This window comes from Dendropsophus ebraccatus, chromosome 2, assembly GCF_027789765.1.
Source record: "Dendropsophus ebraccatus isolate aDenEbr1 chromosome 2, aDenEbr1.pat, whole genome shotgun sequence".
NCBI lineage: Eukaryota > Metazoa > Chordata > Amphibia > Anura > Hylidae > Dendropsophus > Dendropsophus ebraccatus.
The window spans coordinates 138,586,016-138,829,808 of NC_091455.1; the positions used below are offsets into that span (position 1 = coordinate 138,586,016).

A 243,793-nucleotide genomic window follows, 5' to 3' on the forward strand; every position below is an offset into this window, starting at 1 on the left:
ATTCTTCGTCCCTCCCCTTATTTCTACCCAAAGAGATTATAGAGACATTATCATCACTTATATCCTCCCACAGAATGGGCTTAAGGCATGATTTAACATATAGACAGACCCCTCCCCCTTTCTAAATTTCACGGTCATTTCTGAATAGACTATAACCCTGGATATTAAGAGCCCAGTCATAACTCTCATCCAGCCATGTCTCGCTTATCCCCACTATATCATATTTCTCTTCAACCATTATGAGTTCTAATTCCTCAGCTTTATTAGTGAGGCTTCGAGCATTAGTATATGTGTATATGTTATATATATATATATATATATATATATTATTATTATTTTTATTATATATATTAGCATGTGTATTATGTACCTAGGTATTGTACGGCTGGATGTAACTAAAGGGTTATTGTTTTAGGATCTGTGCACCAATGGGAGTTCTTTCTCTTTTTCTCCTATCCCTATCCTTCTCTTTCTCTTGCACTCTTCTCACCCACTCACAGCACACCTTATAACTGCTGTAGAAGGAACTGACATGGGGAGAGGAAGTGTAGCCACACCTTAGTGAGCCTAACTCTGGCTTTTGTTAAGGAAGGAGGCAAGCCAGATCAGTCCCTGCAATAGCCGAGAAGGGCCCTGGCTCCTGCCAGGTCCCTTGTGGACAGTTTTACTCTGGTCTCTGTAGTGAACGAATGCACATGAGACACCTTAGCACTTCCACACACTATGCAGTGCTGAAAGCACTCCTAGAGAGGATTAGTCAGGGATCACCCCAACCCACACGGAGAACCAGTCTAAAAGAGCAGGATAGTATCCAGCAGAAGAAAGGAACTGATCCATATAGAGCAAAGTTGCTAAGAGCCTACATACTCTATCTCACAGCGTGGGGGTAGTCGGAAAATTCTGACCTCTCTGCTCATCCCAGGAAACAAAGTCTGGGGCATGTGTCACCCTCTAGGATGGGTCGCCCGACACTGGTGGGCCTTAGGTGGTGCAAAGACCAAAGAGTCAAAACATGGGCATAAGTATTCTCTCTACTCTCAAGTATTCTACTTATTCTCCTTCTAAAGTTCTGGCAGAGCACACTTCTACCCTGGGTTATACTACTCCCAGGGTAGAAGTATACCCGACTCCCAGAGCTGTGCGGGCTGTGGCTGCTGGAGAGGATGATGTGGCTGCTGGAGAGGATCACCCTCTTCAGCAGCCACAGCCCGCACAGCTCTGGGAGTCGGGTCGTGACATCACCATTTTATCCAGGAAGTGAAGCCTTGATGCAGTTGTAAGTGCACTTTATGTGCATTTCCCAAAATAACTGTATATTGGTGATTGGTATAACTTTTGGGGGGCAATACAATACTTTAATAAAAAATGTTGCTGGACTTTAAGGCGTTGTCTGGGTAAAATATAAAAAAAAAATGCAAGACAGCATTAGAATATATTCCCCCAACAGAGTGTTGTTTATTAACCTTCTTAGAGATTAATTATAGATACAAGTGTATACAGTTATCAATGGTAGACATATGTTTAGTATAGGTTCTATTGTAGACAGCAGTGTATATATATAGACCTAAGGGCCTTTTAGAAATGGCTGATAATCGGTTTGTGTAAAAGTGACAGCGATAAGCCGAGGAGAAAAAAAAAGCAAAAATTGGCAGCACCCCTATGCCTCTGTTCACACTGTTGGTTGCACACTACATGTGGCTTAAGTACAGACAAAAAAACAGAGGGTGCAACAGCAACCTACAGGTGCAAGTACTTACTGTACATACCGCAAAGTGATCAGCTGAGGAGCCGATACCCGATCCTCGACTGATCACATCTTTTGGATTGTGATAAAATTCATCTTCCTGTGTAAATAGGAGATGTGAAGCCGATAGCAAAGGGAAAGATGCATATATCAGTGCTGACAGTTTCCAGCTCACAATCATTGAATACTTACCCTCTGAGCTGCTTGTGATCCAGCATCCTGCTCTCACGTCCGTCTTTCTGGTCAGGCCGTCCTCTACATCAGAATGACTGACAGCCGGAGGAGGCGGGGCCAGAGAGCAGGGCGGGAGATATGGAGATCTGGATGCCGGTTCACAAGCAGCTCAGAAGGTAAGTATACACTGCTTCTCATCTGGAAACTGACAGCAGGAATATATATGCATATCTGTGCTATTAGTTCCTATGGTTGCACATGGGTAATTGTGCTGTTAACGGCACTGCAAAAAAGTACTGGTCTCGCACTTGTTTCCATCCTTGCATAGCTCCATGTTGGGCTGTGTAAAACGACCCTTACTGTAGATACACATAAATAGAATAGAGATTTTTTTTAGACACTCGTATAGTCATTTATCATAGACAGTATAGTGTAGAATAGTGACAATGTAGACTACTGTCTACTTGGTTAAATGGGTTAGGACTAAACATGAGCAAACTTGACAACAGTTAAGGTGGCATAAACTCGAATATCGGCATTTGAATCTCGCTGCCTGGAGAAGGTGGATGCAGCACCTCTGCAAGTTCGCTCATCTCTAGTTGGGTGGCAAAATGTTTTGAGTCACCAGTCTCTTTCTTACCTCACTCAGAATTAACATTTAGATACTGCAGCTAGACTTTTCTTTACCCAGGACAAATAATGTTTTCTAGTGTACCCAGTGTTAGATCTAAATGCACTGGCAAAGAGTTTGGAGCTCGGGATTACTGAAGCCATGCAATTACTTCTCCATACTTATAGAATTTTGTATTATTCTAAAGATAAGTAAAAGCCCAGTAAACATTGTGAATAATGATTTTATGTGTGATGATCATTTGATTTTTAAGTATTTCGGAATGCAAAAGGCCTAGGTTATTTAGTTTTACCTTACAACAAATTACATATTTTATTTTGCATATACAGTGTGAATTTGTATTTTACTTCATTTAAAAGCTCTATGGTTTTCGATATTCCTAGGTTGTAGATTACATAACACTAAGAAGTGTATGTCCTAAAAGGCTGACAGTTGGTTGGCTTTTATACTTCATACTTCCTAACATGCGTTTACTGCCGAAGAGACACATTTCTGCTCCCACCTTCAGATGTTAGATAATATATTGTGCCAGTTGCCTTGTATTCTTTACTCTTGTCACTGGATTGTTGCCCAACATGGCAGAATGGAAAACTGGACTGCAGAGTACAATAAATTTGTGCTAAAAATCCAACAACTGTTTGAAACTCAGCTGACCTTTCAGCACATTTCACATGGTGCTTTATTCGCACGTACATGTTTTCCTGGAAATAGTATATTAAGCAGCCGTTATTAATGGTATTACATTAATTATCTTTATTTTTGCCAAATTCCTAAGAGGAGAACAAGATGATTGCCACAAATTGCCAGCTAAACAATATTTCTGTAAATTTGTACACCATGTGTCACATAACCATAGCCATGGTGGGTGATGGAATCACTTTCACCTTGACATACAGCATTATATAAAAAGAGAATCATGAAGGGGCACAAGGTGTGAATTTTTGTGTGAGGACCCCTGTGCGCTAAAGCTGGGTCCTTTTTTTAAGTTTGCACCTTGTGCACCATATGGGCAGAGATGTTTCAAGAATACAAGGATTTTATTGGTGCTACATTTGCAATGATATTCACATCATGTCACAATTTATGTTGTCATTGATTTAGTGTGCATTTTGGAACAACATTACCATATGATTTACATGGATCACTAACACAGAAACAAAAGATATTGGCTAAAACATACATGTAAATAGTTACAGTGCATCATATTTTTAAAGTGATCTTTAGAGATGAGCTCAACTCAAGCATGCTCGAGTCTGATTGTTCGGAATTTGATTACTGGTGGCTGAAGAAGTTGGATGCAGTCCTAGGGAGATCTGGAATACATGGACACAGCTAAAGACATGTTTTTGAGGACACCCTATGGCTATATCCAACTTCTGCAGCCACCAATATTCTAATGCCACACAGTTAGGTTTGGAAGAACCCGAGCGCGTTCGAGGGTTGCTCATCTCTAGTGATCATATAATGTGACATGAATTAAAAGGGTACTCCAGAGGAAAAAAGAGTTGTCAAATCAACAGGTGTCAGAAAGCTATATAGCTTTGTAAATTCTTCTATAAAAAAAAAAATCTCAAGTCTTCAAGTACTTAGCTTAGTGCTCTCTGTCTGTGACAGTAACTGTCCATAGTAGTAGCAAATTCCCATAGAAAATTTCCCCTGCTCTGGACAGTTTCTGTCATGTACAGAGGTGACAGCAGAGAGCACTTTATCAGACGGGAAAGAAAATTCCACTTCCTGTAAGGCATGCAGCAGCTGATAAGTACTGGAAGGGTTTAGATTTTTTTTTTAACAGAAGTAATTTACAAACCTATATAACTTTATGACACCTGTTCAGTTAAAAACAACTTTTTTCCCCTCTGGAGCACCCCTTTAAGGTTCACTTCTAGGGATAAAGACTTCTGAAAACTGTCAGGTTTCAGACCATATCTACAACTGTATCTATTATTGCTTGCTAAGAAGACCCAATGTACTGTACTTCAGAGTGAATGTACAATTATAATTAATGCTCTGAGGTTTACCTGCACATTTTTCTGAGCACCATGTGCAACAATATTTAATTTATACATATTAATTGCAACATACTTGAATTATTCTTGTCATACTTAGAGTTGTGATGAGCTGTGTACATAACAAATGATCTGTATCCCTTTACTAGTGCATAGGAGCTTTCCTCCTATCTTCCTTTGTTACATGAAGGCATGGGCGCATATGAATCTGATCCTAATTGCGAGCAGCCTGGCTCCAGATGTCACTTACTGCTTCTTGTGGGATTGATGGCAGTCATTTCTCTCCCTTTACTTAAATGATTATAAAATGATTATGTAGGCTCAAGACTTCTGGTTGGCCAGTGCTGGTGGAATGATTTCATAATTTCTCAGAGTAAGGAAGCAAATGCATCCTCTTAGTGAGCTGATCATCTTAAGCAACTGTTTATGATTACAAGCATTAAAGGCAATGTACACCACTTCTGTGTATGGACAAGATGAAATGGTGGCATGGAATCCGCTTCAGTAAAACCAGGAATAAAGGAGGCATTGAACTGATAAATATTGGCACCTTTGCAGCACGGGGGCACCTTTGTAGCAGAGGGCCCCTGTGCAAGAGATGTGGCAGCTAATGTAGCTAGCTGAGAGGGTGGTGCTCATCACAAGGCTTCTTTGGTGGATCTAATCAAGTATTTTTTTTTTTTATCTCTAAAGGAATTGATGGCATGTTGCTAGGATATGTCATCCCTTCCTAACTAATAAACTAATAGGGAGCACAGCCATGCTTTCAATAAGCCATCTCTCTCTTTGCCAAGTCATCACATGACATCAACAAAATATTACATGGGTTGTGTCATAAAGCAAAGCTTTGAAAATCAGCTGTCTACTGCATCCATATATGTACACATGTGCTGTTTTACTTACATCTATGTACTAGTTTTCTCCCCATGCATCTAATCACTTCCTGGTTTGCTCTCTGAACTATGACCCCGCTGTTGCCATGTAACAGTGCAGACAATTCCCTTTGCTTGCATGATAAGTAGAGACCAAGTTCCAGTACTTCCTGGAGACTGCAGTTGACCTGAGCATGCCTGACAAACCTTAGTGGGTCATAGCCAAGGGCAGAACTGCTTGTACATTTGAAATATGTTGAATTTCACACAATGCATCAGTTTAGACCTATCTTAGTTTTCTTAATGATTCAATCCCTGTAAGACACACCATAGCCAGTCCCTTATTGTCAGAATTAGTGTTTCACATCTTTACAATCAGGGAGACAAAAACCACTTCATGACTAGGGGTGTTTTGGGCTGTCATGACCAGAACATTCCATGGCTATATTCATACACAGTAATTTTGAGTAAAAAGTACTGTTGAATAAAGTACTGTATTTTCCTGCATATAAGACTACTTTTAAACCCAGGGAAATCTTCTCAAAAGTGAGGGGTCGTCTTATAGGGCGGGTGCTGAAAACCTTCGGGCCGGACTGGAAAATCTGCGGTTGCCGCATACGGTGGGAGGAGCTAAGAAAAACGGCCAAATCACCGCTGTACGCGGCAACAGTATAAAGGGCAGAGCAAGCTGCAGGCATCCGGGGTATGGAAAAAAGATACGATAGAGTGGTGTTGTGCCAAGAAAAACCTCTTTCACCGTCCGGCCTGCCCTCCTACCCTACTGGTATTACTGTACCTCCTTCTCTTCTCCTTGTCTAATGTTTTTATTAATTTTTATTTGGTGTGTGTTGGAAGTGGGGGCAGTCTTATACAGCGAGTATATGCTACACTCCATATTTTAACTGGAAAAGTTGGGGGTCGTCTTATATGCCCAATCATTTTATACCCCGGGAAATACGGTCGTAATTTGCGCTATTGAAGTCTATGGTGAACTGACCATCAGTGAGTAGAAAAAGCAGCAGTAATTAAGGACAGGTGTAAAAATAATTTACATGCTCAGTGACTTGCCTCAGTCAATGGATGGTTGAGCAGGGCAATTCCTGCATAGTCCTGTTGACATTGAAACCAGGAGGAGGTTTTCCTTGGACAACTCCTTTAAAGAGGACCTGTCACCCCCTGTGCCAGGGTGACAGGCTCCCGACCCCCCACTAGAGCCCCCTATACTTACCTGATTCCAGCACCCGAAGCCCGGTGCGCATTCCTGAGATGAGTCCGACGCTTATAGAGAATGAATGAAGCGTCGGACTCACCATTCATTCTCTATGGGCATCGGACTCATCTCAGGAGTGCGCGCGCCGGGCTTCAGACGCTGAAATCTCCGTCACCAGATCAAGAAGCGGGACCCGGCGTGATCAGGTAAGTATAGGGGGCTCTAGCGGGGGATGAGAGATTCCCTTTAAAGTGACTCATTACCCACAATCTGCCCCTTCCACACAAATTGTTTGTACAGTTGGATAGCTGCTTTTAATCCAAGATCTGTCCTGGCATCCGTCTGTCAGGTGACGCAGTTATTGTCCTTAAAAACAACTTTTCAACATGCAACCATGTGTCAAATTGGCGTGGCCTAGAGTGTGTGTGCCCTAGGATTGCACCGCTTCTCCGACCTTCCTCACCGCCCTCTTCACCATTAGGAATGCCCCTAGAAGGATTTGTCCTAATCATCACTTGTCTAAACACTGTGCATGTGCTGGATTGTTAAGGCACATGTGTATAGATCAGACAGGTGGCACTGCAAGCCTAGGGCACAGATACTCTAGGCCACGCCAATTTGACACAGTGCTACAGTTTGAAAGTTGTTTTTTAGGACAATAACTGCATCACCTGCCGAACGGACCCCAGGACGGATCATGGTTTAAAAGCCGCTATCGGATGGTACAAGTAGTTTGGGAGAGGGTGCAGATTGTGTTTACAGAGTCGCTTTAAGGAATTAACAGTATACTGTTTCATGTGGCTCTGAAGACACCCATACATTCTCAATAACTGTCAACCAAACTTCATCTGAGAGTCGGAAACCCCCACGACCCTAACTTTAGTATGAAATGTATGGGCACATTAACAGTAGGTAGACCTTTTTTCAATAGATAGGTACATTCTATTCTAATTCCATAGTCAGTAGTATGAAGTTTTTTTTTTTGCAGTTATAAGAGTTCTGCTCTTCTGGGAAGACTTTCTACATGGAAATAGGTTACCTAGGCTGACCCATGAAAAACAGCCCTAAGACATTATCCCTCCTCCACCAAACCTTACTGCTGGTACAATGCACTCAGGCAGCTAAAGTTATCCTTGCGTTCACCAAACCCATGCTCATACATGCCTATTTTTACAGCTCCAGAGTCCAGAGATAGGCTGTTTTACACCACTACATCGCATAAATGGCATTGAGCTTGGTGATAAAAGGTTTGCATACAGCTCCATGGCATAAAACAGTAGTCACACAGCTTTTATGCAGATTTTAATGGCAGATGAGATATGGAGCCTTGCAGTTATGACATTTATGCACTATGTGCTCAGCACTCAATGACCCCTCTCTGTAACTTTACATGGGTGAGTTGTGTTTCCTAAATGCTTCCTCTCAATGATACGATATATAGTTGATGGTAGATCTAGGAGAGAAAAAATTTTACAAACTGACTTGTCCTATTATAGTATTAGGCCTGTGAAAACATCGTCCGTTTAGGCAGTTTCGGCTGCATAAACATCTATAGTCATCTATATCTAAAATCTATATTGTACAGTCGCGGACGCACAAAATAAACCTGTCAATTTTTTGTGTGGCCCCAGAGAACCACATCCAGGGCCGTTTCTAGTGCTGGTTTGGCCGGGCGGTGGAACGTCAGCGTGACCTCATCCTGCTGGTTACGATAGTGTGCCACGCGCCCCGCACCCCCGGCGAGGCCGCTGACACACGCCACACTACACAGCGCTCTGAGCGCCATTCCACTGCTGGGGATGCCCCCCGCCCGCCTCCTGGATGCAGCCCCCCCCCCGCCCCCGCACATTACCTGCTCAGGCCGCTCCACATCCCGTCCGTCCCGACACTGCCCGCATTGCCCGCCCCTGCACTCAGCTGAGTCCACATCACATCCAGACTGCTGCCTTCTATTCCCTGGCCTGGACGTGATCTCCGCCTCCAACATTGCGCCTGCTGGAGTATCCCTCCCTGCGGTGAGAGGAGAGAAGATCCGGAGACAGAGGATTAGGTGAGTATATGTATATATTTTTTTTGTGCTGGGCAATGCAGGGGACGGGGGCAGTATTACAAGGGGGACAGCACAGGGGGACAGTGTAACAATGAGGACAGCACAGGTGGACAGTGTAACAATTGGGACAGCACAGTGGGACAGTGTAACAATGGGCACAGAGCACACAGGGACAGTGTAACAATGGGGACAGCACAGGGGGACAGTATAACAATGGGGACAGAGCCCACAGGGACAGTGTAACAATGGGGACAGAGCCCACAGGGACAGTGTAACAATGGGGACAGCACAGGGGGACAGTGTAACAATGGGGAAAGTACAGGGGGACAGTGTAACAATGGGGACAGAGCACACAGGGACAGTGTAACAATGGGGACAGCACAGGGGGACAGTATTACAATGGGGACAGCACAGGGGTAAAGTGTAAAAATTGGGACAGCACAGGGGGACAGTGTAACAATGGGGACAGAGCACACAGGAACAGTATAACAGTGGGGACAGCACAGGGGGACAGTGTAACAATGGGGACAGAGCCCACAGGGACAGTGTAACAATGAGATAAAAAATCTAACTGGGACAGCACTGAAAAAGGTTGAAAAAATCAAGAATGTTTAGATGGAGTGCACGTCTCACTGCACAGGACCCTTCCGTTCGGCTTAAATCCAATCGTAAACGTAGGAGACAGCGTGACGCTTGAGAAAGGCTGAAGTACCAGCGAAACGTCACGTCTGATGTGAATAAAAAAATCACGTTTTTTCACAAAAAGTGCTGTCTTTTACATTTACTATTAGTGTAACAATGTGGACAGCACAGGGGGACAGTGTTACAATGGGGACAGCACAGGGGGACAGTGTAACAATGGGGACAGAGCAGACAGAGACAGTATTACAATGAGGACAGCACAGGAGAACAGTATTACAATGAGGACAGAGCACAGGGGACAGTATTACAATGAGGACAGCACAGGAGAACAGTACTACAATGGGGACAGAGCACAGGGGGCAGTATTACAATGAGGACAGCAAAGGAGAACAGTATTACAATGGGGACAGAGCACAGGGGACAATATTACAATGAAGACAGCACAGGGGACAGTATTACAATGAGGACAGCACTGGGGGACAGTGTTACAATGGTGACAGCACTGGGGGACAGTATTACAATGGTGACAGCTCTGGGGGAAAGTGTTACAATGGTGACAGCACAGGGGACAGTATTACAATGGGGACAGAGCACAGGGGGATAGTATTATAATGGGGACAAGGCACAGGGGGCATTATTACTATGGGGACAGTATTACAATGGGGACAGAGCACAGGGGGCATTATTACTATGGGGGCAGAGCACAGGGGGACATTATTACTGTATGGAGGGCACAGCACTAGGCATTATTACTATATGGGAGCACAGCAGGGGATCCTATATACAGGGGACAACCCACGTGCCTACTGGCTTTACTGCACATGACACAAAAATGTGGAAGGAAGTTGTTGTAAAAGTGTGGAGCCTAAGATGTTTATCTGGCAGGTTCAGAAGAGATGAATTGTAGCTGCGAAAAATCCTCATGGAGGCCGGGGCTGGAAAGAGAGGAAAAGGAAAAGTGACGCCTCAGATCAAAGAAGACACACATAATACACACACTGCTTTTTTCTAGCAACAACCTGATCCAACATCATTCAGACATCATGGGGGGGGGGGGGGGCACTTTTGTCAAGATTCGCCCTGTAGTAAGAATTACTTAGAAACTTCCCTGACCACAGCAGTAGTGTATACAGGTTGTATACACTACGGCCGTGGTTCCATAGACTGCTATGGCCATTGTTTAACAGCCAAATACGAACATGTGAACATGACATGAGTTCTTTAGAATGATCCACCATACAGTAGGTGCCTGATCATATACACCTGTGGCAGTGGGAGGTGGGGCCCAGCACTTTTGTCAATATAGTGTACAGAGATGAGAGAGATATGCCAATTTACCTTAGGGAGCCATCTCTGAGAGTGCAATACATTGCTTTTATCCTCACACTTCTAATCGGCTAAGTATAAGGTTGTGGTATTCTAGAGAAATCCTGCCCTTTTTGGTGCTTCCCTATGTTATAAAAAGCTACGACATTTTATTAGCTCTGTGGATTATCCCTTTTTCCTAAAAGTGAAATTGCCCATTATATTTCTTGAGCTAAACCAAATGATGTAATTAAAATGAACCCCACCTAGGTTATAATTAGGCAGGAAAGTGGTATAATTTACATTCCATTATCTATGAATTCATAGTTTCATTCTGTGGGAAAGAGAAACCTCACACTGAACAAGCAAATACAAACCCACAAATATGTCCTTTCTGCTGGACTGTTGCCAAAAGCGGTATATCAAAACATCATTCAAAAGAAATAAGTCTATTGTGGAGCTCATTCACACAAACATATTAGCATATAAAGTATTCATTACAAAATAAAAGCAAACACTTCAACCATATGAACCGATGGCTTCACAACAAAGAAAGTGATTGTTCTCGGTGCTTCTCTGTTTAGCATTCCTTTAAAAAAAAAAACTTTTATAATTTAATAACCTTGCGTCGGGAAAGTTTAAGAGTATCTCTTAATCTTGCTGTAATAACACCAACACTATGTGAGTGACAGCTGTACATGATCATAATAAAAGAAGCTGACTCTTTGGAGCCACTGGTTTCCATTGCAGTTCAAGTTTATGTCCAAATTAATAAAAAAAAAAAAGATTTAGATTTGTAGAGCTTGGGAACAATAAAAACGTTTGTCACCTGTACCTGCTTATTAAGCAAATAAAACAGAGTCTCATTTTACGCCAATGAAGTTCTTAACCTCTTCATTTCTACCATAAAGCTTCATGAACATGCAGTATTACTGTATACATTTGTTTTGTTCATAAAATACTATGCATCCATACTGTACCTATATGATTCTATATGGAGGCATACCATGGGTCCATATAGGTCCATAGTATTTTTTTTTTTTTACACAAATTGATTGATTACCTAATCCATGACAATAACTATGGTATGCTCTGTTGCATACAGTACTAGACAGGGATTATATCTTGGAGGCCTTTTCTAAAAGAGTATATACAAAGCTACCATATGTAAGGACAGTGAGTAATATGACCCTGCAAAAATGTTTTTGTAAGTTATACATATTAAGAAAGTTAACCACTTAAATAAAACATAAACATTGCAGTTCCTTTCTGTACAACCTGTTTTCCTTTTTGCTTAGGTGTTGGGTAATAAGGTTTTACAAGTTTTTATGTATTGAAAGAATATCAGACAGATGTTCTTACCGTAGGAGATCTATAAGTAAATAATAACTGACACCACTATCAGTAGGGCTCGTTGCATCCAATTTGTAATAATATACAGAAATACATGGAAAAGAAGGACTACAGTACCCTGAAGGATTATCACTAGTGTCCGGCTAACTTGCTGAACTGTTCAGATCTGGCACCAACAAACCCGAACCCGAGTGCTCGGCATTTTACTCCAGCAGCTGGAGGAGTTTGACACCACTCTAGGAAGTCTTTGATACAGGATGTCGTGGATACAGCCATAGACTTAGGGTCCTATTCCACGGGCCGAGGAGGGCCGAGGAGGGCCCAATCAACGATGTAAACGAGTGGCGATCTGCTAGATAGCCGCTCGTTTACTGGGCCTATTCCACGGCCCGATGATCGTTGAGCGAGGGCTGCAAGGACATCGTTACCCCCCTTTTCCCATTTTAGAAATAAAAATAAAAAAGTTAATTAAAAAGTAAACATATTTGGTATCACCGCGTGCATGGTCGCCCGAAATATTAAATTATTGCATTCCTGATCTTGCACGGTAAATGGCGTAAGCTCAAAAACTCGCCAAAGTGAAAAATTGCGCTTTTTTTTTTTACATCAAATCCAGGAAAAATTTAATAAAAAGTGATCAAAAAGTCGCATATATGCAATCAAGGTTCCAAAAGAAAAAACAGATCGTGGTCACACACAGCCCCATAGACCAAACAATAAAAGCATTATAAGGATGGGAATACAACAATTTTAAACACATTTAGTTTTTTTTAACCCCTTAGCGACCCATGACGTATCTGATACGTCATGGTGCCGCAGGGGGTGTTCAGAACGGCACCGATCCCGGCTGCAATCTGCAGCCGGGCAGTGCCTCTATTAGCCGGCGCAGGTCCCGTTGCCGCGCCGGCTAATTAAGCCCTTCAATGCAGCTGTCAAACCTGACAGCTGCATTGAAGTGCTTTCCTCCGTGCATCCCTGGTGTCTAGTGGCACGGATCTCCCCGGAGATCCGTTCTTCTGCCCGTGCCGGGCCTCAGCGTCCCGGAATGACGCTGATCCCGGCTCGGCAATAGATTGCTGTGGCCTGACCGATCTAATGGATCTTTGCTGTGTATATACACAGCATTGATCTCTATGAGAGATCAGTGCTATGTATATACAAGCCCCCCAGGGGGGCTTCTAGTGTAGTGTATGTAAAAAAAAAAGTAAAAAAGTGTTTTTATTAATAAAAAATCCCCTCCCCTAATAAAAGTCCAAATCACCCCCCTTTTCCCATTTTATAAATATAAATTAATAAATAAATAAATTAATAAACATATTTAGTATCACCGCACACGTAATCGCCCGAACTATTAATTAATCACATTTCTGATCTCGCACGGTAAACGGCGTAAGCGCAAAAAAATCCCAAAGTGCAAAATTGCACATTTTTGGTCGCATCAAATCCAGAAAAAATTTAATTAAAAGCGATCAAAAAGTCGTATATGCGCAATCAAGGTACCGGTAGAAAGAACGCATCATGGCGCAAAAACTGACACCTCACACAGCCCCATAGACCAAAGGATAAAAGCGCTATAAGCCTGGGAATGGAACGATTTTAAGTGACATATATTTGTTAACAATGGTTTGAATTTTTTACAGGCCATCAGATACAATATAAGTTATACATGTTATATATCGTTGTAATCGTAACGACTTGAGGAACATGCATGACAAGTCAGTTTTACCATAGGGCGAACGGCGTAAATGCAAAACTCCCCGAAATCAAAACAAATTCGTTTTTTTTTTCAAACAGCGCAAATGATTTTTTTCCGGTTTCACAACATATTTTATGGAAAAATTATGCCTGTAATTGCAAAGTACAATTGGTTTCGCAAAAAATAAGCACTCATATAAGTCTCTAGGTGAAAAAATGCAAGCGCTATGGACTTTTAAGCATAAAATGGAAAAAGCAAAAGCGCAAAAACGAAAATTGGCTTTGACCTTAAGGGGTTAAAAGGATTAAATTTTTTAAAAGCCATCAAATAATATAAAAGTTATACAAGTTACATATTGTTCTAATTGCACTGACTTGAGGAACATAGATAACATGTCAATTTTACCATAGGGCGAACGGCGTAAACAAGAAACCCCTCGAAATAAAAGGAATTGCACCTTTTTTTTCAATTTCGCTGCACATAATTCTTTCTGGTTGTGCAGCATATTTTATAGAAAAATGATGTCTGTATTTACAAAGTATAATTGGTGTCTCAAAAAATAAGGGCTCATGTGGGTCCGTAGGGGAAAACATGCAAGCATGTATATGAGGCTGTATTTGGTCCTCATGTCAGGTCCTCATAGCAACCAAAACCAGGAGTAGATTGAAAACACAGAAAGGATCTGTTCACACAATGTTGAAATTGAGTGGTTGGCCGCCATATAACGGTAAATAACTTCCATTATTTCAATACAACAGCCGTTGTTTTAAAATAACAGCACATATTTGCCATTAAATGACGGCCATCCACTCAATTACAACATTATGTGAACAGAGCCTTTCTGTGTTTTCAATCCACTCCTTGTTTTGGTTGCTATACAGCCTCAAACATACAGCCTCAAATATACGTAGTGTGAACATAGCCTAAACATGAGGAGGAAAAAATGAATATTGGCTCCGTCCTTAAAGGGTTAAGTGAACCCCCACCAATGTACTCACGTTGGCTTTATCAAGAGCTATATACTATAAATTAAAATTTAAACAAAAGGATATTGAGGTTTGTGTGTATGTAGGATGTATTTAAGTATATAAAAAGTGTTGCGAAAAATCAGTTCTAAATTGAAAGTAGAACTTGAAGAAATGGTAGGTTACCATGAAAAAGACTGGTATTTCATGAATGCATTTACAAGTGTGTGTGAACTCCCTCTTTAAAGAAGAAATGAATTCATACTGCAACACTTATTCTTTCCGTGGACTCAGGTGTTAGTCTGTGCCATCTCAATGACTGTACCACTGTCTAACCTTACACATTTTTGACAGAATAGTAAAACATAGTCATTATGTGTAACACAACAGACAGATAAGAAACAATCATAACCAACGTATGAATAATAGAAGTGAAGAGAACATGTGGGTAAGTTTTAAACAAGGAAAAAAATCAGTGTAAGGCTATGCTCAGACAACGTGAACACCCGGCCGTTCCGTGACCCCGGGCGGGTCACGGAACGGCCGGTCTTAGCCCTGACACTTAAGTACCGGCCGGATGATCTTTCCAGCCGCGGAACTCTGATGCGGGCGCATCAGCGTGCGCCCGCATCAGAGCTTCCCATAGCCCACAGTGAAGCAAGTGGCCAGAGACGCTTGCTTCACTGTCTGAACTGACAGGTCTTTCTGCATGTCATTTTTTTCCGGTGCCGCATGGGATCCCGGCCGTAGCGCATACGATGTGTGTACGCTCCAGCCGGAATGCCATTGAAAATAAGGCTATGTTCCACCCCGCAAAACTACGGCCGTAGTTCTGCGGCGAGAACTACGGCCGTAGTTTTATGTAGTGTGAACAGCCTAAATGTGCTGAATAAAAGAGCCCTTTGGTGAAATACTCCAAACTTGAAAAAAGGTCAATGTTTATTGAGACTTCAGTGCCTTAACACTTATGTAAAAATTCAAGGGCAGTAGTAAACCAGGGATTGCTGTTATCTCCTCAGTTTGCATTATTATATATAATTTATAAAGGATCAAATTGTAAATTGTTTTTACCCGTTCATCTGGGAAAATGTTATAATCCACCATTTTCCATAAATTCTGTACTTTAAGATGTTTGAAATTAAGATGATAAGTAAAAACGGTAACTCATACAGCATTAGGTTACATGGAATCCTTGTTTGGTAGCCTTCTGAAATTCTGCCCACTAAATTGCCAGCCCCTTCGTGCCATCCTTGCAGTGATCCCATTAATGATATAACAGTGAATGGAGTGGTTTGTGACTATACCACATCACTATAGATGAGCAAACTTTTTAAAAGTTTGGTTCGACAGATTTGCAAAATTTTGGCTTACAATTCCACACTACAAAACCACACTAAATCAGCTAAACTATGGCAACTACAGTAGTGGGACTATTGGGGCTTTTTGGCAGCGAAAACAGCATACAAAATTGGTGTTATTTCACAGCTAAATTTTTTTAAGGCTTTCTATGCATGCAGAGGCTTTTTTTTTTTTTTTTGCTGCATAATCTCCCCTCCCCCCCCAACGCATCAAGGCCAGCACCAAAAAAGCTTGCAAAACACCTTTAGAAAGCTGCATCTCCGCTCCTATGTTTACACCCCTGTAGAGATGTGTCTCTGCAACTGTGTCTCAGGCCCTGCATGAAAGTGGAACCACAGTGGAGAAAAGTATGGCGACAGGTTGGCAGTATGATGCACCTGTGCTTAGGGGGTGACCTGAGGGGGATGACAGGCTCAGCCATCCACGGGTCCCTATAGGGTGGCCTGTGCAGAAGGAAGCTAGAATGATGAGCCACTTCCTACCTCCACCATCATCCTACTGGGAGGCTGTATTGGGCATTGAAGCTCAGGTAAGTGACTTGTGTCTAGAAGTCCCAGAGAGGCTATCAGACTGTTAGTGTGCAGCATTCCCAGAAGAGCTGTCAGGCTGTTTGGGCGCAGCATTCCCAGAAGAGCTGTCAAACTGTGAGTGTTCAGTATTCCTAGAAGGGCCATCAAGTTGTGCATATGCAGCAGTCCCACTGAGGCCGTCACCCTCTCCTGCACTGATATGTTAAACCTTACCCCTGACCTATCGTACATTATTTGGACGGAGAAAGAAGCAGGAGTGGCATATCAGGAGACGTGTGGAGCAGGTCAAGTATGTCCTGAAGGGGGGAAGGCAGAAGTTTAACAAACATAAAGGGTATGGTTTTGTTAAAGGCCTAGTATATGGCCATATGCTGTTTGTTGCCAAGAGCTCTATAAAAAGGGACTACCTCCTAGACTGTATGCATAACCTGGAACTTGGTGAGGAGATATGCGAGTGCCTCTGGGATGGTCGGCTGCTGTCATAACTCAACCAGCTGTGTTGCAATCACCTTCCTCTATATCTACAGGTGTCTAACTGTGAAAGGATGCCCACATGTCTTATGGGCCACAGTTTGACATCATCACTTAGCCCTGCATGAGTGTCTTTCAAAGTAGGGCCAGTAAGAGAGCCTCATGTGGATTGCACCCTTTGGGCAGTTATAGTTTGTTTTATGTATGCTCATATGTGTCAAGCTGGCCACATGTAATGTTTAAGAGAAGTGCATGGCCATCACACCATGTGGCAGAAAAACTGCCTATTGTAATGGGGGGGGGGTAGTTACCAACAGGCTATCTAATATAGGCCTATGTTATCCAGCTTTCATCAATTTCATCAGACACTTCAAAGCTTTATGACCTTTAGCCCTGAAATCTACCACACAAAACAGAGTTCAAAATATTACAAATTGTGGTTACTAAATTTTGAAGAGGGGTCATTGAACCAGGGAATTAGCCAGATTGCCAGATTTGGAGTCAGGAACAAATTTGCCTTCCATTCATATGGTAGTATTTTTCAGCCTTACAAACTATGTTAGAAATACGTAATAAATATGCCACTAAGCTAGCGTATTCAATTCCACAACAAAAACAAGAAAAATAAAAGGTTCCTCAAAACAGCATTTAAAGATTTCATCAATTTTTATTTAGTATAATTGTGCCTTACTTTATTGGGCACTGGTCAAAGCAACTAAAATGCCCTATAATAAAAGAGTGTAGTTCTGTGGACCAGCCTGTGTATAGTGTACTACCAGTAATTGTATTAGAAAAATGTTGTTTTGTACAAATCTGCGGCATGTGAGCATATGCTGAGAGGGGACATTTTAATATGATAGGGGAGCATTCTATGACCTGTTTTAGGTTGTATCACGAGTGTAACTTAAAACTTTCTAACAGCAAATAAACTAGAAGAATGTGCAGTAGAAGTATTGTTTTCACCTTTGTAGTGTAACAATGCAGGCCCCTCACACTGTAGAATAGCAAGCGAGGTTGGTGTGAAATAATGTGTGGAATTCTTCCGTGTGGGATGATGGTCCCTCATCTTTTTGTTCACCTGTATGGTATGTACACATACACACATTGAAATGTGCATACATATTAACCCCTGAAGGGCCCAGTGGGTTTCGGCCTTATGGAAACAGCTTTTTTTCATTTTTGCATTTTTGTTTTTTCCTCCTCGCCATCTAAGAACCATATCATGTACAGAGCTATATGAGGGCTTTTTTTACAAGCAATTACAACATTCTAACATAAAGTTTACGGTGAATAGAGATGAGCAAGTGTGCTCTTTGGAGAACAGTATCTGCTCGAGTATCTGGGTACTTGTATGTACTTGCATGGTACTCAACTAAAATAGAAATTATCCTCCCCGCTTGTTTGAACCCTTTATTTGCCAAAAGATATGCGGAGAGGGCACGGCCTGCTATATCACAGCCATGTTGGCTGTAGGCATAGCAGTGATTGGCCGTTTGCATCAGGTGACTTGGATACCAATATTACTGATACTGGTATACACCTAGTATGACACAGACTGGTATACACCTAGTGTGACACAGGGATAAGACATGGATAAGGCAAAAAAAAGCATCTTACATACAGTATAGTTTACCAGTATTACGGTCTAACCAGTCTGGTAGTGCTACAGTCTAGTGGTGTAGTGGTGTACAGTGAGTATACTGTGCTATGAGTTATGTGTGATTGGAGTACACAGTAGGAGTATACGCAGTAATCCACATCTACCAAACGAGGCTCACCATCTCCAGTTATAAGAAGGGTCACCACCAGACTCTTGCACAATTTTTTTTTACAGCATGTGCATGAGACCCTCCTTTATGTGTAGTGAAAGGTGTATAAAAGTGCCTCATTACTCCATATTTTTGGCAGTCATTACATTTGGTGCTCTGACTTGATTATGTTGATTAAGTTACCTACTGTGTGTGTGTGTGGGGGGGGGTTAGACTGATGGACCCGAAAGCCCTAAGTCCTTTGTATTTACATGACAATCTAGCTTTGAAGGTACCCATGCATACAAAACCAGTATGTATGACATTGCCATGCTAGAGTTGCATTATTTACAGGATGGGCACTGAAATCTCTACTTGTACAATTCCAGCGATGCATAAAGGAAGCTGCCTTGTTTATAGAGTACTATTTGAATAAACGGTATCTGTATGGAATGCTGTTACAGGAATTTGACTAGACATGGAATTTAGCAGAGAAAAGCTAGACTATTGAGAATTATAAGCCAGTATGTTAGTCATAGTGCACAGTAATTATTCATTCTTATAGAGTCATTGATATGTGTTACATCTAGTACACATTTTGAATGATGAAGAAGGCGTCATTCATACTTATCAAGTCATTCATGTGGTAAGGTAATGTAAAGGCAGATATTGCCCTAAGTAATAGGGCCAGCGATCAGCCGAGGAATGAGCAAACTAAAACTGTTCAACACCTGAACTGTCAAAGTTAAATTCACAGGTAGATCCTAATTGAATGAATTTCATCATGGCAACTCTTAACATGATTCAATAGTTTGTATGGTCTTCATATGTGTGCACTCCTGACAGTGTTTGGGCATGCTCCTTATGAGACATGGATGGTGTTTTTGAGTTTTCTTTCCATACCTGGATTAGGACATCAATGAGATCCTGGCCAGTATGAGGAACTAAGTGAAATTGGAGAGACTGAAACAGAATGTCCAAGAGGTTCTCAATTGGCTTTAGGTCTAGGGATTGTGGGGGGAAGTCAATAGCCATTCAAGGGCTATGATTATACTTAGTAAAAAAAAGAGAAATGGTGTCAATGGAATACATTGATGTAAATGGAATGACGGCCACCCAATACACATAGTTTATTTAATAATGGACGTGGTTTGCATGGAGGTTAAATGATTTGCAGACATTATTCTGCAAGCAATGGATGTTATTTTTAGTTGTTCACACATTCTTTTTTCACTGTCTTTTCACCGTCTTTGCTATGAAATTCAATGGACCTTCAAAAAAGAACCACACCCAAATGGAGAGAGGAGGGTGGATCAGCTAACCTTGCACCTGTGTAGGCCAGCTCCCGGTAGATGGAAGGGGTGGGGGGTGTACTTATCCAAGCGTTGGCCAGACGCAATGTCTACAAAAGAAGCAGGAAATTCAGTGAATGCACTGCCACTACCGAGTGTGCTAAGTAGCAAAAACATAACTTATATTCTGTAAGCGCAATAAAAATATAAAACCAACACATTTCACACCGTAGCCCTTGCTCATGGTTACGTACTACAATGTGGGGTCTAAGATAAAAAGCAAGTGACAACCAATCATTAATTTACATGTCACCATATGCAAATAGCATCACTGATTGCGGTCAAGTGTGTTTTGCATGCTCTTAAATACTGGTTACAGTGTAAACATTAGAAACAACAGTGAGAAGATGAATAAGAAATAGTTATAATTAATACAGAAATGCACTAATATAAATAATGATACAGTAAATCATTTTTGTAATTCAATTTATTGGGCATTCTATTATCCAGATGGAAGATGAAGTCCTGATCCTTATGTAGAAGGCAATTCCACCACTCTTTTCCTCTTTGGGGTTTGTTTATTTTCTTGATCCCATAATAAATAAGGGATAATACATTTCCCCATGTTGTTCCACAAAGTGCTATGCATACATCAATGAATTTTGGCCAAGACCTTTATCAATGTCATTTAAATGTTCACAGATGCATTTTTTAGGGGCCTGATGGTGCAACCCACGTATTTCAGATAACATTGGGTGCATTCGATGATATACTGTATATCACATTTGCACACTTAGCACCTAGGTGTTCACAGCACATTTATAATTCTCCATCACTTTGTCTCTTTTCCATTGTACAGAAGTTTTGAGCATGCTTGGTGATAGCATGTCCCTGAGTGAGACCTTTCTGTGCCACACAACGATAACCCTGCTCCAATATTTCCGCCAGTATATTAGCCTGTCTTAAAATGGGTAAATTCTTGTTTCAAATATTAATTACTTTATTGTATTCCAGTGAGAACCGGGTAGAGAAGGTGACAGGAGAGTTTTTAGTGGCCATAGATTTTTAGTTTTAGTTCTTAGTAATTGCTGTGTAGATTTGGTTGCAATAAGTCTCTTGGCCCTATTGATGGTTCCAGGTTTATAACCCCCCTGTGTTAACTGTGTCATCACTGGTAATTGAAGCCATCATTGGTAATTGAAGTGCTTAGCTTCCAAGCAACACCATTTCGTTCTGGTCAATTCACCCACTGGTATACTGTAGATTTCAGGTTATGATTAGGATGGTCTGGAGGCATGGAGGATTGTGTTTCCAGCTGAGGCTTTGCGGTACAGAGATACAGAGAACATCATGCAAACATAGCCAAGAACTGCATACACACTCTGGCCACATAAGGGTTGTTATTGACCTTCACCAGGAGAAATACAGGGGCATACTGCACCAGTGTAATGACCTTACAATGGTTCTGACAAATACCCATCAGGCTATGTTCACACTATGTAAGAGACCGGCCTTTCCATGACCTGGCCAGGTCACGGAACGACCGGTCTCAGAAAAGATCGTCCCGGCCGGTACTGCAGTACTGGCCGGATGATCTTTGCAGCCGCAGAGTTCTGATGCGGGCGCATCCGTGCGTGCGCGCATCAAAACTCCCACTACTATGTGTATACGCTCCGGCCGGGATTCCATTCATTTACAAATCCGGCCGTGATTTATACAAAGGAATTGTTGTGTCAACATGGCCTCAGTAGAGATGAGCAAAGCATGCTTCATTAAAGGGGTTATCCAGTGTTAGAAAAACATGGCCACTTTCTTCCAGAGTCAGCACCACTCTCGTCTCGAGTTTGGGTGGGGTTTTGCATCTCTTTGCAACTTGAAGGGAACAGAGTTTAACTGCAAACCACACCTTAAGAGAGGGGGGGAAAGTGGGCATGTTTTTGTAGCACTGGATAACCCCTTTGTCTCCAGATTGGGTGGGGTTTCAAACCCAGTTCCATTGAAATAAATGGAGCTTAATTGCAAACCACACCTGAACTGGAGACAAGAGTGAGGGAAAAGTGGCCATGTTTTTGTAGCGCTGGATAACCCCTTTAACTGGAGACAAGAGTTGTGTTGTCTATGGAAGAAAGTGGACATGTTTTTCTAACTCTGGATAACCCCTTTAAGCTTTGTATGAAGCAGAACGCTCTTTAATCCTAATGTCTGACAGCTCAGTATAGAAAGTATGGAAAGCCTGAGGATTGTCTGGAAAACATGGATATAGCCCGAGGATCACCTGGAAAACATGGTGATTCACGGGCTTTCTCCACCTTCTGCACGAAGCAGCCAGATATAGGCATTCAAAATCTGAGCGTTGTGCTTCACTGATTTGTAAAGGTACCATTGGCTATAACATCAAGGTGTGTGTCACCTCTAGCAATATGCCTCCACGAACTATCACTGACCTATGCTGAATAATGTTGTAGGCAGCATATTAATCATTACGCTATCTCTAGATCCTTTCATCTGTCACATGTGCTCAGTGTGAACCTGCTGTTCACATTCTCATCTGTGAATTGAATGGGTCACCAATGACAACCTGCCAATTCTATTGTTGCCTGGCAATTGCCTATCAAGCTGCACAGTGCTGGATTTTAAGCATAGGTGCCAACAGAGGTGCCAACAGAATCCATCATGTCACCCTAATGGAGTTTCTTCCTAATCGTTGGGCTCCTAATCAGGAGGGCTCTGGTACAGCTTCTCTTGTTCCTTCTTACACAGAGGAATTTATTGTTCTAAAATAGGAATTAGGCAACTTACTAAACATTTTACATTAAAAATATCCTTTCTGGTTATATGCTACAAAAAGAAAAGCTTTGGCAGTCCTGCTGCTATACTCCCTTCAGTCTGTTCCCTAGTGGCCTACCCAAAATGGTTGCAAAGGTAGACATTGCTTTTAACTTAGATCTAGATCAAATCTAATATGTATAGAGACAGGAAACTACCCCCTCCACATTTCTTGTCCTACAGCCACTCGTCTCCCTTCCACTATTCTATTGACATTTATGATGTTTGTGGCAGTAAAAACATTGTGTCATCAAAACCATCATTCCTTATATTTATGGATGTACTACAATTCATTGTAAGAAGCACTCTTCTGACTTTTTACTCCTCCATTTGGGGAGGACATGCAAACCATTAGTAAATTCCACGGATGTGTAATCATTATGAAAAAGTGCATTATATCAATTTAAATAAATTAATTTTAAAAAGTTTTGCTATCGAAGTACAATTACCAATCACAAGGTATAGCTAAGCATGTGCTCCTGCCCAGTACTACACCATACATGCATACTGCGGCTAAAGTTATCCACATTATAACTGTTTAGTAACAAGCTGTCCTTGTCATCAGGCATGTAATTACTGCGGTCCTATGATACAAAGCAGCGACAATGCATTTGCCATCTTCTGTCATCCAGAACACTGCAGAGAATCCCTCAGGGAACAGCTTTTCTTAAGCTACACATACAAAGACCAGTTAAATACAAATACAAATTGCTGCAACAAATACAACCTACAAAAGACAAACAAGCTAAACATGTCTATGATCAAATGGCTGAACTTCAATCAATCACTGATCTGAGGCAAGTCTCGGAGGATTTTTACATGTTTCCCATTCTGAAAAAGCTTTGTCGGTAAACAGCTCTGATATTCTTCATGTTCCAAAACAGTTTGTTCTATGACACAAAACCTATGAAACCAGAGATATTGTTGTGGTTTGATCCTGTAAACTCCCTTTGTTTCCATTAAAAATGAATGTTTTCTTGGTACATGACATTTACACAAATAGGCAAGAGTTACCTGCAGTCAATCGTAAAACCACTCATAATACAGTTCTTTTAAGCCTTTTTTTTTTACCCTCAGGGATCAGTCCTTGGTTCTTTCTGTAAAGCCCCAATGGGATTTTATCGGTAGACTTGGGTTTTAGGTCTGTCTCAAAGTTTAATGACACCCAGTTATAGATATCTGTTTGTTTGTTTTTTTTATTTGTATAGTGCACACAGATTCCGCAGTGCTTCCAATTATATCAGCCCTCTATTACTAGAATATACTATTCTGTCTGCTGTCTCTAACATCATGTATTTGTAAAATAAATATAAACTGTGCTTCTTAGGCTCCGTTCACACGGAGCAAAACTGGCGGAATTCTGCAGTGGAATTCTCCGCCCCGGAATCCCACCAGCCCCCCTGTCATAATGACAGTCTATGGGAGGCTTGCGCGCCTCCTCTCTCTGCGTTGAAGAATGGACATGTTCATTCTTCAGATCGGAGAAAGGAGGTGCCCAAGCCTCTCATAGACTGTCATTATGACAGGGAGGCTGGTGGGATTCCGCGGCGGAGAATTCCGCTGCAGAATTCCGCCAGTTTTGCTCCGTGTGAACGGAGCCTTAAACAGTAGAAGGCTAGACAGCCTTAGGCCAGGTTCACACACAGTATGACACCGGCGGTGTCAGTGAAGTTCATCCCAGCTGGTACTTCAGTATCGCCTGGATGAACTTAATTTCTTTAGAATTGGGATGCGGGCACATTCCGGTGTGCCCTTATTCCAATTACCCATAGCCGACAATGTTAAAGGGGTTATCCAGCACTACAAAAACATGGCCACTTTCCCCCTACTGTTGTCTCCAGTTTGGGTGGGGTTTTGAAACTCAGTTCCATTGAAGTGAAGCTTAATTGCAAACCTCACCTGAACTGGAGACAACAGTAGGGGGAAAAATGGCCATGTTTTTGTAGCGCTGGATAACCCCTTTAAGTGCACCCGGAGCTGGACATTACTATGTCTGCTCTGTCAGTCTTGTGCAGCCGCTATTCAATGTTCCCCTTTAAGGGTACTATTACACAGAAAGATTATTGTGGGAAAATGTATTATATTGTTCAAATTTAAGCGATTATCTGGGGGGCAGATAGTTGGTGTATAAGAAATATGATTTTTTATTGCTAATATGAATATGGGTCCTATTATTTAAAAAAAGATCTGTGATCAAAACCGTTCAGGCATGTACATCAGCCAAAACAGCATCACATCAGCATCTAGTGTGATACCTGTGCTTCACTTCTCCCCACCCAATATAAGAATGAGAAGGAGAATGCAAATGTAGTGACACTTAACATTCTATTTCGAGCAGGTTTATATGCTTTTTTAAAAAATATATTTTTTTCTACTCTTGTCTGATTACCCAAAATATCTGATACCATATACATTATACATAGATTCTTCTTGTACATTCTTTAGAAATCAGCAGTGAAGTGTGACATGTTTCAGCTGCATCTGTTTGGCTGAAGGCATGCCGACACCTTGCTGTGCTCTGCTATTCTCTTGAATCTCAGCACATTGCCTCTGTTGGAAGAAGGAATTAATACATTTGGAGGAAGTATTGAAACAAATAGTTTAGGTTAATTAGCCCTAATTAGATGAATGGATTACCCTTGAGATATCTGCCAGTTGCGTAGCCTCCGATCTTGACTCTTCTAAGCCTCTTAGATAAGCAGCACTCATGTAACTTCTTCATTATCATTGTAAGCCTGGAAAAGGGAAATCATTAGCACTAACTCAGTTACATTACATTATGCTTCACGATTTTAAGCAAGGAAATGAGCAATTACATCAATCAGCATAAAGATACAAATTTTATTAGCCATTTTACTTTATAAGAATCAAACATACAGACTTGTATCACATGCTGTATTCTTTGGGCCTCATGTGCATTGTTGTATTTTGGACCCGTGTTGTATAAAACTGTAATTTTGTGTCCAGAGAGTGATTGGCTGGATTGGCTGTGAATCTGATGAGAGTGACAGCCCACTCAGCCAATTACTGGCCACAGCACTGCCTTAGTTAGTGATTGGCTGAGCAGGCTGTCACACTTGTTTCAGGTGCTGTCCATTTAAGGTTTATTTTAGACAAACACAAACTTTGCTTTAAAGTTTGGTGAACCAGTGGGGCCAGTGGGGCCAGTACTGAGGTGGGTGGGGCCAGTGCTGCTAACACATGTAATGTACTGAACTGGTTTACTATAGATATGGTCCAAGATAAATTAAACAAACTCAATGTAACCAAAGCTCCAGGGCCTGATGGATTGCACCCCAGAGTTCTTAGGGAACTCAGTTCTGTAATTTCACTACCCTTGTATGAAATATTCTGTGATTCTTTGCTTACTGGTATTGTGCCGAGGGACTGGCGTAAGGCAAATGTAATGCCGATCTTCAAAAAGGGCTCTCGAACTTCCCCAGGTAACTATAGACCCGTAAGCTTAACGTCCATTGTGGGGAAACTATTTGAGGGGCTTATAAGGGACTACATCCAGGAATATGTAGTGGCTAATAGTATTATACCGTGTACCTGGATTTTTCAAAAGCGTTTGACACAGTTCCTCATGGACGTCTGATGGGTAAGTTAAAGTCTATCGGTTTGGAAAATTTAATGTGTAACTGGATTGAAAACTGGCTTAATAATCGTACCCAGAGAGTGGTGGTCAATGATTCCTACTCCGAATGGTCCCCGGTAATAAGTGGTGTACCCCAAGGGTCAGTACTGGGCCCTCTTCTGTTTAACTTGTTTATTAATGATATTGAGAATGGAATTAACAGCAATGTTTCTATCTTTGCAGATGACACCAAGCTTTGTAGTACAGTACAGTCTATGGAGGATGTGCAGATGTTACAGGATGACTTAGACACACTGAGTGTTTGGGCGTCCACTTGGCAAATGAGGTTCAATATGGATAAATGTAAAGTTATGCACCTGGGTACTAATAACCCACAAGCATCATATGTCCTGGGGGGAGTTACTCTGGGAGAGTCACTGATAGAGAAGGATCTGGGTGTACTTGTAGATAATAGACTACAGAACAGTACACAATGTAGGTCAGCTGCTTCTAAGGCCAGTAGGATATTGTCATGCATTAAAACAGGCATGGACTCTCGGGACAGGGATATAATATTACCGCTTTATAAAGCTTTGGTGCGGCCTCATCTGGAGTATGCCGTCCAGTTTTGGAACCCGATTCATAAAAAGGATGTTCTAGAGCTGGAGAGGGTACAAAGATGGGCAACTAAACTAATAAGGGGAATGGAGCATCTTAGTTATGAGGAGAGATTAAAAGAATTACATTTGTTTAGTCTGGAGAAGAGACGTTTAAGGGGAGATATGATTAACTTATTTAAATATATAAATGGCCCCTACAAGAGATATTGGGAAAAGATGTTCCAGGTAAAACCCCCTCAAAGGACAAGAGGGCACTGCCTCCGCCTGGAGAAAAAAAGGTTCAATCTCCGGAGGCGACAAGCCTTCTTTACCATGAGAACTGTGAATCTGTGGAACAGTCTACCACAGGATCTGGTCACAGCAAAAACAGTAGAGGGCTTCAAAATAGGGCTAGACAAGTTCTTAGAGCAAAATAATATAAATGCATATGTATAGAACCTATCACCCCTCCCCCTTCCCTGTATCCATCCCCTCCTTGGTTGAACTTGATGGACATGTGTCTTTTTTCAACCGTATTAACTATGTAACTATGTAACCTGCCAAACGGGACTTCTAAAATGTTGATTGTTGAGAGTCAACTATTTTACCTGCAGAAAATGGGAAAGGCTTCTGTGCCCACACTCGTATTCTGCACTACAGGCATCGGGAGCAGTTAGCTTGTTACTTTCTACACGTTTGTCCCTGAACACATCATTCCCAATTTACTGCAAGTCAAATAGTGGACTCTCAAGAGTGAGCAATTTGTGAATCTTTTTCCTGATATGGACCATCTAAAATCAACATTAAACTCCTGCAAGTGCTCCAAAATACCCAAGTACTGTTGAATAGTTTTCCTTTATGCTGGAGTGGGCTAGTTTGCATTGAGTTCTTGATGGATTACTAGATATAGTCACATACTGTTGATATGCATTTCATTTAAGTATCTACCAAGATATTTTTTTAATCCAGAACAGTATGTTTGTGTAATGTGATACGTGATACGTTTAGATTAGAGATGAGCGAACCTCAAGCATGCTCGAGTCGATCCGAACCCAAACTTTCGGCATTTGATTAGCGGTGGCTGCTGAACTTGGATAAAGCCCTAAGGCTATGTGGAAATCATGAATATAGTCATTGGCTGTATCCATGTTTTCCAGACAACCTTAGAGCTTTATCCAAGTTCAGCAGCCACGACTAATCAAATGCCGAACGTTCGGGTTCGGATCGACTCGAACCTGAACTCGGTTCGCTCATCTCTAGTTTAGATACATCTCTATACCTTTTGCTCCAACTTGACTGTTACGACTGTTGTTTAATTTTTGCTGTGTGTACTCAAATTATGTGCTTTTATTACATAAAATATATTATACATTCTCTTTTTTTAAGGGTAGATACCTATGCCACATTGCAATAAGCTGTGAAATTATATCCAACATTGTCAGCTTTGCAGCACTAGGAACATCTTCTAGGAACATTTGCTTACAGACCATCTGTGAACACACACAATGATTTTATTCTCATCATTGTCACCAATACATTTTTAAAGAGCTCATAAGCTGGCCACAATTCAGGAAACCAGAAGCAGTAGCCTTAATTCTCTCATATATTATCTAGATGTTTTTTTTTTTGTAAATTCACAACTCAATTCTCTGCAACAAGTAGAATTCTTTCACCCAACAAAGTTTTTTTCCCCATCATCAATATTTTAGACTGTACAGCCCAAATCTGTAGCCCAAACTAAAATAACCATTTTGGGAACTATAGCTTTTACTCTAGTCCAAAAAATAGCTACAGATGTTGCTAAAAGGGCTGCAAAAACAACAGTTGAAATTGCCCCCCCCAAAAAGACTCAAAAATCGTTGAAAAATTCTGCCTTTTTCGAGCATTAATAGTGAGGTTCGTTTAAAAATGTTTGAAAATGACGTAACAATTAGGACTCATTCACATGTCCACAAGTGCTGTCCACAGTTGTACTTGCAGACAGCACTTTGTTTCTCCGTAGTGGTCCACAATTCAAGGACCACTAGATTCTAGACAGTGACCTGTGGCATGATTGTCGGTCCGTACTAGGACCTGCCTTTTTTTGTGGCGCAGATCGCTGCCTATTCATGAATTTGCTAAAATTGCGGATGTGTGCATAGTCACATAGAAAACTTTGGGCCCTAAATCTGTACGTTATTGCGGATCCGCAATTATGGAAAAATTTTGCAGATGTATTAATGAGGCCTTAGACAGTATATACCCAAGAAAATTGATATTAGGTGATCATTAGGGATGAGCGAACTTTTGAAAAGTTCGGTTTGGTTCGATCCGGCGAACTTTTGAAAAGTTCGGTTTGGTTTGATCCGGCGAACTTTCGTGAAGTTCGGATTGGTCCGAACTGAAAACAACCTTGCTCTAACAGCTGAATAATTGCAGCTACAACAGTGGGAGTGTGATAGGGTATAGTTTCGTTTGGTTGCAGTTGATATTACAATGAAAAAAGTGGGGGGAAAAAAGTGCAAAAATAATGAGAAAAAAATAATAATAATTATAGAAATAATAATAAAATATAGTAAATAAAAGTGCCAAAATAGTGACAAAAAATATTGAAAAAAAAAGTTTACACGGAGGATGCGGCAGCACTTGATTGCACCCAGGCCAGTATTGTTGAGAAGAGACAAGTTGAGCAGCAGGAGGAAGCAGCGGTTGATTGATGCCAGGCCAGTATTATCGAGGAGAGGCTACTTTAGGAGGAGGCAGCAGTTGATTGATTCAAGGCCAGTATTATCCAGGAGAGGCTAATTGAGGAGTATGCGGCAGCAGTTGATTGATTCAAGGCCAGTATTATCGAGGAGAAGCTACTTGAGGAGGAGGAGGAGGAGGAAGCAGCAGTTGATTAATACCAGGCCAGTATTATCGAGGAGAGGCTAATTGAGGAGGATGAGGCAGCAGTTGATTGTTTCAAGGCCAGTATTATCGAGGAGAGGCTACTTGAGGAGGAGGCAGCAGTTGATTGATTCAAGGCCAGTATTATCGAGGAGAGGCTAATTGAGGAGGATGAGGCAGCAGTTGATTGATTCCAGGCCAGTATTATCGAGGAGAGGCTACTTGAGGAGGAGGCAGCAGTTGATTGATTCAAGGCCAGTATTATCGAGGAGAGGCTAATTGAGGAGGATGAGGCAGCAGTTGATTGATTCAATGCCAGTATTATCGAGGAGAAGCTACTTGAGGAGGAGGAGGAAGCAGCAGTTGATTGATACCAGGCCAGTATTATCGAGCAGAGGCTACTTAAGGAGGAAGAGGAAGCAGCAGTTGATTGATTACAGGCCAGTATTAACGAGGAGAGGCTAATTGAGGAGGATGAGGCAGCAGTTGATCGATTCCAGGCCAGTATTATCGAGGAGAGGCTACTTGAGGATGAGGCAGCAGTTGATTGATTCAAGGCCAGTATTATCGAGGAGAGGCTAACTGAGGAGGAGGAGGAGGCAGCAGTTGATTGATTCAATGTCAGTATTATTAAAAATAGACCAGTTGAGGAGCAGAAGAAGGCAGCAGTTGATGGCTCTCAGGCCAGTATTGTTAAAAACAGACAAGTTGAGATGGCAGCTTCCGCAGCTCTTGATTCCACCCAGTATGTTTCCAAATAGACAATTGACGGTGGGGGCACTAAAGCACCATGGAGGTGACAGTGGCAAGAATGGGCCAACTTCCTGATGGTCTCCTGGGAGGATGTTGACCCAATGGGCAGTAAGGGACATGTACTGCCCTTGCCCATAATTAGAGGGCCAGACATCAGCACTCAGGTGCACTGTCTTGGACACCGAGAGTCCCAATGAGTCGCCAACCTTCCTCTTCACATAACTGTGCAGTGATGGGACAGCTTTGCTAGAGAAGTAGTGGGGGCTGGGGACTCTCCATCTGGGGTGCGCACACGCCACGAAATCCCTGAAAGGCTGGGAATCCACAAGATTAAATGGCAGGGACTGAAGCACCAGCAGCTTAACCAGGTGTCCGGTTAGTTTCTGTGCCATGGGATGGCTGCTGCAGTACACCTGACGTTTGGCCATGGACTCGGTCAGGGATTGCTGCCTCATTAGGGGTGTACATGGCAGTGAGACTGTGCTGCTGCTGGCAACTGAGGCTGACGAGCCCTGAGTTCCAGTGAGAGGATGCTGCATGATGGGATCTGCATTGTATGGTGCATCCTGACAGGAGGTGGTATTTGGGTCACGGTTTTTCCAGGCCTGTTGGTGTTGCCTTTCCATGTGCTTCCTCATGGATGTTGTCCCAAGATTATCACCCCTGCCACGACTGACCCTCTCATTGCACAGCAGGCACAGAGCGATGTGCTTATCTGTCCCCAGGCGAAAGAACTGCTAGACGACAGAGGACCGTGGTTTGCTGCCAGCCACGGGGGGTCTTGCTGGTTGTTCACTGCCACCGCTGCCTAGGGGTCCCCTCTCAGGACCAAGGCTTAAAGGTATTGATGAAGTCTGCCTGGTAGGTTGTCTTCTACCACTCCCTCTTGTGCTTTTCTTCCTTGCACCAGTGGGATGTTGCTGCTTCGGTAGCACCTCACTTTCCTCCCCTGATGACGCCGAAGATAATGCTGCTTGAGGGCGCCACGTCCGATCAGCGACATCATCATCACCACCACTGCTACTTTCCTTCAGGGGCTGGGACAGGATCTTAGGTGTGGCACTGGATGCCCCTCCCTGCCGACCTCGTTTGGGAGCTTTGGGCAGTGGAACTGGAGGATTGGGTAAGCCAATCTAGAACCGCTGGCTGTGTGGTTCTTACATGACCCGTGGGCGTCTGGGGTAGCTGCACCCTGCTGCCACGCCTGTTGCCCCGGCTGCCACCGGGTTTGGTGCTGCCACTCCTCCTACCCTCACCGCCTGCCGCTGCAGTCCTTGCCTGGGAAGTGCTGGAAGTAGGACGCTTGGACATAGTTGTTTGGTTGGTGTAAATTGTGAAAAAGAAATAATCTATTGGCCAGAAGGCACAAAGTTTCAGTGACTATTGCTTTGTGGGTTGGAGGCACACAGCAAAGCAGAAATGTACAGGTTATCACAAAAAAACAATTATTTTTTATTTTTTAACTTTTTTTGGTTGCGGGTGGCTAAACGGGTTTGACGGCAACCAGCAGAGCACAAATGGACAGCTTTTGTGGGGCTCTGACTTAGCGTCACCTAGAACAGCTTATCACAAACAAACAAACTTTTTTTATTCTTTTTGAAGTTTTTTTAAACTTTTTTGGTTGCGGGCAGCTAGACGGGGTTGACGGCAACCAGCAGAGCACAAACGGACAGCTTTTGTGGGGCGCTGACTTAGCGTCAACTAAAACAGCTTATCACAAACACAACAAATTTTATTTATTTTTTTTAAGTTTTTTTTTAAGTTTTTTGGTTGCGGGTGGCAAACGGGTGTGACGCCAACCAGCAGAGCACAAACGGACAGCTTTTGTGGGGCGCTGACTTAGCGTCACCTAGAACAGCTTATCACAAACAAACAAACTTTTTTATTCTTTTTGAAGTTTTTTTAAACTTTTTTGCTTGCGGGCAGCTAAACGGGGTTGACGGCAACCAGCAGAGCACAAACGGACAGCTTTTGTGGGGCGCTGACTTAGCGTCACCTAGAACAGCTGATCACAAACAAACAAAAAAACTTTTTTTATTTTTTTTGAAGTTTTTTTAAAACTTTTTTGGTTGCGGGCAGCTAGACGGGGTTAACGGCAACCAGCAGAGCACAAACGAACAGCTTTTGTGTGGCGCTGACTTAGCGTCACCTAGAACAGCTTATCACAAACAAACAAACAAACTTTTTTTTTTTTTAAGTTTTTTTTTTTTTTGGTTGCGGGTGGCTAAACGGGTGTGACGGCAACCTGCAGAGCACAAATGGACAGCTTTTGTGGGGCTCTGACTTAGTGTCACCTAGAACAGCTGATCACAAACAAACAAACTTTTTTTTTTTTTTACGTTTTTTCAAACTTTTTTGCTTGCGGCTATATGCGGTTAACGGCACCCAGCAGAGCAGCAACGTCTAGCGTCTCCTCTTTGTCACGGAACAGTAGCTGGTTCAATGCTACGTGTCCTGAGTGACTCTTCTCACTTTTCTCTCCCTATTTCTTTTTTTTATCTCCCTATCTCTCCCTAGATTTCACAATTTTTGAGTTAGATGCCTATCTATCCCTCTCTCTACCTAACTCTTGATTTCTCAGCCTCTTTCACTATGTATGGGCTTATCAAGCTTTCCCTGGATCTTGCAATTTTTTTTTTTTATCTTCCTCTCCTGCTTCTCTCACAAACAATATATACTCTTTCTTTATCTCTCCCTGTACTTATCTAGTTGTTTGGATATGTAATCTATGTGTTTTCCCTCTCTGCCTAACGTACACCTCCTCTCTCTCTGCAGTCTAGACACACAATGAGAAAGAGCATGGACGCTCAGGCACTTCCTGTTCCTGTAGTGACGTCACAGACCTTGATATTCACATAATAACAAGACAAAAGGGATTATAGGAGTAATAATTCCTTATATCCTCTTCCATTCTGTGAAAACAATACAGTTTTGCGACGCCATTGCGATTTTAACGAACTTCGTAACAAACTTTTTGAAAGTTCGGTTCAGAACCGAACTTTTTGCAAAGTTCGTAATGAATCTGGTTCGTAACTGTTCAGTTCGCTCATCCCTAGTGATCATCAAAAGGTAGAGTACATTATAAAAGACACATTAGGGGCAAATATACTGGGACCAACAATGACTGGCATGGCAATATATGTAGGTTTTTAAAGGAATTATTAAGAGACCCTGCTGTTTCTAAAAAGGAGATAAGGAATAACCTAACGTAATTGAATATATGTTTAATAATTAAGGTTATCATGGTTACCTACCATTTTACGGCTTTAAAAACTTGGTTTTTCAAAAACTGGATGTTTTCTTTTTTACCCATTAAAATAGTGCACATGAGGGAACATGTTTTTATTTCTATTAATTTAAAACTTGCTACAATTAAAATATAGGAATAATCTAATATGAGGTTAGTCATTTGGAAAATATGATATATTATGGCAGTAATTGTTAGTGTTTGACTTATATGTCACTAGAGATGGCAGCTTTGCCGATGAAAACCTTGGTTTCTGGCTGCATTAGCAGGTTGTGGCTAATCTAATAGTTTGTGAAGACAGGTCTCTGTAGAATGACCTGTTATTTGGATGGTTCATTAGTGATATAAACATGTGGTTGACTTAGTGGTTGATGCTTCCTGGGAAGCAACAATAAAATGATGGCTTTTAAGAGATTTTATATCTGAAAACAAAGCATTAGGGAGTTTTTCCTATCTAAAGCATAATGTGCTATAAACCAGAAATGGAAAACAAAGGATACAAATGCAATTCTCATGTTGACCAAATCATCAACATCTAGAAATCCTTATTCAAATAAATAATTATATTTTAGATGGGCGATACCCGATATAAGCGTGCAGGGACTGATCTCTACCATGATCCTACACTTATATTGTTAGCAGCACATCCCCTGTTTACATAAGGAGAAGTGTGGCTAAGGGTGCCTTTACACAGACAGATTTATCTGACAAATTTTTAAAGCCAAAGCCAGGAATGCATTTGAAAAGAGGAAAAATCTCAGTCTTTCCTTTATGACCTGTTCTCTGTGTATAGTCTTTAAAAATCTGTCAGATAAATCTCACTATGTAAAGGCACCCTAGGTAATATGGGTTTCTGGTGCCGCACAATCCCAGTTTGGTTGTTGGTTGGGTTTTTACATGGGTCAATAATTGTCATATTTGGCTACTAGCCGCCCTGTGTAAAAGGCCCTTAATGTATCAAGTGACGGGCTAGTAACAAAAGTAACTAAATGACTTCTATTATAGCACCTACAGTAAACAGTATGTAATGGAAAGCATAGCTACTAATTACATCATTTGCTTTCAAGACCTTTATCTCTTAAAAGTATCTCTTAAAAGGTGGTTGTTATGTGTGGTATATGTCTGTTTAATGCAGAAGCTGACTACCAGCTAATAAAGCAACGGGTTTTATAACCTTCCATGCTGATGACCTACAAATCTTCTACAGGGTTATATGGAAAAAAATCCTCCACAATTAAGGCAGTCCCAATAGGCCAGTTTTTGATGATGCGACGCATCTGCTCTTCGGAAGAGAGGTTTGAAAGCCAATGTTTAGATCTAAAAAGGAGATTTCAAGAAAGGGGTTATAAGAAAAGGAAAATTTAATATGGATAAAATAGAGAGAAACAAACAGTGAGACAACAGCTATTACAAACTAGTGTGGGAAGAAAAAAACAAACAGACAATCAGGTTCGGTATATCTCTAACTATAATGAGAAATGGGAGGTCATGCGCAAAATCATGGTAAAACACTGGGCAGTTTTAAAAACTGATCCCATCCTAGCTAGGAAGGTATCTGAGGCCCCCCTGATGACAGCTCGTAGGGGGAAGAATTTGAAAGACCTCTTGGTAAGAAGTCATTATAGCCCTAAAATTACAAACCTGTTCACGGGGGGTGGAATTCTACGTACGGGATGTTACCCATGTGGAGAATGTAGAGCGTGTCCAAACATCACAAGAACAGACAGCTTTAGATCAGCTGATGGGCAAAAGCAATACAAAATTAGGGATTACATCTCATCCTCCACTCGTTTTGTTGTTTATTATGCCACCTGTGGATGTGATATGATTTATGTGGGGCTTACCTCCAGAGAATTGAGGATTCGTGTCAGGGAACACGTTTGAGGTATTATGGCGGCAAAAGAATGCTCTGATATTAGTCAGCTTACAACAATTCCCCGACATTTCAAACTGTGCCACAACAGTGATCCCAGGTCTTTTCAAGTGAGAGGGATTGAGAAGGTGGTAGGTGGCATCAGAGGAGGAAATGTAAAGAAGATTTTGGCTCAGAAAGAATGCCGATGGATACATGTGCTAGGTAGCCTGACCCCCCATGGGTTAAATGAACAACGAAGCTTTGCTTCATTCCTTTAGTTTCTTGATGTGCATTCAATTTTAATTGCATTGTTTTTAACTCTTGTCTTGTTATATATTTTTATTTTAGCATTTTGGTGATGGTCTGAATAAAACATGATGTGGATTCCTACGCACTATGGGGAAAAGAGGGGTTACAATAAGATAACATGCTAGAAGTCATGGATGGAAATCATAGAAAAAAAGAAAAAAGAGGATGTGTGATTTGCACTATAATGGTCAATCAAGTACAGTGTCTTTTACAGATGTATTCACTATGCACTTTATTAACTTTTACGGTTACGTTATTTATATAATGTCACTAATTGTAATTTTTATATAGTCATATATTGTCTGGTACACTTTATATATTGCCTAGTACACCTTAATAATAAGTATGTTTCTATAATATTGTTGTTTTTGTTGGTGTTGTATGTATATATATATATATATATATATATATATATATATATATATATTTATGCACTTTTATGCATTTATGCACTTTTATGCACTTTTTACTGATGGTTTGTAACACTATGTATGGAATTGTTTACAATAATGTAGATTTATGCACATTATTATAACTATTGCTCACTTGTCATCAGACACATTAGATATGACCACGAGATGGATGTAAACACACAGCCTCTTAATAGGGAATAATGATTACCGTCCGTGTACGCGTGTCCCGGGAGAATCTGGCACAGGCGCTCTTCCGACTTGGCCTCTTGAGTCGCTGTGTGCATGCCCGCCTGCGTTCCACCGACGGGCATGCGTTCCAGTGACGTAGGCCGGGAGGAAGCTGCGTGATTCCTGGCCCCTCCTATGACCCGCATCGCTCCCCGGAAGGAATCCTCACCTAGGACATAAATAGTGCGTTAGACAGGAGTTAGATACGCCCCTTGACAAAGCGACCTGTACGCGAAACGTGCGTTGGAGTTACTGATGCCAGACACCGTGATGGGTAAGCGTCTTATTAGATTACTCTAGGTATTTGCAGGGATTGGGCTGACATTTGGTATAGCTACCCGAGGCTGTGTGGATACACTGCATGGTCATTTGTGTACTGACTTAGACGCTTACATGACATAGTGGTATAAAATGGGATTTTGTAAAATCGAGGTGTTCTGGTTATCATCTATTACTGGATTCCCTTTGGCACTAAAAAGATTTTTTATGTTATTTTAAATCATGTTAATAAAAATTGTTACATTTGAAATTTAGCTTTGTGTGGTGTAATTGTTATCTTATAAAAGCTAATTGATTCCTTATATTGTTTGGACCTGTTATGTTGTGGTTAATTAACTCTGTGGAGCAGAGACCAAAGTTGATGGTGTGTGTCAATTGGAACTATTGTATATAAAGGGGTTATATGGAAACAGAAAAAAAAATCAGTTATTTTCCTTAGCCTATGTTTGCTAATGCAGCATCAACTGCAAGGGCAGATCTGCAAAACCGTATACAGAGTAAGGCCATGTTCACATGGCGTAAGACACCAGCCGTTACGTGACCTAGCCGAGTCACGGAACAGCGGGTGTCAGAGAAGATCATCCTGGCCGGTACTGCAGTACTGGCCTGATGATCTGCACTGCAGTTGAATTTGGATGCGGGCGTATCCTTGTGCGCCCGCATCCGAATTCGCTGGAGCCGCAGGCTCCATTCTGTGCACTGACAGGTTTCCTGCAGACGCTATTCATTGCCACTAGGGGTCCCGGCCGGTATTTTTATATAAAATGTCATTAAAAAAATCAGCAATCCTCAAGGTTTTGAATGTAAAGTATGACAAAGTTTTTGTAAAACAGTGGGTGAAATTTTTGGATATTTTAGTATACAGTGGTACCTTGGTTTAAGAGTAACTTGGTTTAAGAGCGTTTTGGTTTAAGAGCTCCCTTTACTGGGTGGGAGCGCGAGTGGGGGAGCATGGTCTGCACAGCGGGGTCTACAGCACTGTACTCTGACCCAGGAAGTCTCCCTCACCTTCCAAATCATAGCAGATCCAGCCTGGGGCTTGTATCAGGGGAAAGGACTGTGGAGGTAATCTCTCCATAGCTGTAACCCCTCTCTCCCCGGACAGAGAGTGCTGCATGTATGTGCCCACATCTGCCCTGCTTATTCCTTCATACTCCCTGCAGGCTCTGTCCGCCCTTGTGTTTCCCATCCTTTCCATTGTTGTATAGTAACTTATAATATCACATATTCTGCTGTTTCTGAATGTTTGTTTCATCTGTTTTACATGTTATTCAGAATATTAAATCATTATTTTTGGGGTGTGGAATCAATCGTCTGCATTTCTATGATTTCTTATGGGAAAATTTGCTTTGGTTTAAGAGTGTATTTGGATTACAAGCACGGTCCCAGAACGAATTATGCTCGTAATCCAAGGCACCACTGTATTTTGGCACATCTTGTGGACATACAGGTTCTGATGACATTTTTAAAGCTGGAGAAGTGGATTCTGTTGAACATTACCAGCGCACATTAAGGCTATGTTCACACAACATACCTTTTGTATTAATTATGGCCGTTGCTGCCGATTTGCAACAGCCATGATTAATACAAACGTTACGATGCACTGCAATCAGAGGGAATCCTGGCTGCAGTGTATACACATAGGGGGACATGTATTAAAAGGTGCAAATGCCTTTTTTAGGCGCAGATCGGCCCAATCGGCGGAAAAATATTCGCAAAAGGTGTTTTTCCAAATATTTTATTCGCATTGGGCCGATCTGCGCCACCTTCGCCAGTGGGGAGGATAGGGGGGCTTACGGGGGGTGCGACAGCACGCAGAGGGGGCGCAGCTTCTGCGTGTGCCGCATTTATAATTTTTCTGGAGGGAAAATGATACTGAAACCTACGCCAGCTCTGAGCTGGCGTAGGTTTCAGATTATTTGCACGGACGGGCTCCGTGCATGCAGGATTTATGTAGAGGCAATGCGCCTCTACATAAATCCCCTGAGCTCCGGTCTGGCGGGGACATTTGTAAGCCAGGCGGAAAAAACGCCGGACTTCATAAATGTTCCCCATAGTATACACTCCGGCTGGGATCACTAGGAGCCGGACGAAAAACTGACATGTCCACACTCTCCATTGTTGGCTATGGTGAATTGGGATGCGGGCGCCCGCATTCCAATTCAGCACAAATGAAGATCATCCAGCCAGTGTCTTACGATGTGTGAACCCGGCCTAAATCTAAAGAAAAAAGGTGGAAAAAATATCCAAGATTTGTCCACACCGAGACAAATAGTAACAGAAGGATGTCAAATAGTACATGAGGTAAAATAAACATCAAGTTGGCAAAGAAATAGTAAAAAGGAAAACTCACTTAATAAATCTGGGCCACAGTTGTCACCTTCCTCCACTATTTCCTAAGGTAGCTTACACAGTTGTCAGGTTGATTTGTTACATGGGTAGTAGACAGCTATAATGAACCTGTAGGGATCTATTTAATTAAGATTCCAAACTATTACATCCTTATTGTTTAAATTAAAATTGTAGTAGGGCGCTGCAGATGGTTCAACTTAAATAACTGGAGGGCAGCAGAGCAGCAAAATTAATTAGTTACTGTGATTAGCATATGTGACTTCTCCATTCCTGTTTTGCAGGTCTTCCTTAATCCCAAAATATACTGGATAAATATTACAGTGTGGATTCAATTTAATAAAGTGAAGACCCTGATGTCTATGGAGTATAGTAAATGACAGACCTTAACTCCAATTAGGACCGATTGTCAGATCAGTTTTGTAATTATTTTGCTCTATTCACACTACTTAATCTGCCTATCTATCTATAAAATGTATTTAGTTTTCATAACCTTGACTACATTGGAGCACATAAGTACAAAATTGTAATATTTCTGAAAATATTTTGACATTTTAAATAGACATATATTTGGTACAGCAGGTAGAATGACACTGGACTCCTAACCCCCAAATGACCTAGGACTTTAATGAATATAATTAGGCTATGCAGAATATTTTCCCCCAAAACTATATATCAGCTCCTCAGCTACAACATGATAATGATGATGATAGATCGAACAAAATTTACAAGGCAACAGGGTTTCTTAAAAGCGTTTGTTATACCTACCCTCTAATGTTTTTCTCATGGCTTGTTCTTCGGGAAAAACACCCTCCATGTCTGTCACACTTTGGCCTAGGGGTATGCTGTTGTTTTCTGGCAGCAAAATATTTCTACCATTATATCCTTTGTATGCTGTTTTTCTTTAACCCTCATCCTCAATTCCACTCCAAAATTTTTCCAAAATAGTTTCTTTATATTAAGACACTAACAGACTAATTGTGGGTTACAGGAGATTGAGATAAGAGCAGATGAAAAGGTGTCCCCACAGTGTCTTCTCCAGAGGGTCAATAAAGAAAAAAGGGACAACCGTTCTTGACAAGGAAGTATAAGTAAAGGCCCTATTACCCTTATAGGTAAAGGCCCGATTTAGAAGAGCAAGGGAGTGCCGACCTGGCAGGTCAGCACACGTTTCCTCCTCGTTCCCCACTCACTGCTGGCGCTGGTAGCTGCGGGGAGCTCCCCGGGTGATCATTAGATTGTCCGGGGAGCCCATACGAGATAGTGGCGGTCTGCTGCCGCTTCACCTATTAGTCAGAGCAGCGGCAACAGATCATTGCTAGGCTGTTTGTGTTTCGAAAATCAACGATTAATCGACATTGTGCATTTCCGCTGATCGTTGTCTTCTATTACACAAAGTGCTTTTTCCTGTCTTAAACATATAGTCATTTTATTAACACCTATAGCACCTGGAAGGATAGAATCATTAAATTTCATATTAGGTGGTGCCCACACACTACCTTTGTGTTCACCCATGCACACATTAGTCCCCACAGGATTCCTCCCTCCAAGCCCCCAACACACAGTAACTACAGCAGGTCCTCAAACCCCCCCAAAACACCATAGAAATAGCTACAATAGCTTCCCATAGTAGTCACAGTGGTCACACGCTCTTATATTCTCAGTAGGTTCCCAGAACAACCCCCACACTCCCATATTAGCCACAAGAAGTCCCCAGTCCTTCCACCTCACAGCCAGGTCTCCTGCCCCCACACAGCAGAACTACCCTGGCCTATTCCCTCACTCTTGTTATCTGCTCCTATGACTGAACGGAAGGAGTTTATTATCAGGAGGAGGAGACAGAACAGGAAGGTAGCAGTGGGCATCCCATATAGCAGGTAGTATTGTTTTGTAACCTCCACTCACTGAGTCAGTTTGTCAGTCTCAGGACTTGTGCCTATGTGCTGTTACAGCTGCCATGAACACAGGTTTTGAGTCACCTGACGGGCTGACACATTGAGGCTTCTGTATGTGTGACCGAGAATCAGCCCAGCCCAGCGCATTGTCAGTCAGGGCCTGTGAAATCCCATTAATCTCGATCACATAGAAAAAATGTGCCATTGCCTCTTTTTTTCTCTGCTTTATTCTTAAAGATCTGGGACAGGTGAGGTGAGGGATTAATCTGGCTAATACTTTTGGTGTGCTTTGAGTGTCACTGTTATGGAGTCACTAATATGCCTTAGAAAGACTCTTAAAGGGATCCTTTCCCCAAGACAATGCTGTCTAATCTATAGACATCATGTTATAGAGCAGGAAGAGCTGAGCAGATTAATATATATTTTTGTGGGAAAAGATTTAGTATAACTTGTAAGATATTGATTGAAATCTCTGCTCATTCTCTGTTAAGGAGTCCAGTGCACAGTGTCACTCAATAAACTGGACTCTTTAGCATCACAGATTTCAATCAATAAATTACATGTTATACTGAACCGGTTTCCATAAGGATATATATCAATCTGCTCAGCTCCATCTGCTCTATAACATAATGCCGATAGCTTAGGTGGCATTTTCATGGTGACAGGTTCCCTTTAAAAAAAAAAAAAAAAAAAAAAAACAATAGCTAAGACATTTTTGGACATGGTTGGGATTGTGCAGAGGGTTGTTTTCAGTCAAAACCTTTTGAAAGTTATTTTAGCATTTTTATTGAAGCTTTAATATGAAGATATGCAAGTACTTTATATTATATACAACCATTTACATTTCCAGCTTTCATATATATTGTGATATGAAAACCAGACAGGTAGCAACCTTTTCTCTATCTCACCATGATACCATCCTTTATTACATAAAGAAGGAAATGGCCTATAATATTACCAATAATGTTTTTTTAAATGGGCTTTAAGCAGTCAGTGTTTTCAGTAGGAAATTGCAATGATATTATATTGCACTGACAATTAGCTCTGTCTCTACAAATGCAGCATTTACATAGTAAAGGTATTAGGTCTTGAACACTGGAACTAACCCAATAAATGTATTTTCATTTCTTTGATGTTGGTGCTGTTTTTGTAAAGCTTTTTGGGGCCTGTCATATTGGAGATATACTGTTCCTTCCCGTAAAGTCAATATACAGAGCATAGCTGGTGTGTCTACTTTATGGCAGCTGAAATGAATGGGAGTCAATTGACAGAAAATTGTCAATAACTATTAGAGTGTCCAGGAACTAATGGAGTACAGTCATCCAGAGACCAGGGAGTGACAAGGATTATGCATAAATACCCACAGTGTGACAAAATGTTCATTTACTGAAAGTAAAAGTGTAGAATAAATGTCCAGGAGATGCAGTTAAAGTTATAAGGAAACTCAGGAGAATGAAAAGAGGTAAAACTATTGCTATCATACAAACATAGTAATTGTACATCTCTTAGTTCCAAAACGGGCAGAAATTCATAGATGAATGAAAAAACTTAGCGCCCTATTATACAAAGCAATTTTAAGTTTTCTTTGATAAATGATAGATGATTGCAAATAGGCGCTTTTGCAAATGAGCTGAAACCATTCACCATAATACACAGAACATTAGTATACTCTAGTATACCAATGAATGAATGATGTGTTCATACATGAAAGATTAGCGAACAATTAACAATGATTTTATGGTTAGCTCAAAAGATGCGATCAATGATCTATAAATGGATTTTTGTTGGTCGTTTGATTGTTGCCTGCATAAACCCGAAAATATTATTGCTTAAACTCGAACGATTCAAAAAATGTTTGCACCTTAATCTTTTTGTGTAAAAGGGCTTTTACACACCTGCAACTTTCTCTTAGGAAGTGTAAGAATTAGTATCACAGAGTACACAGAAAAATTACTCAGAAGTGAAAGCTGATCCCAATTTAGGCAGAGAATAATAAGCGATTAAGAAAGGACAAAGGGTATCTGCACACTAAGGAATGCACGCATAGATTTCAAGCGGATTCCACCTCGCATCGTTCACTTGAAATCCATCCACTTCTCAAATACATTCCTGGCTTTGGCTTCAAAAATCTGTTTTATAAATCACTCTGTGTAAACACACCATTTGGATCTTTAATTGGACCAGTAGTAGGGTAAGAAGGACACAGTAACATATGAAAGCATTTATTTGGACTGTTGAACGTCTAATTTCTCTCAGTGTGAACATGTGCCTCTAACTTATAGCATCATGTACACTCCAACCAGTAATGGGGCTGATACAGGTGATTTTAATAGGGATGTCAGTGACCAAAGAAAGAGCAAAAGAGGTGTAAAACAAAAGAGGGTCTCCTGGAGAAGATAAGAGAAACTGTACTATCTCGGGAGGTGGGAGACTAAAAAATAAAAACAAAAAGTTGTTTCCTTCCCCATGCTCTCAGGTTCGGCCTCCCTGCAAGGTGCTGCCTAGTGGTAAATACAGCCCTGAGTGCAGGTGGTGGGTCAAGAGAAATAGAGTAACCTGAAGACTTTATCCTTTGTTATGAGGTCAGGAGCTGGGAGTCATGAAGAGGAAATATGGAAGGGAATGGGATTAACGCTACATGCGGACTGAGCTATAATTTCATGATGGATGTTGTCTGTTTTAGCTTCAGCAATCTTTTGTAGAAGCCATGAAGACCATTTTCTTGTACATAGAACATCAGAACAATATGAATTTATAATATCCTTTTAACAATAATTGGGTATACCAGAACACCTACTGTGGATGGGGATAAGTGTCCAAACTCAGAATACTCCATTAAGCTAAATACTGTAGTGACATCAGTCAGCTTGTTTATACACTGAACATTATGATATTATGCAGATTCCTTGGTCACATTGTATTTCCAGAGTCTGTTAATTTCTGTTTCTTTTCCATGAGCTACAGTAAATGAAATTGTTCCATGTCTGTACAACATCTTGTCCTATGTGGTTGTGATGAATATGCACTGTATGTACTATAGCTTGGTGATAGATTCTATATTTTGTATATATGTTAACAGGTAGAAGCTATGTTTTTTTCTTGTATATTAACTATTACTTGTCAATACACACATTATAGAATTAACTGTAAAGTTAGGCTGTACTAGGGGTGCAGGGCACCCTAAAGGGAGATCTGCATGGCTGGGCCTAGTTGTGGGGGCCACATGTGGTTGGTGGGAAGGGATTAATATCTGTGGGGGGTAGGGTCAAGGAGGGTTAGTACTAAGGGCAGTGGGTCAGTGATTGGAGGGGCAGGGGTTATGGTAGGTGGGGGGTGTTTTAATTACATAAGGGGTGTACAGGGGGCTTGCCACGAGAATCCCCCTCCCACCTGCTCTGTCTTTTGCGTGTTGGTGTGGAGGTTCTTGTTCTTGGGTGGGGGTTCTGTGTTCATTTATCGCAGAAGCTATGGCAGTAGAGGGTCCTTGACACGGATGGAATTAGTGGTTTAGAGGGAACCAAATAATTCTGGACTCACTTTAATTGTCACTGACCTTATAACTTTCAAAATCTAAATCACAGTAGATGTGATATAAAGCAAGTTTCTAATTTACATTCATTATTTTTTTGTTATCATGCTGTAAAACTAAGCTGAACTTACCAGAAATCCAGGTGGAGTCTCCAGAAGGCAGATTTTCTGACTTGTGCTGGTTGAAAAAAACAGACTAAACACAGGAATTGCGGCCAGTATAGAGAGTCACTAAATGTGTCCATCAATCACATGACTGTTCTCTGTGAGCGCTCAGATGTCCTGGGATACACAGGACTTCCTGTTTTTTGACTGTTTCCTGTTTTTTGAGGAAAAAAAAAAGAGTCAGAAAACAGGAATGGCCGTGTTTTCCATAACTAAAAAGAAAAAAAAAAGAATGTTAATTGCAAACTTGTTTTATTTTACCTTCACATCTCCTGTTGGGAGTTGGTATTGCCGCATGCATAATTGCAAATTATTAAATTATCACATTTCTGATCTCGCACGGTAAACTGAATAAGCACAAAAAAACTGCCAAAGTGCAAAAGGTGAATTTCGAATACAAAAAAATTGTAATAAAAAGTGATCAAAAAGTGGCATGTACTCAAGCAAGGTACCGATAGAAAGGACAGATCATTCTGCAAAAGATGACACCTCACACAGCCCCATAGACCAAAGGATAAAAGCAGTATAAGGATGGGAATAGAGAAATTTTAAACACATTTATTTTTTTTTCTTTAAAGGTTTAAATTTTTTAAAAGCAGGCAGATAAAATAAAAGTTAGATAAATTACATATTGTTGTAATTGTACTGACTTAAGAAACATATATAACATGTCAGTTTTACTATAGAATGAATGGTGTAAACACGATCCCCCCCCCCCCAAAAAAAAAAAAAAAAAAAGAAAGAAAAGAAAATGAATTCCTTTTTTTTTTTTTTTTTTTTCAATTTCACTGCTATGTGATTTTTGATGTTATTAACAAACGGCTGCTGTGGCCATTTTATCCAAACTTGGTGTTGTTTCTCTTTTGGGTAAAGGAAGGAGGGGGGCCATGGCAGTGGTTAGGTACCAAATCAGCAACACCCTAGTCATGCTGACTATGTTACCCATAAAAACCGAAGGTAAGCGAATCACAAGTCCATACAGTATAATTTTTTAATAACTATATAGATATAATGATAAAAATCAAACAACCTGTCAATCTTTATATATCCTGCATAATCTTTGAAACAACACTGCACATTGGCATGTTTTATACACCTGTGACATACAGCAATGTGTGCTACCGCTGTAAATAATCAAATAGGAAACAGGTGAGTGTGACTGTACCATTTTTAATGAAACTTTAAGCCCTTTCCCTGTATGAGATTTTTGTCAATTTGTAATGCCTCATATTCAAAGTCATAACTCTAAATATTTTTGCCATATAATAATCCATATGAGGGCTTATTTTTTGCAGGACAAAAATACTTTTCTTATATAATGTTCTTCATTTCATCATAAAACTTACTGCAAAACAGGAAAAAATTAAATTCTGGTCTGAAATTATACAAAAAAAAAACTGCAGTTCTGTTCTACTTTGCAATAAACCTGATATGTTATCTTTATTCTGTAGGTCAGTATGATTGCAGCGTTAGGCTATGTTCACAGGTAGTATTTCCTACAGTCTTTTGGTCAATCTTTTTTGAAACAAAACCAGGAGTGGGTTGAAAACACAGAAACTGTGCAAATCTTTCCATCATAATTTTCCCCTGTCAGTTCCACTCCTGATTTTGGTTGAAAAAATACTGACCAAGAGACTAATGGAAATATTGTGTTTGAACAAAGCCTGAAATTAGTCAGGTAAAAGGCACACGTGTTACCCTTTAAAAAGAGCCCTATATTGTGTGGATATCTTGTGCGCTTGCCGAGATATCCCCAGTTGTTTGGCTCTGAAAAATAAATAAAATGTTCTCCTGGCTGTATGAAAGTGGGCGTGGTCTCCCCTCTCCTCCCCCTCCCGCCTTATCTCCTCCCCTCCTGCCCCTCCCTCCTCTACCTCATGAACATACACACTACAGCTAACTGAACTTAGTTCATGATTTGAATTTACCAGTATATAATAATCTAATATAATACCACTATATAATGCTGCGTTTACACAAAGCAATAATTCATCCAATCGATCGTTTAACGGTTTTTATAACGATCAGTATTTAGACGAATAAATTGTTAGAAAAATCGTTACAGAATTCGTAAGAAAAATCGTTATTGCAATCGTTTTTAAGATCGCTTAAGCCCACGTTTCACATAGGGTGAATCTTTGACTGTTTACACAAAGCGATCTGCGAATTTTCAGCGAACGACGATTTGAGAACATGTTGCAAGATCAAAATGAACTAATTCTCGCTCGTCGCTTAATCGTTTGCTGTGTTTACACAGAACGATTATCGCTCAAATGCGATCGTTATTGGGAAAATTCGAACGATAATCGTTCTGTGTAAATGCAGCAAAAGAAAGTAATGTTATCAACGCACCTTCACCACATAGTAAATAATACCACCATACCGTTAGTTAAATGATTAATACCAGTATCTAAAAAATATATAATAGTGCCAAACTGTGACCACCACCATTACCACTGTATACTACTAGTAACAACAGTAACAACACTACAGTGTTACATACAGTGTACACCATACAGTATACACCACGAGATCAGTGATAACCGTTAACACTATATACAGTATACAGCATGAGACCAGTGATAACTGATAACGGTAGCTTTACACGTACCGAATTCGCAGAGGGTTTCACACTGCGAGTTTGCAGCAAAATCCGCTGTGAATCCTGGTAGTGTGAAGTTCAATAGGGTTACATATCCGCAGCAAAATGAAAATTCCGCTGCGAGTATGTAACCTGGCCCCTATAACCCCCGCCGCCCGGAGCATACATTACCTGCTCGGTGCCGCGGCTGCATGTGAGGCTCCTGGCTCCCGTCAGTCCCACTCAGCCAATCACTGCACGGCAGCAGTGATTGGCTGATGGGGACTTATGTGAGCCTCACATGCAGCCACTGCGAATTCAGTACGTGTGAAGCTACCCTAACACTATATACAGTATACAGCATGAGATCAGTGATAACCAGCAGGAAATATATGCATAGCTGGGGGAGGAAAGGGGGATTCTGCACTGTAGAGAAGGTATATACAGGGTTAAAGGACAACTCCAGAGGGACCTGCAAAAAATAAAAAAAAAGCATAGACACACACACACACTCCATACTCACCATCCCTCTGGTGACGATGGTCACTCAAATCACCCGCCGTCCGTGTCTCCCTCACCTCCGGCCGCCGTCCTGCGATCTCCCTTACTTCCGGGTTCATGGGAGAGAAAAGGCAGCCTTTTTATTGGCTGGAGCCCCAATCAGGGCTGAGCAAGCTGGAAGCCATGTGATGTGCTCCAGCCAATGAAAAGGCTGCTGGTGCGCAAGTGGAAGAAGACCTGCCAGCCCATTGGCTCTGATGTCATCATCACAAGATGGCGCCGAGGAGAAGAGGACGGGGGTAGACAGTAATTGGGTATGTATAATTTATTTAACTTTCGGGAGGGGGGGGGGGTGTTGGTGGTCAGAAAGTGGGGGAAGGGGGCCAGACCGCTTATTTACACACATTACAAAGTTATCAATTGGGGTCTCTGGGTCACAGCAGGACGACTGGGCAGCATTAGATCACAGTCAACACACATCGTCTCCCCTTCTCAGTGTGCTGCTGTGATCACATGCAGTTGCCCTGTGCCTTCCCTCCAGGCTGCACTTGCTGGTGTCTGCACTGCAGCCCTGTGCATATACAGGGCTCTCTACCCTCTGTGTATACACATGACAGCAGGGACGGCTTTCCTCCTGCCCTCAGACACGCCCCCTGCACGGAACTGCACAACCCCACAGCCTGACACCTATACTGTGTCCACGGAGCTCGTCCTCTCTTTGCCTGAGGCCATGAGGAGACGGCAGCAGTGATCAGCGGGGGATGGGGCAGATGAGGAGGCAGCCATCAGCAGTGCCCAGGCTGCAGGGAGGGGATGGAGTAGGACGCTGTCAGAGGCTGTGAGGGGAGGGCGGGTGACTGGAGTTCTCTTCCTTCCATGTGCTCCAGTGTGTGAAGCATTTTCAGGCACCAGAGCAGATGGCAGGACGCAGCAGAGAGGTCTGAACCGAAGCCAGCAGATCGCCGCACTACCAGGAGCAGTGAGGCAGACAGCAGCCATAAGCAGTGCCAGAGATGAGAGGGGGGTGGGGCTAGGGCGGGACATAGCTGAGAATCCGTACCTAACTGCTGCTTAGGCAGTGTACGGATTTCCAGGAGGGCTGGACAGAATTGGCCAAATACCACAGAGGCACACACAGTTCTTAGGGGACATTCAGATACAGTTTAGCTTATTAATATAAATTGCTTAAATTGTAATCCTGACCTAAGCTAACTAAAACTAAATTGAAAATTTTTTTTATAGTTGTGTTTCAAGTTAAATGAACCTCTGACTTCAATAACCCCATATTTTTTTCAGCTACAAATACATAGGACTTATTTTTTGTATTTGTTAGAGTAGGGGATTGAACAACACAAGACTGGTCCAGCCCTGACGCTGGCACCCACCCCACTGTCACTTGTCTCATTGTCTCCATTGCCCTAGGCAGCAGTGGACAACTGGGCGGCAGTCCCTTACTCAATTAAATAAACACGGAACAAAACGTGTCCAGAGTCAATGCCAGCAGTCAAAATGCCAGGGTAATAAATGCAGGAACAATAGGTAGGTCAAGAGGGAACTCAAGGTCTGAGTGCAGACAAGTGCAAGATATATTTGGGACCAAGAGTCTCAGCCCAGATCATGTCAAGCAGCCGACTGGCGGTACCAGCGGCAGCTACATCAGAAGAAAGTGCAACCGTGCCCCTAGCAACCAGCCGGGCCGGGCCGGTCGCCACGGACGCTGTTGGCAGGGGGCTGATTTCACGCTCCGGCAGCGGCACAGGCGGGCGTGCAGATGGTTTTCTAACAGCATTATGCTCTGCAGTTTTTATTGGTAACTGGAGACTTGGGTGGATAGAACATTTTATTTGCTCTTTTTTTTTCTTGATTTTATCTAATAGATTGGAGATTTTTTAGGGCATGCGTTTTTTGAGGGACTAACAGGGACTGACCAAGGGGTAGATCGGGGTAGAGGTCGCCATTTTTAGGGTGAGTGCTCCATAGACCCTAAGCAAATAGGGGTAGTACTAACACTACATACTAGGGATTGATAGGATTTTTTAATTTGCCCTGTACCCTGTGTGTGTTTTGTTCTTAGAATTTGATTTTTTTCCCCTACTAACACCTGGAGTGAGAATCACATACAAGACATTAAAAGTGTAGGAGTTTTTGACTTTGTATTATTACCCTGATATGCGTCACACTCGGTGTGTGTATGTTTTAGGAGGATTATGAACTGGTTGAGGGCTCCTATAGTCCATATTGATGTTGTTGTGTGAACTGTTTTTTTAATATATTTATTAAAGGTGAAGTTTTATAGTTTGTTATATACCCTTTCTGTGATTTATCTAATAGATGATATCACCAAAAATCAGCAATGTTGGCATTTGGTGTTATTCTTTTTGATTACGCCGATCACCATGCAAGATCAATAGGGGTTTATTTTATAATTCTGCACACGGTGATCAAACTTTTTTTTTTTTGTTTTTTAATGTTTTTTTATTTGAAGAATGGGAAATGAAGGCGGAGGAATGTAACTTTTATAGGGAAGCTTTTTGTACTTTAAAAAGCGTTTTAATTGCATACTGATCAATGCTATGCTGCATAGTATTGAGTAGTCTGATCGGTGCCCTGCTGAATAAGTCTGCCAGAGGAAGACTTAATCGGTAAAGATACTACAGCTGCCACAGAAGGTAAGCCCACAGCAGAGTCGATATTCATCACTGAAGTCCGCTCCCGGTAATTACAGCCAGTTGCCAGCTGTATCGCACAGCTGACACTCACTTCATATAGTGTGCGTTATGCAAAGATTGCCAGGCCGCTGTAAAAAAGTGTATCGGTGGTCCTTAAGAGGTTAAGCCAAATTCAATAGGACTAGGACATAAAGCGCATCTGTATTACAGGACTGTTTGTCTAAATACTTTCATAACTTTTTCCATATGTGCAGTGTTGCAATCCACAGAATGTATAAAACTTTAAAATCTTAAAAACAATGAAATTTGTCAGATCGATTGCATAACTACTTTTTATTTTACCAATGAATATTATGAAAGAGCCCTTTCTTCCGATATGTATTTAATGTGTGATTGAAGTTTTTGACTCAATTTTTTTTACATTATTACAAGGGCAGCCATGTTTTCTTAGCTGCTACTTTGAGCTGTGAAAAGTGCAAATATCTGCATGTAAGAACCATCTTAGAAACATAATAACTTTTACAGAAAAGCGCTATGGGCATGCCCTGTGACCTGTGCAGAGGTCACTGTGCAGGATTGTGCAGTATATTAGACAGTAAATAACAGACAGGTTGGTTTATTAATAGATTTTAATGCAATTATTAAAAAATAAACTGTAGGGACTTTTAGTTATTTGCTTTGGTTGCAGTGGCAGCGGTGACAGCAATCAGAGGGGGGAGGGGGGCATCAACATAGTAGGAGATTGGGAACTGTATTGCTTATAGCTCTGCAGTTCCCAACACAAAGGGTGGTGGCAGCAGAGGGGGGTGTTGTCCCAGGTCCTAGAAGTACATATAGAAATAAAAAAAAAAAAAAAAAACATAATATAACTTTATTAAAGCTATCTATACCCTTAAAGGGATATTCTCAGTGTGAAAAATGGTGCAGTGGACATCATCTAACTGGACTTCAATTGTATAGAAAGAAATAAAGTTTGCCAACAATACGGACAAAGCACAACCTGCATGTAATATGGAGATCCTGTCAGGTGCAAAAGGGAGAAGCATTTACTGCAAAATACCCCTTGTCCCATACTGCATTTCTTTGAGGGGGACATTTGTTGGGCTTTTTGGCGGACATTTATCAATCTTGCGCCCCTGGAATATGCCCCTTCTCCCTGGTGTATGCCTTCTGTAGCTCCCACTCTCAGGAGCAGGTGTAGACTTCTGTGACCACTGTATAGCAGGTGCAGGTCAGGACAGATTCACTGGCAAGCGCCTCTTTGTGGGGAAATTGGAAGTAGGGCCCAAATATAAGACGGCGTACATTAGGCTATTATACCACAGCCTAATGTATAGCAGTTGTTACAGCAGCTGTGACCACACATAAATATACCTGATACATGTAAATAGTATACACTGATATAAGGCAGTGACAGTCACTCGATGAGTTTTTAATATGTCCATTTGTACATTAACATTTCAAAGGCCCTGAGTCCAGGAAGAGGCCAATTCAACCAGTTGGTCAACATCCTCCATTCTCCCACTGTAAAGTATATGAATGATCTTAGAGTGAAGTCCATAGAGAGGGTGGTGGCAGATCCTAGGGGATATACACAGTATTGGACTGGGATACCTTGGGCCCAAGAGGGAATTTAATTCTAGCGGCCCAACCTACATATATCAGATATAACCAGTGTCAAACCTTTCACATTACTGTAGCGACTTTTCACAGAGCTATGTATGTGACCAGTGATGCTAGCTCACTACTAGTAACTTGTCAGTTACTCTATACAAACAGCATAGTGTGCTACTTAATTTTCTAGAAAGTAGAAGTGTCATAAAACTAAAAAATCTCAGGCAGGCAGGGGGGTGCATGAACATAATAACGAAAGTATACATACCCATGAGACATGATTAAGCGCGCATGCGCGAAACGCGTCGTCTTACCGATAGCACCCTTTCACATGGGTCACACTTTTAACCTAAATATGGAATAAAGATATATGTTTTAACAGTTATTTTTTCTACTGGACAAGTGCTGGATCTACCCGCTTTTCAGCTGACAGACTTCCAATACTTACCCATCCCTGTGCCCCTGTAGCACTTCCTTAAAGGTATCTGACAGACGCCGGCCAGTGACTGGGATGGGACACCGCTGCAGTCTTTGACTGGCTAAGCAAGCAATCCATTAGCCACTCTGTGACATTGCAGCTGGAGGAGCCAAGGCTGAGGTACACCGAACCCGGGTGAAAATGACTTCTGGCAGTTGTGAGAGAGACCTGAGAGCAGCACTACGGGGCACAGAGACTGGTAAGTATACTTTCTTTATTATCTCCACGTACATCCCTGCCTGTCATTTGTTAGTTTCACAAAACTTCTCCTTAAGGGAATCTGTCGGCTGTAATTCATGTTCCAAACTGCTGACACTGTTAGATGCTGTTATGTCAAGAAGACACATTGCACCTTAAGGCTATGTTCACACTACGTATATTTCAGCCAGTATATTTATATTTCAGTCAGTATATTTCAGTCAGTATTGCAACCAGAACCAAGAGTGGATTAAAAACACAGAAAGGATCTGTTCACACAATGTTGAAATTGAGTGGATGGCCGCCATATAACAGTAAATAACGGCCATTATTTAAATATAACAGCCGTTGTTTTAAAATAACAGCAAATATTTGCCATTAAATGGCGGCCATCCACTCAATTTCAACATTGTATGAACAGAGCCTTTCTGTGTTTTCAATCCACTCCTGGTTTTGGTTGCAATATGAGGACCACAATACTGACTGAAATATACGTAGTGTGAACCCAGCCTAAAGGGGTACTCCAGGCAAAATGTTTTTTTAAATATGTTGTTACACAAAGAATGTTATACAAATTCCTCATATGCACTAATTATGAGACATATTCTGCTATTTTACTCAATTTAATAGCTCAGGCAGGCTCACTTCCTCAAAAAAAATGTGACGTCACGTCTCAAGTGTATGCACCAGCAGAGGGCGCATGTAAAAGTGTAGCATTAGAATAAACGTCTATTCTCCCTCCCTCCCTGTGCTGGTAATGTCCCACCTCCCTCTGTCCCAGCCCCCTGCCCGATCCTATTACACTTTCTGCAGAGGGGTGAGCGTTACTTATCTGATGCCCCCCCCCCCTCAACTAGTCGCCTGTCTCCCCCCTGCCTGATCCCGTGCAGGAGGAAGTGAGCCTGCCTGAACTATTAAATTGAGGGAAATAGCACTATATGTGCATTTCCCATAATTTGTGTATATGAGGGGTTTGTATAACTTTCTTTATGTGATAACATATTTAAAAATACATTTTGCCCGGAGTACCCCTTCAAATTCAATCAAAATTTGTCTGTGCTACAATAGTATAGAAAATCTTTTTATTCTCTGGTAGAAAGGGTCAAAGAGGCTTCTCCTTGCTTAAAGGGGAACTCCAGATAAGAAAAACTTCTTTTCTATTAAAAGTACATTAAAAGTTAAATATATGTGTCTATACAATGTATGGATAGGTTCACACTATGTAACTGTGCGGCTGTATTTTTTATGCAGCTGTAAATGTGCGGATGAAACTACGGCCGTGGGAAAAAATAGACATGCGGCTCAAAACATACGGTCATTTACTTGGAAATCTGGTTCAACTAAAAATAACAAATAAAATCTTAAGAAAGTGATGCAAACACCTCTGGATGCATCTGGGAAAGCAGGGAACACAGTTTACATGAATTGCTATTACCGGGGTTTGCGATCCTCTGCACTAATGCCGATGTCTCTCATGGTTAATCTATTAAAATAATAAAACACATTTTCGTTGTAATAAAGTGCCTTTCGTTGTTCAATAATTAAATTTAAACGAATCCATCATTTTGCAATTAAATATACTGTTAAAATAAATAGATATATAAATAAATGTATATTTATATATATATTTATTTTTTGACAGTATATTTAATTGCAAAATGATGGATTCGTTAGAATTAAATTATTGAACAACGAAACTGAATTTATTTAATCGAAAATGTGTTTTATTAATTAAATATTAATTAGTACAGGAAGCTCCATAAGCCGTTAATTCATATTGCCGGCAAAAGAGCATTCTGTACTAATCATCACTTTACTTTAATGAAAACATCAAATGTTTCTTCTAATTATGTTATCACAATAGCATTATCAGAAGAAACATTTAGAATTATATGTGCGCTCAGCTGATTGGCTGATCGGCTGAGCGCACATATAATTAGCGGGTCCGCAGCACAGTGACTTCATTGTGCTGCGGACCAGCAAAGAGGACACATCGGGTGAGTATAGAGCTCTCCCCACCCCCTCCCCAGCACTGCACCCCTCCTAGCAAGGAAGGGGGGGTCAGTTAACCCCTTCCTTGCTGGGATGGGTGCAGTCTGACATCAGTCTGGCCCCCAAGGGGTTAAGGGGGATGCAACACATCCTCCCTTAACCCCTTGGGGGCCAGACTGTAAGCAGCGATCTGTAAAGATACTGCATACTGTAAGGTGCACAACACCGCTCACAATGATGGGTGTTGTGCTCCTGTTTGTGTGTTTTTTGTGTGTTTCTCCCTTTTTGTTTTTCAGATATCGGTATCCTGGGGATTACGTCGGATTCCGTGGACTACGTTGATGACCAGCGGTTTTTTAATTTTTTTTTTTTTAATAAAATGGTCAATGAGGGGTGTGGGGGTGTTTTTATTTGAATAAAAAAAAATTTTAACTTGTGTCTTGTCTTTATTTCTTTACTTTATAGACTCAGTAGTGGAAGCCGTCTAATAGACGGAATCCATTACTAAGTTGGGGCCTAGTGTTAGCCGGTATAAAATGGCTAACACTAACCCCCTATTATTACCCCAGTACCCAATGCCACCAGGGGTACTGGGAAGAGCCGGGTGCCAGTGGTCCCAGAGCGTCAAAATTGGCGCTCCTGGACCGGGCGGCAGCAGGCTGGTAAGATTTAGGCTGGGGAGGGCCTAAACCAATGGCTCTTCCCACCCTTCCCAGGCTGCTGTCGTTTGGTTTTTAACCCGGCTGGTTATAAAAATAGGGGGGACCCTATGCGTTTTTTTTTTTATTATTTATTTATTTATTTATTTAAAAAAAAAAACGCATAGGGTCCCCCCTATTTTTATAACCAGCCGGGTTAAAAACCAAACGACAGCAGCCTGGTAACACCAGGGTGGGAAGAGCCATTGGTTTAGGCCCTCCCCAGCCTAAATCTTACCAGCCTGCTGCCGCCCGGTCCAGGAGCGCCAATTTTGACGCTCCGGGACCACTGGCACCCGGCTCTTCCCAGTACCCCTGGTGGCATTGGGTACTGGGGTAATAATAGGGGGTTAGTGTTAGCCATTTTATACCGGCTAACACTAGGCCCCAACTTAGTAATGGATTCCGCCTATTAGACGGCTTCCACTACTAAGTCTATAAAGTAATGAAATAAAGACAAGACACAAGTTAAAAAAATTTTTTATTCAAATAAAAACACCCCCACACCCCTCATTGACCATTTTATTAAAAAAATAAAATAAAAAAACGCTGGTCATCGACGTAGTCCACGGAATCCGACGTAATCCCCAGGATACCGATATCTGAAAAACAAAAAGGGAGAAACACACAAAAAACACACAAACAGGAGCACAACACCCATCATTGTGAGCGGTGTTGTGCTCCTTACAGTATGCGGCATCTTTACAGATCGCTGCTTACAGTCTGGCCCCCAAGGGGTTAAGGGAGGATGTATTGCATCCCCCTTAACCCCTTGGGGGCCAGACTGATGTCAGACTGCACCCATCCCAGCAAGGAAGGGGTTAACTGACCCCCCTTCCTTGCTGGGAGGGGAGCAGTGCTGGGGAGGGGGTGGGGAGAGCTCTATACTCACCCCGATGTGTCCTCTTCGCTGGTCCGCAGCACAATGAAGTCACTGTACTGCGGACCGGCTCATTATATGTGCGCTGAGCCGATCAGCCAATCAGCTGAGCGCAAATATAATTCTTAATGTTTCTTCTAATAATGCTATTGTGATAACATAATTAGAAGAAACATTTGATGTTTTCATTAAAGTAAAGTGATGATTAGTACAGAATGCTCTTTTGCCGGCAATATGAATTAACGGCTTATGGAGCTTCCTGTACTAATTAATATTTAATTAATAAAACACATTTTCGATGAAATAAATTCAGTTTCGTTGTTCAATAATTTAATTCTAACGAATCCATCATTGTGCAATTAAATATACTGTCAAAAAATAAATATATATATATAAATATACATTTATTTATATATCTATTTATTTTAACAGTATATTTAATTGCAAAATGATGGATTCGTTAGAATTAAATTATTGACCAACGAAAGGGACTTTATTACAAAGAAAATGTGTTTTATTAATTTAATATATTAACTATTAGAGGCATCGGCATTCGGCATCATTGCCGGCTATTTTTGAAGTACTCCGTACGGACCGCCTGTCAATCCACGGCCGCATGTCCAGCCGCAAACAATGGTCTTGTTCATTTTTTACGGGTCCGTTTACGATCGGGCCGTAGATTCATACATAGTGTGCACTGTGCAGCCGTATATCCTTTACTTTCCAGCGTATGCAATTACAATTACAGCCGCAAATACAGCCGCACAGTTACATAGTCTGAACCTGGCCTATCACTGTATCTGTACGGTTCTGCCATACTGGTAGCTGATAGACATCCAGGAAGTGAAGAAAAATGGCCCCTGTGCAAATCCACATTGTCTCCTGCTCCTTCTGCTATTCCCCCTTAGGAGACAAATCTTCCATGCCTCTGTCTCACATTGTGTGTGTTTGCTGAGATCAGGCTGATGATGCAGACAGGGGCAGGGCGTGATGTCCCAGGAGACTTGGCTGGATAACCCAATACTCTGAGTGATTCACCATCTCTTACTGGCCATAAGCAGGTGTTGCACATGAATTGTGCAGACATGTGCAGTGAAATTAGGGCTGTGTTCACACATGTTGGAGTGTCATTGCAGTACTGCAGCGTATTCACAAAAATTATGCAGTAACACAAATAAATGATGCTAAATGGCTGAGTGGATCAGAGCCTTATTATGGGGCTCAACTTCAAAGATAACAGATGCTTGATTTTAACATGTGCGTAGAAATGAAAAGAATAAAAAATCAAAAAGTTCTTTACTTTATTCCAATATCAGCGTTACAGGTAGAGAATACAGTGTGCTGTGTGGTGTAATAGGTAGAGAATACAGTGTGCTGTATGGTGTTACAGGTAGAGAATACAGTGTGCTGTTACGGATAGAGAATGCAATGTGTTGTGTGCTGTTACGAATAGAGAATACAGCGTGCTGTGTGGTGTTACAGGTAGTGACAGTGTGCTGTGTGGTGTTACAGGTAAAGAATACAGCGTGCTGTTGCAGGTACAGAATACAGCATGCCGTGTGGTGTTACAGGTAGAGAATACAGTGTGCTGTGTGGTGTTACAGGTAGAGAATACAGCGTGCTGTGTGGTGTTACAGGTAGAGAATACAGCATGCTGTGTGGTGTTACAGGTAGAGAATACAGCGCTGTGTGGTGTTACAGGTAAAGAATACAGCATGCTGTGTGGTGTTACAGGTAGAGAATACAGCATGCTGTGTGGTGTTACAGGTAGAGAATACAGCGTGCTGTGTGGTGTTACAGGTAGAGAATACAGCATGCTGTGTGGTGTTACAGGTAGAGAATACAGTGTGCTGTGTGGGACCACAATGAAATCATAAATTACTGCAAATAATTCAGTAACACAATGAAACTGCAATGTGTGAACACAGCCTAGATGTTCTGCAACAGCTTTGGGCGGGGGAATAGGCAGGGTGGAGGACTGTGATAAACAGCTGAGAGAAAGCATTGCATTCTGGAACCTGTAGTACTGTGTACAACTGATAAACCAGGAAGTGCAGAAGCACAAAACAGAACAAAAGCCCCCAAAACAAACGGATTTTTAGTTGTTTCAAAACTGGAATAGATAGGTAAGTAATGCTTTATGCTTCTGCAGAAGTTTCATTTTTTTAACCTCTACCTGGAGTTCCTCTTTAACCCCTTCCTGCATGAGGTCGTAACTGTACGTCCTCATGCGGGTGGGGAGTTCAGAGGGGGGCCACACGGCAACCCCACTCTGAACCGCCGCGATCCCAGGTGCCGCTTGTAGCCCGGGACCGCGGCAATTAGCGGGCACGGTCTGATCACCATGCCCGCTAATTAGCCTTTTAAATGCAGCTGTCAAAGCTGACAGCTGCATTTAAAATGCTCAATTTCCTCTTCCCTGGTGTCTAGTGGGGGGGATCGCCCGGCACGACATTTTATTATTTTCGGCTGCAGCAGCTGAAAGCAATAGAGTGCCTATCTCATGGATCTATGCAGTATTACTAAACTGCATAGATCTCTATGAGAGATCAGAGCAGGCATACTAGAAGTTCCCCAGGGGGGCTTCTACTATGTGTGTAAAAAAGTAAATAAATGCTTTTTTATGAATAAAAAATCCCCTCCCCTAATAAAAGTTTGAATCACCCCCCTTTCCCCATTTTTTTAAATAAAAATAAATAAATAATAGAGATGAGCGAACCGGGTTCGGGTTCGAGTCGATCCGAACCCGAACGTTCGGTATTTGATTAGCTGGGGCTGCTGAACTTGGATAAAGCTCTAAGGTTGTCTGGAAAACATGGATACAGCCAATGACTTTATCCATGTTTTCCACATAGCCTAGAACCACCAAATTACATCAAGGATAGGGGGCAGGAAAGTAGTCAAGCTCAAGGTTCTCTGGCACATCTAAGATGGCACTGATCAGGGCGCGTTGCACTACTTTATGAAGCCTTCTTTATGACATAAGCGCTTGTCATCACAGTGCACGGTTGCCATGGTTACTGCAGGCAAACACATCTGAAGCATTAACCCATTAATGACGGGCAATGTGCTTTACTGCAGAGGTCACTTAAGGGCCTATTACACGGGTCGTCAGAGGAGCAAACGAGCGCTCTCAGAGCTCGTTTGCTCCTCGTTCCCCGCTCGCTGCCGCCGCTATTCAACGCGGCTGCAGCGAGCGGGTGAGTGCGGGAGGGGGTCGGCGGGGAGCTGCGGGGGGGCTGCCCGGGTGATCGCTAGATCGTCCGGGCAGCCCATAGGATATAGAAGCGTCTGCTGCCGACGCTCCTATTCAACGGAGCGACGGCAGCAGATCGCTGCTATATCAGTCGCTTGTTTTTCAACATGTTGAAAAACAAGCGACTGCAACGATCAGCCGACATGAATGATGTCAGCTGATCGTTGCACTCTATTCCACGGGACGATTATCGTCCGTAGCGGCCGATATCGGCCGAATACGGACGATAATCGTTCCGTGGAATAGGGCCTTAAACACACTTGTGACCAAGCAAAACGCCTATGGTTAGGCCACACTAAGAACACAAAATAATATGGTTTAATGTGGCCCATAGCAACCAATCACAGCTCAGCTTTCATTTCTCCAATTACTCTTGTAAAATAAAAGCTGAACTGTGATTGGTTGCCATGCACAACTTAGACAGTCTAACTTGCCCATAGCAACCAATCAAAGCTCACGTTTAATTTTATAAGAGCTTGGTAAGATATGAAAGGTGAGCTGTGATTGGTTGCTATGGGCAAATCCGACCATGCTTTGTCTTTGGCAGGTTGATAAAGCTTCTCCATTGCTCCAAGTTTATAATGATGATGATGATGATGAATGAAAACACATGACATGAAGATTCCCCATAATTAGAGATGAGCGAACCGGGTTCGGGTTCGGGTTCGAGTCGATCCCAACCCGAATGTTCGGCATTTGATTAGCGGGGGCTGCTGAACTTGCATAAAGCTCTAAGGTTGTCTGGAAAACATGGATACAGTTAATGACTATATCCATGTTTTCCACATAGCCTTAAGGCTTTATCCAACTTCAGCAGCCACCGCTAATCAAATGCTGAAAGTTCGGGTTCGGATCGACTCGAGCATGCTCGAGGTTCGCTCATATCTAATAAATAAATAAACAAACATATTTGGTATCGCCGTGTGCGTAATCGTCTGAACTATTAAGTTATCACATTCCCGATCTTGCGCGGTAAATGGCGCAAGCGCAATATTGTGCATTTTTGGTCCCATCAAATCCAGAAAAATTGTAATAAAAAGCGATAAAAAAGTCGCATATGTGCAAAGTACCAATAGAAAGTACAGATCATGGCACAAAATATGACACCTCACACAGCCCCATAGACCAAGGGATAAAAGTGCTATAAGCCTGGTAATAGAGCGATTTTAAAGGAACAATAATTTATTAAAAAGCATTTTAATTTTTTAAAAGCCATCAAATAAAATAAAAGTTATACATGTTACATATTGTTGTAATCGTAAGACCTTGAGGAACATATATAACAAGTCAGTTATACAAATACAGTGTTACCTCGGTTCTCAACTGCTTGGTTCTCAAACTGCTTGGAACTCGAACTTATTTTTTCAAGGAAAGTTTGCTTTGGTTCTCAAACTCTGCTCGGTTCTCAAACACTTTTCGGGCCCCCAGTCTTGAAGTACTCGGTATCTGAACGTTTTTGCCAGCGTAGATGTTGGGTTGTACCTGGTGAGTTTAGCACTGGTGAAGCTTCACATACAGTACAGCACCACCATGCACCAACATCTCCTATCTGTTACAGTGCTGGGATGGGGGGAACTCTATACTGTAAAGCAGTCATGTCAAACTCTGGCCCGTGGGCATTATTTTTGGCACGCCAGGCAATTCAGAGTTTGAATTACATCTGGCCCGCCATGGCTACTATAAACAAGACTATGGGGGAGGGTTGGCTACTATATGAAACTATGGGGAGGGCTGGCTACTATATGAGACTATGGGGAGGGCTGGCTACTATATAAGACTACTGGGGAGGCCTGGTTACTATATGAGACTATGGGGGAGAGCTGGCTACTATATGAGACTATTGGGAGGGCTGGCTACTATATGAGACTACTGGGGAGGGCTTTCTACTATTTAAGAGACTATGGGGGAGGGATGGCTACTATATAAGAGACTATTGGGGAGGGCTGGCTACTATATGAGACTACTGAGAAGGGCTTTCTACTATATAAGAAACTATGGGGGAGGGTTGGCTACTATATGAAACTATGGGGAGGGCTGGCTACTATATGAGACTATGGGGAGAGCTGGCTACTATATAAGACTACTGGGGAGGGCTGGCTACTATATGAGACTATGGGGGAGAGCTGGCTACTTTATGAGACTATGAGGAGGGCTGGCTACTATATAAGACTACTGGGGAGGCCTGGTTACTATATGAGACTATGGGGGAGAGCTGGCTACTATATGAGACTATGGGGAGGGCTGGCTACTATATGAGACTACTGGGGAGGGCTTTCTACTATTTAAGAGACTATGGGGGAGGGATGGCTACTATATAAGAGACTATTGGGGAGGGCTGGCTACTATATGAGACTACTGAGAAGGGCTCTCTACTATATAAGAGACTATGGGGGATGGCTGGCTACTATATAAGAGACTACAGGGGAGGGCTGGCTACTATATGAGACTACAGGGGAGGGCTGGCTACTATATAAGATACTATGAGGGGTGGCTACTATATAAGAGACTATGGGGGAGAGCTGCCTACTATATACGAGACTATGGGGCAGGGCTGCCGACTATATGGGACTATGGGGGTGGGTTGGCTACTATGTAAGAGACTATGTAGGAGAGCTGGCTACTATATGAGACTACAGGGGAGGGCTGGCTACTATATAAGAGACTATGGGTAAGGGCTGGCTACTATATGAGACTATGGGGGAGGGCTGGCTACTATATGAGACTACAGGGGAGGGCTGGCTACTATATGAGACTACAGGGAAGGGCTGGCTACTATATGAGACTATTAGGGAGGATTGGCTACTGTAGGAGACTATTTTGGAGGGACACTTGGAGGGCTGGCTACTATTTGGGCACTACTGGGAGGGCTGGCTACTATGTTGGGCAATTTTGGTTGGGTTGGCTACTACATGGGGACATGCTGGGGGGGTTGGCTATTACATGGGTTGGGGTTTAATCATATCATAGCAATTTAATATGTCATTTATCATAGTGCACAGTGCTGGGAGACACACACCACTGATGCCACGACCGCTGCATTCGTGCTTCAATAATTATCAAGGTTGGCCCGCGACTTTGTCCAATTTTTTTTATTTTGACCCACTGTGTATTTGAGTTTGACACCCCTGCAGTAAAGGATGAGTGAGGAGTTATTGACTGCTGTACTATAATTGCTGGTTTTGTTGAACATTTCTTGTATATAAAGTACTGTACAGAATAGTACCATTCTGCACTGTCCTGTAGGGATAAAACTGGGCAGTTATCAATTTAATAAATGAGTATTGTAGGTAATTATTGGTGGGTGCTGGAACCAATTACATTATTTCCAATGGGAAGACACTACTCAGTTGTTAAACTGCTCGGTTTTCAAACTGCCTTCCGGAACCAATTAAGTTCGAGAAGCGAGGTACCACTGTACTCCCCAAATTTAAAAAAAAATTTCAGTTGGCGCAAAAAATAAGGGCTCATGTGGGTCTGTAGGTGAAAAAATGTAAACTCTATTGCATTTTAAGCATGATGAGGAAAAAACAAAAGCACAAAAAAATAATTAGTCCGGTCCTGAAGGGTTTAATTGACACTTGGTACGGTTAAGTATGGGAGGGGGAGTTATAAATAAGTGAACATTATAGGGGGGGGGGGGGAGCAATGGTTGCTAGGGAAGCTGCCTCACAACATCCACAGTAATAACTGGTAGACCCCCTACTCCAACTATACAGTACATGTATATACAGGACCCCTACTCCATCTATACAGTACATGTATATACAGGACCCCCTACTCCATCTATACAGTACATGTATATACAGGGCCCCCTACTCCATCTATACAGTACATGTATATAGGGCCCCCTACTCCATCTATACAGTACATGTATATACAGGACCCCCTACTCCATCTATACAGTACATGTATATACAGGGCCCCCTACTCCATCTATACAGTACAGGTATACAGGACCCCCTACTCCATCTATACAGTACATGTATATACAGGGCCCCCTACTCCATCTATACAGTACAGGTATACAGGACCCCCTACTCCATCTATACAGTACATGTATACAGGACCCCCTACTCCATCTATACAGTACATATATATACAGGACCCCCTACTCCATCTATACAGTACATGTATATACAGGACCTCCTACTCCATCTATACAGGACATGTATATACAGGACCCCCTACTCCATCTATACAGTACATGTATATACAGGGCCCCCTACTCCATCTATACAGTACAGGTATACAGGACCCCCTACTCCATCTATACAGTACATGTATACAGGACCCCCTACTCCATCTATACAGTACATATATATACAGGACCCCCTACTCCATCTATACAGTACATGTATATACAGGACCTCCTACTCCATCTATACAGGACATGTATATACAGGACCCCCTACTCCAACTATACAGTACATGTATATACAGGACCCCCTACTCCATCCATACAGTACATGTATATACAGGACCCCCTACTCCATCTATACAGTACATGTATATACAGGACCCCCTACTCCATCTATACAGTACATGTATATACAGGACCCCCTACTCCATCTATACAGTACATATATATACAGGACCCCCTACTCCATCTATACAGTACATGCATATACAGGACCCCCTACTCCATCTAAACAGTACATGTATATACAGGACCCCCTACTCCATCCATACAGTACATGTATATACAGGACCCCCTACTCCATCTATACAGTACAGGTATACAGGACCCCTACTCCATCTATACAGTAAATGGATATACAGGGCCCCCTACTCCATCTATACAGTACATGTATATACAGGACCCCCTACTCCATCTATACAGTACATGTATACAGGACCCCCTACTCCATCTATACAGTACATGTATATACAGGACCCCCTACTCCATCTATACAGTACATGTATATACAGGACCCCCTACTCCAACTATACAGGACATGTATATACAGGACCCCCTACTCAATCTATACAGTACATGTATATACAGGGCACAAAAGGTGTACCAAACTGTGACTGGGTAACACTGCTACACCAGACCTGACCAATACCGCCATACTGTGCTGGATAACACTGTCATACCAGACCTGACCAATACCACCATACTGTGACTGGATAACACTGTCATATAAGACCTGACCAATACCGCCATACTGTGACTGGATAACACTGCCAGACCTGACCAATACCGCCATACTGTGACTGGATAACACCTCCATACCAGACCTGACCAATACCGCCATACTGTGACTGGATAACACCTCCATACCAGACCTGACCAATACCGCCATACTGTGACTGGATAACACCTCCATACCAGACCTGACCAATACCGCCATACTGTGACTGGGTAACACCGCCACACCAGACCTGACCAATACCGCCATACTTTGACTGGATAACACTGCCACACCAGACCTAACCAATACCGCTATACTGTGCTGGATAACACTGTCATACCAGACCTGACCAATACCGCCATACTGTGACTGGATAACACTGCCATACCAGACCTGACCAATACCGCCATACTGTGACTGGATAACTCTGCCATACCAGACCTGACCAATACCGGCAAACTGTGACTGGGTAACACCGCCACACCAGTTCTGACCAATACCACCATACTGTGACTGGATAACACCATCATATCAGACCTGACCAATACTGCCATACTGTGACTGGATAACACCGCTATACCAGACCTGACCAATACCACCATACCGTGACTGGATAACACCGCCACACCAGACCTGACCAATACCGCCATACTGTGACTGGATAACACCCCCATACCAGACATGACCAATACCGACACACTGTGACTGAATAACACTGCCATAGGGGTAAATAAAACCCTGCAGGTATACAGGACACTACAGGTATACAGGACCCCAAAACTATACACTACAAGTGCATGGGACCTCCACAAAACTATATACTACAGGTATACCGGACCCCAAAACTATATACTACAGGTATACAGGACCTCCACCAACTATATACTTCAGGTATACAGGACCTCCACCAACTATATACTACAGGTATACAGGACCCCAAACTATACACTACAGGTATACAGGACCCCAAAACTATACACTAAAGGTATACAGGAACTCCACCAACTATATACTACAGGTATATAGGACCCCAAACTATACACTACAGGTATACAGGACCTCAAAACCATACACTACAGGTATACGGGACCTACACCAACTCTATAATACAGGTATACAGCACCTTCACCAACTCTATACTACAAGTATACAGGACCCCAAATATACTACAGGTATACAGGAACTCCACCAGCTATATACTACAGGTATATAGGACCCCAAACTATACACTACAGGTATACAGGACCTCCACCAACTCTATACTATAGTTATACAGGACCCTCAAACTATTTACTATAGGTATACAGGACCCCCGAACTATATACTACAGGTATACAAGACCTCCACCAATTATACACTACAGGTATCCAGGACCCTCAAACTATAAACTACAGGTATACAAGACCTCCACCAACTATACATTACAGGTATACAGCACCAACTATATACTACAGGTATACATGACCCCCAAACTATACAGTACAGGTATACAGGACCTTCACCAACTGTACACTGCAGGTATACAGGACCTCCCTCAACTATACACTATAGGTATACAGCCCCCCCAACTATGCACTACAGATATGCGAGACCCCTAAAAACTATACATTGTGGGTATACAGAACCCCTCCAACTATGCACTACAGGTATACACTAATTCCACTGATTAAGGCTATGTGCACACTGAGGAAAAGGCGAGGAATTCAGCTTGAAATTCAGCTTGAAATTCAGCTTGAAATTCCTCCTGTAAAATATGTACAGAGCAAAGTCCCATTGTGTTCAATGGGTTTTCTGCTCTGTTGTTCACACTGCAGAATTTCCGAGCAGAATTTTCTGCTGTAGATCTGCTAGAGGAATCCTATAGAAGTCAATGGGGGGCTTAAATTCTGCTTGAATTCTGCCTGAAAACTTTCTGCTTCAATTCCTCGAGAATTGCTCAGTGTGCACATAGCCTAGCTCAGATGAAACAATACCTTTAGCTTTGCCTCCTGGGTACCTTAGAACAAATCTAATTAACATACTGACACTTTATACCTGGGCAGCGCCGGGTACATTTTCTAGTATTACATATAAATATGCACAATATATACACACAGATATTAAGAAATGCACATTACCTATATGCATACATACTGTAGTACACACACAGACACACACACACACACACACACACACACATGCACGATACGTACATCAAATCCTTAGGAATTTATTTTATCCAGCGATTTTATCATTTCCCTGCAACATATATATGATGTATATTTATCGTGGTGTCCATGTTGCTATGATATGCTATGATTGGTGTGACCCTGTCAGTTGAAAAAAACTTTTGACAAACCTTGCAGATGTCGGTATAAACCCTGTGTTGCATGTTTTTTCTTCAAGATTTGAGTGTCCCTTTAATCCAGGGATACACACATGCAGGAGTTCTACTATCTACGGCTCCATCCTACTTGCGCTCATTGTGCAGGTGATGGAGCCGTGTAGCAGGCAAATGTCCAGCTTTATGACTCTGCCCTAATGGACCCCCAACTCCCAATCATAATAAGTTAAACCAAAGAACGCAAAATAAAGACACAACACATTGTAATCAGGTGTCAAAGGGGCCCAATTTTATTTAGAATTACATGACACTGAAAATGGCAGACCCCCGACTCACAAAGAGTCACCCTCCAGCACTCAGGCGAGGAAAAACCCCCTGTGGGGGAAACCTTGAGGGAGCCATGGCTGGAGAGTTTCCCCTCCCCTGGGCTTAGAGGGTAATACCATACTATAAATATAATAACTGGATGTGAGAGAGATCTGGCTGCAATATCTGTCACCTTATTGATGGCTAGGCGGCTGTATCTCTTCTCCTTCACAGATCCAGGTACACTTCTAAAGAAGGTGGAGACTCGATGAAGAGGTAGTCTAAAGCAGATCACCCCTTTTCCCCTGCTAGAACCTCCAAATAACATCAAAGGTAGAGGACAGTAAAGTAGTCAAGCTCAAGGTCCTGGCGCATCCAAGATGGCACTGATCAGGGCGTGGTGCATTACTTTATGGAACCTTCTTTATGACATAAGCGCTTGTCATTACAGTGCACGGTTGCCATGGTTACTGCAGGCAAACACATCTGCAGCATTAACCCAATAATGACTGGCGATGTGCTTTACTGCAGAGGTCACTAAACACACTCATGACCAAGCAAACAGCTTATGGTTAGGCCACACTAAGAACACGAAATAATATGGTTTGATGTGGCCCATAGCAACCAATCACAGCTCAGCTATCATTTCTCAAATTACTCTTGTAAAATAAAAGCTGAACTGTGATTGGTTGCCATGCGCAACTTAGACAGTTTTACTTGCCCATAGCAACCAATCAAAGCTCAGCATTAATTTTATAAGAGCTTGGTAAGATATGAAAGGTGAGCTGTTATTGGTTGCTATCGGCAAATCTGACCGTGCTTTGTCTCTGGCAGGTTGATAAAGCTGCTCCATTGCTCCAAGTTTATAATGATGATGATGATGATGATGATGACTGAAAACACATGACATGAACATTCCCCATAATTAGAGATGAGCGAACCGGGTTCGGGTTCGAGTCGATCTGAACCCGATTGTTCGGCATTTGATTAGCTGGGGCCGCTGAACTTGGATAAAGCTCTAAGGTTGTCTGTAAAACATGGATACAGCCAATGACTATATCCATGTTTTCCACATAACCTTAGGGCTTTATCCAACTTCAGCAGCCACCGCTAATCAAATGCCGAAAGTTCAGGTTCGGATGGACTCGAGCATGCTCGAGGTTCGCTCATCTCTACCCATAATGCTTTGCAGTCAGCCCTTCCTCCCAACTTTTTGGAGGGACACTTGTGGTTCACAGACATTTCTATACACTACAATTCCCAGCAATTCCTGTCACTCGGTTTAGAATCCACTGGTATACGGGTATATACGGCGGATTTGTAACATGAAGCAGACTGCTGACATTCTGATTTCATTGTATGTGGAAAGGGCGGCCAAAGAGTATGATAAATAAAGCTTCTGAAATGAATAGAAAAGGAGGGGATGCATATCTGGAGATTTATAATGCAATTTGTTTGGTGAACTCCCAAGCCTCTCAATAAGTTCACCAATCAAAATGCATGTTAAAAATGCAACAGATTTACACATTGGGGGAGATTTATCAAACATGGTGTAAAGTGAAACTGGCTCAGTTGCCCCTAGGAAAATGGACGGTGGAATCTGATTGGTTGCTAGGGGCAACTGAGCCGGTTTCACTTTACACCATGTTTGATAAATCTCCACCATTGTGTGAACATAGCTTTCTTCGAGAAACAGCTCCACTCTTGTAGCTTTGTTAGCTCTTCTTTAACTCCTAGACGACCTAGGACGTACGGGTATGCCCTGGTCGCCTGTCACCAGACGACCTAGGGCGTACCCGTACGTCCTGAGTTGTTGATGTGCTATGAAACGTGCTCCCACTTTAAAAACCAAGTGTTTTTTTATTTGTTTTTTTAAATAAAAATACTCATTGATTTTAGTGGGCAATACATACATATATATATATATATATATATATATATATATATATATATATAAGAATCAGCACCACAATCCGCATGGCAGAATAAAGAAGTGTCAGAGTACATCCAAATCATGTTAGACCTACCTACCATAATGGTCAACAAACTCGTCACTCTTCATAAGCTGATTTTGCCATTGGACACAATGATCACGCCATTTCTGCTATAGATATATATATATATATATATATATATACTTAATGCTATATAGTTTTACATGGGAATACAGATATACCTACTCCATTCCTTCAGGGTATGTGCACACTGAGGAAATTTGACGGAAAATCCGTTGCGGAATTTGCCGCTCGTGGACTGTGGTGGGCGCGCGCGTCTCTGCCCGTGTCATACACTCCGATCCATTTGACGGATTTTCCATCAAATTTCCTCAATGTGCACATACCCATACAGAGTAAGGAATAGCTGAAGAACACATTCAGCTCTGCTTCATCCATAGGTCTGCTCCTGGGTGCCCCTGGTTTGTTCTGGATTTCTTGTCTGTGTACAGAACAGATAGTGCTGCAGTTCCTGGAATACAGAGAATTGCAATGAGCTGTCAAGTGAACGAAACCCAACTGATGTGACACTGATTTCCTCAGGCGGCCATTAGGTGGCAGTGCAGACACCCGTAGCCTGAATCACATAGCACGTTGGTTAGAAGACAAGTGCTCCAGCCGGGAGGGAGGATTTGGGAAGGGTAGTGGAATGGGACACACCTCTGTGTGACGTCACAATCCAGGCATGCCACATTCTCCTCGTATTGTGATCAGACAGGGAGACACGGACCCGGCTGAAACTGTCAAAAGTTTTGTAACTCTAGGACTATGGTGCGTGGCTAGAAGGAGCTGAGTGACTGCAGCCCCATCTCTGCTCTGGATTCTACCGATCTCCGGGAACCTGTGCTATGTGATGCATTGTGAGCTCTGCCGCATTGGAAGTTTAGTTCCTTAGGTGTTTGGGAGAGGTGGAAGAAGGAAGGATCTTGGGTTTTCCTCTGACTTCCCTGTGACTACCTGAGATCAGGATGAAGACACTTAGCCTGGACTACTTGGGCCACCTAGGAGTTCCCCTGCTCCTCTTCACCTTCATTTTGTTCAGCACTTGTGATTCCCAAGACGACAGAATTGGTAAGAATATGTCTCTGTGTAGTTTCTGTCTCTCATCATGTATTGGCCTCTGGCTTGTGGTCGCCCACAGGTGAGTGTGTCTGTCCCTTTAATTACCTGCACTTAAGAATTCACGTGACCGCCTGTGTCCTGTCAAGTCAGGGAAGGGGCAATAGGTGACTTGTTCTTCCTTACAGCTTAGATCTGTGCTAAGAACTACATGACTCAGTCTTAAGGAAGGAAAGGCTTCAATTTTACCTGAAGGATCAGTTCTCTGTAATGGCGGTGAGGCTTTCAGTATGAAATGCCCCCATTGCGGAGTTGGGCACATGTGTTAGTGTTTGGCACTCTGTAAAATGGTGCCAGTGGAGCTGGAAACTTTTCTGCCATTTAAATGGACTTGGTGAGATAGTTGTATACAATGTCATCTATTAAGGTGATACACTACCTAGTTCCTTAGTCACATGATTGCCAGGCTAGACGAGTCGTCGTCACTTTAATTCTATATAATTATATAGTAGCGCAAATAATAGACGCCTTATTAAAGAAGAGCGTAGATATTTTCACATCCATGAAATTACCCCCCCCCCCTCCCCCCAAACTTTACAAGTGGGAACTGGAAGAGAGTGAGAGCTTTATGTTAAACAACATATCCCCCAAACATTTGGAGGAGTCATGTGATCCAGCCAAGCTAGTCAGGTGAATGTGCAGTTTTATCAGGGTATTTGGGGGCTCTTATAGAACAGAAACATCTCTACTAGGAGAATTCCTTTAAATGGCTTTCCAGTCTGTACACCTAACATGATTTATACAAATACCACAATAATTGTAACCGTAGACACGACAACCGATAACCATTATTGTTGTTAGTTGAAAATGACTGATAGCTCAAGTTATATTATTGTGATTGTAATATTATTCTACACATTCTTGGTTATTGTGAAACCTTTGACTCTCCAGCAGTTCCAGAACTCTCCTCCCTGGCTGTCAGGGGATGATGGAAGTTGTAGTTTTGTAAGGACTAGAGAGCCACAGTTTGAGGACCACTGGTATACACAATATATGTATACGGACAATCACTCCCATCCAGTCAGTGTAGTCATCTGGTAGTGAATGTCCCTTTAACGTTCAGTGTTCCAGTGTTGAAGTCTGTTAAGAAACTGATCTGATCTGGTGCATATTGTTGTGTATGACCAAGTAATCATGGAAGAGAAAGTGAAGAGGTGAGGGTACAGTGAGGTGCAGCCTGTGCTTCTTATATGTGCCCCGAGTGCAGTGGACAAGGATTAGTCAATGTCCATATAAGTGAACAGGTCACCATATTACAGTCCAGGCACATGGTGGGGTTTATTAGTGATGCCCGGACAGCTGTTTCCCTTATTGTCTGCCTACTTATTGACATGTGCACCTACTGTACTTAGCAGACCATACACTTAAAGGAAGTGTTCCTGTCATTTTCATTGATATCTAGATTTAGGAGGTGATCACAGCCAGTATTGTATTCTGGTGTGACACCGTTGCAATACAGCCACAAGCTTGGGTCCCCATCAAAGCCGCAACACCCGAATGCAACAAAGCTAGTACGGAACTAAGCTTAGATTTTCTAGTAATCTATTTTATTATTATTTATCTATTTTATTATTATGTATTTATTATATTATTAATTTCTGTAACTTATTATTTTTATGGAAAATGCCATGTATATCACAGATGACAATCTGGGTGTAACGTAGGGCAGCTATGTACATTTTCAATCTATATTACATTTGAAAAAAATCAGAAAATGTACTTGCTAAATGTCACAGAAGGACAGATGTGTCTAAATAAAAAAGCTTTCTCTGAAGCGTCAGTTCAAGTTAAAATGTCTCAAGCTCCTTTGTGTCTTTGGTACATTGCACGATTGGTAAAGGCAGTGGTCATATATGAGCACCATATGTAATAGACAAATGTTGCAACCATTTTAATGGGCTATAGTGAAGCAGTCAGCCTCCTTCTACTAGGACATGAAGACACTTTCTGTCTGAATTTGCATACAAGATTTCCTACATTTTATGTATTTTCTGGGGTGTGAACAGTATAACTGACTTAAAAACTATGATGACAACAACTAGGAAAAGGAAAATGTGTCTTTGATGGTGGATAGGGAGTGGTAAGCCATAGGTAGACTGTACGGTACATATTTGACATGACAAAAGAGTGAAGTACTGTACGTACATTCCTTAAAGGAGCACTTAGCCTGAAGCACATGGCTTATACACCTACGACCTCTGAAAAGAGCTGATAATGGTTACAAGCATGTATGTAAATCTTCTCAAAATGCTAGATATGCAAGATAAGGTAGTGATCATGGGGTGGAGGTTTTTCAGCCTGAAGTTGATAATATCAGTGCACAATAGGCAGCATTTTGGCAAAATCTGTTAAAGAGGGGAATAAAACCTTCTTCAGATATATAAGTGACAGGAAGAAGAGGAATAGCTGCAGCATTACTAAAATAAGTAATGGGGAGAATACATTTATTGATGGAGATAGAGCGGTCGCTGACTATTTGAATAGTTACTTCTGCTCAGTGTTTTCAGAAGGCGGCCTTCACAGTCACAGGATGGTTGGACACTGCATTGCCTCCAGCTATATGGGTTCAGCTCCAGTATTTTCAAAGGCTGAAGTTGCAGAGGAACTTGCCCGTTTAAAGCTGAATGAGGCGATGGGTCCAGATGGCGCCCATCCCAGGGTTCTTAAAGATCTGTATAACCAATCCCTGCTAACAGGAGATGTCCCCGATGATTGCAGAATGGCCAATGTTATACCAATCCACAAGAAGGGGAGTAGAGAGGAGCCCAGTAACTACAGGCCAGTGAGCTTAACATCTGTAGTAGTGAAAATGATGGAAACTCTTCAAAAAAAGAAGATAATGGATCTTATTAGAATCAACAGTTTCATGGATCCAAACCAGCATGGCTTTACTGAGGGCCGATCATGTCAGACTAATCTCATTGATTTCTTTGTCACAAAAGTGCTGGATGAAGGTGGTGCTGTGGACTAGATGGACCCAGTGGTCTTTTTCTGCCGACAATCTTCTATGTTTCTATGTTTCATTTATTGAAAAGTAAAGGTTTATAACTTATGTTCTAAGTAATTTTGTAGATTTTGAAGACCTATGAAAAAGCAGACAATACAAGCATGGATGCAGTTTGGATGTGAATTTTTACTTCCTCCATGTGAGCAGCCTACCTCTGAACAGTTCTCACCATTACATAAGTCTTTCACTTTCTTCCCCCTCTCTTTCCTTCTTATTGTGCGACACTGATAAATCTTGAACTTTGCCAGTAGAAGCTTGGCCAGATGCCAGCGGCTAAACTAACCAACCTGCAGCACTGTAGCCATGTGTGCCTTTGCAAGGAGAGTTCAGACTACACAATACCATTCCGTGACTGTTCTCTAAGTGAGCCACTGGCAGAAACACACCTCTGTCTGCTAAAATCATGTTCCTGACCGGCAAGTCCCTACCTGCTTTACCAGTGCAGCATTGTCAGGGAGTCAACTCCAGCTGCTTTTGTTCTGGCTCTAAATCAATGCAGTTCTGAAGACACTTCCAGAAGGAGTCAGGCTAAACACTTTAATATTTGCTGGGATGTTGCCTTAGGTATCTTTATGGCTCTGTGCCAGGCAAGTACTGTGTCATGATACAGTATGTGTTCACTTGCAATATTTAGAGTGATTCTGAATCTCTTTTAACAGAGTAGCACACACCAGCAATGTGTTTCTGCTGAATTACAGAGTTCTGATTTGTATGACATTTGGCATCTATCTCTTTCCAATATGTCTCCTTCAGGGTATGTTCTCACATGGTTGTGGTGTGGCAAGAAGCTGTGCTCCTTTTTTTCTCTCTCCGGAAAACAGTCTTAGAACTGTCTCTATGGAAAAACAGTTTTTCTCTATTGAAAGTATGAAAACATAACAAGGGATGGGGCATGTCTAAACAATAAAGTACCTTCCTAGGGATCCCATATACTGCTGGAGAAGCTTTCAGAACAAGGCAACACCACCAGCCCTAAAGTCACAGTGCACCTTGAAGTGTCCATCAGAGGTATATATCAGAAGCCCATACCCCACACCCACACCCCTCCCAAGGTATACCTCCAACATACAGCTATAATGGTGGCATCTGTCATACATGGGGTCCTGTGTAAAAAAAAACAAAAACAAAGAACAATGCCATTTCATCCAGCAAACCCCAATGGATACTATCATAATGACTTTTGACCTCCTTTAGGCAATGAGGTCTATGGATCTTTTTAATGTATGCGCCATAACCTTTCCCAGCACATAGGTTAAACATGCCCTGCTAACATACAGTATGTAAAAAGTTGGAAAAGTAAATCTTGGAGACTGAGAATTGTGGGTAATTTAAAAAGCAGAAACAATACCTAGATTTTGCTAACTGATATAGAAAGTTCGTTAATGAAGAAAAAACGAATGATCTTGTATACGTGTAGGTATGTAAGTTTAGACACGGTGGAATCAGTTGGCCAGGTGCACAGTAATCAAAGTGATTCATGTTTTGTTGAATCTGTGGAGAAAAGCATTTGGAATTTCTTGCTCATCTTTATTATGGTGTGATAGCGATGCTAGAGATGCTTATATTGAGGGCCTTAGTATGTTACCTTACTGTGTTACCTTAGCCTTAGTATGTTATAGAAGACAGTTTTTTCATATTCCCCACTGTGGACACTGCTGAAAAAAAGGTAGCAAAATCAGCAGAGGTTATTTGAATAGAATTTGGCGCCTAGTTTTGACAGGTGATGCTGTTAAGAGCATTATTATCCACAAAGTGTGGAATGGTTGTTACTGTAACCTTTACTTACATTTATTTTATATCAGAACCTTCCAATATGTTTTTTTAAAAGTTGCCTTACCGAGTATTAGTTTATTCTTAAATACAGAGTGATATGTACAAATGTACACATTTCAAATGTCCACATTCAAGCCATCTGTCATTGGGTTTATTAGAAAACCTTTCCACTGTTAGTTATTCATTAAATGTAAATGTAAATGCTAAATGTTTAACGGGAATTGGTAGGGATGGCCGTAATATGGTTCCATGGTGTATGAAGTTAGACTACAGCAAACACAAAGTTTATGTGGCAATACTGTGCCTCATATGTCTTTTATTTCATAGAATGGCATACAGATCTTTCACATGCCATTTTACAGAGAAGTAATGCTTTTATGGCTAAAAGGGGCACAAAAATTGCTTACGGCTCGATCGTACAAGAATGAGATAATATACAAAAAAGATAAACCCTGTTTGTACTGTGTGAATGATTATACAATTGACATGTCAACATTGTAATTTAGGTGTGACCTCAAAAGCATATGTTAGCCCAATATTAAAATGTACTCCTATTGACTTACTGCAGTTTCTCCATGGCATGGTATATATGGTCCTGCTGCCAAATATTGCAGTCCTTAGCTTACCACAGATGTTAGTTGTTGCTGGAAGTTTGAGGAGTGCTTAGGCCAGTGTACTCACTAGCACAGAATGCCAGTATTCAGTATTGAGAAGAATACTAGAGTTAAAATACCATACATTTTTCAAAGGATATCTCCCTCCTACATCAGGGAACCCTACATGCATTTTAGCACTCACTTATCAGAAAGGGGAAAAGTTTTGTTATAATAGTAAGTTGATTTTAATGCAGTTAATGCAGGCTTATAGGGTAATATCCTACAATTTTGATGTGTCAGATGTATAATAATTTACACAGAAACAAAGTCTTTTTTTTAGGTACGGCAGGCAACTGGCTACTGTAATATGTGCTAATATACATATTTAGTGATCCTGTTACATGCTGAAAATACATACCGTTGAGTCAAGATGTATTATTATGGTGTTCCTTTTTTAGTAAGCCAGTCTTCTTTCACCATAAAAATGGATGTGGCCACCGTAGTCCATTCAACTGGCTGATCATCACTTATCCAATATTGATAACCTACCCTAATGATTACAGTAGTCCTCAATATGAAAGTCCATGAAACTCTTTTAATTTGAGTTTTTACCATAAAATATAAATGAATTCTGTTTGTGGAGTAGTTGATAGCTATTATGTACAGTATATTACAACAATCTGCAACAATTTCCTAAACTTCTTTGCAGCAGGTGTCTTTTTTTATCATTGCATACTACAGGCCACATGTAATCCTGTGTACTGTATGGTTCGCCATAGGCTGTGCCTCCTACATCATGTCATCAGGTTGAACATGTCTTTTGTCACACACAGCGCTTGACACGCCACAGACCAGCGCCAGGGGCGCAGTTCCCATCAGCACACCAAGCGACGTTGAGAAAGACCCTGGACAGGGTCGAAACGTCCACTGTCGCCATAACCCAAGTATCTGTTTATCTAAAAGAAATTATTGTCTATTTCCTGGCCTTGCCTTTTTCACGCTGTAAATAAACGTTTGAACACTTTGCATATGAAAACGAGTGCTACGGAGTCTTTATATTGGATTATACTTGGATGAAAATCCATCCGTAATCAGCACCACCCAGTCCTGTTGTGCACCCCTATCTCTTCTACTTGAACATGTCTTTTGGTCAGGATTGTTCTTTCATTTGTTATAGAGATTACCTGTCATATGAGACTGCAGGTATTTCCTCTGAACCTAACAGAACCATTACTAAGATGAAAAGGGATTGAAGTATTGCTTGTTTTTGGTCTTTTTGGTGATAACAAGTATGCAGCTTTATTTTTGCTAATTTTGAAGCGAGAAGACATGTTTGGACTGGTGATTTGTAAAGAGAACTGAAAACTATGCTTCCTCATTCAGTTAGTGGAATGACACAGGAACTCAGCAGTAAAGCTGCTCACCACACCTCTAAATGGGCTCACTAATCTGTAATGTTAGCTAGGTTCATTGGTACACAACATTACGCGAAAGAACCATTGCATACGTGACCATGTAAACAAACCTATGCTGTTATTCATACAGTGTATATATAGGATGTTTCGTGTAACAATTCAGTTACTTTGTTGTATAGAGAACATGGGTATGGGTGATTTAGTGCATAGACAAAAAAATTATATGAGTAATATTGCAATGTAACTAGCAAATCTGAGTAAGTGTTATAAGGAAGCGACATCATTCCATTCTTGGCTAGTATAAAACAAGCAGTAAATGAGGGTACGAGGGATGGTACGTCATCAGATGGAGCATGCCACAATTCTTTCTGTTGGATTCCATATGATCAGAGGCATACGGTACAAATAGAAGGATTGGCCTAGGCATTTTAAACCTGTGCTTAATCATAAATTGCAAGCACTATATGAGGCAAGTGAGGATTGTGTCACCAAGGAATATGGGGAAAGACTGTTCCAAAAAGAATATTGGTCACCTACATGTTGGAGGATGCAAGACAACCTATTTTCTTCTATGCCTGTAGTGTTGCTAAAATGACTTAAACATTCCCTTATGTGCACTGGGAGGTTATATTAATATATCTTGTGACCACAAATTAATAATGGAATAGTAGATAAGCCATGGCACACTTCAAATATGCAGGTGAAGATATTTTCAGGCCAGACTTTTTCTCATCACAAAACACTGAGACCCTATGGCCTGAGGAAGGTCCAGATAGGACTGAAACACTGCTACATAAGGATTTATGGTCTCATTATCTGTACTTATATACAATTCTGGTTGGAGTAAAGACTACATTGTTCTACTTGAACTGTAAATAAATATCTTCACCTGCATATTCAAAGTAACTACTAATCCATGATTAATGGCTGAAGAAACAGTCACTACAGAGCACCTACCGAAGTGGTTAGAGGCGTGCGGTTCTGAACACAATCTCCCACAAATTAATAAGTCCCACTAGCCGATAGGGTCCTATTACAAGGGCCAACAACAACCCAATCATTTTAGTAAACGGGCACCGATCTGGTAGATCGGCGTTCATTTACTGGACCTACTAGACAGCCCGATAATCAGGCAGCAAGGGCTGCATGAACATCATTAGCAATGTCCATGCAGTCCTTGCCTAAACACCTGATACCTTACCTCTTCCTGCTCCTGGTCTTCTCTCCTGTGCTCCACAGCAGCATCTGAGCGGCCTGTCAGCTGACAGGCTGCTCAGCCAATCACAGGACGGGACCACCACGACATGACGCTCAGAGACTGCAGCCACAGGGATTGGGAAGCTGCGCGGCCCAGGAGAGAAGACCGGTAGTGGGGAAAAGGATTTTATCTTTTGTACTTCCTGAGAGAAGACAGTTGAATTAAAGGAAAATTAAGGAAAATTATTAACAGGGGCGGTCTTGGCATTTCTGGGGCCCCAAGCAAAGTTATGTCTGGGGCCCCCCCTCGACACGCGTTCCAAAACAATAGACCGCTGTGTGTTGCCCCCAGTAGTATATACCCCTTGTGCGCTACCGCCAGTAATATATACTCCTTCTGTGCTGCCCCCAATAGTATATACCCCTTGTGTCCTGCCCCCAGTAGTATATACCCCTTGTTTGCTTCCCCCAGTAGTATATAGACCCCTGTGTGCTGCCCCAGTTGTATATAGACCCCCTGTGTGCTGCCCCCAGTTGTATATACCCCCTGTGTGCTCCCCCACTAGTATATAGCCCCCCTGTGTGCTCCCTCAGTGGTATTTAGCCCCCCTGTGTGCTCCCCCACTTGGATATAGACCTCCTGTGTGCTCCCCCACTTGGATATAGACCTCCTGTGTGCTCCCCCACTTGGATATAGACCCCTGTGTGCTCCTCCAGTAGTATATAAACCCCCTGTGTGGTTCCCCCAGTAGTATATAGACCCCCTGTGTGCCCCACCAGTATTATATAGACCCCTTGTGTGCTGCGCCAGTAGTATACAGACCCCTGTGTGCTCCCCCAGTTATATATAGACCACCTGTGTGCCTCACAAGTAGTATATAGACCCCCTGTGTGCCCCACCAGTAGTATATTGCCCCCTGTGTGCTCCCCCAGTAGTATATAGCCCCCCTGTGTGCTCCCCCACTTGGATATAGACCTCCTGTGTGCTCTCCAAGTTGTATATAGACCCCATTCTGCTGCCCCAAGTAGTATATAGACCCCCTGTGTGCTGCCCCCAGTAGTATATAGACCCCTCTGTGAAGTCCCAGTAGTCTATAGCCCCCCTGTGTGCTCCCCCTGTTATATAGCCCCCCTGTGTGCTCCCCCCATTTATATAGACCCCCGATGTGCGCTCCCCCAGTTAAACAGACCCCTGTGTGCTCCCCCTCCCATATAGTATATAACACAATAAAACAAACACTTATAATCACCTGGGTCCGGGCGTCTCCTCTTCACTCTTGTGGCCGCAGGAAGGGTTTTCCCTGCGATCACAAGAGGCCGCACTCCCCTTGTCCTGGCGCCGATGCTCCAGTGATGCCACTTGTGACCACAGGGAAAACTGTTCCTGTGGCCACAAGAGTGACTGACAGGAAGGGAGCCAATGTCTCCCGCCCTGTCAGTGCTACTGCATGTAACTATGAGCGCTCATTACAAGTGCTCATAGTTACAGTTCAGATGGCAGCAGCGAGCGGGGCAGCGGCCCTGTCCAGCGGTCTTGAGCACAAGAGCGGGGCGTGGGGGCCCCCCTGGATGTTGGGGGCCCCAAGCGATCGCTTGGGGTGCTTGGTTCCAAAGACCGCCACTGATTGTTAATAGTAGATACATTTTCTGCACATATTCACACAGTATTGCCATGTAGTACAGTATGCTTTAGGTGTTTTGTTTTCCAGCTTAGCTTGTTAGAAATCACTTTAAACCTTCTTAACATCTCATGTAAATGTCACTGTCGAGTCTAATTGTTGATCACTGGTTCAACAAAGAGTTAAGAAGGCTGCATGTGCCCTGCAGCAAAGCTCATTCCTTCCTGCAACATACCATGTCAAGAGAACTGATGACCCTTCTCCAAAGTTACTATATAAAGGTACAAAGAAAACATCCTCACACTGGTGGCATTTTCTAAAGAAATTCATTTTCTAATGTTTTTTTACAACATATTTCATCAAAATGACTAATATTCTCAGTGGGAAACAAGTGCAGATCCCCCCCCACACCAAAATCGGCACATTTCACTGTGTTGTCTTATTGGATTTTGTGCTTCTTCATTGCATCTATCCAATGTGATCACTCCTTAAGGCTATATTCCACGGAACGGCCGATACGGCCAATAATCGTGCCGTGGAATAGGAGGCAACGATTAGCCGACATCGTTCATGTCGGCTGATCGATGAAGTTGTTTGTCTTTCAAAATGTTGAAAGACAAACAACTTATATAGCAGCGATCTGCTGCCGTCGCTCCGTGGAAGAGGAGCGGCGGCAGCAGACCGCCACTCAGTAGCGTAATTTGGTGGGGGCAGAGGAGGCAGCCGCTCCCGGGCCCATACAGGCAGGGGGCCCACTGAAGATTTGGCCAGTTAATGTTGTCCGCAAAAGCTATTTCAGTACTGCAACCACACAGCAGCTAAGTATGGCTTTTTTCCTTATTTTTTTCTTAGTTAGGAGGAGACCTATGTGGGTGGGTGGGGCTAACTCCTGGGAAGGATGTTATCTATGGGGGTTGGGATATGGGATATGCTGGCTAACTGAAAAGGGGGTACCTAGTTTGGAGGTACAGTACAGTCTACTCACAGTGGTGGTGGTGGTGCCTAATCACCAAGAGGATAACCAGATTGCTGTTGAGGAAGGGGGTGGCTGCATGAGGAATACATACCAGGGGGATAACCTACATGAGATCGTGCTGGAGGGGAAGCCTACGTGGAGGATGCTACCTTTTTTTTTGGGGGGGGGGGGTTGCCTGCATAGAGAGGTCTAAATACTAGATAGATGCACAGAGGGGAGTCTAACTTGAGGGCATATGAGGGCATAGAGGGCCAAAGCTACTACTACTACTACATGGAAAAAGAGGGAAATAATAACTATATTGGGACACAGAAGGCCTAACTACCATATAGATGCACAGAAAAGCTGAATTTCAACATGAAGGTACAGAAGGGCCTGACTACTATATGGGGGTCTATTTTCTATATAAAGGAACAAGAGGGGGGGGGGGTAATCGACTATGTTAGAGTATAGATGGTGGCCTTTTTACTATATGAGAGCATAGAGGGACCCTGCAAACTATATGAGAGTTAAAATTGGGTCTAAATACTACATTGAGGCAGAAATTGGCTGCTCTCATTTATCCTGTACACCATGATTATCAGGCTGCTCTTATATACCCTGTACACCATGATTATGAGGCTGCTCTCATATACCCTGTACACCATGATTATCGGGGCTCTTTTCTCCTACATTTTTAATGTATTGTCATGTATTGTTTCTATGAATTAGTAAAGTAATTATTCCATTTAGTTATGTTGTAGTAGTCTGGCTTTTTTTATCTATAGATTATTTTGTATAGTTGCCTTGAACTACATGGGACTATTTATTGTTATTACCCAGCATTTGTACTATACATTTACTCTATTGGTACTGTTGGTATACCCTTTGGGTGTTACCTATTTGGTCACTGACCATCAGCTATGATTTACTCCTCAGGTGGCCCAATAGATATTAGATAGATATGAGATAAAGAAATAGAAGAATGGATGGATGGCTAATTTGGAAACAGAAACAGCGCCATAGCTTCTCTATGATGTTTGTGGTATTACAATTTGGTTCTATTCTCTTTTAGTAGAACTGAGTTGCACTACCACATCCAAGCTTTAGAGGAGAGTGGCAATGTTTCTGGAAAAAGGTGGATAGGCCCTTTAATTTTTACATGGTTATATATTTGAAGTGTAGAAAGTCTTTTCTACTGTTCTCAGTCCCTGGTCACTATGAGTAATGTAGTAGAAAATACTCTTTATTATTTGGAAAGCATTGTCTTCTTCTGAGGTTCCCTATGGGTAACATAATCGGTTGGGGGCCCACTGAGACTCACTCGCCCCCTCTAGGCTGAACCCCTAGCTACGCCCCTGCCGCCGCTATATCCTTTGGGCTGCCCGCACGATCAGTGATCACCCGGGTAGCCCCCCCCCCCGCAGCTCTCCCCGGACTCACCTGCTCGCTGCTGCCGTGTAGAATAGCGGTGGCAGCGAGCGGGAAACGAGGAGCAAACGAGCGCTGACAGCGCTCATTTGCTCCTCAGAGTCGGGCTGTGTAATACATCCTTTACAGTCACCTAGGTTTTATAGCTGATCAGATAATCTGTAGCAGGAAATCAGTGTGTGTAAAAAGTGAGGGCACATGCTCCTGATTGTGGCCACTGGATGCATGCCAACAAGCCCTTTTGCCCTTGCTAGGATATTTAGATAGAAGGCTAGAGCAGTAAACTAGATCCTTCCTCTAGATGAAGTAAGGCATTCCTACACCTTCAAATGATGACATATGTTTTTCACACATCTAATGTAGACATTTTTAAGTGGAGAAATCAATGCCATGACATAGTCAAAAACTGTCCCAAAACTACACATTTATCTAAAACAACATCCAGGGGGTAGGTAGGGTTCACACACACAGTATTTAGGTCAGTATTTTAAACTTATTTTGTTCAGTATTTTTATGTTATCTCAGCCCACGCCTGCTTTAAGATAAAAATGCAGACCAAAATAAGGGCCAAATACTGACCAACATACTAAGTGTGAACCCAGCCATAGCCAATTAATTTCTGGCCTTTGCAGTAACAGTGCGAGAGTAAACACTACAACTCTATACTCAATGTATATGTAATATATTTCCTTGATCCACTTGTGTTCACCCTTTCAGTAATCTCATGTTTTATGTCTGCAATTATGTCTGCAATCTTCCATTTATTTAGGGTGAGGGGACTTAGAGAGGCCCATATAGGAGAACAGCATTGCATTGCATAGCGATTAGCCTACAGAGCAGTGCAAGGCTTACCAGCAATGCTGGCAATTCCAGGACTCTAGATCCAACGCTGTACTCGGCTATCTCTCTGGCTCACATAGAGAATGCTGAGTCCCCAATGCTGAGTCCCCAAATACTTGAGTCCCCATTGTCAAGATTGGTGGGTATGTCCCAATAGTACTGTGGATATTAGATAATTAAGCAGTTTGGGAAAGCCACCTGAGCTTGCAGAGAATCATGCCCTAAATGCTCCTGTTATTGGATAACCCAGAGTTTTCTTAAAGCTCAAGAAATAAGTATTTCTTCTTGCCAGTAATATTGTACTGTACACCATTTGGAGTCCATTCTCTTGCATGTGATAGTTGACCAATTATCAGGTTTTTGCAGACACAATATCGATTAAGAATCTATCTGTGAATATTCTGTGAACATTCTGAGAATACTTTTTCTAAAAGAGAGTTCCTGGATGACAGAGCTTTCATCTAACTACCACCTGAAGTTGTCAAACATGGCTGACTTAATGAAAGCCTGTCATCAGTGGGTTAAAATGATCACTTATTATTAAATTTCACCAGGAACACCAGGGCCCGTAGGAGGACACCTGGGACAGAACGGAATGCATAGGCTCTTTTTTGTTTTCTATGTGTATTAAAATGTGCTGCAACCATTTCTATGACCTCATCATGAACTTTGCAAAAAGTTTGCTTCTGTATCGAACTGACCTTTTTGCAAAGTTTGTTACAAACCTCGGTTCATGACGTTTGCTTTGCTCATGTGACACATGGTTCAGGAGGAGAATATCTTTGTAATGTGGTGTCACACAGAAGCTCCTAACGGCAGCACATAATAGCTCAGTACACGCAGCTCTGTCATGGGCATGATGCCTAAGTCACATAATCTGTACCAAATGTAACACTTCAGTGCAGGTCCTGAATAAAGCAGATGTTTCTTACTATTGTGGATCAGACTTTATTTCCTAATGTCTTAAAGCTCCCAGAAATATTTCTCGACCCTCCGTCAATTGTGGCTGCCAAGAAGATTGAAAAGGAGAGCGATTAAGTATTAATTAGCGCTGCCCCTGAGTCTGTTGTATCCAGGCCGCTCTCATTATGGAACCAATGAAATATTCATGAACCCGACCACTGCGATACTGTATATTGCCAGCATAAAGCAAGTGCAAGAAAGAGCAACTTCTCCTCTGTTACAGTGAGTGCTCTAGCTTGGCCATACCAAGTGAAAGAATAACTTTGTTATCTCTGACTTCACTTTGTTGTTCAGGTTGTTTGGAGGTAGAAATGTTCTTTACTGCGCTTCTCTGACTTTGTTTTTAAAGGAAAGTGCTCATTTCAGTGCACGTAAACACAATGGCAGCCGTCAGCCTACACACAGATGCAGCTACAATTTCCATGTAGCACAAATGAACAGAGCATTCAGGGTTGCTGCACTATTTGTTGAATACAGTGAAGATTAATATGTTATTTTAATATAACCAATGGACTGTTCTACGTGACCACCCAGAGATGAAATTATTAATCTTGTCCTGTCCTGTAAGCCTATAAAGTAACCCAGTAGACATTCTGCCATCAGGTGCTTTTATACAGAGGCATCCACCACATTATAAATCCAACAGCAAGGCTTTTTATTTATTCTTCTATTAAAAAGCACCAACTTGTCTCTGAGGTTGAAAAAAAAAATTCTCGATGGTGCAAACATTTCCATATACTGAAGCTAAGCAACAAGAAAGAAAATAATCAGAGCAGTAATGTAGTGAGAATAAGCTGATATACAAGACGTTAAATAAAATGAGCCATAATGCTTATTTTTAGGTAATTTAATGTCAAATTGCATTGGAGGGGTTTTATGTTTCTATGTATTGTGGTGTAGCAAACTGCTATGTAAGACATGGACTTGACTACTCATGTAAACGTTAGTCAGATATAGAGGAAGAAGGGTTTAGGAAAGAGTTGGAGGCAAGTTGGTTCAGTGGTTAAAAATTGCCAATAGCTGTTGTAGCAACTGTTTATGACTACAATGAAAACCCTCAATTCTGCTCTGCAAGTAAAATACAATGCAGGCAATATATAGTGATTGCTTACTATCTCTTCTTATCAGCCTCCTACATATGCACACTGACCTCAGCCGATCATACATATTTCGAATAGGGAGAAGGAATAATGCTGATGCCAGACACATCTGCAGAGGTTTATCTCCCCAAAAACAAAAGGATTAGGCAGTTGGCATGCCTGATCCTTCTTTCTGACATCAGGCTACAGCTGGGAGTCCTTCAGACTCATTACATATTTGTTTAGTTGCAACAAAATCAACAGGTGTGGCTATTACATATCTAATTTGAACGGCCAGCGTCACTGTTCAAGTATCTCATCTATTAGCCAAAGCGCAGAATGACTTTAAAAAATGTCGTTATCTCAGGAGGACTTTATATGTTCATGATATAAAATAGCTTGTTGATTACGGTGTAATCCTTCATTTCTCCTGCGGTGATGGTTAACGGCACAGTTGTTGCCAGGTTCCACCATAGAGTACGAATTATTGCAGTTAAATGTCTTTTCAACAAAAAAGGCATTGTCCATAGGAGAAAACCACTTTAAACTAGATAAAGATAAAGCATGTGGACTAATTTTAAGCTTTTTTTCAGTATTCTGTTAGTGTTTGTTCATCTATACTCTAGTACCTATCTACAATATGAATGTAAATATGGGTGACAATAAGAAGCTAAAGATGTATGTCTATTGACTTATCAGTTTCAGTCCAAAAATGCACAACACATAGTGGCATTAAATGCGCTGATAAAATGTGCCTCTGATAGGATTTGCCCTCCCCATAATCCTACATAAGAAGACAAGTCCTTTTTTCTTTGCTTTCACAGAAGAAGAAGAATATAACTTGTAGAACACAAGTTTCGGCAGCCCCTGTATTTAACAATCACAGTTAATAATTTTCAGCCTGCCAGACTTTCGTCTTCTCCCATTGTTTTCCCTTAGAACAAAAGCATGTTGCCATGGTTACTCCACATCACAGGATTAGATGCAGGTTCGGCCTTCTGAAAAAGAGCAAGGATGTCTTAATGTTCTTAATTAGGCCTCGTATAATGCTTCCAGTTACCATTCTATTGTCTTTGTTAACTATTCGCTTGCCATGTGACAACATGTCTCACATATTTATAGATTTGAGTGGGGCTCCTATAATAATAAACTATAACACCAAGTAGACTTTGTAGAATAGTAGACTGGTGATGTCAAGGTCCTAGATAAGATATTTATATTCCGCCATTCAGCGCTTTAAATTTTTGATGTTGTGCTGCAGACATTTGGAAAATAACAAAGCCTATGCTTACCTTCTCCACTCTTCTCCAGCGTTCCTTTGCGGGATCTCTGGTGTGCCCCCGCTGGTCTCAGCAGCTGCCACTTCTGAGATGAACTTGTCTCGGGGGGGGGACAGCCACCTCAGCCAATCACTGACTGAGACAGGACAGCGCTGAGGACAGTAATTGGCTGAGCGGGTTGTCACTCCTGAGACGAGTTTGCCTCAGAAGCGGTGGCGGCTACGACTAGTGGGAGAAATCGGAGACACTGCAGAAGATTGCCTGTTAGAATAAGCATAGGCAAGCATAGGCTTTTTGTTATTTTCCATATGCAGCTGGATAGCACCTTTAAGACTCAACAATTTATGTTTTATTTCTCCTCACTTCAATATCCTCAGTGCAAGGCAATGGGAATCAGCGCTGATCCATACCTGTAACAATGCCATATTTTATTTTGGTAGATTTTTGACTCCCATTGTGAGCATGAGCTGCCAACCTTTCTCCATTTGTCTAAAGATGTGATAACACGTTGCCATAGCTTCCGTTTTTTTTGCAATGAATTATGATAAAATGTTGGTAGAAATTAGGCATTTTTTTGTAATGATTTGTGCAGTCATCGTTTTTTCCACATTATCCATCTTTTAAGGCAAAAACATGGCAGAGCTGATTTATTTCCTCTTTCTAAAGCAGAAGCTATCTCCACAGGACATGAGTCTTTGCAATATGCTTTTGGATCTACCATGTGTTATAAATTGTAATAGGTGTGTCTGTTTTATCTCTTCATTGCTACCTCAATAAGAGCTTGATATTTATGTAAAAAAAAAACATCACATGATACAAGTCTACCTTTTAAAGGGGTAGTTCATCAAAATATGATTTCTTTCCAATCAACTGGTGCCAGAAAGTGCCAGAGATCTGTAGTTTACGTCAGTTAAAAATCTTTCAGATAAGTCTTTCAGTACTTATCAGTTGCTGTATGTCCTTCAGGAAGTGGTTTATTCTTTCCAGTCCGGAGAGCAGGAGAGGTTCTATATAGGGATTTGTAGCTGTTCTGGACAGTTCCTGTCATGGACAGAGGTTGCAGTAGAGAGCACTGTGTTAGACTGGGAAGAATAGATCACTTCCTGTGGGACATACAGCGGATGATAAGTACTGAAATTCTGGAGATTGTTTAATAGATTTAAATTACAAATCTCTGCACTTTTTGGCACCAGTTGATTTAAAAGATTTTTTTTTTGTGAACTACCCCTATAAGTAGCTGCATGAACATGTACTATATCATATATACAGTGCATACACTTTCTTTTTACTGTATCTGAAACTGATTCTATCATCATGTTTTTAGAAAGGGAGCTTTGGTGTCTCTCACTGAGCAGACTGCCATAAGAAGTATTCATTATCCGATGTGCTCGTCCTTCTACAATGCTGGTGGACATGTTTGCTCAGTCAGTCTTCTTCCTCACAGATCCTCACTAGAAGTAAGATGCATAGACTGCTGTACATTAAACAAAGAGTTACTAAGTGAAGGGTATCTCTTTGTTTAATGTACAGCAGGCTATGCAGCTTTCTTCTACCATGCTTGTCAAGAGAGAACAGAGCCTATGCAGTACCACAGCAATATAAAGCAAACCTGAGCACTGACTTATGATCAAACTCCCTTTTTTTCACTGCTTCAGACTTCATGGTACAATTGTTATCTATCTGCAGGGGAATTTACTGGGGATTATATTTATTGCTGCCAGTGAGGGAACGAGACTGACTAGAGAACTTACTGGGATGACTGTTAGGGAGGCGAGGAGACTGACTAGAGAATTTACTGGGATAACTGTTAGGGAGGCGAGGAGACTGACTAGAGAACTTACTGGGATAACTGTTAGGGAGAAGAGGAGACTGACTAGAGAACTTACTGGGATAACAGTTAGTGAGGGGAGGAGACTGGCTAGAGAACTTACTGGGATAACTGTTAGGGAGGGGAGGAGACTGGCTAAAGACCTTTACTGGGATAACTGTTAGGGAGGGGAGGAGACTGGCTAGAGAACTTACTGGGGTAACTGTTAGGGAGAGGAGGAGACTGGCTAGAGAACTTACTGGGATAACTGTTAGTGAGGGGAGGAGACTGACTAGAGAACTTACTGGGATAACTGTAAGGGAGGGGAGGAGACTGGCTAGAGACCTTACTGGGATAACTGTTAGGGAGGGGAAGAGACTGGCTAGAGACCTTACTGGGATAACTGTTAGGGAGGGGAGGAGACTGGCTAGAGACCTTACTGGGATAACTGTTAGGGAGGGGAGGGGACTGGCTAGAGACCTTACTGGGATAACTGTTAGTGAGGGCAGGAGACTGACTGGAGATCTTACTGGGATAACTGTTGGTGAGGGCAGGAGACTGACTAGAGACAGGGAAGTATATTTACAGCTACCAGAAGGGGAAGGAGACAGACTGCCAGTAAAAGATGAGAGGTTCTGTTTTTTGATGGTACTAGTGCAGTGTAGTTTAATATAGCCATTAATAGTCCTTTAAGCTATCCATGATAAAAACAGGATGACATATATCACATAAATGAACAACCAAAATATAAATAAAATGTATGGAACATTAGGTTTTCTGGGACTCTATATTGATGGCTTAGCGTTGAGATAGGCCAATATTAGATTATTTGGGGTCTGACTCCCAACACCACTGCTTTTCAAGTGAATGGGCCTCCTGATCTCTTAAACAAGCACCTTTAATCAGCTGATCACTGGAGTTCCATGTTGTTGGAACCTCACCAATCTGATTAATGGCCTATAGACTAGGTGATCAATAGTCTCAGAAAACACTTTCACCTTATTGTGCTGTATTACTGTTTTCTTGGCCCCTCCACTATGCACAGGCAGCACCTAATTCCCCCTCATTATCATGCTGTGTAATACGGCCTTTACTAATCCTTTCTCGTTCTTTTCCTCTGTTCTTATCCTATTTCGATTTAAGTTAAAAAATTAGTTTCTCTCTAGTTCTCCATTAATACATTTTACACACTCTGAAAAGTGCCACAACTGTCAGGCTACAAACAGCTATGAACAGCAGACTGCTAAACAAATACACCTGGAGTCACATTGCAAACATTACACTAAATCGTCATCCGGTGTTGTTAGAAGGGTTTACAGTGACTGTATTACATTTCCTACACTGTGTCTGTCACTTTACTTACACGCACATCTGGAGCTCAATATAGCCAGTGAGAGACTTCCCTCACACTAGCTTCACTATCTGCTGTAAATATCGTACATTGATCATGTCCAGGTATGCATTGTCCGCAAAACCTAACCAAGATATGTCAAGGCAAAGCTGGAATATGCACAAAGATACAATAGATACATGAGTTCTCCAGGATGGTTGATTGTAGAGGGGTCACTACTGGGACCCTCACAATTCAGCACAATTAGGGGGAAGGATAGGTAATCGATATCGAGACATATTTCAGATAGCTATAGTATGGCCATAGGACCCTATTATAGTATCATGGTGTCTGTTATTTTACCATAGAAAATAGCACTGCATATAGTGCTATTTGGTCTGGGATTTTTTACTTAATATCGCCAATGTGTTACATTTGGTTTTTTTAGAGATTGATCACATCTCGTTAGTGCCCTCCTTGGCATAGATATGTCATAAAAAACGTGAAAACAGGGTGGCACCTAAACATCAGTTTTCCTACAAGACTTATTTTGATGTATTAAGCCAGTTCATGATCTGAATACCAGAAATGCAATCCACATGTTCTTTCTTAAGGGTATGTTCACATGGTTAGTAAAAACAACATGTATATACCACCTGCAATAACAGCCCTCAAAACAGCCTGCAAATCCGAGTGGTCTCTATACATGGTTTGCATGCTGTTTTTAAGGCATTTGTTCAGGCTCCCATTGCTTTAATGTGAGGCTGCCTAGTGGATCTCCCCCTAAGTCACTTCCTTGTTTCAGTGCTGTTTTGAACATTCCGCATTGAAGTGAATAGTAGCTGAAAAGTACACTTTTTGGGGGGCTAGATCAAGGAGCATTTTTTTTATCTTACACATCTTGTCATTTGCAAGACAAAAAGCTTGGGAAGAGTGGCCATTAGTGTTGTGACATTGTGCACTGTCCCATCTCACCTTGCACACCTACTGTATAGATCTTTTATTGTTGTACATTTTTATTGCTTAAACTACATATAGAATTTTGAGTCGTGCTTTTCAACCCTCTAGCCCAATAAAATATGATTAAACCACCTTACTTATAAAGCACACAGGGCATTCTTAGTAGAATTTATATTGGTTTATTGCAACTTTAGTTTGCCCTTTTAAGTGGGAGCAGTGTTTTAATTAGTTTAATTATAAAGTAACATAGCCATTGCCGCTCTGGTGTTGACTTGGTAAACAGGAGTCTTTTCATGTATGTTTGCTCAGTATCTACAGGTGATGTTTGCTGAGCTTGTAAAACAGAATGTCTTCTTCACAAATTAATGTCATTTGTTGAATGCAAATAGCGAATGCAAAGGGTTAACCTTTTAACTCTCTAGTCTCATTTATTGCTTGTTCACAAATTGTAATAAGCAGATACAGTCATTTGGTTTGTAAAATTGCATTGGTTAATATTTCAGGCTTATTTATCTCTATGGCCAAACCACTTTGCCCTAAACAACACTGATCACATCTTGCTGTTGTAACCCAATGATCAGCTATAATCCAGAACTTGTTTAGATTCATTATAAAGCATAGTGAAGTGGAGTTTTATTTAAATACTATTTTCTGATACCTGAATACCCCTTTAACACTGTAGACTACTTAGTAAGCACACGCTCAGCAGTCTGTGATATTCATGAGCAGCCAATCTGGTTTGCCCACCCACCAGTGATTAGCAGCATTTTGTCAATACTGGTAATATAATGCTGACAGTCATCAGTGGGTGGGCACATGCTTAGTACTCCTCAGTGTTAAACAGGGACTTATTAAGATATGTGGCACCTACAAAGAAAAGTAGTACAGCATTTTACCCAGGATCCCTGTCACCAGGCTTATTCTGCCCTCAGATAAGCTAGCAAAAATCTGGTGACAGTGTTTCAGAGTCTGTCGCCAACTATAGACGGAAAGTTCCATTGTATGCCTGTCAGTAGTCAGCTGGGTTTTAACATATATCTTTGTTACCAGTTTGACAGCTTACATTTTTACTGTGATGTAACAGGACCCTGGCTGTTTTCACTTTTCTCCTTGAGGCTCTCTGCTCTTGTAAGTGGAATGAAGATGTAGAGCAGAGGTCAGGGAAGTGCTTCTTTATCTTAAAAAAATACTTGACTCTAGAGCGCCTGATAGCGAAAAAGTTAAATGGATTTGTATGAAAGCTAATAAATTGGTAAAGGTCATACTAATGTCTTCATTCACCAAAGCTTTCTACAAGAAGTCAGAATTAAAGAGGTGAATCACCCAACCTCATAGCAGTTCTTTCTTGTTTGGTTGGTGTTGATTTTATGCTTCAAAAAGATGTTTTCTCAGCTCCGCACCAAAAATGGAAAAGCTTGTAGGCCAGTGATTATAATTTATCTTGAAGAGGTTGCAAACAGCGCACATGGTTTAAACACAGAGGGGATTTATTCCGTATGCAGTTTACAAACAGGTTGAAGCAGGGTGGTGACGTGTGCCTCTGAATCAGCTGTTCCGTTATTTCATTGTCTTCTTATAAACAGTCAGTGGAATGCTGAAATTCCGCAATTATTAAGATGTATGTTACTGGAAATTGGTGTTCTATAAAGATATTCTTATACTAATCTCTATAAAATAGGCTCTGCCTCATTGGTGTGTGGTATAAGAAAATTCTGTGGTGTCAATTTATTTTTACATTCCTAAGAGATGGCCACTGAAATATTTGTAGAAGTGTCACTCATGTACGGCCCCATATTAGGTGAGAACTGTTATTCTGCTTCTCTGCTTCTTCTTCTTTAACTATTTTATAGTTTGGAGCAAAGAAAAGTAACGGGGTGGGGGGGGGGAAGGGCATAATCAAAATCTAAAAGGTGTTTTACTAATGAGTTAAATGAGGAAGGGATCAGCCTCTGAGGTTAGTTGGGGGAAAAGTCAGAGGATAGGTGAGAAAATATTATTTAAAAGTGTAGTAGATGTTTGGAACAAACTTCCAGCACATGTGGTTGGAAAAAATACAGTAGGTGAAGATAAAAATATATCTATTGTGATATAAATATAAAATGAATTAATATGAAGGTAAACCAAATGGTCAAGTGGTGCTTTTCTTCTTTAATTTTTAAAAACAAAGATTTGGGGTTTGGCAATGTTTTACTGTTTGCATATCCATATCCATGGCATATCCATTGGAGTATTCTAATGTCAGGTAAAAAAGGGAATACTGCAGAGGCATAAAGCATTGCTTCTCTGTCTGCCTCAGGTCACAAAAATTTTTTTTTTGTTTTGTGTGTTTGAGGGTCACTTCCCATGCTGGTTGAGCAGTTGTTTAATACTACAATTCCCAGAATGCATTCCCTCATCACAGCCATCACAGTAACTTTCATCTGTGAGCAACCTGGTATTTCAATATTTTACTTCTATGCACCCACGATTCTGGCTCCTGAACGGTAGCTAGTCAACCAGTTAGCTAGCCGGCCCTGGAATAGTGTCAGTAGATAGAGCGATGGGATTGTTTATTATTAGAGATGAGCGAACCTCGAGCATGCTCGAGTTGATCCGAACCCGAACGTTCCGAATTTGATTAGCGGTGGCTGCTGAAGTTGGATAAAGCCCTAAGGCTATGTGGAAAACATGGATATAGTCATTGGCTGTATCCATGTTTTCCAGACAACCTTAGAACTTTATCCAACTTCAGCAGCCACCGCAAATCAAATGCCAAAAGTTCGGGTTCGGATGGAGTCTAACCCGAACCCGGTTCGCTCATCTCTCTTTATTATCTCTAGTTGGTATTTCATGCATGCTAGGCTATGCTAGATAGGTGCAACCGATTTATGCCATTTTAACCAATAGTCTTAAGTTAAATGCTTTGAATAATAAAACTGGCAGTGACCCCAGTAAAGCTAAAAGGCAGCACACTGCAAATAAACTACAGCTGTAGTATTTTTACATTTTATTTGCTTTTTTAGAAAGTGTTGTTATCAGACATTTATAAATGGCTGTCCGTTCAAGTATGAGATGCAAGAGAACGTTCAATGCATTTGGGATGTTTTGCAAACAATCAGTCCAGTGAGTGATTTCCAGGTGATAGTCTTTCTGTGTTTCCAAGCGCAACTCAGCACTTCTTAATAACGTTCATTCATTTAATCCCTTCATTTGCTATTGATATAATAGTGCAGTATTTAGTGACCCATGACCTGTGACCTAACCAATCCTTTGTACTGTATAGTCATTTCAAATAAAGAGACACATGTGATGAAACATTGCATTTACGCTAGAAATGTTTCTTTTGGTAAACATTACACTGTAACCTGTCTTTTTTAGTAATAAGTTTTTCTTTTAGTAATATATTACTTCTGTATTTTGCAGTAAGGACATTTTACTCTTTACGCATAATGTAATTTATGTCTCTATGTGACTGTTAAAGCCCCATTACATGGAGTGATTATCTGCTAAATCAAGCAAATAGCTCTCCGTGTAATAGAACCAGCAAACAGCAAATTAGCAGGCAAAGTAAATAATTTCTTCTTATTTACGCTTTATTTCTTGTTATTATTGGCCTAGCAGGTAGAGGAAGAAGAGCAAAAAGTAGTTTCCTATGAGTGATTGACTTTTTTTCACCTTTCTTGGTTTGTCTCTTGTCTGAAATTACCAAACCATACAAATTGGCCTATAATATAATATGGTTCTCTGTTCCCACTAAACCACTTGTCCCATCCATATCATATATGTGTACACAGTAGGCCTACAGTAATGTTACATCCATAACAAGATAATGTTACTTGTCCAAACTCCACTGAGGTACATTATATGGCTATGTTTACACATGTTATTTCTGTCAGTCTTTTGGTCAGTATTTTTTCAACCAAAATCAGGTGTGGAACTGACAGGGCAAAATTATAATGGAAAGATTTTCACAGATTCTGTGTTTTAAACCCACTCATGGTTTTGGTTTAAAAAAGAATGATAGAAATACTATATGTGAACATAGCCTGTTATTGTATGAAAAACCTCACCCAGGCTTGTACTTTTCAGACACCGCAGCAATGTGATATTACATCTAGACCTGACTTAAACAATAAACATGTATGATAGGATTCATTTGGGCACCATTAGTCAAAATCAACTTTTCAGAACTTAAAGGGACAGTCACTAAACTTAAGTTATCAGTAGATTATAATCTAGTAGCGTATATAACGCTGATTTTATATCTGCAATTTTTCTTTGCAATTCTTTGCAATTCTTTTGCTATAAGCCACAAATGAAGGAGTCTAAGTAGTCCTCTATTATATTCTTGAGCTAAGTAGTCCTCTCTATGCATCAACATGCCCAGTTTGTAGACTTACTACGGTGACATAGAAAGTAGTAGAAAGACAGATGACCTTAGATTAGGGTTTTGAGGAGGGTGCGTTGGAGGTGACAGAGTCCCTTATTTAAGAAAAGCAATTCGTTTTCCGGGGAGTGACCGGCGACATGACGTAGGAGCCGCACGCAGGAGCTCTCTCCTGCTCCTCCTGCAGAGCATGGAAGCCAGAGAACGGCCTTAGCCCTTACCGTGAGCCTGGTTTGGGGAACGATGCCGTGGGGTGGAAGTGGCCGCACAGCCAGTATGACGGTCAGCCAGGGAGCTGGTCAGGTGACATGCGGCTCGGCCTATTAGAAGCAGCCCTGGCGGCCCCGTGGTCCGCAGCTGTTTGGAGTCTGAGCGGACGCGGCGTGCTGTGGCCAGGAGGCAGCGAGGAGATGCCAGAGCTTGTGCAACCTCCTCCCATAGTAAAAGGGGGGCTGCTCTGAGCCGAACCAGCACATGGCCCAAGTAATCGGAGGGTTTCTGAACGGCTGACTGACTGTTACTTGGAGGTACAGGTTTCTTGATGCTCTGTCTGCTTGACCTGCACTGTCTAATTCTACTATGAACTGTGTAAATGGTAACTTCTTTAGCCTGATGAACTGCTTTCTCCCGCCGCTAATGTCTTCCCTAAGGTCCAGCTGGCTGTATGAGGTCTTATTCCAGATACTGGGAACTACCACCTTGACGAACTTGTGTGGATAAGCTTCTGCCTTTGCCATCAGCTGACGTTTGTTCTCCTACTACTGACACTGGAGCTGGACGGTCGCCTTCAAAGAACTTGTAACGTATTGTGATCCAATGGAAGGGTACTGTATGGCCTAAGATGCTGACTCTTGCAATGCTCTAAACCTAAAAGCCGATAGCTTCAGATATACGTCAGCCGTCGCAAGTCTTCTGGTTAGGACATTACCTGTTTGGTGAAACTCTTGTCCAGAGAAATTCTCCATTTGGCCTAGGCTAGCTATTTCTTAAGCAAATTTGGTGTTCACGCTGATTGCACCAGTTTGCTGGCTAAAAAGAAAAACAATTCTAGCAAAAGATTCAATGACCTAGGTCAGTGCTTCTCAAACTTTTTCTACTGGAGCCTCACTCAACAAACAAAATGATGCCTGGGCCTCACCAGAGGATGCTGAGGCCTCACCATTTGTGGTAGAAGTCCATTCAAATATAAAAACTATTGCTCAGTCTCCCCTCCTTTTGTCTCCTCATCTCTTTATAACATTAAATAAGTACAAAATGAGTCGATAATATTCCTAAACCTGAGATTGTTGGTGTCAGGGAATGGACTGTGCAGCCTATGGTCACTTTTGTGAGAACTGTCCCCCAAGCTGTTCCTTACCAACAACTAGGGGCACCTCAATGGTGAGGCCCGCCTTACAGTTTGAGAAGCACTTACCTAGGTAACATTATTGATTGCAGTATGCCTGCATTTATATCTCATTGATTTTTTTAAAGGAAGCAGCAATCTAGACAGGAAGCAGCAGAAATAGGCAATGTCCTAAAATAACAGTGTAAATGTAATATAAGTTATATTTTACATTTATTTGCTTCTTAAGACAGCCACAAAATTCTTTAAAATATTCTTTTATAGTAGTAAACATTAGTTGCTTTTAACTTATGTTTAACCCTTAGACGACCCTGGACGTACCCGTACGTCCAGGGCCGCCTCCCCGCGTTCAGAGCGGGGCCGCGTGGCAGCGGGGCCGCGCTCTGAACCGCCTCGATCCCGGGTGCCGCATGTAGCCCGGGATCGCAGCTATTAGCGGGCACGGTCCGATCGCCGTGCCCGCTAATCAGGTGATCGGAGGCAGCTGTCAAAGATGACAGCTGCCTCCGATTACCGGCTGCAGCACTTCCCTGGTGTCTAGTGGGTGAGATCGCTCCTCCGGCACGTTGTCCCGGAGGAGCGATCTCTGTACCTGATGCCGGCCGGGGACCTCTCCAAGATGGGGCCGTCCCCGGCTCGGCACTCGTTTGTTTTCGGCTGCAGCAGCCGAAAGCAAATGAGTGCCGATCTCATTGATCTTTGCTGTATAACTATACAGCAAAGATCTCAATGAGAGATCTGAGTGCACATACTAGAAGTTCCCCAGGGGGGCTTCTAGTATATGTGTAAAAGTAAAAATAAAAGTAATGTTATAAGTAAAAAGCCCCCTCCCCTAATAAAAGTCAGAATCACCCCCCTTTTCACAGGTTATAAATAAAAATAAAAAAATAAAAAAATAAATAAACATGTTTGCTATCGCTGCATCCATAATCGCCCGAACTATTAATTTATCACATTCCTGATCTCGCACGGTAAATGGCGTAAGCGCCAAAAAATCCCAAAGTGCAAAATTGCGCATTTTTGGTCGCATCAAATCCATAAAAATTGTAATAAAAAGCGATCAAAAAGTCACATATGCGCAATCAAGGTACCGATAGAAAGAACACATCATGGCACAAAAAATGACACCTCATACAGCCCCATAGACAAAGGGATAAAAGCGTTATAAGCCTGGGAATGGAGCGATTTTAAGTGACATATATTTGTTAACAATGGTTTGAATTTTTTACAGGCCATCAGATAAAAGAATCGTAACGACTTGAGGAACATGCAAAACAAGTCAGTTTTACTTCAGGGCGAACGGCGTAAAAACATAGTTCCCCCAAATAAAAGAAATGCGTTTTTTTTTTTCAATTTCACCACACTTTGAATTTTTTTCTGGTTTTGCAGTGTACTTTATGCAAAAATTCAGCCTGTCATTGCAAAGTACAATTAGTGACGCAAAAAATAAGGGCTCATGTGGGTTTCTAGGTGGAAAAATGCAAGTGCTATGGCCTTTTAAACACAAGGAGGAAAAAACGAAAATGCAAAAATTGAAATTGGCCGGGTCCTCTAAGGGTTAACTCAAATAATCCTGGTATAGCATCTGGCAAGTGCCTGCAGCTATGTCTATGATAAATATGTTTCTTTGATAAATATTTACTCCTAGTGCCAAGTGTTGAGCTATGATCCTTGGCAAACTGTGAGAAATTCACTTTAAAGTTGTTAGTCTCATTTGTAAGTACATTGCCACTCTTAGTATCCTATCTTTTTATTTAAAATAAGTTACTTAGAAGATGTGCAGTTATTCCAACACAGATAAAAGGGCCTTTAAAACATATATAACTCAGGATACTAATCCTTAAATGTAGCACACAGAAGCATATAAAGTATGTGAGATTAGTTTTATGTGCTTTCAAAGGCAATAAGGACTCCTAATTTTGGAATCAAAGCCCATGTTGTTACATTGATCTGGTCTGTATTTGATGAAACATTTCAAAGATCTTGAAAGTGTGGAACAGTGGAATATGCAGCATTAGGCTATGTTCACACTGCGTATGAGTCCGGCCGTAGTTCGTACGCCGCCGTACATGTGCGGCTGAAACTACGGGCGTGGGAAAAATAGACATGCGGCCGGATGCGTACGAACTGCAAACATACGCCCGTAGTACAGTTATGCTTCCCTAGCTTGTTTCGAAGCGATCTGAGGCAGGTCATTTACTTGGAAATGTTCGCCCAGCCCCGTAAACCACACAGAACCTTTTGGATCGAAAAATCAAGTTCAATTTGGCTGAAATAAGTACTTCGTACGGGACCGCATGGAAATCCACGGCCGTGAGTTGGAACATTTCCGTCCTCAAACAATGGTCTTGTTCATTTTTCACAGCGCCGTATACGATCCGGCCGTAAGCTCATACGTAGTGTGCACTGTGCGGGCGTATATCGTATACTTTCAAGCGAACGCATCAACCTCAAAACTACGTGCGTATATTTGCGGTTCGCACTACGGACGGAATCATACGCAGTGTTAACATAGCCTAAAGGATACTAAGCCTCCACTCATGTCGTCACTAGAGCTGCAGCCTCTGCACAGTGAGCAGGCATAACTGTCAGTGAATGCTTACTCTGCTTTACTGCTCGGAGAAAGTGGCACAGGCTGCTTCCCCTGCTTTAATATGCTTTCTAATGCTAACATGCTTTAGAATAGGCATCGAGGAGGCTCAGCATCGCTAATACTGCTTGCAGTGCTAGTAATATGTAACTGTGCCAGCAGTAGGGCTTGTGCACATATATTTACCAGAATACCCCTTTAAATTGTGGACATGTATCCAAAAACACCAAGGTCCATAGTTCTATGTTGATCTTGTAGGTAGAAAAATCTCTAGCCAGACCATGAAAACTGGTAAATTACATATTAGTACTTCAATACTGTCTAGGAGACTACTGTATTGTAATGGTAATTGAACAACACTCATTGCTAGTCACTTCTCTGGGCCTGTAACTCTATAGACATATTTAGAGGTACGTCAAGAACACATATTAATGCCCCGCCCATCTGGATTTACTAAGAGGCATACTCGGGAGCCAGTGTAGATCTGTGTCATAACTTATGCCTGTGAGAGGGCGTAAATCATACTAAATCTAGCATAGAGAGAGGCCTTGCAGCACCCCACCACCACCACCTTTCAGGTGAGCAGGGGTTTACGGCTGGTGTATGCCAGGGAGAAGGCAAGAATATCTTGATAAATCTCTCCCATAGGGTGTGCCATCAGGAGAATGGTGGGGCTTATCAATAACTCTTGTAGCATCCATAAAATAGCAATGCATACAGTGCACCCTATAAAATTCTATTGTAAAGCAACTACATTCATATTATATTTTGTCTGCATGCTGAGTATACATTAGAATACCAATGTATTCTGACATAAATCATGGCGTAGCCCTAGGTTTTAGAGGAACAAACATAGTCCATAGACTACCTTTGGTCTGTTTTATGCCAGTATTTTTTTTCTTTGTGGCACAAAAAGCATGGTGATTACATGCAGGCCGTTCTATATAGTTTGTAATCCTTTTTAACCTTTTAAGCACATATGTGTTGTAGGGCGTACTAAATGGATTCACCCAGACATTATACAAGCAGTGGTTTCAATGATATACTAAAACCTCTGCAAAAAAAGGTAATACTCTATAGTGAAGGTTATTGCATGCTGATCTTGCAGTCGCTTTCATTTTAATGATTTAAAAGTGCTTTATTTAAACAGTACTCCATTTGTATATTTGCTTTTCAGTATTCAGATAACTTCAACCCTGACCAATGTGTTTTTATGCAAATGGCATGAGCTGGTGGAGCTGTAGAAAGTATCTCTGGAATTATATGTTTTGCAAAGTGCATAATCTTTAGCACATGCTACTGTTTTCTCCCTGCAGCCTCCCTCCAGTATTAAAGGCACACCCAGGTCATTAAACATGAAGGCTTTCGTGCAAGAGCAAGTGACATTTTTCCAATCCATAATTACACCTCCCATTTAGGTCTTGTTTACTAAGGAATTGTGAGGCACCGAGAATCAGATATCTGGCTCCACATTACCGAGAAAGCTTTTACTGTATATTCATCACATTGTTGTTACTTTCTGACATTGTGTAGTTATTGTGTTTATGCATTAACACAATTGAAAATGATTTATCTTATAAAAACTTGCAGAATTTTTGTTCAAATTATAATTGTCAAAACATTTTTAAAATGTCTGTTATGGGTGTATAACTGTAAAAGAAAGAGAACAAAATGAAGAGGTATGAAATAGATGAAGAGCGGTGATGTGCTCACCTTGTGGCCACTTGGGCTTGATGCATATCGCCCAATTTGGGTATAAATCACAGAGGGATCCTCACTCGTAGGCTTGAATGTCAGGACTGCAAGCTGGTAATACCTTATTAACGGCATACTCCCAAGCTGGGGACCCTCAACTCGTAAAAGGGAAAATAAAAAAGGAAAAGAAAAAGTTATATACAAGGACCAGCGCTGTCACTGAAGGAATTCACTTCTTCGAATTGATGTGGAGATATAAAATGCTTACTTTATTCGTGGCACAAAGTTAACATGTTTCGGTAGAGCATCCTCCCTTCCTCAGAACAAAATGTGCACTTTGGATGTGATTGCAGTGTACAGCATACAGTATACAGCCTTTGACAGAAGGCCCTGCTTCTGAACTAATTCATCTAAAACTAATTATAAAAAAAACAACGGATTTGGAACAACAAATTTTGGAACAAAATTCAACTTCTGGTTTCACAAAATAGTACTCATGTATAAGGACATATTTTACTTAACCACTTCTGGACTGGATAACTTTCATGACCAGACATATTTTCTTTTTTTATTATTTTTTTTAATACATGTAAATTCAAAAACTATAAAGTTTCTTTCCATTCAGTTATTCAACTATCTTTTGCATCTTATTCTTGTGATATACAGCATTACGTTTACATTAGTAAATTATTCTTGTAATAAATTGCACAAAGTGCTTCTACAATACTTTTATTTGAAACTTTCTAAGACAGCTGTTTCTATATAGGGTAGATTTGCATATTGTACTTACCATAAGATTATAAAAGACCTTTTAAAGGTATTTTAACATTATAATATTTTTTTTTTTACTGTCAATTTCCCTATGTGGTAGGGGAGAATACAGTCCCCTGTTAAGACCCAGCAGTTCCTGCAGCAACCTAACACTGTATGATTACATGATCACTAGGACGGGGAGCAGGAAGGCTTATGGCAATCATTATGCACAGTGTGTACACTGATCAGGAAAACAGAGACAGTAATAAACCATCTCTGCCTTCTCTCTAGAGAGTCCATCTCTCTCTCTGACAATGGGCTCTCCTTTTCTGCGTTACTTGTTCACTAGCTCATTGTTTAAAGGGTTTCTAGAACCTAATGGGATATTTTTTTTTTTTAGAAATCCAGCCATAGAGCAGATGCCTAGACCAATCTCTTTTCCTCATCCTTCTGCCATGTTAAAGCTGTGGGAATCTCTGCACTGGGTTATATTCATGCTTCATCTCTACCTGATTCCTCTTTAGTCATACCCAGCAAGCCCAAGTGAAGGAGGCCCTACTTCCATCCACCTGATGACTCTTTCTGTGACATCACATTCACTGGGGGGGAAACATACAGTGACAGGTGACATCACAGGGAACAAAGAAATCAGAGGCAGAGCAGTCATGTGGCGCAGCCTGAGAACATAGGAGGTTCTGGAAAGAAAAAAAAGTGAAATATAGAACATTCAACGCTCACAAAAACCAATCCAATGCTATTTTATTTAAAATTCCTAAAAAAAAAAACCTTTAAAGTTACACTCTATGGAAATTGTATACTTTTTGCTGTGACTAGTGCTGGATTTCCTATAACTGGCTATATTGAAAAATTGCCAGAACATAATGATACGACATAATGTTGCACCATCAAATTACAAAATATTACATTCAATTTATATCACGTAATGTTTGATAAACAATTGTTGAATTACTTTTGCTATAATGAATTATAGCAAATGTTTATTAGTGCATATAATTAAGGAACATTTCTTTTTTGACTGCAGTGAAATACTCCAGAAAGACAATAGCATGATGGACAATGCAGCTTGCAGTGGAGTAACCTGATTACATCCAAGCACACAGGAAGGATTATGCGTGTTCTTGGAAAAAGCAGCTGCCATATAAATCTGCAGGTCAATATACAGGATCTGCTGTAATAATTGAAGTGTATTTAAGAAGAAAAGTCACGTTGCGCTGTGATATGCTTCATTTCACATTTATAGGACCCCTAAGAAAGGATACATTACAGGAAGTCAAATTTCCACATGTAATGTACAAAACAGAATTCTGATCACCTATATGAATCCTGCCAATTTATTAAACCTGTTTTTCTGTAATAAAATTCTTTAGGTGAATGAAGCCAGTGAACCAAGGTGACACACATTAGCGCAGTGCGTTTCTTTTATTTATGGTGGAGTTTGGACATGTTCTTCCTGTCCATCTCCGCACGACACTAGCTCTTAATCCGGATCCTGCTTATTATATACCATGAGTCATATAGAGTGACATAAACCTGGGTAAATTCACATTCATAAACATAACAAAATGGAACAGTCAACTTGTGATTATAACAAAGGAAACTAGTCCAAAGCACATGCTTTTTTTCTGTTTATTTGCGTTCTTTATCTCACCCTGTAGACTGAGAAAGGAAAACCTATTAGTGTATGTGGTATTTCAGGTGTTTATCGTTACTGCACTTAAAGGCTACATTCACACAATGTCAAAAAAACATTAAAAAGACGTTAGTTATTACCGCGATGTAACTGATTTCAATGCAGTGCATTGAAGTCAATGGAACGGCGGACGTCCAATGCACAGTATATAAAATGATGGATGTTGTCTGCACGGACGTCAAAATAATGATTATGATGATTCATTTTGGACGTTGTTTGGCAGTTCTTTGGCACCACCACCGATCAGCTGTTTGAGCTCTTGGGCTGCAGGCTCTTAATTGTTTTACTATTTTCCTTGCATCATTGTATTATTTGTAGAGACACTGCGGGGGGGATGCGGAGAGACAGGCTTCTCTTATATTGATCGCCTAATCTAGTAGGCTTTAGTAGGCTAGACTAGTAACTTTGTAAAACTGAGTAAAGCCTTTAAACAGTACTGGGGCCTATTTATAGTATGAATTTTAAAGGGGTAATCCCATCACCTAAACTTTTGTTGGGTTATATGAAATGCAAAAGAAAGCAATTTTTCCAAATGAATTACATTAGCAAAATTGCTTTTATTTTAAGTTTGGCCCTGTATTGTGGCCCTGTATTGTGTCCCTGTAGTGTTGATAGCTCTTTGCCTAGGTTGTTGACCACGATCTAAACTATGAGAGCTGAGAGCAGTGGCTGGGCTGAGATGCCAGTTGTATGGTCGTGACCCTGGGGGAGCAATAAGTATGGTTCTACACCCCTCCACAGTCTCCTATTGAGGTCACACGTTTCCAGGAGTGTCCCTGAAGACGTGTAACCTCGCTGGAAGAAGCAACAAAGCTGATTCAGCTTGGCACTGGTGGTGCAACCCCTTTAAGCTATATGTTTTGTCGGACTGTCAGCCATACAGAATTGTTTCAAAGGTAAAGTCTGGCATTAATGTGGTTCTACAACTAGAATTAAGGCAGCCAGAAGTTCCTATACCAGAGCTGTTGACCAGATCCACAGTACAAGGAAAATAATTACTTCTGATGTTATATGTACTATAGTAATAGGATTAACATATTGGCATAGTACATGAAATGGGATGGTCTTCTGATGACCTCAATCAACATTTTGCCCCTTTAAAGATCCCTCCATCTAGATGTGCTAGAAAGTGAAAGCTACACAGGTGACTCAAAATCATGACCTTAGAAGACAGAAAAATGTATGCTTATTAATTCTTCTCAGAATGCGTGAGAATGTGGGAATTCTAGTTTTCACATGCAAAGTGTAATATGAATTCACAATACTGGCTGATAGATGAAGAATTGTCTTGAATGTTTCATATGAGCAGTGAAAAAATCTATAAAAATATGTATGTAAAGAACACCTCCCATTGCTGTCTGTGCATGCTTGTTCATGTCTGTTCACGCTGCCTACTATTACCTCTTTCTTCTCATGAAACACAATCCCTATATAAATCAACCTTTTGCCTCAGGTATTATTCAATTTACTGCTCTTGTCTGCCAACAAAAACACGTACAAGAGGCAAATATGTACTGAAATGTTCAAGTGTTCCAAAACAGTGGGAAAATCTGCAAAGACATCCTTCTAGAATCCTAAAAAAAATAGTTTTAGCTTAAAGTAGACTCCAATTATTGGTCAGTCCTAGGGAGCTCTACATTTCCCAGATGTCAGAGTCAGGCTCATATTGTCTATGGAACCTAACTCTTTTTTTCTTACACAGATCTGAGAGGGGATGTGCTGCAGTGCGGTCCTCTCCCCGCTTGTTCTCCTGATTGGTACAGGATTGATCACCCAGACCCGGACCAATCAAAACATTTGACATGTCTCTATGACATGTCAAAAGTTTTTACAAACGACAGGTACTCTTTAAGGCCTATACTGACTTTGGCAATGTAACAGCTGAGCCGCACTGGCATGACTTACCTGGCGGGTATCATAGGATATGAAATGGTTTACTATTGCTGCTTTGCTTTCATGCTGCCGTGGCCAGCTCAGGCTTAAGCTGTAGCTTAGAACCATGGAACAGTTTTATACATCACTATTTGCCTGTTTTGGGATCTTCTTGGATCCCGGTAAGTTGGCATTTGCTCCATTGTTTTGCTCTGCTATACATTTGCATAGAAATGAAATGATTAACACGATTGTTACTAGTGAAAGATAATGAGCAGTCTTACTATGAGTTAATGATGTTCATCTGGCATAAAATGATAGAAATACAGGAATCACATGTTCCATGGGGCGTTTTCTTGCTGATCTTGTACTGCAGGGTACTTATGTAAAAGGCAATTTGTTTTCAACCAGCACAATTGCACCCAGATGGCCTTGCTGTGTACTGGAGTGGCATGAGGTGGTGTTTTGTTTTTATGGAGTAATATAGTTCTAATGTATTACAGTTGGGTCCCTTTTTTTTCTTTCAGGATCCTCATGTCTTAGCCAGATTGGTGAGCACATACAAAGAGCTTCTCTGACTTGGGGTATCTGCCCTGTTCTGTATTACTCACACAGTGCCCTGATTTCAATCATATTTGTGTAATGCCTCATTTATTGTGGTGCCGCTGCTGGCAAATTGAACACCTGGTTGCCCCACAGTTTTCAGCTGATTTCTAAAGGACCCAAGGGGCAGACACTTTGTGATCTACTTATTGTTATGGAGCTTTCTAACAAATAGTGATTGTACAAATCCAAGAATCAGCACTGCAGGGCCTAAACAATATTGTTAAAGGAGAAGTCCGGCAAAAACTTTTATTAAAGTATTGTATTGCCCCCCTAAAAGTTACCAATATCCACTTATTACGGGAAATGCTTATAAAGTGCTTTTTGCCCTGCACTTACTACTGCATTAAGGCTTCCTGGATAAAATGGTGATGTCACGACCCGACTCCCAGAGCTGTGCGGGCTGTGGCTGCTGGAGAGGATGATGGCAGGGGGGACACTGAGGGACACAGGGCACTGGAGGGACACTAAGCATCCCTCTGCCATCATCCTCTCCAGCAGCCACAGCCCGCACAGCTCTGGGAGTCAGGTCGTGACATCACCATGTTATCCAGGAAGTGAAGCCTTGATGCAGCAGTAAGTGCAGGGAAAAAAGCACTTTATGTGCATATCCCATAATAAGTGTATATAAGTAATTTGTTTAACTTTTGGGGGGCAAAACAATACTTTAATAAAAAATTTTGCCCGACTTCTCCTTTAAAAGACTTCTCCAAAGCAAATGCATGAGCAGAATAAGAAGGGAAAGATCTGTAGTGAGCTACCAATACTGCAGTTCATAATCTGTTTATCTCACTTGTAAATTAGAGCCCTTCATGATTATGTTGTATACACCCTTGGGTTATGCAACAGGCAAATAGTAGGGCAGATGATATGCTGGACTCCATCAATCACATAAGTAGGTTACAGAACAAATGGAAATAGTTAATGAAATATCTTCATTCTCTGTTCCGTCTTTTTTTTTAGACGATATATACCTTCTACCTTTTTAATCCAAACATCTTTTTGTTGCAAGCTGCAGGGAAAGTTTAAAGCAGAGGCTAAAGAAAACTTATCGGCTATGCACATACATAAAATGCTTACAAAAAACTACTCTAGCATGCTTTTTCTTATAATAACACTAACTAATCCATGTTTACTTGAAAATCTACGGTGAAATAAGGGCAAAAGAAATGTCAACTAAAATGTCAAACAGTTAGACTGACTCTTCAGAGTATATATACACCTTCACTCTTCTAAATATGGAAAGCTGCAGTAAGGCTGCCCCGGTGTATGGGGAGGACAGGAGATGCTTGGGAGAGATAATTGACCGTCCATCCGTTATTGAAGGTGTATGGCCAGCTTAACGCTGCTGGCCATTCCACAAGTATTGGTCAAAGAAAATATGACATTGTCAGTAGGATTTCCCCCTGCAACTTAAACATGGCAGACTAAACAAGTCCTTGCATAGGCTTACATAGCTTAAAACTAATACTTGCATTTTCAGCTAGCCACGGCTAAATATATGAAACCTGACATCTCTTTTTGCCACCCAGTCACAGATGATCAGTTTCTTACGTTCTTTCAAACAATAGTCTGTTTAAATATATTATTCACATTAGATAATTTAGATACCAAAAAGTAGGCCACAGTTTGATTAAATGAGGTAACACCCCTGTCCGATCTTGCTCCCATCATGTCAGGTCATACCCAGTGCGTACCAAAAATAAGGACATTACTATTGTCTCCAGTTCAGGTGTCGTTTGCAAGTAAACTCCATTAACTTCAATGGAACTGAGTTGCAAAACCTACACCCAAACTGAAGACAAGAGTGGTGCTTTCTCTGGAAAAAGTGGCCATGGTTTTTAAACACCTTATAACCTCCTTGCAGAATATTTTATAATGCACTACTTGCACTGTTTCTAATACTTGTGTGTGATGGTGGGTAGACTTTGGAGGATGTAAAATAGATTGATAGATAGCGAGAAAGAAAGGACGTGCATCTTCCAGTGCATTGATACATGTCAAAGTTTTGATCAGTTGGGTCCAGCCCCCACTATTCGCTGGATGAACTGGGAGAATCGCTTAGCTGAGCTCTTCTCTCCCCAATTCACTGTTCTCCTTGTATCACTACAGAAGACAGACTTTATGAAGAGAATCTATAGAGTGTGTCTCTTGCAGCAAGCTAGAAAGAGTAGTGAGCCATGAAGAGATTCAGATTGGTTCTAATCAGATTCTGAACATCCATAGGCTATGTTCACACAACGTCAAAAATATTGAAAAGGCAGCCGATTTTCATATTTAAAAAAACGTCCTGTATTGCCACAATTTTACTGACTGCAATGGTAATGCATTGAAGTCAATGGGAAGATGGACATCCAATGCACACAATGTATTGAATAAAGGACGTTTTTACTGCGGACGGCAAAATAATGAACATGATCATTATTTTCGAACTTCTAAGCAAACAGCAGACGTTTTTTATTAGTTGTTCACACACAGTTTTTCTTTTGTCACCATTCTTTCTCCGTTTTTACTATAAAATTCAATGGACTTTTTAATCAAGCCGCACCCAAAGGCCAATTAGTCACCCCAAACTAGAATGTCGTCCAAACACCAGTCATTGCACTAAGGGGAGGCTAGACAGCTAAATGACGTTCGTTATTTTAGACTCAAAATGACAGACGTCATTTTAAAAGGAGCAGAAAAACGTTGTGTGAACATAACCATACTCATGATACAAAGTTTTTACTGAACGACCCCTTTAATTTTTTTTTTTTACAAGAACACTTTAAAGGTCCCTCAGAAGATGTCCTAACACAAAACTATACTGCCATATAGTGTAATGTACTTTTTCTTATAATATACTTTTTGGAAAACCCTTTTAATTGGGGTTTGTAGTTGTAAAGACCTTTTCTGGTATTTTTAGGAAAAAGAATGAAACCCACCTTTCCCATAAATTCCCAACTGCTGCAGGTTTCTGAATGTCATATAAACAATGTATATCATAGGTTCAGGCACAGCTGAGACACTGAAGTTTTAGGGGCTTTAAAAGTATGTAATTTTTTTTTGTATTTTACATTGGTTCCAGTTTACGTCCATTTTTTTTAAAGCCCAGAAACCCCTCTAATATGTAACGTATGCAGATTTATTCCTCACAATAGTTATTTTAATACAATATGTAGGCCCTATTAGGCATATAAATAGTCAACATATACTGTACATTGCTTTTAACCTTTCCTTTTTACTGATAAATAATACAATACATCAACAAAAGCAATGGTCTTTCCCAAAATGACCTCAGCCTCCCCCTAATATTTAATAAACAAGGTAGCTTCACGTCAGCTAAACAAATGTTGAAGACAGTTTGTTTTCACAGGATACTGGAACTAAGGGGGACATTTACTTTGGAGTTTAATGTGTGCAACTATTCTAATGAGGATTGGTGTATATATGTTCCAATATCGACTTTTTAAAATGTGGTAAAGGATAAATTGGGTGCTAATCCTGGATTATGTCAACTTTTGTGTGTTTACTCAAAACAGGCAGAATAAAGAAAAAAAAGCATAAAAAAAATTGGCCAGTCGAATACTCGTTCATGAACTTGGGTGAAATGGGTGAAAAATCCAATTATTCGCCGAAAAAAAGGCGCAAAGCCCTTGAAAAATTTCCCCCTAAGTTCCTTATTTAGCAAGGGCTTATTCACCAAAATATAGGTGCAAAGTGTTGATTGCGCCCATTTTTTTGGTATAAATGTATTTATGTGTGTATAAGTGTACGTATTTATGAACCAGTATTCAACATGCAAATAATTATTAGATGCTATTTTTCTATAATCTGTCTGTTTTGTATATTCACCTAAACATTCACATAATCCAGGATTTGTGCCTTATTTATCATGTGCATACTTATTAATAATTCGCTCCTACTATTGCAGGCCTACATCTGGTCTGGACCAGGTGAATACATGTCACTTGTTATTTAGACCAAAAATTATGAGCGCAATTTTTAAGACGTGCGCTATTTTCTTTCAGGACCTACACAGTTTTTGATAAATTCACCAAGCACAAGAAGAAAAACAAATGGCTAAAACTAGATAGGAAAATCACAGCTATTAGACTCAACAATAAATTTCACCCTTTGTCTTTATGGATTTGTTCATATATACATGACCTACATATAGTATCCTTAATAGAGTAGCTGCAGCAAAACAGCTAACTTTTTTTCCTTAGACACTGCCAGCCTAATGTAACCCATAATACATTAGGGGTCCCTTCTACTGTAGTCTCTGTATATTTTATTTTCAATGCCTAGTCAAAGTTCAATTTCTAGGTTTGTAGATGGCGATAAAAGCACACCTACTATGAAAACAAAGGCAGGTTGTGCAATGTTATGGTAAACACAGCTACAAGAACAGAACACAAATGACATCACTCTCCGTGATTGCTTCTTTATTAAGCTTTTCACACACTTTGTACATTGTGCTGTGGCCAAAACCAGCATGATTATGAGAATCACCTGAGTGCTGTAGATAGAGATTCAAATTCAGATTGCAACACAAATTAGCAAAGAGCACCCATATTTTTTTTTCTTTTCTCTGAAATGGAGGAATCATCTCCAAGGACAGCAATACGTGGAGATAAATTTATTCTACACTGTACTTTTTCATCTGTATCTCTTAAAGCAGTTGTCTGGTTTAGAAAAATCCCGCAACTCGAGCATGCTCAAGTCTGATCATTTGGCATTTAAATACCAGTGGCTGAAGAAGTTGGATGCAGCCCTAGGGAGTCTGGGAAAATATGGATATATACATTTTACAGCAGTAAGGATCAGTATAGCTGTGAATCCAGCACTAGAATGGGAGATTTGTACATGCATGTTTAGTTGTGTATAGCCCTATATTTTCCAACAAATCCTCTAGGCTGGGTTCACACTACGTATATTTCAGTCAGTATTGTGGTCCTCATATTGCAACCAAAACCAGGAGTGGATTAAAAACACAGAAAGGCTCTGTCCACACAATGTTGAAATTGAGTGGATGGCCGCCATATAACAGTAAATAACTGCCATTATTTCAATATAACAGCCGTTGTTTTAAAATAACAGCAAATATTTGCCATTAATTGGCAGCCATCCACTCAATTTCAACATTGTGTGGACAGATCCTTTCTGTGTTTTTAATCCACTCCTGGTTTTGGTTGCAATAAGAGGACTACAATACTGACTGAAATATACGTAGTGTGAACCCAACCTTAAAACGGACTTATTGTAGTGAATCATACTCACTCATACTCACTCACTCACATATATTGTACATGGGTCTTTTTTCCGTTGTGTTTTTAACCAGTGTGTGAACATCTTCTGTATTGGAACACCTTACATTGTAGTTCATGCTTGAGAGAGGAAACTTGTTGCGGAGTGACTTTTTCTACTTGTTATTATTACATATCAATTATTAATGTCAGCAACAGGACAGGACAGCGTGCACAACACAGGAGCACTTAGTGATGCCTCAGCCTCACGCATTGATGCGTTCATGACAAGATAAACACCAGTAACTCTGCTTTTAAATGATATTGAGCAAACAATACTGCTTAAAGGCAAATTATCTAAAGGTCAATCAATAAACTTTAGCTTCCAATTTTATTACTTGTAGAGCAAATGTTGTAACCTGATTGATTCTAATGAAACTGGGTATTGAGTGGTTTAACATGGTAGCGTCTATCCCAGGGAAGCTAAAATAACTGGATGTGTATTTGCATCAGTGGTCAAGTCCATTTTAGCTCTATGTTGTGTTTGTTGTCAGTCATTTAGTAGGCATTCAGGCCTTCAGGCGAATGACATTCATACTAAAACTTCTATGAAATTGTATGTAATTGATTCTGTGAGACCACTTGGACACTAAGTTAAAGGTACATTTAGAGGTGATTTGTATTATCCCTTTCCTAAAATTAAAATCCATTTTACTTTCCTAAGGGATATAGGAAAGGCCACAGACATGTGAAAAGTTTTGATTGCGTGTCGGTGTTCAGATCCCTGTCACTACATAGAAGCATGTGGCTGAGAACTTCTCTCTCCAGCTTGTTGCTCTCCCCATTACATTGCAGGTGTTAAAACTGTGGAGTGAAAAAAACAGAAAGAATGGTTAATACAGTATGGTCTTCAAATGACTCTTATACTGGATTTAAAAAAAAATAATATTATATGTGCCTTTGACTATTAGGTTATGTTCCCGCACATTTTTGCTCAGTATTTTGCATAGCCTTTCTGTGTTTTCAATCCACTTCTAGTTTTGGTTGGAAAATACTGAGCAAAATTGCTGTGTTGGAACATAGCCTTAAATTGTGCTGTGTCAGAACATTTCATGCCAGGACACAGAATGCAAAGTAATGTAATTTAAAAAATGATCATAAGGATTCTAGTGCCACCATACATTTATACAATATATGCACAGAAGAACCCTGTCTAGAATTGAGTTGGGGATCAGAGAAAATCAATTATTGTGTTTAGTTGGATTGATGTCGCACCTGTTACCTAAATGCTCATTGTTGACAGCCATACAAGACTTATTTGTTCCATTCTTATAGCTGTTAAAAATTATCATCTACAAAACTTCATTGGAGCTGTCTATGGCTTTCACTATTTACCTACTCTGTAAATGACACCTACTGCTTTAGTGCGGGATATTTCACATAGTGAAATAAGCATATAGCCAGCATGGGCAGGAAATCTGGCAGTACTGAGTCTCTTAGATTTAGCAGTGCTAGAAATATTTGGCCTAATCCCTGCCAATCATCAACGGATTCCAAAGGATTAGCTTCTATTGCTGTACACTGAAAACTGTTTTCTCCATACAAACGCTTGTGTTCTTTCTTGGCCTAGCTTTGCGGTCCTATCTTGCTTAATATATAAAAGACAACAGGAAATTTTTTTTGCAAGAAATATCCTTAAGGGTAAAGAGCAAAAACTCCAGTCTAAGTACACAAAGAATATACAATGTTATAAACTTCTTTGACAGCTATCAAAGTAAAGTGAAGTCTTTGCGTGCCATGTTCAGTTCTCAAATTTTAGGTTTCTTCATTGCTGACGTATATTCATATTTAATCATGTTAGAAATGTTATTTTAGGGAACACTATTTGTGTGCTACCCTTCTATACTCTTCTGGTGAAATAATTTTTTAGAATTAAATAACTTGCTAGATATATGTTGACCAAATTTTCGACAAGACCAGCCAACCACCGCATATGTATGGTGGCCACTGGATTCTTGATTTCCTATAGGCATGTTGGATTTTGACTGACCAGTTTGACTGCTTGATCAGTGCCTGAGGAATATGAAAGTGACTATTCCCCCTTTACTCTATCCAAAAAACAAGTATGTATGTGTATAGGAAATTTGGGAGAGATAGCTGTTGGTCAAACAAGCGCTTGGCTGACAATTATCCTATGTATATGGGCAGTTTACCCGAGCACCACTATCACCATGGCCATTTTAGGTTTCAGCTGTGGTCTACTAGAGAGCACCACCAACTGGGTCACCAACAGGGCTTGTTGGCTTGTCTCTTAAATGCTGGGTACATATCAGAGAAAGACCTCAAATCTTCCAGAGCTGTAACCAGACTGAAAAAAATAATTCCAAATTGCAAATTTCCATTTTAGTCTGGTGTCTTATAGGATATAATATGACTGTAAGTATTTTATATCTATTAGGGAGTTATTTCTATTAGTGAGTCTGCACCCAGACAGTTGGCATCCCTGAACACTTGGACATTTGGTTCAACTTCCAAAGGAAAGTGAGGGTGGAGGATTGAACAGTGAGCCTACAATTCATTGAGTAAGAAGGACGTTACGTAAAATACAGACAGCTGGAATTATTTCACTAATAAAAATGCTGTCTAGTCTGTCAGCACACAAAACTGGTCACTTCATAGGAATGTCATATATGGTTCCATTAAAGAGCAGCTGAGAAGGTTTTAATATCATGAACGTTATTAATCTTAATCCTCATACATCTAAGCAAAGAAAAACTCATCTTTAGATTATTGTTACAGTCTGAGACATAGTTATCGGCTTCTGAAAGGTGATACAGGGAAGTATTGTGTAAAGGGTAAATATGGCTATATTAAGTGTCATTATTTATCATGTACAAAATATCATATAAAAGATTTATTTAGTTTTTTGTATTTTTAATTTCTTTACAGTGTTTTAGAACCTAACAGGAAACGTCACATAGATACTGGAAAGAACCCAATTTAAAAATGTCAATTTATCATATCCATACACCCAGTAAGTACCTATAGAGGTTCACTATGGGGTATACACTGGATTTAGATAATTCATAACTAGTTTAATCTAATAATGACATCATGTTCTAAGCTTCTGCTATGTACTGTATTACATGTTTTCTTCATTGCTATATGCTGTATTCACACTTGTGTCATGGTTTTCATTCACAGACTCATTTTCCTTATGAATTTCCTCACTTATTATGTGACCTGCTGAGGTTTTATATTTATAAATAGCTCTGTATAAGGTAAATGTGAACAGAGCCATAAAAAGCACTAAGTTAATAGATGAAAATTATCATGTAGCTACTCACACAATATATATTTTAACTCGTCCAAAACCAGAAGTGGATCCAAATGGAAAGAGAAGTACAAGTTTATACGTTCCATCCCATTTGAATCAATTATTGACTTTGGCACAAAAACTGCCATGTGTGACTCCAGCATATCAGCTACTAAAACCTCCTGTATGGTGAAACTGCATGGGCTATTCCACCCATGTTCTCCATAGAGGGAGACAGTCCTAGTGCCATTACTGATGATGGTTATACAGCTGCTGTCACAAAAGTGTAACAGATCCTTCTGACTGTATGCTTATGATATTGTATAGGAGTATACAATAAGAAATATATAGGTGAGGGTTACTATTATGCTCTTCCAGCAGGTGGAGACAGTACTGGCTCTAGCTTCCTATGTCATTCTATACCAATGCTAGACTGATGGATCATGGGATTTAGAATGAAACTAAAATGGCAGAGTAGGCTGGGCTAGAGGTATGTGAGTGCAATATACACAGAAGAAATTCAGTTATACTCAGTCATGTAAGGGGTGCAGAGGTAACAGCATGCTTGCAAACCTGCCCAAAACAAAGTAAAGGGTCTGGAGGTTCATTATGCCTAGGGGACTTACTGTAAAGCATACCTCTAAATGCTGTTAAAACAAGTCAAAATGGCTTATAATAATGGGCTAAAAATTAAGAAATAAAATAGAAACTGGTTAGAAAATGAAAATGTTTTAGTTTCTGCCAGTAACAAAATCTAGTTGACACATTCAGTTTGAGGTCACATGTCACTAGCCATGTATGCTGTAACACACATAAACCAGATACATGTCTCCTACTCAACCAAAAATTCACAGACAACACATTGGAGAGACAGACAAAATGGTGAGATCCAAGCAATGCACGCCTAGAATATCTATTTACAGCGTATCAATCTTAAGTGAAACTTGAGTGTTCCTTCCCATGTTTCTGTATAACAAGTATATCCTTTGTCTTCTTCTGCATGAGATAAGTATAAGAGAGAAGATACAACAAACATGTTTAACTTGTGGGTTACCAGTAAGCATCAGGGAATTTGTAATGGGAACAAGGTCAGGTTTCATGAATGCTTGGTCTTCATCCAGTTATGAGTTTATGACATAATTATTATTATCAAGTCTTGTCTGTATTTTTCCTAGTTTTTCTGTACCTTTAATGTGGCGTTGACTGTGTAGAAGCTACAATTCACTCACACATGAAGATAAAATCTGACTCATAGCAATGAACGCAAAAGTTTGTATTGGGCATCTATCTACACATATTAAATCTAAAAGAATAGGATGTAACTCACTGATATATTGTTTAGGATTAGACAAAAACATATGGACAATTTGGTGTTAGAGCTCTTTCCTTTTAGTTAATACAAGGCATAGACCACTGTGGGGCAGTTTCTAGGAGTAAAAAATTCTAATAATGCACATCATCTTTTACTTTTTACTTTTACATAGTTAATATCATAAAATGTTCTCTACATAATAAAAGAAATTATATGCACTCCATAGTTTATCACTTTGTTATAAGAGAGCCAACAGAATGTCTACTGTAGTTTGAAAAAGAAGCAGCTAGAAGGTTCTGTAATAGGGAATGAATCCCTTGCTTTATAATTGGGGTTTAACTTCAAAGATAAAAGATGCTTGATCAGAATACGTGAGTGGAGATAAACAGAAAAAAACTTAAAATTAAATTTAAAAAGTTATTGACTTTATTCCAATTGCAGCTTTACGGGTAGAGGATACAGTGCTGTGTGGGAGGGACTACAATGAAATGATAAAGTAGTGCAAATAATTCAGTAACACAATGAAACTGCAATGTGTGAACACAGCCTAGATGTTGTTCAACATTTTTGGCGGAGAATGGGCAGGGTGGAGGACTGTGATGAACAGCTGAGGGAAAGCAATGCATTCTGGAACCTGTAGTACTGTGTACAACTGCTCAACCAGGAAGTACAACCACACAATACAGAACGAGGACCCCCAAAGCAAATGGATTTTTTGGTAGTTTCAATACTGGGATAGATAGGTAAGAAGGTTTATTTTTTTTAACCTCTACCTGGAGTTCCCCTTTAATGGTGCGTTCACACCTACAGGATCTGCAGCTGATTTTCTGCAGCAGATTTCATTTAAATAACTGAACACAGCATCAAATCTGCTGCAGATCTGCTGCAGATCTGCTGCAGATCCTGTAGGTGTGAACGCACCCTAAAGAGAGAATAAGCAGTTAAAAATAATTTTATTCTTATAGTAATTTCCTATGGTTAGAAAAAATTGTTGTGTTTAAGGGAATATGTTGGAACAAACAAATGGCGTTTAAAATTCCACCAATATAACTGGAGAGGAGTAGGTTTATAACTGCATATGTTCTGTGTTGATGGATTAGATAAAAGTTTAAAAAAGAGCATGTGCTCTTACACATTATAAGAGATTGCTCTTCTGAGTTGTCGGCTGACTACCCACTAAATATTTCTTTTGGGTTAAATGATGTCCTATAGCTCAAGATATATTATTACAAGGTGCGCAGGCTTCATCTTCAATCTCTGCACAGCGCCCATGTGCTGGAGCCAAATGCTGGCTTGCAATGATGTATTATTCTGACCTGAAGGACATCAATCAAGCTAGGAAGGGCATGTTTAGGGCCTGGTTAGCACCACCCCTATGAATCCTCATCAGTAATTTGCTATGTTTGAATGCCTTTTATAATATAGTGCAGAAACAATCAGTATAGGAAGGGATGTGTTCATAAAGCTACTCCACTCCAGCATAAGGCATCAGTGCCAGCTTAATGGTAGAGAATGTCCCGACAGGTTCTCGAGAAGCCTATTGTTTCAATACTGAAATAAGGTGGGGTGTAAGCTTTAGTTCAGATCTGCTGTTCAGCACAAGTAGGCACTTGCCCACCGCTCGTGATGTTTCTTGAGAAAGGTACGCTTTCCTTTCTTGTTGAATTAACTCTTTCACTGCTGATATGGAATTTAGCTATAGTGTATGCAAATACATATCTTCTATAATGTACAAGCTCTCCATAACAATTCTATATGCTACTGTATTTCAGACAAGAGAGTTCTCCCTTTTGGATGCCCTAAGACACAAGGGTTCACAAGAGATAATTGCCTATGCATAGGGCATACAGGCAGGTGCTGTTTTCAACTGCACCACAACATTTTCTTTTAAAATGACATTGACAGGAAAAAAAAGGTACTTAAAACCAGTCAGGCAGCTATGCTAAACACTTCAGCAGCAATAGGTGAAAGAATAGTGAACTTATAGTAATATTGTACAGTGGACTATGATTTACTACAGTGTTGAGTTAATATTCTACTGTATTTCCCTCTGTGTGAGCTTGAGCCTACAATTGTACTAGAAAAATCTAATTGTACAATGTATGTGTGTGTATATATATATATATATATATATATATATATATATATATATACACTACCGTTCAAAAGTTTGGAGTCACCCAAACAATTTTGTGTTTTCCATTAAAAGTCACACTTACTCACCACCATACGTTGTGAAATGAATAGAAAATAGAGTCAAGACATTGACAAGGTTAGAAATAATTTTGTTTTTGAAATAACATTGTTTTTACATCAAACTTTGCTTTCGTCAAAGAATCCACCTTTTGCAGCAATTACAGCATTGCACACCTTTGGCATTCTAGCTATTAATCTGAGGTAAGCTGGAGAAATTGCACCCCACGCTTCTAGAAGCAGCTCCCACAAATTGGATTGGTTGGATGGGCACTTCTGGCGTACCATACGGTCAAGCTGCTCCCACAACAGGTCAATGGGGTTCAGATCTGGTGACTGCGCTGGCCACTCCATTACCGATAGAATACCAGCTGCCTGCTTCTGCTGTAAATAGTTCTTGCACAATTTGGAGGTGTGTTTAGGGTCATTGTCCTGTTGTAGGATGAAATTGGCTCCAATCAAGCGCTGTCCACTGGGTATTGCATGGCGTTGCAAAAATTGAGTGATAGCCTTCCTTATTCAGAATCCCTATTACCCTGTACAAATCTCCAACCTTACCAGCACCAAAGCAACCCCAGACCATCACATTACCTCCACCATGCTTAACAGATGGCGTCAGGCATTCTTCCAGCATCTTTTCATTTGTTCTGCGTCTCACAAACGTTCTTCTTTGTGATCCAAACACCTCAAACTTGGATTCATCCGTCCACAACACTTTTTTCCAGTCTTCCTCTGTCCAATGTCTGTGTTCTTTTGCCCATCTTAATCTTTTTCTTTTATTGGCCAGTCTCAGTTATGGCTTTTTCTTTGCCACTCTGCCCTGAAGCCCAAAATCCTGCAGCCGCCTCTTCACTGTAGATGTTGACACTGGTGTTTTGCGGGTACTATTTAATGAAGATGCCAGTTGGGGCCCTGTGAGGCGTCTGTTTCTCAAACTAGAGACTCTAATGTGCTTATCTTCTTGCTTAGTTGTGCAACGCGGCCTCCCACTTCTTTTTCTACTCTGGTTAGAGCCTGTTTGTGCTGTCCTCTGAAGAGAGTAGTACACACCGTTGTAGGAAATCTTCAATTTCTTAGCAATTTATCGCATGGAATAGCCTTCATTTCTAAGAACAAGAATAGACTGTCGAGTTTCAGATGAAAGTTCTCTTTTTCTGGACATTTTGAGCGTTTAATTGACCCGACAAATGTGATGCTCCAGAAACACAATCTGCTCAAAGGAAAGTCAGTTTTGTAGCTTCTGTAACGAGCTAGACTGTTTTCAGATGTGTGAACATAATTGCACAAGGGTTTTCTAGTCATCAATTAGCCTTCTGAGCCAATGAGCAAACACATTGTACCATTAGAACACTGGAGTGATAGTTGCTGGAAATGGGCCTCTATGCACCTATGTAGATATTGCACCAAAAACCAGACATTTGCAGCTAGAATAGTCATTTACCACATTAGCAATGTATAGAGTGTATTTGTTTAAAGTTAGGACTAGTTTAAAGTTATCTTCATTGAAGTATAGTGCTTCATAAGTATAGTGCTTTTCCTTCAAAAGTAAGGACATTTCAATGTGACCCCAAACTTTTGAACGGTAGTGTGTGTGCGTATGTATGTGTATATATATATATATATATATATATATATATATATTAGTACAATAATAATTTAACAATAAATATTTGGAGGAATCACGTATAAGTCTATACAAATTATCCGTATCTGGGGCTCATATAAATGAATATACGTATGCTTGTAATTTACACTGCCTCAATCCTTATGGATGGGCTGGGTTTGTTTATACACGTATGCTCATACAGCAGAGTCTATGTATATATTAGGGATATAAACTTCAAAGTACCATGGTTCACCACACGTCCCAGGGATGGTGTGACTGCCATTTATTTGCCCCTGATTACTGGTAATGGATTTATGACCTGGAGAAATGATAATTGCATTCCTTGGGTAGAGATATCCGTATGCCATTTCCCATTCCTCTTATTCTACTCCTGCTAACAGGATATAAAAGAGTTGTCAGTTTATTATGGTACTAAGGTATCATGGCACTGAAATCATAAATATTGTAATATTGTTTTGTTCTATCACTGTTAACAATGAGATACTGTTCAGGTGCCAATGGTGCAAATTCTTCACATACTGTAAAGGAGTTATTCCTTAACCACTTCATGACCAAGGTCATTAATGCAGGGATGTCCAGGTCACAATGAAGAAGTGTTCTCCTCCTCACCTTTTAAGAGAGCCATAACGCTTTTATTTTTCCACCTACAGGGCTGGTTGAGGGCTAATTTTTTCTAGCTTTTTATTAATTTTTGTCTGATATATAATATAAAAAAAATCAACAATTCTGGTATTTTTTTCTCTCTTTTCATTTACGCCTTTCACCGTGCAGGCAAAATATTGTGATATTTTAAAAAATGTTTAATATATATATATTTTTTTACATATTTTTTATTTTTATAAAGGGCAATGAGGTAATTTAAACTTTTATTGGGGTTTTATTTTTTAAAGGCTTTTTAAATATTTTGTTAAAATTTTTATTTTTTACACTTTTTTTTACACTTTTTTTTTAACAGTTACATACGTAATCATTGGATTGCATATACCGATCTATGCTATGCCATAGCATAGCATAGATCAGTACTATCATCAATTTGTACATAGAGTCTGCCTGAGAGCAGTAAGAACATATATATACACTTTGTGGACATGAAGAGGTTAAAATAGTTCTACATTTTAGACTACAAGAGGAATTTCTTATAATTTCCTGCACTACCAGTGCAGAGTGTCAAAATTGTGCACCGATATTATGATGACTTAGAATTATAATGACTTAGAGTTAAAGAATAAAAGTCATAGGCAATGGTCTTCACCTGGGTACAAGGAACAGCTAATAGGAGCACAACAGGATAGTCTGTACAGTCACACAGCTCAATGCTGATAATGGACTACTGACATCCATAACTGAAGCTATGTCAGTCAAACATACACTCTTCCTATTTCTAGAGTGTACACTTAGATGGCACCCATATCTATAAAGTCTAATAATAAATTATGGGGGCCTTCTATTTCATTCAGCAGTAAAACTGTCTATACACATGTGAGAGCTGTTGACCAACAGTTTTTTTCTTGTAGTGTATACACTTCCGCCGAAATTCTATAGAGGCCAGGTAACATATATTTTTAAATTAATAATGGCTGTTGTTGCACTCGGCAACAACGCTTGTACTTTTACAAAAATATACGTTGTGTGAACATGGCCTAACAGTCGATTCCAATGGCTTTTACATATTCATTGTTGGTACGGATCTGGAGTCCCGGGGTCAGTTTGGCTGCTAGTGCCATTATTTGTCTTTAATTCTGGGGTCAAATAGGTGGGGCCTAGAGCATCTGTGAGTAATTTTTGAATTCAGGCACTTTATTTTTTTTCTGCTTGAAAAATGTTAATCTGATACATCAAAAAAACCTTCTCCCTCCAGAAGCCATCTGTGGAAATGGTCAACCAGCATTGTCATGGCAAAGCAGAGAGCAGGAAGTTCTATCCTGTGATTGGCCAGACAAGGTAGCAAGGAAGTGCCTATGTAAGTTCTGCTGGCAAAAAAAAACAGCTCCTGTCCTGAAATATGGAGTGAGAAATAGCTGTGCATTATGGACAGCTTTCTCAGGGACTCAATGAGGACAGTAACAGCAATGAACTCACCTTGTCACCGCTCTAAATAGTTTATATAACAAAAGCATACAGTTTTTTTTACAATTTGTTTCATAGTTCAGCTATACTTTAGGACTTCTATTGAATGGAAGGTTCTCTGTTATTGACCCTTATTTTAGTTACTTGACAATAAACAAGCAAAGCCATAAGAGGGGATATTAGCCCCTGTAGCTATACTAGAGTCCAATAATTGCCTTCACTTTATAGCTGCTTCACAAGTGTTTGTAGGCGTTGTTTTATGAATAATTAACTTTGCTTTGTGCTACAGTTATAGTGGCTATGTTTGTTAAACCATTTGTCAAAAATAAACGTTATATGAAGTAAACTTCCTAAATATTCTATACTGTACTTTCCAGGGAAATGTCAATACATGTCTGCATTTTAAAAAGAACTACTTTGCCGAAGGTTTAACATGTGGGTGTGGGCACTATTCTATATTGAGGGAAAGTGTATTGTATTTGCTCATGAAGTTGTTATATATAGGGCCTCATTGTACAATAAACTGTATTTAGCGTTGCATTGCATTGTTTCAGATGATTTTTCCATCAAGCACACTGAGTACTTAAGGAGCCATAGGCAATAAACAAATTATCTCTGATTTCCAAAAAGTTTGTTCATACCGTATTTCACAACTCTGAACAGGTCAGCCAATATTTTACCTGCAAGGCCAATGCAGCAAGACCGTACACATTATCATGCAGCTTCCCGTTTGAGGATGACATAGCATTCTTTATGTGTTACCTTTTCATACTTGTCAACTCCACCACAGGTTTTGGCACTTTATACAACACAGGAAATGAGTCCTAGAATAGTTAGCATAGATTTGTCATGCTTACGTACAACTGACTCTGCAAACTTTGCAAGACTGTTCCTGGTTTACTCATACTTTGGTGGTGGGTACACCTATGTAACATGCCTGTGTTACATTGCAGATAAGAAGTAATCAATCAATACATATATGAGAAAGTCAATGAGGTTAAATGAGGCACAAGTTAAAGAAATAGTTTTTTTTTCTATGTTGTAAAGCTTTTCCATTTAAAGGGGAAGTCTGGCCAAAACTATTTTTTAATATGTTATTACTAACGGAAAGTTAGACAAATTTCTAATGTACATTAATTATGGATTCTCTAAAAAAAGATCACGTCACGAACCAGGGGTATAATTACAATGTATCGCCAGCAGGGGCGCACTATATATAGAAGTCAATGAGTACCATTGACTTCTATATATAGTGCGCCCCTGCTGGACACTCCATTGTAATTACAATGGATACAGTATACAGTGTTTTTGATTGAATACATTTATGGAATACTTTGGGGAGCAAGTGTCCTCGCTCCCCAAAGTATTCCATAAATGTAATCAATCAGTACAATCAGTACAGTAACCCGCCGAACCGCTGCCGCCGCTACCGAGCGCCCGCTGCTGCCGAACGCCCGCCGCTCTGGACTAGACTCAACTACTACTCTCATGGTGATGGGAGAGTAGTAGCTGGGTTATATAGCCGCCGCCGCTGATGCTGCTGGGCGCAGGGGGGAGCCGCTGGGCGCAGGGGGAGCCGCTCATCACTGTGCAGCAGCTATCATCCCCCTCCGCTCCTCCTCCGGCCAAACTTTACACTGAATATGTGATGGCTGACTCCCCGCCCGGCGCCACTCTCTCCGATCACACATGCCGGCTCCCGGTGCTTCCTGGTGTCCCCGGCCGGCATGTGTGATCGGAGAGCGGCGCCGGGCGGAGAGTCAACCATCACATAGTCAGTGTAAAGTTTGGCCGGAGGAGGAGGGGGGAGCGGAGGGGGATGACAGCTGCTGCACAGTGATGAGTGGCTCCCCCTGCGCCCATCAGCAGCAGCGTAGTAGTAGTAGTTGAGTCTAGTCCAGAACGGCGGGCGTTCGGCAGCGGCGGCAGCGGTTCGGCGGGTTACTGTACTGATTGTACTGATTGATTACATTTATGGAATACTTTGGGGAGCAAGGACACTTGCTCCCCAAAGTATTCCATAAATGTATTCAATCAAAAACACTGTATACTGTATTACATTTACATACACATCTATTGTAATTACAATGGAGTGTACAGCAGGGGCGCACTATATATAGAAGTCAATGGTACTCATTGTAATTACACCCCCGGTTCTTGACGTCATCTCTTTTTAGAGAATCTGAAGTCTCCCTGATCTACTAAATTAAGGGAAATAGCCCTATATGTGCATTTCCCATAATTAATGTACATTAGAAATTTGTCTAACTTTCCGTAAGTAATAACATATTAAAAAATAGTTTTGGCCGGAGTTTAAGTGTATTGTAGTGTAGGTTATTTAGATGCTGCCTAGTATGTACAGTTCTTGCAAAAAATTACTAAAGCATTAGACCCCAACCACTGGTGCGAAAGCCTTATGTCCCAATATTGTGCAGGTCTCCATAGTAAACACAATGTAGACGCTAACTATCTAGTATAATAATAGTGTCAAATTTAGGTCAACAAATATTTGCACATTTCTGATTCCTTGTTTCTCCAAATTTTACAGTGTTTCCCCTAAAATAAAACATATTTAAAGTCTTATATTATTGTTTTCGGGTTAGCTCCCATTTTCAGAGAAACACAGTATGCCCCTACACCATGGCCCCCTTTTATATAGTAGTTAGAATTCGCTGCGAATCCTGGCCTGCAGCATACATTACCTGTTCGGCGCTGCGGCTGTGTGAGGCTCCCGGATCCCCCCGCTCCCCATCAGCCAATCAGTGCTGCTGTGCACTGATTGGCTGAGCAGGACTAACGGGAGCTGAGAGCCTCACACAGCCGCGGCGCCGAGCAGGTAATGTATGCTGCAGGCCGGGGCGTCGGGTTAAAGGGGCCGGGTCACATACTGGCAGCGAAATGTTTAGTGCAGTATGGGCTAAATTCGTGATCTGAAAGACTATATTTAATAATTCTTTATGCCTTTATGAGATGGCAAAACCATTGGGAAAGTGATATTTTCCAGTTGGATATTGTATTTTCTTGGAGTGATTTAAATGGCAGCAAAATAATTAGTGGTAAAGGCCATAGAGAGACTGAGGAAATTGTAGAGAATTGGCATCTCTTGGGAGAATGTGTGACAGTGCAAAGTTATTCGGTATTCCATAGCAACCTGGGTACACACGTTTCCATGCCTGCTGGAATCATTGAGAGCAGGTATATCCGTGCCAGAAAATGGGGGGGAAAGCAAAAGAAATAAAGGGTGAAAATGGAAAGGCAGTGAGAATCTGGCAGACTTCTGTCCATGTGCTTAGTGAAAAGGACAGGAATAAAATTGGCAAAATTTAAGCCGTTCTCAATATTAAAAGGAAATGAGTGTGTTTATAAATCTATACTGGTCTCATGTTTCAGTTTAACTAACCAATGTACATTTATATTTTCTCAACCAATGCTATCTAGTGGAGACAGCAAGTAATATCTGATCTTGATTATTTCTTTAACCTGCATTAAATGTTTTCCCACCGTATCACAGTTATAGCTTGTAAATGATCACATTGGAAAACCCTGTTTTAAGGGATGGCTAGGACTAGGGTGACTAAAATTTCTAAAAAGAAACCCAGTTGCCAACCTGACCACTAGTTCTTGTTGAATATGAGACCTAGCAAAGATGTTAACATAGCAAACAGACGGCTGAAGAAAAGCATTAACACTAGTGTCTAAGAATTCATATTCTTAGGTCAGAATTACCTCATAATTGTGAGTAACTATTTCTTCTGCATCGGTACTCACATGCACATTATTGTATTACAAACGCTGCTACGGTACAGATCTGTAGTTGGCCATATACTTTGTGTGCATCCATTTTTTTTTTTACATATAACTGCATGAGTAAGAAAGCTGTAATGATAAGCATGATTTCCAGGATATTTGCATTACACCTATTTTGTGCAGTGTTATACAGAAGAAATACCAAGAAAATGCCATTTATTAAGAAAATGTAACATGATTTTCGCCCAAGTCGATGATCTGACATCTCTATTGTCTGAGATGAGACATTTAATAGTAGGTTGCAGTGATGTGAAACAGATTGTCACATTATGAGCCCCGGGGAACCCTCTCTCCTATGACCTACTGGAGTTCTTGTTCAGCTTTTCAGAATGGATTTTTAATAATGTACAGTGATGCATGTGAGTGACAGACCTTGATGTATTGTCATAAATATATATATAACGATACAGAGTGTAATGGAAATATTGTAGACTTTAGCAAGTATACTAAATTCTTTCAGCTTTTTTTATCTGTGTCATTCTAGAAAAAATAGGCTAAATTCACATTTAGGTTACAAACACACTTGGCGGGTCTGCAGCGAGTCTCCATGCTGCGTTTTTGCAGCGAGACTCGCTGCAGATCCCGGCCCTATACTTTTAATGGCAGACAAACACGCAGCAGGGATGTACATCCCTGCTGCGAGTTTGTCTGCAGCCCACCCCATTAACCCCCCGGCCGCCGGAGCTGATACTTCACCTGATCCCGTCTCCGGCGGTTCCCAATGTCTTCAGCAAGCCGGAGCGGGGACCAGGTGAAGTATATGCTCCAGCCAGCAGCCCGCAGCCCCGGCCGCCCGATCGCCCCCCGCAGCACCGATCGCCGCCCCCCCCCCCCCCGCAGCACCGATCGCACGCCCCCCGCAGCACCGATCGCTCGCCCCCCCGCAGCACCGATCGCTCGCACGCCCCCCTGCAGCCCGAGCCGCCCGATCGCCCCCCCCCCCCCGATGGGGGCTGCAGGGGGGCGATCGGTGCTGCCGGGGGGCGATCGAGCGGCCGGGGCTGCGGGGGGGGGGGGCGATTGGGGGGGGGGGGCGTGCGATCGGTGCTGCGGGGGGGGGGCGACCGGGCGGCCGGGGCTGCGGGCCGCTGGCTGGAGCATATACTTCACCTGGTCCCCGCTCCGGCTTGCTGAAGACATTGGGAACCGCCGGAGCCGGGATCAGGTGAAGTATCAGCTCCGGCGGCCGGGGGTTAATGGGGTGGGCTGCAAACAAACTCGTAGCAGGGATGTACATCCCTGCTGCGTGTTTGTCTGCCACTAAAAGTATAGGGCCGGGATCTGCAGCGAGTCTCGCTGCAAAAACGCAGCATGGAGACTCGCTGCAGACCCGCCAAGTGTGTTTGTAACCTTATAGTAATTTTGTGACCTCTTTTGTTGTTACAAGTGATCTGGACAGCTAATACAAATCAATAACAGTCTTTGACCTCAAAGGTATATATACATTCTTAGAGCAGTGTTTTTCAATTCCAGTGCTTACAGTGCTGCAGCGATTTAAAGTTTTTCCCTGCTGCCGGCATTATATTACAGGGCGGGCTGGGAAACAGTCCAGGTTGATCATTCAACATCTGTGTCGTCCGTGTTTCACAGACAGAACACGGAACCTGTGAATGCAGCCCAAGAGCACACAGTAAGCGGGTAGGGCTGAACAGGGCAGTGTTCAGACTGGGCTATGAATACTGCACAATGAACACAAAATCAAGAGAATCTGTGTTTTCTTGGCAGCACAGTGCGAGCCAAGGGGCGCACCAAGCTCCACAAACGTACATTCCTGACAGTACACCCCCCACCCCCGTTTTTGAGGGGCCTTAGGACCCTCACAGGACTCAATCTAACTTAGAATATTGCCATCTGACTCCCATTCATCAGAAGAGGAGTCCATGGAATACACAACAGGCTTACTGACAGGACAGGCAGAAGAACATGTTAAATTCACATCAGATACAGGAAAAACAGGTTCAGCTGAAGAACTTAAAATATTGCTTTCGCCATAGGGTACCTGTGCTCTCAAGTGACTTTTCCGCCAGTCACCTGGAGGCCGATGATCCGGGTGTTGGTTTTCTTGTACATTTATAGTGCAGGTTTTCTTGCCGCTGGGGATACTTGTGGCAGAGACTGATGTAGTGGCCACTGTCACCACAGTAGTAACATAGACCATTGCATCTCCGGTGTTCTCGTCTGGTCCTGGCATTTAGCATTCCCAGATGCATAGGCTCGTCCTTCTCGGGAATATCAGGGGAAGAATTTTTTTTTTTTTCCAAAGGGAAGGAGACAAATTTTTAAGAGGTCAGATCCTACTTTCTCCCTATGCCTGTCACAGAGTCTGCGGCCTACACGTATGGCCAAGGTCATGGCCTGCTTCAGAGTTGGAGGATCCGGGTGACCTATCCAGGCATCCTTAATACAGATAAACCTTGCTTTAAAAAGAGCCTTTAAAGCAAGTTTACACCATCTGGTGACCACACAATAACTCCTAAATTCAGCATAAAAATCCTCCACAGATCGCTTGCCCTGACAAATATTAACAGATGCTTCTCAGCAAGACCCACATGATCAGGTTGAGCATAGATGACACCCAGAAATTGAAAAAACTTTCTAAGTTGTTCAACTCCTCAGCCTCAGACAAAGCACAATAAAGCAGTCCAACGGTCTGGGTCATACACTGACAAGTAGCAGAGGTACTCAATCGTGAAACCAAAAGCAGAGTAAAGGAGAATAGCAAAAGGTCAAGGCAGGCAGCAACCAGGAAAGGTCCAATAAACACAGCACAAGGCAGAAGCACAAGGAAATGGCAAAGGCATAGCAGCAGGCAGGAGACTAGCAAAGTAGCTCAAAAACCAGCAGTAGAGTGAGCCTCAGCCACTTATAGGGGACCAGAGGACCATCCCAGCCCCAATTGGACTGGGCTCCTGGTTCCAAACAGAATCACCTGTGGGCCAGAACTGGCAGCAGTGTTAACGTCAAGATTGCCAGAACACACAGCAAGCAGGTGGGGTTAAACATCCTGACAGAAACAATACTTTGTTTAGACTGGGCTAAAAACACTACACAAAGAACACAAAACCAAGAAAATCAGCGCCTTCTCAGCCGCATGAAGGGCTCACCAACTCCACAAAGGTACATCCTGCTTAAAGAAAAGCAAATTGATTCATTTTGACTTAAAGGGATTCTGTTAGGTTACCAGGTACAGAGCTGTATACATTGACAAATAAATGATTAGGAGATAAAAACAAATGATGCCTTTATCTTTGCTGATGGCCATTTCCAGAGTTATAAAATCACTTTTTTTTTTTTTTTTTTCGTGGATGCTGAGCAACAGCATGCATGCGTCTTCCCTCCTACAGTCTCTCTTGACTGATTAACGTACAGGGTCGAACCTCCTGTACGTGAATTAGTCGAGGAAGGGAGGTAGGGAAGAGAAGTGCATGCTGTGGCTCAGATCCACTTCTGTGGCACTTTAGCATTTCAAGGAAAATAGTCATTTTATAACTCTGCAAATCAGCAAAGACAAAGGCCTCATTTATTTTATCCCTCTATCACCTATCTGCTTGTGTCTGCAGCTCTGTACCTGGTACACACCTGGCAGATTTCCTTTAAATGGACACTGTCAGGGTTTTAATATTCAGACCCCAATAAGGAAACTGTGACAGCACAAGAATGCGCTTGGTGTGTTCTCTTTTTTTATCCCAAACTAGTCTTTTTTTTCTTCAAAAGCATATGTTTTTTTCTTACATTGTTTTAAACTAAGGATTAAACGAATGTTCCAAAAGATGCCCCTTTGTTCCCATCCCTACCTGACAGATAAAAGCACACCTAAAGCAAAGCATATAAGTAACTAATAAAAGATGTGTGGAATATATTCTCTCTTCTTTTTTTCACCATGAAAGAGAATAAATCTCATCTTAATACATGTTTTGTTGGCGTCTAAAGGATTATTGATGTAAACCTGTCGCCCTATATCTGAGATCCCATTCAATTTAAGCTGCAAAGACAGACTTTTTCACGAGTATGGACAGGTAGACTTTCAGTCTAAGCTCAGCATGTTCTCAGAATCACAGTAAAATAAATTACAAGGCAGTTTAATAAGGTTTTTGTAAAGTCATGAAATAAACTAGAAAACAGACAATTTTTGGTGGACTTCAAACTCCTTTAGGTATCTACACAGTTATAAAAGGCTTCTACACATATAGACTTGCCTGTCTTCTACAACTTGTTCCTTTGTTAGCTCAAACCAGCATTGCTGTTTGTATTACATTGGCCTCAGTGAAAGAATCTTGCTCGATTGATGTAACTATGAATATCCTTAAAGGGGTACTTTGTAATGTATGTTATGTCTATGAATGGCCCCCTTCCCCGTGTCCCACCACCCCCACCCGTGTACCCGGAAGTGTTGGTGCATTATAGATTACCTGATCTGTGTCGCGCATGTCCTCCATCTTGTGCCAAACGTCATCTTCGGCCGCCCGGCCGAATCGCTGCCGCCGCCCCCCCTCTGCTGTGTCATAACTATGCTCAGCCGCGATTGGCTGAGCACAGTTATGCTCAGCCAATCGCGGCTGAGCAGCTGATGACGCGGCCGCGTCATCAGCCGCTCAGCCGCGATTGGCTGAGCACAGTTATGCTCGGCCAATCGCGGCTGAGCATGGGATGACGCTGCAGAGGGTGGCCGACATTTGGGACAGTCTGAGCTGTTCGCCGTCCGTCCGAAGAAGACGTCACTGACTGAAGATCGGAGACGGGGGTCGGCACGGGACGTATGTATAGCGCAACACACTTCCGGGTACACGGGTGGGGGTGGTGGGACACGGGGAAGGGGGCCATTCACAGACATAACATACATTACAAAGTTGTATAACTTTGTAATGTGTGTTATTCTGTAAATAATACTTTACCGCCGCACTACCCCTTTAAAGTGATTGTTTGGGGAAAACTTAAACTGTGTATACTACCTACACGAGGCATAAAACAACAAACAAGACATACATACACAACTCACACCCCCTCCTCTACTCCCACCATGCGATCTTCCGGTCCTGGCGGTATTCCTGTTCTGCTGGCTTCCACTGATCAGCCAATCAGAGAGCTGAGTGGGAAGTGGGAGTTAAACAGAAGCCAGCAAAATGGGAAAGCAAAAAGCCGGCACTGGAAGATTGCACATTGGGAGTAGGGAGGGGCAGAGGGTAAGTATGGCTTGTTTGTTGTTTTATGCCACTGTAAGGCAGTATATTCAGTTACATTTCTCCAGGACAACCTCTGTAGGGCCTCATTCACAGGTTCATTAAATTTTTATGGTCTGCAAATACCTTGGCTATTTTTTCTTTTTGAGACATGGAGAATGATCCATAATTGCATCCACAGTGCATCCGTATCCGCAAATATGGCCCCAAAAAACATGGATCCCATAAATTTCTATTGGTTAATCCATGCTGCAATCCAATCTCTACTAGGATATGTTCTATTTTTTGCGGCATGGATTGCTGATGCGTGAAAGCACAGAATGTGTGAATAGCCCAATAGAAATCAATGGGCAGTAAGTTCATTCCAGACTACAGATCCACAATCACAAGATAACTTTACAACTTTAGGCTATGTTCACACAACCTAAGTTCCGCGGGAATAACAGCCGTTGTTACATTGGATCTCTGCGGCTGCAAAGATCATCTAGCTGGTACTGCAGTACCTGCCGGGATGATCTTTTCTGAGACCGGCCGTTCCGTGACCTGGCTTACTCAACATGTGAAGTAAATGGTCTTGTTACTTTTGGTTTAAAGCGTTCCCATATTTTACTACTGTACGTCTTAACATAGTACCAGTAAATGTCTGTATATAAAAAAAAGTTCCTATAAAATTTGTCATCCACCAACAGCAGAGAAACCACAAATGTATACTTTCTGACACTATTCTTTCATTTGATAACAGCCTTCATGTAGGGTATTTGTGGATCATTTACCCAATCTAGGGTCCAGTCTTCCTGGACATGAAGGATGTAGTAAATGTTGCATCCATAAAACCTATCCTTGTGCCGCCAAAGGATCCAATCCTAAAGGCACAGTATACTTAGAATATCCTGGTAAGCTGTAAGTAGCACTTTATGCTGTAAATGGCGCAGTAATGTATACTTTTCATATTGTGGTCAGTGTTTAGAATCAAACACCAAAATATTTTTAGAATGCTTCACAACACTTGTCGTCTGATGATACAAATTCACAAATAAGACTTTCTAAAAATAATCACTATTGTGTTATAAAAAGAAAACCTTTAAACTTTATATAAAATTAAAGAAAAACTCCAGTAAAAACAATAAAGTGTCCTTTTGTAATAACATACTGTATTAGGCAGTTATATAATAATAATAATAATAATAATACAGAATAAAATAGTACATGCATATTATTATTATTGTGCCTTGTAAAGTATTGGAAAACATTGCAAAAACCTGTCAGACCCCATTAAAGTGATTGGTGACAGTGAGGTACTGTAGGTGTTATAATAGTATTTTATTACAAATATTTATTTGTATAGCGCCAACAGATTCCGCAGCGCTTTTTTAAATATTGGATTTGGGGACACTGGATAGATGATGTAACAGAACATATTTAGTAAAGCCTTAATTCATCATTGAATTGATTACAGTATTGTTAATGAACTGTAGAAAGCACTGTAGAATAATATTCAGATTCAAATAATATTGTTTCCTTTATTTGTATTACACCAACATATTCCACAGGTCTGTACGGAGATTGTCATCCCTCATATTAGTCCCTGTCCCCAGTGGAGCTCACAATATAAATGAATAAAGTGCATCACAGCCAGTAATGAAACTAAAAATGAAAAATGACAACACTGTAAAGACTTTTCCAAAATCCTATCTTTAATAATCCCTAACCAAAAGTGACAAGAAAACGGTGCTAGCTGCCCCTATAATGTCCCTGCACTAGCCCTAGACTAAACCATGCAAAAGATACAAGCAGAAACATCTATGTATGGATCTATGTATTTCAAATACTAAAATGAGAACAACATGAACAAGAAGCAAGAAACAGACAAGGGCTTAAGACAAGAACATGGAATAGATCCAACACTTGGACAGGCCAAGGCTAAAATTTACTCTATAATCTGCACAGAATGCAAGGTCCTGACTCTTTGAAACGCCCAACACAATTGTCCTATGTATGTTATGTAGCTAACAGTGTAAACAGTTTGTAGTGGATGTACAGTATACTGTGCACAAGAAAGCCTTGGATGGTGGATGATTCTTACTCTGAAGGATAATGAGCCAATTGTTTGTGAAAATCATCTACAAATTCATTTCATTCATTTTTTCTGGCTCACTGACAAAAAGACCAAGAAGTAACTATTAGATGCCGCTATTGCTTTTTGCAAGTGCCCAGCGTGAGAGCAGTTGATGTACCACCTATTATTATTTATGAGCTTTGTATACTTAGCATCCCTTAATGTTTGATGACAACTGACTTACAAACAAATCGCTGCTGTTGCTTCATTATTCAGGATTCTAAGAAAATAAAGTAAAGTTGAAGAGAACGTACCTTAAAACTTTAGAAAAAGCTTCTGCTGTGACAACTGATTTTGTTGTGTTTCTTGATTACTATTTAAGGCTATGTTCACACTGTGTATGATTCCGTCCGTAGTTCGTACGCCGCCGTATATGTGTGGCTGAAACTATGGGCGTGGGAAAAATAGACATGCGTCCGGATGCGTACGAACCGCGAACATACGCCCGTAGTACAGTTATGCTTCCCTAGCTTGTTTCGAAGCGATCTGAAACAGGTCATTTACTTGGAAATCTTCGCCCAGCCCAATAAAACTCACAGAACCTTTTGGATCGAAAAATCAAGTTCAAGTTGGCTAAAATAAGTACTTCGTACGGGACCGCATGGAAATCCACGGCCGTGAGTTGGAACATTTCCGTCCTCAAACAATGGTCTTGTTCATTTTCCACGGCGCCGTATACGATCTGGCCCTAAGCTCATACGTAGTGTGCACTGTGCGGGCGTATATCGAACGCATCATCCTCAAAACTACATGCGTATATTCGCGGTTTCCACTACGGACGGAAACATACGTAGTGTGAACATAGCCTTAGTTTATAGACCTAAGTAGACTATGCGACCTAAACACTCTTACATGCAGTCTGCTAACTCCTGTATTGATATTAAGATATGATTTACTATGAATATTTGCCCCATTAACCAACAGAGAAACTAGAAATAAGAAAAAAATGACAGTTATTTTCACATGGTATCAGAATCAGTGCTCCAAATTCTGCCCTTTGCCTCTGTATAGGACAATGATTACAGTTCTTTATATATAATCTATGGCTTGCTGACAGGATGAAATAAAAGTGATGGATAATTTTCTTCTGGTGCCCTGTGGTATTTCCAGAAAGCTCCAAGATTAAGCGATACCATTCTTCCCATTAGAATTGTGTTGCTGCAGCTTAAAATGTGATTAACTCTTTAAATATGTTTTTAAAAGTACTTTATCAGTCACTGAGGATTTTCTGCTTAGTATGTATCAAAGTAAGAAACTTTCCACATATAATATATTAACAGGTCCAGATAACTGAAATTAGAGAAATACATAAGGAGGTCTGGAACAGGTCATTACATAGGAGATGAAGTGAGTCATATAGGAAGGTATGTTAAAGCATTACCTCCCAACACTTGCAGATCTTTGTTCATATTCCGTTCTTACTAACAGTGGGACAGAAGCAATGGTAAACATTGATTGATGGAAATTAAACTGGTTTTCACTTAATTCATGGAGATGACCCTTAACAAGCTCGTCCAACCTAGCAGTTCTTTTTTAAAAATTTAGTTTTCTATTAATTTAACATTTAAATTGGGTCATAATGCTTAAAAATATTACAAAAAAATACTTTCCCTGATCACCTGTTGCTGCTGTTCCAACAGTACCCTGGTCCACTTCCTATGAAATGTGGACCCTGCAGGTCATGGCTGTCACTGACCCCAGCAATGACCGAGTGGAGACCCCAGTAATCATCTCTCTGTGTTCCATTGGCTGTTCTATACAATGTTTTATCATAGAACAGCTGATCATATCAAGCATGGCTACTAAAAACCATCTTTGTAATGTTTTCTTGTTGTGTACAAATAGGCTCTTGCAACATTGAGATAGAAACCCTGTATATGCTAGAAGGCTTAATACACCATACTTCTACATTTAAGAGTGTACACAAGACAGTAAGGGATATCACTTTTTTATTTAATTTTATTTTTTTACAGTTTTACTATTTGTTACAGTTTTATTATTTCTCTTTACAGTTTTATGGTAGAAGCTTTATTGCATATGACATTTCCATACAAGTTTCATTTAAGAATTCTTTATCCCCACTGGAGTTCCTGTAGAGAAATATACAGACAGTCTGGCAGTAAACTTGTATGTGGGCGGGTGTCAGATTCTCCAATGTGTCAGTCATATTGTGCTTGTAGTTTAGGAAGTGCAGATTATCTGATCAGGACAACAAACTGAGATTATTTTCAGTGTTTTTATATAGTGAAATCTCAGCCACACATGCAGAATCTGTATGTTTCTTTTAGTCAGCTAACTCTGTCTCAGTGGTTGTTTCCCGCTGCCGGAGTTAATATGCCTGGGACGTTCCTTTTTTGTCTTATACCATTTAGCGTGTGCTAACTTGACTGTGTAAAAACCCCATGGCAACCAACTGTGTGTGCTGATTCCAGAAGACAATTCAATTAGATATGGAGGCTTTTATGAGCGTATTGCCATTGTAACATGCTCCTGTAAAATGGGCCTTTTATACATACTAACAAGTGCATTTCATGCTGGAGTCTAATGCGATTTTAGTGCGTTAAAAGAAAGTACTAACTTTACACTGCTTCTTATGATACTTTTACACATAGTGATTTATTTATTTATTTATTTTTGGATACTAGGAACAAAATGGTTGTAAAGTTAAATAGGTTATCCAGCTAAAACATTTTTCTTTCAAACCAATCTTTTTTTTTTAAGTTTTTTTAGATTTGTAATTTACTTCTATTTATTTAAAGATGTCAAGTCCTCCAGTACTTATCAGCTGCTATATTTCCTGCAAGCCATGGGGTTTTCTTTCCAGTCTCAGACAGTGCTCTCTGCTGCCACCCCTATTTGTTATAGGAACTGTCACGAGCAGGGTAGGTTTTCTATGGTCATTTGCTACTGCTCTGGACATAATACACCACTTCCTGCAGGACATTCAGCAGCTGATAAGTACTAAAAGACCCAAGATTTTTTAATAGACGTAAATTAAAACTTTATATAACTTTCTGCAACCAGTTGACTTCAAAAAAATCACTGGAGTACCCCTAAGCTTCATCGTTTTCTACACTTTCTAATAATGTAGTGAATATAATATCTTTTATCTTTATGGTCTATTTTCAGTACTTTTTTTTTTTAAGTGTTTCCTTATTTTCCCTTAAAGAAGCATAAAACACTCATAATGCCCAAAGAGTCTATTAAGCATGCTCAGGAGCATTATTATTATTATTATTTATTTATAAAGCGCACTTAATTCCAGAGCGCTATACAGGCGACAGGGGTAACAAACAGGAACATTACAAGATCAAAACACATTACATGAAGGCAGATGGCAGACTGATACATGGGGAAGTCTATAATACAGTCTATAATACTTACCTCTTTGTGGTCTGATGGCAGTCTGGTCATAGAGTCAGCCTCGGGCAGACTCTATGTAAAGAGTGCCGATGATACTGATGAGTGCCATGTATGGTATGAACAGTATATGCAATCTAATGATTGCTTCTAATAGTTCCCTATAGGGACTTAAAAAGTGTAAAATAAATTGTTAAAAATGTTTTAAAAATTATAACCCCTGTAATAAAAATCCAGTTTACCCCTCTTATCCAATATTATAGAAAAAATGAATAAAAATTATCAAAAAGCTCTATCTACACCAAAGAGGTATTATTTAAAACTACAGGTCATGGCGCAAATAAAGAGCCCTCAAACAACCTTACTGATGAAAAAAGCATTATTGTACTTTCTTTTTTAACTTCACCAGCAAATAATATTTTTTGTTTCACACTATTTTTTATGGTGTCATTGAAAAATACAATTCTGCAAAAAGTTTGATTGCCCCAAAAAATAAGCCCCATAAAGTTGTTTTTTCAGACCCTACTTTTCACTTCTTTCAGCTGTTTTTGCCTCACGTGTAGACCACAGCTTATTTACAACCTATTGGTTCTGCAGAGCACATTATGTAGGGAATATGTTTTCCATTTATTATATCTTATGCTGAGTGCCATAGAAAGTATCACTTGGCCACACCTGATATGGCATAGGTAGGATAACTATTTGCATGTCAAGCATGTCACTGTATTCTCTGATTGCTCTTATTAGTCAAACAATTTTGGCTAATAGGAGAGTGGACCCTTCCCAATAGTACTCTGTCCTTACATAGGGAAGTATAGTCTGATGACAGATCCACTTTAAGAGTCTTATGACATTCCGCCTGGAGTATACATAGTTCAGACAGCTGGTAAATGGCAATGAGAAGTTGTTATAAGTTTGTAATAGGCAGACAATAGCCCTGGAAAATCCCTTTAAGGGCTTAAAAGGGTAAGGCTTTTGATGCAGTAGGCTTGGGTTTGTCCATCAGAACTCTGGCTTATCCCTCTGTAAGAGAGGCAGGGGAACTGGGAGTTATAGAGGTGCTGGAGGGTCTTCAGCCTCGGTGACTGTATTAGACAGCCCAAGCCTGTCTGTAAATAAAGACAATTCATTTTTCAGTTGAGTTCAGCTGATTATTGCCCTGTAAAACAAGGCTCTAAGGTGGTTGGTGCGTGTTTGGGAGTTTGAGATCAGCTATAGTTAAATCAATATATAAAGATGGTCTGTAGAGCTAAGAATAGTAAGACTTGCTTGAGTCGAGGCAGATCAAGCATAGTATGGAGTGTAGGGGCCAATTAGCCTTCATTCATAAGAAAATCCATAAAGATCAACAAAAACAACCCCATAAGTTTATGAGCAGAGAGTTTGTTAAGTAGAGGCTTTGAAGTGGCTTGTCAGAATAGGTACTAGTAGAAAATGGTGGCGTCTCCCTGCATACAGTGTGCTGTGTAAGAAGCAGAGCTGGACGAATGTCTATAATAACAACATAACAGAAATATACGGCTTCTCTCTATTATTAGGGGTGAGTGAATAGGTACCGCGTCTTGAAGCTGTGCTTTTTGGTGTCTTCTGTGCCAGATTTATAGCCATGTCAGTGTTTTTGTGTTCCAGAATTTTACAACCTTGGCAGAAGATCTGTATGTCGTGGGCTGAAAATTGGCAGAGCCAATCTAAACCCCAGAGTGTATTTAATTTTAGATGTTAGATTTTAGTACAGTCCATTAAGTAAATTCTGAGGACAAAGTAAATAAGGATAGCTCCAGCTGAGATTTTTTAATTGAGCGTGTATGTAAATTCTGTGGGCATTTGCAAATGTTCTGGAAGCAAGCAGGACAGAACCAAAAAAGAGATCTTCTTAAATTAGAAATAAATTGCTTACTATGAATTTGGTAAAGCTGGTGAAGGAGGTCCATCAAACTGCATGAAGTGTGACCAGCTAGATGTGGAATACATTCGCTAGTATCAATATTATTACCACTGTCCATAATGTATCCCCACTTCCGAATAGATATCAGATAGATAAAAGTCTGTAAGCTGATGCATGCGAGCAGGGCCCTCACTCCTCATGTATGGATAATTATATGTAGATCTCTGTAATGTCTGATTTATGTCTATGTATGTACCCGCAGAATTGTTAAGTGCTGCGGAATCTGCTGGCAATATATAAATAAAAATTATTATTAAAAAATTATTATTAGATGGATGAATGGATAGATAAATACTTTTCATGTAGTTCTTTGCAACACAGGGCTATCAGCAGCCACCTCTGTCTGTCTTAGGCTGTGTTCACACAAGGTTTTTTTTGTGTGAATATAGCCTTAGGACCTATCTAGAGCTAGAAAAAAATATGTTGGGTTACAATTTTAGTGCTTATATTACTAATTTTTTCATCTTTTATAGGAGGTTTATAGCAAACTGTGTCCTGCACTTTGCATTCTGGTACAAGTATTAAGGGAGCTATGGATATTTATTAAGAATAGTGGAAATGCAAATAAAGGAGTTGCACTCTTTTAATTCTTTCTATCCACATGTCTGTGTGTTTTTGATCCAAAATGTCCCCAAATGCTTACATAAATACACAAACCTCATATGATTGGAAAAAATACATACATTTTATATATTGTTTTGTAAAGGGTCAAAACACATAGAAGTTGTTGTTGGTTGTGGGTTCTCATAGTAAAGCTTATGTCTCCCATCTCATTATGACATCACCCATGATCAAAAAACTTAATACCTAAAACCCTGATACCCCCACCCCCATCCCCAACATATATCTATAAAGAATAGTATAACCCTTGGCTTGGTTCCACCTCATTATTGAATGTGTAGAAGAAACTATTTTCTTTAGGTTCAATCCAGCTGTAGGACAGAGAGGTTGGACCAAGCAGATCTGGGGCCTCTTCCCCATGGATCAAAAACAATTTCAAAGCATCAGTAGGAAGTAAGAGGAAGAGAAGGAATAATAAACTAAGCTAATGGTTGAGTATCAATGACGATTCCTAGTATAACATATGCCTCATCAGATTTTGTCTTTTCTTCGCATCTGCTTAACTTTAGTCCTACAAGGAAAACAAATCAAGCGCAGGCACAGCATGATGTTTTAAACGTATTTTTCTAAATGCTGTTTTTGGCAATGGAGGAGCATTTGCTATGCTTTGTAAGGGATTCAACTTCCTGATATATCAAGATTTTCATCCAAAACCGCCTCTCATTTCAGAAGTATTTTTCTTCCCCGTTTTCAAGCAGTGTGCATTTCTTTTCATTACATATGAAAATATTTCTACTTAGGGGATTCAATTTGACCCATATGGTTTTAGCAGTGCAGAACACCTTTATGTATAATAAACCTGAGATATGGACAATATGGGAAGCCAAATGATGCACAGAATGAATGAATTACTCATTACTGCATTAGAGAGAAACCCTTTGGATCTTCTGGGATTACACAGTATGTGACATGAGTGAAAAGAAGTTGCTGTGTAGATATCCAGCACACCAGAAACTACAAGATGTCGATAAAAGCATCTATATATATTGTCCATTTATATTCAGCTATGCAGCTATGCAGTTATCAAACTTTACCAATAATGTAGTATTAATACACACAGTAGCTTTTATTACATATGGGGTGGTTTGCCAGCTAAGGCTGGGTTCACACTACATATATTTCAGTCAGTATTGTGGTCCTCATATTGCAACCAAAACCAGGAGTGGATTAAAAACACAGAAAGGATCTGTCCACACAATGGTGAAATTGGGTGGATGGCCGCCATATAACAGTAAATAACTGCCATTATTTCAATATAACAGCCGTTGTTCTAAAATAACAGCAAATATTTGCCATTAAATGGCGGCCATCCACTCAATTTCAACATTGTGTGAACAGAGTCTTTCTGTGTTTTTAATCCACTCCTGGTTTTGGTTGCAATATGAGGACCACAATACTGACTGAAATATAGGTAGTGTGAAACCAGCCTAAGGATGACAGCTAGGGAAAAGTTTCCAAATCCAACCTTTTTGGATGACTTACCGCTTTGGTACCGGAGGGGTACTCCAGTGACATAAATTGTTTTCAGATGAACTGGTGTCAGAAAGTTATTGAAATGTGTAAAATGTGATGTATTCTTTCCAATCTGACTTAGTGCTCTCTGCTGCCACATCTGTCCATGAGAGGAACTGTCTAGCAAATTCCTATAGAAAACCTCACCTGCTCTAACTAGTCCCTGTCACGAAGAGAGGTGGCAGCAGAGAGCACTGTTTCAGACTTTAAAGAATATACCTGTAGGGCATACAGCAGCTAAGAAGTACTGGAAGACTTGAGATTTTTAAAGAGAAATAATGTACAAATCTGTATACTTTCTGATACCTGTTGATTTGAAGAAAAAAATAAAAAATTAAAATTCACCAGAGTACCCCTTTAACCCCTTAGCGACCCATGACGTATCTGATACGTCATGGTGCCGCAGGGGGTGTTCAGAGCGGGGTGCCTCTATTAGCCGGCGCGGGTCCCGTTGCCGCGCCGGCTAATTAAGCCCTTCAATGCAGCTGTCAAACCTGACAGCTGCATTGAAGTGCTTTCCTCCGTGCATCCCTGGTGTCTAGTGGCACGGATCTCCCCGGGGGGGAGATCCGTTCTTCTGCCCGTGTCGGGCCTCAGCGTCGGAATGACGCTGATCCCGGCTCGGCAATAGATTGCTGTGGCCTGCAGCAGGCCATAGCAATCTATGACCGATCTAATGGATCTTTGCTGTGTATATACACAGCATTGATCTCTATGAGAGATCAGTGCTATGTATATACAAGCCCCCCAGGGGGGCTTCTAGTGCATGTAAAAAAAAAAGTAAAAAAGTGTTTTTATTAATAAAAAATCCCCTCCCCTAATAAAAGTCCAAATCACCCCCCTTTTCCCATTTTATAAATATAAATTAATAAATAAATAGATTAATAAACATATTTAGTATCACCACACACGTAATCGCCCGAACTATTAATTAATCACATTCCTGATCTCGCACGGTAAACGGCGTAAGCGCAAAAAAATCCCAAATTGCAAAATTGCGCATTTTTGGTCGCATCAAATCCAGAAAAAATTTTATAAAAAGCGATCAAAAAGTCTTATATGCGCAATCAAGGTACCGGTAGAAAGAACGCATCATGGCGCAAAAACTGACACCTCACACAGCCCCATAGACCAAAGGATAAAAGCGCTATAAGCCTGGGAATGGAGCGATTTTAAGTGACATATATTTGTTAACAATGGTTTGAATTTTTTACAGGCCATCAGATACAATATAAGTTATACATGTTATATATCGTTGTAATCGTAACGACTTGAGGAACATGCATAACAAGTCAGTTTTACCATAGGGCGAACGGCGTAAATGCAAAACTCCCCGAAATCAAAACAAATTCGTTTTTTTTTTCAATTTGACAGCGCAAATGATTTTTTCCGGTTTCACAACATATTTTATGGAAAAATTATGCCTGTAATTGCAAAGTACAATTGGTTTCGCAAAAAATAAGCACTCATATAAGTCTGTAGGTGAAAAAATGCAAGCGGTATGGACTTTTAAACATAAAATGGAAAAAGCAAAAGCGCAAAAAACGAAAATTGGCTTTGACCTTAAGGGGTTAATGATCTAACCAGAAAACATGATGATTGCAGAGGTTGTATAAGATTAGTTAAAAAAAAAAAGTCAAATTTTCCCAGGTTTATTTATGTGAACAGGACTAGGCCACAATAATACAATACCTAGCAGTGCTGTTTCTAAAAAATATTTGTACATTATTGTTTCCAATTTGTCCATTGAATAATCTAATAGTTAAATTGGTTGTCCAGTCAAGATTATACATTTTATGAGAAAAATTGAATGATCGTCCATCCAAAATCATGGTGAATGTCAGGGACTGAGTGTTGGTCAGGGACCAAATGTGTGAAACCAGCAGAAGTTTATCCACCTCTATCATAAACAGCCTTCGTTTTCCTTGGAAGTTCAACACATTGGACCCTACATGCATGTATGGAAGAATTCCTGCAGAATTTTACTTGCAATGGATCAAGCCAAAAATACAATTAAAAATTAATTTAGAGATATGCTGGAGAACAATATGGGCCCGTTGTGCAAACTGAAAAAAAAAACCCACACAGATCTGTACAATATAGAAACACTATATTATAGCCTGTGGGAGCCCTAGAGGATTGTCATGATTTTTAGTTTGGAGACAAATTTTGTTTTATGTGCTTTGTATTCTAGAACTTTCGGCATGGTTAATCATTCTTACCAATATACTGTTTGTTTTCCATGTCCTGGTTTACTTGCTATGTTCAAGCAGTTATGCTTTCTGGTTCATTCACCCACAAACACCTTAACACTTCAGTTCATCTCTCAATAATTCAGATATCCATCATCGCAACAAATCTCTTTAGTAAGCCTACTTGTTTTTACACATTCTGAATATTATTATTATATATTGATGCCCTGTTGGCTATGAGGGCTGGTATTATTAATGCTTTTTCTCTGTTGTCAGCCTAGTTGTTCTCGTTGTGATAATGGTTCCATATCTGTCATTTAAAGTGTTTGAAGAATTGCATTTTATGTATGTAGTTTATCTGTAGTGTTTTTACACATCATGAATAAAACATAGAGAAGGTTTATGATTATTACTCTTATATTAAAGGAGAAGTCCAGCAAAAATGTTTATTAAAGTATTGTATTGCCCCCCAAAAGTTATACAAATCCCCAATATACACTTATTACGGGTGATGCACATAAAGTGCTTTTTTCCCTGCACTTACTACTGCATCAAGGCTTCACTTCCTGGATAATATGGGGATGTCACTACCTGACTCCCAGAGCTAACTTTTTGTGAGCAATACATCACTTAAATAAAATTTTTTGCTGGACTTCTCCTTTAAGCTGAGTGCATCCCAGTGACCTTCTGCAGTTCTCCGGGAGCCTCTGTCTGCTCCTCCTTGACACCAGGCATAGTGTTTGGACGCTATGCTTAGTAGTCTGCTGTGATAAGATATTTTCAGAATGCTGATCTTTAATTCCAGCTCCTAGCGTCTGGTAAGTAGGCATATTAGTGAAGCTGCAGAAGAATGTAGTCACACTGCCTCTGCCCCCTTTCCACCCACTTATGCTTGATTGACAGCCAGAGTGCTGGGAACTTAATGCAAAGCCCAGCACTCAGAATGTCAGTAAGGCCTAAGGGTATGTTCACACTGAGTAAAATCTGCAGAATTTCGCAGCTGAGAATTCCGCCTGCCTCAGTATCCCACAGTGTCTCTATATGAGGGCTTGCGCGCCTCTGATGCATCACTCTCCGCTCAAAAAATTGACATGTCAATTCTTTGCATGGAGAGCCGTGGGAGCTGATTCCGCACCTGGGGTAAGAGGAGAGGGTCATGCCAGCACTAGAGTGAGGTGAGTATTTATTTATTTATTTTTAAAGTAAAGCAGCTTTGTTGACTTGGGGGTGCACCAACTGGGAGTTAGCCCTATTGGGTGGGTAACTTTGTAAACATACAAGCAGTCTTTCTATTGCACGAAAATGTTGTACAATGATGTAAAGAAATAACAGCATGAAGTCTTGTGAGACTATTTCGGCCATATTTTAAATATTCTAAAAATTTCTATTGTGTACATTGCATATTTTAAATTGACAAAAGAGCAGTTTCTATTGTCAACATCATTTTTTTGGTTAGACTAAAGTGAGTGGCTGACTCCTAGTTTGCCATTTAGGGTGGACATGAGCCACTGCTTTAACAACAAGTTGGCACCAGCATCCTTTGCCAAAAAATGGTTAACTATTAACAAATTGACGCCAGGTAGCAAACGTCACAAAAATATCCACAAGTAGCATGGATATTTTCCTTTCCTTTATCAAATATTTTAAGAGAGCAATAATGGTGAAAATGCTAATGCTTGGGGCTCAAAGCGATCCTCTCTATGCAATATTACCCCACACAAGCCAGTGGTATGCCCAGTAGCATACTCTCTCCTTCCTCTCCCTTTACTCTTCACTTCTAAATGTTATAATGTTATGTTTGTGGGCAAGGAAAATCATTTTTATTACCGCTCACATTCCAGTATTCTAGTAGTACAATTATGATATTGTTTAACCTTGTATGTTAGGTAAACATTACGCAGAGTTAGCTGCACTGTGCAGATTTTTCCCAGACCGGGAACTGATGCTCTTCCACATTCTCACCATAGCAAAACATTTTAGGTCTGGTGGAGCCTTCACTGTCCATTCAGTCAAGGTCTTAAAAACATCTGTCAGCATTCATGAGATCACTCTTTTAATAATGGGTAAATCATACAAGGGAAACAATGGCTTAATGTTATTTAATGTGTCAAAACAATATTAAAGCTTGAACAGCGCAATGAGGTAAGAAAACCACAAAGTGATGAGTCATCAAAAGGCAAAAACTTGAGAATGATTTTCAGATGATGTGTTCGGAGCATCGATGACCTGCCCGTAAACTACAGCTGGATAGGAAAGTGTCACAGAGCTCAGATTGTAGGGAAAAAATGTGGACCCAGACACGTGGCTCCCTCAGTACAGATGGATCTTTATACAATATCCACATATGTCTGTATTAGAAGATATTATGACTTTGTGTTAGATACTTCCCGTAGAAACAATGATTCTAAGGAATATACTCACTATTTTATTGTATGTCCAGCTGTTAGGTATATTAGTTTTATCAGTGATATCTATTAGAAGTTTGTGGTATAGGGAATTGATAGTATATTACACATGGGCTAATATAGACAGAAAGAGGAAGTCATTACAACTGTTAGGAGTACCCCTTACAGCTTTGGCATCAGTGTGATCATGCCAAGGTGTTTATGGTGCAGGTGGAGACGAGTAGTCTACATGACGTCATGAGTACAGACAGCTCTTAGCCCTGTGTGCGTGGCACAGTTTTTCTTGATTCAGAATAACCAGTCACAGTGGCTGTAGAATAGTTCCTTTCAGTTTACCATGGTATAATACTGAAGCAAATCTTTACAACTCTTACACTTTAGCCTGCCAGCGTATTACAAGAGTAATGTACAGTAAACTTTATTTATCCTTCAATAGGTTTCGCTCAATTTAAATGTGGACATTTAAAGGGGTTATTCAGCGCTACAAAAACATGGCTACTTTCCCCCTACTGTTGTCTCCAGATTGGGTGGGGTTTTGAAACTCAGTTCCATTGAAGTAAATGGAGCTTAATTGCAAACCGCACCTGAACTGGAGACAACAGTAGGGGGAAAAGTGTCCATGTTTTTGTAGCGCTGGATAACCCCTTTAATAAAATATGTCACTTTAAAATGTCAGCTGTAATAACCCACTATTAACCCACAGACTATCCAGTGATACCTTTAAAAAAACCTGCTCAAGGAACCTTGTATACAGTGGATTCATGTATTTTTTGATAGATATTTTACATTTAAGTTTACCAGTGCCTTTATTTTTCAGTTATTTGTTCTGTTCTGCTATACCATAAGATCTAAACTTAGACTTGCTAAAATGTACTATGTCTTCTGATTAAACGTCAATATACTGATTTATACATATGGTGACCTTTTGAACAGTATTGAAAACGGAAGTTTCCTTGTGGTGTATTACAGTACCTTCTAGTGCTGTACCATGGAAAGATCTTTTAGTATTATAGACACATTTGTATTCCAGTCTGACACTGGTTTGTAGAGTGCTGCAACAGTCCAGAAGCTCATGGAGAAGCTTTTCTTGTGCAGACGTGTGTTCTGTGACCCCATGTACTGAGCCTTGGCTGCCTCCTGTCCCTCTTCTAGTGCTGGCAGTTCCCTGTCTGGAATGCATCTCCCTGCAGCTGGGGAATGCTGAAGCAGCTGGTGAGCCGTGCAGGAATGATGTGTGAAATGTGTGGGCTTCTTGCCCCCACAATGGAAAGCTCACTTTTATTTTCCTGGCTGAGCTACAGAAGAGTCTTGTATTTTGGAAGACAAGAGGGAGCTGCCCACCTAAATCAGCACTAGTCCCACATCCTTTCCTGGAGGCCGCTGCAGCAGCAAAATCTATTCTCTGTTTGTCTTTCGGCTATTCAGGAAGTCTTTATGTCTAATACTGTCCCCCTATCTACTGTCCAGAATTTATTTAAACTTTCACGGCTTCCGCTGCTTGCTGAGGACAGAGACTATGAATTCCATATGACCCTACAGTCAGACACTGCTCAGTTCTGTAGTGAAAATTTATGTACCATGAACCAGTCCATCCTACGTAGCTCGGGCGGCAGTGATATAGTTTCCTACTAACATTAAAAATGATTTGGATTTGAAGGCAAATAGCTTTTCCAGTTGATCCATATAACTGGTTGTACTGGTTGCCAGTTTGCACATAAATAGAATGAAATAGAGATGAAATAGAATGAATACAGTTGGCATTGAAAATATCAAAATTCTGACTGCTAAAGCTCAGCACTGGATTAATGCTGATAGTTTTTTATGCAGATTACCTATCTCTGAATGTATGCCATTTGACACCCTGCTCTGATCAGTGCTTCATATAAGGTTGTTGCCAAGGGGGGATTATGACATCATTACTCCAAGCCCAGGGCACATACATGGATATTATTATTATTATTATTATAATTATTATTATTATTATTATTATTATTATTTGCAATATACTGTGTATAGTATACTGTATATACTAATAATATTGTATTACAGAGATGTAAATACGTTTTTGTTCCTGCATATCCTTTTGGTTTATTATGCTCTTCTACTGAATATACAGTTCAAATATAATTAACAGATTTCAGGTAATTTATAAGCATTGTTCACGTGTATATCAAAAGCAATCATTGACAAAGTTTTTTTTTATTCCCTATGTACTTTTTTTTATAAGAGCTTCTCTACCCTAGATAAACTATGAGCTTGTGTTTTATACCTAGTGCTCTCTAATTACATTATTATAATAGCAGCAGCACAGATTTATTTGTAGATACACCCAAGGATTACAGTTGCTTTACAGAATATATATATTCTATGCAGCTGTCTCTGTAGCATTTGTTGTCTGCTATTCTGTTTAATTTATATGTCCTTACAATTTCACATAGCTATTTTTTTTTTAAATGTCAGCTTCTAGGCTGCCAGGGCCCAGGCCATTGGTTCAATGTAGATGAAACCAGGGCCATATTACCAGCTGCCGCTACCCTAGGCACTACACCTGCAGACACCCTATTTTCACTCACCAATTAGTGGTGTAAATACAGCCCTGGATGTAACACTACTACTGGAGGCAAAAGCATTACTCTATGAGATATAAAGCCATATTATTGCCTTAAAGGGGCATTCCCATCTCACGAAACCAAAGCAGACAACAAAGGGATAGGCACATTTTCTGTAGATATTAATATGACTATTATATTATTTTATTAATTACACATTTCCTTTAAATAATTGTGAATGTTGGGGTATTCCCATCTAGAAATCTGGTAAGATCTCAAATCCATCTCAAGTCTCATTAGAGAAATGTGTATGAGCTTACGCTTCCTAAAATGGCAGCCCTTGATAATTAGTACAGCCAAATGACATATATACATCTGCAGGTTATAGATGTGATGGGGCAACCAAGAGGAGAATGCCATGTGTATATATATATATATATATATATATATATATATATATATATATGTACAACTATTTCATGATTGAAAGTGATCATCTGTTTACAGTAGATAGTAGATAAGTATCATTTATCTATGTAGCGTAGTTTCTGTTATGGTCTAGAGCTATATTGACATTTCTGCTGGTCTTTCCTGGAAACATTTAACAAGATTGTTATCAGACATATCTCAGATAGCTTGGCTAAGTGCCCACACTGCAGTGTAAACTTATTTTCTGAATTTTACATTTACAGCAGTGTCTAGTGTAAAGACTATACTTTCCAGAACCCATATTACCAGGACAGGCTCTAGCAAATATTAAACAAGCAGATGAAGCTGGAAGTTTTCAACCCTGACACCATCGGAATTGTAAATGATCCTCTGGACTATAATGCTATAATGCACTCTGTAACTTGCAAACAGTACAAAAAAGTTCCTTGTAGTCTCTTTTTAGATATAAAATAAAGGTAAATATACATGCCTGATATTCTGCATATAGGCATTCCTTGTCTTTAACTTTAAGGAGTTATCCAAACTTTTAAAACGGCTGGCCTTCCCTCAGAATAGTCCATTACTAACTATTAGATATTAGATATCAGCTCTTACAAAATGCCCAGTACTCATGCAAGCAGTGCAGACTCTACCTGCATGCTTATATCATTAGCAGTGTAGGTACAAGCCCTGTTCAGTTGTATGTGACAAAGCTGCAATACATTGCAATGATGATATTACAGGTACAAGCATTGGCAAACATTTATGAGGCTGCAGGACTTCTACTATTGATGCTGTATTTTAAGCATGGGCTATCAATTTTAATAACCTAGGTAAACCCTTGAACGCTTTTAATTGACTCAATCATTTTAAAGCATTTATAAGAAACCTTAAAGCCCCTATTACGTGAGGCGACAGAGAGGAGCAAACTAACCCTATCAGCGCTTGCTTGCTCCTCTCTCCCTGCTCGCTGCCACCACTATTACACGCATCGGCAGCGAGCGAGTGAGTGCAGAGGGGGCCGCGGGGAGCTGTGTGTGGGGGGGGGGGGCTGCCTGGGTGATCACTAGATCATCCGGGGAGCCCATAGAGATAGCAGCGGTCTGCTGATGCTGAAAGACAAACAACAGCAACGATCAGCTGACATCGATTGTTGCCTTCTATTACACAAGACAATTATCGTCTGTAACGGCTGTTATCGGCCGAATATGGCTGATATTCGTTCCGTGTAATAGGGCCTTAAGGCTGTGTTCACACATAGCGTTTAATTAGCGCTATATTGCTGCGAATGACGCAATCGCTGTAAAATAGCAATAATTAATTCTTATTAAACTCTCTGTGTGAACATAGCCTAACACTGCCAAACTTTATAGATAGCTTAATATATATTATTTGTGCCATTTCTATTACAAATAAATTGTTGTGTGAATTCTACATTCTTGTTATATGTTCATACAGTTTCTAAAATGGAAAAAAGAATAGTAATGACAAGCATTGGACAAAATGTATGAAGGCTCATCTATTCACACAGAGAAAGACTCTCTCCATTGACAGGCATGACAATTGCCGCAGCTGATATGCTCCGCTGAGGACAGTAAAAAGTTATCATTACATTGTAATTATGGTTGAGTGAAAAAGAAAAAGAATAGATGTAGGGAATACGCAGTAAACAGGTTAAAAGACTCAGATTTTAAATCTGTATTCTTTGTCTTTCTATTCACTTGGATTCCCCCAATGTAAGCCTGTCAGACTGGGTGGCACATGCTGATGCGTAAAGAGAACCTATTACATGGGCCAGTGTTGAGGAGCAAGTGAGCACCGACCTGTCACATCAGCACTCGCTTACCTCTCGTTCCCCATTCGCTGTCCGTGCTATTACATGCACTGACAGCTAGCGGGGAGCTGCAGGGGGCTGCCTGGATGATCTTTAGATTGCCAGCAATTATTAGTTCTTTTTCAACATGTTGCAGAACAACGATCAGCCAACATTGTGCAACTAAATTAGGGAACCTGAGGGGCCTGCTTGAAAAGATGAGTTGTGAGGGCACATTTGAGGCCTTGGATATTGGACATGAGTCCGAGTTTTTTGGTAATGCATTCCACATAACTGGGGCAGCTCGGGTAAAGTGGGAGTGAGAGGTGCAGATTATGGAGAATGGTAGGCGCAAGTCATTAGTGTAACAAAAAGCATGGTTTAATTCTAAAATTGGTATTTTGGGAAGCCCATTTTAAATATGTTTAGTCTCCCTTGTCTTGATGCTGGCAGTGTGAGGGCAAGTCAGAAGGGACTAAGCTGTGGTCACTAGGTGGTTAAAGGGGTACTGCAAAAAAAATATTTTTCTTTCAAATCAACTGGTACCAGTAAGTGCCAGAGATTGGTAGTTAACTTCCATTAAAAAATGTCAAGTCTTCCAGTACTTATCAGCTGCTGTATGTCCTACAAGAAGTGCAGTATTCTTTCCAAGCTGACACAGTGCTCTCTGCTGCCACCTCTGTTGAAAGCAGTAGCATAGAAAACCTGCTCTCCAGACTGGAAATGATACACCACTTCCTGCAGGACATGTAGCAGCTGATAAGTACTGGAAGACTTGATATTTTTTTAATAAAAGTAAATTACAAATGTCTGGCACTTTCTGGCACCAGTTGATTTGAAAGAAAATATTTTTTGTTGCAGTGCCCCTTTAAGTTGCCTAGGAAACATATAGTGCATACAGAAAAGTGGAAATAGTGTAAGTAGTGGATAAATTATGGCATTTCTGGGAATACACAGTTAAAAATTTATAGTAATTTAGTATTTAATCTATGAATTTTTAGTATATACTACCTGTATGTACTTTTTGACTGCTTGTTTTATCTTTGTCCTATGACTGTTGTATTTGTGTTGATCAGTAGATAAGAAAACCAATGTCTCTTACTGAAAAGGGTGTGCTAAGGTTTGCATACTGTCACATACTCATCTAGTCAGCACTACTCCTTAGCTAAATATTAGTGATGTCATTTTGTAACCCATAAACAAGTATTCCCAAGGATTCAGTTTTCTTCCATAGCATTACACTTTCCTGTATGGACTATATGTTTCCCAGGGACCTTAACCACCTAGTGACCACAGCCTAGTCCCTTCCGGTTGTACCTCACACATGCTCCCAGCAGCACAAGAAGGGAGACTAAACATATTTAAAGTGGGCTTCCCACAATACCAATTTTAGAATATGGCAGATGCAACCATGAAGGTTTTACTGTGTTTGCTGTCATAGGAAGACTGGAATATCTAGACAGTTCTGTCTAGCAAAGCTGGTATTCTAGTTGGAAAGATCAGACGTGTTAAAATCCAACAGTGAAGTGTAAGTTATTGACACGTAGTATGACATTACTAGCAGGAAAAGGGTCAGCCACCAATTTTTTGCCCAAGGCCTTCGCTGACCTTGATCAGGTCCTGTTGATAACAGGAAACAAGTAGAATAACTAGTTTTAGTGTCAGGTTGCTCTTGGGGACAGAAACCTGTAATGGATATTGTGTCCTTTCAGCTGCCTTTCATATTAGATTAGTGACATAGCAATTGCGTGAGAGAAAACAGATAGATATGACATGACTGCAGGTGCTGCTAGCTCTTCTAAAGCTTTGCCTATGATCACCATTAACAATTTAGTGACACCATTCTACCTAAAGCTTTGTGCTTAACAACATAGAAAATGTGTGAATATAGTCCAGTCAGTTATAACGTTAACCACTAGCCTAATAATAAGGAGGTGTCTCCACTGCTTCCAAAGCTACTCTGACCTGTCAAGGAATGGACGCCACAAAACCTCTCAAGGCTTCTGTAGCATCTAGCTTCAAGATGTTGATCATTCCTCAGTAATGTTTGCAGAGGCCACTGCCATGAGTCGGTGAAATTTGTCCGCAACGATGTTTAAATAGATGAGATGTGTTTGCAGTGTTTCACATCTCCAATCCTCATGGCCCACTAACAGGTCATGTTTTGAGGATTTCCTTAGTGTTTCACAGGTGATAGAATTATACATCAGGTATTATCACAGGTGTTCTTTCTATGGGATTTTCTTAAAGCATGACCTGTTGGTGGGCTATGAGGGCTGGAGTTCAGAAACACTGTGTAAGGGTCCTATTAGACAAAACAATGTTTCGCTTTCTCTGAATAATGATAAACCATTGCAAATGAGTGCTTTAGTGAACAACCCCAAGTCATTCACCATAATACATGGAACTATAATTGTTAGTTACAATTGCAATCATTCGCACACTCTAATTATGAACTAGTCATGTGAACATACACCAAAAGATTTGTGAACAGTTAAGAGTGATTTTATGGTCAGCTCAAAAGATGCCCTCAAGGACATACAAATGAATTTTTGTTAGTTGTTTCATGGTTGCCTGCATACACCCGGAAAGATTATTGCTTAAATTCCAACAATTTTTCACACAATCATTTTTTTGTGTAAGTGGGCCTTTAGGGTGACATTCACAGGAATGCCAGGACCAAAGATTTCCCAGTACAACAATGCCCAGAGCAACCCACACTGTCTAATGGCTTCCCATTCCCAAACTGCATCCTGGTGCCATCTTTCGCCCATGACCCTGATGCTGGTCATGGGTAACTTTTTTGAAAATGCTCTGACCCAGTTAGTGTCAGTAAAGACTCATAACAGGCTCTTAATAACACAGGACCCTAAAGGTTCAGAAAAATACATCCCCATTAGGAGCTAACTTTGACATCTCCATTTTGTCTCCAAGGTCTATCACTCAGACATGTCTTTTTTGCCCCCTTGAGTCCAATTAACAGCCATTAATTCATAATAATGGTCGTCATTTCTACAATAACAGCTGTTATTTGGACAAAAAAGACATTGTGGCAACATGGAAGTTCCTAAAATCATTTCTTCAGGTGGACCCATGAAACCTTAATCTGACATTGGTTACAGTTTTGTACATACTGTATGTGACTAGATATTAGGCTGGGTTCACACTGCATTTTTGCAATCCGTTTAACGTATCCATTTTTAATTGGTTACTTTTAACGGACAGAAAAATATAGTCAACACTACTTTTGTGTCTGTTAAAAAAACGCATCCGTTTTTTGTTTTTTTTTTATAATGGAAATCAGTGGAAAAAAGTTTTTTTTTTCCATCCGTTTTAACCTCAAAACATATATATTAAACGAATTAGTGTTATGTATGTGCTTGTGGACAGTAGAAATGATGTATCTATAAAAAATACAACAAACTTTCATAACATATAAGAATGAACCAAGTGACATATGCCTATACAGCATAATGACATTACATATAGAGCTTTCAGGTAAAGAGAGAGCTTCTAATTCTGTAATTAGTAGGTGATTCTTATTGTTCTACATCGTATGTTTTTCAATTTCATACAATACAAATTATATACATTCATTGTTGTTACATAACTTCTATGTCCGTTATGAATTGTATTGTGTAACAACATAACTACCTAATACTGTGTATAGTAGCATGTTATATATTGTGGTGTAAGTTATAATTATTTTCTAAATACACCATCGGACTGTATGCCTGACTGTAAGGGAGCTTTTCATCCTTTTACTAGAGATGAGCGAACCTCGAGCATGCTCGAGTCGATCCGAACCCGAACTTTCGGCATTTGATTAGCGGTGGCTGCTGAAGTTGTATAAAGCCCTAAGGCTATGTGGAAAACATGGATATAGTCATTGGCTGTATCCATGTTTTCCAGACAACCTTAGAGCTTTATCCAAGTTCAGCAGCCCCAGCTAATCAAATACCAAACGTTCGGGTTCGGATCGACTCGAACCCAAACCGGTTTGCTCCTCTCTACCTTTTACCTAATACTGTGTATAGTAGCATGTTACTGTGTATATTGTGATGCATGTTCTAATTATTTTCTAAATATCCCATCAGGCCATGTTCACATGGCAGAAAAGATAAACAGATTGCTGAACTCAGGGAGACCAGCCAAATGACAACACTGCCGGTTGCTAGTGAAAGCGCTCAATGCAGTGAAGTCCTAGGTGCATTTCCCCCTGGGAAACATGAATATGCAAAAGAATAGCCCGTGGAGCCTCATTGAAGAGTCTCAAAACACAGGACTAGCCAGATATCCCTCCAGGAAGGACCCAGCCAAGGGGCAGCTCCTGTTAGGAAACCACCAAAACCACCATATTAAGTGGCCTTGTAAGTCAATGTAATGACAAGGGATAAACCAAGGCTAGGTAACCATCCACATACAGCTGTTTCAGGGTGTTGCCCCTCATCAGTGTGGAGCAGGATTCTGGCTAGGTGGGAGCAATGCCTAGTAGAGCCATAAGAGAAACAGATTGCTGAACTCAGGGAGACCAGCCAAACAACAACACTACCGGGTGCTTGTGAAAGCACTCAATGCAGTGAAGTCCTAGGTGCATTGCCCCCTGGGAAACATGAATATGCAAAAGAAGAGCCCATGGAGCCTCATTGAAGAGTCTCAAAACACAGGACTAGCCAGATATCCCTCCAGGAAGGACCCAGCCAAGGGGCAGCTCCTGTTAGGAAACCACCAAAACCACCATATTAAGTGGCCCGTTAAGTCAATATAATGACAAGGGATAAAACAAGGCTAGGTAACCATCCACATACAGCTGTTTCGGGGTGTTGCCCCTCATCAGTGTGGAGCACATGGCGTAAGACATGGTGTCAGAGAAAGATGATCTTCACTCTTGATGAATTGGGATGCGCGTGCATCAGTGCGCGCCCGCATCCCAATTCCCCGCTGCACACAATGGAGCGTGCAGCCAGAGCCGGATGCTCCATTGTGTGCACTGACAGGTTTTCTGCAGCCGTTATCCAGTGAATAGCGACTGCAGAAAACTAACATGTCAGGTTTTTGCGGAAGTTTGGCAGAACTTATCCGCACGGATTCGGTAGTGTGAACCTACCCAATACTGTAGAGCACACTTAACAATTGGGTATCTAGTATGGTAGTAAAGGCTTTAGAGGACTGCTGATAACATGGAAAAACAAATGATTTAAAGAGAATTTGTCGCATGTATTCTGCCCGATGTGAAAGCAGCATTTACCCACCATGTGGTCTGTGAATATGCAGTCGGAGTAGCTTAATAGCACAGCAGCAGATTCCACATTAAATGTGGGCTTTTTTTCAGAGCAGTTTTTGCTGTTGTAAACAGAACCCTTAGGCCTCATTAACACGTCTGTAATGCTGCCCATAATTGCAGACTCTCAATTGCAGACTGCACTATGGATGTAGATCCATAGGTGTCCACAATGCACGGACCGATACATAGATAGATGGATAGTGCTTAGAGATGAGCGAACCTCCAGCATGCTCAAGTCCATCAAAACCCAATCATTCGGCATTTGATTAGCGGTGGCTGCTGAAGTTGGAGAAAGCTCTAAGGTTGTCTGGAAAACATGGATACAGCCAAAGACTATATCCATGTTTTCCACATAGCCTTAGGGCTTTATCCAACGATTGGGTTCGGATGGACTCAAACATGCTCGAGGTTCACTCATCTCTAATAGTGATCTGTGCCACAATTGTGGGTCCATACTAGGACCTGTCCTTTTTTTTTTTTAGATACAGATCGTGGCCCTTTAACACGTACAGATGTGTGAACGGGTCACTTAAAATTTATGAGTCCATAGTGCAGTTCGCAATCACAGACGTGTAAATGAGGCCTTAGGCTTTGCATTTAACAAAACCACAGCATATTTCTAGATAACAGACATCTTTCTGAAATTGGCGTTTCTGTCACTATTGCATGCGGCTGTCAGGGATGCAGAAAAGGGCAGACAGATTCCCTTCAAATACTTGTGTACAAGAAGATAAACACATGATCAAAATGATTATTGCACAGTGTGGTACTGGCCTTCTGTCCAATAAAAATTGTGCCATATTTATAGAGCAAGCTGTTATGCACAAAAGGAATGCATTACTTTGTCTTATATTACGTTTCTTGGCAAGAGCTCCAAACTACAATGCATATGGCTAATCTGTTGGGATTTTCTTGGATATGATTTAAAGGGATACAGACACTTAGAGTTGGTGTTGTATTATTAAAGGGACACCCCAGGCATACACTGTGATATATTGTTCTTTCTTGTGTAATGCTCTGCTGCAGAAGGCAACAAAGTGTATCCTATCTAGAGTGTTCCCTTAATGCTATAAAACTTTGTAGGGGACAAACCTGTAAAAAGCACAACACACCCTATATACATCTGGCAAACAAACATGCCAAATCTATTTAAATATTTTATCAATGATATCATTATATCTATGTTTCTATAGCATAAAAAACTGTGCAAGAGGAAACCAAAGCATCTCTGGTGCCCATAAAAAGAAGTTGCCTATCCCTGTTTATTGGATTAATAACTGATAACTCCCCAGGGGCATCATGGGGCAGATTTATCAAGCTTTTATGCACTTTTTTTGGCTTTTAAAGAACATTTTTAGAAAATTTTGCGCAACTGCATAGCTGCACAAAATTTTGCAACTTTTTCCCCGACATAGGCTGATCATGCCTACTTCAGCTTACGCTTAAAGTAGGCATAATTTATCATGACCGACTATCTATAATAGTCGCACATGGGTCGCAGACTCACTCCACACTAAAAGTGGTGTATTTCACCACCTAATGTGGAGCCGATATGCTCCGTGGGTCGGGTGCATACCAGTGTAGGGGGTTAAGTAGTGATGCAGTAGCATCCCTTCTTACAGTACCCCTTCCTACAGTACAGGAGCAGGGAATCCCCTTCTTAAGCTGGGATTGCCTGCCCTACGGTGTTTCCCACCCATGGGCCTACCGGGACATACCAGAACTGCTAGCAAAACTGGAGGAAGCAGAAGGTAACCCCCAGCCCCTACTATCACCCCCCCATGGACATCTCACTGCATCTGCCCCAACAAGGAAGGGGGCACTTAACCAGCCTCCTTGCTGGTGAAGGTGCAGTGCCAGAACAGCTGGACTCCAAGGGGGTTAAGTCCCTGAGAGCCAGACTGTAACTCCCATGCCCATGCTTAAGGTCACCCAGCTTTCCCAGGATCCTGTAAGGGTCCTTACGGGATGCTGGGAAAGCTGGATGACCTCCAGCATGGGAATGGGAGTTACAGTCTTGCTCCCAGGGACTTAACCCCTTACTTGCTGTTTGTTTTTGCTTGTTTTTTTCCTTTTTGTTTTTCAGATACCGGTATGCAGAGGATTACGTCAGATTCGTTTGGACTACGTCGATGACCATGGTCAACGAGGGGTGTGAGGGTGTTTTTATTTGAATTAAAAAAATTTCTAAGTGTGTTGTGTTTTCTTTCATTAATTTACAGGCTTAGTAGTGGAAGCCGTCTGATAGACGGAATCCATTACTAAGTCATGGACTGAGTGTTAGCCGATATAAAATGACTAACACTAACCCCTTATTATTACCCAAGTATCCAATGCCAGCAGGGATACTGGGAAGATCTGGGTGCCAGTAGTCCCGTAGCGTAAATAATTGCCGTTTCTGGACTGTGTGGTAGCAGGTTGGTAATATTAGGCTGGGGAGGGCCAAAATAAATGGCCCTTCCCACCCTGGCACTACTAGGCTGCTGCTGATTGGTTTTTAACCTGGCTGGTTATGGAAAGATCCAATGCGGGTTTTTCTTATTATTTATTTAAAAAACAAACAAATTCAATCTCCCTCTCTCTATAACTACCCAGGTTAAAACCAAGCAGCAGCAGCCTAGTAGGGTCAGGATGGGAAGGGCCCTTTATTTTGGCCCTCCCCAGCCTAATAATACTAGCCTGTTACCACCCAGTCTAGGAGCCCCAATTTTTGACGCTCCGGGACTACGGCCACCCGGCTCTTCCCAGTACCCCTGGTAGCATTGGATACTGGGGTAATAATGGGGGGGGGGGGTTAGTGTTAGCCATTTTATACCGGCTAACACTAAGTCCCGACTTAGTAATGGATTCCGTCTATCAGACGCTACCACTACTAAGTCTGTAAATTAATGAAAGAAAACACAACACACAACACACAACACAAATAAAAACACCCCCACACCCCTCGTTGACCATTTTATTGAACATTAAAGTCCGCTGGTCATCGACGTAATCCTTTACATGCGGGTATCTGAAAGAGAAAGGGAGAAGAAAATGCTCATTACCTAGGAGGCAAACCAGGGCCAATGAAACTATTTAAAGACAAATCGGAGAACATTTAGAGACAATTCTGAGACAAACAAATCAGCACCACAGAAAATAGACCAGGCATATCCCTGATAGTAAATTGCACTTTAAATAGACCAGTCTATTCATGCCAAAGCAGAAATAGACCACACCTAGAAAAATCCCCTATTGATAAATCTCCCCCATATGTTTATTTCCTCCTAGCCTGTGAACTTGATGGTTTGTAAGTTTTTTTTTATATAATTATATAAATCACAGTACTGTATGTTACCTTTCTTACATCACTTTAACACATTATGGTGGTTGTAAGAGGAAGTAACTCTGGACTTGCTATCTGTTTCACAAAAGTCAGAGATGCTTTGAAATTACGGAATTGACTACTATGCAGTTTGGCCGGTTGTTAACTATTTGACACAAGTTTTTTTGTTTTTTTTTTCTGATTAAAAAAAGAACCACCTAGTGTAGGAATGTAAAATATAGCCGTTCCCAAAAATACCTTTTCAAAATGTTTTATGATGTCCTTTACAAAGGATTGACATTTCTTTTCTTTGTAGGCATATTTGGGGCGATACTAATGCTCACTCCACAACTCTTTAGATATTTACAGTATTGTTTAGCTGAACATTTGTAAACCCCATGTTTAAATCTGCAATCTGATTGGTTGCTGTGGGGATCTGTTCCCCTTTTCCTTCACCCCAGTATTGATCAGCCATGTTGTTTTTTTTCCTATAGCTTATGTGATATTTTTTTCTGGATAAAACAACCTTAACCTTAAGGGTACAAACCCACTTGACGTATTTGCTGCGTGAATCAGTCTTAAAAATAAGCAGGCAAAACGCAGGTTGGCTTTATACGATTGTTCTGCATTAAAATACGCAATTGCGTATTTTTGAAGCGTGAAGCTACATGCGTTTTTCGCACAGGTTGTTAACAACTGATGCTTTGCTAACAACAAGCTTCACGCTTCAAAAATACGCAATTGCGTATTTTAATGCAGAACAATCTTATAAAGCCAACCTGCGTTTTGCCTGCTTATTTTTAAGACTGATTCACGCAGCAAATACGTCAAGTGGGTTTGTACCCTAAGTTAACACATCCTTGTTTTAATAACCTGCTGTAGAGTTTGGGTCCTGGGAGCCATCTGTTATAGTCATCTCTACTACTACTGGTAAATAGTCACTTTGTGTAATGTCCCGTCAGACATCACATAAATCTCTCTGCAAACACCTAGCCAAGGAGTGCATACTGAGTCTTGTAACTCTCCCCTCTCCCATGAATGGGAAGTTACACAAAAGACAGTTCAGAGAACAGTTAATATTTGTTCTTTGATGACTGATAAGAGGATAACTCAGGGCATCCTTGAAAGTTCTGCCATGGCCTGGTTGCATCAGCGAGGCAATGAGCAGCCTTTGTGTGATCAGAATGCAAACAGTTATTTTATGGAGTCATTTTTAAATTTTTACATCATCATAAAAGTAAAACCCAGTCTACACAATCATTTCTGTTAACACTTTTTTGCTAATTAAAAGTTGCAAAAAGAAAGATAAGAGATATATGCACAGCAAACTGGGTGCACAGTACCTACATACAGTAAGGACAGTTACTACATCAAAGAGAAAAAAAAAACAAGGTATATAGAAACGCCAATGGGCACACATAATAAATAAATGTAAAATACTTTATTAGAAATCAATACAAAAAAATCAATGTATATACACAATTCCTAGCCCATACAAACAGTTAAAATTCCCCTATCATTTAGTTTGCTACAGTAAACTAGCAACCAAAGCCCCGTCCTGACTAGGTATAGCAAATCAAACAGTCAGATAACTACGATGAAGCACTCTCCCTGCACGAATAAATAACAAATATAAAGGTGCATATGCAAATAAATATGAGATTGCAACTTCACTCGTAAACAAATATAGAAGTGACAGTAAAATTACACATAGAAAGTGTTGTGCATAAGCAAGTAAGGTAGAGATATCTTCAGGATGTAAAGTTGGGATGGCACAGGATGGGGTACTGTCAGTCAGGATTCGGCTTGGGCTGCTAATATACTGTAACAACCCAAATGTGAGGGCATTTTAACTGTGTTTATGGGTTAGGGATTGTGTTCATACATTGATTCTTTTTATTGATTACCAACCTTTTTATGTAGCAAAACTTAGAAGACCACACACACACACACACACACACACACACACACATATATATATATATATTTTTTTTTTTCCTGTATTTACCATCTACAGTATGTATTACTGCTGCTTGTTAGTGAATGAGCCCTCATTGCGGACACAGTAAAGTGTAAGAGAGGCCTTGCCAAGCTCCTGAAATGTTGTAAGCCGGAATGCCTACTCTTCCTCCCTCACCTGACCCTGCTTGGGCTTGCAGCATTTTTGGAGCATGGGAAAACCTCTATGATACTTTGCGCAGGTAGAAAAATGTATTTTCTTTTTACAATTTGGAAGCACAGATAGATATATGAAGGGTGCCATGTATCTTCTTCACCTAACAGCTATCTAACAATCCCAGTAGTTTGTAACATGCATTGCAGCTGGCATATTCACTATAAGTACAATATGAACATTTAAATGACAGAGGGTGAACTCTGATCTGTGCTTTGATCTGTACCTAAACCTGTTCAGCTATTTTTACAGGCTCATTACCGGCCACGAGAGTTGCTAGAAACACTCCTCCAGCCAATAATCGGCCACTGTAAAAGTGACCAATAGAGATGAGCGAACCGGGTTCGGGTTCGAGTCGATCTGAACCCGAATGTTCGGCATTTGATTAGCGGGGACTGCTGAACTTGGATAAAGCTCTAACGTTGTCTGGAAAACATGGATACAGCCAATGACTATATCCATGATTTCTACATTGCCTTAGGGCTTTATCCAACTTCAGCAGCCACCGCTAATCAAATGCCGAAAATTCGGGCTCGGATCGACTCGAGCATGCTCCAGGTTTACTCATCTCTAGTGACCAATAAGCTGAGGAGCAAAAAACACCCAATCCTCCACGGCCGTTGTTGCAGCATTACTGTCCGGAAATAATTGACATGTTAATTTTTCACAGGGGCGTATATACAATGGCCGTAATCTGATATGTAGTATGCATTTAACGGCTGTAGTTACATTTCATTGCAGTCATAATAGGGAACCACAAAACAACGGCCATAGTTTTGCGGCGAGGACTACGGCCGTTGTTTTACGTAGTGTGAACATAGCCTAAAATTAATTATTAGCCACACATATTCCTGTGTAAACAGGAGATGTGCAACTGACAGCAAAAATATCCAGTTCACAAGCAGTGCATACTTAACTGGAATCCCACTATCCGGCTTTCCCCTCTCACTGCTGTATCTTCAAGGCTCAGCAGCTGGAGGACGGGAGAGCTGGAGAATAGGATGCCAGATCATAAGCAGCGCAGAAGGTAAGTATGCAGTGCTTGTAATCTAGAAACTGGCAGCACGGATAAAGTTTATGCATATCTGTTCTGGCAATTTCCACACTGGACACTGGCTACCATCCAAGCAACTGTGGCTTGGGATTAGGGCAGGTTAATGTGGCCCATATTTTTGCAGCATCTGAACTCAAGTATAAAGAATAATAATAATTTGTCCTAGGATAATCGAGATGGAAATACATCTTCACTTGTTAGATGATACCATATCAGTTGAATATAGTTATTCAAGCAATATGTCATATTGACTCCGCTGAGATGAATCATTAATATAATAGGCCCTTCGATCTTAGGTATTGTACTCTTTTTTTATTTTATAGTAAAATAGAAAGTAAAATCAGTAACCTGATGACAATTGTCCTCTTAAATGTTAGTCATTATGTGAGTCACCAAACTTATCACTCATTTACCTGTCTTCAATATGATAACTAGTCAAAAGGAGGAAAGGAGGAAGAAGGGAAGTTCTAATATTCATAAACAGCCATGAAAATGTGTTTTTATAATTCATATACAGTTATGCCCTAAATAATAAAAAAAATGTAATAAATTGCACCCCATGCAATGCAGTTCATTACTAAAAAATTAGATTAAGAATAGAGATGCAAGACATCTTATGTTAATAGACACATCTGCTATGAAAGTAGATTGTTCATTGCTCAGGCCATAGATCATGAGAATGCAAGTCAACATGAACACTTACAACTACTGTATATTGCTGCAGTGCCTTATACTACATGGCCAAAAATATGAGTACAGCCTTTATAGTTTGGTTCAGTCAGTTAAGCCATACCCATTGCCAGTGAATGCATAAATATAAGCACAGAAGTGTAATTATAGTAGAAAAACAGGGCAGTAGATTTTATCATGATTTGCATCCATGTTACTGCAGAATTTATTTCCAGTGCATTAAAAACAGTATACAGCACACAGTGTACATGCTAATGCATTTGTTGCTATGATTAAAAGTTTTTTTTTGGTCGTCAATATCTGCTTGGTGGAGGATAGACAACCTGGAGGGGGCTCAGCTTCCCTCAAGGTTGTCAGACCATTGGGGATGATCAATCCTAAAGATAGGCCATCAGTATAAAAGTTCTAAAAAGTCCCTTTAAGAAGTTTGAACTGTGCTATACAGTGTGCTGTATGAAACATTGAATAACATGGAAATAAAGTGAATGGTTTAATGAATGCATGTTGTACTAAACTTTCTTGGATTCCATGTCCCAGCATTTCTTAGTTTCACGTGTACTCTGAATTACCCTTACCCTTGTTGGCAACAACAGAGTAGTGGGTCACACTGGAGATCTTAGTGAGCTCAATATCTCACTGATATCAGCTGCAACCTATTTAATATGTCATTTCTTAAAATGTCTGCTGTGCCAATGCAGTTTAGTCAATGTATGTGCTCATAAAAGCTATGTCTATGCATATAGCCACAAAGAAGAAGGTCATCCAAGCTCACAGAGCAGCTGTGCCAAGTTCTTGAGACAATATCAGCACAAAAACTGTTCGTGGAGAGCTTCACAGATTCAGGTTTCCATAGCTGAGTAACAGCACACAAGCCTAAGATCAACATGCACAATGCCAAGTGTCAGCTGGACTGGTGCGAGGACGATTCCATTGGATTCTTAAATGATGGAAATGCATTCATTGGAATGATAAATTACATTTCATCTGGCACGTCTTATGGACTAATCTTGGTTTGGCAGTGTCCTAAAACTGCTTCCTATATAAATGTATGCTGTTTGATGGAGGAGAAATAATAATACTATTTTTCATGGTCTGAACTGGCCCCCCTTGGACCACATAGAGAAAATGTTAGGATGTACAGTGTATGAGCAGTGACACTATGGAACGCTCTACCACAAAGAGATTCACAATTACCTGCAATGTACAGCATATTTCATGGCCCATCAAATGGGAAAAACTAGCTGATTAAAGGGGTTATCCAGGGATCAGAAAAGGGTCCTACCTGTTCCTCTCCCAGGCTATCTGGCTGTGGCTTATTTCCCATCATTCCCAAACACTCGAGATTAGGAGAGATAGTTATCAACTAAACCAACATTTGACCAGCAGCTATCCCATGTGTATGGCTGTCTTAAAAATATATATTAGAGAATTAAAATTTACATTTTAAGTTCTTAAGAAAAGATATGATTCAATTATAAAGTAAATTGCATGTATTAGGATTCTGTCTAATCCTCAAGTGCTAGGGATCGGACATAGATATCCTATAACTGGAAGGAACCAAATATACAAGGCTTCTTTTTTGTTTAGAGCCAATTGAAATTGGTATCATTAGCACAATTCTAATTATTTCTTATTGGCAGGTTCTTTTTGATCACTAGTTAGGAAATGCATGGCCGGAAAAAATACTATAATAAAAGATTAGCACCATGCTGTTCATTAACTCATCATATTATAATTTTCTTGCTTAAATTGCTCAGCACTTATTGGAGTCCTGAGGAACACACAGCTGCATCATTCCATTCCTTTGAGATAGTAAAAAAAAACCTCCAATCCACATCCCCAGGGATGGAGACTACATATTGTCTTTGGAAATGCAAAGAGAATGAGAAAAACAAGAAGAGCAAGCAGACACAGCTGCAGGGGACCACGAGAAAATAGCAAGAAAATAACATGCATCAAACATAGTAGTTGACTAGAATTGTCTATTTAGCCCTAGTTTTAATGGTATTACCTGGAATCAGGGTAATTTGCAAAACTTTCTAGTACACTTTGGGTGGATTGTATTATAGAACAAATGGTGGGTTTATATCATACTAAAGCTGAATATTTGTGTGCAAAACGTGTTTTGTACATGAAATTGTTTTTCAGTTTTGCACAAATAATATCACTTTTCCAAAAAGTGGATGGGGCTTAGTGGTAGGGGATATGGCATCCTGTTGCCCCCACCCTCAACAGCTTTAGCTGGCATAAATACCAGGACTAGAGACGAGCGAACTTCGAGCATGCTCGAGTCGATCCGAACCCGAACTTTCGGCATTTGATTAGCGGTGGCTGCTGAAGTTGGATAAAGCCCTAAGGCTATGTGGAAATCATGGATATAGTCATTGGCTGTATCCATGTTTTCCAGACAACCTTAGAGCTTTATCCAAGTTCAGCAGTCCACGCTAATCAAATGCTGAACGTTCGGGTTCGGATCGACTCGAACCCGAACCCGGTTCGCTCATCTCTAATCAGGGCAAAAGTGCATAGACAAAAGCAAATTTATCATATGTATTTAGAGCCAGGCATCTCTTAATACATTAAGTGAATTGTATTCCAGGGACGTTTGACTTAAAGTTATACTTAGGTTACAAACACACACGGCTTATACGCTGCGTATTTACTGCTGCAATACGCAGCAGATACGCAGCAGATTAGAATTTAAATAACTGAACACAGTATCAAATCTGCTGCGTATCTGCTGCGTTTCTGCTGCGTATCTGCTGTGTGTGTTTGTACCCTTAAAGTTAAAGAAGTTATAACTTTCCTTCTAGTAAGCGGAGATCTTAAAAAGGGAAATGAAAACAAATTATATACAAAACTGCAATTCAAATAAGTTCTATATATTTGGACAACGTTTTTACCATAATTACTGTATCTGTATTCAACACAATAAGCCCACTTCCCTTGTTTTTCCACTACATGAATTGCTTAATTTAAAGTCAGGAAAATAGTAAATGATTAATAATAATTTTTAATCCTGCAAATGTCTATTGTCTGTAGGATTGGCTCAAAAAGTAGTAATCTAGACTGACAGGCAGGTTAATACATTAATAAATGTAGATATATTTTACATGTTAGGTGGATTATGACTATTCCTTTAAATCCAACAAACAATTCATAGTATCAAAGCAAGCAGACTTCAGTGAACTTCTGCTTTGTCAATCATAACATATGCTGATCCAGTCCAGATATACTAGAGTTTATGTAACTTATCCTGTGTCAACACTCCCCCACTATAACTTAGGAAATTGGGCACATTCATGTATGTGAGAGCTTGGGAAAACATATCATATATTAGCCTGTGAGCACATCAGTAGTCCAGTCAGTCTGGTATCTTCATTTCCTCTGGTGGAGGTTACAATCAGGTACTTGCATTACAAGCCAGTTGTGTTTTTCTGGCCTGGATTCCTCATCAGGGCACAGAATACGGAGCTCCGCTGCGGTACACTTGTGTGTAGTGTCTGTTTCCTGTTTGTGTCATTAACTCTGGAAGAAGAAAATGAAAAGCTGTGTAGGAGCTGAATCCGTTCTGTCTGGTTCTGCAGTTATATTAGGAAAGTAGAGCTTCTCATCTTGTTTTCTTCCTACGTTGCCATTATATTGTGCTTCAGGATGGTGAAAAGGCATTATGACCCATACCTGCAGCAGCCTCATTGCCTACTAGACTACATTTTGTCTAAATTTAGACATTTTTATGGGATGCAAATGTAGACCAGAGACATAGCTATGTTATCCTAGGCTTGGGACAAAGATGCGGTTTGCATAGATAAATCCCCCCACATTAAAAGCTGTAAGTGCAGCCTGGACTGAAAGAAACTAAACAACCTCTTCTGAGTATCATGTGCACATGGTATTCCAATTATTGGGACTTAGGGTCCTATTTCACGGGCCGAGCTAGATCTGCTAGATCGGCGCTCGTTTACTGGGCCTATTCCATTGTTACCGATGTCCTTGCAGTCCTTGCTGCATACATTACCTAGCAGGGCTTCTCCTCCTCCCTGTCTTCCTCCCCAGGTGCCGCGGCGCAGCATCAACTCCGGAGCGGCCTGAATGAGCTGTGAGACCGCTCAGCCAATCACTGCCCGCAGCTGTCCCAGCATGTGATTGGCTGAGCGGTCTGACAGCTCAGTCAGGCCGCACCAAATCTGATGCTGCGCCGCGGGACCCGGGGAGGAAGACGGAGAGGAGGAGAAGCCCTGCTAGGTAATGTATGCTGCTTCTCAAATCGCCCGCCGCCCACCGCTATTCCACGAAGCGATGCACGGTGGGTGACCGATAATTTTAGTTTTGGGCCTAAATAAACGATCAGCCGATGACAAGATTGTTTTCTCTATTCCACCAAGCAATAATCGGCCGAATCGGGCCGATTCAGCCGATTATCGCTCCGTGGAATAGGCCCCTTACACACAACAGTCACTGTCTTCAGCAACTGTACTGCCCAGCAGGCTGTTGCATCCCTGTTTTTTTTTATCTCATCTCAATAGAATATAATGCACTGTCCCCCTCAATATGACATAATATACATAATATGACACATGGCTAAGGTTCCATGTTAGCAGAGCTTAAGAGAGAAAAGCAAAGCTGTCATGGGTTACTATGGGCAAAAGCAGACAGTTTTGGTTTTCATAGATTTCATTTATTCTCCCCAGTACATACAGAGCCCTAGTCTCTTCTTTGGTCCTCTAGTCTAGTCTAGAGTGAAGTGCTGTGGAATATGCTGACAGTATATAATTAAAAGTTAATAATAATAATAATATTATTATTATTATTATTATTTTTATTATTATTATTATAAAAAGGAAAAGAACATTAATCTATTATTAAAACCCAGTCTCTTGAACCTTATATTGATAAATGTAGCGTGTGTGTGTTTTATTTCATTAAATGTTTTTTGACCTACTATATCTGATGTTGCTCTAGTGCAAACTTGCCATTGTTGTCATAAACTCCCCCAATGTTTGTGGTTTAAACAGAAATCCAGCATGTCACTACACTCCCCCTTTCACTAAAAGCCATGAAGATAGGATTTAGACCTCAAGGCCATTTATCTAATTGGAGCTGAATATGGTATCTAAGCATCACACCCTAGTAATGGCCATATTACACAGCCCAATAATCCCAGGGAAGTGAGCACTCACCTGTCAGCTCATCGCACACCTCCCCCTTGTTCCCTGCTCATTGCCTGCATTATTACATGCACAGACAGTGACAGGGAGCACTGGGATCCTTAAGGCCCTATTCCACTGGGCGACTGGAGGAGCAAACGGGTGCTGCTCACTGACGCCGCTATTACACCCAGGGGCAGCAAGCGGGTGAGTCCAGGGGGGGGGGGGGGGGGGGCACCAGAGCTGCAGGAGGGCTGCCCCGGTGATCGCTAGACCATCTGGGCAGCCCATAGCATATAGCAGCGGTCTGCTCCCTCCGCTCCTGTTCCACGGAGCGACAGCAGCAGATCACTGCTATATGAGTAAAGACAAAAGACTAAAATGATCAGCCGACATCATTTTGCCGATAATCGTTCTGTGTAATAGGGCCTTTGACGTCAGTGGAGGTCTGCTGCCTCCAGTTCTGTTACACAGAGTGACACAATGCAGACCATCACTGCACAAATCGTGATGTTTCAACATGTTAAAAGACCACAATCGTCACCTTTCAGCATGGGCTATTACACTAAACAATCATTGGCCTGAACAGCCGGTAATCGGCCAATAGTGTGTTAGGGCCTTAAAGGAGAAGTCCGGCCAAAACTATTTTTTAATATGTTATTACATATTACGGAAAGTTAGACAAATTTCTAATGTACATTAATTATGGGAAATGCACATATATGGCTATTTCCCTTAATTTAGTAGATCATGGAGACTTCAGATTCTCTAAAAAGAGATGACGTCACGAACCGGGGGTGTAATTACAATGGATCGCCTGCAGGGGCGCACTATATATAGAAGTCAATGAGTACCATTGACTTCTATATATAGTGCGCCCCTGCTGGACACTCCATTGAAATTACAATGGATGTGTATGTACATGTAATACAGTATACAGTGTTTTTGATTGAATACATTTATGGAATACTTTGGGGAGCAAGTGTCCTTGCTCCCCAAAGTATTCCATAAATGTAATCAATCAGTACATAACAGTAAGCATGCCGCTGCCACCACCGAACGCCCGCCACTACCGAACGCCCGCCGAACCACCGCTCTGGACTAGACTCCACTACTTCTCTCATCAGAGAGAGTAGTAGCTGGGTTCTATCACCGCTGCCACCGCTGCTGCTGATGCTGCTGATGGGAGCAGGGGGAGCCGCTCATCACTCTGCAGCTATCATTCCCCTCCGCTCCCCCCTCCTCCTCCGGCCAAACTTTACACTGACTATGTGATGGCTGACTCCCCGGCACGCATGCCGGCCGGGGACACCAGGAAGCACCGGGAGCCGGCATGCCTGATCGGAGAGCGGCGCCGGCGGGGATTCAGCGATCACATAGAGTAAAGTTTGGCCGGAGAAGGGGGGAGCGGAGGGGGATGATAGCTGCAGAGTGATGAGCGGCTCCCCCTGCACCCATCAGCAGCAGCATCAGCGGCGATTTAACCCAGCTACTACTCGATCTGATGAGAGTAGTAGTTGAGCTTTGTCCAGAGCGGCGGTTCGGTGGGCGTTCGGTAGCGGCGGGCGTTCGGTGGCGGCGGCGGTGTGCTTACTGTTATGTACTGATTGATTACATTTATTAAATACTTTGGGGAGCAAGGACACTTGACTTCTATATATAGTGCGCCCCTGCAGGCGATCCATTGTAATTACACCCCCGGTTCGTGACGTCATCTCTTTTTAGAGAATCTGAAGTCTCCCTGATTTACTAAATTAAGGGAAATAGCCATATATGTGATATAATTAATGTACATTAGAAATTTGTCTAACTTTCCGTAAGTAATAACATATAAAAAAATAGTTTTGGCCGGAGTTGTCCTTTAAGTATCTGACTGTTGCACATCATGCTCAATAAATACATAATGCAAGCTTAAATGTTGCATGTTGATGAGAGGAATCTCTCGATAAATGGTGTCATTCATGTATGATACTGCTGACTTCAAATTGGACTTTATCTAGTGTAGACTCTAGTGATTCAGCCTGCATAGTTCATCAGCTCAGTGTATGTTCAGAACTGCCCTGATTTCTCTATTACCATTACAATTTAACACTGATACGATATCTAATACTACAAATAAATCTATTACTTACCTGTTAACTACTCCCATATGTATGGCCAGAACCTTTACAGATCTGGTAAAAAAAAAAACAAAAAAAAAAAACACAAATGCCAACTTGTAGGGGTTCTCCCATTAAAATAAAAAGGTCTACATTAGGTCCTATTTGAGAGATATAGACTTACTAATCCTCCATGTGCCTACATAGTGGCCCTTTAAAGGTGAACAAGCTCAGCATGTTAGAAATAGGGTTTAACTTAATTTTATATTAAAAGCTATCATAGAATATACAGATTTAATTTGCCCAAGGTCAAACTAGAAACAGCCGTTACATAAAAGACTCACAGGAAGTGCTTCAGACTTGTACAGCATCAGAGAATGTTGGGGTGGTGGGATATCAATATGATTCTCATGATGTTTTAATGTTTGAAAGTTTTACTCTAGAGAAAGTCTGCTTTCAGTATAAGAAATTTAGTTACATGCTAGAGGAATGAACATGTATGTGGATTAATATTTCATATATTTCCTATGTACATGCATAAGGGAATGCAAAATGACAAGCTATATACATATACTAACACAATTTCAAATAGGTTGGGACACTTTGTAAAATGTATATACATGTAAGTAAAAACATAATGTAATGATTTGCAAATCTCATAGACCCGTGTTTTGTTCTCAATAGAACATAGAACACATATCAGATGTTGAAAGTGAGACACTTTACAATGCAGTTAAAAAAAACTCATTTAGAACTTGGCAGCAACACATTTCAACTTGGGATACAGCCATGGTCACCATTGTATAGCATCCCCTCCTCCATTTAAGAATAATCTGTAAATATCTGGGAAGTGAGGAAACAAATTGCTAGAATTATGGGAGAAAAATGTCCCATTCTTTTCTGATTTAGGATTAGCTGCTTAACAGTCCTGGATCTTTTTTTCTGGATTTTTTCGATTAATGATGTGCCAAATGTTTTCTACAAGTGAAAGGTCTGGACTGTAGACAGACCAGATCAGCACCAGATTCTTCTGCAAAGCTGTGCTGTTGTTGTGAATGCAGTATGTGGTTTACCACTGTCTTGCTAAAATATGCAAGGTCTTCTCTGAAAGATATATTGTCTGGATGGGAGCACAGGTTGGTCTATATACCATTTACCATTGATAGTGCCTTTCCAGATTTGTGAGCTTCCCCACTATAGGAACTAATGTAATCTCATACCATCAGAGACACAGTCCAAAAGACTGTGTCTCTGATTTCTCTGACCACCAAACAGCTTTCCATTTTGCTTTAAGCTATTTTAAATGAGCTTTGGCCCAGAGAAGACCACAGCATTTGTGGATTAGGTTGACATGTGGCTTTTTCTTTGCATGATCTAGGTTCAACTTGCATTTGTGGATTGAACAACAAACTGTGTTCATGGACAATGATTTCTGGACATGTTCCCAAGCCCCTGCAGTGATTTCCAGTACAGAATCATGACTGTTCTAAATGCAGTGCTGCCTGTGGGCCTGTAGATCAGGAGCATCCAATATTGATTGTTGACCCTCAAAATACTGTTGATGGTGTGATATTCAGTCTTTGCAATGTTACATTGAGGAACATTGAAACCTTTTTTCTGAAATGGTTTCACAATTTTTAGACACAATTTTTCAGATTGGTGATTGGTGAACTTCTTCCATCTTTGCTTCTGAGAGACTCAATGCAAGAGGAAGGTAAAAGAGGGCACTCACCGTTTAAAATGCTTTACTGTAGTTGCTTCAGACAGACATCTAACAACGTGTGGCTGGTGGGGACGCCAGTGCAGGATAGCGTGATGAGCTACAGCTGTTTTGTACAACTAGCATGCTTCTACTGACTGAGTGTGCTTTTATTTTCCTACTTTGCATTGTAACTGTTATACTACGATATACTAGATTTAGCACCCCATAGAAACTATTGACTCCCACCACTAGTCCTTCCTATCTCAGTTTTTTTATAATTACTAACTTCTCCAGCCTTTTCATTGTCTTTGTGCCAATAAGTTCTAAATTAGTGCGTCAAGAAAACATTTCCTATACTATGACACCACTTTCACCAGCTTCAACTCTTGACACCTATGCCACTATTTTAGTCACATGTTGGTTTATAATCTGTTAAGTACAGTACTTCCATACATTACAGGTCAATAATCCCTAGTTCTAGAATATACAAGACCACTCTTTTCCCATCTCAGTAATGTTCAGTATCTAGCTCTTTTGTATTTTAGAGTGCCATACCACTTTTTCCACAGTTCCCCTATGTGCTAGATCACTCCTTCCACAGTTCTCCTATGTGTCAGACCATTTACTTCAACCATTCTACAGTTCTCCTGTGTGCTACATTCACAGTTCTACAGTTCTCCTATGTGCTAGATCATTCCTTCCACAGACCTCTTGATCACTCCTTTCGCGGTTCTACAGATCTCCTATGTACTCGATTACTTCTATCTCAGTCTTCCTTATGCTAGCTCATTCTTTCCACAATTCTCCTATGTACCAGATCACTCCTTTTCACAGCTCATCTATGTGCCAGATCATTCCTTCCACAGTTCATCTATGTGAGAAGTGAAATAACAATCATCTTTTTTTTCTCTGAAAATATCAGAAGTATGCGGTCACACCATTGCTAGATTCGCTTCAATGAGTGACATGTTATACTAATAAAGCACAAACTCAAGTATTTTATGGGCTACATTCTCACTTATTCTTATAAATTTACTATTCACTTATTCTAATAAGTTATATTTTAATTTGCAGACTAGCACTCAATTCTCTTTATAGACAAGTTGACAACTCAATTTACCAGCTTTTTTTTAAATAGTAAAACCACTTAACTACAGTGAAAAGGGTCTCATTCAATGTAGACATGGAATATTTAATCATTATTGGCAAAAAAAAATATTCCTAAACAAAGACCAACTTTTCTATGTGGTACACCACCAACTCTTAGGTTACATTGCTGTCAGAATCTGAAAGCTCATTACTTGGCATAGTATGGGTTATTTTCGTTGTGCCTGAGCCTTCGAGTCACGTTTCTCCTATAGGGAACAAGAAATTAGTTTCTGTTATTTCAGGTGTTTTAGCCTCCTATGTATTCATCTAGGGCTGCCATGACTAATAAACAGAGAAAAGAACACCAAACCAGTCTACATTTAACATAAAATACTATGTTCTCGCTGGCTTGACTGTATGCATGTGTGTAGGTTAAATATTTTAGTTAATTATAGAAACCTGTAAAAGCGTATTTCTATGATCTGGGTAACGTTTGGGAAAAAAGAAAAACATTTCCTCAAGAATATGGAGTATACAGTCTTACAGCCAATACTGCTGGAGGCTGTAGGCATACAACCCTTGCCGAACCTTCTACTCTAAAAAACATGTCTGATAGATCATTTCTTTACTTAGACAAATGCCTCAACAATAAGGGTGTGATCCAACAATGAATCGTAATATGTGAGAGAACACAGAAGTGGTCGATTGCCATCGCAGAAGAAATGAAGTATTTCACAGTACCCTTAGAAATCAAGAAGCTATCCGTGTAATGCACAGGCATGCTGAGTCCTCCAGAGCAAAAGACACTCATTGTACACTACTCTGCTCTGGCAGAAACACAACATGGAATTACACTCATTATTGTGGTACTGTACCCATACATTGCAACTCGAGCTTAGCTATTAGGAGTCATTCCCAAGTGGTAAACCCAACTGGGGGTCTGACCAAAGGCATGGGCAGGGTTGATAACATAATGTTATGGAGACATTCTTTATATTCTGCATATGCTGCAGATGTCTTCTAATGATGATTGGACAGATGCCTCTTAATATTACATTAACTGGTGTTTTATGTTAATGTCCTTTTAATAATTGTATTTGTCGATTTTAAGCTTTACAGGCTTCCTGATTAAACTTGTAAATATCATTTGACTTCCTGAATATCTCAATAATAGCTGGGGATATCTGTTGTTTTTTAGCTGGTACAATTGAATGTTTTTAAATGATAAGGCCTCTAATAACAGTATAGTACCTGTGGCCACAACGAATGCTTCAAAGATAGAGGACTTATATAAAATGCTGCAGTGAGTAAGAAAGTATTTCAGTAATGATAGGTAAATGTTCTTCATAAATCTGCACCTACATATAGACTCTCCCCTTTGTTTTATTGATTTCAAGACTGGAAATTGAAGGCTTTCTTCAGTACTCTTAAAAAAATAAGTGTACATAGAAAAACACAGTCAGGGTTTTTTAAGGCTTGTTCTTCATGTTAATTTGAATGTCAGTCCAAAAAAGTAGTGGTTGGTAAAAAAAAAACCCATCTAATACCATGCTGGGAAAACTAATCTATGATCCTGTCAACCACAATGTCACCACCAGATTTTCTGTAGACATAGGGACATTTTTGTGTATGAATGAAGAAACCATATTAAAGTCTTGTTAAAGTTTAGTAAGGAAGTGTCTTAACACCATTAACTGCTTAACACCATTAAACAGAATTTTCACACAAATGACTTATCCAGTGATCCTTTAGAGAATGAGGACAAATGCAGAACAAATTCTTTTGGCATTGGTATGGTAAAGTGTTATGGCCACATAAGCCACAATCTACTTGGTGATGCCTAAACCTGGGTGTAGAGTTGTAGGATCCCCTGGTTTTGCCCAATATCCCCCCATGGGTTTGCTGCAGAAACATTGCTAGGTCGCAGTACATAGAATAGTCATATATTGGTGGCAGTAAGCACTGAGACCCGGACCAAAACTTTTGACATGTCTCTTTACTGTAGACTCTTATATCAAAAATGACTTCTCAGATATGATGATCCTTTATAGAATTTTCACCATACTGACTTTGTTTGAAATTCTATTAGTGATGGTAGAATATTTTACCACGTGTGAATCCAAGGATCGTGCTGAGCGCATACTTCTCCTGGCTCATTCTCACTATTGGTCAGTGTCTGAACACTCAGATGCAGACTGACCAAAACTTTTGACATGTCTCTTTGACATGTCAAAAGTTTTTGGAAATGACAGTGACATGTTAAACAGAGTTTTATTTGACTATGATGATTTGACTGTAGTACTGTAATAAATGATCACTGGGTTATTTATTTGTTGCCTTTTTTTGTCAGATTTTATTCCTATTCTTTATTTTTTTTTATATTTAACATCATGTCCTTGTTTAGAAAGTTGTGGTCTTTGGCTTCCTTTGGACAGGATGCCAACAGCTATGTTTTACAGTAGTCATAATTTTACAGCATAGTAGACCACATCTAACTCAGCACATTTGGCCTTTTTTCCTAACCCCAGAAAATTTCGGCCAGTAACTTAAACTTGAAAATAATAAACTATGAGACTATTCAAAACATGAACTATTCAAAAATTTTAAATCTTACTGTTAAAAGAGGCTTGAGTACTCCATGGCAAACTAGAAGAAATACACATACCTTAAATTTCATACCTAAAACGCTACATTGTGAAAAAGTTGTTTAATATGACCATACTTAGAGGAGCTAAATGGCTCTTTTCCCTAATTTCAGTGGAACAGTAGAGCATTGGAGCATGCTGAAGCTTTATTAACTTGGGGGGCAAGAGACCCCTTCTTGATTGCTAGGGGTACCAGTAGTCAGATAGTCACAGATCAGATAATGTATCCTGTGGCTAGATGATAAGTTTCAATCTTGGGATAACTCCTGCAATAAGAGATATAGCCCATAGACAACGGTTAAGCTGTTAACTAGAAAGAAGTACACCCCCCTTTTCCAGCTCTGGACAACCCTATGAAGTATTAGAATATTTAAAACTTCCCATGCTTGCCCTACAAACCTGTCTGATGGGTTAGTATTTAGTATTACGGACAGCCACTGACATGTGAGTAACTAGTCAATGCAATCATCATACAGTCGACTACTTTTTAAGTACTAAGGATTATTGTGTACAATCTAAGTAGTTGATCCCTTTTACCGTATTTGTACTCCCTGTTGTCTTTTCTTATAAATATTTGCTCTTTGCTGGAACATTTACAAAGGTTAATGTGTAGCAATAGAGTGACAAGAGAGGACAGTGATTTGAACTTTGGTGAAAGAAACAAGTACATGTGCATTGGTGATAGAGAGGTTACGGTAATGTCATGCAGATAGGTGCATCTGCTAGGCCTGATAATGACTTTATTATGTTTGCATGTGGAAAGTCAGTGCAGGTCTCCACAAGAAATGTGCATTGTAATGTTAGCCTTACAGCACTAAATGAGCTTGTCCAGGTATGACTAGGTAGTGATGCAACAGGAAATATAAAGGTGGAGGAGTGCAAAGTTACAGTACCTTCAGTAGAAGGAAATGAATCAGACAGCAATTAGAAGCACTTGTCCATCAACATCTCCAAAAGTATACGTTCATTATCGAGGTTCTTTACATCCTTGTGCTCTGTATATTACATGTATAGGTCCTATCTCTAACTTACTTGCACATGATGACACAGTATGTAACTGTATACTGTATATTGGAATCCTAATAAACATGGTTTGATTAAAAAAAAGTGTAGGTTCACCTACATTCAGGAACTACATAAATGCCCAGATATATTCTCAGTGTTAGAATAGCTCAGTGTTGGAAATAGTTTTCCAGGCTTGAGTGCTCAAATAATAATAATCAGCCAAGGTTATAGATGAGATAGATACAGTAGATAAGACTGTAGGATAACTTTCAAGGAGTTAGTGGTAGCTATAGACAATGGACAGAAGTGATTTCTGAGTTATTAGCATATCCGCATGTGTAAGTCTATAAACCTTTCCAAAATGGAAAATCAATCATTTTGTGGTAATTTGTGTTGGTACTACATTAACTACTGTCCACCTGTCAGTCCTGTCAGAAATGGGAGAAAATTCCCATTCTTGGAACCTAGATAGATAGTTCTTGTGGAATCAAACAGAAAAAAACACTGTCTCCTTGTAAGTATATAGATATATATTCTTCCTTTAGGCAGTGAATGAGTGGGAAAAAATAGTGATTTCCAGCTGTGATTCTGCTTCTTTAGTAATGCCGGTTCAAGAACTGAGCCTCTGTATACAGACAGTTATCTGTAAACTTCCTGTGTAGCCCAAGCAGCTGTGCAATACACGCATTTCTGCTGAAAGATAGAGACCTCCGACTTATAGCATTGGGACTGCCAAGTATGCATTGTAAAGCACCACTATATGTGACTTATGGTCTGCCCTTAATATCAGCATAGAGTATATAGAGAAGGGGAGGAGGTTAAAATAGCAGACGTCCTGACAGACAGTATTGGAATCATCCTCTTAGCAGGACAGCCATGCACTGTAAAACTTGGCAGCAGTAATCTGGTTCCTGTCACAGCAAAATAAAATACAGCTGTTCCCACTTTACCTGCATTAACTTCTGTAGGTAAATATGCCATATCTGTAATATATAGAAATATATAATATCTTTACGGCTATTTGCATAGACCATTATCAACAAGTGCTCAGTAAGTTACACAAGAGTCTTGGGTTACAGCCTTCTGTGCTAGAGCAGTGTACAATAGGAGCCCTGCTTCATTAATAATGTAGTGACCTTTGTCATGCCTGTCATTCAGTTACCATTTCATTCTGTTTAACACTCATGGGATCAAAGTTCGCTCTCTGTCAAGTTAGAAGGATTATTAGTAGAGAAAAGCCATGGCTCTCTTAATAATTCACATCTATGTGCTGTGTTCCCTGTCTACATCTACCCTTGGCAGGTTTCAGTTAGTATTAGAGATAAGCAAACCATAAGCTTGGATGTAACCCTAAGGCTGCCTGGAAAACATGGATATAGCCATAGGCCATAGGCTATATCCATGTTTTCCAGGACTCCCCAGGGCTGCATCCAACTTCTGCGGCCACCGTCAATCAAATGCTAGACGCTTTGGTTTGGACAAACTTGAGCATGCTTAAAGCTCTCTTATCTCTAGTTGGTATACAAAATTGTGCTAGTTTTAGAACCCAAGATTATTTCTGGTAATATAGCTTTTAACTTTGCACTTTAAAAGGACTTTTAATAGCTGCCATGGTAGAAATCACACAAGTTAAAGCACTAAAACACATGCAGACTGTCCTATCTGCCCCCATGACAGAAATACAGTGGTGCCTTGGATTACGAGCATAATTCGTTCCGGGACCGTGCTTGTAATCCAAATCTACTCTTAGGTTATGTTCACACTGCGTATGAATCCGTCTGTAGTTCGTACGCCACCGTACATGTGCGGCTGAAACTACGGCCATGGGAAAAATAGACATGCGGCCGGATGCGTACGAACCGCGAACATACGCCCGTAGTACAGTTATGCTTCCCTAGCTTGTTTCAAAGCGGGTCATTTACTTGGAAATCTTCGCCCAGCCCAGTAAACCACACAGAACCTTTTGGATCGAAAAATCAAGTTCAATTTGGCTGAAATAAGTACTTCGTACGGGACTGCATGGAAATCCACGGCCGTGAGTTTCAACATTTCCGTCGTCAAACAATGGTCGTGTTCATTTTTCACGGCGCTGTATATGATCCGCCCGTAAGTTCATACATAGTGTGCATTGTACGACCGTATATTGTATAATTTCAAGCGAACGCATCAACCTCAAAACTACGTGCGTATATTCGTGGTTCGCACTACGGACAGATTCATACGCAGTGTACACATAGCCTTAGGGTGCCTTCACACCTACCGGATTAGCAGCGAGATCTGCTGAGGATCCAGTCCCATTCATTTATATAGAGCACATACGGCGGGAATGACAACCCGCTTTAAGTATGTGCTTTAACCCTCTGTTGCCCGCAGCCCCGCCGCCGAGATCATACATTTCCTGCTCTGGCGATGCGGCTGCATGTCAGGCTCCAGGCTCCCATCGGTCCCGCTCAGCCAATCAGCACCACTGATTGGCTGAGCGGGACCAGAGACGGGAGCCTGACATGCGAGTATGTGCTCTATAGAAATTAATGGGACTGGATCCGCTGTGAATCCGCAGTGTGAAATCCGCTACGGATCGGTCAGGTGTGAAGGCACCCTTAAACCAAAATAAATTTTCTCTTAAGAAATTATTAAAACGCAGACAATTGGTTCCATACCCCCAAAATAATCATGTTTTATTCTGAATAACATGTTAAACAAATGAAACAAACCTCTTTTTATAGCAGTGACATTAATTTGAGCAGGGATCTCCATATAACAGTAGTCTGACTGTGCAATGGCGACGCCAAGAAGAGATGATTAAGAGAATTGGGTGTGTTACAGTACCAAGGCAGTGTACCAGGTTCGGGGCTATTTAGTTTGCAACAAACACATTTTGGGGGCGATCTAATTACAATCTACACAAATATGTATGCACAGTGCAGAGATCTTTTAAGTGTTCTTTTTTACACCTAGGCCAGTAATCATGACAAGGGGGCATCCTCTATGTCTAAGGTTTCACCATCAGCACAGACACAGATTCTTTACTGTAAGAGCAGTGAGATTATGGAACTAAATTCAAGAGTGAACTACAGTTTTGAAACTATAGTATAACAAGTTATGGGCACTAGATAACATGTGATAGGGTGCCGATCCTGAGATTTATTCTGATTGCCATATTTAAACTCTTTGCTATTTGCTTTCATCTGAATCAACACAGTAGGGTTATAAGCTGAACTTATTGCAGTCTTGTCTTTTTTCAGCCTTATCAATTATGTACAGTAACTATATAACTGTGGTTTGTGTCGTTAGGTGCTCCCCCTATAACAACAGTCTAAATGAAGTTTATGCAGTTCCCCAATATCACATTCTGCCTACGAAGTCCAGATAGCCCCTTATAAGTTATATTTCTATAGTCTGGATCTACCTTTATATCAGTCAGTCTGGACTATTAGACTACATGTATATTTCACTTTTTGTCTGAACCAGTCTATGCGTCTTACTGGTATATTTCCATGTTGCTTAATTTCCTGTATTCTCTTACAGTTTGTTTGGGAAATGATAACAAGTTGACACAAATCTCTACAGCTGAAGATCACTACAACTTTATGAAGAGAATGTACAATGGATGTCAGGTTGTACTTGGAAATCTGGAAATCACCCACTTAAAGCGGAATCATGACTTGTCCTTCCTACAGGTATATAACCAAAACAAATTCCAGCACATAACACTTATAAAAAGGGGTATATATAAATACATACATAATGCTAGGAAACCTACAGAAGGAGAAGGGATCCGATGAAGACTTCAAACTACAAGAGAAGCACAAATGTATACTGCTGTACAATGTTTCACACCACTCACCGACTTAATGATATAGCAAATTTCATAATTAATCATTGTACAATGAGATTAAACTAATGCAAACATTATGAAAACATATAAACACCATGCTAAACTTTCTCTTGGTTACTTGGATTCTTGCCCAGGACCCCAGTGCTGCAAGGCCACAGTGCTAACCACCATACTGATCATACACATGGACCTCTATTGCTCTGTTATGCACTTTAGCACTATGCAGGCATAACATGTATAGGAACCGCAAGTGTTCCTCTGTAGAACCGACACTGAAAAAGAAAACTTTACACAAACCAGCTTAGAAATAAATGGTTGTGTTCAGTGGGAACCTCCAGAGTAAGAGGTGCTCCTTGTAACCATTCAAGGGCCTGTTATTTATTTGGAATTCTTAAGTATACATAGTTTAACCAAATTTTTAACCTATAACAATTCTCAGCATCATTTTATCTTAAAGCGTAACTATAAAATATTTTGACCTTCCAGTTTTAGTTAGCTTAGGTCATGATAAGAATTTTTGCAATATACATTAATAACCTAAAATGAACAGTTATTTAAATACATAAGGCTGACTATGCCCTTACAGCTCTGTTTGGCTCTGACTGTCTGGCTGGACACGCCCCCTCCCTGCAGATCCTACTTAGAGTACAGACTCTGACAGCAGCATCAGATAACAGCCCTGACACAGAGAGAGACATAAACAAACCCTCCTCCCCCCCTCCTAGCAGCACGTTCTCCCTCTTCCCCTCACAGAGGTGACTAAGCAGAGCTGAGGGTGTTGTGTGTGAGGAGCAGCGCAGGGGAAGAGCTGGATGGAGGGACAAGTGTATCCAGTGCCACCATCACTCCAATGTGCTGCATGAGGGAGAGTGGGTGAGTCACTGAGGGGAGGACTACAAGTCCCAGCACAACACAGCTGTAGTCCTTCCATAGTACATATAACATTCACTATCTGATGTCTGCAGCAGGTGCCCCCACCTCCTTGGCTGACATTATCCTACAGTGTAATGAGAGCAGATGACTGTATCTAATCCCACTGTGTGTGATACCATCTGCTGGGGCTCTGTATCTAATCTTACATTGTGATACTGTATGCTGGGGCTGTATTTAATCCTGCTATGTGTGATACATCTGCTGAGGTGCTGGCCATTGAATGGAGGGACCCAGCCAGGGAGATGAGGGATAGGCCACGCCCACTTTCTCTCAGCCAGAGGAAAAATTCATTTATTCTTCCGAGCCAAACAACTGGTGATATCTCAGCGAGCGCACAAGCTATTAACGCAGTTTAGGGCTCTTTTTAAAGGGTAACACGTGGGCTTTTTATTTGAGGAATTTCATATTTTGGCTACTGAAATTATAGTTACGCTTTAAGATTTAAATTCCATCCTGGTTGATCTCATTTTGTAATGCACACCACATTATGTAGACAGTTTTAAATCATAAGATTATGTCTGTCTGCAGCCACCAGTAGAGGGGGCATATGACCTTTATGCATACGGTTTTATTATTGAGTTAAAGGCTATTGATACCTTTGCATAGATTTTCTTATTATTATTTATTTTCTGAATTGAAAATTAAGCAACTTTCTAAATAGCCTTCTTTAGAATTTTCTTTACCATTACCTGCTTATCAGACAAGATCTATTGCGTGTGAACATTTATAATATTCATAGATTGCATATGAATATGAAAGGAAAAATACCCCACCGGAAACAGAGAGAATGAGAAAACAAATTACTTGCCCCACGTACTTGAACGATAATCTGATGTTCATCGTTCCGTGGAATCCCTCTGAAGCGAATGATCAACGAGGTCAGGACGACCGCAAGAACGACTAGAATTAAAGACTATCATTCCGTTGCATTGTGTGACTGATCTCAAGAAGCTCGCTAAAGCGGTCATTTGAGATCGTTTATCGTTAACGATTATCCGGACGATTATCGTCCCGTGGCATAGGACATTAAGTCTGTCAGAGTCTGACACGTTTCTTCTTTCTCAGAGTTAGAGAAAACAGTTGGGAGGAAGAGTTAAAGGGAAAATACCATGACCACTTACTTCCAGAGAAGGCAAAACTCTTGTCTCCATTTTAGGTGTGGTTTGCAGTTAAGCTCCATTCACTTCAATGGAATTGAGCTGCAAAAACCCCTCCCAAACTGAAGCCAAGTGGTGTTGTCTGTGCAGAAAGTGGCCATGTTTTTCTAATGCTGGATAACCCCTTTAAATAGCAGACACGGGAGAGAATCACTGGAGGAATGCTCACATGGGCTAGAAAGAGAGAACAGATGCAACATAGTCTGCAGGGTAGATTCATATAAGGAGAAAATAGAGAGCTCATACAGCACATTGTAAAGGCTGTAGAAGCAAAATTAATTCAATTTTATTTTATTTTTTTTTGGGGGGGGGGTATCATACTAACTACAAAAGAGGAATAATAGAAATGCTTAATATTTATGTCCATTTGACTTTTTTTGTCCTTCATGACTATGTATAACGTAATAACTTGTTGCACACCATAACGCTTACTCAAATTTTTACTCTATGCCCATGAAGGATATACAAGAAGTGGGAGGATATGTTCTTATTGCTGTAAATGCTGTCAAGAACATTCCACTGGTCAACCTAAGAATTATCCGAGGTAACACTTTGCATAAGAACGCTGCGCTCTCCATCATTTCAAACTACCAGGATAAGAACGCAAACATTGGTTTGGAGCAACTGCCTATGAGAAATTTACAAGGTCAGCACTAAGGGTTAATTTTTTTTTTTTTGCAATCAGAGGTGACAGATTTAATAACAAACTAAAAGATAAAATTGTTGAGTGTAGCTTCTTCCATTATTTTATCCTATTTAACTCCAACACTCTAACCAAGTCTTCAACGTACACTTCCAATATTTTTTGTAAAAGTTCAGATGCTATAATATAAATGTTGAATACCAACATTTATTAGTGAATTCTGTCTTGTGTTTAGTGAGTGTGCACATGTAGGGGTATTGTTCCAGGATCACTGCAGATTCTGAAATTGTCCTGTACTCAATACAGCGCTAAGTCTTTCAGCCTGCTTTTGAAACAAACACATTGTCCAGCAGACCAACAATACAGTAGGTAGTTGTTTTCTTTTTCAGGATACTTACAAATGAACTCTTACATGAACGCCTTTGCAATGGTGTCATCAATCCTTATGCGTCATATGTTCCACTGGGAGCCCCAATTTCAGCAGGCATACCATAGTGCAGACTCAAATCATAAAATTTCCATAGTAGCAGAATTGCACATTAAACCTGCCCCTAGGTTTTACTCCTGGCTTTGATGTGCGACTGTACTGCTACAGCGATTTTATGAACTTTATTCTGTAAATATTCTATAATAAAAAATTATTCTTCAGCCAGTATGCACTATGTATGCTTCAGTTGATGCAGAAAGATTGATTATCCCATGGCAATACAAAGGCGTTCATGTCAGAGTTCATTGTTGAGTATCCTGGAAAGTAAAATATTTACCTACAGTACTATTGGTCTGTTTGCTCTTAATCCCGATTGAAAGTCTTAGCTATGTATTTGGTACAGGTTGATTTCAGAATCCACAGTAAGGCTCTGCTTGCACAACGTCAAAAATAGAAAAAGGCGGACATTTTTGCAATTTAAAATAATGTCCATTATTGCCACAATTTAACTGACTGCAATGGCAATGCATTGAAGTAAATGGAAAGACAGACGTTCAATGCACACAATGTTTTGAATAACGCACGTTTATACCACAGATGTCAAAATAATGTTCATGGCAAATTAGTAACCCAAACTAGAATAATGTACCAACAGCCATCATTGCACTAAGGTAAGGCCAGACAGCTAAATGACATCCATTATTTTAGACTCAAAATGACAAATGTCATTTTCAACAGAGAGGAAAAAAATGTGTGAAGAATTTTTGGGAGGATCACATTTTATTTTGTCTGAAATAACTTTAAAATTTCGTTTTTAACAGAAATTCTTCATGGTGGAGTTACCATAAAAAATAATCCAATGCTTTGCAACCTCGATTCCATACAGTGGGACGACATTGTTCACCCAGACTATACTATTTTAGTGGAACAGAGTACCCGCTTAAACTGTACGTATTCTTTTTAATAACCGATGCAATCTCATAATTATCATTAATGTTGAGTGAGCGTGCTCTATCGAGCATAGTGCTTGATTAGGCATTAAGTTGATAGGTCCAGCTCGCTGCTAAACTGAGCAACTTATGATGCCTGGTTTTAAAAAAAAAGCTTGTTGCAAAGCTGCTGAACAGCCAATCAACAGGCTTTAGGGCTGTGGAAATGCATAATGCTATTCAATAACCTTTAACCTTTAAGGGGGATAAATTATACTTACTGTCTTCTATGTTCATTTTCAATCAGAGGCTAAAGTGAGACACCACTGCAGCCACCAATTGGCTAAGTGGAAACTGCAGAAGTCTACGATCAGCCAATCAGCAACTGTAGCTGTGTCTCCCACCTCAGCTGCTGATTGGCTGACTGCAAATGAAGATAGAAAACACCGCACAGAGGATGATAAGTATAACCCCTTCCCAATATTTAACCCCTTGGGGCCACACTAAACAGTCTGGCCCCCAAGGTGTTAAGGGGATATGCCATGCAGCCGCTTTTAACCCCCTTAGGGCCAGGTGAACCATTAACCCTCCCCTCTGTCATGCAGGAGAAATCTGTTTAAATGCTCCTAAAGAATCTGTGTTTTATTGTTTTTATTTGTTATCTAGCAATATTATTGTGTGGTACCCACGGGAAACTTGGGTATTATGCTGAGGGTTAGCTGGAGGTGGTAATGTAGAGGTGTGTTATCATGTGGCTGAATGGTGCTACAAAGCCAGTGGTGCAGCAAGCCCTCTCAGGCCTGTTTGTGGCCACTGGAGGTGGTCTGAAAGCTGAGTACAGAAGTTACGCAATTTGTGAGCTATGCTTTTTTATTAGCTTCTGGATAAAGGTAAATTGCAATGCTCGCAGGGATAATCTGATTTATGCAAAATGGCAGTACATACCCAGATACAAGCAAGCTATTCCTAGTCACATGACAACTTTATATATAAAGATGATGGGATATGGTCACTGGGACACTGCAGTCGTATTGTGTATTGTTTGTTGTTGCACTTTCCAGTGTCAAGCCCCTTTCCACAAGGTCAAGCCAAATGTACATGTCAGAAAGATTAACAGATGTTGAACCAATGGCTTATGAAGGTTTATGAGTGTCTTAAAGGGGTTGTCATATGTCCCCTGATTCAGATTGAGTAAGGATGCAGAGGGAGGACGGGAAGCTAATTCAGCTCTTAATTGACAGATTTGGTATTAATATAGCCATACTGTATGACAAATAAACAGCATGGACTACATGTATGAACCTGTGTAAAGAAGAAACTGGTGCAAACTGCCCATAGAAACCAATCAAAGCTCAGCTTTCAGCTCTGGTAAAATGAAAGCTGAGCTGTGATTGAGTTTACAGCAGTTTCTGTTCATACACTAAATGTGGGCTTTTTAGAATATGTTCACTTGTACACATTATTTGCTATGTATAAGTTTATGCCACAAATTGGTTGGATCTGGTACTTGGCATTCTTTAAAAGTAGAAAAATGTTTTGAAAATAATTGCATGTACTATATATGTCCTCCAAGTCTCTTCTGAAAACAGCATTGGTTTTATTGGTTAAAGCAAAGGCACAGCAGTTGTAGACCATTGACTATAAAGATATGAAGATAAAGTATATGTGTAACCAAATCATGTGTGCTAAGATATAATAACCTAATAGCAGTGGACTTGAACTTGTCTTTTTAAAATTAAAGGTCCTAAGTGTGATGCGGAGGCTTGCAATGAAACCTGTTGGGGCCCTGATGCAGAGAACTGTCAAATACGTAAGTATCTTGTCCTGCTCGTCCAGTGACATAGTATGTTACCAAATTCTCTTCTGTGTTAAACCATTCATTGGTAGAATAATATTACACGGGCTGCTTACCTACCCAATTACCTTTGCTATATCAAAAAATAATCTGCCATCGGGCATACATTTCCCTGTGTAATACATGTGCAGCCCATGGTTATATAACACTAGGCATGAGCAATCTAGCAATTATTGCTGCAGCCCTCACTGCATGATTCTTAAGCCATGGAACAGCCTCTGTAAATAAGCAATGATGTAGGAGATAGACGGAAGTCTACAGTGCGGCTCATGCCGTCTAATACAGTAACTGCAAACAATGGGCTGCTTGCAAGTGCCTGAGGTAATCAGTTTGGTTACCCCCGCTGACATTACAACTCAAACTGTGCTGTTTACACAGCTCCTATTAACCTCAATGGGAGTCCCACAAACTGCATAAAACAACCAGTATGGCAATTTTCCATTTATTATCGATCTCCAGCAGCTGGAATCTGGCCAGAAGGGGCTCGTGGGCCCATGATCTCAAGAAAGGTATGGATCGCAAAGGTGGATACTGCATTGGGACAATTTTGGCATATCCTGTAGTCACGTCATAAAAGTTCAGAAGGGAATACTCCTGTGTGTAACCCACAAACCAAGATTCAAATGTTGAATATATGAAAGGTACCATTTGTCTCTATGACCAGCTATCTAACAGTGTCAGCAGTTTGGGACATAAATTACAGCTGACAAGCCTACATTTCTCATGTAACCTCTGGGTTTGCAGAGAGTGGGGTGCAGTCTGGTCACTGCAGTTCCCCTAATAAAATCATCTGCTACACTCATCAGCTGGCTGGCTGGTGGAGTACAACTAGATAGATACTAGACTCATAAGTGATCAGTGTCAATTCACATTATGTGCAGTTTTGACGCACTTTTTCAAGAACATTTGCCAGGAGGAGAAAGTGATTTGACCTTTAAAGTCAGTTAAGATGTTATATAAACATTTGAAAACTTTAATCTTTGTTCTTCCATTGAATTTTTACAGCATTTTTCCCCCCACATTTTGGCTTTTTTTGCTGTAATGTTTAAAAATTGCATTATAAACAACATTTGCACAATATCAGGAAAAAACAGAAGAAAAATAGCAAAATCACAGTGCCTCAGAAGAGAGAAGAGGTGTATAACTATTAGGCCGGGTTAACACATCATGTGACATCAGCCATTCTGTGACCCGGCCGATGTCAGTGAAGATCATCCCAGCCGGTACTGCAGTAACGGCCGAATGATCTTCATTTCTGTTGAATTCTCCATTGCACTCTCCATTGTGTAAACTGACATGTCTGTGCGGCCGCTATTCAATGATTCAATGAATAGTGGACACACTGTTACGGCCGCGGCGGCGTCCCGTGCTCCGGGCCGCCGCCGCGACTCTTCACTGCCCCATGCAGCAGCCGGTGTCCGTAGGCAGGGACCCGGCGCTGCTGTCACTTCGGCCCCGGGGGGCGCCTTACCTCTCCACGCTCCTGTCCGTCGCTGTGCCGGCCGGCGCGCGCGTCCCCGCCTCCTCGGGCGCGCGCGCGCCGGCTGTCTCAGATTTAAAGGGGCAGTGCGTCCCTAATTGGTTAGTTGCACCAATCACTCCCCTATAAATCCCAGCATGCCCTGTCCCTTGTGTTGGAGCCTCTACATGCTTCCCATAGCGTTTGGCCCAGCTCCCTGTTGTTCCTGATTCCTGCCCGCTACCTGGTCCCCAGTCCTTGTTCCTGATTCCTGCCCGCTACCTGGTCCCTAGTCCTTGTTCCTGGTTCCTGCTTCCCCGTTGCTCTGTTGCTCCTGTCTTCAGCCTGTCTCCTGCGGTCACGACTACAGACCTCTGCCACTACCATCTCCTGCCTACTGCTCCTGCCACGCCTCGCCTGCCATCACCAGCAACCAAGCCAGGGGTAGCGACCTGGGGGTCGCCTGCCGCAGCAAGTCCATCCCGCCTTGCGGCGGGCTCTGGTGAAAACCAGCGGCCCCTTAGACTCCGCTCCCTGGTGAGGTTAGTGCCATCGCTGGTGACGGTCCAGTGGATCCACTACTCCAGGCGTTACAGTAGGCTCCAACCATGGATCCCGGCGAGGTGCCTGATCTCCGTGACGTCGCCAGAGTGGTCGCGCAACAGGCTCAACAAATCCAGCAACAGTCGCAGCAAATCCAGCAATTGACTGCCGCCCTACAGCAGCATGCTACAGCCCAGCGCTCACCACCACCAGCAGCCACCTCGAGACTTCGACTGGCCCTCCCGACTAAATATGGAGGCGATCCCAAGTTGTGCAGGGGATTCCTGGCTCAGTGCACCATGCATATTGAACTTTTAAGTAGTCAGTTTCCCACCGAGCGCTCTAAAGTGGCTTTCATCATTAGCCTATTGGAGGGTAGAGCTCTGGCCTGGGCCACGCCGCTGTGGGACCGAGATGACCCTGTTGCTGCCAATCTCCGAACCTTCCTGGCCGAGTTTCGCTCCGTCTTTGAGGAACCTGCCCGTGCTACTTCAGCTGAGACAGCTCTCCTCAACCTCTCTCAAGGGAGCTCCTCTGTTGGTGACTATGCCATCCAGTTCCGCACCCTGGCAGCTGAATTGGACTGGAACGAGGCCGCCCTATTAGCCACCTTCAAGAAGGGCCTTTCTACTCGAGTGAAAGATGTGCTCGCTGCCCGAGACCTTCCTACCTCCTTGAACGAACTCATTCTACTGGCTACCAGAGTCGACACCAGGTTTTCCGAGAGAGAGGAGGAGGTCCGACAAGAACGGCGTCTGAGCCTGCCCCGTCGCCATCCTCGGTTGGCACCGGTATTCCAAAATCCCGTTGCTCCTATGCCCCAGTCGTCTCCAGAAGTTTCTATGCAGGTGGATCGAGCTCGCTTGACGACTGAAGAAAGGGCCCGTTGACTAGAGCTGAATCTCTGCCTATACTGCGGTGGCGCTGATCACTTTCGGCAGAGATGTCCCCAACGTCCTCAGCGTCCGGGAAACGCTCGCACCTAGGTCCAGTGGGAGAGGTCTCCCTAGGTGTGAATGCCACCTCTCCAAGATTGACTATGCCAGTCTCCATCCAGACACCCTCAGGGCAAGTTCTCCAGACTACGGCCCTCATCGACTCTGGCGCTGCTGGCAGTTTCATTTCTGCTTCGTTGGTCCAAAGATGGCGGCTACCCGTGATACAGCTGGCCCAACCCCGGTCTATCTCTTCGATCACGGGCGAGATTCTTACCGAAGCTGTGCACTGCCAGACTGAACCCCTAGTCCTCCAGGTGGGCGCCTTACATCAGGAGAGGATCTCCTTCTACGTCTTGCGCCATTCCTCTTCCGCCATCTTGCTGGGTCTTCCTTGGCTGCAATTACATACCCCTAAGCTGGACTGGAGAACTGGGGAGGTTCTCAGCTGGGGCCAGGACTGTCCAAATAGGTGTCTGAGACCTCCTCAACCCAAGTGCTCTACGAGGTCACCTGCTAATGCCAAGCCTTTGTCTGGTCTACCGCACGAATACCAAGACTTTATGGATGTCTTCTCAGCCAAGGAGGCAGACTCTCTACCACCTCATCGGTCCTATGATTGCCCTATAGACCTTCTTCCTGGAACTTCTCCCCCACGAGGTCGAGTATACCCTCTCTCTGTGCCCGAGACGGAAGCCATGTCCTCCTACATCCGGGAGAACTTACAGAAGGGCTTCATCCGTAAATCCACGTCTCCCGCTGGCGCTGGATTTTTCTTTGTGCAGAAGAAGGACGGTTCCCTCCGCCCATGCATAGACTACCGGGGCTTAAATAAGGTGACTGTCAAGAACCGCTATCCTCTTCCGCTAATCCCAGAACTATTCGACCGTCTCCGTGGAGCTAGGATCTTCTCCAAGTTGGATCTCAGGGGAGCGTATAACCTGATCCGTATTCGTGAAGGAGACGAATGGAAGACCGCTTTCAACACCAGAGATGGGCACTACGAATATCTGGTCATGCCATTCGGCCTATGCAACGCCCCAGCGGTCTTCCAGGAATTCGTGAATGATTTATTCCGCGATCTCCTCTATGTCTGCGTCATAGTCTATCTTGACGACATCCTGGTCTTCTCCCACGACCAGCAGACCCACGTGTCCCATGTACGACAGGTTCTGCGGAGACTACGGGCCAACCGTTTGTATGCCAAGCTGGAGAAGTGCGTTTTCCATCAGCGCAGCCTGCCGTTTCTTGGATACATTGTCTCCGACCAGGGCCTACAGATGGATCCTGCCAAGCTCTCAGCTGTTCTCCAGTGGCCTCGTCCTGAGGGACTTAGAGCTATCCAACGATTCCTTGGATTTGCCAACTACTATCGGCAATTCATCCCTCACTTCTCTACCCTGGTTGCACCCATAGTGGCTCTCACAAAGAAGAAGGCTGATCCTAGACGCTGGCCTCCCGAGGCCGAACATGCCTTCAATAGCCTAAAGTCTGCCTTTGCCTCCGCTCCTGCTCTAGTTCGCCCGGATATCTCCAAGCCGTTTTCTCTTGAAGTTGATGCTTCCTCTGTGGGCGCCGGAGCAGTCCTCTCGCAAAGGGACACATCAGGCAAGACCAGAACCTGCGGGTTCTTTTCTAAGACTTTTTCCCCTGCCGAGAGGAACTATACGATAGGAGATCGGGAACTCCTGGCTATTAAGCTGGCACTGGAGGAGTGGCGTCATCTCCTAGAGGGGGCTAAACATCCCGTTAACATATACACGGACCACAAGAACCTCCTCTACCTCCAATCGGCTCAACGCCTCAATCCCCGGCAGGCCAGGTGGTCCCTCTTCTTCTCTCGGTTCAACTTCACCATTCATTTCCGTCCAGCCGAGAGGAATATCAAGGCCGATGCGTTATCCCGAGCATCCGATGTTATGGGGCAAGAGGAATCTCCTCGACACATAATACCTCCTGATCGCCTAGTACCAGTTGCCACTTCTACTCTGCAGCAGTTGCCTCCCGGTAAGACTTATGTGCGCCCCGCACTCCGTAAACGCATCTTGAAATGGGGTCATTCCTCTATGGTGGCCGGGCATCCGGGAGTTCTAAAGACCGGGCAACTGATCTCCCGCCACTACTGGTGGCCTAACCTACTCCTGGATGTCAAAGACTTTGTGGCGTCCTGTACCATCTGTGCCAGAAACAAGTCCTCTCATCAAAGACCTGCCGGCCTACTTCAGCCCTTGCCAGTCCCAGACCGCCCCTGGTGCCATATAGGCATGGACTTTGTCACAGACTTACCTCCATCTGCGGGTAACACAGTCATCTGGGTTGTCACGGACCGCTTCTCCAAGATGTCCCACTTCGTGGCTCTTCCTGGATTACCATCAGCCCCTCGCCTGGCCCAGCTGTTCTTTCAGCATATCTTCCGCCTCCATGGTCTTCCTCTTCATATAGTCTCTGACCGAGGCTCACAATTTGTCTCCAGATTCTGGCGTGCTCTCTGCTCTCAACTCCAAGTGAAGCTGGACTTCTCTTCGGCCTATCATCCCCAGACCAAAGGGCAAGTGGAGAGGGTCAATCAGGTCCTTGGCAATTATCTTCGACATTTCGTCTCCGCTCGCCAGAACAACTGGTCCAGTCTGCTTCCTTGGGCAGAGTTTTCCTACAATCATCTGGACTCAAGCTCCACAGGCAAGTCACCCTTCTATGTGGTCTATGGACGTCACCCTCGTCCTCCTCTGCCTCTCTCTCCATCCTCTGAGGTCCCAGCCGTGGAGGAGTTGTTATCTGACCTGCAGTCAATCTGGGAACAGACTCGACAATCTCTGCTCAAGGCATCTGTCCGCATGAAGGACCAGGCGGATAAGAGAAGAAGACCCGCCATGAATTTTCTCCCTGGTGACAAAGTCTGGCTCTCGGCCAAATATGTCCGACTCAAGATTCCCAGCTACAAGTTGGGTCCTCGATTCCTCGGTCCTTTCTCGGTGCTAAAACGCCTCAACCCTGTCACCTACAAACTCCGCCTACCCCCTACGATGCGGATCCCAAACGCATTCCATGTCTCCCTCTTAAAGCCAGTGGTCCTCAACCGGTTCTCCGATAAGGCTTCGCTCTCTGCTCCACAAGCCGTCTCTGATGACGTTTACATTTTCAAAGACATTCTGGCTATGAAAACTGTCAGAGGGAGACGATCCTTCCTAGTGGACTGGAAAGGATTTGGTCCTGAGGAGAGGTCCTGGGAACCCGAGGCTAACATCCTGGACCAAGACCTCATCAAGAGGTTCCTACAGGCCAGAAAGAGGGGGAGGCCAAAGGGGGGGGGTACTGTTACGGCCGCGGCGGCGTCCCGTGCTCCGGGCCGCCGCCGCGACTCTTCACTGCCCCATGCAGCAGCCGGTGTCCGTAGGCAGGGACCCGGCGCTGCTGTCACTTCGGCCCCGGGGGGCGCCTTACCTCTCCACGCTCCTGTCCGTCGCTGTGCCGGCCGGCGCGCGCGTCCCCGCCTCCTAGGGCGCGCGCGCGCCGGCTGTCTCAGATTTAAAGGGGCAGTGCGTCCCTAATTGGTTAGTTGCACCAATCACTCCCCTATAAATCCCAGCATGCCCTGTCCCTTGTGTTGGAGCCTCTACATGCTTCCCATAGCGTTTGGCCCAGCTCCCTGTTGTTCCTGATTCCTGCCCGCTACCTGGTCCCCAGTCCTTGTTCCTGATTCCTGCCCGCTACCTGGTCCCTAGTCCTTGTTCCTGGTTCCTGCTTCCCCGTTGCTCTGTTGCTCCTGTCTTCAGCCTGTCTCCTGCGGTCACGACTACAGACCTCTGCCACTACCATCTCCTGCCTACTGCTCCTGCCACGCCTCGCCTGCCATCACCAGCAACCAAGCCAGGGGTAGCGACCTGGGGGTCGCCTGCCGCAGCAAGTCCATCCCGCCTTGCGGCGGGCTCTGGTGAAAACCAGCGGCCCCTTAGACTCCGCTCCCTGGTGAGGTTAGTGCCATCGCTGGTGACGGTCCAGTGGATCCACTACTCCAGGCGTTACACACACAAAACTGACATATGTAGCTACAGTATATAAACACATATTTTAATGCATTATTATGCAGATGAGAATATGCGCTGTATATTTATGTTACTGCATACAGAATGTAAATTTGTCCTGATAGAACGAAATTACATTTTTTTTCTACTTTTAGGTACAAAACTCTCCTGTGCCCAACAATGCCCTGGACGTTGCAGGGGACCAATGCCCAGTGATTGCTGTCACAGTCAATGTGCAGCTGGCTGTACTGGTCCTAAAGAAACAGACTGCCTGGTAATATAAAAAGTCTATATTTGTGTGTGTGTGTGTGTGTGTTTAATTCACGTTTTTCCATTGTAAAACCTATGTAAAACTCTATTTCTCTAGGCTTGCCGTCGGTTTCGTGATGGAGACACATGCACAGAAAACTGTCCTCCGCTGCATATATACGATTACATTACATTTGCAGTGGAACGTAACCCTAAGGGAAAATACACTTTTGGTGCCTCATGTGTGACACAGTGTCCACGTAAGTGAAACTACTACAATTCTAGGATTTCCATTAAAATTATATTAGGTTTGGCTTCTAATCCCAAATTATGCCATTAAGCTTCATTTCTTCCTTGGGCAATTTCTTACTTTACCTTACTGACCTCACATTCGTTATATAGTGCACACATAAGTGATACAATCAGTAAGCTGTGTGCCCATGTGGAGCGATACCATTAATCAACCCTTGGACCATTTTGCTTGGATGGTTATTGGCACATTTTCCCTTTTAGAGCTGTAAGCTATGTCTTTACCGCCATTTTTCGAAGTGTTGAACAGCCGTGAAGCAGCCCTGAAGCATCGGGCATTAGACTGTATTTCCTGTACTTAGAAGGACAGGTACTTTATGTGATGCCAAGGCAGTGGTTGAATAAATATGCCCTTGGCTGTTCAAAAAGCTTGCTATAGTAACTATGGCAGCACTAAAACTGTGTTGACAGTACAGAATAAATAACTTTTTTTAAAAATAGAGATGAGCAAACCTAAACTTACCGCATTCTAATAGCAGAATGATTGTAGCTATATTAGTTGGTAGTAGAGATGAGCAAACCTCGAGCATGCTTGAGTTTATCCGAACCCAAGCGTTCGGCATTTGATTAGCGGTGGCTGCTGAAGTTGGATAAAGCCCTAAGGCTATGTGGAAAACATGGATATAGTCATTGGCTGTATCCATGTTTTTCAGACAACCTTAGAGCTTTATCCAACTTCAGCAGCTACCGCTAATCAAATGCTGAATGCTCGGATTCGGATAAACTCGAGCATGCTCAAGGTTCGCTCATCTCTAGTTGGTAGTATTACAGAGAATACATTCGTAAGGCAGCAGTAGCTATTACAGTGAAAAAAAATTTCAAAAAATGTCAGTTCTCAGGCAGGGCATTTAGTTATCTGACACATGTTACAGCATTGAAGCTGTCAGTAACAGATGGGGTTGACTGTTTCGGCGAATTAGTTTTGGAAAATGACACTTTCTCTCAGGACAGCAGTGGACATGGTGAATCAGCGGCGTAAAATTAGGTTTTCTCTCTGAACAGCAGTGGATGTTGGTGGATGAGTGGCATAAAATCAGATTTTCTCCCAGGACAGCAGTGGAAGTTGGTGGATTAGCAGTGTAAAATTATGTTTTTTCCCTGGTTAGCAGTGGACGCTGGATCTACAATTGTTTACTTACGTGTTCTCCATAGACAGCAGTGGACATTGGTGGATCAGCGGGGTACACTTAGGTTTTCTCAGGACAGCAGACACAATTAGCAGAACAGTGACACAATTAGCACAGGGCTACACACTAAACACAGGGAAGTGATGTAACCTGCAAGTGCCTCAGTGGGTCAACTGACAGCTTCTTCAATAAAGCAGACCTGCCTCACTGCAACCAACTCTAAACTGCCCTGCCTTAACCTATAATCTCCCTTTCTCTCTTTCTTTCTTTCTGTCCCTCACACCTCCATCCAGATGCTGCACTATATAGAAGGCAAGTGGCCACTAATAGGGCAGAAATTGAGCAGAAATTACACTCACATAAGGGATTAGGGATAATCCCTTGCTCAAGCCACTGTCCTAAAACACCTAAAAAAATTTTTTACACTGCCACTTTGTTAAAGGTTCTATCCGACATGGCCAAATGTTCAATGGGTTTGGTTCCCTTATCTCTAATAAAAAGTGTACCTGTAAAGTTTTATGAAAAATGAGTACTAACATAAATGACTTTTAATTTGTTTTTAATACCTAAATACCTTTTGGTCACAGAGGTTGGTCACCCAAAGTGGACATATTATAATCTGCCACTGTGTCATAGCCATTTGGTTTGGAGGACTGGCAAAGCTGTAGACTTACCTCACTATCCATTTGGATACTAACATTTTGTTCCTATCAAGCTTTGTGTTTCAAATGCAAACTTATTTTATGCATATTCATTTTTGTGTTCAGAACCACAAATTTAGTAAGATTGGGCTGGATTTGTATGTTACAGACAATTACATAGTGACCGAATTTGGATCGTGTGTTCGGACTTGTAGTCAAAATTCCTATGAGGTGGAGGAACATGGCGTCCGCATCTGTAAGCAGTGTAATGGACCATGTACAGAAGGTAATTTTCCTAAAAAAATTTTACATGAAAATGTTACTATAAGCAGAAATTTTTAAAATCCAGATTTATTCTATTATTGTACTTACCAAACTAGTAGAATATTTACTTTACACAACAAAGAAGCTTTAGATGTGTTTGACCATTCTTTGGTTTCAGGGATTGTCTAAGGTAGAGACCCTGCTTGGAGCACATAAAACACTTGGGGCATGTGTTTTATAAGAAAAAACTTAAATGGGCATTTTAATTTAGAAATACTTTGGACATGCCACAGGTATATGTAAAAAGTTAGAATCAGGCTGAGACCCACCAATAAACAGAACGAGCCAGGAGAAACGTCCTTCTGTTTCATTATAAGTCTATGGTAGTAGAGCAAGCACTACCATATGCTTCTCCCCAATTGTTCTCCTGATCATTCAGGGTCTTCGCAGAGAGACATGTAACATGTCAAAAGTTTTTTCTAAATTACTTGGTTTCAGTTAGATGTTGATCATGGATAGATATAAAAGAATGCTTTTTATTTTTTATTTTGATTTTTTTTTTTTTTCCCTTAGGGATACACTCGTGTTAAAGGGGTTACCCAGTGATAACCTTTTTCTTTCAAATACACTGGTTTCAGAAAGTCATATAGATTTGTAATTTTACTCCTGAGACAGGAACTGTCCAGAGCAGGAAAGGTTTTCTATGGAGATTTGCTGCTGCACTGGACAATTCCTGTCTTGGACAGAGATGTCAGCAGAGAGCACTGTTTCAGACTAAAGAGAAAACAACATTTCATGCCGAACATACAGCACCTGATAAGTATGGGAAGACTTGAGATTTTTAAATAAAAGTAAATTACAAATCTATATAACTTTCTGAAACTGGTTGATTGGAAAAAAAAATTTAGTCGCTGGATAACCCCTTTCCCTTCAGCCAACAATCTAAAAGTTTTGTTTACCTAAATACTTACTATATATGTTTGTTTTGTTCCAGATAAAAATTGTGATGGCATTGGGTTTGGGATTTTAGAAAACGTTTTATCGATAAATGCAACAAACATTGGTTATTTTGAAAACTGTACGAAAGTTACTGGAAGTATAAACATCCTACCATTTGCTGGAAATGGGTAAGTCACATGTCAGTGTGTATAATACATAGAACGAATGACTATGTTTGGAGTTTGATTCTAAAGCCTCTGAAATTCATAGCTATGTAAACTGTTTTCAAGTTCTGCCTAATCTAAATAAACTGCAAGCCGCAAATTTACCATGAATTTCATTATACTAGAGGTGTCCATACACATTAGAAGAAGCCAGGCACATTTGGGCCATATTGGCCATTACAGTAATTGAAATTGGCCATATATAATCAATAACACCAGACTATCATTGTCTCATGGAGTGTAAGCGAGTGCTGATCTGCTAAACTGGCCATTTCTTACAGGGCTTATCATAATTGTGCGGCCAGTGCTAGCAATGTTCGTGCAGACCTCTTACCTCTGATTTTGCAGATAATGTCTCTATATAATAGGGCCTTAAAGAGAAATCAGATGGTGATATCCCCCAGCAGCCCTTTACCTCATGTTGTCAGTGAGGGTATTGATTCTTCTGTGCGTCCCAGTGAAAAAGATATGCAAATCGGAGTGCTTAGGATGGCTGTGGGCATTGTCCGGGCACCTTGAGCACCCCCTTTGACCCGCCCAGCCTGCCCTACCCGCTTCAAATATTCATATAACGGCATAGTGAGTGTTGTCCGGGTGCCTAGAGCACCCCCCTTAGCCTCCCCAGCCCACTTTGCATATTCAAATAAGCATATAATGGCGCTCATATGGATATGCATAGTGGGTGGTGCAGACGGGGCAGGCCGAGGGAGGGTGCTGTGGGCGCACAGACAACGCTCACTATACATATTCATAGGAGCACCGTTATATGCATATTTGAATATGCGAAGCGGACAGGGTGGACGAGGGGGGTTGCTCTAGGCACCCAGACAATGCCCACAGCGCTCCTAAGCACTTTGATTTGCATATATTCTTCAATCAAAATGCTCCAGAATGCCGGGACACACAGAAGAATCAATACCATCACTGAAAACATGAGGTAAAGAGCTGCTGGGGGATATAGTATATAGTATATATATGTAGCAGAGGCCAAGCATGTATGATGCCACTCCTATAAATACTGTACATGATAACTTTGAATCTTGAAATAACTTCTTTAAAGGTTTGTCCAAGGAGAAGAAGACACCTGAAGCCTTCAGATCCCTGGCAGTCACTTTTTGAGATTCCAGGCCTCAAAATTAAGCCTGAGGGTGGGGCTAAGTTCAATCATTGCAAAACTATGCAAATGAAGCATTGTGTGTGGGCGTGTTCTGTGACTTAGCCCCACCCCCACATCTAATAAAGGAGAGGAAAATCAAAGGTTTTAGGGCCAGCTAAAAAAGGCTTTAGCCCTCTTTTGCTTATCAGACAACCCCTTTTATGTCTACATAGAGCTTGCTATGTTGATTTCCTTTTTGGTAACTGTAGTCATTATATAGGCAATGAATATATTGTGAAATAGGAAAAGCTAGCTATCCCACTGCATTATAGGAGCTGTTAGGCATGTGTCTGGCAACAACTGTTTCCAGTATCAAACAGGAGATGTCTGAATGCAGCATGCAACTGAGCGTGAAAAGCTAACTACTTAAAAACCTAGATAACAACAGAAGAGCAATTGTAGAGGCCATGCTACACTATATTGGCAATTAAAAGACCCACTCTCAACCCCATATCCATCTCTGATATCATAGAACCTCAGGACATCTAAGTAGTTTGTGCATCAAATATCTGCACTAACCGAGTCCAAACCCATTGTTGTTTTTAGTGATCCTTATACCAACACTCCAAAAATGGATCCAGCAAGATTGCATCTTCTTAAAACAATCCGAGAAATATCAGGTCAGTTCTCAGTATATGGAAATTTTGATGTTAAATATTTTATGCTATTTGTATACATGTAATTTTACTTCCTTAGGATATGTTCCCACACTGCATTTTTTTCTCAGTATTTTTGCAACCAAAAACAGTAGTGGATTGAAAACACAGAAAGGCTATGTTTACACACTGTTAAAATTGAGTGGATGGCCGTCATTCAATTTCAAATAATTTCTGTTATTTCAAAAACAACGGCCGTAAAACTCCCATTGAACCGAATGTGAGCTGTACTGCAGTAGTCTGTTGCCAGCATTACACAATGTATGAAGCCAAGGCCTCCATTTCTGTACACTGTTTGCATCTGGGTGCCACAGCTCACTAGAGTGCTGCACGTTGGCAGCTAGTCAGTTGGCTTTAAAGGGGTTATCCAGTGCTACAAAAACATGGCCACTTTTGCACCACTCTTGTCTCCAAATTCTGTGGGCTTTGAAACTCTGTTCCATTGAAGTAAATGGAGCTTAATTGCAAAACACCTGAACTGGAGACAAGAGTGGGGCAAAAGTGGCCATGTTTTTGTAGCGCTGGATAACCCTTTTAATAGATTTTCCCTGGAGGCTAACTTTTCTTACATGTAGTAACAACAATGGCCCTTCTAAGAGAAGACTTGCTAGTACTACAGTAGAAAATATTAAATACAGAAGAAGATGGCCAATATACACAGAATATAGAGGATTTTAAATTTGTATCACAGAATAGTAAGTGGGCTGGTCTCCTTAAAGGTGTCATTTGGTGACGGCTATTTCTCTATGACATGCTCACTGTTTTCTAAACATCTGTGGTATCCTCAATTTTTAAACTATTTTTATCCACTGAAATGAGCACTGCAAGTTATACAGAAAGTTATACAGAAAATGTATTTTTTAAATGACCAATTATCATAAAAAATATAAAATGAAATGTACTAAATGTAATAATTATAACTAAATTGCCCCTACTTCATACAGGTTTTTTAATGATCCAGTGGTGGCCAGAAAATTTTACTGATCTGAGTATTTTTGAAAATCTTGACATAATTAGAGGCCGAACTAAACAATAGTAAGTATAGAGTTAAATATAACATTGTTGTATTCTGATATGTCTCCTTCATAAAAAATATGTGTTACACCTAATGTGGATCCTTAGGATCCACATAAATTGGAACACAGAATCTAAAGCATCTTTTGGTTTTAACCTTTAAAGCGACTCTGTACCCACAATCTAACCCCCCAAACCACTTGTACCTTCAGATAGCTGCTTTTATTCCAAGATCTGTCCTGGGGTCCGTTCAGCAGGGGATGCAGTTATTGTCATAAAACACAACTTTTAATCTTGCAGCGCTGTGTCTAACGGTCGGGGCTTACATTTGTATATGCATTAGGCTGGCACACCCTCTCTGTCCTTCCTCCCCACCCTCCTCAGCATTAGGAATGATCCAGGCAGATTGCTTCCTTTTCCTCAGCTGCGTGCATAATGAACATGGGCTGGATCGTTAATACACCTGTGCAAAGCTCAAACAGCAGTAAATGTTCCTGGATCATTCCTAATGATGAGGAGGGTGGGGAGGAAGGACAGAGAGGGTGTGCCAGCCTAATGCATATACAAATCTAAGTCCCGGCCTTTAGACACAGTCGCTTTAAGGGGTATTACCATACATTATGTTATCCCCTATACACAGGATAGGGGATCCAAGCAGATCAGCACTCAGAAATGTTTGACAGCCAAAACAAATAATGAATGGTGCAGTTGCCATGCCGACAGAGTCTGCACCATTTATTCCAGGGACAGTTGTGACCCTGTTTCCATGGAGATCCCTATGTCTCGTTTCCCAGAAATGTCACTAGTTGGAAGCCAGATACTGTACAGCGGCCATAACAGGGCAGGAACAACACCAGACATGAAACAGAATCATAATGATCAAAAACAGGACCGCAGCATAAGCACAGCACAGCAACATAAGGCATGGAAAAAGGTCATTGTCTGGTAGGCTACTGGATTGAGCACTGCTGCACTGATAATGGGTCTAGACAAAGAGATGAAGGGAGATGAAGGTGTAACAGGTACTCTGTGCATCCCAAGGTGAGGTTAACCTCTTACAAGTAAGATGATCTAAAAAGATTGGCCTAGGGCAGGCTAAATGTGGGGGTAGCATGCCTAAGGAATCAAAGCTGTAGTTTAGGACAGCAAAATCCAATTGTATGGCATTGTACATGCTAGTCCTAGTAAATAACAGCTAAAGAAAAAAACTTGAAGAAAACTTGTATTTTGTACCATTATAGTTTTTGTGCCACCTTGTATGCCACATGCATCGTGCTTTTAAAAGTTATTTAGAATTATCAAGCTTGGTGTCTACAGCCATAAATTTGTAGCATCGTTGTATGAAGGAAACACAAGCCTGTTCATTTGTCTGATCTGACACCCATTTTTTTATGGGAACTCAATAGCCACATCTTACAAGCCAACCCACAACTTTTAAGATGCTATAACAATAATGTAGCATCTTATTTTTACATTTGTCTCTTAAAATTCATTGTCAAGAGGAAGTCACATTTTAATAGACCGAGGAATAAATTGTCCTCAACCATTGAAATACATTGGTAAGAAATGACAATCTGGAGTGGTTCAGTACTGAGCAAGCGAAATACATCTTTAGTCCTAAGTTATACAATTAAATTATAAGAGGCACTATTAAAAATGTACCCTTTCTGTCTTTTATATTATAGTGGAAGATATTCACTGGCTGTAACTGGTCTAAACATATCATCACTGGGGTTACGGAATCTCAAAGAAGTTAGTGATGGTGATATTATTATTAAAAATAATATAAACCTCTGCTATGTTGATAAAATAAACTGGACAAGTATATTCAGAACAATCCAACAGAAAAGAATCTTGGAAAACAAAAATCATGAAGAATGTGGTAAGCATCTTTTTGAGTGCTAGTTTTTCTAATACCTATAGAGCAAAGGATGGCACAGTCCAAACCTAATGTTCACCAGTGTAGAAAGAAAATATTACTGTATAGTCAATGATGAAAATAAAGTACTAATGCCTATTATTATAATATATTATTGTATAGGACTTATATTATTATAAATCCTTATTAGAATCAACTCAGTCATAGACTTGCAACGTGCCATATTAAGTCACATTACTTGCTGTTTAGCGGCACACTGCTACATTCATAGAACAGTCGGCAGAGTAGAGATATTACATATATAGGAAGGTAAACCTCCTACTGAATAAGGGTAAGTCTTCATGCAGGGTTGTATCATATGGGCTGCTACTTGTCCAGCATGTTAGCAGATGATAATTACACCTGCACAGGCTGGGGCAGGAAATATCCCCATAAACTGTCCGGGAGCCAGTGCTTACCCTGTGTGCAGCCTGAGAGCATCCCTGACATGTTCTCACTAGGTTCCTGCACAGTGCACATTCTAGTTGATGTCCAAGGCTAGTAGGCTAGAGGCTATGCTTTTATACAGATCATAGAAATATTATCTAGCCAGATTTACAAATGCTGCTACAGTAGATATAAATGTATGACTGTACAGTATACACAATTGAATAGTTTGGTTTGAATATATCAAATGTCGTATGTTTTGCAGTTGCTGATGGAAAGATTTGTGATCCCTTATGTTCTAATGGGTGCTGGGGACCTGGACCCTCATTATGTCTTAACTGTCAAGCAGTTAAACGTGGAAACGAATGTGTAAAATCGTGCAACTTACTTACAGGGTAATTTCTTTATTTTCTTCAATAGATTTTATTATGTGTATTTTTAAGGTAAATGGACATATTAGGAGTCAAACACTACATTGATCACCCTGTAACCTACAGCCTATATGTGACCAGTTGCATGTATGAATGTAGGCCCCCCATTTTTATCATGAAAGGCTTTTTCCTCACTGTGGTTATTGGCACCTTTACTGTCTGCATTTAAAATCCATATAGCAAATCATAAGCCGTTGATATTTTGGATTTTATAGCATAGTTACATGTTTCCAGCATCATCATCATTAATATTTTTATTTTCTGAGTTTGTTACAATAATCTGTTGACGGTTTTTAGTGGTGATTTTCTCAATAGCTTAAAAAACAAACAAACAAAAAAAAAAAACAAGGAAAACTAATAAAATGGTAAAATTTATTGTCAGTCCTACAAACCAATCAGTCTCCTGCTTCCTAAACCAAGCACATCTGCAGCATCACAAGTAAAGTCTCCTATTCCTCCAGAGGGTTCACCCAGGCTTCTCCCCTGCTGCCCTCCTGACAATCCACTAGATGGAGCAGTGCAGCAGTTGCATCAGTGCTAGAAGCATACTTTGTACATTGTTCCTTTAGTCTAGTAGCATAACCCAACTAGGTTGGCACCATACTTATTATCCAGAAGTAAAGCTGGGCAAAAGATTCAGTTCATGGCCATACACCTTCCCTAACCCAAACATTTGCTGTTCATATCTCCCTGGAGGTTTATCTCTTAGAGAATAGAAGGGATGTGATGGACAATTAAAATCCAACATGATTGATCCTTCTTTCCCTGGACAACATCTAATGGTGAAAAATTGGAAGGCCTCTTATACATTGGAGAGTTGGCTGAACCTGTTAAAATCAGTTGATTTGGGTGATTTTTTACTTAGGCTAGGTTCACACTGCATATTTGCAATCCGTTTTTTTCATCCTTTTTTTTGCAAAAAAAAACGGATAAAAAACGCATGAGAAAAACAGATGCATTTTTGTGCATCCGTTTTGATCCGTTTTTCTATTGACTTCCATTGTAAAAAAAAAAGGCATCAAAAGATTCAAAACGATCCGTTTTTTTTTACAGACACAAAAGTAGTGTCAGCTACGTTTTTGTGACCGTCGAAAAAAAACGGATCAGTTTTTTTTACAATTGAAGTCAATGGAAAAACGGATCAAAACAGATGCACACAAATGCATCAGTTTTTTTTTCATCCGAAAAAAAACGGATTGCAAAAACGCAGTGTTAACCTAGCCTTAAGTGTATGGGTCCTAGCTCAGGACCCAGCCTATCCATTCGCTCTTCCTTTTATATACTGTGAGAGGAGCATCCAGGAGGACAAATATACAGCTATTCAGACACCAAAGATTAAAACATCCTATAATATTCGTCCGTTCTGGGACCAAATATACTCCCTACTGTGCAAGGTGCTTCGATATTCATGGGGACACGATGGGGACCTGAAGTAGCATTACTCCATCTGAATTTGACTCATATGAGTTCTCACGACTTATCAATTACTATGCATATACTTACGGTAGCTAAGTCCAAACTAGCACAGAAATGGAAATGCTCGGACACCCCTGTGTTCATGGAAATTGTGCATGCTGTCCAACTTAATTGCTCTATGGAAATGGCAATAAGGGATAAAGTAGGATCGAATCATGCCCTGGACAAATGTTGGGATAAGTGGAAATCGTACTATGCTTTGTTTAATTCTAACCCTCTTACCCCCGCTATCTGAGTTGTGCTTTTGTATACACACAATTGTCGGAACTGGTGCAAAATACATGGGAATGTGTTGAACCAGTGCGTTTCAGTGCTGTTGTGCCTTATTACCATACTCGTATTTACTGGGATATGACTTGCCATCAAGGTTTGTATAGGTTTCCTTCGTTTGGTGTTTTGTTTGTTACGTTTCTAGCTGTAATATCAGCTAGACCCTTTAGGGGTGCGGTTGGGTCACCTTCGATCTCGCTTTCAAGTGTCCCTTCTCTCTTGACATATAAAGATTCCCATATTAATGCAATGTTATTTGTGTTTTGCTATTGCTATTGCATGCCCATTGTTTATGGGCGCTTGGAGCGTCCCAGCTGTGCCTAATTGTTATTTTTGAAAAAAATGTCAATAAAAAATAAGTTTTAAAAAAAACATCATATAATATGAACACTTATAAATACATTGCAAATGCAAAAACTTACATTTATTCATGTGTATGCAAAGATCATCCTGTAACCTACACGTGAAAGGTCTCCAATACCATATGCCTACAGTATGTAGTCCTGCACTGTATTTTTAGTCACTAATACATAGAGATACCGGAGCTATTCTAAAGGAAGTTTTTTCCATTCTGCATTCAGTTTTTCCTGTGTAATCGCACAGACATTACAAATCCCTCTCTGCACACTTTGTAATTAGAACAGTAATTTTAGCTCCCCGACTTGCGTAATACCTGGATGAAGTTACAGAAAAATGGGCCTTGTTTTTCAAAACAAGCAGAAAACCCCAAATGAATTGAGCACTCTCCATTGCCCTAAAACTGCCTTTAATCTTCTTCTTAGCCAGACCTTTAGCTTTCCTGGAAAACTAGCTTTCCGTGACATCGCAAGATTTATCAAATACATACAAAAATAATTGAACAGCAGGTTTTCTGTTTCATATGGGCTTACAATCCCTAATCTCTTCATACGGTTTCCATCCTATGAAAATATAACCGGCAACCTTCTTTTCTATCAATTAAAAAGATATGTAGCAAATAAGACATGGCCTCAATACAGTCTGACATCATTTTCATATAGAATAGATTTTTTTCATTATATCAGGTTATTTTATGATAATGTATAATTATTTCTTTATTATTATTATTATTGCTGTTTAATTTAATAAAAAAAATGTTATTGGCATTGTTCCATTGTTATTGTTTTTTAATTGGCTTAAATTTCCTGTTTTATACCACCATTATATTATTATTCTACTCTTAGAACTAGTAGAGGAGTAGCGCTGCACTGGAAAGGCTAAGGACTCTTGTATATGTACACTTCAGTGTGAATAAAACAATAGGGCCCTATTACACGGAGCGGTAATCTGCAGAATCAGGCCGATTCGGCAGATCATCACTCTGTGTAATAAAGACGATGATCTGTTGATGACAACAGACATGATCCCTGATGTCCTGCTAGCTTCGCCCACTCCCTGCAGTCTCTGAAGTGACAGACCGCTCGGCCAATCACTGTCCACGACACTGTCCGGGGATTGGCTGAGCGGTCAGTCACTTCAGACACTGCAGGGAGTGGGCTGAAGCTAGCAGGATGTCTAGGAGCACTGAGAGGTATGTATAACTTTATTATTTTAACTTATTAGGGCAGGGGCTGCACAGACATGGCTAACAATATTGAGCCGTGTATGGGCTCAATAAGCGAGCGCCGATCTAGCAGATCGGCACTCATTTACAGTATTGTGTAATAGCACCCTTACTCTCAGACCACCATCCCTAAGCGATACATAGTATTCCCAATTCCCTGTACTTTTGAGTCCCTTTTTACCTCAGTTTACACCTGTTCTTTCCAATGAAATTAACAATATTTGCACAAATATTAAAGTATAGGATCTTTGTCTATTTTGAAAGTCTTGTTCAAATCATGTCACCTTGGTGCTGTTTTCTAAAACTAATCTACAGAAGCTGCACAAAGCATGTATGATTTAGCTATGCAATTTTGGAGAACCTAAACCTAACACTGACACGTTCTCTTTGTAGTGAGCCAAGAGAATACATTGAAAATGGTGAAAAATGTTTTCCATGCCACCCTGAGTGTCTGCAGATGAACAAAACCTCTACCTGCAGTGGACCAGTGAGTATATTATATGCTAGTATAGAATAAATGTATCTTTCAGTCGCAGGTTACTTCCTAGATCACAGATGTGTACCTTTCTATATAATGCCTTAGATTAACTAACACTGAGAAATTCTTGGACAGTCACAACGTTCACATGTGACAGATTTATCACAGTAAATGTGGCTAATAAATCTGGTTGTAATTCTGGCAGTTGGCACCAGACTGTGTTCACTGCTCCTTCTTCCCCCCTGTCTGCAGTGGGCTCCCTGCTCTAGGTGCTCTCCCTTTGCTTCCACCATGTCTGCAGTTCCTGGTCTTCCCCTCTAGGGGCTATGTGTGCACACTGGATGCAATTTGAAGGGCAATTTGAATGTGTGCTTCTCTAATGTGTCCTCCACCTGTCTCTTTCTGGCACAACCTTAGGCTTCCCTACCCACTCACCTGTGCCTGAGCAATAATGTAGGCTAGCCTTTACCTATACTGGGACCACTCTTTAAAGAGGACCTGTCACCCCCCCGTGCCATGGTGACAGGCTCCCGACCCCCTGTTAGATCCCCCTATACTCACGTGATCCCGCCGGGTCTCGCTTCCTGAGCCGGTCGGGTCACGGAGATTTCAGCGCCCGAAGCCCGGCGCCCGTGCTGAGAGATGAGTCCGATGCCCATAGAGAATGACGGAGCATCGGACTCCCCATTCATTCTCTATGGGCATCTGACTCTGCTGTCAGCGCGTGCGCCGGGCTTCGGGCGATGATATCTCCGTGACCCGACCGGCTCAGGAAGCAGGACCCGGCGGGATCACGTGAGTATAGGGGGATCTAACAGGGGGTCAGGAGCCTGTCACCCTGGCGCGGGGGGTGACAGGTGTCCTTTAAGTAGCCACCTGGTATTTTCTAGCAGAAGACGTGAGTCCACACCTATTGGGGTGTTACACTGGTGTATCTGAAGACTGTCTAGTCTTAGGATACAAACCCACACACCGTATACGCAGTGTATTTACTGCTGCGATACGCAGCAAATACACAGCAAATACACAGCAGATTAGATCTAAATAACTGAACACAGTATCAAATCTGCTGCTGTGTATACGGTGTGTGAGTTTGTACCCTTAAGTTTACACCAATAATTAGTTGGCTTGCTTCAAACAAGAATTGTGTGCCAAAATGTTGGTGCCTGTTTTTTAGGCCTGATTTTAGGCCATGCCTACTTTTACCAAGGTCACATCACCTTCTACAAAGGACAGACACCTTTTGTCGGACTGGAAGAAGAGTGTAAAGAAAACGTGTCTAAAACTCATAATGCAACTTATGTAAGCCATTTCTGACATGAATCCTGGGTCATTTCCTCCCAAATCATTTCTGTATTTTGTAATAGTGAAAATATCTTGTCGGTGTCTATTTAAAAGCAATCACTATTTTTTAATACATTAGCTAAATTGTAAATAAAAAAAAATTGTATAAAAACAAAGTGGAAGAGAAAATCCCTATCTATAAGGATGTGCAGATCCTCTGGAGTCTCAAGCTGGTAGTGCCACCTGTTATTAAAGGGATTGGTTAAAACTAGCAAAACATGGCTGCTTTCTTATAGAACACAGAGCCCAATCAGTCTATGGGCTGTGTTTTGTACTGCAGACCCTATACAGTATATGGCTGAAATGTAATACTAGATATGGGCAGGAGTGGCGCAGTTTCTCTAAGAAATCAGCCACGTTTTTCTAATCTCAAACATGGGCATGAGTGGAGATTATTCTAAAACTGAGTAGTTGGTTTTATGTTTCTTTACAAGGTCATGTAAACTTTAAGTCTGGCCCACTGTATTAGATTATATTGTATATTTTGTACTTTGGTGACCTGATGGTAAGTATGCTTATGCCAAAGGTGAAATGAATGATTCCTTCTGCATGCACAAAAATGAGCAAATCTGAAAATTTCTGGGAAGTTAAACTTCCTGTCTTGTGGGGTGAAAAAAGTAAAAAGACGGGTAACTGTTTTTGATTACTTTTCTATTTTCTTTGCAAATATTATTTCACATCTGGCTTCAATCGGACTAAGCTAAGAGAAGTCAGTCGGAGGAGGAGGGTTCAATAATGCATTAGGCTGTTTATTTGTATAGGCACCACTGTTCCTCTGAAGACACACATTGCACATTCTAGGCTTTGGGACTTTCCATAGCTCTCTTATCACATAAGTGTGAATCTAATTGAATTACCCCAACACCCCGCCCCCCCCCCCCCCCCCCCCCCCAAAAAAAAAAAAAGGGTTAAGGTCTGGGAAAGAAATGAAATGAAAGACGACAGCCTTATTGTATGAAAGCAATCATGATTTGAATAATTCAAACCATATACTAATGTGGCTGCTGTCATTTCACATTTCACCCATATGATGAAAATGTCTGAGATGCTGCTGGCTGGTAGTTATAGTAAGAACTGCCTCCTTCTGCTGCAACATTGTAACTCTGCTACTTTGTGCTTTTTTTGGGGAAATAAGTTTATTACTGGTAAAAGGGAAAGTGGGTAGCCCTTCTGGGATCATTTGAAAAAGTAAAATAGTCCTACTCTGGCTACTAGCAGAATGGAGTTTTATGGCTACAGAGGGAAGGGGAGCTATTGATACTACTGAGAAAGAAGGGCAATGCTTTGACTGCTAGGGAAAATGTTAAATGATGAGAAGATGCACTTCAGTGATTCATGGGCAAAATAGGGAGGCCCTGTCCCGACTGCTGGGTGAAAGCACTGCTTTGACTACAGGGAAAATTAGGAATTCCTGTTGTGGGAGATGGTGTTGGCCTTTCTTATAATTATGGCTTTTGAGAGCTCTCCTGTATATCTCTGGGGACAGGTGACACTGCTGTTTGAAGGAGTATAGCTGCACCAAATGGAGTACAGCTCTTCTATGTCCCCTGTGGGAGGGAACAAGTATTTGGTTGTGGTGCAAGAAACAATATTAGGAAATATTCTCAGAGCATATGACTGAGCACTGTTGCAGCCCAATAAACAGATGTATTCTACAATACTTAGAATTCTGACAAAATTCTCTTTAATTGTTTATATATGATTGTTTTACTATCAGGATTAGAGATAAGGGAATTGAACTTCACAAACTAAGTTTTGTTACGAACTTTGCAAAATGTTTGGTTTTAAACCCAACTTTTAGTAAAATTTATGACAAACCTGGTCTAAGATGGTGGCCACCCCATTTAATACACATAGAAAACAGAATAAAGGATATACTCACCTGTCCAAGCTACCCTGGTGTCCCCCTACAGCTCTTTTGTGTTCCCCGCTGATCGCAGCAACCCCCAGCCCACTCAGCCATTCACTGACTGAGACAGGACAACACCACGGCAAGTGATTGGCTGAATGGGCTGTCACACCTGAGATGAGAGTGACAGCCCACTCAGCCAATCACTGACTGACAGACAGCTGCGGCCAGTGCTTGGCTGAGCGGGCTGTCACTCTTGTCTCAGTCAGGAAGTGGAGGCAGCTGTGATCAGTGGGAAACACTGGGGGAGTGCGGACAGGTAAGTATTGATACCAATCATTTAACTGTTTTATTGCGGTATGTTTAACCCCTTAGTGACACAGGGTGTGCATGTACGCCTTGGCTTTGCTAGGGGAGTTCTGAGGGGGGCTTGGGGACTTCTGGTTAGTATGTAAAAAAAAATTAATAATAAAAAATCCCCTCCGCTAATAAAAGTCTGAATCACCCCCCTTTTCCAATTTTTAAATAAAAATAAATAAATAAACATATTTGGTATTGCCGTGTGCGTAAACGCCATAATTATTAAATTATCACATTCTTGATCTCGCATGGTAAATAGCGTAAACACAAAAAAATTCCAAAGTGCCAAATTTTAATAAAAAGGGATCAAAAAGTCGCATATACGCAAACAAGGCACCAATAGAAAGTAAAGTTAATGGCGCAAAAAATTACACCTCACATAGCCCCATAAGCAAAAAAAATAAAAGCGTTACAAGCATGGTCAAAGTACTTTAAAAAAAAAGTTGTAATTTTTTAAAAGCCATCAAATAAAATAAAGGTTACACAAGTTACATATCGCTGTAATTGTACAGACTTGAGAAACATGTATAACATGTCAGTTTTAGGCTATGTTCACGCAACGTTTTTTCATCTTTGTTTAAAATGACGTCCGTCATTTTGAGTCTAAATTAACGGACGTTATTTAGCTGCCTGACCTCCCCTTAGTGCACTGACGGGTGTTTGCACATTATTATAGTTATTATTACATATATAGTTTGGTTACTAATCGGCCGTTGGATGGGGCTTAATTGAAAAGTCCATCGAATTTAGCAAAAACGGAGACAGAACGCTGACAAAAGGAAAACTGTGTGTGAACTACAAATAAAAAACGTCCGCTGTTTGCAAAAGACGTTCGAAAATAATGATCATGTACATTATTTTGATGCCTGCGGCAAAAACGTCCGTTATTCAATACGCTGTGCGCATTGGACGTCTGTCTTCCCATTGACTTCAATGCATTGCATTGCAGTCAGTTAAATCTTGGTAAAAACAGACGTTATTTTAATTATGAAAATCGGCCGCATTTTTAATATTTTTGACGTTGTGTGAACATAGCCACACCCTGTTTTTACATGTTTATTTTATAATTTTTTTCCTGGTTTCCCAGCATATTGTATGTAAAAATAAAGCCTGTCATTGCAAAGTACATTTATTATGTCAAACAATAAGGGCTCATGTGGGTCTCTAGGTGGAATATGCAAGCGCTATGGCCTTTTAAGCACAAGGAGGAAAAAATGAAAGCGCAAAAATAAAAATTGTCTGTCTTTAAAGGGTTAAGGTTTATTTTGAACAAACCTGAACTTTTCTTTAACATTTGGCAAACCCAGCCGAACTGAACTTTTAAAAGTTTGCTCCTCAGGATGTAAATATTATAATAGAGCTCATCATATAACCTTGATTAACCACAATAAGAAACCTTGCATTATTCAACACATTCAACAACCTTCTGTTGTCTGTCCTGGAAGCAGTCACCCAATTGCTTTCTGAGTGTTTTCTCGGAAGTTGATAAGGCAGTAGTGCTCATCAATGGGAAGTATTAAATCAGGACAGGAACTGGATAGTATTACATACGGCCTCAAATAGAGCACAGTTTTAAACTTGAACTTAAGGCTGAAGACAAACATCTGGACAAATATGAACCACCAGATGTTTAAAGCATTATCCGTATTGCAATGTGCCAGATCATGGCCAGCAGTATTAACCACTTCAGACTTTTACTTAGCATTACTTCATGATAGGATTTAGCAATTTGCATTTTTTTTTAAAATAAAACTAATCTTATAAACAAATAGTAAGCATAAAGAGTGGGCAATTCCACCTAAAGTTTACCAATCAATACATAAAAAGGTAAAAAAGGTAATTTCTACATTATGTATATTAGATGTTGTGGTTTCAGAAATGCTTCCTAATCTGTATATTTTGCATCTTTTTCCCATATGCAACCAAATTACACAGTCAAAAGTAATGTCTAAATATCCTAAAATGCCCAGATGTGGTGATTGCAAGAAATCATAAATTACAGTAATAAAATGATGAATGTTTTTAGCATATATGCTTGGCAGATTGTTAGACATAATTATTAAGTGTTACCATCATGAGCAGCTGTGAATAATGACTCCTATTGTCAATAAGAAATGTGGGCAGTATTTCAGAATGGACCTGTTAGCTTCCGTCCCACAGTCGGTGTGCCAAGAATTCTTAAGGTAGTGACATAAATGTGCCCTCAAATATAAAATGCCAGCCACTGTACGCCTGGATATAGTGACAGCCAGCTCCCCCAGCAAAATTCATCTTCTTGTCCTGCAGGATGAAACCTACATGAGAAGGCAGAGGTTTCACTGGCAAAGGCTGTGGGCAATGCTGCCACCTGTTGGCTGCACTTGATATATATTCTAAATACAGCCTAATGACCAAAAAAACCACCAAACTGGACTTGATAAGGCAGAAACCTGCCTCACTGTAAAAAGGGATGTCCAATATAGTAGGTTACAAACCAATCTAGTAACCTTTCCCTGCATCATATCTGTAATAATTGTGCATGGTCTCGTCCTGATATTGAGCTAGAGATATGCTGCATACTGGTGACCAGTCAGAATCTCCCTCTATCGATTTTACAGCTAGACCCTGTCAGCAGACACAGTGGGAGAGATACTGCAGTTCTTCCCTCCTCCTTGTCTATTTTTAAACTCACTAGATTGGCTACTAAGTATATACAGTAGGCAGAGAAGAAAGGCTAAAGGCTTCTGTAAGTTGTGAAAGATAGGAGTTTCCCTACCAAAGTAAGCTATGGCATATTACTGGGACCTCCATTATCCCTATTAGAACTAGCAAAACTTTGCTTTTGTTCTTAAAGGGGTATTCTGGGGTAAACTGCTTTTAGAGCAGAGTGGTGGTCAGTAACCAAGACAACCAACTGTCGACAATGGGATAAAAAAAAGCAGCATATCAGGAGAAGGAGGCAACTTTGTGAAATTGATGTATTTGTAATTTGATAATTAGAAAGGAAGTACTAAATGGCCAGACTAGATTGACCAAGTGGTCGTTTCCTGACGGCAATCTTCTATGTTCCTATGTAAAAATATATAACTTGATGAGTCTTGGCTAGAGTAAGTTTAGCTATGTTAGTTGAGATGAGAATACTCCATTTAAGCAATAGACACAGCAATGCACAGTGTCACCACCACATCTCTATGCCTGTGGCACTTACAATACCACCACCACAAATGAAGGTTACCACTGGTCTCTTCTCCAGAGGAGGTCTAGGTTCTTTTAGTATCTGCAGTATTTCATTCTTTCTATTTGATGTTTTTTATAGAATGCATCCCAGTGCACAAAATGCGCCCATTACATTGATGAAGAAAACTGTGTGAAGAACTGCCTTCCTGCCTATTATGGTGACAGTAATAACTTATATCCTAAATATCCTGATGAGGCTGGAGTTTGTCAGTTCTGTAGCCCAGAATGCAAGACAGGGTAAGTAAACAGAACATGCTACTGTCTGGCCAGGGAAGCACACTCGTTAATTAAGGAACATCATTATTATTACCAATATTACCCTTTACTGATTCATTCTTTTAGTAGAAATATTGCAATTTAAAGGCAATGTACATCCCCAAAAAACCTATGCTACTGCCCCAATGCATCTAACATGAAAAATGAATCAACGTTGCATCATAGAGTTTACAGTTCTGAAGTTCAGTAACATCCAATATGGTTACTATTACAGTTAACTCAGGGATTTGACTGAGCCTTTAAGGACTCCTAGAAGTCAATAGTGCCTAGTTATCCAATGGCACAAAGTTCTTCTCATGTATCTCTACACTATTGGGCAGATTGTAGCTAACAATGGCATCCCCTGTGTTACATTTACTGGTTAATTATTATAGCAGGAAATGCCATATCCATAGACTGATGCCTGTGGGCCCAGAAACCACCCTTCCCCCAAAGAAGTTTCTCGTATTATAACAACTGCATGTGATAAGTGTGGGCCCTGTTACAGATTTTACATTGAGGCCCAACAGCTTCAGGTTACACTTCTAAACATTTGTTCTCGCTAGCTATGTGCTAACATAAACCAGCAGTACATTTTGGGATTATGGGCTATACTACTACATTAGCTCTGCTATGGTAATAAGGCAGGTTTATCATAGGTGCGTATGAGAATAAATTCACACCACTTTATGACTTTTGGTTTTGCTGCCATCTACTGAACTCTTAATACTTAAGGCTATGTTCCCACTACGTATGAGACCGGCCGTTCCGTGACCCCGGCCAGGCCACGGAACGGCCGGTCTCTGCCCTGATCATCCCGGCCAGTACTTAAGTACCGGCCGGATGTTTCCGGACGCAGTGCTCTGATGCGGGCGCATCAGCGCATGCCCCCATTAGAGCTTCCCATAGCACACAGTGAAGCGAGCGGCCGGAGCCGCTTGCTTCACTGTGTGAACTAACAGTGTTTCCTGTGGCCGCAATTCATTGAACTGCGGCCGCAGAAAACTTACATGTCAATTCTTTGTGGCGCTGCACGGGATCCCGGCCGGAGCATATACGATGTGTATATGCTCCGGCCGGGATCCCATTGAAGCCTAGGCACTGTTCCACTCCGCAGAAAGTACGGCCGTTGTTGCCGTACTTTTGCGTAGTGTGAACATAGCCTAAAATATGTATTTTCACCTAAAATGGATAGTTATCCATAATAACTTCAATAAATGATATTAATACTAGAAGAATTGATGGAGAAACAACTAGTCTTTAATACTCCCTTCTTGCAAAGTATGAATAAGCAAAGCTTATGGAAATTGTGTCCCAGTGTAGTGGTTTGTGATAGCAAGAACTAATACCAGCATGGTGACAAATTTTTGCGGTTCACCTACAGTATGACGCCCGGCGGTCTAATGCACACCTTTGGACTCATTCACATGTCTGCAAAAAGTAGCCACATTTGCGTATCCGCAGTTTTTTCACACGTCCGCAATGTTTGTCCCTGAATTTGCTTTTCGCAAAAAAAAAAAATAGGACATGTTGTGCAGATGGCAATTGAAACACATTTCCCCATAGAAATCCACTAGAGCCTCCACGATTAGCAAACTGTCTGCAAAAAATGTTGACCGCAACTAGTTCAAAACACTACAATTTCTTGGTATCAGCAAAAAAACATGGATACTACTCTTTTGCCTCCCTTTTTTCTTCCATTCCAGCTCTTTATTCTAGAACTTGGCACGCTACTGGGTTATCCTGGTCTTGTTGTTTTTACTTTCCATTAGTGTTTTCTGATTAATTTAGTTCTGATATTTGGGTAGGGAGGGAGACAAACTGTAAAGGTGTATAAAAGTTTTATTCTTGTTTTGACAGGTGTATTGGTCCTGGCATTGAAGGCTGTAAACCTCCTGGGTAAGACTTATGAATTTGGTTTAAACTGAGATTATGTTAAGGTACTCATGTATTCCAAGATTTATTCTTCAAATTAATATGCGAACAATGGGGTCCATGGAGCCTTAGTCATGAGTCTCAAAACACAGGAATAGCCTAAATCTATAGTTTATAAGCTGTCAGCTTAACAGATCTCCAAGTTGCAAACATCTAAACTAAATTACTGTCTTGCAATAGAAAATCTGACAAATATTAATTTCCAAGCCAATATTGATTGTGCCCAAGAAAGCGTTGTATAATTTTATAATATCTTTATTTAACCCTCTCCCGCCGCCGCAATGTAAATTAACGTCGCTGCAGCCTATGCCTGATGCTGCAGCGTCGTTAATTTTTGATCCAGGATGACACAGGCGCAGGAGCTGTGCCTGTGTCATCTGCAGAGTTTCCCGGCTATCATTATGATCCCATAAGCTGATGTCCTAAAACGACCTGGGCATTGAGGAATCAATGACCTCAGGTCGTGAAAGGGTTATAGGAAAATCATAACATATGACTGACTGGTGACTGGAGAGTTCACCATGCTATTTGTAGGTGTTCTTTTTTCTCTTCAAACCTTAAAGGGGTTATCCAGCACTACAAAAACATAGCCACTTTTGCCCCACTCTTGTCTCCAGTTTGGGTGCGGTTTTGAAACTCAGTTCCATTGAAGTAAATGGGGCTTATTTGCAAACCACACCTGAACTGTAGACAAGAGAGGGGGAAAAGTGGCTATGTTTTTGTAGCGCTGGATAACCCCTTTAAGTGTCAATCAGCTCTGCTTAGATGTCCAGACCCAGTAGCTGCATTGGAGCCACACATTAAATGATCCAGTGTACAACCTTTGATTTGCTTTCATGCAAGAGTTGTGTCAGATTTTCCAACTCAAAATATAGAAGCAGCAGTAAAAAGCTTCATGCACTTCAGAAACTATTGGGGTAACAGTGTAGATCACTTACTGACATACACAAGTCATCTTCTGACAAATTCAGCATATCTCTTTTAACCCCTTAATGACCACGGGGGTACATGTATGTCCCTGCAGCCTGGGCCTTAGCGCAAACGGCATACATGTACACCCTGCCGGGGTACTGGGCTCTAAAGCGAGCTCTAGAGCTGAGCTCGCTTTATAGCAGGTAAGGAGACCATCAATGGCGGGCCGCTAGGATCACATGGCCACCCGCCATTAACCCCTTAAACACGTTTTAATGTAAGTGACAGGAGCAGCTTCCGTCACTTACCGATCGGGACCCCTGCAGCGTGTCTGTGGGGGTCCCGATCCCATTGTCTGACTGCCGGGGGTCTCTTTCTTTCCTTCATGCAGTCTGATCTTCAGTCTTCTGATAGAGTCTGCCACAGGCAGGCTTTATCAGATGATTGCAGATAACACTAATACCTGCAATGCTATGTAGACATGTATATGGCTATATTCACACAGTGTCAAAATAAGAGAAACGGCTTCCGCTTTTTCTATTTAAAAAGATGCCCGTTATTGCATTGAAGTCAATGGGATGGTGGACGTCCAATGCACACAATGTATTAAATAACGGACGTTGTCTGTGCGGACGTCAATATAATGATCATGACAATTATTTTCAGACGTCTTTTGCAAACAATGGATATTATTTTTCAGTTGCTCACACAGTTTTTCTTTTTTCTCCGTCCTTTCTACTTATTTGTTGATATTCAAAGGACTTTTTAAATAAACAGCCACCCAAAAGCCAATTAGTAAACTCAAACTAGAATAATGTACCAACAGCCGTCATTGCACTGGCGGACAATCCTCAAAATAACGGACGTCATTTTGGTCTCAAAATGATGGACATCCTTTTAAAAAATTTTACCCTAAAATGTGTTGTGTAAACATGAAAACTACCCCAAATATTCAGAATTGCATTTTTTATCCTAATTTCACCCCATAAATGATATTTTGGGGGTTTCACCATTCATTTATTACCAAGTACACCTGTTCCTGAAAAAACAAGACCTCACATGGCCCTGTAGATGTAGAAATAACAGAGCTATACCTCTTAATAGGTGAGGAGGAAAAAACGAAAACGCAAAAATGAAAATTGACACGGTCCTTAAGGCCATTTTAGACTCTGTGATTAATGGGTTAACTGCATTGTGTTCAGTATTATTTGTACTTAACTATAGCCAGCTGGCAGTATTCACTGTATGAAAAGGATTTTCTGTTCTTTTTTCATTTCCACTGCAGTGTTTTTGCTACTTAATTTCTAAAAGATTTATCTCATAATAATAGGTCCCCTCCACATACTGTATATCAGCCAGTCCACTTATGTTTCTGCACTGGAGGGAGGCGTTTGAACTGATCCCAAAATACCTGACGCTTGAATGTGGATTCCGGACATGCAGGGTGGAAGAATGTATCTTGCAGAGTTCCTCTGTCCATCCAGTCCAATAACTGATAGTTTATGAATAAGAGGATAGAAATCCTGATGATAAATGATGCATTTTGGCCATTAGTTGTGGCGTCAGTTGTTTTGAAGAGCAGGACCGGCTGATATATGTGAACCCATCCATAGAAGTGGACACAATGGGCTCTCCATTTTCCTCTAAAATATATTATTTTATAGTACTCAGATTCTGTAACCCCTCCAAAAAGAGAATCCTGAACTAAGTCCCCATGATATAGTGATTTTTGAGCTTCTCTATCAGAGAATTTCTGTTTACAGATGACCAGATAGTTCATGATACCATCACTACCTGCATGGATTGGTTTCATGAGGCACCTTGTGACATATAAGATTTTCAATGCTTTGAGATCAATACTTAATTAAGGATTGGTGACAAAACACTGAATTTAATTCTAACAATATGTATTATTTTTTTTTAGATCCAATGTGGCATACATTGCTGCTGGCGTTGTTGGAGGTATCCTTGCAGCTGTTGTTCTAGGACTGGTTGCATTTTTCTTTATTCGTAGAAATCGCATTAACAGAAAGCGCACCCTTCGTAGGCTACTGCAGGAAAGAGAGGTACGGGCATCACTGATTATATTATATATATAAATACAAACTGCAAACAGGAGTAAATACAAATAAATAAATATAATAAAAAAGATCAGTCCTTAAAATTGACATGTTTGAAGCTGAAAAAATGGAGAAGCATAATGATCTTTGCCTGCCTTCAGAAGCAATATCAGAAAATATTATTTTACTGAATAAGTAGAAGGCGGCATGTCTTTACACTGTCAGCTTTGATTGGATAGTGTCAGACAGTGATGAGACCAATGTTCCCTCTAACTTTTGACAACTACTGAGCGGAGTGGTTAGATGGCTAGGCAATGTTTAAGCAAAGGTAGGTAACCTATCATAAGAATCTCAGTACATCATTCAAAAAGCTAACATAGCACAGTCATATAATCCCACCATACCATTACCACATTTAGTGTATCTACTATAAACACCAATATAACCAGAATGTCCACTTACAGTGACCAAATAACATTACAAACTAGTATTATATAGGAGCTCTGCAGCTTCTATAAGTTGTTTCGGCTACATCCAGTGACTAACAAGTGATGTCCCCTGTGCTCCCACATGTAGTCATAATTCCCCCAGTGCCCTTATATAGTAAAAATTTCCCCTGTGTCTCTGTGTAGGAACAATGCCCCCTGAGCTTTGCTATATAGGAATAATGCCACTGTACTCACAAATATAATATTAATGGCTCCTGTGCTCCCCATATAGTAGTAATGCTCCCTGAACTGGCATATAATGATAACGCTCCCCTGTACTCCCATATAATGATAATGCTCCCCTTTGATTCCCATATAGTAATAATGCCCCCCCCCCCCCCCGTGCTCCTCTTTATAGTGATAATGAATTCTGTGCCATCATACAGTACAGATGCCCCCTCTGCTTCTGGATATAGTAATAATACCCATAGTGTAATACCACCACCTGTGTTCTCCATATAGTAATAATGCCCCCTGTGCTCTCCAATGTCATAATAATACACCTGCACTTCCCAATATCTTATTAATGCCCCCATGCTCCCCCCATATTTTAATAGTGTCTAAACTATAGGAAAAGATGTTCCAAAGTTGTTATTTTTTGGAGAATGCAAGTATATACTAAACCAAACAGGTCAGGAGAGGCCACAGATCCACCAGACATTCATTTTATTATTGTTGCAGCCTTTTCTAGCCGCTTTGCTTCTCTAGTCAGGTCTATTTTATACACAATGAGAGGAATAAACAAAAACTGTGAAATCAGCTATTGTTTGCTATGGACTAAAACAAGACAGTTTTTAATTTCACAGTTTTTGTTTATTCCCCCAAGTATTTGCTTTTTTTTGTTTCCATACAGCTATATAGAGTCATCCTGAATTGAACGATTTTCCCAGAATAATTTGCTGTACACTATTCAGGGAGATGTTATATAATGTAGTATGGATGGAAATGTATTATAATATTATAATATTGCACTACATTTCTCTGTAGCTGGTGGAACCTATTACACCCAGTGGTGAAGCGCCTAACCAAGCACTTCTTCGGATCCTGAAGGAAACTGAATTCAGGAAGATAAAGGTCCTTGGGTCTGGTGCATTTGGTACTGTATATCAGGTATGATCATTCTATCATTCCATGAGGAGTTCCTTTAAATTGTCACTGTTGTTATAATTTTCAAAATCAACAGTAGATGTGAAATAACACAACTTTGCAATTTACCTTCATTAATTTTTTTTTTTGTTATCATGCTGTAAATCAAAGCTGAACTTACCAGAATTCCAGGTCCAGTCTCCAGAAGGCAGATTTTTTGACATGTGCTGGTTGAAAAAAAAAAAAACTTAACACAGGAATTCCGGCCGGTACAGAGAGTCGCGGCTAAATGTGTCCATCAATCACATGACTGCCTTCTCTCTGTGAGCGCTCAGCTGGCCTGGGATACACAGGACTTCCTGTTTTCTGACTGTTCCCTGTTTTTTTTGAGGAAAAAAATGCCATGTTTTTCATGATAAAAAAAAAAAAAATGTAAATTGCAAACTTGCTTTATATCACATTTACTGTTGATTTAGATCTTGAAAGTCATAACGACACTGACACGTTAACTTTTTTGTTGATTGCGTTGGCTTAATGGCAGTCAATAATGGACTTGTCTTGTCCATTGTATTGACAGCTATTTTAGTTAGCATATATCTATATTATGTGTTTTGGGTGAAGACTTTTCACAGTATATTAATTTCATGATATTCTTGATATATGATAACATAATCTATTGGTTCAATAGGAACCCTTGCTGTAGAGATGGTCAGTAATGGATAGATACACTCTTATGACTATTGTACCAGTCCTTGCGATGGCAGTCTCTAGTGTTTTAGTAGACATAGGGCACAAATAAATGTCCAATGTATGTGTATACAATGTTACCTATAGCTTAAGGGAAAAGCTGTGTATAGTTCAAGTATATCAATACCTTAGAATTTTATGTTTTTACTAATCAATATTATATGTGCAATTAGGGTCTTTGGATTCCAGAAGGTGAAGGCATCAAAATTCCTGTTGCTATCAAAGAGTTACGTGAGGCCACATCACCTAAAGCCAACAAGGAGATTCTAGATGTAAGTGTTAATTTACCAAATAGATTAGCCTCCAGATTTTTGCCAAATTTGCTCAGTCTCATAGGTTACGTTTTGCTTCAAATTCTCTGCATGAAATTCAACCCTGACAAGCTAGAATCATTGGTGGTATGGCAATGTGTTATATGGAAAATCTCTCCAAATAGCTAAACATTCAAACTGATCTCATGAAAAATCTGCACTGGTGACAAATAAAATAGCTCTTATTTCCCACCTTGTGGCTCTTAGTAACCACAATTCTCATGATAAGCTTTTTTTTTTTTTTTTTTTTTTTATTTGGCAATGGGCATTTTACAGCAGATTGTGACCAAATACCAGGCATAGTTATATTAGATCACAATGTACCTCCACCATCTCCAAGGTAAACAATTGGAAACAAGACTCAGTTTGTTCGGGTTTCTGGAAATCTGCAAAGGTTGAAGAAGTTGCAAATGTTATGTCTTGAGTGGAAGGCTTAATGGCATCACTCCATATAATATGTAATAAAGCCCTTTGTTTAGTCCGTATTTTCAGCTTGTTGGATGCTCAAGGGGGTGTCAGGGTAATTTGGATCTTGTAGTTTTACAAAAGAGGCTTAAAATCAGTAATCAATACAGTACAGTAATAGTATTATGCATATTTTTCTTTAATTGTTGAAGCTAAAATTATACATCATGAATAAGTTAAAACAGTACTGTCTGTTAAAAAAAAACGTTTAACATGTTGCACAGACATAAACAAAAAATAGTCAGCATATCCAATAGCACTGTTCACACTGTGCAGGTTCACGCTGCCATGGCTGAAATACAGACGCAAAACCAGAAAAGTACGACAGCAACCCGCAAATGCTAAAACATATTGTTAATACTAGAGATGAACAAAGTAAATCTAGTGAATCCAGATTCGCTACGAATCACGCTGTCAGTTCACTTTATTCTACAAAGCGATTTGTTCCAAATTCGCTAAACATGGTGGCCAAGATGGCAGGTGCACATCTTAGCTTACAGTACTGTCACTTGACAAGCGCAAGGGATTATTCATTATCCAATCACGTCCAATCACCTCCAAGCCCCACTGTGATGTCAGCACCTCTCCCTCACCCTCTATAGAATGTGATTCGTTTCCTAGAGGCAGGCAGTCGGCTGTGTGTGGAGTGGAGAGTAGGTAGCAGCAGGCAATTAGGGGCCTATTCCACGGGAGCGATAATTGGCCGAATCGGCACGATTCGGCCGATTATCGCTCGGTGGAAGAGAGAGAACGATCAGCCGATGACCGGGTTATCGGCTGATCGTTCATTTAGGTTCAAACCTAAAACCATTGTTTGCCACCCGCGCATCGCTACGGTGGAATAGCGGTGCACGGGGGGGGGGGGGGGCAACCGACGATTCAAACAGAGCACCATACATTACCTGCAGGGCTTCTCCTGAGCTCCGTCTTCCTCCTCCGGTTCCGCGCCAGTGATTGGCTGAGCGGTCTGACAGCTCAGTCAGGCCGCTCCGAAGCTGATGCTATGACGCGGGACTCGGGGAGGAAGAGGGAGCGGAGGAGAAGCCCTGCTAGGTAATGTATGCAGCAAGGGCTACAAGGACATCAGTAACGATGTCCCTGCAGCCCTCGCTAACGATTTTCGGGCCGTGGAATAGGCCCAGTAAACAAGCGCCGATCTAGCAGATCGGCGCTCCTTTACATCGTTGCTCGGCCCGTGGAATAGGACCCTTACAGCAGGAAGAGATATACAGAGAAATAGAGACAGAGAGGAGAGGGTAGGAGGTTGGATTGTGGGTTGATTGTGAGTAGATTGTGGTTGATTATCTGTGGGATCAGTGAAGCCATATACCAGTATACCAAGTAACTGGGTGACTGTTGTGCATTATACCAATTCACTGAGTTCTGGGTGTGCATTATATGAAGTCACTGGGAGCAGTGAACACAGTGTCCATCTTAATAATTATCTGGGGTGCTCTAAAATCAGTTGCACTATCCGCCATCTAATAAAATTTATTTTACTCCTATTTTAATCCTAAAATTAACAAAACAAGCAATATGTCCAAGCTTGTAAAAAAAATCAGGCTCTTCTCAAGGTATAGGCAGTGTCACACAAGGTGGTCCCAGTGGAAGATGTGGAGTTGTGGGAGTGGTGTTCTTAACCATATTGGAGGAAAGTTTCAGCTACCAGTTACACTTAGTGTGAAGGTGAACCAGCCAGGCTGGCATTATTGACTGGATCCTTCAAAGTTCCTGCTCCATAGCAGGCAGTAGACAATCATGGAGAAAGCAGTCAACACAGGAGTGCCACCACTATTCCATGGTAAGATTAGAATTTTTCCTCTGTCCCATCTCTTTTGTTATCTCAGACCCAATTCCACTTGCCAGGGCCATCAGCAAGAGAGCGCCTGGTGAGCTCAGCCTCTGTTCTCCGAAGATCTTGTGCAAGAATGTCCTGCCTTTAAAGAATTGGAAGCCAGTGTTGCAGGAGTTCTGAGGCCACAAGAAGTCAGGAGAGCCAGGGAGGGGCAGCTTTTTAGCAAGTTCAGTCTCGTACCACATGCCTATGGAGGATGACAGCTTGGGAGAGGAGACATTTGTACCGGACTATGAAGATGATGTTGCAGACAGGGCCGGTTTTAGACTAGATGTGGCCCTGGGCGAAGTTAAAGGTGGGGCCCCAAATGCTGAAATATTTTAGCAACAATTTAAGGTCCCCATACATGTTACTCTTTTGTTGGTGGTACCTGTTGCTCCTGGTGGGTTCGGCCATCAGCGTAAGGTGTATGGGGCTCTCTGGACAGTCCTCTGACAGATGATATCAGTGGACATAGGGGGTCGAGCTTGATGGAAAATCAACGCCCAACCTCTTTGTTCTCAGAGAGATAAGCCGGCATCAAATCTGTATGGCTATGGCTTTCCCCTCTCATAGAGAACACAGGAACACTCAGATGTGCCAAATTTCTGTGTATGGGGAGGACGGGACCGGATGGGACAGATAATTGTCAGCTGAAGGATTGTTCAGCCAGCAGTTATTGGAAGTGTACGGCCACTTTTAAGGCCGTATTACACGGCCTGATATTCCGCAGAAGCGAGCGCCAATCTGGTAGAATGGAGCTCGCTTAGAGAGCCTACTACAGCAAAAGCTATGGAGGAGATTTATCAAACTGGTGTAAAGAAGAATTGGCTCAGTTGCCCCTAGCAACCAATCAGATTCCACCTACTTAGAATGTGAGTAATGAAAGGTGGAATCTGATTGGTTGCTAGGGGCAACTGAGCAAGTTTCATTTTACACCATGTTTGATAAATTTCCCCCCCTATGTGTATATATACAGTATATCATTAGTGATGTGTGTGCACTCCTTGCTGTATATAGTAAACAATAAAGATATATACTACCTGATCATGTTCCCCAGTGTCCTCAGGCCTTGTCTGTGATATATACTACCTGATCATGTTCCCCAGTGTCCTCACAGAGCGATAGCGTCCTGATTCGGACAATTTTCGCTCCATGTATTAGGGCCCTTACTCAGTTCAGAAGGTTACATGCCGGGACTGCCGCTATATGCCAGGACTGCCGCTACATGTCAGGACTGCAGCTACATTATGGGTCTGCCGCTACATGTCGGGACTGCCGCTACATGTCGGGACTGCCGCTACATGTCGGGACTGCCGCTACATGTCGGGACTGCCGCTACATGTCGGGACTGCCGCTACATGCCGGGACTGCCCCTACATGCCGGGACTGCCGCTACATTATGGGACTGCCCCTACATTATGGGACTGCCCCTACATTGCAGGACTGCCGCTACATTCTGGGACTGCCGCTACATTCTGGGACTGCCGCTACATTATGGGACTGCCGCTACATTATGGGACTGCCACTACATGCCAGGACCGCCGCTAGTGGTGTAAACACAAGAACTATTTATATGAATTGCATTAAAAAAATAAAATAAAAAAATCACTATAATCAGGACCAAATATTACCTCCATACCGTTATTGAAGAAAACACACTATATATAGGCCAATATTACCACCATAAAGTGACCGCCCCATAATGACTTTATATACACTATATACAGACCAATATTACCGCCATAGAGTGACCACCGCATGACTCTTTATATACACTATATACAGACCAATATTACCGCTATAGACTGACCACTGTATAATGAATGACTCTATATACACTGTATACAGACCAATATTATGTGTCTGTAACTCTATGGCTGTACTTTTGGTCTGTATATAGTTTATATATAGAGTCATTATGTGGTGGTCACTGTATGGCGGCAATTTGGCAATATCATTATGTGGTGGTCAATCTATGGCAGTAATGACTATATATACACTATATACCGACCAATATTAATGCCAAAGAGTGACCACCGCATAATGACACTTTATACAGACCAATATTATTGCCAAAGAGTGACCACCGCATAATGGCTCTATATACAGACCAATATTACCGCCATAGACTGACCACCACATAATAACTCTATATACAGACCAATATTACTGCCATACAGTGACCACCACATAACTCTATATACACACTATATACAGACCAATATTACCGCCATAGAGTGACCGCCACATAACTCTATATACACACTATATACAGACCAATATTACCGCCATAGAGTGACCGCCACATAACTCTATATACACACTATATACAGACCAATATTACCGCCATAGATTGACCACTGCATAATGACTCTGTATCCAGACCAATATTATGTGGCGATCACTCTATGGCTGTACTATTGGTCTGTATATAGTGTATATAGTCATTATGTGGTGGTCACTGTATGGCGGTAATATTGGTCTGTATATAGTGTCATTATGTGGTAGTCAATCTATGGCAGTAATGACTATATATACACTATATACAGAGCAATATTAATGCCAAAGAGTGACCGCCACATAATGACTCTATATACAGACCAATATTACCGCCATACAGTGACCACCACCTAAGGACTGAATACCACCTTATTTTTTTTTCTCACCGTATTGCCTTATATACATAGGAGCTGCAGCCAATCACCTGCAGCAATTACATAGGACTGATGAGGCCAGAGAATGGCTGCAGCTCCTATATACAGTCTATTCACCTCAACACTTGGAGTCAGCAGTGCTAATACACACACACCATTATATATATATATATATATATATATATATATATATACACACCATTATATATATATATATATATATATATATATATACACACACACACACACCATTTTATATATATATATATATATATATAATATATATATATATATACACACACACCATTATATATATATATATATATATAATATATATATATATATATATACACACACACCATTATATATATATAAAAAATTGAACACAAGGACGGCACTCCAGTAGTGTATAGTGAGGATTTATTCACCCAATCACAAACAGCTATATATATATATATATATATACACACACACACACCATTATATATATATATATATATATATATATATATACACACACACACATCCATGAAAACACATTATACAGATACAAACCATCCAGCCCACACACTATACACAGGACATGTAACACACACTACATTCATCCATTATACACCTACATTCATACACATTACACACTACATGTACAGTATACTTACCCCCTCTAGCATGCTGGGTGTAGTGGTACATCCCCCTCATGTTCCTTGCAGCAGCAGCAGGCTGTCATCCTCACCCGGCAGCCCTCTCCTCCATCGTCCCGACAGCTCCACACCAGAGCAGGAAGTCACGTGCAGAGAGGAGCTGGAGGGGGAGGGGGAGCAGACACCGAGTAGCGTCCTGCAGCCTCTGCGTGACCCCTGATGGCAGCAGCCGGGGATCACTGCCAGACGCTGGAGGACGCTGTCTGTGCTCTCCTCTCCTACTGGAACTGCGGGAGGGGGCCCCTGGGGGATGGGGGCCCGGGGCATTTGCCCTGCTTGCCCCCCCCTAACGCCGGCCATGGTTGCAGACCCCACGGGGAATCTTGGTCCACAGATGTCATACTCTGCGTCATCATCAGGGAATGAATATGTGTTTCTGCCACCGACACAGCGTCAGCTCCCATCTACATCTTCTGGGTCCAGAAGAAAAAGAGGTAGGTGAACAGCGTCAGCCAGTAGATGTCAGCAAGGCCCAGCCACTCAACGGGTACCCCAAGGCAGCTGCGCCACTCCTCAACAGGCTACCAGTGCACACGCTCAAAAGAAGCCCCCACTGAGATCAGCGGTCTGACAGTTCTTCCATGTTGGGGGCGGAAACAACAACTTAGCTATTTTCGGCATTTGTCAGCGGGTCGGAGTTTGGGTTCCAACCCAGGCATCACTTCTATGTGCCGTAAGCCAGGAATCTGTATTCTCATTTGAAAGCAGTTGTCCCAGGCTTCTACCTCTGCCACCTCCGTAGCTCAGAGTGAGAAAACACCGCCACTGGTGAGACAGCAGGAGGCAGCATGACTCCTACAGCCACCTGACCGCACAGAAGCAGAATGCCCACCTTGCTAAGCTTATTGCCCTGCAGTCTCTCCAGCTCTAGTTGGTGAACTCAAATCCATTTAGGGACCTGATGGCTTGTGCACAACCACAATGGAGTTCTCAGCCACCATTTCTTTCCCAACAGGGCTATTCTATCTAGAAACAAGTACCTGCAGAAGAAAGTTGGCCACTCTTTGTGGCTCTGTCTCTCATCAGGTGAACCTAAACCAGGACCTATGGAGTTCAAGCTATGGCCAGGGGCAGTATATGTCTGTGACTGCCCACTGGATAAATGTCCTTCTGGGAGAACTGTAGTGGCAAAACAGAGCAACAGAGGTCACACTGATATGTCCTCCAAGAATTATGCGTGGACATCATCCGGAGAACTCATCCTCTGCCTCCACCACCTCGTCTGGTCATCCCGCCACTGCACAACCTCTCACTGTATCATACCAATGTTGCCAAGCCCAGTGATGTCAGGCTGTCCTTCACCTGCGCAGCCTGGGTGAAAGGAGCCACACTGGCAGCAAACTTCTTCAGGTCATAGAGGACGTCATCTCAAAGTGGCTGACCCCTCGGAATGTACAGGTGACCACGGTAGTGGTGGACAATGGCTGTAACTTAGTGTCGACACCGCATCGGGGAGGGCTCACATACATTCTGTGCATGACTCACACGTTGAACCTGATCTTGCATAGGGTTCTCCCTTCCTTCTCAGGACTGAAGATGGCGAGGAAACTATGTACCCTTTTCAGCCACTCATACAGGGCATGGCTCATTTATATGGCCATTTGTTTGCAAGGGTACTTGTGCTCAGGTACGCACATAAAGGACATTAATAGGAGGGACAAGTACTGGCTGTCCACCCTGGTTGACCCTTGTTTCCGTTTGAAAAAAAAAAAAATTCACACCATTGGACGCTAAAGTGAAATTCTACCGTGCGCTACTGCGTAGTCATTTGGTTGAGGCCTATTGGAACAACACCATCCTCCATTGCCAATAAGTCATTAGGACCTTGGCCATTCAACAACACCAATTGGTAGTGGAGGCGTGAGGTGCAGCAGTAGCCATGGTAGCTGGTTGAGCATACAGACAATGATGAGCGACTTCCTAAAGCCACCAGAGGAAGAAACCCGGCATCCTCACACTAAAGTGTCCATCAGGCAACACCTGAAGTTCTAGGTCAAATCCTACCTGGAATCCCCCTTGCCCCTTTACACGAATAGATAACATAATATAACATCTATTACCAATACTATTTGAAGTAGATTTTTCTTTAAATGCATCTGGTTTTGATACACTCTCCTTCCAAGTATTTTTTTTTCCGCAGAATCCACCAACATTTCCTGTATTTACCAAGATCTCAGCACTGACACATAGTTGGAACATGTGCCAATAACCTTCTTCCCTGTTTTAAAGATTGTAGAACTAAACATGAATGACATATATTCATCTCATGTGCCCCTGAATCCTGCAAGCTAGATAGACTAAATGTAACATTCTCAAAGACAATATGCCCACCAAAGTATAATGTATAGTAAAGTGTTTACAATGCGATAATTAAAATGACAACTTCAGTCAGTTATAAGATATTATTGTTCAAGATTTGTGTTTGAGAAAAACCATATCTTTTGTAGGATTGCTTGGTGTTTTCAGGGTTTTCTGGAGGACCAAGCACATCCAATAATTACAAAGAAAATTTATTGATTTCAATATGAAGTATTGCTTGGCTCCTCCTGTGGTGGCACTGCAGGAAAGTTGAACACTCACTGCTTTTTGCTGATCACTGGAGGTTTAAAAGTGCAACTGTCATTTAAATGTCATTTTGCAGAAATCAATAAGTATCAATTGTACAAGCGTTTGTAAGAAACTGTGTTATACAGTAGGTTTCAATTAGCAAAAGAGTTTCTTTCTGTACTCAAAAGCAGTTTTTTTCTTCTCCCCCCCCCCCACACACACACTTCAGAAGAAGCAGGATTTCTGTGTCCATTATGGTCTTTACAGGTGCGAAGTGGCTGAGATAGGATGAGGGAACACAAAGAGGAGAAAAGGCAGCCCTTTACAATACAACATCCTGCAATCTTACCTCACCAAGTTCTTAGACCAGCACTGAGCATTCTGACCTGTAAATCCAGCGTTTTATGTGCCCAGACAGTTTTCAAACTGCAGGGCTGTTTGTCTCCTCTTCCTTCTCACTCATCCTCCTCGGCCTTTCCACCCCTCCATAGTGGGACTCGGCAAACCTGTCTTCACTTTGCTCCTCTGTAATGTAAACGACTTTGCCTGATGATGTACAGATAAGAATTGAAGGGGGAGGCTGCAAAACAGCTTTTTGAGTACAGAAGAAAGCTTTTTACACAGTTTCTTAAAATCGTTTGTCCTATTGATTTCTGCCAAAAAAATCATTGAAAAGTGAAAATACCCTTTAACCACTTCACTGAAATCTGATGGGTATCCTGAGATATAAAGGAGATGCAAAATGGGATGAGCTGACATATAACTGACATATGACATATAAACTACTCATATTCTTTTGAAGAACTCCTTTATGTGAAAAGGAACAATTCTGGCATATAAAACCATAAATAAGTTGTTATCATCTGAATAGGTAAGAGGGACAAACCAGTGGCTGACCTGTGGGCATTTCCAGTGCTTCACGCTAGTTGTCTTATGTTTCATTGTTTTCAGCTGTCCAAGCTGTGTAACCGCCTGGAACTACAGAATGTTCTAAGAGTTAATATGGCAACTTGGAAATCTGCCCTGACTGTCTGTTTGTAATGTTTTGAATGTAAGCAATAGACGTCTGCAAAGTTTCAAGTGTTTTGGGCAGGTTTTATACAAGTTCTTGTGTATTTCCCAGCATTCATATCCCATAGGCTCCTCCAATACCTCTTGTGACAGCAAAACTATAAGGAAACTTTCTGCTAGGATGCTTTTGCCAGATTATGTTGGCTTCAAAATGAGTTCACTTACTCCTGAGTTAGAGCCTCAGGAAATAGCCAGTTTAAAATTTTATTAGTGCAGAAATGCTTTTTCTGTTCATATAATAACTGGCTAGTGGAAGATTTAGGGTAAAAAGGCAAATAGGCAAAACAAGATTTTTGGGCCTGAGCTATTGTTCAGCTTTATACACAAAGTAACTCATAGCCCTATTTCATAGAACGATTATCGTTCATAGACTCGCTCCAACGACCGCTCGTTAACGAGCACTAAAGGCCCTATTCCACTAAACTTTTTCGAACGATTATCGTTCATAAAACGATTATCGTTCATAAAAATAAAAATTGTTCAAACGACTGCTCGTTAACGATATTCGTTCTGTGGAATAGCTGTAAACGAGCGAACGACAACAGCAAAATTGTCATTGAGTCGTTCACAATTTTTTTTCAACATGTCCAATAAAAAATTGTTGGTCTTTCAACAATAATTCGCTAATCTTTTTGTTGAATAAAAAATCTTTCAGTCTTTCTTGAAATGTCTACCTACATTTCCCCACGTTTTAAATGACCATGTAACGATGTAAAGACCGCAAAAAAATCGTTACACTACAGATATCGTTCACATTCTCACACGTATTATGTTATCGTTTGCTTAAAAAAATCATTAAGTGCTTGTTAACGAGCGGTCGTTGGAGCGAGTCTATGAACAATAATCGTTCCGTGAAATAGGGCTATTAACGATTTTTTTAAGCGAACGATAACACATAATACGTGTGGGAAAAATATCTGTAGTGTAACGATTTTTTTGCGGTCATTACATCGTTACATGGTTGTTTAAAACGTGGGGAAATGTAGGTAGACATTTCAAGAACGACTGAAAGATTTTTTATTCAACGAAAAGATTAGCGAATTATTGTTGAAAGACCAACGATTTTTTTTCGACATGTTGAAAAAAAAATAGTGAACGACTCAACGAATATTTCGCTGTTTGCTCGTTTACAGCTATTCCACAGAACGAATATCGTTAACGAGCGGTTGTTTGAACGATTTTATGAACGATAATCGTTCGAAAAAGTTCCGTGGAATAGGGCCTTCAGTTGGACGTTAGCTATTGTAGTCCACAGACCAAGGGGAAGGCATTGAAGGACCCCCTATAATATATAGAAAATGGATCATTTAATAAACTAGAAAATATATATGTATATTTTTTTTTTGCTAGCATAGGAATGATACCCAATGAAGTTACATGGTATATATAATTGTAAGAACAGGTTTTTAGAAATTACAAATTATAATACTGTAGGATCTAACAATGCATCAGCCACTGCTATAATAAACGCATTGTATATTGTATGAGCTGCTAATGATAAGGTATTTCATAAAATAATAATGTTTTCTTAGGAGCAGCAGCACAGATACAGTGTTGTACACACAGAAGCAAGAGCTGGAAGATGTTTGTTAGGAATGTATCCTGGTGCCAGCCATGCCTGGAGATTCACAGATGTCTGTGTGTTATGCAAGCAATTCATGACTGTGGGACAATTGCCAAGAGATCAGCGGCACCACATTCACTATTAGGATTGTAGCCTGATAGCATCAAGTAAACTTTTTAGAGAGTTCAACCTGTGTTCTTATCCTAAGATATACTGTATCCCACTAGAAGGAATAGACAGGAAAGCAACCCTACAGAAAGTATGCTTAGAGACTTTATAGGTAGAATTAACTCATTGTATGGAATAATGACTAAGTTGCCAGAATGAGCAGTATAGTCTGGTCTACACCATTATGATATGGTATTGCTTATATGATTGCAGGTAAATTATCTGTAGCAAGTACTTCTAACTGTGTGATGCATCTTCTTTCTAGGAAGCGTACGTTATGGCCAGCGTGGACAATCCTCATGTGTGCCGCTTGCTGGGTATTTGCCTAACCTCCACTGTTCAACTCATCACTCAGCTTATGCCCCATGGCTGTCTTCTTGACTATGTCCGTGAAAATAAAGACAATATTGGCTCAAGACATCTTCTCAACTGGTGTGTGCAGATTGCCAAGGTAAAGTACTAACCACATTTCCAATATCGCTTTTATTTAAAAAAAAATTTAAAGAAATCAAGCTTTGATATAGTAAGAATATTCTTTCATAACTCAGCTTTAAAATGTTAGTGTCACTGTCGTTATAACTTTCAAAATCTAAATTAACAGTAGATGTGAAATAAAGCAAGTTTGCAATATACGTTCATTATTTTTTGTTGTTATCATGCTGTAAAACAAAGCTGTACTTACCAGAAATCCAGGTCCAGTCTCCTGAAAGGCAGATTTTCTGTATTGGTTGAAACACATTAAACACAGGAATTCCATCTAGTACAGAGAGTCACGGCCCAATGTGTTGGTAAATCACATTACTGCCTTCTCTTTGTGAGCACTCAGATGACCTGGGATACACAGGACTTCCAGAAATCACAGAATAACACACATTACAAAGATATACAACTTTGTAATTTATGTTATGTCTGTGAATCGCCCCCTTCCCGTGTCCCACCACCCCCGGACGTGTACTCTGAAGTGTGGTGCATTATACATACCTGATCCGTGTCGCGCCCGTCCGCCATCTTGTGCCAAGACGTCATCTTTGGGAGGCCGGCCGAATCGCTGCCGCCGTCCCTGATGCCGCCCCCCCTCTGCTGCGTCATAAGTGTGCTCAGCCGCGATTGGCTGAGCACAGTTATGCTCAGCCAATCGCAGTTATGCTCAGCCAATCGCGACGCTGCAGAAGGTGGCCGGCACTAGGGACGGTCAGAGCGGTTCGGCCGTCCGTCCGAAGATGACGTCTTGGCACAAGATGGTGGACATGCGCGACACGGATCAGGTATGTATAATGCACCACACTTCAGGGTACACGTGCGGGGGTGGTGGGACACGGGAAGGGGGCGATTCACAGACATAACATACATTACAAAGTTGTATAACTTTGTAATGTGTGTTATTCTGTGAATAATTGTTTAGCGCCACATTGTTGTTTAGCGCTACCCCTTTAATGTGAGCTGGTAAAATGAAATATGAGCTGTGATTGGTTGTTATGGACAGCAAAGATAGTTTTATTATCCCACTCTTTTTGATTATGCCCCTCATAATTTTAACATATGTTGTGTCCATTAATGTTATTTAATAATAAATCAAAGATAAAGTTTCCACTGACCAAAGCCTCAATATTTTTTCTGCCTCATGTGTTGCTCTTTCTTCTTCTTCATCTTTTTTTTCTGAAAATCTAAGTAACATGCAGTATGATAGAGAATTTCTACCTGGACACTTTTTATCAGTTGACCTACTTTCCTGCATTGGACTGTACAGTAATTGGTCATTTTTGAGAGGGTAGCCACTGTCCTCATATCATAGGTCTGCCTGGGTAAGCTGTTTTCTAATTCTGTCCTTTATCCCCTCTAGGGAATGAATTATCTTGAAGAAAGGCGATTGGTCCACAGAGATTTGGCTGCTCGCAATGTCCTGGTTAAAACACCACAACATGTCAAGATTACAGATTTTGGCTTGGCCAAGCTTCTGGGGGCAGATGAAAAGGAATATCATGCAGAAGGTGGAAAGGTGACTGGAGAACTATACATATCGATAGTAACTGTGACATAAAATGGCTGTCTAAAAACAGTACATAACTACACACTATAGACCTATAACCATAGATATTAGGTTGTAAAACAGACGTTTAACTTAATCAATAAAACTAGAAAAAAACAAATATCCCTACAATAAAATCCCAACTCTTCACTATGTCACACTTATATATGTCTATAAAGATAAAGTTGGTCACACACATTAGAAAGCTTTTACTGTGAGTGCTTGTTTATCAGACAGCGATCTACACTGATCTTATAATATGTCCGTTTGAGCGTACGTGTTTATTTCAGTGGAGAACATTTCAGTGCCACACATCCCAGCAGCTTAAAGTGTACCTATTGTTATAGAAAATTTTGACATGTCATAGAGACATGACAAAAGTTTTGATCAATCTGGGAGTGGTGAGACCCATACCGATCAGGAGATAGAGCGGGGAGAAGACACGCTGCACTGAATTAAACTAGAGTTGGCAATGGGCTCCTATGGACCGTGACTCTTTTTTTTTTTTAACTCTGGGGCTGCAGCGCATCTTCTCCCCGCTCTGTCTCCCAATCGGTATGGGTCAGAACACTCAGACCCAGACTGATGAAAACTTTTGACATGTCTCTATGACATGTCAAAAGTTTTTTAAAATGACAGGTACACTTTAAGAAATTATCAGGCTTGTTGAAATCCAATATACCTGATCTTTGTTTTCCCCAACATCTGCCTTTGGGGAACAGTCGAGAGGCTCCTCACAAATTACAATGTCAGTAGGATTGTCTGAAGTTGCCTGGAATGCTCAGAAAGTGCAAGTACAGGTCTTTTTCCTCACAAAATAATAGTTCTGTAAGATCATGAGTCCCATAATCCATAACCCATTAGAGTTACCAGTGAACACAGGTTTTCAGTGATGTTAGTCTTGAATATGCACTTTACATAAACCAATTTCAATATCCTACATTTACCCGTATAATGAATGTCCTTCTATTTGTCAGAAATTGATAGTTTGTGATTCATATTTTATTCTCTAGGTTCCAATTAAATGGATGGCTTTGGAGTCTATTTTGCACAGAATATATACCCATCAAAGTGACGTATGGAGCTATGGTGAGTTCTCTTTAGTCTACACCAGGGGTGGGGAACCTTTTCCGTGTCGGGGGCCATTCAGGCATTAATAAAATCATTCGAGAGCCGCACTCAATGTTAAACTGTGCATGGCAGCAGGGTAGCGTGGGTGCGCAGCACCTGGGGCAAGGCAAAGTATTGTTCCCCTAGTGCCCCTGCTATTGTGGTTAACCCTCTGTGATGCACTTGTACCTAATGTGAATCCTTAGTGATGCCCGCTAGCCAGAGTTAACCCCCAGTAATGCCCCTGGTAGCTGTAGTTAACCCCTTATTAATGCCCTGGTAGTTATAGTTAACCCCCAGTGATGCCCCTGCTAGTCATAGTTAACCCCCAGTGATGTCCCTGCTAGTCATAGTTAACCCCCAGTGATGCCCTGGTAATCATTGTTAACCCCCCAATGATGTCCCTGCTAGTCATAGTTCCCCCAGTGATGCCCCTGGTAGTTATAGTTAACCCCCAGTGATGTTCCTGCTAGTCATAGTTAACCCCCTGTGATGCCCCTGGTAGTTATAGTTAACCCCCTGTGATGTGTACTTAGCTCCCAGTGCCTGTCCCAAATAAAAAAAATAAACATCCCACTCACTTTTCCTTCGCTCCTACGCTGCCCAGGTCCTCTTCTCTCCCCTCTAGCCTGTGCCCGTCTTCTCCTGCAGACGGTGCACGATGAAATGACGTAATCGTGCACGGCCCACAGGAGACGAAAGACGTGCGCCGCTCTGGTGGGGAAGGGGGCGGCACAGACAGCATCCTCCTGTGTCTGTGACAGCTGCCAGAGATGCTGTGTATGCCGGCTCCTGCCCCACCAGAGCGGCACACATCACAGAAGAGCCGCGGACTGTGGGCTGCATCAGCAGGTCTCAGGGGCCGGAGGTTCCCCACCGCTGGTCTACACAGACATTTATCTTCGGCATATGTATTTCAGATATAGCATTTACTGTTGAACTTTCTATGCAGGCGTCACAGTATGGGAACTGATGACTTTTGGGTCTAAACCATATGACGGAATTCCAGCCAGTGAAATTTCAACCATTCTAGAAAAAGGAGAACGTCTTCCTCAGCCTCCCATATGCACCATTGATGTGTACATGATTATGGTGAAATGTAAGAAAATAATGGAAATCTATCTTTTCTTTATTGGAGTTGTTTTATTCTTGATGCAAGTAACAATGGTATTTAGAAGCTTTGGTTTTGTGTGTGTTATTATCTACTCTTTAATATATTGTACATCTCATGTAGGTTCATTAAAGGGTTGTCCAGCGAAAATCTTTTTCTTTCAAATCAACTGGTTTCCGAAAGTCATATAGATTTGAAAAATTTAAAATCTCCAGTCTTCCCATACTTATCAGCTGCTGTATGTCCTGCAGGAAATGTTTTATTTTCTGCTGAATTGTCCAGAGCAGGAGAGGTTTTCTATGGGAATTTGCAGCTGCTCTGGACAGTTCCTTTCTCGGCCAGAGATGTCAGCAGAGAGCACTGTGTCAGACTGAAAATAAAACAACACTTTCTGCAGGACGTATGGCAGCTGATAAGTATGGGAAGACTGGAGATTTTTAATAGAAGTAAATTACAAATCTATATAACTTTCTGAAACCAGTTCATTTGAAAGAAAAAGATTTTTGCTGGACAACCCCTTTAATCATATGCAATGTACCACAGTTATATAATACTAGATTATGGTCAGACATCTCCTGTGTAAACAATTTTAAAACCCCAGAAATGTTTTTGCAGAAAAGTATTTCTGTTGATTAATCGATTTTTGAGTGTTTTTATTTCTTGGGAATCCATTGTAATCTATGCACTGTACGCTACAGGATAAAAGTAGGCATTTACTAGCTGATCACTTCAGTAGATATATGAGGTGCTGGCCTTTTTATACAGCGCCTGGGCAGCGCTGACCATATGCCGCACACAGATATTTGTACCATCTCAGAGCTGGCATAGATTTGATATTTTTTCTATGATTTATGCCAAGGTCACTAGCTTAAATCATAGTAAATCTGAGGGTTGCTTTGGCCACTCCGCCTTTTTACTCCACTGGTGAGCATAAAGTCAATTACCCAAAAAGTTGTAAAGTTTTGCAGAAACCTGATAAGTAAATGATAAATGCCCCCAAGTGATGCATTGTTCTGTTGTATATAGCTTTATTATGTATTTAGTGCTTACGGATCAAGCAAAGCACTGTTGTAGTAAGACTAATAAGATGTGCTTTTCTTAATATATTATACATAGGTTGGATGATAGATGCTGAAAGTCGTCCAAAGTTTCGTGAGTTAAGTGCAGAATTTAGTAAGATGGCTCGTGATCCAACACGCTACCTTGTAATACAGGTAAGATCTTCGGCTGCCATATGGTTGCCTTTGCCCAGTACTGCCCAGCATGCTACTGCATCTCTCATGTGACGCTATAAGTTTTTTGTTGCTGATGAAGTTAAAGCAACTATGTACTCACAATCTGCCTCCCCCAAGCTGCTTGTACTGTTGGATAGCTGTTTTTAATTCAAGATCTGTCCTGGGGTCTTTTAAACTTGCAGCCCTGTGTCAAATTGGTGTGGCCTAGAGTGTCTGTGCCCTGGGCTTGCACTGCTTTTCCGTCCCTCCTCCCCACCCTCTTTACCATTAGGAATGTCCCAGACAGGATTTCTCCTAATCACCACTTCTCTGAACACTGTACATGTGCCTTAACGATCCAGCACATGTACAGTATTCAGACAAGTGAGGAATAGGAGAAATCCTGCCTGGGGCATTCCTAATTATGAAGAGGGCGGGGAGGAGGGACAGAAAAGCAGTGCAAGCCTAGGGCAAAGACACTCTAGGCCACGCCAATTTGACACAGTTTAAAAGTTGTTTTTTAGGACAATAACTGCATCACCTGCCGAACGGACCCCAGGACAGATCTTGGATTAAAAGCAGCTATCTGACAGTACAAGCAGTTTGGGGGGGGGGGGGGGGGTTGGGTTGATTGTGGGCACAGAGCCCTTTAAAGTTGAAGAGTTAAGGTATTGGTCACACTGGTACCATTATGTATTGGCTCCTAATTGCTTTTTTTGACTTACAGTGGTTCCAGTATATATATATATATATATATATATATATATATATATATATATTTGCCATTCTAGCTAGGCCTTTCATCCAGTTTACTACCCTGATCTTGAGTCTAAATACCATACCATGGCCAATCCAGAGTGACTTGTGACTAGGTTGAACTATATTATTCTGCTCCTGGCTGGAAGTCCATTAGTTTAAATCTTTTTTAATGTCATCGACACATTGACCCGGCGGCCATCTTTCCTGTATTTACACAAGATGGCCACCGGGCCAATGTGTTCACAAAATTAAAAAGATTTAGACTAATGGACTTCTGGCGTTGGGCGTGACAACCCGGACACTATGGATGCTGAAAAAAAAAGTCAGCTCTGCACTACCCCTTTAATACATTAGTTGCAATGTAATATAATTTTATTTTTTTGTAGGGAGACGATAGGATGAATTTACCCAGTCCCCCTGCGTCTAAGATTCACCAGACTTTGGATGATGAAATGGGAGATATTGTCGATGCTGAAGAATACCTGATACCACATCAAGGATTTTTTACAAGTCCTTCCACATCTCGAACACCACTCTTGAGTACAATGGTATGGTTACCTTTTTCAGTATGAATTAAGAATTAAGTATGCAGTCTGTGTTATGAGTATTTAGTGATGTCTTTTATATTTTAGAGTTCCACAAGCAACAGTTCACCCATAGTATGCATTACTCGAAATGGGGTAAGTCTATATGTGCAAATAGTAACAACACAATAGCCGGTGCATGTTTAAGATTCCATATTGCCTCCCCTATTAGCATCTAGGGAAAGATCTGTCAGTCAGGGCCAATGAAGCACCTCAATGACTTAGAGCTCCATTACTAGCCAAAGATATAGCTATGATTACTCTGAAATGGCACCGAGTGACTCTGGCACAGATGGCACAGAGCTTTGACAGCCGCAGGAACATTTATTTCCAAATCGCCCATTCTGGTGTGTGTGCACAGAAGATTAATAACAGCCATTGTTCGTGAAACAGCGGCCACTATTAATTGACATGCTCCTTTTTTTGCACGGGCGCACTGAACAACGCCCGCTGTGGCGTGTGCATGAAACAGGCAGCATTGCATTGATTTCAATGCAAGGCTGCCCAGGCTGAAAAGAACGGCCGCTGTTTTCCATTGAAAACAGTACCCATTCTTTTAAAAAATAATAGTTGTGTGAACATAGCCCTAATGCTGCATGTGTTTCAGACAAAATGAAACTAGTGATAAATGTTTTTATTGCTTGTTTCTTTTAACATGCTCGTTCAGTTTTTTCTCTAAGGAGAGGAGACTCCTGCCAGTAAAAAAATGTACCTCCACCATATCTCCTTGAACAGTGGCGTAACTAGAAATGTCTGGGCCCGATAGCAAACTTTTGATTGGGCCCCCTCCCGACTAACCACTAAGCTGTTAAGTGTAGTCATAACTGGTGTTCTTTCAGTTAAAGGGACATTTTCAAATCCTGGGAGGCCTGCTTATGTTGTAAATAATGACAGCTCTGGGGGCCCAGTGTATCGCAGGAGCAGACCTCGTGGCCCCCTGATGCGGTGGGCCCCATAGCAGCCGCTATGGCTGCTACAGTGGTAGTTACGCCCCTGTCCTTGAATATATACACTTTAGATTATACAAAACTGTGTACCTGGGTCCATAACTTGGCAGTAATTTCATGATGATAAAGTGACATTAAAAAGTTATTTTACCTTCTCAGAATAAGGCTAGTTGAGGGTATATGACCACCCTGCCCCTTTCTCTTACCAGGCACTTGCTGTGTGGCCTGGAAGTATCTTTGGTCCACATATAAACCCCAATGTGAATCAGCTGAGGTTTAACATGACTTTTCCTTTGAGTGTCCTTTTGAGGTCCTATATGCATAAAAATAAAGAGCCGTGCTTTTCACCATCTGGCTTGATTATATAGCGTATTGTGCCTCTTACAAAACCTCTTACAGCACTTTTATTATAACATTATGGGAGGTGAGGCCCCATGTATATTTCTACATGTACTATTTGCATTGCAGCCAGTTTTTTAGGGTTAATTACTCAAACTACACAACTCTTACATTTAGTATCTTCTTCTATGAAATATCAAAGTTATTATGATTTAGACACGTTTACAATTAATTTGTTAATTCTACACAGGGTCCACCGAATAGAGAAGACAGCTTTATCCAGAGATACAGCACTGATCCTACAGTCATTCTGAATGACAGTCTCGATGAAGAATTCCATCCTGTTCCAGGTTGGTACAGTATAAAAAGGATGATAGATAGATAGATAGATAGATAGATAGATAGATAGATAGATAGATAATGGAAGGATAGATAGATAGATAGATAGATAGATAGATAGATAGATAGGAGATAAAAAGGATGATAGATAGATAGATAGATAGATAGATAGATAGATAGATAGATAGATAGCACTATATGAATACAGTAATTCTTATTACTTTTAATGTTATTATTATTGTTATTATACTAGTTTGTTTTATGTTTAGCTCTGTTTTCAGTAACAAAAATTTAAAGCTCACTGTTCACTTCTCACATCATTAACCCCTTATCGACCTAAAGTCTGTTTAGGTCTATTGGCACACCTGTTATTTTGTTTTATAAGCAATAACTTTTTTTTAATTATTCACTTGACGCAGTTGGATAAGGCCTTATTTTATGTGTTGTTTGTGGGGTACATTTAAACCCTTGTGTTATTTATTGTTTTTTTGTGTGACTTGAATGTGGACGATATAGATTTCATTATTGTTCTACCATTCAAGTTGCATGTGAAATATCCTGCTTAACTATTGAGCTGTCCATGTTCTAAATTGCTGCTACCTGCAAAATGCCTGGCAGGGTGTGGTTTCCTGGAGTAAAATCAGTGGTTTGCTAGTCATATAAGGAACTGGGCCTAACTGTTCATTACTGTTGACATAACATTACTATGTTTCTCTTTTAGAATATGTCAACCAGACAAATTCAAAGCCACAGATCTCAACAATTGCTAACCCAGTTTACCATAATCTCCTCTCTGAGAATACAAAGGCTCCAAATGGGAACCATAAGAATTCCTATGGGAATGGTGTCAACAATCCGGAATACCTGAACTCAGGTCAGACCTTTCTAAACCACTCAGAAACTGACTATCCAGCCATTTGGGACCAAAAAATTGGCCAGCAAATAAGCCTGGACAACCCTGACTACCAACAGGACTTTTTCCCAAAAGAAACCAAAATCAATGGATTTAAGATCCCTGCAGCAGAAAACCGTGAATATTTGGCATTGGCACCAACAAGTGACTATATTGAAGCTTCAGCATGACCACTAGTTGGTTTAAACATTCCTGGCACTCTGCCTATTAAGGCGCAGTAAGTTCTCAGAGGACACTTGCAGACAATGGACTGTAATGAGTGCACATTGTAGTACTTGGGCACTTAAACTTGTACAGTGAAATATTTTGGAATTTTCTTATTTGTTTTGTTCTGAAAGACAAAGCCTCTAACACTTTTATATATAAATATATATTGAGAGATTTTTTTTTTAATCTGCAAAAAATACTTTTTAATTCCTGTGTTTTTATAATGCGTAGAGATACTCTTGCACCTTTTTGTTTTATGTGTCTTGTCCAAGTTGTATGGTATTTGTGCATAACAGTCAGTATACAGAATATGTCATTTTAAGCATGAAATCTAGTGTATAAAGCTTCTTTTAATAGTATGCAGTATTTTCTCAGGAAAGGAGAGGCTACTGTAAAAAAAAAAAAACATTCGTACTTAATCACAACTAGATATTTTCCAATGACATTTCGCATGTCTGGGTTTTGGGGCTGACACATTGGATAATATGTATATATGGAAATATAACTGTAAAATAGTTTAAAATCTAATGTATGCCATTGAATTGCACAGTGATGTATAAAACATAGCAAACCTCATTATCATATATAAGGCAATGCATGAATAATTTACCATTGGGCAAGTACGTATGTGCCAGTTGGCAGGTAAGGTGACATGGTCAAAAGTGTAGGTACCACATGTGCAGATAGTTGACCTATCGCCAGCTGTCATCAATTTTTATGCTTTCTGAACCATGAGTCATATGGGTGGTCTCTGGCAGTTTCTCTCTGCCTCACCAGCCTTCATAGATCTCTGCATATGTGGGTATAAGGAAAGCCGATGGGGCAGGGAAAAGTCAATGTGGATCACCCCGAGGAGTCATAGTTTAGGCAACATAAAAGTAATGTAGGTTTGCTTTAAACCTAAAGAACAAGACTATCCACTTTACAGAGGCATAACTTGAAACTCATGGGCTCAAATTGAAAATCTAAAACTAGGGCCCATCATGAAACATGAATAACACTAAAAGGAACACTAAAGGCATTAAGGACCAGTTTGACTGCTACCTCTGTACCCTGTAACTATACCCCAGTTTAGTTTTTCCCCCTAGCAACAGCACATTGTTTCTGGTATTGCAGCTCAGTTTCATCCAATTAAATGGGACAGAGTATTTATTCTAAAGCTAGCCCCTGTTGCAGAAATGTCATATGATCTCATACAAACCCTTTAACTTTCATTGCATGTGATCCACCAAGAAAAGTGATCTATTGAGGAAGAACTACAAGAGAGGTGCTCTTTAAAAAAGCACCTCACTCATGACAGATTAGACCTTGGGGCCCCCCCCATAGTTTTCTGGCATATAGACCTTCTATTGTCAGGTCCCTTGAAAAAAGTGCTACTTGTGCTAATATTTGTTAAATGAATAATCCATTTCTATAAAAAGATAGTAAAATAAATCATAGTATAAGTTTGTGTTGGGCAGTAGTACCATATTCTTCCTTCAGCAGAGACTATGATATTGCAAAATATTCTGTGTGGCTTGTAACAGTAGAGAGCTACAGGGTACCATTGGCAGTGTGCCTAAAGGCCTGACCATGACCCTAGCTAGAGGCACTGGAATGGTATTCAATAGCTGCTTATACTTTATTTCTAAAGTTTCATTTAAGTTAATGCCAATACTGTAGGATATACTGTATTGCACTCTTGATTTCCAGAAGTATTGCTGGTTCTTCCTTCTGTGGTTTATGTATTATGGCTTATGTCCATTATATTATCATCATCCAGCTGTATGTCTTTACATTCCTTTTTTTAATAAAACTTTGCCTTTTATGTCACTTAATCTCCATAATATCTGTTAACCAATTCTCACTAGTATACCACAAATGTATAAATTGGAGTAGTGCAAAATGTTTTTTTTAAAGAGAATCTATTATGTTCTGCCATAGTAACCTGCCTGTATACTATAGTAGCCCATGGTACCCATATCCCAATGCTTTGTGTCGTAAAAATCCAATTTGGAGTTCCAAAGTTGTAGTTAAAAAAATTATTATGAAAATTAGCTGCTTTGGTACACTGGGGGATGTACTAAGCCGCAAAGTGCACTGTTCAGCCCATCTGGCAGCTCAGGGAAGAATGCCTTCCTTTGAAGACTAATGCCCTTTCCCTCTCACTGGAAAAATAAAGGGAAAGAAAGGGGGGGGGGGGTACTCCCTGGTGTAATATGCTCGGCTCTCACACACAGCAACAAGAATATGTCACAACTGCTCACTCACCTGGAGTGGTTGTGTGAATGTTAGGCATAACACTAATGAGAGCCCAAGATGGCTATGGAATCACCGCAACTTGCCAGGAACCACTCATGCCCAACGGACTGAGTGCAGTAGTAGTAGGTACAAAGCCAACCTGGATCTAGTCAGCTATGAAGAAACTCCTTTCTCAAGCCTTTATTAAGGGTAGAAACATGTTGCATGTTATAATAAATAGTTTTTTATTTTTGATACATTACAGTGTCCAGTTTTATCCTGAGAAGGATTCCGGCTAAGTTGCACATCACCTGAGCTAATTGCCTGAAAGAAGTTTCTCCATAGCTGACTAGATCCAGGTTGGCTTTTTACCTACTTTCCCTCTCACTGACATAGCTGCGGGCAGTATCAGCTCCTGTATGGTGCCCCTGGCCTCAGTGAGAGGGACTATACTATAATGCTAGAACATTACAATTAATTTTAAAATGGAATAAGGGCATTAGGATCAAGGTGCCATGTGCTACTATATATTATAAGAGCAGGTTAGTATATCAGAACCTAATGATATGTTATTTAATAATAAATCCTTTATTTATACCCCACCAACTGATTCTGCACCACTTCACATAGATTTGTCAATTTGGTCCCTGTCTTCACTAGGGCTTACTACATTCACCATTTTGTATGTTTTGGGTGTGTGAGAAAACTGGAGTAACCAGAGGAAACCCAGACAGGAAGAACATACAAACTCCTTGCAGATCTTGCCCTTGGTGGAATATCAACCCAGGACCCCCAGCACTCAAGGCTACAGCCACCATAAGCCACCATGTTGCCAACAGTATTTTTAAAAGGAAACTATCA

At 41.0% G+C, this 243,793-nt stretch overlaps 1 protein-coding gene across 1 annotated transcript; it reads left to right on the forward strand.

The window, feature by feature from the left end:
• The first annotated feature begins 70,237 nt into the window (after positions 1–70,237).
• On the forward strand, positions 70,238–242,524 carry EGFR (epidermal growth factor receptor). Its single transcript, XM_069958394.1, has 28 exons — positions 70,238–70,635; positions 179,260–179,411; positions 182,119–182,305; positions 183,551–183,676; positions 185,400–185,468; positions 192,628–192,746; positions 192,840–192,981; positions 194,968–195,084; positions 196,057–196,189; positions 197,928–198,001; positions 198,982–199,072; positions 200,737–200,933; positions 201,622–201,751; positions 205,509–205,602; positions 212,442–212,599; positions 214,478–214,516; positions 217,389–217,530; positions 219,000–219,122; positions 220,019–220,117; positions 231,429–231,614; positions 233,004–233,159; positions 234,203–234,278; positions 235,252–235,398; positions 236,527–236,624; positions 237,770–237,931; positions 238,016–238,063; positions 239,504–239,603; positions 240,314–242,524. Exons 1-28 carry the CDS (start codon positions 70,533–70,535, stop codon positions 240,673–240,675), a joined length of 3,630 nt encoding a protein of 1,209 aa, XP_069814495.1. The 5' UTR covers positions 70,238–70,532; the 3' UTR covers positions 240,676–242,524.
• Positions 242,525–243,793: the final 1,269 nt, after the last annotated feature.

Coding starts and splice junctions, on each gene's coding strand:
- EGFR (XM_069958394.1), top strand. CDS start 70,533: ATGAAGACACTTAGCCTGGACTACTTGGGCCACCTAGGAGTTCCCCTG. Junction 192,747..192,839: donor CTAAAGAAACAGACTGCCTG/GTAATATAAAAA, acceptor CTATTTCTCTAG/GCTTGCCGTCGGTTTCGTGA. Junction 217,531..218,999: donor GGCTACTGCAGGAAAGAGAG/GTACGGGCATCA, acceptor ATTTCTCTGTAG/CTGGTGGAACCTATTACACC.